This window comes from Microcebus murinus, chromosome 10, assembly GCF_040939455.1.
Source record: "Microcebus murinus isolate Inina chromosome 10, M.murinus_Inina_mat1.0, whole genome shotgun sequence".
Taxonomy (NCBI): domain Eukaryota; kingdom Metazoa; phylum Chordata; class Mammalia; order Primates; family Cheirogaleidae; genus Microcebus; species Microcebus murinus.
This window is the reverse complement of record NC_134113.1, coordinates 89,907,872-90,196,229: the sequence shown is the minus strand read 5'-3', so window position 1 is coordinate 90,196,229 and position 288,358 is coordinate 89,907,872. Positions and strand designations below refer to the sequence as shown.

Sequence of the window (288,358 nt, the reverse complement as noted above, 5' to 3'; positions counted from 1 at the left end):
AGTAACCAAAACAGCATGGTACTGCCATAAAAGTAGACACATAGGTCAATGGAACGGCATAGAAAACCCAGAAATAAAATCATATACCTACAACCAACTGATCTTTGACAAAGCAAACAAAAACATGCACTGGAGAAAGGACACATTATTCAATAAATGATGCTGGGCAAATTTGATAGAGACATGCAGAAGAATGAAACTGGATCCCTCTCTCTCACCATACATAAAAATTAACTCAAGATGGGTTCAAGAACTTAAATGTAAGACCTGAAACCATAAAAACCCTAGAAGAAAACCTAGGAAAAACTCTTTTGGACATTGGCCTAGGCAAAGAATTTATGACTAATGACCCCAAAAGCAAATGCAACAAAACCAAAAGTAGACAAATGGGACTTAAACTAAAAAGCTTCTGCACAGCAAAAGGAATAATCAAACAAATTAATAGACAACCTACAGAATGGGAGAAAATATTCACAAACTATGTGTCTGAGAAAGAACTAATATGCAGCATCTACAAAGAACTCAAACAACTCAGAAAGAAAAAAACAAACAACTCCATTAAAAAGTGGATGAGTGACACAAACAGGCATTTTTTGAAAGAAGATATACAAATGGTAACAAACATGAAAAAATGTTCAACATCACTAATCATCAGGGAAATGCAAATTAAAGCCACAGTGAGATATCATCTTACTCCAATTAGAATGGTCATTATTAAATGAAAAAACAATAGATGTTGGCACAGATGCAGTGAAAAGGGAACACTTATACACTGTTGGTGGGAATGTAAATTAGTGCAACTTCTATGGATATCATTATGGAATTTCTCAAAAAATAAAAGTAGATCTACCATTTGATCCAGCAATCCCTCTACTGGGTATCTACCCAGAGGAAAAGAAATCATTATATCAAAAAGATACTTGCACTCACATGTTTATCATAGCACAATTGACAATTGCAAGGATATGGAATCAACCTAAGTATGTATCAACTAATGAGTGGATAAAAAAAATGTGAGATATATACATACATATATATATATGACATACATATACATATATATATATATTTCATGGTGTACTACTCAGCAATAAGAAAGAATGAAATAATGTCTTTTGCAGCAACTTAGATGGAACTGGAGGCTGTTATCCTAAGCGAAGTAATCCAAGAACAGAAAACTAAATGCCTCATGTCTCACTTATAAGTGGAAGCTAAACTACAGAGTGGTATAATGGACACTGGAGACTCGGGGAGGGGGGAGGGAAGGAGGGAGGGATGAAAATGACCTATGGGGTACAATAGACCCTACTTGGGTGATGAGTACACCTGAAGCCCAGACTCCACCATTATACAATGTATATGTGTAACAGAATTAAACTTGTACTCCTTAAATCTACTAAAATTTTTACAAAAGTAGGTCATAGGATCTAAGTTTGGCATTTTTGCAGAATAACTTTTTGATATATTTGTGGAATAACAAGATGGCAGATAAAGCAGAAAAGAAGCCCAAAAGAGGCAAGAAGAGTAGATGGCCGAGGCACAGAGAGAAACATTGGAAGACAAATAATCAAAAGGAGGGGTAACAAGAGGAAGGGTATCGCCTACAAGTAATGCAGGGATGCCAAAAGCAGGAAAGAGGGTGGTGATCTTTGAAGTTGGCCTCAATAGTGGTCTTTGAAGTTGGTGCCAACAGATTGTGGAGAGTGGAGACACTATGTGGGTTAAGAAATGAGTGGGAATCTTTAGAGGAGGGAGGGGGCAAGTCCCTGGGGCAGGGATGACTTGGGGGTCTACAGGGAGTCTACAGGGACCTGAATTTGTCAACATTACATAAAGGATATTTTTAGTTGTCTGTGTCATTAAAGGACTTCTTATATGGGTGGATGGGGGTTGTAAGCTTTGACTTACAGGAATAAAATGGGGATTGGGTAATAGGTCACTGAAAATGGAAATCAGTCATTATTGTTTGTCTTTGAAATTCCATCAGTGTCTGAGCATGGTCTGGTTGGGGAAATGAGCATCTTGAGTGGGACGGATGCCCAGGGCATCTGATCAGATTAGCAAAGCTGCAGAGAAATGCAGTAAATGCCCTCATCGTTTCACTGAGGCACATGTCCCCCCATGATGCTCCAAGGAGGGCTGGGCCACCCCCAGGAGGCTTACATATGTTCTAGGGACCCTGAGCTGCTAGCAGAGGGCCCCCCAGCCCTAGCCAGCTTCTAGGACTCTGTGTGAGCAGCCATCAGGCAATCCTACCCATGCATGTGCCCAGAGAACCAGCATCACGCTCCACCCCATTGCCGGTGACAAAACCTGGACGTTACCCTTGACTTTTCTCCCACTTTATTCCCCATGTGTAATTGGTTCTATGTCCTAATATCTCCCAAATCCACCCACCTCTGGCTATCCCCATAACCACTACTATCGTTGAGGACACCATCACCAAAGCACGTTCTGATGTCCTGCCTACCTCTGTCTGGTTCCCTTCCTATTCTCACACTGCAAAACTAATCACAGTCCTTTCAGATTATACCTCTTCGTTAGTTCCCTTCCACCCCGGGGATAAGATCCAAAGTTCCTAATATTGCCTTCAAAGTCCTGCAGGAGCTGGGCGCTGGGCGCCTCTCCAGCTATGTCACTGGGCTTCACACACAACTTTCTCCAGCCATGCTGAACTCTCAGCCCCACGGGAATGCCTGGCACCCTTTCGCTCCTGGACTCAGACAATGCGTCTTGCTTTTCCTGGAAATCATCTTGACCTCACCCCTCATCCTTACCCTCAGCCCCATCAGGCCTGGTTCATTCCTGCTCTTGAAATCTCAGCTATGATGTTTCCTACTTCACAGAATCGCTCCAACTCTTTCTAGATTGGGTAAGTGGCCCTAACTCTGTGCTCCCATAGCGACTTGTGTTTGCCAAAATCAGAGGATATCATACTCTGTGTTGTAGTTTTTTGTTTTTTGGGTTTTTTTTCTTTATGGCAGATTCCTCAGATTGTTTTGTTGTTGTTGTTGTTGTTGTTTTTAATTTAGCTCCACCTAGGGCAATAGTTCTCTACTCTGACTGTACATTAGAGTCACCCAGGGAGCTTTAAAAAATGCTAACACCAACTAAACAAGAGTCTCCTAAGGTGGATCTGAGCATCAGTGTTTTATAAGTCCCCCTAAATAAGTCCAGTGTGCAGCCAGAGATGGGCTCCACTGAGCTAGATTGTAATTTCCTGAGCTCGGAGAACATGCCAGATTGTTCTTTGCTCCCCAGGGCACAGCAAACAACCTGAGCACCTGCTACACAAACACGTCTCCCACCACTCCCGGTCTGCAGGTAGAGCCTCCGCGGAGAGGGCATGGAGAAGAAATGGGTCTTGGGAAAGAACCCTTCGCCGGGGGAACCCACATCTCACCCCTGACGATACAGTTCCTTCTGGTATAAAATTCCAGAGCAGGGCTGTGTGTACAGACCTGGGGGTGCAACACACATGAGCAACTCTGTCCTGCTGGAAAGGCTTTGAAGTCAAACAGCCATCTACTCCTCTTCATGGAGGGCGCCGTCCATTTGGAAGGATCAATTTGCTTTTCAGAGCTCTTTAGATTTCATCACCTCCTCAGAGCAAGGTCATGGCTGTATAAACTGAGGCTCTGAGAGACTTATGAGTGTCCCTCACCTCAAATCTCCTGCAGAACAGGCAGAACAGAAAGCATCAGGCCCACAGGAGCACTCCTTCTGCTCGGGGCAGACGGAGCTTGCCATGCACGCCCCTGCCTCCTAGTGTTGAGGCAGGTGCACCTGCAGGGCCAGGACTCCATCTATGCGAGTGAAATGCAGAGAGCCGGCAGTGGAGGAGGACCAATTTTACACTTGAGTGACCCTTTTCATAAAAATGGGATCAGGTTATCTCACCCTGCGAGGAGGGGGAATTTTATCGGAGAATCTGGGGCCCTGATTAATATGAAAAGACAGAGGTTTTGCCAAACAATGCACTGAGGGAGGCTGCCCACCCCACCCCCCAGGACACCCAGGGCTAGAGCCTGCTCAGAAAAGGATGTGACAATGGATGGCCCCCAATGGATGTGACAAACTGGCCTAGGGTGCACTTGCTACCAGATGTCTGTAGGGCAGGATTGACTCTGGCAACAGCCGGATCCGGGTTCAAATCCTGGCCAGGTATAGCACTTACCAGTTCTAGACCTTGAGCAGGTAAAGATCATGAATCTCAACTACGGACCACTCAACAAATGTGAGTGCTTATTATGATCATTGCTGTTGTCATTGTTGGTACAAGGAATCCACTCAGGAGCTGCACTGAAAACCCAACAGGGCAACAAGAAATGGGGAAGGACCCAGCGACCAAGGGAAAGTGCAAGTGAAACACACTTGCCCTGCCAATTGTCCTGGGGAAGGTTCCCGAGGCCTCTGCTGACTGTCCTCTGCTTAGCCATGGACGGCGGGACTCTGTTCAAGTCCCATCCGAGTCAGGCGGCCCCCCAGGAGCCCCAAGCTGATGCTGTGGTTCAAAGTGCCTGGGACACAGCATTTGAACTAATTTCCTGCCTGCCTGTCCCCACTGGCAACGGCTCCTGAAAAAGGAGAACCAAGTGCTGTCCGTTTCACCCCTGTCGACAGCTGACAACGCTGGGGTTCCCGCTCTGAACAGCAGGGTCAGGGACATTCTCCCGACATGCCTGCCACGCTGTGGGCTATGGGCGCAGCCAGCAGGGGAGGGGAAGGGAGGCCTATCCGCCCAGCCATCGGGAAAGAGCCGGTGCGCCTTTAAGCTGAAGGTGGTGGGCAACCATCCATCTTCCCTAAACACAGCCTTGCCTTGTTCTTCCATTTCTGGCTGAGTGATAAAAACGTTAAATGTCATTTCCTGTATCAGTGGTTAACCACTAGATGCTGGATCAGAGATTTACCAGAAGTGCTGAAGTTAAGGGAAAAAAAAAGTAAAATAAACCTGCTGTTTTCAATAACCCTTTCTTGCACCCTGTGGGAACTGTTCAACCTCTGGGGAGGGGGTCGAGAGGGGCTTGCTGGATTTGGCCTGAGCAACACACTTAGGTCTGGATTTGCCAAAGGCTTTCTTACGCTTCCTATAGAAATGCAGGGAGACGTCATCTCACCACCCTATGCCCCTCCCCGAGTGGGCAAGAGGAAAGAGCTTCCATGTGCCTTCTTGCCCCGCCTCTCTCAGGACACCCCACGGTCATTTGGCTTTATTGACCCTGCGTTTCTATGGAGGACGGCAGGCAGCCGGGCGGTTTGATTTCCTCCGCTGCCTGGCAGTGAGTGGCCCCCAGCGGCAGGAAGGTGCACGAGGGAAGGGCGTGCTCCCAGGGGCTCTGCTGGGGGAAGCAGGGTCTGGGGGCGGAGAGCCCGGCTTGGTCTTTTGTCGTGTCTTCTCCATTCAATTGCTCCATTAATTAATGAAGTGCTCAGGAAAGTAAGGCGGAAAGTCCTGGCTGAGCCCCAAGGAGAGGTGGCAGGACCTACTGCAGCCCACCCACAGCTGTGCCTGTCTGCATGCACTTCCAACCTGAGGGGACTATTGCCGGGACAGAGATGCACACAAAGCTGCCCCCGGCTCCCCCCATACCTCCCAGGCCCCATGCACCTCTCTCAGCCTGGACACATTAGACTCCTGGGCTACAGTTTGTCCCAGCAGTGGTGCCCCCCGCCCAGTGCCGCTGGGGGTATTCTATGCACACCAGGTGCTCCCAGCACGGCACCTACCTCCAGGGTGACCCACAGTAGTCCTGGTTTGCCTGGGACTGACAGGATTCATAGGGGGCGGGGCGGGTGGGACTTTTGTTACTGAAACTGGGAAAGTCCCCGGCAAACCGAAATGAGTTGGTCACCCCACAACAGAGACGCTGGTTTGCATAGGCACATGCACGCTGGACACCAACACTGCGGCCACGTAGTGACAACAGACGCAGCCGGGGCAAGCTGCGGAGGGCACTGCAGGGGTACAAAAGTTCCTGGGGAACACAGACGGAGCTGTCACCACTCTCCCACTGCACCTGGCATGCACATGGAGGCCCTCCTCGCCCAATTTGGTAGTTCTTGTGGGAGATCGAAATCAAAGTCAGAATCAGAAGAGAAAAGAGCATGGGAAAAAATACATTCCACTAAATCCCTTGTAGGCCCCTGAAACTCCCTGTTTCGCCCCCTCTCTCCTGGGGACTGACGCCCTCAGCCCCGGTGCCCAAGACGGGAAGCTTCCAGTGCAGTAGCTCTTCGCCCACTCCCATTTTAGTAACAAGCCACCATCGCCTCCCAGAACCTCTCTCCCCACTCCCAGCCCTCAGCTGTCCCTGCTCTCAGGAACCTGCTTCCATCTTCGCCAACCTCAACCTCCTTCCCCCTGACGTGTCAGATGCTCTCCCCCTTTTTAAAATTAAATTCAAGAAACACTTATTGAATACCTAGATCAGAAGGGTGCCATAGAAGCCACACCTAGATTTCATGCGACGCTGGACAGCATGTCTCACAATGTCTTCTCAATTGAGAAAACCATCATGGTGCCCTCAGCACCTTGCTCTGACTGTGCGTTGTGTTTCTGCTGGCCCACCAGCTGGGAACCCTTGGTGTCTTATTTATCTTCTATCCACTGGGTCCATCCCAGACCTTGACAGAGGGTAGCCATCATATAAGGGTAGAAAATGAGATCGTATGGAGATTAAAAGGAAGAATATTGGCTGGATGCTATTATATTTCAATGGGTCTCTAGCTATGTGAACATAGAAAACTCAAAGGCCATTGATTATGGTTAAATCAACCTAGAGGCTAATCTCTGCTAGAGAACCAAAAATCTCTGCCCCGGGCCCTATCCTAAAGAAAGTTTTTATAAACACACTGGACGAAGATTTTTTTAAAAGGTACACAGAACAGATTTGCAGATGAACCAAAGCTGGAAATTATCACTAATAGGTAGAATGCCAGAATTCATATTTCAAAATTATCTCGGCTTCCTAGACTGATAGGCCAAAGTTAACAAGATAACAATTCACACTAATAAATGTAAATGCTACCCTAGCAGTAGCACTATGCAGTAGCATAATACAATGAGGAAGATCTGGTTTAGCGGCAGTTCATATGAAAACAATTCCAGCAATTCTCACAGTCTTTGAGCTAAAATAGAACTTAGAGAGTATGCAATATTGAAAATCTCAAGCTCTTTTTAAAAAGAAAAACATTTAAATCAATTAGATTTTCACACAGAAGCCCAGTAAGTAAAATAAATTTTTTGAAGGCTCTGCTCTGGCTAGGGTTTGGGGCACAGGGTCTAACAAGTCAGCCCCCCACAATTCGCCTCTCCCGCCCACACTTATGGAGACCCCCAAGGTGCCTTCCCAAACTCCTGGGGCTCTTCTGAGCACTGTTGGAAAACACACATCTGAATCAATCTCTTCGCTCTTCTAAGGCTACACGGCCAGTGAGTATCAGAGCTCCTGGAACTCTTCAACCCCCGAGCCAGCTTTACTTTTTGTTTTACTTTATTTTTATTTGTTTTTGGCCCTGCCTGGCATTGGTTTATGCATTGTACTATTTGTCCACTGCCTGACTCTCTCATAGTAGTGCTTTTCTCTTTCTCCCACTGGTGGGTCCCCAGGGCGTGGGGCACAGTGGGAGCTTGTAAGCATTTGCCGGGAAAATGAGTGAGTGACTCCCAGCCCATGTGCCCTCCCAGGAGTGTGACTGTCCCAAACCACCACCGCCTAAGCCAAGAGCACATCAGGCTGCATTAGGAGATCATTGTCCTCAATAAGGATGAAGTGGGCCCACAGTCCTCATCATTGTTCAAGCCTTATCTGGAATAGTGTGTTAGGTTCTAGAAATTACATTAAAGAAAACAGAAAGGGAAACAAACATAGTAGGAGTGGTATATACACACTATTTTGGAGGGATAACCCTATGCCAGACATATTGCACGTTTATCTCATCTGGTCATCACAATTATGCTATAAAGTTATTATTATACTCCTTTTACATCTGGGGAAACTAAGGCTCAGAGAGTTTAAGTAATTTTTCCAAAGTCACACAGCAAAAGGCCCAGGATTGAAACCCCTGTCTACTGCACCAAGGTGCCTTTTAGAGGGGCCCCAAAGAGGGCAAGCAGATTGTGGAAGGGCCTAGAAATCATGACATATGAGATGTCCCAACTGGAGACACCCAGGCACACATGCCAGGCTAGGTGAGGAGTGAGGGGACCACGATGGCTGTCATCAAAGAGAGAGGAGCCCTTTTTAAGGGGGGAAAGTGCTGAGGCTCGAGACCATTTTTCAGCTGAGGTGTGAGGAGATTCCCAGCAAAGCAGAAACGTGGTCCAGAGACTGCTCCTTTGGGGGTGGAGACAGTTCCCTGTGCCTATCACACACATGGGATGTGCCCATCCCTCTGTCACCACGTCTTACCTGCCCTAGGCTCTCAAGAGCCACCTACTGGTTTATTTTCCTTTGACAATAGGTGGCAGCAGCAGCGTCATAAGAGCTGCCCACACACTGTAGTTGGAATGGTTTTCAGACCTGCCTGTATCTATGGTTAAAGAAACAGCGCCGGGTGGCGCGTAGTAAGCAGGTACCAGCCACAGGACACGGTAAACGGGCACAGGCCTGTGGGAATGAAGGAGCAGGGCCCGGGTCCAAGTCAGAGCCTGGACACTCCAGGCAGGGGGCGCTGACCACAGGACCCCACGCCCTGCAGGGGCCGCGCTGAACACAAGGCTCTTCCCAGCCGGTGGGAGCAGCTGCCAGACCCCGTCTCCCGAGCTGGTCTAATGTTGCAGCAATGTGTACAGCTAGCGTTACAGCTCTTATTACCATTCTTATGCATTTGACCAGGGAAAGAACCAAGCGGCACACGGAGAGTCAGAGATCAGCCTTTACTCTTCTACAGCAGGCTCAGCACACCAAGCCTTACATCTCTCTTCTTTCAGCTGATCTTCTCACCCTTCTGCCCCTTCTGCCCCTGCTTTTATACCCTTGGTAGGGCTCAAAAAGCGTCCAATCAACATCAAGCTTTAACATCCAATCACCAACAAGCTTTAACATCCAATCAAAAACATTGGGATTCAAAAATTACCCAATCAGGATCACGCAAGCAACACACGGCGTCCCCAGCGGCACTCGGGGTCCCCTGCGGCTGTCTGCTCTGGGCCCCGGCCCCAGCAGCTTGCCCTCCAACTGGCCACGTACAGCGCTCGCCCCTGGCGATGTGGAGCGATGGGGAGGCGGCAAGTGGCTGCGTCCTGGCACCCGCCATTTTCCGCATCACTGATGCACAAAGGCAGATGGCAGAATGGGAAACTCTGGAAAAATGGGCCTTTTCCCTCCTAAAAGGCTGCTCTGATAAAGACCCTCCCCAGGGGTTGGTCCCTGCCTCCAGTCCACGAGAAAGTCTGCCGGAGTGTGAGCTTTCAGAGACACCCAGGCGACCATGGAGATATACTGGCTCAACTTTTCATGGATCAAAATATAATCACAACGACTAAGAAATGTTTTTCTGTTCCATGTCGGGTCACCTTCCTCCCACGGTTCCCTGTGCCCCTGCTGGGTGCCTTTTATCACAAGCCCAGGCGGTCAAGCCACCTCTTCCTCGGGGACCTGAGTGCCACCTGCCCTCAGCTGCCTGAGAAACAGACGGAGAATTCGCAAGGAGAGTCGAGGCTGGAGGGGCAGGTGGGAAGACCCCCACAGGTAACCGTACTGCCCCGTCTGGGGAGCGGCAAGGCCCTGGTGGAGCCATCGAGCCTGCTAGTAGACATATTCAACTTTGAGGGCCACAGGCAGCCCCTGTCACAACCACTCAACAAAAGCAGCATAGACAATATGTAATAGATTGGACATGGCTCTGTGCTAATAAAACGTGATTTATGGGTGCCAAAATTTGAATTTCATATAATTTTCGTGTCACAAAAATGTTATTTTTTTCCCAATAATTTTTGTAAAATGTAAAAGCTGTTCTTAGTTGGCTAGCCGTAGGCAGTGAAACAGGCAGAGAGCTGCATTTGGCCCTTGGGCCACCGTGCGACGGTTCCTGACCCAGCCCCAGCCCTTCCTGACACATGTGAGAAATCTGACTCCCAGGAAAGGCGGCGGCCGGTGGTTGAGCACAGGATTGGAATCCACACGCGGCGTTTGATTCTGGGGCCGTGCTCTTTCCCCTGCAAAGTGATGTTCCAGCTGCCCCCATTCCCTTGGGCATGGCGCGCCCCTGCTACGAGAGCAACAGCCGGCCCGAGCCCTGCCGACTGCGGCATCTGGTACAGAACTTTTGGACGTGACACTCCGACTGCGTCCCAGTCCTGCGCCATTCACCGGATGGCTTGGGCAGGCCAGTTGCCCCCGCTGGCTCCATCGGGAACTACGACCTGGGCACTAGACTGGGTCGCCTCTGAGAGTGTGTCCTCATTCCTTCCCTCCCCTCCCCATACTCCAGCTCCGCTCTGCCCTCCCTCTGCTGGGACATCTCGGTGGCGGCAGGCCCTGGCACCCCCACTCCCCCACTGGCACTGCCCACTGCCCTCGCCAGCCACCATGCCTTGGAGTAGCCAGTTCTGATGCCACCAAAGGATGATGACTCTGGGCAGGAAAACCAGAGCTGGAAGCAGATGAATTGTCTATTTTCATGCAGATGAAGTCGTGGGAGGGTACATGATTCATGTGTTGGGCGCTTTGTGAATAGCATGTTTCTATCATTTTCTGGAAGGCAGCAGGCTAGCTTCCCCCTGAGGTGGTGGGTGAGCATGTTGTTTGGGGTTTCCTCTCTTAGAGGGGAGTTTGATTTGGGTTTTGTTGTTGTTTTGTTGGCTTTTTAATTTTTGTTTTGTTCGGCTGTGATTTGTTTGGATGTGGAGTTGGAGATGGCAGATGGGGAAAGTTTTAGGAGGGGGGAAAAAGAAGCAGAGCCGGTGTACGGTGTCTGCAGGGTCTGATCTTACAAATGGAGGTCAAGGTGGTTCAAAGTCATCGGGTCGGATGTCTGAGGACCTGCCAAGCACCAGATGTCTTGGTTAGGATATTAGTGACAGTGTGACATCTGGGTCTTGTGTGATTGCCATCCCGAGATAAGGGAGGGATAGAGCCCTGGCACGAGTTGCAGGCAGGCTCAGAGCCCTGGGCCTGTCCCTGCCATCACACTCAAGAATGTGGCCGCTCTGCCCTGCAGCACTTCCGTCCTCGTGCCAGCGATGGTAGCCAGGAGCCTGGGGTACAGCAGCCTGGTCACTGTCCAGCCCAATGTGCTCAGTATTGACTCCCTGCACCCCAGGTTTCCAACACTCAAAGAGGGTGGATACCTTGAATTAGGGTATTAGGTCACTGGACCTTTTTGAGGATCTCCAGGGGCCTCTGGGAAATTGAATAGATGCCACTTCAAGGACCACTCTGAATCCTGCGTCCCCCTTAGCTAGCAGTGCCCTGGGAAAAGGCTAACGAGCAGGAACAGCTACCCAGGAAAAAAAGGCCCTGATTTGTAGCATTTGCTAACTCCCATGGTGTAAATATTCCCACCTGGGCCTATGTCAAGTTGCCAGTGTGATGGTAGTTGGCTCACAAAAAAATCCTGAAAATTGACATTCAGCTCTGCCCCACTGGAATCAGCAGGCTCTGACACACTGCAGCCCTGAGCCCTTTGGAAGCCGAGGAGAGAGCAGGAATCACAAGTCACTGGTGCCAGGCTGCCCGGGTACCAGGATGAACTGTGGGCCCCTGGTAAAGCCACAGGCTCTCCGGGCCGCAGCACATCATGGTTGGGGTACGCTGAAGTTGGGGAAGAGGCAGGAGCGGGGGTTGGCTAATGAGAGGCCCTAAAAGGCCCCTGAGGATGCAGGTAGGAAGGCGTAAGGGAACAGCGATAAATGCTAGAAGGTCTTGAATATTTCTAAATGCTAGAGGTATTTAACCACCCCCCTTTCCTGTTTCCTAAGAGGGTTCCCGTCTCAGTCCATCGTTTCCAGAGATAAGTTTTCCTAAAGGATGTTAGAGCAGCCGCTCTCCAGCCCTGAGCAGGGGCGCCCTGCTCTGCAACGTGCTAAAGGAGAGAGGGTCACTGGCATGGAGGACTCTATCCCCTCCCCCACACACATATGGCTGCTCTGTCCGCCTGACCAGGCCCAGGCGGCACCAAGATGGACTCCTGCTGCCCATCTCCCCCCACCAACGCTCCCTGCACCTCCCTGCCCGCCCCGCCTAACGCACTTCTGCTTGGCCAAAGGAGGACACCCTCGCCTCCCCCCACTCCTTCCATTCCCTGCGGTCCACACAAACTCACTTGCTCAAAGAGTATCTGAGGATTCCTGGATCAACCAAGGCCCCTTCCCTTGGGCAGTTTCGGCTAACAGGCATTCTGGGAAGACAGCCAAGCAGTAATTCGCTTATGAAACACTTCATTCTGTGTCTGCTGCCTTTGACCGGCAGCTGAGACACTCGGAGACCCCATCACCACCAGCGCAGTGGCCCTGGCTGTGCAGAACCTGCTCACCTGGCCTCCACCCTGCCCCGGGACTCAGCACCCCTGCAGTCCCTTCCTGCCTCTGCCACTAATTGTCTTCAACACTCACGTAACCTCTTTAAATTATGATTTCCTTTCTGGGACATAAAACATGGTTGGACTTTAAAATAGTAAAGTTCCATATAAATTTTATAGAAAAGTAAGATTTGTGTGGGACTTAAAAATGACCCGAAAAGCAGGTACTATACGTAGTAATATTAGATAATAATGAAGTTCAGAGAGGTTGGGAACTATATCCAAGGTAATATGGATAAGAGGTAACCCAGACAGCCTCCAACATCCCACATAGACTCCTGAGCAAGATGCTACAACCAGAATCCCACATCAGGGGCTGCGTGCAGTTGCTCACACCTGTAGTCCCAGCACTTTGGGATGTCAAGGTGGGAGGATCCTTTGAGGCCAGGAGTTCAGACCAACCTGGGCAACATAGCAAGACCCTGTTGCTAAAAAATAAATATTTTTTAATTAGCTGGGCATGGTGGTGTGCATCTGTAGTCCCAGCTACTCAAGAGGCTGAGGCAGGAGGATCACTTGAGCCCAGAAGTTCAAGGCTGCAGTGAGCTATGATATGCCACTGCACTCCAGGCTGGGTGACAGAGTGAGACCCTGTCTCTAAAAAAATAATAGTAGTAATAATAAAATTAAGAAAAATAGAATCACACATTAGCACCCCACGGGCTTTTCCTCTGAGTATGACACACTCCGCAGTTCACATCCTTGTCCCTTTGGCTCATCCAAAGTTTAACTCATCAAAGTCCATTCCAACTGTTTCCCATTCCCAGGCTGAGAGACTAATGTGAATATGCTCAACATCGGGAGAAAAGAAAGGTCTGTTCTAAGCAAAGTTGGGGAGTGGGTGCAGTTTACCTTCCATGAGCCCCCCACCTTCTGTCCATAATTCCATGTGCTACACTTTCGTAATCTAACACTCTTCCTTGTCTTAATACTGTCCTGGACCCTCCAAAACAAAACACGTCAATCAAAGAACCTTATAGAATATTTCCTCCCCACCTCCTGCAATACAACACCCACCCCTCACAAAAGGGGAAAGAGCTTCCCTCTCACCTGGTGCATGGATTTCTTTCCCCTCTTTACACAGTGCTCACTCTCTGTCCTATGCTGCCCTCTCTACCTTGGGGTGAAACTTTTGCACCTGCTCTGAGCACTTTGTTTCTATAATCATTCTTTCTCATTGTCTACTGTGTGTCCTGGATGCCAGCCATGCCCACACTCCCCACGACCACCCCCAAAACAAGGAGGTTAAAGCAAGAGGAAGAGAGAAAAAGAGGCACAAATTACTATTATCTACATAGCACTTTGTAATAATAATGCTCTTCCAAAGCCCTCACTGAGTAATGAAGACAATCTGATGAAGTAGGCATTATTTGTGCCCATTTTTACAGATGAGAACACCAAGGTTCAAAGACCTTATCGATCATTCAGGTAGTAATTAGAAGAGTGTGAATCCATGTTCATCTGACTCCAAAGGCAATGGTATGACCAGGGCCCTCCCCAAGGAATTATCTGATAAGAATCTTCAGGACCATTTACCTTTTAACAGCCGTGTCTTGAAGCCAGAATCTCACAAACCAGCCAAGAGTGCTCCAGGGGGCCGTAACCAACACTTGCTGATGTCATCCTACAAAGAAACCCAGTGGGTTTGAAATGTGGCAGTCACTTACTACACCACTTAGACACTCACCAGTTATGCTGGCAATAAAACCAACCATAAATGTAAACAAAGAATTCCCAATCCCATGGGTCTGGGAACTAAAAAAGATGAGGTCCTCAAACTTAGAGAAGCTCTGAGTCAGAACGTGCCAATGTTTTGGCTTTGCTCCAGATACTACAGGGAACTGTACACAGTAAGAGGTTCTGCAACTCTGCCCAGGCACTGGAAATACCGACCATGCAGTGCATTCTAAAGTCCCTGCGGTCTGAGACCCCCCAGTAGAGACTCTGGTTTTCAATTAATTATGAATGAACCCTAAGTACACAGTTGCAGACCCTCCTTGAGATGAGTAGTGAGTTCGCATCATCAGAGATACCAGATTTATTTCAGAGATTTTTTTTTTTTTTTTTTTTTTGAGACAGAGTCTCGCTTTGTTGCACAGGCTAGAGTGAGTGCCGTGGCGTCAGCCTAGCTCACAGCAACCTCAAACTCCTGGGCTCAAGCGATCCTGCTGCCTCAGCCTCCCGAGTAGCTGGGACTACAGGCATGCGCCACCACGCCCGGCTAATTATATATATATATATTAGTTGGCCAATTAATTTCTTTCTATTTATAGTAGAGACGGGGTCTTGCTCTTGCTCAGGCTGGTTTCGAACTCCTGACCTCGAGCAATCCGCCCGCCTCGGCCTCCCAGAGAGCTAGGATTACAGGCTTGAGCCACCACGCCCGGCCTATTTCAGAGATTTTTATCAGTCAAAGGGAGTCAGGACACTAGAGGAGCTTTTGGGGATTCTACTGGGCAGGTCAAATCATAAAGGTTTGTTCATAAAGACATTACAATTCAGTTAATGAGACTTGGTGAGGCATTAACCATCATGGTAGAGCCAATAATGGTCGACCATTATGGAGTTTAGACTGGAGAAATAGGAAATTAAACTGTGATCAGAAAAGTTTAAGATGCTTTTTGTATAGGATAAAGTCTCGCAAAAGATATGGAAACAACCTAAATGTCCATCAGCAGAGGAATGGATAAAGAAAATGTGATGTGCTTCCATACATACAATGGAATATCATTCAGGCTTAAAAAATAGGAAACCTCATCATCTGAGACAACAAGGATGAACCTGGAGAACGTTATGCTAAGTGAAACAAGCCACTCACAGAAAGACAAATACTGAAAAATCTCACCTAACATATGGAATCTCAAATGGTCAAACTCAAAGAAGCAGAGAGTACAGTGGCTGCCAGAAGCTAAGGGGAAGGGGAAATGGGGAAATGTGGATCAAAAGGTACAAAGCTTCATTTATGAAAGATGAGTAAGTTCTGGAGGTGAATTGTGCAGCTGGTCACTATAGTAAATGACACTGTATTGTATACTTGTAATTTGCTAAGAGGTTAGATCTCAAACATCCTCATCACAAAGAAAAGGATTACTCTGTGAGGTGGTGGATATGCTAACTAGCTTGACTGTGGTGATCATTTCATAATGTATACACATCAAAACATCAAGTGGTACACCTTAAATATATACTATTCCTATTTGTCAATTATACCCCAGTAAAGCTGGTAAAAGGAAAACAAAATGAGATTCCAGAAATCCTCCGAGTGTCCCAGGAAGTCAAACACTCAGGTGTTGAGAATAAAACCATAATGCCCTGGTGTGTGGCCTTAGCTGTAGGAAGACTCAGCAGAGCGCCCAAGGGCAGGCTGGGCGCCAGGGCTGGCTTCAAGGGTGCAGAATGAGAGGGGAAGTGACAAAGCCTGGGAACATCTGCTCCAATTAATTCAAGGAAGCCACCTGGGATGGGAGGGAGGGAAAAGGGGTTAGCAGAGCTTCAGGGAGAAATGGGGAAGGGTAAAGAAGATTAGTTTCAGCTGGTGGTTGGAAAAAAAAGGAAACAAGAAAAAAAGAAAGAGCCAGGTTGTGGTGGTCAGTGCTGGGGAACGTGTCTAGAAGATGCTTCTAATGAGGAAAAGGACCGGGCAAGCCTGGCTTTAGGGGGAGAGTTCTGTGAGGTCGGTGAGAGAGGAAACAGAGGAGGGACAGCTGTCGAAGGTGAGGCTGGCTCATAGGACATAGATGGACCCCGAGCCCTGAAGGAACAGGCAGGAAAAAGGAAGCAAAGGAAAAGAAATTTTGTCAAAAGCCATCGAAGACTAAATTAAATTCACATAAAAGGGATAAAGAGTCATTCCAGATAGAAATGTGAAATTACCACTAAAAAGAAGGCAAGAGGTACCACTTAAAGGACTGTAGGAAAAGAAAAATCGGGCATAAGTTTGTGCCAAAAGTCTAGACATTACCTGTTGGGAGCAGATTATTTACCGGGAACAAGGAGAGGAACCGGCTCTGTGGGTTTCCTTATGATTTTCAAAGAGTAAAATTTTTGTTGAAAGTTTATGATAGGAACTTTCCAAAGATCGTGGGGGTCTGTATTTGATGATATGCAATCATAATGGCTGTGAGTTGAAGAAGTAGAACGATCCGCTTCATGGACACACACGATCTCCAGCAGAGACGTGAGACAGAAAAGCCACATGTAAACATGTGACTCGCTTCCTAAACACCATGAGAGGCGGAAGGGTGGAGGGAGGAGAGGAAGATCTCCACGAATTCTCTAGGAGAAAAATGAAATGGCAGATCTAAGAAGAGTGCCCGGACAAATCAAATAACCCGGTTGTGAGAGCATAGGACTGAAAAGTGCTTAAACGCACATGCCGGCAGTTGGCCACGTGGTCATTGACACGGAGACCGAGTCAGGAGGGTGGACGTGATGTACGCACAAGAAAGAATAGGGTTCGCGACACGTAACGTAACATGAACGATGCTCCCATTTTTATTTTATGAAGGTAACAGCCAAAATTCACTTCTTGAAAACTAGAGGTCTGGCAGTGGTTTTAAAAAGGGAGTAAATTCCTGATGGAACAAGAAGAGATGAAAAACAAAGGAGCAGAGATCAAGGGGCGGCAGGCCTCTGATCTCAGCCTGGCAGGGGCGAACGCTGAGAAAATGCTGCGAGGAGGTGCCCGGGAAGGCAGCCCTGAAATCAAAGGTCTTAAAGAGAAAACCAGAGTCCCTTAAGTAGAAGCAATGAGCGGAGAGACCGGAATGAAAAAAACGGAATAGAAGTGATCAAATTTAACGTAACATAGAGAGGCTTCTTGAGGAGGCTGTACAGAAAAGGAAATGAGGAAAAGAGAAGGATACAGCAAAAATGAAGCCATTGCATACAGAATCCCAGAGTGTGCAGGAATAGTAGGGGGAAAGGAGGAAACGTAAAATTGAGAGAGAAGTGCATAGGTTTTAGTGGCATGATGGAAATGGATAATAAAGGGGCTCTTTATGAAATTGCTTCCAGAAGAAAACGGATAGAAAGAGAAGGAAATGCAGTGGGATAATTCCACTATGCCAAGAATAATAAAGAAATGCATGAATTGCCAGCCAACAGCCCTGTCGGGAGAGAAGCGTGCTCTACCGTGTGTGAAGAAGCATGCCACGCTCTGGGATCCCCCTGCTGATGCCTGCGGACTTTGGCTTCCTCACCTGGGCCTCACTGAGCTCTTGTTTTCAATGGCAGATGGGGGAAAGCATGAAAAAGGTGAATATAATGATAACTCATTTCTTCTTTGGTTCTATCAACAAGGTTTTAAAGAAATGTCTGGCTGGGCATGGTGGCTCAAATCTGTAATCCTAGCAATTTGGGAGGCCAAGGTGAGCAGATTGTTGAGGCTAGGAGTTCGAGACCAGCCTGGGCAACATAGCAAGACCCCCCATCTCTACAAAAAAATATTAATAGAAAAAATTAGCCAGGTGTGGTGGCACATGCCTGTAGTCCCAGTTACTGGGGAAGGCTGAGGCAGAAGGATCGCTTGAGCTCAGGAGTTTGAAGTTGCTGTGAGCTATGATGACACCACTGCACTCTAGACTGGGCTACAGAGTTTTAAAAAAATAAATAAATAAAAATATACATATATATATATATATATATATGTATATATATATATATAGAGAGAGAGAGAGAGAGAGACCAAGCACGGTGCTTGATACCGAGAAAACAGAAGGATAAATAAGGAACATGGCTGGTCTGACAAAAATAGAAGCAGAAAGAGGAGGGTGAATATTTAAAATGTAGAACTGTTGAGTCGCAGTCTGAAATGTCAGTTCTTGGCGCGCTTGCCCTAGGCCAAAGAATGACCAGACACAAAAAAGCAAGGTAAGCACGAAAATGAGGTTTAGTGAGAAGAGAAAGATAGGATTATAGAGCAAGAGTAAGACAGAGGTTTACAGAGTGAGAGCAAAATACATCTGCCACAGGCAATGAATGAACCCCTTGTCTCCACAAGAAGCCTTGGCTATGGTCCAGGTCTGGTTTTATGGTGTCTGGATTGGGACCTCCCATGGTTCAGATGTCACCATGGATCCACTGTGATGACCTGATCTTACTATGCATGTGAATCTCCCATGAGCCCCTCTGAAAGCCGGTTGTCCTAGGTCACTTTCCAGACTCTATTGTACCCATGCTGCTTGGCCCCTGGGCTAGAAAGTTCTCTGCATTCTCTTGCAGTTGGCACGCTAAGCTCTCATGGGCAGATTCATGGGGTGTTCCCTCCTCCCCGAGGTGTGACAGTCGCCCACCTTGTCCCCAGGAGAGGCCAAGGGTCCCTAGCTGTCTACCTGTCAGAACTTGCCAGAAAACAGGGAGCAAGGTTCAAAGCCATGAACATGAGAGTCAATGTGAAATATAATAGAATCAGAGATATGAAGGTCAACGCGATTACTATATGTTCTCTTTGAAAGGGAACAAGATAGAAAAGGAAACTGGGAAGCAGAAGGAGGAAGTAATGGCAACAGCCCTGCTCTGTAGCCACAGGGACGTGGGCTCTACTCTAAGCCCCAGCCCTTCCCTGGCTGGTTCTGATGTGATCTCGAACAAAGTGCTGGGGTGCTCTGAGCCTCTGTTGCTTCAACTATAAAATAGACTAATACTGTCTGTCTCAGTGCAGAGTAACTTCTGGCTGCCACCATGACAGAGTAAGGAATATCAGACTTGGTTATAGTCCAGGTCTGGTTTTATGGTGTCTGGATTGGGACCTCCCATGGTTCAGATGTCATCATGGATCCACTGTGATGACCCGAGTCTTACTACGCATGTGAATCTCCCATGAGCCCCTCTGAAAGCCGGTTGTTCTAGGTCACTTTCCAGACTCTATTGTACCTGTGCTGCTTGGCCCATAAACAATGATAAAACTGGGCCGAATACACGTAACAACTGTTTTCAGGTGCTGCACCAGAGATGGTGCAGGGATGTGACCCCCGAGGGAAGAAAAACAAAAGAAGTGAAATCCACATTTGCTCTGGCCTTCTGCCTGGGGGCTTTCCAGCCACGGCGCAGGAAGTGGAGCCCAAACCCAGGATGGAGGAAAGAGAGACCACATGTTAGCACTGCTGAAGGAGCTGAGTTTATGGGGCAGAGTACTGGGGAGGAAGGAGCAGCAGTGAGCAGGAATCCAGAAGTTTGCAAAGGGGACCACTCGAGTCTTTGGCTGAAAACAAAATGCACATATACAGGGTGTCGTTTCACAAGGCTGTGTAGAGAATAGATAGCAGGAGTTGCATACTGAGCACAGAATCCAGAGGCCACACACTGGGGGACAGACACTACCGTTTTCAGTGGCTCTCGTGGAAAGAACTGGATGAACACGCTGGGCATTCAACAGAGATCCAGGAAAGGGGACACCTTTGGAATTGGGCTGCCCTAATCCTAGGTAGGGGCTGCAGTGAACCTGCCAAAACAAAGCCAAAATCCAAGGATCAATGATATCAAGTTGATCCACCCACAAACTAACTGCCTGCCAGAACAAATGCAGTGCTCTTCAAATGAGGACAATAGAATCCATTGTGTTCGGCATTTAACGAAAAATTACCAGACACATAATAAGGAGGAAACAGAGCACTCAATAGAAAGAGCCCCAGAGGTGATACAGATGGAATTAGCAAACAAAAACTTTAAGTGCCTAAAATAAATATGTTCAAGAATTTGAAGGAGAAAAATGAACATAAGGAATGAATGTATGGATAATCTTATCAGAGAATAGAAACTATGAAAAAGAACCAAATGGAAATAATGGAGCTCCAAAATGCACAATGACTGAAGTCAATTGTGGGATGGGCTTAACAGGAGATTGGATACTGCAAAAGAAAAGGTCAGTAAACTTGAAGACAGAATAAGAGAAGTTATCCAAATTGCACATAGAGAAAAAAATTACTGAAAAAAAAAGAACAGAGCTTGAGTTATATGTGGGACAATATTAACCAGTCTAATATATACACACTTATTTATATCTCTGAAGTCTCAAAAGGAAAACAAAGAAGAACTGAGGCAAAAGAATTATTTAAAAAATAATGACTTCCTAATGGGATTAAAAATATCAGTCTAAAGATCCAAGAATCTCAATGTATCTTAAACAAGATAAACACAAAGAAAACCACATCTAAGTACATCATATTCACGTTGTTGAAAAACAAAGAAAAGAAAAGATCTTAAAAGAATCCAGGGGACAAAAAAAAATCCCACCTTACTACGGAGTACAAAAATGAGAATTAGCACTGACTTCTCATCAGAACCAGGATAATCCAAAAGATAAAGGAATGACACCTTTGAAGTTTTAAAAGAGAAAAAAACTGTTAACTTAGAATTCTGTATCCAGCAGAAATAATCTTTCAAAATTGAAAGCAAAATAAAGACAGTTCAAATAAGCAAAAGCTGAGCAAATTTATCACCAGCCAAGTTGCACAGTAAAAAATATTAAAGGAAGTTCATCAGGCCAAAGGGAAATGATACCGGAGAGATAGAAACATAGATCTACAAGACATAAAGAAGAGTGCCAGAAACGGTAAATATGTGAGGTAGACAGAAAATACTTTCTTATTTTTAAATTCCTTTAAAGTACATTGTCTGCTTAAAGCAAAAATAATTACAGTGTGTTTCAGGGTTTATAATATATGTAGAAGTAAAATGTGTGACAACATAGCACACAGAACAGAAGAGGGGTAAACGGAAGCATATTGTAAGTTCTTATATTTCACATGAAGTCTCCCTCATTCAGTTCAGACTGTGATAAGCTAAAAAGCCATATTTGCAGAAACCACTGGACTAAAATAAGGAGCTGTAGGGCAAAAGTCTATAGAGGCTTCAGAAATAGCCCGCATCTAAAAAAAATAAAATAAAAGTCAATAGAGGAGATAAAATGGAATATTCGGAAGTACTTCATACATCCAAAAAGAGACAGGAGGGTGGGGGAGGGAAGGAACAGAGAGTAGATGGGGAAAATCTAGAATAAATAGCAAGAAGATAGAATTAGACCCAGCCTAACTTACAGAGCTGTTATAAATAAGACACAAGCCCGGCAGGAGAGCGCTGTGATACAGCTGCCCTCGTGACAGACGTGAGGTCCTGCCCGTGGGTTTGTGCACGGAGGGGAGGAGGGTGACAACGAAGGCAGTTTCGAAAAGCAAACCTGGGAGACGTGGAAGTTCTAATAGAATAGTCCCAGGTGTTTGCACTGCTTCTCACACTGATTTCTTGGCGCACGCAGCCACGGGTTACTCTCACGGATGGGACACGCAGCCCGGCTGACGGGTACCACGCTCATGGCGTTATGAAGCAGCCACGTGAACCGGCTTGGGCATCTGCCCCACTGGAAGGGAAGCTGAGCTGGTCTGTGGGCTGTTCGAGATGTTAGGAAGGCAGCAGACACGCTTCCAAATCTATCTCATTGCGAACACCCAGCTGAAGAAGACGAAGGCTCTCTCCACTGAGGGCACAGTGTAAACAGGATGGGGGAAGAGAACAAAAACAGAGGATCCAGAGACGAAAACTGTAATCCAACCCTGACATGGGGAGGGTGACGAGAAAATTGGAATCTGATAAGGTTTTGCATAGGCAGTAAGTCAAAGATCAATGAAAACAGGGCTCTCATGCGTATGTGTGGGCAGGCTTGGTTATTTGACCCACGGAGGCTCAGGGGATGAAGACACAGTGACATCTGGTCTGAATGTGTCATCCCAAATAACATTTGTAGCTAAATGGCAGAGAGAAGTGGCCAAGAGTGATTCAGTTCAGTCCAACACCTGCTTACCGGGGACACGTGATGACAGGCTCTGCGTCAGGTGCTGGGGTATAAAAATTAGCAACACCAAGTCCACGCCTTTAAGAAATACCCAGTTCTACTGGGGGAAAGAGGCATAGATATAAGTCAGACAGTAGTGTGGCTTTGGTCCCTGTATCCATCTACCGCTTGCCAGCTGCGTGGCTTTGGGAAAATTGCCCTCAGTTTTGTCACCTGTAAAAGGAGGATAATATTTACCTAGCAAGGTTGTGGTGAGCATTACAGACATAGTTTTTAAAGTGCCTAGCCTACCACCTACCTGGCCTATAGTAATTCAACAACTCTCAGCTTGAGAACAAAACACACATTTGAATCTAGGTGCGAGAGGAGGAAGGTGTTTCTAGCTAGACCTTACCAACCTCCCACTCAGCAACTGATGCCCCTGGGAGAACCTACCTGCCTATTCTAAACCCATTCCCTGCACAAAGAATCACTGTGCGCGATGATGATGTCAAGTGCAGGAGCGTGTCTTGCGTGTGAATGGTACGCAGGTAGAATAAAGTTTGAGAATCATGCATAAATATTCATCTCAGCTCAACGCTTATAAAGCGCCTACTGTGTGCTGGACCAAACTCATAAAAACCTAGTTTGAGTGATTTCCATGTAGCAGTACGAAGAGAAGGCACTCAGCCTGGGGGTGCCAGGAAGGCCCCCCAGCCAAGGCTGTTAGCCAGCCAAGCAAGGGTGAGAAGGGCGTCTCGGGGGAACAGAAAGGTATGAACTGGCAATAGCACAGCGTGTGCAGGGAACTACACGCCAAGCATTCAGTCTGGTCGGGGAATTGCAGGTCTGGAGAGGTAGACAAGAGCAAGTGCATGAAAGACTTGCCACCTAATCCTGTGGGTGGGTGAGCGCCACAGAGGAACGTGATGAAAGGGAGACCCAGGTCCCCTCTATGCTCCGGGTCAGTCTCTCTGGAAGCAGTTCCCACGCTGGGTTTAATGAGAGCCTGGCTGGCCTCAGAGAGCCCCGCTTCAGGAGGGATCGTTCCAGGGCAGGGGCCACGGCTCACTCGGCTTTGCTTCTACAGCACCCACCAGCGTCCGACACACAGTAGGGACTCGGTTCCTTGTTCGGAATGGAAATTAATAAACTTCCTTATGCAGAACCTTGTGCATTTTTAACCTTATCTCCAACGATGGGATTCATTCAATCACAAAGATTTATCAACCCCCTGCAGGGTACACAATCAAGTAGAGAGGGAAGATACAAACACGAATACAGTCACGTGTTGCTTAACGACTGGTGTATGTTCTGAGAAATGTTTTGTTAGGCAATTTCATCGTTGTGCTAACATCAGAGAGTATATTAATACAACCTAGATGCTGCAGCCCACTACACACCTGGGCTACACGGACAGCCTACTGCTCCTAGGCTGCAAACCTGCACAGCATGGTACTGCACTGAATCCTGTAAGCAACTGGAACCCAATGGCAAGTATTTGTATATCTAAACATACCAAAAGATAAAAAGGTACAGCAAAAATATGGTATAAAAAATGGCACACCTGTACAGGGCACTTACCACAAATGGAGTTTACAGGACTAGAAGTTTCTCTGGGTGAGTCAGTGAGTGAGTGGTGAGCAAATGCGAAGGCCTAGGGCATTACTGTATAGTACTGTAGATTCCACAAAGACTGTACCCTTAGGCTGCACTAAGTTATTTTAAAAAATAAAGTACTTGGCCAGGCGTGGTGGCTCGCGCCTGTAATCCTAGCACTCTGGGAGGCCGGAGTGGGAGGATTACTCAAAGTCAGGAGTTCGAAACCAGCCTGAGCAAGAGCGAGACCCTGTCTCTACTAAAAATAGAAAGATATTAATTGGCCAACTAAAAATATATAGAAAAAATTAGCCAGGCATGGCACATGCCTGTAGTCCCAGCTACTCAGGGGGCTGGGGCAGGAGGATTGCTTGATCCCAGGAGTTCGAGGTTGCTGTGAGCTAGGCTGACACCATGGCACTCTAGCCCAGGCAACAGAGTGAGACTCTGTCTCAAAATAATAAAATAAAATAAAATAAAATAAAATACTTGTGCTACAACATTATGATGGCAATGTCACTAGGGCCATAGGAATTTTTTAGCCCCATAATAACCTTATAAGACCACTGTGGAATATGTGGTCCCTGGTGGACCACAACGTCCTTATGCAGAAAATGACTGTAATTACAATACAATGAAATACAGGTCATGACTCAAGTGCATCCAAAGTGCTTTAGGTGATAGAGAAAGAAGCAATTAACTGTCATAGGAAGTCAGAAAAGTCTCCACCATGAAAGAAATACTTGAACTGAGTCTTGAGGGATAAATAGGAGCTCAGTGTTCAGAGACAGATGCAAGAGTCTCCCAGGCGGAGGGTGGGCAGAGATGGGGAGGTATGAGAGACAGCCACAAGTGTTAGAGGATGGCTGATGAGGACTTTCGCTCACCGGGGATTTGATACAAGAATGAAATAAGATAGCCGGGTGCGGTGGCTCACACCTGTAATCCTAGCACTCTGGGAGGCCGAGGCGGGTGGATGGTTTGAGCTCAGGAGTTCCAGACCAGGCTGAGCAACAATGAGACCCGTCTCTACCAAAAATAGAAAGAAGTTAATTGGACAGCTAAAAATATATAGAAAAAAATAGCTGGGCATGGTGGTGCATGCCTGTATTCTCAGCTATGTGGGAGGCTGAGGCAGAAGGATCGCTTGAGCCCAGGAGTCTGAGGTTGCTGTGAGCTAGGCTGACGCCACGGCACTCTAGCCTGGGCAACAGAGTGAGACTCTGTCTCAAGAAAAGGGAAAGAATGCAATGAGAGGCGAGCCTAGAACTGTGACTTTTCAACCGGGACCGCACATCAGAAACACCTGGGGAGCTTTCAGTAGTGCCAATGCCCAAACCACATTCCGAACCAATTCAATCAGGATGTCTGGGGCTGGGAGCCAGTCATCAGTAATTTTTTGTTTTAAGCTCCCAGTGATTCCAACGTGCTGCCAAGTTTCAGAACCACCAGTCTAGAAAGGAGAGATAAGGATTTACACCATGCCCAGAGCACAGGCCCTCCTGGTGACCCTGCAAGGCTGGCTCACATGCTCCCCTGGGGAAAGGCCAGCCTAACTACAGCCGTGGGCTGATTCCTGCCGCTCCTTTCCCCCCACTCACATGCTGCTCTGCCGCAGTGGTTCTCTAAGTGTGGTCCCCAGAACAGTAGCCGTCAGCCTCAGGGGGAAATGGGGTTAGAAATGTAAATTTTCCAGCTGCACCTGGACCTACTAAACCAGAAACTCTGGCAGTGGAGCCCAGCAACTGAGACATGCTAAGGTTCGGGAACTCTGCAAGCATCTAGCTGCAGCTCTGGTGGTGCAGGAGTTCACTGGAACCTGCTGGAATCACTGCCTAGCCAGCAGAGATGCCAAGGGAGCTGGCCTGGGTGCCTTCACGCTGGCTGACACCACCGGGCAGTGGCCCTTGGCCTGGAATTGAAGGTGCCAGAGGGCTGATAGCTCGGTTGTTCTTTGTGGTACCAAGAAAAGGCTTTAGGGTTGAAGACATGGGGTTTTGTTTGTTTTTTTTTTTAAAAAAATCCCCTTTTCATACCAAGTGGCCCCTTAAAACAAATTTTCAATATATTTCAAATCAGAACTGTACGAAAAATCCAGGCTGTCAATGGGCATGGATATACCACGTGCATTTTTCCTTTGGAGGAGTGGGGTGGTTTAGGTGCTGGAGGGTGTTACCTGAGGGAGGAATGGGAAGGAAGAAAGGACACTGCTGGTTCCCTGCTCCATCCATCCTTCCTCCCAGGCCCTACCTGGTTGGGAATTCATGGATCCTGGGAGGAAAATAAAAAAAGGAAGCAACAAGGAAACAAGTTCCCCATATAGAAATGGAAATTGCCTTTCCCCTTAAGGGCAGACTGGTCAGAAGTGAAGGAGTAGTATGCCCCAGCGCCAACCACTGAGGAGTCCTAATCCTGGGCTTCTTTTGCTGTGTTGCTGCTGGAGCGACCACTTCCTGATTCCCCACTCAGTGGAGGAGTCAGCCAGCTCCACAGTTACTCAATGAGTCAGAAGAGCACTAAATGGATTCTCTGCTACACAACTAAAGAGGACAAGTTCTCTGGGGGTTTTACCACTTTTTCTCAGCGCTACTATTCTGGGCTTAAGTACTGAACCTGTATTTTCTTTTTTCCCCCTGCTTCAGTAAATCAGGAAAAATTCCCCGGGTCTGGAAAAACCTGTTGTTTGACAGCGTGTATGTAGCGCCACCTGGTGACCACAGCGTCTCAAAACAGTTTCCTCCCGGGTTCTGGTGGATCTCAGATGCACCAGCTGCCAGACAGGTACACGTTCGGTTCTCACGCTTTGCCTTGGCTGAAAATCTCCTGTCTTTTCACTGGCACAAAGCACAAATAGTACGAACAAGCAACAGAGTTTTCTCTTTCTCTTAAGTAGCCAAGCATTTAAAATCTTCTAAAGCACACATTTCTCTGATTGACAAAAAAGAAGCAAAAGAGAAATTTCTGGCTGAACCTGTAAATCATGACAAATGGTAGGAGATACCTTCTCCCTTACCAGGATTCCTGGGGTCCTGGTGTATAGGAGCCTTGCGGTGCCCTGGGCACTACAACATCCTGGCTGGCAAGTTCCTGATGTGATAGTTGATAGACGTGAAGGATCCGGGTGGGAGAGGAGGTGATCTGGAGAGAGCCGCCGCGGGTCGTGGAGCTCGCAGGTGAGCAGGCGTCAGGGCAAGTAAGTTCTGGCCCTGGCGCTGCTGCTCACCACTGTGCAACCTTGGGCAGGTTACTCAATTTTTGAGGATCTCAGTGCCCCAAACTTGTCACCTCCTTCACTATTTCCCCATAAATTCCATGCTTTGAAAAGATGTTGCCACCAAAGTGCATCTCTAAAAAGGTAACTACCATGTCTCCCCCAAAATAAGACAGGGTCTTATATTTATTTTTCCTCCAGAAGACACCCTAGGGCTTCTTTTCAGGGGATGTGTTTTTGTTTTTGTTTTGTTTTCTTAAGTATGGTACAACAATCTCCATTTATTCAAATATAGTTAAGTCGTCTTCTTCTGGAACATCATCACAACTCTCCAAACCCCGAATTCCATCCTGAATTTCTTGCGACTCTATTTCCTTTAGAACCATTGGCCCCAATCTCTCATGTCGAGCAATAGAGCTCTCGTGGGGCAGATGAGAAGGGCTGCTCGTCTTCTTTACCGCTCTGCGAGGAAATGCATGAGCTGTGCAGATGCGCTGCGTAGCCACACCCATCACTGGGTCTTATTTTCGGGGTAGGGCTTCTATTGCGCAAATGCTTAGAAATCCTGCTAGGGCTTATTTTATGGGTAAGGTCTTATTTTCGGGGAAACACGGTAATACGTTTCCCACCTTCAGGAATCAGATGTATAAATGTGCGGTCAGCATCAGACCGTCATGAGATAACCACAACCATCTACGTCACAGACAAAAGCAAAGACACGCCATCCCTTCTTACCCTGGTCCCAGCACAGGTGTGGTTTCTGTTAGGATTTTAGCATATTAAAACTAACCCAAAGACCCTAGTTACAGCTTTCTCAGGCCCTAAGGGCTGGGGAATCCTAGTTTGGGAATGAACAGACTAGAAAATTTTTTAGGGTAACTCAAACTCTAAACTGAAACAGAGGAAGGGTGGAAGGCTGTGGTATGTACATGCAGGTAGAATTTAAGAAACAGCATTACAAGGAATTAACACTTCAGAAATGCCAGCTCTGTGCCTGGAGTTTTTTCTTTCAATGCATATATTTCTTATGTACAACATGGTGTTCTGAAATGTGTATACATTGTGGAATGGTTACATCAAGCTAATCAACATATGCAATTAACCCACAAAGTTATCATTTGGGGGATGAGAACACTTAAAATCTACTCTCATTAATATAGTCACCATGTTGTACAATAAATCTCTTGAACTCATTCCTCCTGTCTCACTGAAATTTTATATTTCTTTTTTTCTTTTTTTTTTTTTTTTTTTTTTTTGAGACAGAGTCTCACTTTCTTGCCCAGGCTAGAGTGAGTGCCGTGGCGTCAGCCTGGCTCACAGCAACCTCAATCTCCTGGGCTCAGCGGTCCTACTGCCTCAGCCTCCCTAGTAGCTGGGACTACAGGCATGCGCCACCATGCCCGGCTAATTTTTTTTTTTGTATATATATTTTTAGTTGGTCAATTAATTTCTTTCTATATTTTGGTAGAGACGGGGTCTTGCTCAGGCTGGTTTTGAACTCCTGACCTCGAGCAATCCGCCCGCCTCGGCCTCCCAGAGTGCTAGGATTACAGGCGTGAGCCACCGCACCCGGCCGAAATTTTATATTTCTTAACCAACATCTCCTCAACTGCCCCCAGCCCCTGGCAACACTGTCTACTCCACTTCTATGAGTTCAACTGTTTCAGATTCCACGCATATGTGAGGTCATGCACTATGTGTCTTTCTGTGCTTGGCTTATTTCACTTAGCATAATGTCCTTCAGGTTCATCCATGTCACAAATGACAGGGTTTCTTCCTTGTTTAAGACTGAATTGTATTCCATTATGTATATGTGCCACACTTTCTTTATCCATTCATTTGTTGGTGGACACTTAGGTTGATTCCATATCTTTGCTAATAGTGCTGCAATGAACATGGGCATGCAGATATCATACTGATTTCATTTCCTTTGGATATATATCCAGTAGTGGAATTACTGGATCATGTGGTGGCTCTATTTTCTAATTTTTTCAGAAACCCCCATATCGTTTTCCATATGGCTGTACTAATTTATATTCCCACCAATAGCATGCAAGTGTTACCTTTCTCCACATCCTTGCTAGCACTTGTTACCTTTCGTCTTTTTGATAATAGCTTTCTAACAGGTGTGAGGTCATATCCCATTGTGGTTTTAATTTGTATTTCTCTAATGTTTAGTGCAAGAGCTTTAAATACAGAATCCAAGTTAGTCCTCACAATAACTTCTAAGTGAGCTATGCCGGATAAGGAATTAGGCACAGAGGATATTTTCAAAATTGCCTGCACCTTACAGCTGGAATTGGAACCAGGGCTATATAATTTCAGAGCATACAATCTTCCAAAATAACCAACTTTTTAACTAAATTATGGCAATTTTCAAGTATGAACCAATAGCATGAACTAGAACCAATTTGTTAAATGAATGTCCTGGTTACTACTATGTTTCTACAGGTTGCTATCTTCTTAAAATGTAGCCCCTTTTTTATGTAGTATTTATTGACAAACCTTTTGAATATCTATGTAATGTTAATTATTTTAATATATATTATTTTATTGTAATAAAGCCAATTTCCTGACTTCTGGCACATTTATCTGAAAGCAAACTGGGAGGTATTTCCATTCTACTTCCTGATGACTTTTAGTGGCTTGATGCTATGGTTTGAATGTATGTATCCTCCAAAATCCATTTGTTGGATTTTAAACCCCAAGGTGACGGTATTAGAAGGTGAGGCCTTTAGGAGATGATTAGGTCATGAGGACCCCACCCCCGTGAATGGGATTAGTGTCCTCATAAAAGGGCTGGAGGGAACTCACTGGGCCCTTTGCCATTCCATCTCTTCTGATAGGTGAGTACACAGTGTTAGTCCCCTTCTGCTCTTCCTTCTTTTCCACCACCTGAGAACACTGGAGGAAATGCCATCTGTAGGACAGGCCCTCACCAGACCTTGATCTGCTGACACAGAGATCTGAACTTCTCAGCCTCTGGAACTGTGAGTAAATAAATTTCAATTGTTCAAAAATTACCCAATCTGTGGTATTTTCTTATAGCAGCAGGAACAGACTAAGACACTTGAGGTAACATGTTGCTTTAAGATATGAAATCTTAATTCTGAGATATTTTCTTCTGTTATTTCTTTGATAATTTTCTTCCACCCATTATGTGTTTTCTCTTTCTGAAACTACTAACAGTTGAATATTGAACCACTCTAGTTTTGGTTTTTTTTTTTAACCTTTTTTGTCTATATTAGGGAATATGGTTCAGTTAGGAGTAAAAGAATATCTAATTAAACAGTAACTTAACCAAATTAAGGACTTTTTTTCCCTCATACAAGATTTCCAGAGGTAATTGGATTGATAGTATTTCAGAAGCTCAAGATTGTCAGGGCAAAGATCTTTGGAGTTCTCTTGACCTCTTATCTAAGGCCACAAAATGGCTGCTGCAGATCTATCCATCCCACCCACCCCTTATTCAAGACAGGAATAAGGAAGAAGGGGTATTGAAGCAGAAAATGTTGTATCTATATCAGAACAGTAAATGCTTTACAGAAATTTCCTGCATTCTTCAACTTATGACTCATTGACCAGAAAGGTATCAAAAGGAAAATATAATTACAGAAAAGGAAGTTTTAGTATTCCACCCCCAATAGTAAAGGAAGACAAGAGAAAGGGGGGCTATAAAGAAGTAATGAATCAACCCAGTGTCCTATTTTCAAATATTTGTTTTTTTGCTACTTTATGCAAGAATTCCTCAGTTTCATCTTCTAAACTTTCTGTTGAATTTTTTATTTCTGCTCTAATCATTTTAATTTCTGAGAGCTCTTTCTTTTTCTCTGATATTTCCTTTCGTTGTTGTTCTGTTTTAATAGCTTCCTTTCTTGTTCCATAGCTATAATATCTCTTCATCTCTCTAAAGATATTTATAATGTTTCTTTAAGTTGTTTGGTTTTTTTTTTTTTTTTTGCCTTGTCCTCACAATATTTTCTTTTTTTTCAAAATTGCTAGGTCTCCCCCACATACACATTTTGGTCTCTGTCTTTTATTTGGGTGGTGTCCCTCAAAAGTCTGATATTCTTCGCTGTTGATGTATACTTTAAAATGAGACACCAAGACGTTGCTTGAAAGAGCTGTGTGATTAGATCAGAATTGTCACCTGGTGGTCTGCAGAGAGATCAGGTGTTGAGCCAACTCTTTCACTGGGAGAACTCCCGCCACCCAGAATTGTCATTATGGGTGAGTCTTTTTCTCTGGGCCTATTGTGTTTTCCCCTGGACTTTCCACTCTTCTTCAAAATGATGCAGTTGTGGACCCAGGTCCAAGTAGTAAGCCCAGTGCCTTATGGGTGGATGGCGGGAATCCCCAGAGCTAGAAATTCTGGTCAGTTTCTCCAGAGAAGAAACTTCATGTTCTACAGGGACCAGGGAGAGGTTGTGCTCTAATGGTGTGGGTGACAAGTCTAATAGGTTCTTAGAGAAACTTTCAAACAACCTCTCTCTCTTCATGCCCATGAACCCCTCTTTACCCCTTCACTGTACTAGCACCTCCAATTCCATAAGGTTTCAGGGGTTCTATTGAACAAATCTCTTGTTTCTCATTAGTCTTCCCTTCCTCAGGCACTTGGATTTCCACCTCCTCTGCTCTGCTAAGTCAGTTATCATTTCTCAAACACTTTTCATCTCTGCTCTTGTCTCCCTCCTGTTCTCTTGGTCCTTATGGGGTTGTGCCTTTTTATTCCTTCATTGTAATTTTGGACAGGGAGAGGAGGGTAAGAATGAAGTTCAGAAATAGGTATGTATTTAACCTGCCATGCTAAATTGGAAGTCTACACATTTTTTTAAATTTCTCCAATTTCATAACACATTTCCCCCCAAAAAATCCAGACATTTTTACTATAAATATGTCACCTGTTTCCAGTCATAATATGTCTTAGCAAGTATTGCACACATACCAGACTGAAAGGTTTGACAAATATTATTCTGAGAAACCCACATTTGGTCAGTAATCCCTATGGATTCTCCAAAGTAAACAATTTATTAAAGAAGAAGATGAAACAAATCCAGATTGTGTTTGTGTTCTATAAGTCAAAAACAGAAGGGGTTTTGAAAAGTAAACTTAGGTAATCCAATATTACAATATCTGGAAGGTCAGGATAAAATGAATTAGGCTTGTACATTGAGGAGATAGCTGAACACCTATAAAAATGTGATATCCAGATGAAACCACTTGCAAAATTTTATAAATAGCTGTTAGGTAATTAAAAGAAAATGCATTTTTAAAAGGTAAAGGCTGCAGAGGAAAAAAGAGCAAGCCTAACTATGGAGAAAATTAATATAGTGGGTCTTATCTCCTAAGAATGACTTGTGAAACATACCTTTTGATCTAAGAAATCTAGTTCTAGGGACTTGTTCTACAGATACATTTGCCCACACATTCAATTATATACATTCAAGGAAGTTAATTTTAGAGCATTTGTAATAATTACACAAAATAGAAACATTCTATAGGTCCTTCAATAAGGCCCACCAGACCCAGATATCCAGTGGCCATGAGAATGATACCTGAGCCATGAGTGTAAACAAAAGGACTAAAAACATGGGCATCCAAGAAAGTGCCAGAGTTCAGCACCAGCAGAGTGTTTGGTATAGTGGTGAGCAATGACTCATTGGGTCATACAAGGCCATTTTCAACAGCTGTACTTCAGGGCTTCTGGTGCTCTCAGCTTCTCCAATTCTCTGCCTGGTGTTTAGAAACCAGACTGACCTCCATATATTGAATGAATCCCTGGTGCAAACCACATGAGGAGCCTGGACTTCCTCCTTCCCCAAACAGTAAAGAGGAGCCTTTCTCCTCTCCCCTCTGTTGGTGTCAAAGGAGGCCTAGTGGAGACTCAGGAGTTTCACCATCACCAAAGGCTACAAGGCCACCCCCACCACGACGTCAGTGGAGACACATGTGGAGACTTAAGGACCGATGGGACTATAACAAAAGATAAAACATTTATGTCATCAGTGTTGCAGAAGGTGAGAAGAAAAAGGCATAGCTTAAAAAGTATTCTCCCAGAAAAAAATGAAAATATTTTAAATATTTGAAAATATTTTAAATTTGCCAAGAGACATAAATCTGCAGTTTCAAGAATCTAAGCAAACCTCAAACACAATGAACTCAAAGAATTTTACACCAAGACACATCATAGTCAAATTTCTGAAAACTAGAGACAGAGAAAAAAATATTGAAATCAGTCAGAAAAAAACATGGAAGAAACCATTAGAATGACAATAGATTTCTCACCATAAATGATGTATGCCAAAAGGAAGTGGCAAAATATTTTTCAAGTGTTGAAAGAAAAAAACTGTCAACTTAGTCCTATACCCAGAAAAAAATATTCTTTCAGGATTAAGGAGAAATCATGATATTCTCAAAAGAAGAAAAACTAATAGAATTTATCACAAGTAGAACTATGACAAAAGGAAGTTCTTGAAATAGAAAGGAAAGGATAAAAGAAGCATGGAACATCATAAAGCAAGGAAGAGAGTACATGGTAAACAAAAATATGAGTAAATACAATATGCTTTTCTTCTCTTGGGTTTCGTAAATTGTGTTTGATTGTTGAAACAAAACTTATAACACTATTTTATGTGGTTCTCAATGTATGTACAGGAAATATTTAAGATAATTACACTATAAACATGGGAAGGTAAAGGATGTAATGGTAGGAAAGGTTTCTATACTTCACTCAAACTGGTAAAATAATGATACCAGTAGACTGCAATAGGTATATATAATGTAATAACTAGAACAACCACTAAAAAAGCTATACAAAGAGATACATTTGAAACACTATAGTTACAAAATGGAAAAATGTTCAATTACCCAAAAGAAAACAGAAAAAAGTAAACAGAGAAACAAACAAACAAAAAAAAACAGAGAACAAACAAAACAAAAATAAACTGGCAGGCTTAAGTTATAACATATCAATTAATGCAATAAATGCAAATGACCTAAATACATTAGTTAAAAGACAGAGATTGGCAGATCAGATTTAAAAATATGACCCAACTGCATATGTTGTTTATAACAGATTCACTTCAAATATAATACCGTGTTTCCCTGAAAATAAGACAGGGTCTTATATTTATTTTTCCTCAAGAAGACACCCTAGGGCTTATTTTCAGGGGATGTGTTTTTTTTAAGTATGGTACAACAATCTACATTTATTCAAACATAGTTAAGTCGTCTTCTTCTGGAACATCATCATAACTCTCCAAACTCTGAATTCCATCCTGAATTTCTTGCGATTCTATTTCCTTTAGAACCAGTGGCCCCAGTCTCTCATGTCGAGCAATAGAGCTCTCATTAAATGAGCAGGGCTCGCTTACTTATCAGAGATCCAGTGAGCACTGGGTCCAATCTGCACAGTGGAGCAGAAATGATCTCTCTGGGCTCAGTGGGAGACTGCTTGCTGAAGCTTTTCCCATATCCCCTGGTGTTTGTGGGGGGTGAGAGAGGCCCACAGTGCTGAGTAAAATGGCAGCCACAGCTTCCCTTCTTCCCTTGGGGGACACACATACCTAAAACGGAGTGTCCCGCTTCTCACCTCACTGAGGAGATTTTCCCCTCAAAGTCTCAGCTTGCAGCACGAACAGGATGGCCGGGACCTGACAGGGGGAGCCAGCCTTGTTGATGGGGCTGCCTGCACCTTTCCAGTCACCTCTGGGATAGTAGCTGTCACGATGGGGCAGATGAGAAGGGCTGCTCGCCTTCTTTACTGCTCCAGGATGAAATGCATGGGTTGTGCAGATACACTGCATGGCCACGCCCATCACTAGGTCTTATTTTCGGGGTAGGGCTTATATTGTGCAAATGCTTAAAAATCCTGCTAGGGCTTATTTTAGGGTTAGGTCTTACTTTGGGGGAAACACAGTAATATAGGCAGATTGAAGGTAAAATGATGGAAAAGATATATCATGCAAGCATAATAAAAGGAAAGTTGAAATGGTTATATTAATATGAGATAAAATTGACTTCAGAGCAAAGAAAATTACCACAGACAGAGAAGGACATTATGTAATGATTAAAGAAGTAATAGCAATACTAACTATGTATGTACCAAGCAACAGAGCTGCAAAATATGTGAATCAAAAACTGATAGAACTGATGGGATAAACAGACAAAACCACAATTATAGTTGAAGATTTTAACACCCCTCTCTAAACAATTAATAGAACAAGTAGACCAAAACTCAGCAAGGCTATAGAAAAACTCAATAACACCATCAACCAATAGGATCAAATTGGCATTTTTAGAACACTTGACACAGCAACAGCAGAATATACATTTTATAATAATATACATTCTTTTTAAGTGACCATTAAATATCTACCAAGATAGAATATATCTTGAGCCATAAAACAAACCTCAAGAAATTCAAAAGAATTTAAATAATACACAGTGTGTGTTCTGGCCACAATGAAATCAAACTAGAAATCAAAAACAGAAAGATAACAGGAAAATATCCAAACAACTTGGAAAGTAAATAACACATTTCTTTTTTTTTTTTTTTTTTTTTTTTTGAGACAGAGTCTCGCTCTGTTCCCTGGGCTAGAGTGCCATGGCGTCAGCCTAGCTCACCTCAAACTCCTAGGCTCAAGCGATCCTCCTGCCTCAGCCTCCTGAGTAGCTGGGACTGCAGGCATGCACCACCATGCCCGGCTAATATTTTTTCCTATTTTTAGTTGTTTGGTTAATTTCTTTCTATTTTTAATAGAGACAGGGTCTCACTCTTGCTCGGGCTGGTCTCAAACTCCTGACCTCAAGTGATCCTCCCGCCTCAGCCTCCCAGAGTGCTAGAATTACTGGTGTGAGCCACCACGCCCTGCCAATAACACATTTCTAAATGATTCATTGGTCAAAAAAGTCTTAGCTGAAATAAAAAATTACATTAAACTGAATGAAAATGAAAATGTAACATAAAAATTTGTGGGACATGGCTGAAGTAGTACTGAAAGGAAAACTTAGAGAACTAAATGTATACATTGAGAAAAAAAAATCTCAGATCAATAATTTAACTCCAACTTCAAGAACTTAGAGAAAGAAGAGTGAAATAAGCCCAAAGGAAATGATAAAGATAACAGCAGAAATCAATGAAATTGAAAACAAAAAAAAAAAAACAGTAGAGAAAATCAAAAGAGCTGGTTCTTTGAAAAGATTGATAAAATTGGCAAATTTCTAGCAAGACTAAAAAGAAATGGAAAGGCACAAATTACCAATGTCAGTAATGAAACAGAGGATATCACTGCAGATCCTGGAGACATCAAAAAGATAAGAGAATGCTACAAACAATTCTACACACATACATTTGACAACTTCAATAAAATGGACCTTTTCCTCAAAAAGAAAACAGACACTACCAAAACTCACCAATATGAAATAGGTAATTTAAATAGCCCTATAACTATTGAGAAAATGAATTAATAATTTTAAAACTCCCAAAAAAGAAATCTCTAGGTCTATATGGTTTAACTAGACAACTGGCCAAATGTTTAAAGACTTAACACCAACGTCCCACGATCTCTTCCAGAATATAGAAGAGGAGGTTAACTCTTCTGCCTTAGTCCATTTATACTCCCATAACAAAATACCAATAAAGTACCTGAGGCTGGGTAATTTAAAAACTCTATAAATTTATTTCTCACAGTTCTAGAAGCTGGGAAGTCCAAGATCAAAGCACCAGCAGGGTTGGTGTCTGATGAGGGCTGCTCTTCTGCTTCAAGATGGCACCTTGTCGCTGTGTCTTCCTGAGAAGATTAGCTGTGTCCTTACATGGTGGAAAGTTAGAAAGGCAAAAAGGGCTTACCTACTTTTCTCTAGCCCTTTTATAAGTCACTAATCGATTCATGAGGGCTCTCCCTCATGACTTAATAACTTCCCAAAAGGCCCAACCTCTTAATACCATCACAATGAGTATTAAGTTTCAACATGAATTTTAGTAAAAACACAAACATTTAAACCATAGTAGCTTCATAATTTGTTTTATATGTACTAAAACCAGACAAAGGCATAAAACTACAAAACACCAGGAAACTACAGATCAGCATCCTCTTGAATATATACACAGAATCCTGAATATTATCAAATAAAATTCAGCAATATGCAGAAAGAATTCTGTGTCATGACCAAGTGGGGTTTATTCTAACAATGCAAGGCTGGTCAATATTGGAAAAACAATCAATGTAATCAACCATATTAACAGGCTACAGAAGGAAAATCACATGATCATGTCAATTGATGTAGAAAAAGTATTTGACAAAATTAAACAATAAAAACTCTAAGAAAAAATATAAATAGAAGGGAAATTCCTCAACTTGATAAAAAGCATCTACAAAAAACCTACAGCAATATTATATTTAATGGTGAAAGACTGAATGTTTTCCCCCTAAGACTGGGAAAAAGGCAAGAATTTTCACCCTCACACTCTTATTCGACATTGTGCAGGAAGTTTTAGCCAGTACAAAAATGCACAGAAAAAAAAGAAAGAAAGAAAAAGAAAAAGGAAGATATGATTTTCTATACATAGAAAGTCCCAAGGAGTATATAAGAAAACAAACTCTTAATACTGAGTTCAGCAGAGTTACAGGATATAAGATAAACATACAAAACTCAATTGTATTTCTGTATTCTAGCAATGGACAAATGGACACCAAAATTAAAACATAATACCATTTGCAATCACTCATAACAGAATGGAATATTTAGGTGTAAATCTAACAAAACATGCCCAGGACTTTTATACTGAAAACTATGCAATACTGATGAAAGACTTTAAAAGAAATCTAAATAAAGGGAGATATATACTATATTCATGGACTAGCATATTCAACAAAATAAATGTGTCAGTCCTTTCCAAATTGATATATAGATTTAACATGATTGCTATCAAAATCCCAGCAAGTTTTTTTTATTTTAAAATTTAAATGAAAATGTAAAGGGACTAGAATTCAAAACATTTTTAAAATTTTTAATTTTTTACTGATACATAATATTTGCACATATTTATGGAGTATGTGTGATATTTTGATACATGCATAGAATGTGTAATGATCAAATTTGGATATTTAGAATATTCATCACCTCAAACATTTGTCATTTCTTTATATTGGGAAGATTTCACATCTTCTAACTATTTTGAAATATACAATATATTGTTAAAGTCACCTTACTGTGCTATCAAACACTAGAACTTAAACCTTCTATCTAACAGTGTGTATGACCCATTAACCAAACTCTCTTCAACCTGCCCCTCTCACATATACACAAAGAGCCTTCCCAGCCTCTCATAACTTCATTCTACTCTCTACTTCCATAAGATCAGCATTTTAGTTCCCACACATAAGTGAAAACATGTGACATTTGTCTTTCTGTGCCTGGCTTATTTCACTTAACATAATGACTTCCAGTTTCATTCATGTTGCTGCAAATGACAGGATTTTATTTTTTTATGTCTTAATAGTATTCTATTGTGTATATATACCACATTTTCTTTATTTATCCATTAATGGACACTTAGTTTGATTTTATATCTTAACTGTTGTGAATAGTACTGCAGTAAACATGGACATGCAAGTATCCCTATAATATGCTTATTTTCTTTCTTTTCGATAAATGCTCAATTGTGGAATTGCTGGATCATATGATCATATGGTAGTTCTATTTTTAGTGGGGTGTTTTTTCCTTTTTTTTTTTTTTTTTTTTTTAGACTGAGTCTCACTCTAGATTGCAGCAGCGCCATCATAGCTCACTGCAACCTCAAACTCTTGGGCACAAGCAATCTTGCTGCGTCAGCCTCCTGAGTAGCAGGGATTGCAGGCAAGCACCACCATGTCCAGATGATTTTTTTTCTATTTTTAGTAGAGACGGGGTCTTGCTCTTGCTCAGACTGGTCTCAAACTCCTGAACTCAAGTGATCCTCTCACCTCGGCCTCCCAGAGTGCTAGCATTACAGGTATGAACCACCAAGCCTGGCCTATTTTTACTTTTTAGAAAAACCTCCAAATTGTTTTCCATAATGGCTGTATTAATTTACATTTCTACCAACAGAGTTATCTTTTCCTGGCATCCTCACTGGCATTTGTTATTTTTTGTCTTTTTGATAATAGCCATTCTAACCAGGGTGAGATGATCTCTCATTGTGGTTTGGATTTGCATTTCCCTGATGATTAGTGAGATTAGTCGAGAATTTTTCATATACTTCTTGGTCATTTGTGTGTCTTCTTTTGCAAATGTCTATTCAGATCCTTTGCCCAATTTTAATGGGATAATTTGGGGAGTCTTGGCTATTGAGTTGTTTGAGTTCCTTGTATATTCTGGGTATTAATTCCTTGTTGGATGAATAGTTACAAATATTGTCTCCCACTCAAGAGGTTATCCCTTCACTCTGCTGATTGTTTTCTGTGCTGTGTAGAAGCTTTTTAGTTTAATGTAGTCCCACTTGTCTATTTTTGCTTTTGTCTCATGTGCTTTTAAGGTCTTAGCCTTAAAATCTTTGCCTAAATTCCCCCATTTTCTTCTTATAATTTTATACTTTTGAGCCTTACATTTAAGTCTTTAATCCATTTTGAATTGATTTTTGGCACCTTTCTTTAAAATCAATTGGCTGTGAACTTGTGGATTTATTTCTGGCTTCTCTTTTCTGTTCCACTGGTCTATGTTTCTGTTTATATACCAATACAATGCTGTTTTGGTTACTATAGCTTTATAGTGTATTTTGAAGTCAGGTAGTGTGATGCCTCCAGCTTTGTTCTTTTTGATCAGGATTGTTTTGGACATTCAAGCTTTTTTGTGTTTCCATACAAATTTTAGGATTGTTTTTCTATTTCTGTGAATAATGTTATTGGTATTTTGATAGGAATTGTATTGAATCTGTAGATTTCTTTGAGTAGTATGGTCACTTTAACAATATTAATTCTTCTGATCCATAAGCATGGCATGCTTTTCCATTTGTTTGTGTCCTCTTTAATTTCTTTATAATTTTCCTTGTAGAGGTCTTTCACCTCCTTAATTAAATATATTCCTAAGTTTTTTTCTTTTTACAGCTATTATAGATGGGATTGCCTTCTTGATTCCTTTTTCAGCTAGTTTGTTATTTCAGCAAATTCAAAACAATGTTGAAAAAGAAGAAAAAAGTAGGAGAAAATCATTCTACTTGATTTCAAAACTTATGATATATGTACCATAATCAAGATTATATTATATTAATAGAAAGATAGACATGTAGATCAATGGAACAGAATAGAGGACCCAGGAATAGATATACACAAATATGCTCGGCTAATTTTTGACAAGGTGCAGAAGCAATTCAACAAGCAAAGATATCCTTTTCAACATATAGCGCTGGAGTAATTGCATATTTGAGGCCAGAAAAATCAACCTCAACTTAAGGCTCATGCTTTATAAAAAAAAAAGAACCGAAAATGGGCCGGGCGCTGTGGCTCACGCCTGTAATCCTAGCTCTTGGGAGGCCGAGGCGGGTGGATTGCTCAAGGTCAGGAGTTCGAAACCAGCCTGAGCAAGAGCGAGACCCCGTCTCTACTATAAATAGAAAGAAATTAATTGGCCAACTGATATATATATAAAAAATTAGCCGGGCATGGTGGCACATGCCTGTAGTCCCAGCTACCCGGGAGGCTGAGGCAGAAGGATCGCTTGAGCCCAGGAGTCTGAGGTTGCTGTGAGCTAGGCTGACGCCACGGCACTCACACTAGCCTGGGCAACAAAGCGAGACTCTGTCTCAAAAAAAAAAAAAAAAAAGAACCGAAAATGGATTATGGACTTGAATGTAAACTGTAAAACCATAAAATACTTAGGAAAAACATAGGAGAAAATATTCAGGATCTAGGAAGAGGCAAAGAGTTCTTACACTTGACATCAAAAGCATAATGCATAAAAGGAAAAATATATAAACTGGACTTCATCAACACTAAAAACTTTTCCTCTGCAGAAGACCTGTTAAGAGGAAGAAAAGATAAGCTACAGAGTGGGATTAAAATATTTGTAAACCAGGCCAGGCGCGGTGGCTCACGCCTGTAATCCTAGCACTCTGGGAGGCCGAGGCGGGCGGATTGCTCGAAGTCAGGAGTTTGAGACCAGCCTGAGCAAGAGCGAGACCCGTCTCTACTATAAATAGAAAGAAATTAATTGGCCAACTAATATATATAGAAAAAACTAGCCGGGCATGGTGGCGCATGCCTGTAGTCCCAGCTACTTGGGAGGCTGAGGCAGGAGGATCCCTTGAGCCCAGGAGTTTGAGGTTGCTGTGAGCTAGGCTGACTCCATGGCACTCACTATAGCCTGGGCAACAAGCGAGACTCTGTCTCAAAAGAAAAAAAATTTGTAAACCATATGTCTGACAAAGAACTAGTATCGGGAATATATAAAGAATTCTCAAAACTCAACAATAAAAAAAATCCAATTAGAACATGGACAAAACACATAAAGAGACATTTCACCAAGGAAAATATACAGATGACAAATAAACACATGAAAAATGTCAAACAGCATTAGCCACTGGTGAAATGCAAATTAAAACCACTAGGAGATGTCACTACACATCTATCAGAAAGGCTAAGATAAACATAGTAACAACACCAAATTCTGGCAAGGATGCAGAGGAGCTGGATCACTCATATGTTGCTGGAAAGAATGTAAAATGGTAGAGTTTGGCAATTTCTTAGAAAACCAAACATGCAATTACCAAATGACCTGGCAGTTGAGCTCATTGGCATTTATTGCAGAGAAATAAAGACTTATCCTCACACACAAGTCTGTACACAAATGTTTATAGCAGCTTTAGTCATAATAGCCCCCAAACTGGAAACAGTCTAGATGTTCTTGAATAAGTACATGGTTAAACAAAATGTGGTATATCATACTATGTAAAATTATTTAATAATAAAAAGAAACAAACTATCCAAAACCACAACCTAGATGAATCTCCAGAGAACTGTGCAAAGTGGGAAAAAAGGGAATTTCAAAAGGTTGCATACTGTATAATTTCATTTATGTAACATTCTAAAAAGCACAAAATTATAGAAATGGAGGGTAGATTAGTGGTCATCAGGAGTTACGAGGTGAGTGGCAGCAGGAAAGAAAGGGTTGTGGCTATAAAATGGCAACATGAGGAAACCTTATGGTGATGAAAATGTTCCGTATCTTGACTGTATCAATGTCAATATCCTCACTGTGATATTGTGCTGTTATATGATGTTACCACTGGGGGGAAAAAAAGATAAAAGAATACATAGGATCTCTATTATTTCTTACAACTACATGTGAGTCTACAAGTATCTCGAACTAAGAAGCTTAATTTTTAAAAAATTCAGGGCATGCAGGAATAAATGTATTTTTCATGAGTTTGTAGGATTCAGCTGCTACAGACCAGGTGGCTATGCTGAACTTGGGTGCCCTCACTCATGTGTCTGGTGCTGATCTCGGCTGGGTTCCTCTAGGTCAACTGGAGAATTCGACTCTGCTCTGTGTCTCTCTCATCCCTGGCAGGCTGGCCGGGGCATGTGCTCATGGCTATGGCAAAGACATGCAGGAAAACGAGCTCTGTGGACAAACCTCTCTCCAGCCTGGGCTTGAATCATGGCTTTTATACCCTGATGGCCAAAGCAAGTCCCACGGCTGAGCCCAGAATCAAGGGGCAGGGCAGGTCATTCTAGCCAGGTGGGAGGACACAGCAAAGTTTAAATGCAACAGGCATGGATACAGGGAGGGGTGAAAAGCCGGGGGCTTTGAAGGACTCTAACATTATCCTTGACAAGCTCCAGGGCTAAGAACACCTACTGCCACTTTCTTTCTTTCTTACTGCAACAACTCATACCCATTCTCCCACTCTCCCTGCCTCATCCACGGGAGTGGGGAAATGAGAAGAGGGAGGAGGAGAAACAGAGTATTGAGTGTATTTGCGTGCGTGCGTGTGTGTGTGTGTGTGTGTCTATTTGTCTGTGTGTGTCTATTTGTCTGTGTGTGTCTATTTGTCTGTGTGTGTCTATGTGTCTATGTGCTGCAGGGCCTCCTTGGAAATCTCTTTGTAGGACCTGAACCCCCAAACAGTCAGGCAAATATTTTCCCTTCTCATGGACGATTTTCACTATTATCCATTGTTTCAAGGACTGTACAACAGGATCTGAGTGTCCCTTTGCCGAAGACAGGTCACAAGGGAAGAGAATATAGTTGACCCTTGAACAATGGGAGGTTAACAGTCCCCATCTCCCACATAGTTGAAAATCCACATATAAATTTTGACTCCACCAAAAATACTAATAGCCTAGAGTTGACTGGAAGCCCTGCTGATAACATGAGCAGTATATTAACATATTTTGTATATGTATGATGTACTGTATTCTTACAGTAAAGTGAACTAGGGAAAAGAAAGAGTTATAAAGAAAATGATAAGGAAGAGAAAATATATACACTACTTATTAAGTGGAAGTGGATCATCATAAAGGTGTTCATTCTCGTTGTCTTCATGCTGAGCAGGCTACAGAGGAGGAGGAAGAGGAGGTGTAGGGCTTGCTGCCTCAGGGGTGGCGGAGGTGGAGGAGGTGGAGCAGGAGGAAGGAAAGGCAGGAACATTCCATCTAACTTTTATTGAAAAGTATCTGCGTATGAGTGGACCCATGCAGTTCAAATCTGTATTAGAACTTCACACTGCCTGGCATGTGGTAATCCCTCAATAAATATAGGAGTTTCTTCTTTTAATATAGGGGTAGAGGGTATGCTCAGTCTTACTCTGACAGGTAAAAGAATCTCAGTATTCCAAGGTGGAACTTGGAAAATATTTTCCCATGGAAACGCTGTTGTACGCCCCGATCATGTTCTATACAACTATTATTACTCCTAGAGATTCTACGATTCCAGTGCTTCGGCTCAATCCTACAGGTTAAATGGGCTCTCCCGGACTGGTCTGGCAAAACTAACCACCATGAAGAACATTATTGAGAGGGGAAAATGTGAGTTCTAAATAAGTTCCTTACAAACGAGCTGTTGAAATAGAACCCATACTTGAGTTTGAGATTGCCTAGAATTTAATGTTGTAAGGGAAGATGCTTTGCAGACAATACGTTTATTGGGCTGATGGCTGGTAGATAGTCTACTGACCTCTCTAAGTGAGGACCGTAGGAATGAGGCCAGACGGTAGAAATGCTCAAGGCCAAAGGCAGGAAGCAAAACTATGTTGTAAAGAGAATTAGATGGACTCGAGGGGGTCCAACAGGAGGTCACGGTCAATATGCTGGCATGCAGAGGCTGGCGAGGACGCTTGCAAAGGAGCATCAAAAGCAGAGAAAACAGGATCCTAAGAGCAATGCCAAGGGGGTACCTACATGTTGGTGTGGAAGTTGTGAAAACAGAAAGGTTTTAACCGGAAGCTTATGGGAGTCTATCTGGAACCCAAATAGAAAAGGAGTAGCCAGGCCCATGATTTGAGAAGGAATTGGAATAGCCAGAAGAAATACACAAGCTATAGCTCCAAAGCTAAGAGCTTACAAGAGATGGATTTGGGGGCCTTTTTGTGGAAGTGCTAGATAAGGATTGAATAGCACTATACACTGAAGCTAAGCTGAGAAGTTTTAGGATCCACCTTGACACCCCCCAAAACTCAAGACTTGGACAAAACTCAAGACTTTCCACTGCAGTAAAGTTCAGCATCAGATTGACCTTCTAGGCACAGGGGACAGCAGTGAGCAGGGTGGGCGAGGGTGAGGGAGGGGTTATTGCAAGAAATAGAGGCTGTGGATACAGGAGTCAGCGCTCTCTGGAGCTCAGTCTCTTGCACACTGAACCTGAATGAGACCCGGGTCCACTCATCAGCACAGGCATCCCATGCATCTGCTGTGAGCCCTAAAATGTTAGCGGGATTATTAGTGCTGTTGAAACACTGCTAGTAACCAAGGACCCTTGGGGTGCATCCTGTATTCCTCTCGACCTCATCCCTGACGGTGGTCACCATGCCCTGTCGGAAACCCTTATTTTGCTTCTCACAAGGCCGCATCCTTCATTAATGGCTGTCACTGCAAAGAATTCCCTCCATTCAGCCAGAATGAATCTGTACCCCGCCCCCGCCCCCGGACTTCCAGCCCCTGTCCTCATCCTGGTCTCTGGCTCCAGGTAGCTGACTCTGATCTTTCCTCCCACGAGATTCAATTTCATTCCCCCTAAATCTTCTCTCTTGTGGGATACATAGTGCACAATACATAACCCTAACAATAGCCAATTCAATGAGCATTCACGGTGGCCTGATGGGTGCAGAGCACCACACACGTGGGAAGCGGGATCCTAGAGTGAACATTATCTCCTTGCTGTCCAGGCAGACAGGGTGAAGACAGAGGCACGGAGGATGGATTCTAACACAAAGAAGACTGATAAGTACTATAATAAATACACCCAACTTATGTGGGGCAGGTGTGGGGAAGGGGCAGACCCCTTCAATGGGGAGGACCTAGAAAGGCTTCGAAGGAGAGGAGGGATTTGAGCTGGAGGTGGAAAGACATCAACCACAGTCAGAGGTGGGAAGGAGACAGCTGGTGAGTGGTAGGAGCCCAGGACACAGCTTGAGGCCTTAGTTTCATTCTTTCTTTCTTTGAGATTTTTTCTTCGTTTTTGTGTTATTGTTGCTTTGATTTTACTTTTCACTGACAAATAGTGATTGCGTATATTTATGAGGTGCAATGTGATGTTTTGATGTTTACAATGTGGCATGATTAAGTCGGGATAATTAGCAAATCTATCACAGAACTGGAAGCCACAAGACAAATACCGCGTGTCCTTGCTTTTTAAATGGGAGCTAAGTGACGTGTCTGCAGGTCGCACAGAGTGGTGCAGCAGGCTGTGAAGACTCAGAAGGGGAGAGGGTGGGAGGGATAAAAAGTTACCTATTGGGCACAATGTACCCTGCTCGGGTGACAGGTACACTAAAGGCCCTGACTATACCACTACACAATTCATCCGTGTATCAAAAAACCACTTATACCCCCTAAATTTATTGAAATTAAAAAGAAAATAATTATCACCTCACATGCTTATCTCTTTTTTTGTGGTGAAAGCTTTTAAAATCTACTCTTTTCGCAATTTTGAAATATACTGTGTGTTATTATTTATTATAGTCACCATTCTGTGCAATAGATCACTAAAGCCTATTCCTCCTGTCTACCTGAGACTTTGCATCCTTTGGCCAATATCTTCCCTTTCCCCAACCACCCCCCAGCCTCTGGTAACCACCATTCTACCCTCTATTTCTATGAAATCAACTTTTTCAGATTCTGCTTGTAAATGAGATCACACACAGTGATTGTGTCTCTGGGCCTGGCTTATTTCACTCAGCATAATGTCCTCAAAGTTCATCCATGTCCTCACAAATGACAAGATTTCCCTCTTTTAGGCCTGTAATCCTAGCACTCTGGGAGGCCGAGGCGGGCGGATTGCTCGAGGTCAGGAATTCGAAACCAGCCTGAGCAAGAGCGAGACCCCGTCTCTACTATAAATAGAAAGAAATTAATTGGCCAACTAATATATAGAAAAAATTAGCCAGGCATGGTGGCACATGCCTGTAGTCCCAGCTACTCGGGAGGCTGAGGCAGGAGGATCGCTTGAGCCCAAGAGTTTGAGGTTGCTGTGAGCTAGGCTGACGCCACGGCACTCACTCTCGCCTGGGCAACAAAGCGAGACTCTGTCTCAAAAAAAAGAAAGAAAAAAAAAGACTTCCCTCTTTTTAAAGGCTGAATAGTATTTCATTGTGTATATTTTATGCCACATTCTCTTTATCCATCCACCTGCTGGTGGACACCTGGGTTGATCCCACATCCTGGCCGTTGTGAGCAATGCTGCAGTGAACAGATAGCTCCTCAACATACTGGTTTCGATTCCCCTAGACGTGTTCCCAGTAATGGCATTGCTGGGTCAGGGCCTTGGTTTCTTAACTTCCACGTGACCTTGCGCGTATCTAAAATGAGGGCCCTGAACTAGGCGATCTCTAAAGCCCAGTGCTAGAGACCAAACAGAGTACAAGTTTGAGTATCTCAACTTAGGCAAGAGCCCAAAAGTGTGAATCACATCCATATCAAGAGAGTGGGATGAGGCAAGGGCAGTGAAAACAGAAAGGGGGGTTGTTGATTCAATGTCCTGCCTGTCGCATTGATGCAGCATCCTTCGCCAATCTGATCACGACCCTCTAGGACACTGACAATGTCCTTCTGAGGATGGTGATGGTCACCAGCAGCAGCAGCAGCAGCAGCAGTTCTCTAGCGTGTCTGTGAACCAGACACCTTTGGAAGTACTTTACATATTTACGTTTACGTCCTATTGAATTCTCATATCAGCCCTAAGAGATAGGTACAATTTTTAATATTCTCATTTACCAATTAGAAAGTAGAGGCAGGCCAGGCACGGTGGCTCACACCTGCAATCCTAGCACTCTGGGAGGCCAAGGCAGGAGGATTGCTCAAGGTCAGGAGTTTGAAACCAGCCTGAGCAAGAGTGAGACCCCGTCTCTACTAAAAATAGACAGAAATTAATTGGCCAACTAAAAATACATAGCAAAAATTAGCCGGGCATGGTGGTGCATGCCTGTAGTCCCAGCTACTCAGGAGGCTGTGGCAGTAGTATTGCTTGAGCCCAGGAGTTTGAGGTTGCTGTGAGCTAGGCTGACGCCAAAGAACTCTAGCCTAGGCAGCAGAGTGAGACTCTGTCTCAAAAAAAAAAAAAAAGAAGGAAAGTAGAGCCATAGAGAATTTAAATAATTTGCCCCAGTTTATAGCACTAGTTTAATGGCAGAGCTGGGATTTGAATGCGGGGAGTCTGGCTTCCTACTTTACTGCTTCAATTCAAAAAAGCAAGGGCAGGCTGAACACAACTCTGCAGACACGCTCTGCCTCATCTGGACAAGGGCACAGGGGCGCTGTAACTTCCTTTGCATTCACATTACCTCTGCCTAAGACATCATTGGCTTTCTTGAAAGCCTCATCACACTGATGGTTCATATTGAACAATCACCTAAAAACCCGTAAAATGCTTTTGACATGAGCCCCTCACTCATAGGCCAGGTCTCTCCCATTCTGTTCATATGCAGTTGACTAGTGAATCCCAAATGTTGGGTTTTACATTGAACCCTACCTACCGAATTCTAGGTTTTAGCTTATGGTGTCACCCTACAATCATTTTGAAACATGATATGTTATCAATGTCACCTCCCCCAGCTTAGTAATAATATAACAATCACAGCTGACATGGTATCAGGGCACTGACTTTCTGCCGGGCACTTTGCTAAGTGTTTTTCATGTGGTCCCTTTATACTTGTTTAGTCTTTACACAAAGTCAAATATCATTATTATTCTCACTTAATAGGATCAGAAATCAAGGCTGGTGGAGGTAAGAAACTTGCTCAAGATCCAATTAGGAAGTGATGGACCCAAAGTTCATATCCAGGATTATCTGACCCCAGGGCTGGGACTGTTACCCATTTTCTCTGCCACCTCTTGGCATCATCTGTAACATGTCATCCAAGTCAATCACAAAAAATGTCAAATAGGATCAAGGGCAGAACTCAGAGGCAAATTACATCCCTCCAGGTGTACATGAGCCAATTACTCACATAGTCATAAACGGAGAGTGAGGCATTTTCCCAAAATATTGTGGGCCAGAGAAACTGAGCGATTTGCTCACACTCGCACATTTAGGAAAGAAAACAGTCAACAGAAAGGTCAAGTCCCTCATTCCATCAGCACACACTTCAAGCACGTATAAGCGGGAAATCATCCAGAAAGTTTTGCGATTACAGTATCGTCTAGCCAGCAGTTCTCCAACTTGTCCACGTGCATCTCGTGAGATCTTTGTCCAAACCTCGCTGGAGTGAACGTGCGTTTCATCAAAGACACCTCTGACCTGTGGGAGACGGGACTCGTCTGCGCTGACCGACTCTCTGGGAACACATGACGCTGTTCTAACAGTCCATCAGTCATCCGTTAGTAACTCAGGATAGGATTTTGCAGGGAATTAACATCAGTGTGGGGTTTTTGAGACCTGCCAATCCCCTGAAACTGTGTGAGCCACTCCCAGTCCTCAGGCGTCCCTCCGGTCACCCTGCGCCTCCCTGCACTGGGCTTGACAGTCACTTAAAGCTGCAAAAACACACCCATGCCATCTCCTCGGGCGCCAACAGCTTCAACTTCTCTCGGTCATTTCCAGTGGAGACTGTCCTCCTTGGTATAGAAAGTAAAAGCCAAATTGACTCAGAGCAGTTCTGCTTTCTCTCTGCCTTTGGTTGACAATAAACCTGAAAAATCCCTTCTTCTGTTATTAAATTTTCAAGAACCTTCTTTTGGTCTGATATTCTTATTCCAGGCCTATGCCACCCTTTTGTCTTTGTTTTTTGGTTTTTTTTCATAGCCACTGACAAAGACTGTCCCCTTGACCAAACTTTAGTCAGGCTCCTCTGAGGCCAACGAGGCCCTGCCCTTGGGCCTGTCCTCCACCCCACCCTCACTATCTGATCAAATTCCTCACACCTCATCATCACCTAGGTCATGAATGATCACCTGGCCTGTCTCCAGCAAAATTCCTGCTAGATCAGTTTAGCCAGAGTCCCCCTTACCTTGAAATTTGCTCTTGGTAATTTTCTATCCACTGACCACCCCCAACCCCCCTCCTTGGCTATAAATTCCCACTTGCCCATGCAGTTGGCAGAGGTGAGCCCAATCTCCCTCCCCTTCTGCAAAGCCCTATCGCGATAGTGCCTACACCTATCTCAATAGTCCTGAATAAAATCTGTCTTGCCATTTTAACAACTGTCATAACAATTTTTTCTTTAACATCTTCTCTGGGCACTTTTTGTATATGTATAAAGGGTCTTTAGAAAGTTCATGTAAAATGCATATTATGAGAAAACAATGCATAGATTTCAAAAACTTTTTGTACCAAAATGAACTCATACTAACTTGTTATAAGATGTCTGAACAGGATCTAGTTTAAGGCATTAAGAAGGATAAGACATTAGTCTGAAAAAAAGCCCCTATCAGAGCAACATGAATTCTACCAACATTAAAGCAAGAACAAACTGACATGAAGCTTGGATAGAATAATAGTGAAATCATTGATGCTTTTCAAAAATACAATGCTCCAAAGGAATCAGAAGTTTACAAATGGATAACTCATTTTAACAAGGGATGAGACGATATTGAAGATGAGGACTGCAGTGGCAGACCATGCACATCAATTTGCAGGGAAAAAATTAAACTTGTTCATGTCCTAGTTGCAGAAGACTGACAATTAACAGCAGAAACTATAGCCAACACCATAGATATCTCATCTGGTTCAGCTTACACAATTCTGACTGAAAAATTAAGCTTGAGCAAACTTCCCACTCAATGGGTGCCCAAACCAGATCAGCTGCAGACAAGAGCAGGACTTGCAATGAAAATTTTAAACAAGTCGGAGCAAGATCTTGAAGCATTTCTTCAAAGAATTATAACACAACGTGAAACATGCTTTCGCCAGTATGATCTTGAAGACAAAGCACAATCACAGCAATGGCTACCAAGAGGTGGGTGTGGTCCAGTCAAAGTGGACCAGCCAAGAGCAAAGGTCATGGCAACAATTTTTTGGATGCTCAAAGCATTTTGCTTGTTGACTTTCTAGAGGGCCAAAGAACAATAACATCTGCTCATTATGAGAATGTTTTGAGTAAGTTGGCCAAAGCTTTAGCAGAAAAATGCCTGGGAAAACTTCACCAGAGAGTCTTTCTCATCCCTCTTATCAAACAAGAGCAATTTTGTGAGGGTTTCAATTGGAAATATATAACATCCACCCTCTTGATTTAGCTCCTTCCAACTTCTTTTTGATTCCTAATCTTTTGTTGTTGTTGTTGTTGTTGTTGTTTTTGAGACAGAGTCTCACTCTGTTGCCGGGGCTACAGTGCCATGTAATCAGCCTAGCTCACAGCAACCTCAAACTCTTGGGCTCAAGCGATCCTTCTGCCTCAGCCTTCCGAGTCACTGGGACTACAGGCATGTGCCACCATGCCCGGCTAATTTTTTTTCTACATATATTTTTAGTTGGCCAATTAATTTGTTTTCTATTTTTAGTAGAGACGGGGTCTTGCTCTTGCTCAGGCTGGTTTTGAATTCCTGACCTCGAGCGATCCGCCTGCCTGGGCCTCCCAGAGTGCTGGGATTATAGGTGTGAGCGACCGCGCCTGGCCTTGTTTCTTAATCTTAAAAAAATCTATACAGGGCACCCATTTTTCTTTAGTTAGTTATGTAAGAAAGACTGCATTGACATGCTTAAATTCCCAGAAGCCTCAGCTCTTCGGGGATGAACTAAATGACTGGTATCATCGTTTACAAAAGTGTCTTGACCTTGATGGAGCTTATGCTGAGAAATAAAGTTATTTTTATTTTATCTTTTAATTCCATTTTTCTATGAGCTTTTTGAAGTCCTCTTGTATTTTTAAAGTGGGAGCTCATCTCTCATCCAAGAGCTTTCTTTTTAGCCTCAAAATCAAGTGTTTCCTTTTTGTTTCTTTCTCCAGATCACCCCCTCATACTCCTCATCTCAGTCAGGATTCTATTCCAAGACTGTTTGCTCGTGGAGCCTGAGTCCTAACTACTAAGCTCTATTAGACCTGTACCATCTGTAAATGTGTAAACAATTAAGCCCCTGATTAAAAACACAGTCAATAACAGAACCTTGAGGCTTCTACCCAAATGCATCTCAATCATTTAAGCACATGAACAAAGAAACCAGAGGAGCCCTGAGGTCCAGAGAATTGCAGTGATTTACCCCGCGTTGAAAGATAATCTTTAAAAGTAAAATCGACTCTCTCTGTGTTAAATCATGATATAAAAGAACATGTGCCAAATATGTTATTTAACTCATGCAACTGGTAGAGTGAATACAATATTACTGGTACAGCCAACACAATGTTACAACCAGTTCAGAGGAGAGCTCCAACTACCATACATTTATAGTCAGATAAGAAACACTGAAATAAACTTACTATACAAACAGGCAAAACTGGAACAACTGGTCAATACCTGCAGGTCAATAAACAATTGCATTCCATAGGAGACAATTTCCTGTTAAGATAAGGAATTATTTGCATTTCTGTCCGTTTTCTATAATTTAAGTTCTATCGCTTCCGAGTCGTAAAATAGCCTAATCAGAAGCCAGCAAAGGGGCATAACAACCCTATAAAATCAGATAATCCCCGAAGGCTACGACACCCCACAGAAAGAACATCCAGCAATCTCTTTTGCCCATTTCAAGTCTTCCAGTTTTTTCCTGCAGCAACGTCAAACAGCAGTATCAGCGAGTCCAGAAAAGAAAAAAAGAGCGTCAGCAAACAGGGTTGCACTTAAGGAGTGTGAGGAAGATGGCCACGTTTAGTGGTTTAGGGTCGTGGGCTCTAGAGACAGACACCTGCTCACCCTCAAGCCGCAGCTTTGCCACGCATGGTTGTGTCACCGTGGGCAATTTTACGTAAGCCTCTGTGCCTCCGTCTCCCCTTCTGTCAGATGGGCATCCCTGTAAGCGCCAAGTGCACGGCTGAGTTAGTAAATGGCAAGGATTCAGCAATCGGGGGTAGCTATTATGGCTATGCCTCTCTGGAGCGACGGCCACCAAAGCGTGCCTGTCTTTACAAGCTCGTGCCCGACTAGGCCCGGAATTCTCTCTTGACCATTGCAAATTCTACAATAAGATGAACATGAATTCTTTCTCCAAGGTTCCTATTGCCGCTGCGAGACTAACCAGGGCCTCTTTGTCAGTCGGGTGCAAGGGTACTACATTTGTCACAACAGCTTCCTTTGCCTTAAGAGACACTATTAGGATCAAGTAGGAGCTGCTCTTTGTTTCTATCAGGAGTCTTCAAGGGAAGTGGAGGAAGCTAAATCTCCTAGATTGCTGTGATCTCTGTGCCCAAAGCACTGACCGTCTTGCCTTTGGCTGGGCCAGTTACAGCAACGCCAACTGTCCCTTCAAGTCCTTCTGTTACTTTGTCTTCACCCAAACCACAAGTTAGAGGATTTCCTTACGGGTGTAGTTCCCTCTATTCTCGTATGTTCTCTGGCTGGGGCACAGCAAATTAAACTTATTAACAACAACAAACCCAAGGCCGGGGGCGGTGGCTCACACCTGTAATCCTAGCACTCTGGGAGGCCGAGGCGGGTGGATTGCTCAAGGTCAGGAGTTCCAAACCAGCCTGAGCAAGAGCGAGACCCCGTCTCTACTATAAATAGAAAGAAATTAATTGGCCAACTAATATATATAGGAAAAAAAAATTAGCCGGGCATGGTGGCACATGCCTGTAGTCCCAGCTACTCAGGAGGCTGAGGCAGAAGGATTGCTTGAACCCAGGAGATTGAGGTTGCTGTGAGCTAGGCTGACGCCACGGCACTCACTCTAGCCTGGGCAGCAAAGTGAGACTCTGTCTCAAAAAAAAAAAAAAAACACCCAGCAGTTTATTAATGTTATATTCGAGATTCACAAGGCCGCAGGACAAAGAGACAGAGTCACCGAGGCTGTAATTACCAAAAGGAGTTTTATTGTCTAGCTCGAGCTAGGGTCCAAGCCCCCAGAGTGCCAGCGCAGTGACCTCTTCTCCGGGCAAGGACCCTCCTTTGTGTGTTAGTCCCCTTTTATAACTTAGTTGTTTACACACTGGTCATGCATCCGCCCCCACAGTGATTTTTACTTCAGCCTGCCCCTGATAAGCCTAACCTGTTCCGGGTCCCAGCTGAGAGACTCAGGTTTCTGCTCTCTTTGTCTTTTTCCTCTGCATCCCATAATATACTCATAATGCCTTGCGGTTAGCAAACAAGCAGTAAACAGAAGCTGGAAGGTGTCTATTGTCCTTATAGCCCAGTATCTTACATTAACACACGCAGCTGTATTTAAACGGGAGAATGCAATGCTAGGTAACTCAAAGGGGTGATTAGAAGCTGGGCTTATGTAACTTTTTTTTTTTTTTTTTTGAGACAGGGCCTCATCCTATCGCTCTGGCTAGAGTGCAGTGGCGTCACCACAGCTCACTACAACCTCAAACTCATGGGTTCTGGCAATGCTCCTGCCTCAGCCTCCCAAGTACCTGGGACTACAGGCATGCACCATTACACCCAGCTAATTTTTCTGTTTTTTGTAGAGACGGGGGTCTCACTCTTGCTCAGGCTGGTCTTAACCTCTTGAGTTGGAACTATCCTCCCACCTTGGTCTCCCAAAGTGCTAGGATTACAGGCGTGACCCACTGCACCTGCCCCTTTTGTAGCATCTTAACAACAACAACAACAACAAAAACACATAAATTGGTACAGAAGTGGAACAAAGGAAAAGGGCTTTAGTCTTTGGGGGCCAGCAAATAATGGAAAGGCAAATCCATGGGGAGGGTGATGGGATAGGAGGGCTTTGTAGTGAGTTTGCTGTGTACATTCTCTCGTGCATTCTCCAGACTGGTGGAGTCTGCAGTTGCCCCTCGTAACCGAGAGTTGTTCTGTCCTCCCTGGTAGAGAGGGGGAGGGCAGAGAGCTTTCTCGAGGCTGCTGCTTCTGCACTGCCTTCAGCCCAAAATCATCCTTCTGTCAGAATGACACCCGTTGGGTGGCATCACCACCCCGTCACAGGTGTACCGTGCTTAATGGATGGCACCTCTTCTCTGCTCCTTTTTCCAAATGTCACGTTCTTCTGTTGCTTCATTCCATCTCTGATCCTGTTTCATTGAGTTTCATCATCAAGACTAAAATAAGGATGAGAGTCACGGCCTCAAAATAATCTGGTGTCCATTCTAAAATCTGCTCCTCTGTGCCATCCCATAGAAGGTGAGGGGGGAAGAAAATAAGTAACTAAAAACATAAATAAATAATTTTTTAAAAAAAAATCTCTTGTTCACCTGGACTTTCATGTCTTATTTGGTTATTTACTTACAACAACAGGCAAAAAAAACTCAAATTTTCCTAAGGATGAGCTTTCTATTTATATTATTCAAACTCTTAGGGACTTTTCTCTGAGACATATTGCCAGTGATGATTTAAATCTATTCCATAGTCATAGATAAAAGCAAACTGAAACACATATAACAATTTAAAAACTATTTATACCCAATAATTCCACTCCTGGAAATCATTCCTCGGGAAACAATGTAAAATATGAGCAAAGATGACAAAGCAACACTATTTGTGACAGTAAGCCCTAGAAGACAAACAAAACATTTAAAAATAGTTGCTTAGTTGCATAATTGTAATACTTCCATTCATTGCACTGATGCAACCATTAGAAAAATTCTATTTACAAAATAAGTTTATTGGCATGAAGGGACATTTACAGACATATGTTAAATGGAAAAAGCAACTCACAAAACTATAATATTTTAACTATGCAAAAATCACATGCATTGTTATTTGTTTAGGGATCCATGTGGTTGAAAGAAACACTGAGATCAGCTTAAGCAAAAAAAAAAAACAAACAAAAAACCAAGAGTATGGCCGGGCGCGGTGGCTCACGCCTGTAATCCTAGCTCTCTGGGAGGCCGAGGCGGGCGGATTGCTCAAGGTCAGGAGTTCAAAACCAGCCTGAGCAAGAGCGAGACCCCGTCTCTACCATAAATAGAAAGAAATTAATTGGCCAACTAATATATATAGAAAAAAAGTAGCCGGGCATGGTGGCACATGCCTGTAGTCCCAGCTACTTGGGAGGCTGAGACAGAAGGATCGCTTGAGCCCAGGAGATTGAGGTTGCTGTGAGCTAGGCTGACGCCACGGCACTCACTCTAGCCTGGGCAACAAAGCGAGACTCTGTCTCAAAAAAAAAAAAAAAAAAACCAAGAGTATGAGAGAGTCCCCCAGACCCAAGAGTGACAAGGGGAGAACTCTGAGGACCAAGGCAGCGTTCTCTCCCACTCCCTGGGACCCCATGTTCCAGTTCTCTCTTGGTCAGTTCCTTCATCACACTCCCCACCCACCAGCTTTTTCCCCCCTGCTGCGTGGGACCTAGTCATGACTCCCAGTTGAAATACTCAACAGGGACTGACTAGAATTTCTGTAACGTAATTCCAAATTTTTGGCATATAGGACTGAATTAGCCCAGCTTGGATAGACAGGTCCGTTTCTTGTCCCATTGGATGTGGCCAGAGGGTAAGGGTCATTTTGTCCACCCAGCTGCAGGGCAGCATTTCTGTACGTGCATTATTAGGAGTGGAGGGGAGGGAAAATTTCTTTTTTTCCTCTAACCTCCTGGGTTCCCTGCGTGGGCTCAAATTAAACTGACAAAAGGTTAACAAAAGAAAAACAAACAAGTTTATTAACACACGCGGCGTGCATATACACATGGGAGAATTCAATGATGAAGAACTCCAAGGGGTGGTTAAAACTTGGGGCTTAGAGCCAGGTGCATTGGCATGCCCCTGCACCTATTGCCCCAGATACTTGATGGCTTTAGCCCAGGAGTTCGAGGCCAGCCTAGGCCACCTAGTGAGACTATCTCAAAAAACAAAACAAACAAAAAAAAGTGAGACTTATATAGCACTATAACAAGAAAAACAAAAACAAAAACAAACCATAAATGTGTTTTTTAATATCGTCACGTTTTTAACAATAAAAGCATAAATTTGTAAAGAAGTGACAAAGGAAAAAGGATCCCAAGATCTGCAAACTGCAGGATGGTATATATATGTGGAACCAATAGGAGACAAGGGCTACTTTCAGTAAGGTTTTGTATATAGATTGCTCTGGTGCTGCCTCCAGGTTTATAAGAGTCTAGAGTTGTCTCTAGTGATTAAGAATCATCACTGTAGATGGGGGAGGACGAAAGGTTTGTCGTGTGTCTGCTTTTTCTCAATGTGCACATCCTTTTTCTCAAGGATATTTTGAGCCTCCAGCTCAAAATATCCTTAGGCCAGAGCGACATGTTTTGGGGGTGGCATATTCTGAAGTCCTTTGGGGGCAGCAGGAAGAGAAAGGGCAATGGGCCGGGCACACACCTGGAAGGTAGCTAGCTGTTAATGTCATACCAGGAAAAGGCTGGGTGTGGTGGCTCATGCCTGTAACCACAGCAGTTTGGGAGGCAGAGGCAAGAAGATTGCTTGAGGCCAGGAGTTCAAGACTGGCCTGGGCAACATAGTGGGACCTCTATATCTACAAAAAATTAAACAATTAGCTGGTGTGCTGGCACATGCCTTTAGTCCCAGCTACTTGAGAGGCTGAGGCAGGAGGATCCCTCGAGCCTAGGAGTTTGAGGCTGAAGCGAGCTATGTTGTGGCCTGGATGAGACCTTCTCCCTAAAAAAAATGTTTAAAAAGAAGGAAATACACCACATTTTTAACAATATTTACCAGTGAATGACTAGATTATGGTGATCCTTACTGTGGAAGCTTTTTTATGTTTTACAAGTTTTCTATAACAGTATGCATATGTTTAGAACCAGGAGAAAAGTGCGTTTGTTTTGGTTAAAATATCTAACATGTATTGAGTCCCATCCCTGCCATGTGCTGGCTTGTTGGGTGCAGGAGATACAAAGTGGCATGAGACAGGTGCAGTTCCTGTCCCCAGTGAGCTGGCTTCCTTGTGTTTGCAGTGGCCTAGCCAAGACCTTCCAGGATTCTAGTGGCTTCTCCAACCCGTGTCATTTAGTGATGGCACTTAGAACTCCAACAACAACTATAGTTCATACCGTGTGATTTTGTTATTGATTATATGCATTTGTTTATTCTTTAATTGTTTCAAATGAATATATCTAATCCCCCCCCCAAAAAAAAAGGATGGTAAGTTTTTTAAAAGAGAAAAATCATTCTGAATATTTCTTTAATACCCTAGAAATTGACCAGACTGGTGCATGTCATGTGCAATAAGTATTAATTTGCTGGTGAAAGTTCACTTTTTTGTTTTGTTTGTTTGTTTGTTTATTTTTACTGTCCACAGTACTTGTTAGTTGTTTATTTGCCAAGAGAAACTATTTTTTAGCCCACCTATTCATGGTTCACAGTTAGGACCCCAGGTCAGTGACAAACTTCTATGTACCGTGTTTCCTGGAAAATAAGACCTACCCATAAAATAAGCCCTAGCAGGATTTCTAAGCATTTGTGCAATATAAGCCCCACCCTGAAAATAAGACCTAGTGATGGGCGTGGCTATGCAGCGCATCTGCACAACCCATGCATTTCGTTGCAGAGTGGTAAAGAAAAAGAGCAGCCCTTCTCATCTGCCCCCTGAGAGCTCTACTGCTCAACATGAGACATTGGGGCCAATGGTTGTAAAGGAAATAGAGTCGCAAGAAATTCAGGATGGAATTTGGGGTTTGGAGAGTTATGATGATGTTCCAGAAGAAGACGACTTAACTATATTTGAATAAATGTAGATTGTTGTACCGTACTTTTAAAATATAACACATCCCCTGAAAATAAGCCCTAGGGTGTCTTCCTGAGGAAAAATAAATATAAGACATTGTCTTATTTTCCGGGAAACACAGTAATTCAACCCGAAGAAATTCTTTATATTCCAAAATCACTTTGTACTCTGAAAGATACCAGCCTTCCGCACCCCCTCCAAATCTTTCATGGAGTCATCATTTCCGTAGCATCTGTGCCGCCCTTCTTTCTCGGTTCAGCCACAGCAAACTTAACAGAGAGCTGCGACCCCCGGGGACACGCTGAACGCTCCAGCACTGTGAAACACCCTGGCCAGAGGGCCACGTATCCTAGGAGCCCGGAAGCCGTGGCACTTATTGTCCTTGATGGGGACATCAGCCTCAACACCAACGTCCTTCCTGGCTGATGGAGAAATGGACAGCCCAGAAAATTCCCCTTTGAATCGCCAAAGATCTAACTTTCCCATAACTACCACCTGTCTCTCGCGGATCTGTTTGCCCAATATTTAAACAGCCAGTTCTTTCCCCACTTGCAGGGAAATAGCCTTAATTCCCCTTCCACCATTCACACTTCCTTCATCTCCACACTTCGACCAGCCAGCGCGCAAGCTTTCATGATCACAGTACGGCCGTAAACATCTACTTCAGCTAAGACTCTCCATAAAGCATAAAATCATATTTACCTGTTGCTGATTTCACATAATAGGGAATTCTATCCCTAAAATTGTGGCATACGGTCTTTAAATGAATTTGTGTGGCTTTTACTATGGCTGGGGTTAGATTCATTTTTGTTAAAGCTTTTTGGGTGGTTCCATTTCAATACAATCTTTGACTCTCATAAGAAAGATTAACATAAAGATTATCATAAAATCAAAAATACTGGGATTTAGATCTCAGCTCAACTGATAGAGAACCCCTAGAGAGATACTTCACCTCTCTGAGCCTCAGTTTCCTTATCTGTACAATGGGAATCATAACTCCTTCCTCTCGGTGTTCTTCAGATTGAACATGTGCACAGGACCTGTAACATGTTAGGTGGTCGGCAAGACATTTGTTAAACTGATCGAATGGACAGAGAGCAAAGAAATATTAGGACAACACTCACCTAGCTGTCCCAAAGGGCAGGGAGAGTGTTTGGTAATGGACGCAGAACTCCTTTTAGAGTCGAATGACATGGTCAAAGGTCAGCCCCTCCTTCAGTTAAAAGCTGAGGGCAGGGCTTAATAAGGAAGTGGCTCTCCTTCCCTAAGTCTCTTCAGCCCTGGTCCTAACCTGAAGAGGCTGCAGCCTGCAGCTCTGAACACAGGAGCCTTTCTAAATGAGAAGCCAGGGAGGCCTGTTGAAAGTTTCCTCTTAAGTTTCGTGGAGAGAGACTCAGGTGTAGCAATATCCTGGCTGCCACCTGACCCGGAGCAGGAGAAACCACTGGCAGCTTCCAGACCAGGTAACGCCAGGAGGCAGCAGGCTCCCTTCCCCGCCTTCTCGGGAGGCTGGGAGGACACAGCCGTCTGTAGTCCTGCTCTGCCGAATGAGAAGATCTAACTCGGGGAGCTAGTTCACGGGTTTCTTAAACAGTTCTTATCATGTAAATCTCAGGATGCAAAATGTCATTGAGAATCTAGTCTACTGGGGTTTCAAGGAAGGAGAAAGGTTTCTCTTTCATTTCTCTGGTGTGGTGTGGATAGTTTAGTTAAGAATACATTGCTGGTGGAGTCATTTTTGACATTATGCAGTCCTCTCTCATTGTGTGTCTGGCAAGGTCCGTGGTGACATGTCAGCCCATCAGTGGCCAGGGGTGCCACCGCCCCAGCTGGAGACCTTGGGGCTGCTGCTCCCCCCGACCAGAGCAGTGACAGAATCCCTGGTTTGAGCCGGAGTAGGAGCAGGAGGGCTGGCCCCGAGAGACCTCCTTAACTACAAGGTGCAGGCAAATGGGACAGTCCCTCCTCCCCGCCCCCTCCAGAAAGCTCCCTCCTCCCTGGGTTCCCTCCCTGCCCCTTCCACAGTCAGAGCCTCCGTCCTTCTGTCTGATGAAGGTGACCCAAGGCTCTGTCTCTGAGTTTGGCTCCTACTGCGGGAAGTTAAGACAGTTTCCCCTCCGTCCTCATTTCACCCTTAGTATTAAAGAACATGCTGCATTTGGAGAGGACGGACAGGAATGAAGAAGAAATGAAGACCCTGAGAAGTCTGAGGGGAGGAGCGGGGGAAGGAGGCGGGTGCTGAAGGGGGGGCAGGACCGAGCCGAGGATGTGGTGTAGGACCCTCCCTCGGGCGAGAGTGTCGACAGCCCTAAGTCACACTCTGGCCTCAGCTGTTTGTGCAGAGCACGTGGAAGTCAGCTCTTTCGCTGGGACAGTCACCAAGGGACTGTCCATGCCCCTCTCCACCGGGACAGGCGGAGGCAAAGCCAACCCCGCGTCAGTTCTGACTCCAGCGTAACTCAGGCACCGGGTTGCCGTGGCCTCTGCGTGTGGAAACACCAAGCACTGGATGTCGTTTCCTCTGTGTGCTCATCCCTTGCCTGTGGCCTGGAGGGAAGTGAAATCTGACCTCAACAAAGCAATCCACAGAGCTAGAAAAGTCCTAGAACTGTGAGTGGCGGTGACTGGGGTTTAGGTGCTTCCTGCGGTTAGGCCTCCCCCCTGAGCACGCAGGACACGGGCCACGCAGCCTGTGCCCTCACGGGACACGCTGGGGCAGCCCACCCACAGTGGCGCCAACAGAAGCAGCCGTGTCACTTTGCCTTTGAGAGAGCGCAGGTTTGTTACTGATAAGGAGAAAATCTGTAAGTACAGGCTGGCAGTAGCAGCTGTGTCCTCCGAGCCCTTGAATTAGGATAAGCCACCCTGGTCTTCTCTGGCTCCAGACGAGGCGTAGAATTATTTTTTCTAGATCTGTAAAGAATGACGGTGGAATTTTGATAGGGACTGCGTTAATTCTGGAGATCACTTTAGATAGAATGGACATTTTAACAATATTGATTCTACCAATCCATGAGCATGGTAGGGTTTTCCAGCTATGCACATCGTCTACAATTTCTTTTCTCAGTGTTTCATAGTTCTCCCTATAAATACCTCTCACCGCCTTGGTTAAATATATTCCTAAATGTTTAATTTTCTTGGATGCTATTGTGAAAGGTGTTGTATCTTTGATTTGATTTTCGGCTTGACTGTTATTGGCGTATATGAATGCCACTGATTTGTGTGCAGTGATTTTGTATCCTGAGACTTGACTGAATTTGTTTATCTATTCTAGGAGTCTCTTGGTTGAATCCTTGGGATTTGCTAGATATAACAGCATATTTTCAGCAAAGAGTGAGAGCTGGACCTCTTCTGCCCCCATTTGGAAGCCCTTCATTCCCCTCTCTTGTCTGATTGCTCCGGCAAGGACTTCCAGCTCTATGTTGAATAGAAGTGGAGACAGTGGGCAACCTTAAAAAAAAAAAAAAAGAATTCGAATAAGCCTTGCAGGTGTCCTTCAGGAACTGAAATCTCCCCTCCGGGTTCTGAATGAGCACTCAGGGGCCCCACCCAAGGCTTCTATAAACATAAGCACAAAACTAACAGTTTGTGTTTCCATAAACCCAGACGTTGGGCTTCTTGGATAAAGTAAACTGTCGATCAGAATAGCTGAGAGCAGAAGGGATGTAACACGTGCCACTACTGCTATAAAGTAAGACTTAGCACAAACGTAACCTTAGCTCTCCCTTCATTTATCGGGAGGATTAGTAGGAAGGAAGACTCAGCACCTGGTAAACACATTTAAAGTGTCTCAGCCAAGACAGGTCGGTCCTGTGTGCTCTTGTTTGGGCTTTGCAGCCGCTGGCGACAACGGCTCCCTGCTCCCCGCTGTAGGGTGACCCTGTCGGGGCCATTGCCTGACGCTGCTGCTCTCTCTGCCTCTCTCTCATCCTTGGCTTTGCCTGTGGCTGGGGCAACGAGCAGCCTTTCTAGCCTGCAAGACAACAAAAAGCTCTTCTTTCACAAAACGGAAGGCCTGCGGGCTCCAACCTGACCTCGGTGGCCTGCGCCTTTCTGATGTTTCTCCCGAATGAGCAGTTAGCAAACTGGCTTCCGATGAAGCCCTCCCTCTCTCCAACAGCACGCCCGTACACGATGTTAAAGCCTTCACACCACGTGAAGACGGTTGTGTTTTGTTTTTCAGCTTACACAGAAGTTCCTCTTCGTGTCGTTTTTCTGGTGCCATGTATTTGCTGAAGACGTTGGCTCCTTAGTCTTGTCGTTTACCACGTACCGAATTTTGGTGGCTGCCTCCTTGTGGTCACTGGCTTATGCCTCTAGTCCCTGTATTTTCTGCAAACTGGTGGTTAGCTCCAGAGGCTTGATCAGATTCTGATCCAGCTTTTTTTTTTTTTTTAAATCAGGAGACACATGCTGGTTGTCCCACCTTGAGTGACGCTAAGATGGGTCACTGCGTCCCTCTGAACCAGCCCCAATGCGGAACATTGTGAGGAGAGGCTTTGGCAGCTGGGCGGGGCCTGGACTGGAAGAAGGGCAGGGGTGGCAGGAGGCCCACGTAGGAGATGACAGGTGCCTTGGAACAAGGAAGTGGGGTTGGGGCAGGTGGGGACCCCGATGTGTGTCAGAGGCAGCCTGGACAGGACCGTGCCGTGGGGAGGGCGGGATGGCCGTAGGTGGCACCTGGAGAGGCAGGAAGGAGCCTGTCCTTGGAGGAGACGTTGAAGTGACTCCTGACAGCAAACAGTCCCTATAATGTGAGCGTGAAATCGGGAGCAGTGGAGGGAAGAAAGACCGTCCAAGCACTAGAGGAGGACAGGACTGTGAAGAAGCAGCAAAGGAGGAAGGACAGTGACCAGGAGGCCACTTGGTGCCACAACTGCAAGCATTTGCTCACACTCCACTGTCTGAGGCCGGCTTGTGGGGCTTGGGGGCTGTGCAACATGTCTGTGTGTGTAGAGGTGTGTTGGGTTTTGCAATTCCGCCCTCTGCCACACCAGGAAATCCATCTCTGTCCCCTCCGCCTTCACCTGATGTTGTGGCACAGCCCCCTGCAGCCCTCCCGGGCTGGCTCCCTCCCACCAGGACTGCCCTGGCCGGGGCCACTGCTGTCGCAGGGCCTGCCTGGCCAAGGAGCAGTTCCTCGGGTGAATGGCGTCTCCATTGGCTCATGCAGCTTCTTCCAGAGAGGAGAGGAAACCATGACGGGAACAGGAAGCGTCCGGCAGGCCCGCAGGGGAGACATTTCAGCCCCCACCCCTCCTTCCAATCACAGAACCAGAGGGAAAAGTGAGAGAACAGTCTCAGTACAATAAAGTGGAAACTGAGGACCAAAACGCCGAGCCAACCCTAGCCATCCACCCCTCAGACGCCCAGTCCAATTTTCTCTACCACGCCACACACCCTCAAACCCTGCCTGCAGTTACTGTCCCGTTTCTTTCCACGTTGGTCCTTGTATGACAGGGTACAGGGGAAAGAAAAGGAGGGACATGCCAGTCAATGCCATTATCATCACTACGGCTTATTTATGATCACGCCAGTTTACACAGGCTTAAAGTAGGACCAGTAAGGGAAGGGAACCTGATTAAGGGCCACCTCAAGAACAGAGCCAGAGGGCCTGGGATGACAGTTGAACTAGGAAAACAAAAAATAGCTACCACTTTTGAGCCAGGTTCTGTGCCCGGACTTCTCATGCATAGCTATGCCCTCCTTACATCCCTGCAAGGTGACTATTGCAATTTAGTTTGCCCACAGGAAGCTCAGGTTCAGAGAGGCGGAGTAACCTCCTCAGGTCCCAACACTCGCCGTTGGCATGGCCATGACTTGATCCCAACACGGTTAGACTGGGAAGCCCAAGCTGACTGCCAGTACACCCACTGCCTGCGACATTTTAATCTGGTGAGAGGTGGCAGATCTGAGCTTTCTGACATCTGAGACTAAAAGGAAAATGTAGTCCTTAACATGCAGCAGAAGAAAGCAAAGTCGATTATTAACAAAAAGAGCTGCTTTCCTAGCAGGAAACCACAAAAGGAGTTATTTCCAGAAAGCCTAAGCAAAGGGAATTGGACAAATCAGTTCATTGTATCTATCCAGTTATTCGTGTGGAAACTGAGATGAAATGCTTCCGTCCTGTCATTCCAGTGTGTGCCCTGACCTTCCCATAACACACCTCATCATGCGTGTGACCTCATCACGCTCCTCTCAAAACTTGGAACAGCTCGCCATTGCCCCCCTCAGTGCATCTCAGATTTGTAAGAAAGTAAAAACAGGATGCCTTTTTCAGATGAAATCTTGCATGGAGTGCCAGATATGGCAAGCGATAGCAGCAGACCTGGACGAGCTAACGCAGAGGGTGGGGGGAGAAGGGAGAGAGGGAGGGAAGGGTCAGGCGCCAAGTCACTTCTCCCCTGAGTTGGCCTCTCCCTTTTTGCCACCTCCCCAGCAAGACCTTTAACCCCCTGCACAGTCTAGGGCTCCTTTGGAAATGTTCTGATCCACATGAGAAATGCAAAGCTCTCAGCCCGATGATCAAAGCCCTCCATGAAGCGGCCCCGACTGCTATTTCACTGATTTTCCCTCCATTGTTCCCAAGCCCTGGCCACCTGCCAGGCACAGGCCTAGGCTACCCTTCCTCTCTCAGCACTCTCCAAACACACCCTGGATTCGCCCATAGTCTCTCCTGTGCCCAACCTGTTCTTAGCCCCAGTGTCCACCCACCTGTCTGAACCCTTTCTAGCTCTCCAGAAGCCCTCATTGCCCGCTAGTGAAGCTGACCTACCCTCCCCGACTCTCCTCTTGCCTGGCCGTCTGCATCCCCCTGTGGCAGCTGGCTTAGCTCACTCTCGTGGTGTGGAGTTCCCAGGTCTGTCTTCTCGCCCCAGTAAAATGTGGCTTTCCCGTCGCTGGGTATGTACCTCCCAGCTGCCCAGCACAAGCAGAATAGCTGCTCCAGCAATGTTCACCGGGTGTCTGCCCCCGCCTCTCCCCACCTGCAAGGAAGGGATGGCCCCCAAGTGGAAGGGCATGACGTGCACTTTGTTGTTACAGGCCCAGCATGTGCAGCACCAGCGCCTGTGACCTGGAAGAAATCCCCCTGGACGACGATGACCCAAACAGCGTGGAATTCAGAATCCTGGCCTACTACGTCAGACACCACGTCTTCAAGAGCACCCCTGCTGTCTTCTCGCCAAAGCTGCCGAGAACAAGAAGTCTGTCCCAGAAGGGTCTGGGGAGCTGGTCAGCAAACGAGTCATGGACGCAGGTGTCATGGCCTTGCAGAAACTCCCGATCCAGTGAGAAACCCATAAACCTCGCCAAGAAGAAGTCTTCCTGGAAAGCGCTCTTGGGACTAGTGGAGAAGGAGGAAGAATCGCAGAGCTTGCCTGCAGGGATCCAGCGTCAGGGGCTCAGAACAGCGGAATTCCAGGGTGGCCGTCCCAGCCAGCAGTGGTCCAGGTCCCTTCCTAGCGTGGACCAGTGCTTAGATCGCGAAGGTAGGCGTCTGAGAATTCTTCCTCTCCCACACCCTAGTCTTTCTCTCCTTTGTGTGTGCACAGTGGTTCGTCTTTTCCTGCCTGGTAAGTGGCCTTAGGGCACCCGTTGTGCCTCAGTGTTCCAGTGTATTAGGAGTCAGTAATAACTGCCCTGCTTTTCTCTAGACTGAAAGGAAGACGACGGCAGGGCAGGGTGATAAGTCTGGTTTTCTGGCTCCACTGTCCCAGCTTGCTTGGTATAAGCTTGCTGCCTGAACTTCCAATTCTCTGTGCCGGAGACCAACTCAAAGGAAAGAGCCCTAGACAGGGGCTCAGGCTGCGCACTTCCTGCAGTAAGTCTCCAGGGCCTCTGCATTTCCATCCGCGCACTGGGGGTATCCCTCCCTCCCTACCTCTAGGGTTTGACGGGAAGATCAGAGAGCTATATATAAAAGTACTCTTCAAAGTATAAACCATTCCAAAAAACGAAACCCTCTGAGAAGCATTCTAACAAAATCTTCCCTCAGTGCGACAAAAGTAATTGCAATGAATGAAACATTTTGATGAAAAGCGTTGTCACAGACAGTTGCCCTGTGTCCACGCACCTTGGCCCTTGGCGCAAGCATCTTCTTCCCCTCCAACAAGGCCTGGATTTTCAAAGAAAGCTCCCCTCCTGCTGGGCTTGATTGGCCTGGTAACTTGTGAACAAGTAGTCAACAGGTGGCAGTAATGCCTTGATTTTAAAATGTGACTGTCCCAGCTGACTTGGAATGTCAGCCCCATTCATGGGCAGCTTTCGATCATTCACTACGGTCAAGGAACTTTCCGAGTCCCACTAGAGTTATAGACGTTTAGAACAGCAGGAGTTGGGGGCAGGGTTACCTGGGGGAAGCTCACGGCACAGATAAGACGAGGAAACGAGAGTCCCTCGGAAGGGGCTTGACGAAGGACATGCGGCGGGTGAGTAGCAGGGCCTGGATCAAACTGAAGTCATCATCTGGGGCTTCGACAACAGGCACCTGCTCTGGGCTCTGCCCGACTAAGCCTGGCAGTAGTGACTCTAGAGCAAAGGTGGGGGGCTTCCTGCTCCTTCCGGCAACCACTCCACCCCACCCTCGCCCAGCTCGGCTCCCTCTGGGGGAGGGGAAAGAGGGCCTTATCTGGCTCTGGAGCAAAGAACAGTTTGGAGGCGCCTAAATAAGCTCTTCTGCTTTGCCTGCACCATGGACTTTGCCCACAGTCAGAGAAAACTTTTACAGACTTTTCATTTTGGGGCTTTTCCTAAGATAAATGATATTCTGTATTTTGATATTTACTAAAGTGTCATTTGACTTTTTTTTTTATTTTCTAAAATTTTGAGAGAAGCTTTCTTCTTCTTTTTTCTTTCCCTCCCGCCCCCCCCCCCCCGGAAAGAAATATTTTATGCAAGATTTAGAATAAAAGATTAAATTTAAAAAACACATAGACAATGGGCTTACGTGCTAAATAGCTGAATAGTATCTGTGGCTGAAAATCGGCACATAACAAGATCCATATTCTTCCTAAAACAGTAGAAAGAACTACCCCTAAGGAGGCTTTGCTTTAAACACATGGTACAGCCCATCTTCCCTTCTCACCTTTCTCCTCGCTTTCCTGTTTAGTTAATTGTGTAGTTCTTAGGTTACTTGTATTGGCTTTCCGTTGGGCATGAACCAAGGGACCTCACATCCTATTTCTCTTCTGCCACATACAAATCAGAGCTGAGCAGTTGCCTTCTCTCCTGGGTTCTTTTAACCAAAGATCACAATTTAGCCTTGGGCTGCCACTTCCGGACCTCAGATACCAGGCTTACGTCGGAACTGGGAGGTCGTGTCCCAAGACCAAAGTGTATTAGGAAGAGGCCTTAGAATGCAGAAGAATGGACATTAGCACCCGTTTTAAAGACTACCAATCTGAACTGTTTCATTGTGAGTCTGTTTCTCCTCCATAGCTATGATTGCCTACAGCTGGAATGTTTGGTTTAGATTAGGTTCAGCGATATATAGAGGAAAACCCAAGTAGCTATGGCTTAAATAATAGGGAAGTTTACTTTCCTCTCCCTTAAAAGAAGACGAAAATTTGGCAGCTTGGGCCTCGTTTGTTTGGCCATTCCACGAGGTCAGTAGGGATTCCTGGGAGTCTTGCCATCCCTCAGCTCGTGGCTTCCAAACTCAAAGTCACCTTATATCCTAAGGTAGCTTCTGGGACTCCAGCCATCATGTCTCCAGCTATCAAGCCAGAAGAGAAAGGAAGCAAGGGCACCTTGCAAAGGCACCTTCTTTCTAGATAACTCAGCTACTTTCTAGAGAGCACTCTTGAAACCGCTCCCAACTTCCGATGTCTCATTGGCCACCCCATTCTGCAGGGGAGGCTGGGAAATGTAGTTGGTTCAGCCAGGTCCTTTGCTGCCACTCACCTTGTGTCTGTTACTAAGGAAGAAAAAGAAAATGGATAGAGTGGGAATAGTTCTCTCTACCACATGGAAGTCACTCCTAATCTCCCTGCCTCTTCTCTTTAAAACAAACGCCTCAGACCCCAGGCTGCCCGGCACCCTCCTGCCCTGCCCCTCTGCTGTCTCAGTGACCCCCAAACTAGACTCCAAAGAACAGGCCCTCCCCCACCCCATGCAATTTTCCCTTGCCTATCAGATGGGACCAAGTCTCACAAGAAGGGATTCTCTTCTTTTTTGAAATTAAGGCATTCAAGGTGGGAATCTTAACTAGAGCTAGTTCATCTGAGTCCAGATGTGTTTGTGTGTCATTTTCCCTGCATGTATTTCTTCTGCACCCCTCACCCCATGGCCACTGAGTCACAGAAGTCACTGCCCTGTGCACAGGTTAGCCAGAGTGGGCACTTCTGTGCCTGCGGGTGGCCCTGTGGTTGCCCTGCCATAGGGTGGGGGGAAGAGGAAATGGTAGGGGCCTTCATCAGCCTTCTTGGCATGCAAGATGGGCAGAGGGTAACTGCCAGAGGTAGAACTGTGCGCTGATCATGTGAGACAGGCTACCCAAGGTTGTAGAGGTAGCAGAGGTAGGCTTTCCTGTCCTGTCTCCTGTCTTCCCTTGGCCTTAAGAGCAAGACTCTTGCCCTTTCCTTGCCAGGGGCCGTGGGTGGCAGCATTCAGGAGGGGGCTGGTTGGGCTGCAATAAGGGGATTAGAAAGTAGGAAGTGTGTTCAGTTTGGTTATTAAAAACGAGAAGGCAAATCATTGATCCTCTTTTCCTTGACTTCTCTCTAACTCATTCTTTATTTTTAAACCCTATGAACTAAGCGTGAGAAAAATGGCTTTAGAAGCCAGATGTCCTCCTGAGGATGGCCCTATGGACAGAGCACCGAAGCTCTCATGCTATGGAGGAACCCAGGGAGAGAGGATATGATGTCACACCCCGTTTCTCATGGGACACCACCTCCCAGGACCCAGCCCTTGCCCCTCTTATCCGTCATGACTTACCAAGCCCAGGAGCTCCCCAGGAGTTTTGACACCCCAACCTTCTGGCCAAAACCCCACTCCATGACTTTCTTCAAGTCTCGTGAATTAGCTAGCGTTATTCTTCAAACGTTACATGGTACAACACAGCCACTCCATTCGGCATCAAAGATGGAGCTTGTGCAGCTCTTAAAAGTTGAGAATGTAATGACAAATCAACAATGAAAGTGTCCCTACCCAACAACTCAGCCATACCACCTACCCACCCCACCTCACCCTGTCCCCAACCTCCCAAACAATTGCCGAACTAGTGAATGTCCTGTGCACATAGGGGTCAGCTCTCCGAGGTGTAAGGCATGTCCAGAGAAAAAGAATAAAAATAAAAGCATAATGAGCATTCCCTCCAGGAAAGAACTGAGCACTCCCTTTTGTGTTTCTTCCCTTGCAAAGGGAAAGGGAGACCGTAATTTCGCAAGACTTCAAAAAGAGGGTGCAGAAGGGTAATTGTTTCAAGGTGACAATCACTCTTCGGTACTCCTCCCACATCCCAGCCTCTGCCAGGCAACTGCCAGTCCTTTCCCAAGAATGACCCTCCCCCCACACACTCCTGGGCAATTTCCTCTCATTCCAGACTGTTCTTTTCATCGCGGGCAACTGTGCATGCCAATGAGCCAGGCCAAGCTCTTCTGGGAAGGGCCTCTCAGCACTGTTTTGTCTTGTTTCAGCGGCGGACCCCAGAGTTGTTTCCATTGCCAACCGAGTTGCTGAAATTGTTTATTCCTGGCCACCACTAGACGCCCAGGGAGGTGGCGTCAAGTCCAGAGGGAATTTGGAATTCCAGGCTGTCTGCCTGGGGCGTGAAGGCCCCCAGCCTTTAGCTTCAAGTTCTAAGAAAGGTAAACTTCTTTGCGAGTGTTTGCGTTGGGTGGAGCGTTTGCCAGGGAGAGGTATAGGGGCGTTTCTGTATTTATTCAGGCCAAGGCTCTGCAATGACAGAGTCTCTGCTGACCGGACTGAGGGCATGACAGTCACATGCTGGGTCACTGAGCTCTAGCTGGAGACCCTGGCCCCAGGCAGGGGGACTGCACGGGCAGGTTGAACCAGCATGCCCAGCTCCCTAGGTCAAAAAAACAGTCTCCCATTAAGGGAGAGGAGGACACACAAAACCTGCCTTGAGCCCTGTGCACAGGGGGAAATGCAGCATTAGATTTGATCATGGCGCCAGTGACCCTGGACCGATTTGTGTTGGGTGTAGTTGGAGCGTCAAGCCAGGGGTTTATAATATTGCTCCGGGCTCCTGTGGAAAAGCAGGGGTCGTCAGACACCAGGGCTGGTGCAGAACAAGGAGCAGAACTGAGGAGGAGTGACCAGGCTGGGCTGGTTGTCACTCAAACCGGAGCAATAGCTGGGACTGCAGATCCCACCTGGCTGATGGAACTCTGGGCTCTGAGGGCAGACTGAAGGGGACCAGCACCAAGTGCCACTCGAGAGAAGCTTGGTCCCACCTTCCCTCACCACCGACAGGCCTCGCTCCCACTCCCTATCCCCAAACCCCAGTGGAGGACGACAGGCAGAGGTGGCTCCTGGGTTTGCAGCACCCTGAGGGACAAGGTGCGAGTTCTCCCTGCAAAGCTACCAGTGTCTCCTGACCTCTGAAGCAGAACGGTGTCCACACTCTGGGGGCCACAAACTGCCACCGAGGCTCCAAGGGAGGAGCTGGGGGGAGGAGGAGCCCTCCAAGTCTGCTGAAAAGAAAGCACTGACACCACACTGCTCTGCCAGGGCGTCAGGGAGGTGGAATTCGATCCCCTGAGCCAGGCGGAAGCTCAGGCCCTCAGCTTCTGTGCATGGGACAGACGCGGGCAGCTGGTCCGCAACCGCCCCAAGACAGGCAGCCGCAGACGACAACCCCACTCGGGCCATGCAGACACCTGTTTCTTCCTTCTCTCCAGCCACCTGAGTCTCCCACTCGCCCTTAGGCCTTCTCGGGACTTGCTTCATCCATGTCCTGTCTCTCTTCCCCCCTTATTGGGGACAAACAGGACTCCATGACCACAGGCTGTGCTGTTCTCTCAGTACCCGCCTTTTCTCTGTTTGGCTTCCGTCCTGCAGCAGTGGCCGTGCTCCTCGGGGTTAGTGGTCAGCAAGTGCTGGGACGAGAACTATCACCCTCCACCTCCCCATTCCCACATACACGCCACGCCCCAACTGCAGCCCTGGCCCCAGCCCCCCGCCATCTTAGCCTTGAGCGTGGGGACTTTATTAATTTTATTTGTTGACACCGCACCTTGCTGTGCAGAGACACAGCATGCAAAGGACACTTTTTAGTCAGATAAAATCAATCAAATGTGAAAGATAATGTGAAAGGAATACAGACGCTGGAAAATAAGATGGGTTTAGGAATAAGGTTAGTTCCCAAAATGTAGGCCAAGGAGATTATGCTCCCTTCCAGCTGTGGGCTGCAGATTTGGCTCTATACTTCCTTCCTAGCAGCCAACACAAAGGGGGAAAGATGACCGAGAATGGGATTTATGGTGTCCATAAGGACAAAGTGCCATTGCTGAGGAGAAGTCCCAAAGCCAAAGGGAAATTTCTCCTGAACGTCATCATAGACAGGGCCACGTGTCGTGGGACTGATGCCTTCAACGACATGCTCGTGGTAGACACGGTGATGAGTTTCACAGCGAGAACTGGAGGGCTGAGCAAAGGGAGAGGAGGGGAAAAAAGAAAGGAGGGGGGGACTGCAGGAGAAATGTCTGGAATGGTTTGTGTCTGGGAGCAGGAGAGGCGAGGAGAGATTTATTTGCTAAGAAGCAGACAGTGTGCTTCTTCTTCAGTCCCTTACCAAGCCACAAAGATTCACTGCCACTGGAAAAATTTAAGATTATGTTTTGCCTCTTTTAAAAGAAATAACTGGAATTTTCCCCTGACAGATGAAGAAGACCAAGTAATAGCCAAAATTGTTGAGCTGCTGAAATATTCAGGGGATCAGCTGGAAAGAGAGGTAGGAGGCTCCCTGAACTAATGTGATTTCGGTCTGTGCCTGTGCACTGGTACGCGAGAAGGGAATGGCACTCCAGGTCACAAACTTATTCCCTTTCCAAGTTCTGGTTTCTACACAGTCCTAAATTTTATTTCCCTTGGAGTCAAAATTCTTCATGCTGGCAGCATCTCAAAAATGAATCACTTTGGAAAACATAAGTAAACCTCCTGGAGCCTCCTTGGAATTTTTGGAAACTAAAAAAGGAACTTGTTATTGCAAGAAAAAACAGCAGTAAATTAACATTTGCTGGATGGAAATATTAACCTCGTTCCCCATGTAACGGGTCCTCAGTGAAGTTTAGACTCTGGTGTGTGCCCGGCAGCCCGGATGTCTGTGCCCCACGGTCTCTCCAAGGCTGGAGTCCTTTCTGAAATCCTGTCCCCTGATGGCTGCTGGGCTGCTGTCTGCTCAAGGTCCCCCTCAGCAATTGGGCAGGGAGGCAGGCAGGTTAGCGTTACTTGGAGAACTTGTGGTTTTCCTGCCATTTAGAAGTTAGTTGAGACCCGCCCTTCCAAGCAGAAGCATGCGAGAGTCGCTTTCAGGTAGAGAGCTGGCTAGCAACCCCCGAGGTAGTCAGACGGGCTTCTCGTCTGTGTCCAGAGACTACTGAGTAATCTCTCGGGTGTGTCAATCAGGGTCTGGCCTGTGGACCCACGTCTTGGTTTTGCCAGGACCCCTGGGGACAGAGTCAGGCCCTGGGGGGGCTTCTGCAGGAGGGGAAGACAGCCCTGACTGGCCTGCCACCCTACCCCCATCATAGCAAGCTCCCGGCCCGCTCCCAGTGGCTTTGTCAGAACGGTGCCCACAGGATGGTAACCAGGAGGGTGAAGGGCCTGGGACATGGTGCAGAACGAGAAACAGAGAGGAAACCAGGGACATTCGGCTGCAGAAAAGAGAAGGGGGTGTGAGAGCTCTGGGGCCACAGGTAAGGGTGGAGAGGGGGCAGAGGGGGCAGGAAACAGAACAGGATGCGTGATTTAAGGACAGCCCTACATTTCTCCAGAGCGAACATCATGGACATAGAAGCGATGGGGCAAATAGTTCCCCCTTATCGTAAAAGTGACGTTTCTGGCACTCAGGCTGCGCATCAGGATCAAGGGCTGCTTTGGGAAGGGACAGTCTTCCTGGCACTGGATGAACTGCGAGTAGGTGCCAATGACCAGTCAGCAGTGCAGTACCCAACTCCGAGGGGTCCTTCAGACGTCCTCGAGGGCACTCACGGCAGCCTCCTGCGCAGCTCCCCTAAGCACTGACTGCGCGGCCAGCTGGAGGCCAGGGAGGCAGGGGCTGGCAGGGTGTGGGCCCCCCTGGGCTTGCAGACAATGCTTTCCTTTTCACCCCACAAATTACGAATCCTCCAAATCCTCCGAATCCTCACCGAGCCTGATGCCCTCTCTTGCTGATTTCTGGAGATATTTTACACTGTTCACGTAGAGACCTTGGACGCCATTGCCTGGACACATCTCCCCAGCAGGGGACCCCGGGGGGACGTGGGACGCAGGTGTGCGCTGGCGCTGTGGTGGGGAGCTCCCAGCACAGAGAGGGACAGCCAGGCTGGGGCGAGGTAGGCCAGGGCCTCGGGGGTCTGCAGAGCCACCGGCCCCGGGACGCTAGTGCGGGCTCGGCCCTTGCCTCCCTGAGCGGCCAAGAGCCAGGTGCAACCGGGAGGGACAGGCGAGGGACGAGCTCTGGGGAAAGCCCGTCTTTCTGGAGTTTGATCCTCTTACTGTCCTGGCAGAGTCCAGAGGTGCCACTGAGGTCTGAGCCGCGCTCATGGGTGGGGTCACTGACGGGAAGGAGGCCGTTCTCGGTGTGGGGGAAGCTGGCCGCTCCCGCTGCGGATTTATAACCCGGCCGGGACCCGGAGTTGGAGGTGGGCTTGGTTCAGGGAAAGGACACCGCCCCACCAAAGTCTCGCACAGCGTCTGACTCACGCCCCAGACAGCCCTCTCAGAAACAGTAGTTGCTGAAAACCCGCCTAGCTTATCATTCCTCAGGGACAGAGCTAGAGGATTTTCAAATAAACATTCGTCCCTGCTCACTAAGAAATTTCCGTTTTCGCCTGACAGCCATCATATCAACAGGCATTTAAGGGTGGCTTTAAATGAGGATGATGCATGGGTTTTTTGGCATAAGCACCCCGATTTTTCAAAAGAAGCAGAGGAAGTATGGATTTAGAAAACAAAATATGGTCGTTCCAAGGAGGTAAAGCAGAGAGAGATCAGGTTCAAGGGAGGGAGGGAGGTACAATCAACTGGGTGGAGTAATGGGAAAGGAATCAATGGGATAGATTTTTTTCTTTAAAGCTAACATATGCACGTCAGGGAGTCCTCCCTAACCCCCACGCTCCCACAGTGTCCTGAGAAACCGAACATTTCCAGAGCGCCTCCCCCCGTCCGCGCCCTGCTAAGTGTTCGGTGACTCTATAGCACAGGCACTGTCGCCATCCGGGTTGAGAGATGACAAAACTGAGCCTGAGAGGCCAAGTCATTTCCCCAGGTTTGCAGCGCTGGCAGGAGGTGGAGCAGAGGTTTGAGCCACGGCAGTGATTTCCAGGCTTTGTCGCGTGATCTCCAGCAAAACGCGTGGCGCTGCCTCGCGGTGGCCACGGGACTGCGGGCCGGACTCTCGGCCGTCCCCAGCGCCTGCCCGCTGCAAGTGCTCAGGGAATAGGGGTTGAATGTTGCCTGCACGGGCTGTTCCATTGCACCCCAAATTTGTCCCCATGAAATGAATTCACAGACCAGCATGTTCCCGATCTGGTCCTTCAGGACGCTGTGGCTTGATGATGAGACCAGCACCCAGGGCTTGTCCACGGCCTGTTTCGGTGTCCCTCGTTTGCGCTAAAGCGGGGTCCCCGCCGGCCTCCCCGGGCCAGGCTGCTCTACTGAACGCTTCTCCTCTTCCGCAGCTGAAGAAAGACAAGGCTTTGATGAGCAGCTTCCCGGACGGGCTGCCCTACTCTGTTTTCAAGACCATCACAGACCAGTGCCTACGGGGTGTGGACACCCGGGGAGAATCCGAGGTCAAAGCTCAGGGCTTCAAGGCTGCCCTTGCGATAGACGTGATGGCCAAGCTCACAGCGGTCGACAACCACCCGATGAACAGGGTGCTGGGCTTTGGGGCCAAGTACCTGAGGGAGAACTTCTCGCCCTGGGTCCAGCAGCAGGGCGGATGGGTAAGTGCGTCCCATGTAAGCACAAATCTTCTCAGAACTCAGAAAAGATGGGACGGAAAGTTGGTGGGTTTTTTTGTTGTTTTTTTTTTAAGTGAAGGGAACATGTCTATGAGGCAGTTCTCATGGGTTTAGGACACTAAGTGGCAAAAGATGCATCCCATGGATGGGAACATATTTTTAGTGATTGTCCCCATTGTTGACAGATATTTACTGAGCTCTGCAAGGGTACGTGGGATGCATGTGTGCGAGGAGAGGGACTGGTCAGATGTCACAGGAAATGAGGAGATGCTGAGATATAAAATGTTTAGATGGATGTAATTTCCGTTTTCATGAATTTTGCCGGTGACAGAAGTCCGGCAGTGACAGGCGGGCGGGCAGGCAGTTCTCACGTGCACGGGGACCCACGGCGAGTTGGGGCTAATCCTTACGCAGAGATTCGGGGTCCATAACATTTTGTCACTGCTGCTTTGACACAGCCATTTTGACAGGGACATTTGGGTACAAACTAAAAAGCAAACAATTACGTTTTCATCTATTTTTAATTATCTGGTGTCAGTCAAAATGAACATCTTCCCCGGTGGCTCAGCCCCAACCCCTCCCCAACCCTTTGTCCCCATTCCTTGAGATCTAAAAGCTCCCAGGTTCACATGGCTGCACAAGGTCGCCCTTGACAAAATGCTCCACCCTAGAGATTTAAGTCTCAAGAGGTCCCAGGCATTCCGAGGATGACAGGCCTCAGCCCCACAGGGTCCTTAGCCCTCTTCCCATTAGAGTGGTCCAGGGGCTCTAGGCATGGCCAGAGTAACCCTGGGACCTCCAAGCAGGCACGGTCTCCTGGCTGCCAGAAGGAAAGTGCTGCCGATCTCGCCCAAGGGGCTGAAGTGCCCACCCCGTGCAGCAGAATGATATGCACATTTCAAGCATTCATTTTTAAATCACTATTGGTGCTGTTAATGTTTTTTCTAGGCGGAGTGGTAGGTAGCTCACACCTGTAATCCTAGCACTCTGGGAGGCCAAGGCTAGAGGATCACTTGAGATCAGGAGTTTGAGATCAGCCTGAGCAAGAGCAAGATCCTGTCTCTACTAAAAGTAGAAAAATTAGCAGGGTGTCATGGCATGTGCCTATAGTCCCAGCTACTAGGGAGGCTGAGGCAGGAGGATCACTGGAGCTCAGGAGTTTGAGGTTGCAGTGAACTATGATGATGCCACTGCACTCTAGCCTGAGCAACAGAGTGAGACTCTGTCTCAAAAAAATATATATATATACATATATATTTTTTTTTCCCCAGAGAAATTGTAAATATCAATTGGTTCACAAGCCAGCTCTCAAAAGTCCATTCAACCCAATAATGTAGCTGAAATACCACGAATATTCTATAAAAAATAGTGGTTCTAAACCAAAAGCCCAAGCAACAAAAGAAAGAATAGATAAATTAGACTTCATTTTGTGCTTCAAAGACCACCACCACCATCAAGAAAGGAAAAAAACAACCCACAGAATGGAGAGAAAAAATACTTGTAAATTATATATCCCATAAATGACATATCTAGAGTAAGTAATCAACTATTACAATTCAATAATAAAATGACAACCCAATTTTCAAAATGGGCAATGAATTTGAATAGAATTTCTCCAAATAAGATGTATCAATGGCCAATAAGCACATGAAAAGATACTTGTGTGATGTCTTCACTTCAACAGTAGGAACATACAAATCAAAACCACAATGAGCTCTACCCAGTAGGATGGCTAAAATAAAATAGGCAAGTGTTGGTGTTGGTGGGATGTAGAAATTGGAAGCTCATATATTGCTGGTTGAATTGTAAAATGTTACAGCCCCTTTGGAAAACAATTTGGCAGTCCTCAAAAATGTTAAATATAAAGTTACCAATTTCATTCCTGGATATATACCCAAGAAAATTGAAAATGTATTTTCAAACAAAAACTTGTACATGAATGTTCATAGCAACCTTCATTATTCATAATAGCCAAAAAGTGGAAGCAACCACATGTCCATCAACTGATGAATGGTTGTTCATCAAAATGTTCTATATCCACACAGTGGAATATTATTTGGCCATAAAAATAAATTAAGTATGGATACATGGATGAACTTTAAAAACATTATGCTAGCTGGGCTCGGTGATTCATGCTTGTAATCCTGGAACTTTGGGAGGCCAAGGTGGGAGGATCATTTGAGGTCATAAGTTCAAGACCAGCTTGAGCAACATGGCAAGATCCCATCTCCTCAAAAAATTGAAATATTTGCCAGGTGTTGTGGCATGTGCCTGTGTCGCAGCAACCTGGGAGGCTGAGGCAGGAGGACCTCTTGAGCTCAGGGGTTTGAGGTTGTAGTGAGCTATGATGACGCCACTGCACTCCAGCCCAGGCAACAGAACAAGACCCTGTCTCAAAAAAATAAGATAAAATAAATATGCTAAGTGAAAAAAGACAGACAAAAAGGCCATATACTGTATGATTCTATTAATATGAAATATCCAGAATAGGCAAATTCATAAATGCAGATTGGTGGTTTCCAGGGCCTGGGGGATGAGGGAATAGGGGTAACTGCTAATGGATATGAAGTCTCTTTTTGGAGTGATGGTAACATTCTAATATCAGAGGTGAGTCGCACAACTCCGTGAGTATACCCAAAACCACTGAATTATGCAGTTTAACAGGGTGAATTTATAGTATAATTATATTTCAATAAATCTATTATTAAAATAGTGGTTCTAATTCTAGTAATCAAATAAAAAGAGAAGAGAAAAATGAATGCATCCATTATTTTAATTTGGCTGCTGGTGCGAGAAAAACAGTTCTGTTAGAGAAAATGGATGAATTCTTTAGTAGAAATATTAAAGCAGACTTTCCACGTCTTCAGAAATAGATGCCTCTCCTTCTTTATCATCTGTAGTTTCAATTCAAAACCTATTACTTATCCAGGTTATCATAAACCTTAATCTTAACTCCTGGCCACAGTTAGTTTTAATTTAGAGCATGCAAGCAGAAATTGGGAGAAGAAAGAAAAAGAAGGCGGGAGGAAGCAATGATTTTTTTCTGAAGTGACAAGAAAAGTGTTGAAAAAAATAAAGGATGTTGATAAAAGAACATTGGTGAGCATATATGAGCTGATATGAGCTATGGCAGTGTGAAGGAGAGGTGGATTGGTGCCTGTGCTCAGAATCCCTGAACAGGAAAGGAAGAAGACATCGAGGGCTGAGCCTCCAGAAACTTCTACTGGCCATAAGTACTTTTGCGGCTCTCTGTGGTGTCCGAGCAGTGGTGTGGAAGGAGGGGGGAAACTATTCCCAGGCACACGCTTTTCAGAAGCTCAGGGTTCCTAACTATCTCATCATTCCATATTTCCTATGAGTGCATCCAGTCTTCCCAACTCAACTGCAAATCCGTGAGGGTAAGAGGCCGTATTTTATGCCCCTTTAATCTCCCAGGGCTCCCATTACTTTGCGTACATCATAGATGTTCAGCCAACACTTGTACAACAGTGAATGAATCAGTCAAACGAATGCATAGCAGCTCCACCCACAACACGTGCTCAACACCTCCTGCGAGGTTTTCATTGACTCCTGGGCTCTTTCTCCTCCCGGTGGGGCACTGTTCACATAGTTACCCGGCAGTCATGCAACCTTACCCATTCTGTAGCAAAAGGGGAAGTTTGCAACGTTTGTGGTCATCAACCTTTCAGTACCTGTTTTTTTGTGAGGTTTTTTTTTTTTTTTTTTTTTTTTGCATTTTAAATAGATACTCAATGCCTTGCCATTCTCAAGAAAAGGTCCAGCGTGTTAGCCCGGCGTGTGTAACGTAAGACCATGGCTGATGTTTTCCTTGCGGGCATACCAAGGATGCCAGCCACCTCTCCAAACCCTCCCTCAACCCAACACAGTCTCCGAGCCTCAGGTCATGCCTGGGATAAGAGCAGAGTTAACAGGCATATGTTTTCACTTCAACAGTGAATCAAACTTGGAATTTTAAGAATCTATTTCTTTTCTCCCCCCCCCCCCAGGAAAAAATACTTGGGCTATCACATGAAGAAATAGACTGAAATGTCGGCTTTGTCATCTGGAATACTCATTGTCCGACTGTGGCCCTGTGCACACTGCTCTCGGTAAGGACTACAGGAGAAAATTAAAACGTATAAGGCAGATGGAGCATTGAAGTTTTCAAAACCATCATTTCTGCAACCCAAGAGGCGTCAGGAGAGGCCCTGTTCGTGGAATGTGGCAGCGCGCTCCTTAACGTTGATGTGTCTCAGGTCTTCCATTGCGTGTATGAGGAAGGCTGTGAAAAGTGGCCATTTTCCTTTCAAATGTTCAGAGCAGAAACTGTCACCCTGCCTGTGTGAGCTACTTTAGGGAAAGTGTGTTACAGATGTCTGCTGACCTCATGAGGGTGAAATGTGCATGTGCTCACTCTTCGGTTTCTAGTACTATTTATTTTTAAACTACAACTTGGGACGGCCTAATCATGACACCGTTTCAAGCCTACCTTTAGGAAGATGTTGCTATTTGTGTCAGTAGGTACAGCTTAAAGAAACTCTTAAATTGACTGCTACATCCACTAGTTTGGGGAGGGAGGTGACTTTTTGACTCACTTCTCTTGGAAAAAGTCTTCATCAGTTTGAAAAACTTCCATGTGGTGCAAAACTATCATTCCAACCACCCTCACTCTCTTCTCAGTGGCCACACCTGTCCTTCCCAAGGTCTCTGGTACTTTCCCGATTATTCTTTGTGGTCATGTAATGATTGCTAGCTGGTAAAATAAATACATAGAAAGACTACTGACTTAAGCGCGTCTTCTGATTAAAATAAGTAATATGTACTAGTACTAGGGTGAAGATGACATGAGCTTTCTGTGAAGATGAAATGAGCTCATTTACATAAAGCACTCAGAACAGCTCTTGCTACCTAGTGGTAAGTATTCATTAATGTTCCTTAATACTTGTTGCCCTCAGCTAAGCTGAAAATTGCCTCTTCTCTCAAAGCGGTCCTTGATTGCTTTTCTGGAATTGAGGCTGTTCAGAATGAGATTTCTTTCAGTAAGTGAAATATGTTCAATAGTAAGTGTTTAAGATACAATTAAAATACGATCAAATTATAAGATCTTACAAATTTCTGGATCTCTAGCACCCAGCATACAGCCTCATGTAAAATAAGTGCTTACTGAGACTTTTAATGAACAAAGAAATGAATAAGTCAATCAGATATACTTTCAGGCTCACGGGAAAATTTGGTTTATCTATTAATATTATCAAGTGCTCCATTAGCCCACTCATCTCGATAAAATGAGTTATTCTCTTTTATTTTCTTCTCCCACATGAAAGTCATAAATGTTAGGGATAAAGGAGTCTCTTTTTATAGATGGAGACACTAGAGACCACCACTTACCCTGCTTTGATCCAACCATTCCAAACTACTTTCAGTTCCCCAAATGTATTATGCAACCTTGTACCTCTGAGCCCTTGTAACGATATTCTCTCTACCTGGAATGTTCTTCCTGTCAGCCTCCCTGTTGCCCTATTCCCACTAAAACAACTAACTCCAGACCATCTTTCCAGATTTACTCCATTTCCTCCAGGAATCATTTGCTAACCCTTCCGTGGCCATCATGGGGCTATATTTGGATGCCTTTCCTCATAAAGATTCTCCAAAACCCCCTCCACACAGACATTATACTTAATACACTGGACCGTAAGAACTGGTGTAGCCAGTCTGTCTTGGTGAATTGTAAAAACTTCTGTAGACAAGTGTTATGTCTAACTTAACTTTGTATATCGAATACTTGGCATATTTTTAGCATGCAATTGCAGAACCTTATCCTAGCCTCACCGCTATAGCTTATAAATCAGTATGACTGGAGTATGGTCCAAGATACGTGTCATTATAACAAGTTCACCAAGTGTTTCCAATATCATCTGCAGCTTCTGGTCAAGAATTAAGTAACAGTAACCAGATTTAATCTCCTGTTTGAACCAACTCAAAAAAACAGATAAAAGATGTGAAAACCACAATTTTCAGGGCATTGGATATCAGCTAATGGAGAACAGGTCCCCGAAGTGAGCCCTGTGATTGCCCCAGAGTACGGCATGTGAAGGTTGTCCCGGCCGTGCTGCAGAGAGGGGAATCCTCACAGAGCTCACCAGTCTCCCTGGTAAAGAAGATAGGGCTGGGACTCTGGGAGGGCCACAGAAGCTAGAGTTTGCAGGCAGATAAAGGAGAAGAGAGAGAGGCATGCAAAGCTCCAGAGACCCGCTGATAGTTTCCCTTAGGTCTTCCGATGAGTACTGATCAAATATGCATGTGAAGAAATTACCAATGGCTTGGGAAAGAACCACCTGAAAAATGTTAAAATGAACACTCTCCAAAGCTTACGAGAGGCCAGGGGTATTGCCTTTGTTTTGGCAAAAGGTAGAACACTCCAAAGAATTTTGTCTCAGAAATGGAAAAAAAATTATCCTTAGACTAAGCATTCTTCTGGTCTTGCCCCACAAAGGGTAAAAGAGAAAACTGAAAGGACCAAACTGTTATTAAGTAATTCAGCATCGTTCCAGAACAAACTCAAGAATCTTTAAAGGATTACCCAAATATCCAACGCCCAACAAAGTAATATTCACAATGTGACTATTGTGAATATTATGTGCATCTAATCAAAAATTATAAGGCATGTAAGGAAGCAGAAATATGTGACTTATAATGGGGAGAAAAATCAAGAAAACTAGAAATGATACAGCTGATAGAATTATTAGACAAGAGTATTAAAATCATTATAATGGTATTTCATATGTTCAAAAACAAGCCAGAAGAATGACTGAACATGTGAAGTATGTATACAAGTTATGTCTCAAACCAAACACCAAGACGAAATCTATAATATCTTAGATGGATTCAATGCTGGATTAGATTAACAGCAGATTAGACATCATGGAATAGTAAGTAAGAAGTAAAGAATACATAAACTTGAAGACATAGCAATAGATCCAAAATAAAACACAGAGAAAAATGATTGAGGGGAAAACACATGAACAACAATAGTGAATTGTGGGGTGACTTCTAATGACCTAATAGATGTGTAATTGCAGTGCAGATTTTCCAAATTTGATGAAAACTATAAACCCATAGAACCAAAAAAATTCAAGAAATGTCAAGCACCAAAAAACATGTAGAACACTAACCAAGGCACACCATAAATTGCTCAAAACTGGTAATAAAGAAAAAAATCTTCAGAGCAACCAGAGAAAAAGGCATATTACATACAGAAAAAAAATTTAAATGACAGCAAGCTTCTTAGGACATAATAGAAGACATAAAGAAAGTAGAGTAACCTCTCTAAAATATGAAAAGAAAAAACTATAAACACAGAATTCTATACCCAGCCAAATGATAATTTCAAAAATGAAGGAGAAATAAAGACTTTTTTGAAATGTATAAAATCTAAGAATTCCTTACTAACAGACCTGGACTACAATAAATATTAATGGAGGCTGGGCATGGTGGCTCACGCCTATAATCCTAGCACTCTGGGAGGCCAAGGGGGGAGGGTGGCTCAAGGTCAGGAGTTCGAAACCACCCTGAGCAAGAGCGAGACCTCGTCTCTACTAAAAATAGAAAGAAATTAATTGGCCAACTGTATAGAAAAAAAATTAGCCGGGCATGGTGGCACATGCCTGTAGTCCCAGCTACTCGGGAGGCTGAGGCAGGAGGATCGCTTGAGCCCAGGAGTTTGAGGTTGCTGTGAGCTAGGCTGACGCCACGGCACTCACTCTAGCCTGGGGAGAAAAGTGAGACTCTGTCTCAAAAAAAAAAAAAAAAAAAAAAAAAAAAATTAATGGAAGCCCTTTAGGCAGAAGCCAAATTATGCCAAATAGAAATTTGTTCTACAAAAAGAAAATAAAAAAAAAAAAAGGAAAAGATATCACTGGAAGTGATAAAATGTGAGCAAATATAAATGATTCTTTTCATTTAAAAGATAATGTACTGTTTAAAGGAAAAAGAATAATGTATTGTGGGGTTTGTAACATTTGTAGAACAAAACATATAACAGTATTAGTACAGAAGCTGGGAAGAGAGATGGAAGTATAATTGCACAATTCCATACCATATGTGAAGTATATAATTTCACTTGGAAGTAGACAATGATAAGTTAAAAATGTATACTATAAGCCCAAAAGCAACCACTAAAATACACACACATGCACACACACAAATTTATAGCTAATAAGTCAACAAGGGAGGTAAAATAAAATCATAAAAAAAATCTAAAGTATGGCAAAAAGGAGGAAAATGGGAACAAAGAAGGAATGAGACAAAAAGAAAACAAACAGCAAGGTGGTTTAGTAAACCCAATCTTATCGATAATCACAATATGTCAAAATGATAGAAACATGACAATTAAAAGGCATAGATTATCAAATTGGATTAAAAAATCAGACCCAATTTTATATGCATCCTACCAAAAAAACCCCACAAAACTTTAAATACAAAGACATGAACAGATTAAAAGTAAAAGGGTGGAAAAAGATGTACCATGATAACATTGATCAAAAGAAAGAGTGGCTATAGTAATATCATCAAAGTAGACTCAAAGTAAAGAATGTCATTTAATATAATAATAATAATAAAGGGGCCAGTTTATCAAGAGTACATACCAATCCTTATATTTATGCATCTATTACAATAACAGCCTCAAAATACACGAAGCAAAAATGGATAGGGTTGCCATAGACAGAAACCACAATTATAGTTAGAGATTTCCTCAATGATTGATAAAACCAGTAGACAGAAAATCAGTAAGGATACTATAGACTTGAACATTTGACCTAATTGAAATTATAGAGCATTGCAACCAACAACAGTAGAAAAAACATGCTTTTCAGGTGTACATGTGACATTTACAAAGTTAAACTATCTTTTGGGCCATAAAACAAATCTCAATAAATGTAAAAGAACTGAAGTCATACAAAGAATGGAATGTTTGCTGACCACAGTGGAATGAAACTAGAAATCAATAACAAAGATATCTAGAAAATCCCTCGAATGTTTGGAAACTAAATAACATATGTCTAAATCACCCATGGGTCAGAGAAGAAATCAAAAGGGAAATTAGAGGCCGGGCGCGGTGGCTCACGCCTGTAATCCTAGCACTCTGGGAGGCCGAGGCGGGCGGATTGCTCGAGGTTGGGAGTTCGAAACCATCCTGAGCGAGACCCCGTCTCTACTAAAAATAGAAAGAAATTAATTGACCAACTAAAAAATATATATATACAAAAAATTAGCCAGGCATGGTGGCGCATGCCTGTAATGCCAGCTACTTGGGAGGCTGAGGCAGGAGGATTGCTTGAGCCCAGGAGTTTGAGGTTGCTGTGAGCTAGGCTGACGCCACGGCACTCACTCTAGCCAGGGCAACAAAAGTGAGACTCTGTCTCAAAAAATAAATAAATAAATAAATAAAAAAAAGGGAAATTAGAAAATATTTTGAACTTAAAAACAAGCACAGCCTACTAGAATTTGAGAGAGGCACTAAAGCAATACTTTAGTACTTTAGTAGAAGGAAATTTATAGCACTAAACAGCTATATCAGAAAAAAAAAAATGGTCACTAATTCATGACTTCAGCTTGCACCTTAAACTAGAAAAGGTAAATCCAGAGTAGGTATGAGAAAAAAAATAATAAAGGGAATCAAAGAAAACAAAACCTCAAAATTGGTTTGTAACCTGACTAATCATATAAAAAGAGAAGACACAAGTTACTAGTATCTGGAATGAAAGTGGTGAGTGACATCAATCATAGGTTCTACAGATATTAAAACTATAGTAAGAGAACATTATACATACATGTATGCCAAAAAGACAACTTAAATGAAATGGACAAATTTCTTGTAAGACAGAAACTGCCAAAGCTCACTCAAGGAAAAGGGAATGAAAAATGTACAATTTTGGATTAAAAAAATTGGTAGTTTCATAAAAAAGTAAACATAACCATTTTATTGCTAGGAATTCTCTCAAAGGAAACAAATTGGTCCAAAATTTGTACCAAATTTAGTAGCTTTATTTATAAAAGTCCAAAATGAAAACAACCCAAATGTCCATTAAGATATAAATGGATAAACAAATTGTCATACATGCATATAAAATAGTATACTTATTCAATAATAAAAGTGAATGAACTATTGGTATATGCTGAACATGGACAAATCGCAAAATAATTACACTAAGTGAAAGAAACTAGGCTTAAAAAAGTATACACTTGTATATTTATACAAAATTCTAGAAAATCCAAATTAAGTGACAGAAAGCAGATTATTGGGTGCCTAGGGACAGGGAGGGATGGGAAGAAAGGATTTAAAAAGAGGCATGAGTGTTCTGGGATGACAGACTGTTCATTATCTTGATTGTTGTATTGTTTCATGGGTGTAGACATCACAGAACTCATCACTGTAGACTTTAAATACATGCAGCTTATTGTATGTCAATTATAGCTCAATAAAGCTGTTGAAGGTGAATAAAAACATTTTCAGATAATAAAAATAATTTGTTATGAGCATACCAACAGTAGAAGGTATATATACCAAAGGAAGTTTTCAGCCCGAAGGAAAATTATAGCAGATGGAAACTCAGATCTATACAAAGGAATAGGGAACACCAAAAAATACGATAAATATGTAAGTAAATAAAAATATTTTTCTCATCCTTGAATTTCTTTAAAAGATAACTGTTTAAAACAAAAACAGTGACAATGTAACCTGGCGCTTACAACCTGCGGAAGCAAAATATAGGACAGTAAAAACACAAAGGACAGGAGAGGATTCTAGGAACGTGGTGGAGTAGGAAGCACCAGGAATCTGTCTTCCACCCAGGCAAGAATAACACAGGCAGAATCTGTCTGATGTAACTCTGGAGTCTATTAAAGGCTTGTAATTTCTAGGCAGTCTTCAACAGATAAACGAACTGCAGTTAACTTCAGCGATTTCGGCTCTCAGCACGGTTGCAGCTACTCATCCCCCGCCTGCAGCCCCATGCAAGCAATGGTGTACCTGTTCCTGGAGCAGTCGGCACACGGCTTGCATGTAGGCAGGGTGAAGAAAAAGGATCCTGTCATCCAAATATCAGGGATCTGTGTTCTGACTGCTGACTACCGCTCTGATCAAAGAGGTCCGCAGCCATCATAGTTGCACCTCACCCCATGGTTGTAATCCCCTCCCACTCCAGCTGAAGTGACTTCCAGGAAATTTAAAGGGCCTGTGTCCTCCTTTTCTTCCTTTCATTGTTTTCCTTTTCCTCTTTGGGGAGCCAGACGATAAGACTAGGACATTCAAAAGCAACTGCATATTCAGGGAAAATACAAAAGTGACCTTGCATGTCCAAAGAGACACACAAACTCAGAAAAGACCCGAGAAGACCGTAAGTTTATACTTCAGGCTGATACTTGGCACAGAGACAGCCTACAACAATCAAACACACCACACACACACACGTAGCAAACCCTGGGAAAGGGGGGAGCACCTGATTTCCATTATTACATTCAAATGTCTAGTTTTCAACAAAAAAAAATCATAAGGCATACAAAGAAACAGAAAAATATGGCCCACTCAGAGGAAAAAAATAAATCAACAGAAACTGTCCCTGAAAAAGACTGATGGCAGATCTACTAGACAAAGACTTTCAAACAACTGTCTTAAAGATGCTCAAAGAATTAGAAGATATGGAAAAAGTCAGGAAAATGATGTATGAACAAAATAAAACTATCAACAAAGATTGATTTCAAACTTTTGAAAGACAGAACCTTGAAAGCAACATTAGAGAAGTCAGTCATCACATACAAGGGATCCTTGGTCAGATCATTAGATTTTTCATCAGAAACTTTAGAGGCCAGAAAGCAGTAGGCCAATATGTTCAAAGTGTTAAAAGGAAAAAAAAAAAACAACCCATCAACCAAGAATCCCATATTCAACAAAACTGTCTTTCAAAACTGAAGGGGAAGGCCGGGCGCTGTGGCTCACGCCTGTAATCCTAGCTCTCTGGGAGGCCGAGGCGGGCGGATTGCTCAAGGTCAGGAGTTCAAAACCAGCCTGAGCAAGAGCGAGACCCCGTCTCTACTATAAATAGAAAGAAATTAATTGGCCAACTGATATATATATAAAAAATTAGCCGGGCATGGTGGCGCATGCCTGTAGTCCCAGCTACTCGGGAGGCTGAGGCAGAAGGATCACTCGAGCCCAGGAGTTTGAGGTTGCTGTGAGCTAGGCTGACGCCACGGCACTCACTCTAGCCTGGACAACAAAGCGAGACTCTGTCTCAAAAAAAAACAAAAACAAAAAAAAAAAAAACTGAAGGGGAAACTAATTCCCAGATAAACAAAAGGTGAAGGAGTTTGTTACCACTAGATCTATTCTGCAAGAAATGCTAACAGGAATCCTTCAGGGTGAAATGACAAAACTCTAGACAGTAACTTAAAGCCATATGAAGAAATAAAGATCTTAATAAAGGTAAATACATGACAATTACAAAAGCTAGAGTTATTGTGACAATGGTTTGTAACTCTATTTTTTGTTTTCTACACGATCTAAGAGACTCATACACTTTTAAAAATTTAGTCTAAAAGCTAGTATTATTTTAACTTTGTTTTGTAACTCCATGGTTTGTTTTCTACACAATTTAAAAGACTAAGGCATTTAAAATAATTGTTTGTGTTACATTAATTGTTTGTGTTACAATAATTGTTTGTGTTATACATGGGCACACATGTATAATATAAAGATGTAACTTTGTGACAAACAACCAAATGGAGGGGAGATGCAGCTATAAAAATAAGCAGAGTTTCATATGTCACTGAAGTTAAACTGGTATACATTCAAATTAGAGTGTTATAATTTTATGCTATTAAATGTAGCCACAAAGAAAAATAGCTACAGAATATACACAAAAGAAAATGAGAAAGGAATTTAAATGATCCACTACAAAAAAAAAAAATCAACAAAACACAAAAGAAGATAGTAAGGCAGGAAAGGAAAAAGGCTACAATGCATATAGAAAACAAATAGCAAATGACAGAAGTAAATCCCTTATCAGTAATTACTTTAAATATAAATGAATTAAACTCTCCAATCAAAAGGCAGCAATCAGTACAATAGAGTAAAAAAACAAAACAACAACAACAAAAAAAACATGATCCAACTATATGCTGTCTACAAGAGACTCACTTTAGATCCAAAGACACAAATAGACTGAAAGTGAAAGGGTGGGAACATGTATTCGATGCAACTAGTAACCAAAAGAGCAGGGATGGCTATACTAATATCAAGCAAGAGACTTTAAATCAAAACAAGGTTACAAGAGACAAAAAAGGACATTATGGTCAGGCCTCTGTACTCATGGTTTCTGCACCCATAGATTCAACCAACCACAGATCAAATATATTCAGAAAAAAAAACTGTGTCAGACTTTTTTTCCTTGTCATTATTCCCCACACAATACAGCATAACAACTATTTACAAGCATTTACATTGTTTAGGTACTGTAAGTACCTAGAGATTATTTAAGTATGCAGGAGGATGTATACAGGGTATGTGCAAATACTACATCATTTTATATCAGTGACTTGCACATCTGTGGATTTGGGTATCTGAGGGAGTTCCCAGAACCAATCCCCCAAAGATACTAAGAAAGGACTGTATATGTTAATAAAAGGTTCAACACAGCAAGAAGACATAACAATTATAAACATTTATATACCTAAAAACATCAAAATATATGAAGCAAAAATTGACATAATTGACAGTTCTATGGAAACAGCTGAAGACTTCAATGCCCCACTCTCAATAATAGATGAAACAATCACACAGAAAATAAGGAAATAGAAGAGTTAAACAACACAATAAGCCAACTAGATCTAACATACACAGAACACTATCCAACAACAGACAGCTGCTGTGGAAAACAGTAAGGTGGTTCCTCAAAATATTAAAAATATGATTATCATATGATGCAGCAATTCCACTTCTGGGTATGTCCCCAAAAGAATTGAAAGTGGAGTCTCAAAGAGATATTTATTTGTATACCCATGCTAGCAGCAGCATTATCCACAATAGCCAAAATGTAGAAGCAACCCACATGTCCATCAATGGATAAATGGCTAAACAAAATGTGGTATTTACATACAGTGCAATATTATTTGACCTTAAAAAGGAAGGAAATTCTAACATGTGCTACAACATGGATGACCTCTGAGGATATTATGCTCAGTGCAATAAAAAGACAATCTATGATTCCACTTATATAAGGTGCTTAGAGTAGTCAAAATCATAGACTGAAAGTAGAATGGTAATTCCCAGGGGCTGAGGGAAGGGGGAAATGGTAAATTTTTGTTTAATTGGGTATAGAGGTTCAGTTTTACAAGATGAGAAGAATTATGGAGATGGACAGTGATGATGGTTGCACATTATGAATGTATTTAATACCACTAAACTGTACCCTTAAAAGCGTTAAGATGGTACATTTTATGCTGTATTTTACAATAATTTTTAAAAATAGAGATGAGAAGAACCCACAAAGAACAGGAGAGGGAAAGGAAAATATATAAGGTTTTCATATCATATGCAGAGAGGTGTAATTTATTTCAAGGTAGACTACAGCAAGTTAAAGATGCACACTGTAAATCACAGTGCAATGACTAAATAGGAGCATACCTAAAAGGCAAGAGTGAAAATAAATGGGAATACTAAAAGATATTCAATTCAAAAGAAAGCCAGAGAAAAGAAAAAATAAAAACAGTTGTGACAAAGAGAAAATAACAAAATAGTAGACAAACCCAATCATAACAATAATTGTACTGAATATAAATGGCCCGACATTCTAATTAAAAAGCAAAAATTGGATAAAAATAAAGACTCAACTATATGACTTATTTGTCTAAATACAAAATAGAAATAGCTTAAAACTGAAAGAATAGAAAAATATATGCAAGAGTAGTAAGAAAGCTGGAAAGGGTATATCATCAGTCAAAGCAGACTTCAGGTCAAGGAGTACAGAGACAAAGAGGAACATAATGATAAAAGTGTGATCATTAAGAAGCTATAAACAATCCTAAATTATGTACAGAGCTTAAAGCAAAAGCTGACAGAACGAAAAGGAGAAACAAATTCACAATTATAGTTGGGCGATTTCAATACTACTGTCTCAGTAATTAATAGTAGATAGAAAATCAGTCAAGATATAGAAGACTTGAACAACAATATAAACCAAACTGATCTAATTAATCTTTATAGAAAATTGTACCCAACAATGGCAGAATATTCTTTTCAAGTGCTCATAAAACCTTTACTGACATAACCACCATGTGACCCATAAGACAAGTCTCAATACCTTTAAAAGGATTCGGTATCTGACCATTATGGAATCAAATTTAAAAATACCAAAATGTTACCTGGAAAATGCCCAAATATTTAGAAATTAAGCACACTTTTATGTAATCCATGATTCAAAGGAAAAACCACAAGCAAAATTTTGGGGTAGTATGTTTTCATCCCCATCACAGAAGACACAAATTACCAATGTCAGAAATGAAAACAGACATTAAAAGGATAAGGGACATACGTTACGTCTAAATCAACAACTTAGACCAAATGGACCGATTCCTTGAAAGACACAAGTTACTAAAATGGACATAATAGAAAATATGAATAACCCTGGGCCTAAATCTATTAGAGAAGATGCATTATTAAAAATTTTCTGGTATATACACACACAGTTAAGAATCCTAGCACTGCATTCTTGAGGGCCCTAACCCTTTTCTTCCCATGGAATCCCCAAGAAAGAAAAACTCAAATTACTCTATCGGACAAAACAGAGTCTTCAAGGTTCTTCAGTTGAGTAATGGTAGTGGGAGAGCTTTTGATAGGATGATCAGAAGTCAAAAGATCTCAAGATAATCATTTCTGTATGCCACGCAGCTTGTAAGATGGGCATCAAGCTCTCTCCCTTTTGAGAGTTACCATTTCCTCTGGAAAGCGGAGCCAGGGCCTAGGGGAAAGGAGGCATTCAATGGGAATCTGTGCGGAATGGGATCACACAGGTGTCTGGGCTTCAGCAGACTGTACCCTGTAACACAATTCGTTGCCTCAAATGCATTATGTGTAAGTTCCTCTCTAGAACAGGTAGCAGCTGATTAAAAAGTCCAGGTTCAGAAAACTCTACATTAGAGACTAATACGAAGAAATAAATACTGAGAGAATCAAGGAGCCCAGACATGCCCTGACAATTAATTATGACAGAATATAGATTAGAATCTAAACCCCAATCCATGTCCCCTTTCCCCCGCCCACAGTCAACCTCTATTTGTAATCAAAATTTTGCACCTGAGCTTTTCATACTCAAATTGGGCATCTCTTGTCAAGCTTCGTCATTAATCAGTTTATTATTTTGAGGGGGAAAAAATGAGACGGCACAGTGCCTAGAATACAGCAGGTCAAATGTTGATAAAATTATTTGTTTTAGCCTTTTTATTGGGGAAGATTGGTTTTTAATGTTGATTTAATCTGCATTTGCAAGTGCAAATTCCAAGTAGAAAATTTTCTGGGGGTGGGGGTTAGGGAGGATTAATCTGAGCAAAGTAATTCATCATTTGAACTAAATTTATAGAAAAAGAACTATATATTGTATAAGGCAAATAACTGAAATGAAAGGACTGTATAAACTTAGCTGAAAACCTATCTGAGAAAAGGACTCAAAACAAATTGTAGTGCTTTCCCCATTCCTGAGACCACCTTTACGTTTGGCTTTATTATTTTAATTTTTTTAAGAGACAGGGTCTCACTCTATTGCCAAGGCTGGAATGCAGTGGCACGATCATAGCTCACTGCAGCCTTTAACACCTGGACTCAGGCAATCCTCCTACCTCAGCCTCCTGAGTAGCTGGGACTACAGGCATGCGCCACCAAGCTTGGCTAATTAAAAACAATTTTTTTTGTATGGATAGGAGTCTCACTATTCTGCCTAGGCTGGTCTTGAACTCATGGCCTCAAAGGATCCCCTGTCCTGCAGAGTGTTGGGATTACAGACAGGAGCCATAGCATCAGCCAGGATCACCTTTAAATCAGGCAAACCAACCATAGTTCTGCCTTTCCTTTCTTTGACTTGAAAGAAAACTTGTGTGATTATTGTTTTCACTCCAGGGGAAAGAATGGGAAGAGTCAGCAGAGACCAAGGTAAGCTTACTTATTTGAGAGCACCTACTAAGGAAAGGCATTATATTAATTTCCATTTAATTGATATTTGAGCCCAACTACTGCAAATTAAAAAGCAGCTTTCTTCCCTTCCTATCAAACTAGTAAACTCAGTATCCAGCAGGGACCTGGAATTTTTGAGCCCTCATTGGTTTTAACATGATCCACCACCCTCAAGAAAAAAGTATAACTACATCATATTGGTCTCCACACCAGGAAAAGAACATTCATTTTATAAGCTAATTTGGGGGAAGGAAGAAAGTGGGATGTTCAGAGTCCACACCAAGATTCCTTCTAGGAGTTTACTAGAAACAAGAGCAGTCCTGAAGCACAGACTATTCCTTATTCTCTGTTCCCAATCGCATGTGCTGTCAGCATTGAACCAAACAATAGCCCCTCTCAAACCTCTCTTCCAGAGCAGTATGTATGAAATATTTGAAATGCAAACAATAAAGCTGGGTTTTGTTGTGTCTGAAAGTCTTAATTACATCACAGCAAAGCACGAGCTACTGTTTTAATTTCTTGCTAAAAAGAAATGACACTTTTATTTTTCCACTGTTTTATTATAAAAATCAACATTTGTTACCATTCAGTTTATTGTAATAATCAAAAAGGGGATTTATACAAGGCATTTTTATACAGTTTATAATTAAAGCACTTATTTTACAAAAGGAGGGAAGTGAATAAGTGGACAAGGGCTGACCAAATGTTGGCCATTATAATATAAATACATCCTTGCAAAGCACCATCGTACCAAAGTCAATGAACAAGAAACACCAGTTGACTTTAAGACAATGACAAAGATTAAAGCTTAAGGAAAAAAAAAAAACATAAAGGATAAACAACTGAAAGCAGCACCAGATCCTTCACTTGCAAATAAGGCTAGTCCAGTTTAAGCTTCTTGGTATCCTCTTTACTCTTTTAAAATATTCCTCATTAACCCATTAACTTCATGTAATACTGGATTTAATCAGACTTTATTTTCCTTGTAATATCCATATTTTGGCATTGATATAGATACATAAACATATTTCTACCCCTATCCTGCTTATATTTGATTAAAAAATAAAACCAAAATGGACAATTAAGCAAAAGCATGTTGTGTGTGATTCTTTGGTGTTGGTTTTGCGCAAATCCTAAATGGTGGTGGGACATCTGACAGTTTTGTTAGGTCTATACTACACTTCTAAGTACAAGAAATCATTTAGTTTGTAATTCCATCTGAAAAGTGAAGATTTTTCCCAGCAATAAACTTAAGAATGATTTTAAAATGCTTCATGAAAAAGAAAAACAGTAAAGTTTACTTCAATCGAGGGGAGGGAAGGGTAGAGTCAGTAACTGATTAATGTAAGAACTGACCTCCCTGTCCACTCAGGTACAGGCTTAGTTTAATGAGATGTGGAATCAAGTGAAACAGACAAATTCTGAAGATATGGATTCACAATGCTATAATTTTAAGTTTTTTAAAATTATAAATGTATGCTTTTATGCTTACGGCCCAAAGTCCTCTACTCTAAAACTTTGAGAATTTCAAAAGGTAAATTTTGAGAATTATGAAATGATGCAATGCCAGAAGTCCAAAAATACTCATACATTATCAGTACTTTCTAAAATCATCTGTTACAAAAATTATATGTCTTGAATTTAGGAATTCTGCTAATGTTTTAAATAACATAAACTTTTTCAGGACTCAGTCCACACTTAGTGTGCAGTCTCATTTGTAGATGTCCCAAATATTTGTCAACCAACTGATATTGGTACACATACTCATAATCTACAATCCAGACTAAGTATGGATGCCACATATAGACGTAGGCCTCATACACTTATTAAAAGTATGACATATTTGGGGTCTGAAAAGCCCAAGATTTTTGTTTCTGAATCTTGTTGGATATGTAATAGTAACAAGTATGTAGCTCTAATGGCATGCAAATCAATGAGGTGGCAAGGTTTCCACTGTAAGAAATAAAACACTTCAAAAAACTACATTTCTAAGAATCTATTCTAGGCCCGGGACTAGACAATAAAACAGCAGCAGCCTATTTATTGCAGAGAAACTGGCTTGGTTAAGCCAAGCCTCTCTAGTCTCTATTATACTACTGGTATCAGGTCACATAAACACATTTTATTAACAGGCTAGGTAAGCCACAGCTACTAACTCAAAGTATTCTTCACCAACAGGCTTATTTTTTTTCAGCAAAACAAAAAGAGTTCCCCTCAAACTGACTGCTACCTATCTGGTGGCTATTTTTATATTTCAAATATTGAATGATTTGCCCTTATAAATTATTGACTTTAGGGTATTTTTAAATAAAGAAATACAACTCTTGAAATAATCATAAAATTGTACTGCTCAAAGCCCCTCCCTCCCTCCCAATTACTGATCTATATTAGATAAAAATTACTTTAATTAAAGTCTTCATTTCTAAATAACTATTGTCTCTGTAGAATAGTTGTTCTCAAACTTGTCAAAGGATAAGACATTTCTTGGTGGTACATCACAAAGTATTTTTATATTAAAATTAAAATTACTATATAATTTGATAAACAGACATCTGGTGATATGCTAGTATAGGAGAACTGGCATCAAGTGCCAACAGCATAATAAAATTTAATGGAAGAAAAATTAATACAAAGAAAATTCTATCCACTGACTTTGTTTTCCTCCTGTGAATATGTCATTACTGACTTAAGCAACAATATCTCATGGGTCACTGTTCAGAAGACTAGGGCTCTGTAGGAGCCAAGTCCAGAACCTTAACTACAAAAGACCACTTCAATGCAGAAAGCTTACTGTGGTATACAGAAAGTATGTCATGTTCAAGTTCATTTCTCAGATAATTTTAATCACATCAGTTAATGGGCATATGCTAGGATACATGTTCAAAATAAATGCTTTTTTTAAAGCAATCTAATGAAATTTTATTCATTCTTCCCCTGGATAATGATCTTAATAATAAGCCAAATTTAAAAATCCTTTTTCATTTTTCCCCAATTTGTGGTTTCATATTTATTTTTGCTCCTCAGTTATTCCAAATAAAGCTCTTGTGTTTAATAATCAAGACACAGTTTACTTAAGCTTAATTGTCCATGTAACCTTTAAATCTTTCCAGAATTTGACAATTCTCTAATTAAAAAGTACTCCCAGAAATATTAAGAATTCATCTCAAATACCCCAGAAAAAGAGGACACTGAGATTAAGCTGAACTGCCTTCAAATAATTTCAAACAAATTGGCACACAAATTAGTATTTTGCAAGAAGAGGCCATTGCCATCGCAGTACAAGCACTTGGACTGAGATACAACAAGGCAATATTCTTCTTAGTTTATTATAGTGCAAGTTTCCACATGGGAAGCCCACCAGGTAAAGATGCACATTAAAAAATGTAAACATACAGAATTCTCAAATTCTAATTGATACCCAGTTATTGCTAACCTTTCCATCTTTACTGAAGCATCGTGTGCTCCTGTCTGTCACAGAACGCAAGTTCCATGTCCATTTTGACTTTGACTGTGAGCACTTTCCAGCAACAGGAAGAGTTAATGCTTGTCTGATTGAAATGCAAGACACTGATGGTTTACCATTTTTCATATGCAAAATCAAGTGCACCTGATTCTTATAAACTGTCCCCAACAATCTGACCATTATTCTGAAACCACATTTCTTCTCTATAGAAAGTTGACTTAGGTGTTTTTCTAATTGCTTGAAAAGTTACTTCACCTCTGCCAAAATTCTGAATCCTTTCTTCTGTTGTTTTCTCTTGGGCCCTGAAACTTGGAGAGGCCTCAGCAAGACAGTTAAAAAAGAAAAAAAAATCATTCAATAACTAACTGACCAACACTTGTTAAGGTAAAAATACATTAGTTTAAAAACACATTCAATTTTAGCAGAGAAGTGCTAGACACATGTAAAAAGCAAGAAACTAACTTCTGGCAAGGTGGCAGAGCAGTGCTAGAATCATTCCGCAGGTCAGCCCTGATAGCTGAAGATGTAGCAGCCCCAGTACCGTATGAGACAGAAGGTCAGGCAAATTACAAAAGAGGTTTCCATTATTCCCCTCCACCCAAGTTCTGACAGCTGAGAAGTTAACAATTTGCCTTCTTATCTAATCCCCATTGTTAAATTTGTTAAATTATTAATCCATAATGGGATAAGAGAGAACACACATAAAAATATAAGAGTTGATTATAAGAATAATTTGTGAATAATTTGAAAATGTAACATTCACAGTGGGTAACAGAAAGATATTAAACTCATGTCACACATTAGAAGAGGTATGTATGTAGACATCATTCTGAGAAAAATTGGCCTAAAGAACATGAAAATGTCACAAACCATTAATACAGGGAAAACCTAATGATAACAAAAAATTTTCTTTTTAAATAGATTGTCTCTAACCAGAATATATTTAAATGTTTTACTCAGAAAAATATATATAAAAATGATTTCATATTGTGATATTATATGCTGAAAGTACTGCAAGGATATACGATTAATTTACAACGAAAACATAATGGTTAAATTTGTAATTCTTAAACATTGTCTATATGTGTTGTAAAAAGACATTTGAATGAGCAATACAACAATCTTGGAAGTAAAGAAGAGCAATAACATGTCTAACTTTTGATCATTATGCAAAAACAGCAAATTGAAGAGCTAAGCCTACCGGGGAATGGAGCTAGAGAAATATTAAAATCAAACTTTAATTTAGAAAATTCCATTTAATTAATTCCTCAGGTAAAAATCTTGAATAAATCATGGTATCCTGGCAAAGTGGCCTACAAGGTTGCTGGGGGAGGCAACAAAGTGAACGTACCTAGAGAAAAAAATAACTTTTAACAGAGGTGTGGGGCCTAAGGTAGGGACAGAAGACTTGCACGCACATCGCCTCCCGGCATCTTACCAGACAGCCGATCTCTCCTACGACAGCATCACTCAGGATAAATCTTTATAAGTATCTATTTTCCTCACTAGCATTGTTGGATTCATAGAGAAAAAGCCCTTTGTCCAAGGTTAGTATTAGTTCCTTTTTTTTCTTTCATGATTTCTTAACTTGTTGGCCCTCAAATGTTAATTAACATGAAGGCTATTTGGCTACTTCCAAGTATCTATGGTTTGCTGCTCCAAGATGGATTTAATTTTTTTTCTTCTTCTTCTCTTTTTTTTTTGGTATCAGTAAAGCCAAGACATTCCTGGTCAGTGATGCCTTTATTATTCCTGTTTCCATTGTACTCAGTCACTTCACTGGGTTTAAGGCATGCTTTGTGTATTTAGTTTGCAAAAATAAAACTTTTAGTACAAATTTATTTTTTATACAAACTTTTATGGCACAAGCAGCAAATCTGCTGTTTTAAGAAAATATATAAATATCCTTTTCTTCTGTACAAATATCTCCAGTATTCCCTACCCCATTTTATAATTTTAACTGTACATGGTCTGCCTCATCCTTCTCTAATAGTTCCCTCCCCCCCTCCAGATCTCAACCAAATTTGTATTTACATTTTCACGTTGGAGGCAGTCAGAGGAGGAGGGCCCCTCCTCAGGAGGAGTCTGTACAGGGAGAGGGTGGCGGCGGGTAGAGGTGATGAGAGTAGCTCCTCTCTGTGTATGGAGAAGGTGGGCAGCTCTCATAGTTCTCCTCTGCCGACAAGTATTGGCTTCGGGGCGTGGGAGGTGGGGGCACAGGTTCTGAATCATAGTTCAAGTCACTGGTATAGCCCTTGGCTGTTGCCACTGAGGTCATTCTCCGGCTAGGAGCATAGTCACTGTCACAAACATCTGTGCTGCAGGGTGTGGTGGGGGGTGCAAAGTGCCGGTAACTATATGGCCTGTAGCTGGTATGGGGAGAAAATAAAGAGAAAGAGAGTTAGTTTTACAAAAAACGGATTTTCCCTATCAGAATACATAAACATTAGATGTCAACTTCACTTTGAAAATAATAAGCTCTTACAATTTAAATTTGCACAGACCATGAGGCAATTTTCAATGGCAGATTGGCAGAGGAAGATAGCATATATTTTCTCATTTGCAAATAAAATGTAATTAGAGGCAAGCAAAAATGACTAGGATGAGAGTGCAGAGGTGAACTCAATCTTGCCTGGATGTGCCTTTTTATAGTCAGGTTAAACTGTATTACAATAAAAAAAGGACAATTCAAAGTTGTACTTAAAAGTCATCTTTGGAAAAATCTGTTATATACATTTTGCATGTAGTTCACAGAGCAGACCTCAGCCACTTCCGTAGTTTCATTACCTATGAGAAGACTGGGTCTTTACATAATTTATACTACTCAAGCATGCCAGGATTCCCTCAACATTCATTAACTGCTCCATAATTTACCTGATGAACAATTAATTTAATGATGTCTGAAGACTTCAGTTCTTTCTTTAAAACTCAAATATTGTATAAAACCCAGGCTGAACTTTGGTAGACAGTCTAAAAGGGATATCTATCCCATTACTGTTACTGTTAGTTAGGGGAAATTGTTGTGGTTTGGGGAAAATAGTTTTCGTTCTCCGTGTATAGAAAAGTATACTGTCATAAGAGCAACTTTAAACAACACAATGATAAATTTTAAATACTCAAGTAGGGCCAGTTAATTTTCTAATACTTATGTCAGAGGCCTAATTTATTTCTTATACTTGTTTATCTATCTTTTCAAGTAATCTATAGCTGTTAAGCATGTAGCATGGCTAAAGAAAAAGACATTGGAAAGAAAGCAACATACTAATGAAAATAAGAGCTGACCCAAAGTGCTGGATTTTCCATCATTCCTGCTTCTATTTGTAACTTCTTATACATTTTGATTCTAAATATGGTAAAGTTATCCTTATATTTATCCCAAACAAAGATTTATTCATAAGATTTCTCATCAAAGTGACTACTACAAGAGAAGGGATAAGAGCAAAGATAAAACTAACATAACATTTCAGGGCAAGGCATGGCGGCTCATGCCTGTAATCCCAGTACTTTGGGAGCCAAGGCAAGAGGATTGCTTGAGGCTAGAAGTTCAAGACCAGCCTGAATAAAATAGCCAGGCCTTGTCTCTACCAAAAAAAATTAGAAAAATTAGCCAGGTGTGGTAGCATGCACCTGTAATCCCAGCTACTCGGGAGGCTGAGGCAAGATCACTTGAGCCCAGGAGTTTAAGGTTGCAGTGAGCTATGATGAAACCACTGCACTCTTGCCTGGGCAACAAAGTAAGACCCTGGCTCAAAAAAACCCCAAAAAGCAAACAAAAAAAATCTGGCTATAACAATTCATAAAATACCTAGTGATATACAGAGCCATAAGATAATATCCCAGGACACAAACCATTTTATATCACTTGGGCTTGCCTCAAAAGAAACAGCTGCCAGAAGACCAAAAGTTACATGACCTGCTGAGCAGGTTCTCAAAGGCTGCTACTATCAACACGGACATGATGTCATGGTTTTGTTTTATTTTTGGTTTTGGTTATTTTACAGTCTATCTTTCTGTCCAGTTAGGTGTCAAGCTTTGGTAAAATTTCTTAGCTCAAACTTTAAAAGGCCAAATACCTCCATTTTTATGGAAAGAAAATACAAGAGAAGAGAAGAGAAAGAAATTGAACTAACAAACTTCTTGTATGTCCAGTTTAGATAAAAATCTCAACAAATGATAAACGGTTTGGCTCAGATGAAAAAGAAATTCAGCTTAATTTGAGACATGGAAAATAGTTAAACAAGAATTGTCTTTGATGTTATTATATTTATTTTGATCAGGGTTTTATTCAATTTGAATCTTAAAAATGAATTTTTAAAAATAAAATTTTAGGTCTTTTCTCTTGTTTTCCAATTTTCATGCTTCTGTTTTTCTATTTTGGCCTCTTAGAACAAACTTGTAGCAGGAAAAGCAACTTATAACAAATCAAAAAAACCATGTGTTCAAGGCCTGGCACAGTCTCTCATACCTGTAATTCTAGCACTTTGGGGGACCAAAGTGGGAGGATCACTTGAGGCCAGGAATTTGAGACCAACCTGGACAACAGTGAGACCCCATCTCTACAAAAAAATAGGAAAATTAGCCAAGCATGGTAGTTTGTGCCTGGACTTCCAGCTACTCAGGAGGCTGCAGCAGGATAATTACCTGAACCCAGAAGTTTGAGGTTGCAGTGAGCTATGATGATGCCACTGCACTCCAGCCTGGGAAACAGAGTGAGACTCTCTCAAAAAGCAAAAACAAAAACCAGTGCAGAGACAAGGCTATAATAAAACTGAAATGAGAATTCTGAATACTTTTAAGTGGTTTCCACTTTATTTCTATACATTTAAAAGGTTACAGCAGGACAATTTGATTGAAATGCCAGAAAATACTGTATCTAGAAGATAATAGGCACTTGGGGATGCTCATAAACACTGGGCACTCAAGTGTTTAGACAGAGAGTATCAAGCTGTTGATCTTTCAAAGAGGGAGGATGAGTAAACCTGACACAATAGTACTTGACCTGCTCAACGCTCTGTATAACAGACTCACAAATTAGCGCAAATGCATCATTTCTCCTTTTTTGGTTTACAAATACACTGCATTTACTTTGGTCAGTCTTGATCTATTCCATGCAACTACATGAAATATCTTTTACTCCAGATCATAATAACATATGTAAGCAAGGGCTGAACTTACACTTCTCTCAAATTCTGTGTTCTTAATATCTCTGCTGTTTTAAGCTCTCACAATTCTCTGAACCATGATCTTACCCCAATATTTCATTCTCAGAATATCAATTGAATTTAACCTGGGCAGTAACCTATTTTGAAATTGGTCACTTTGGTGGGTAACTTTTCCTGAGAATACTACCAAAGCCTGGGGCTTTATTATTCTAAAAGCCAACATTTGTGACTCTCTTTAAAAAAATGTGTAATACTTGAAAAGAAAGGATTTGTGGTTAGGGGCAATGTCAGCGTGGTTAGGGGCAATGTCAGCATACCAAGACAAGATGGCTATTCTCTTTCTCTAGTCACCATCATCTACTCATTTGGGGTTATCTCAAGTCCACAACTAGGGTACAACTTCCTTTAATAAATACTTCAACTTATATTAGAGAAGGATGTGTATTACCTGTATGACCTATGAGTGGAAGGACTGTTTGAAGAATACCCAAATTCCATAGTGTAATGTGATCGCTCTGTGGCTGGGGATGGTGGAGGATTCAAAATCTAAAAAAAAAAAATAATTAAAATAGTAAAATAAAAATAGTCTAACCTAGACAGAGACTCTCATCAGACTTTCTTTCAACTTTTCTTCCTTCATCTTTATTAGTACTCCTTTCCAATACACTATTAACATAATTCATGCTTTCCAAAGAACTGATCTCAAACAGTACTTTAGGATTGTGGCTCCTCATTCCCTAAGACAAAATGTGACTAAAACATGGCTAAAATGTGCAAAGGGATGAAGAAAAATCTGTAATCTATAAGTCATTGCTTCAAGGTCAGTGAAGCTAGGTTCTGGTCTTTTAAAATTATAAATATTTACAGAAAAATTAATGATTTAGGAGAAATTCCAATGTGCTTCCTAATTTGGGAGTCATAAAATGAAACCCCTCATCTCTCAATAGGTACCTATAATTCTACCTTTACTTGTAGTAATAGTAGTTCTACCTTTACTTGAAATATGAAATCAATGCCTAGTGCTTTCAAATATGCTGGTTGTTACACAGTAAATTTAAAAGAAAGATTTATAAGCACAGTGGTGGTGGTGGCAATCCTTCTTTGAGCCTTTTATGCCTAAATTCTATATTCAAAAACTATTTTTACATTACCATCACTGAATAGCCACAATGGAATGAATTCAAAACCTAAGATCCTATACATTTTTAGCATTCAAAGTAAAACAAAGGAAAACAGACTGCTTACTGCAGGGAAATAAGTGCCTTTGGTGCTTGAAGAACTACTTGATGATGCTCCTGTGACATGAGCTCGATCATAGGGGGGTCCACTACTTCCCCCCATGATACTGAGGGAGCTGATCACTGATTTACCCCGAGACATTCCTAAAATGAAAGGAGGATTAAAAACTGAAGATGAGTAAGATCTATAGAATGCACAAAATAATTTTATTCAACACCAGGATTACAAATACCAATAGTCACACAGTCTGATTTTAAAACAACTTATGCCCTCTTTTCCTATTAATAATTGAAAACATTTAATGGAGAAAGAAATGAACATTCTCTAGAAATGAATGCTTCCATTGACAGCTGGCCTATGACAAGGCCAAGAATAGCTCCCACCCCCTCCTCCCTCTCCTGGTGGAAGGAGAGGTCTTCAAAGTAAGAGGTTTTCAACCTCTTGGAGGATTTGAATGAGAAATGACCGTGAAGGGTGGAGGCTGTGAAACATGGTAGATTAAATGATAGATTATTCAAAAGGAAACAAAAACCAATTTTTAGGGCATAAACACAATATATGTAAGATATTTCTTCATCTACCAAATACAAATGTTGCTGGAATCAAAACTACCAATGCTAAAGAAGAAATTCTATTTTTTTCCTAAGTAGCTTCCAAAATTCTACTAACTGAAAATAGGTATGGCAACAAAGAAACATTACCATTAACAGCTTAAAAACCACGTCTGTTTACTTAAGAGTTACACCCAGAGCAAGTTCCCATTTTCATAGGGCTTTTGCCAGGCATACTTCCTTCTCCATATTCATTAAAAGGAAGGTTTCTTTTCACTAAGGGCACCAGAAAATATTGAAAAGAAAGCTATATTTACTTAGAGCAACATGACCTACTCAATTATAAAACTTCTGGCTACTTGGTGATACCTAAACTAGCCCCTAGTTTCACTGTCATCATGCAAAGTTAGGAGAAAATGCATAACAGTAAGTAATTCCTCCCTTTTATCACCCAGCTATTTACAGATCTTTGCTGGCTGAAGGAAATCTTATCTATATTTTGGCTTCCTTTTATTCCTGGGCTGAATAGTACTGGGGTGCACTGGTAGTGAACCTAAAGAACTTGTGGTTTATGACTCTTCACTAAATGATTCACCTTCCCTAAAGTACTCCAGAAGTACAATCAGAAGGGCTTGGAGCTTGTATATGTATCTGCTTTATGTCTTTTGGCAATTTCTACCAAACCATATCTAAGGCCTTTTGTGTAGGAGAAGATGCTAACAGCCAAAAAGAACATTTAGTCTTATAATTTTTGTTTGTTTTTTGAGACAAGGTCTTTCTTTGTCTCCTGGGCTAGCGTGCAGTGGCATCATCATAGCTCACTGCAACCTCAAATTCCTGGGCTCCAACAATCCTCCTGCCTCAGCCTCCCAGGCAGCTGGGACTACAGGCACACACCACCACATCCAGCTAATTTTTCTATTTTTTGTGGAGACGGGATCTCGCTCTTGCTCAGACAAGTCTCGAACTCCTGGCCTCAAGTGATCTTCTTGCCTTAGTTCCCTGAAAAGTGCTAGGATTACAGGCATGAGTATTCTCATAATTTTTTAAAACTAACATAATCTACTTTGAAATTGACTCTAGGCAGTACTCTGTTTCTATAATGGAACTTGGCAGTCTTGTCTAGACCCAAGACTTAACTCTCTATGGATCAGTCTTAACTCACCTGGAAGAGATCCTGACAAAGAACCTGGGTGTGGCACATAACCAAGGGGCACAGATGCTGGTCCATGAACCACATAGTCATTAGTCATGGTTTCCCCATCTCCCTTCATACGTGGACACAACATCCTCTGACAGAGAAAATATATGGTTCCAGACACAAAAATGGTGACAATTACTCCAATAACTGAGCCAACTGTATTGGTGGCCTGTGGTGCTGGTTCTTCAGTTGGATCTAAAATGAAGAATGCAGCACAGTTATCTTATGGAAAAACAACTGTATATTCAAAACAGTAATCAAAAGGAGGGCTTGCTAGTAGAACGTGAAGTTATAAGCCTAATGCAGGTAACTCATAAACATTTTTCTTTTTTATGAATACATACACACCATGCCCCATGGACATATGGATTAAACGTCATCATTAGGAGTCAAAATGAACTACCCTTAAGTAAAGGCAGAAATAAAACAATAAATTGGAAAGTATAATTGTAAATTGATAGAAACAAAGAAGTGAAGTATAGATTTAAACATCATTAAAAGCTTTAAATATAATACATGCATAGATAAAATCTATTCTACTTCATTCTGTACACCACAAAAATCAACAGGGTTATTTTGAAATTTCAGGGCCAGAAGGTATGAACTTAGGAGAGTCATCAAGTGTTTTTACCTGGAATGGTGAAGAAGCCAAGAGCAGTTCTGGACACGTGTTAGATTTTAGATTTGAATAGTGACAATTAAGCCAGGTGAAGGAAAATTAGGAACTAAAGATGAGCCTTAGCTCTCAGACCTAATATGCTGCTGCCTTCAGGCTGTCTGGCTGCCTGAGGGCAAGGAACTTAGATCTCCAATACTTGATTACTGGAGGACTCACAGAGAAAGGCCACAGTCCAAAAGGATCCCGCCCATGGTATCCACCTTCACTGGATCCCTGAGCTACCTGAGGCTTTAAGAGGCAGAGAGCATCAGTATGACAGATGGAAAGAGCAAATGGGCTTATCAAATTTAGAGCATTAATTTTCTATTCAGAAGGAAAATGCTTCCATTCTGAACAGTTAAATTATATCTCGCATTTGCAAGTCCTTTAAGAAACTTTTCTGCTTCATCTTATCTCAAAATCTCCCATCCACACAGCTAAATTCATCCTCTGACAGATTATATGAAAGAAATGACTGAACATGGCACCACTAAGTTACACAATATATAGGGACTATCACTTACAAATTTAGTCTGTGGCCAGAGGCACAGAATCTCCTTAATCCTTGTGAGCAACCATCTCATTGTTTTCATTCCTTTTTAAGGTCAAGTTTCAAGAAAGAATAGTTTACATTTACTACCCTCAATACCTAGTCATATCTTAACATCTTAACTCACTGAAATCAGGCCTCTACCCTCATGACTGCACTGGAGCTGCTCTGGTCAAGGTCAAAGTTCTCCTACTTGCCATATTCAATAAACTTCATCTCACTGATCTCTCTATACATTCAATGCTGGTTCCTGTTTGCTACTCAAAAATGCCTGATCAATATCCTTCCAAGACACCATTGTCTTCATTTTACCATTTCTGATTATTCTTTCTTTGCCACCTTTATTGGCATCATTCTCTTCTGCCTGCCTCTTAAGTACAGAGAGTTCTATCTACCATTTACTATTTTCTTCCTCTGCTTACTCTCCAGGGAGGTTTCATCCACTGCCATAGTTTTAATTATCATCAATAAACTAAAGAGCACCAAATTTGTCTCCTGAGCCACAGATCCATACAATCAACAACTTCCTGAACAGCTTCAATGGGGTATCCCATGGGTATCTTTAATGTAACATATTTCAAACTGAATTCATCTTTACTATCATCTGTCATTTCTTTTAGACTCAAGGGGTAAAGCAGATCATAAATGAATGAAGTAGTCTAGTATAAGACGATAAAGAGTGATGGGGCCTGTGGCAAACTGTAAGGTGCATGTCTGCCTAAAGGCATTTAAATTAAATTAAAAACAAAAACAAATTAACAAAAAACATTCCATCACCCAAATATTATACCTGCAGCCAGGATATGGTCTAGTACTTCAGTTTTCAGTCCCTGCTATATTTCCTAACTGATGATGCCAATGAGGCACCTGTGGGTCAAATGAAACTTATAAACTATATCTAAGTGGTTGCCAACTCCTCTGTATTCTATTTTTAAAATAACTCTGAAATCTATCCCTTCCTTTCCACTACTGCTGCTCTTCCTTTTAATTTGGATCTTCATCATCTTCTGCCTGAACTCCAAAAGCCTCCTTTATAAATTACAGGGTACAAGGCATTAGCAGAAAGAATGATCTAGTAGGTTGCAACCAGCATTTATAAAAATAAAAGAGAATTATCACAATGTATTCTATATAATATGAGCAAATACTGTTTTGTGACACTTTTGGTTTTTTATGCATGCACCTACATCTTTGATGTGATCAAAAGAAGTTTGAAACCAACCAATCTAATAAATCTCCCTGCCTATAATTTTATCACCTCCAACTCCTCTGCTTTTATAGCTTTTGTATTTGCTTGGTCATGCTAGTCTTATTCTTGAAATTTTCAATGACTCTCCACTGTTAATGGAATATTGCCTATGCTTTTTAGAAGAAGAGCAAAGTCCTCCATGATCTTACCTCTAACTACATTCTCTCTTGTTGAAACCCTTCAAGAGATAAGACAATATTTTGGTAGTCCCGTTTACATTCAGTTTTCAAAAAATGTGTTTCACTCCTTTCTGCTTTTAAACAGTATAGTCCCTCTGCCCGGAATGCAATTTCTTCTCTCATCTGCATAATGAACACTATTCACTGATCAACACCTGGTCTTAAATACCATTTTTCTAAGGAGCCTTCCTTGATCAGCTCCATCTTTGTTCCTAAAAAGTTCTCTCCTTTATACTATTATTTGTATAGATCTCTATTACAGCAATTTTTATATTACTTATCACAGTTTATCATCAATAGTACCTACTATGAGAGCCAGGCTATGTGTTTGTCAGGCTAAATGATATATACATTAAATCATTTAATTTTCTCGCAATCACCAGGCTAAGTATCATTATCTTTATTTTAAAGATGAGGAAACTAAGGTTTAATAAGAACAAATAATTTGTTGGTAAGGGAGAGGAGCTAGGATTCAAATTATTTTCTTACTGCTACCTCACCTATAGAGGACTCTGAAAAATTAGGTGCAGGTACCATGTATCCTCAGCATATAGCAGTGTCTAATGCTTTGTTGAATAAATGAATTTTATTTAAGTCTTAATTGAGTAATCCTATTTGAACTTTTTTTTTAATTTTTATTTTTTTGAGAAAGGGACTCATTCTGTTGCTAGAGTGCAGTGGTATGATCATAGCTCACTGTAACCTCAAACTCCTGGGTTCAAGCTATCCTCCTGCCTCAGCCTCCTGAGTAGCTGAGACAATAGGTGCATGCTAACCACACCCAGTCAATTTTTCTATTTTTTTGTAGAGATGGAGTATTACTATGTTTCTCAGGCTGGTCTTGAACTCCTGGCCTCAACTGATCCTCTCACCTTGGCTTCTCAAAGTGATATGATGACAGGTGTGAGCCATTGTACCCGGCCTCCACTTGAACTTAAAGTCATCATTACAGACAAAGGAGTTTTTAAATGAATCCTATCTGAATTCTATCAAATAAGCATTGACAGGGTAGGCCTGGCTTATGTTGAATTCTATTCAGAATTAAGCTTTCCCATTTGGGATACATTGTATGTTATGGCATTAGTCAACAGTTATGGATCTTGTAGAAACTGTAGGCTGTTCAGCCAAGGGGCCCAAAGTACCCTTAGGCTACATTTTAAGAAAGCTCTTAAAATTTTCTAGCCACTAAGAAACTGATAGAAACACTTCAAGAAAACAAAGGGAGACAATTAAAAGTGGACTAATGTTCAGAAAGTAAGTTTAGACCACCGATTAATTTCCATGTATCTAAATTATTTGAGAATTTTATAACTTTTGTGTGGCAAAACATTTATTCTTTTCCAGTGCTTTATGAAATATTTCTGTGAAGATTTCTGGGCATAAGAAAACTGTTGCGTTTGAGGAATTATTGAAAGCAAAGCATTAAAAAAAATCCCTGCCACAAATAATTAGCTTAATATTAATACTTGTTACTTAGTAAGGAAATCTTGATAAATAAACCTCACACGTAATGAAAAAAGTATTTTAAAAATTTTCCGAGTAATTTACAAGATCTTAGCACTACTTACAACAATCTAGTTCATCTGATTTGTCACTGCAATCCACGTTATGATCACACTTCTTGTGTTTTCCAATGCACTGACCATTGGCACAGCGGAACTGATCAATCAAACAAAGCACTAGAACAAAACGCAAATAGTTTTCATAAGAAAGTCAAACTCTTGCAGAAGTCAAAAGGTGCTTTCTGCATGTAAATGAAAAACAAATTAGATTTTTAGAAATAATGGAAACATTATTCTCTGGGGATTTCCACTGGTAGAGGGAAAAAGAAAAAGAGTGGACAAAGAAATCCAGTAGGAAATTTCCTATTTTATTCTTCACATTAAATTTCCTCTTTCACTAATAATTTCATTGGTTACCCTAAAGAAATCTAGAGAACTTTATGGTTTTTACTGTGTTAAAACTTAGTAAGGGAAAGAGAAGACTATGAAATATTTTATATTGTAATAAATAAATCCACTAATTCAGAGTTCACTGGATAAAGGGACCAGTATTTCCCACTGGATAGAGGGATCCAGTATTTCTACCTACTGACAGCCTCATCTCATATTTCTCAATTTTCAAAGCTTATTAATCTGTATAAATATTATACATGTGAAATGAATTAAAATAACTTGGACATGGTACTATATTTAGGCAGGACATGGTCATGGTATACTTGAAAACTCCCAATTTACCACTTAGCCAAAACAACACTCTGAATTTTAAACAACTTAATGAAAAAGGACTGTATGACCAGGCACTGAGGAATTCTGGATACCTTCACAGTTCTTCTCATCTGATTTATCCTGGCAGTTTGCATCTCCATTGCATCGGAGGGCACCATCAATACACTGCCCACTGGCACACTGGAACTGGGACTCTGAGCATACAGGACAATTCAGTTCATCACTGTGATCTTCACATTCAGTAAACCCATCACACCGCCAAGCCACAGGGATACAGTCAATTTCCCCCGTGAAACAAGTAAACTGCTGAGGAGAACATGTTGGGGGTTCTTCAAATGAGCGAGGGGAAGAAGAGTGACAAAAAATACAATAATGGTCACAGAAAGGTACAAACATAGCTGAGTGAAGCTCATTTAATAATTAACATATATAAATACTTTATAATAAATACAATTTGTAAACTATCTCATCTAATCAGAGAAGAAATAAAGTTTTTAAACTACTTCATTTAGATTCACTAACCTATAAAACTGTAAGACAGAAGTTTTCTCATACACTGTAATTCTCATACACTGTAAGGAGGATTATAATATTTGCAATCCATTACAATCTCACACATAACCTAGGGTTAATTACTATAATCACAAACTTTCAAATACTTTAAAGCAGGGGTCCTCAAACTTTTTAAACAAGGGACCAGTTCATTGTCCCTCAGACCATTGGAGGGCTGTTGGAGAGTGCAGCACACATTCCACACATGCTCACTGTGAGCCCAGGATGAGTCGGCTGCTAAGCAGGACAGGCAGCAGCAGCAAAAAACACTCGGCAGGCTGGATAAACGTCCTTGGCTGGCCGCATGTGGCCCGCAGGCTGTAGTTTGAGGACACCTGCTTTAAAGTTACTGTAGAACTCACAAGTTTTCTAGCTCCAAGGTTCCAAAAGATGGTTTACAAACCCCTGCGGTTCTCTGAGACCTCTTTCAGGGAACCCATTAGGTCAAAACTATTTTTATAATAACACTAAGATGTCATTTGTTTTTTTGCACTATATTCGCATTGATGCTACAGAAGAAATCCTGGGTAAAACTGCTGGCACCTTCGAAGGTGCTAAAGCAAGTACTAGTAGTCACTGTACTCTATGCAGTCACACACTCAGTTTAAACGTACACACAAAAAAAGCCAATTTCACTTAAGAATGTTCTTGATGAATCAACAAAAAAATTAATTATATTAAAATCAATCCTTGAGTACATGCCTCTTCAATACTCCATTTGATAAAATGGGAAATATGCATAAAGCTCACGTTGAAAATCTAAGCGTGATGTTTCTAATGGGAAAGCATTTGTGTGTAAACTCAATTCAAAATGGAACACCATTTATACCTGAAAGAATGACTGACAGGTAAACTATACAGTAGTTACTTACACTTAGGTATTTGGCAGGACGTTTTTTTCTAAAATGAACCAAGTGAGTCAAGGAAAACAATAGCATTTGTGGCAAAATGTAAAACTAGAGCTTTCAATCAGAAATTAGAATTTTGGAAAACTTATATCCAACACTCTAAACAAATTCCCCATACTTAAAAGGTATTTCTGATGACACTGATGGTGATATTAACAAATGTGATTTTTTTGATATTGCATAATGAAATGGGTTGAAATCTGAAGATCCAGATTTTCTGAATGGAATCCCAATATTTCCAAATGACCAAGGTGTGAGTTTACAAAATCATGCCTGAGTAAAAGATCTATTCAGAGCACAAAATAGATCAGTACATTTTTAATGTGAGAGACTATGAAAAGTGAACTGATATGGTCTCAAATTCCACACTGCAACTAAACCTACAGGAAACTATCACTTGTCAAGATGTGATATAGAATCCAAGATGAATATGCAAGATTATTTGAAAAGGCTATCACAGTCCTCCATTTTCTAACTATATATCTATGTGAGGCCTAATTATCATTTCAACCAAAACTATACATTACAACAGATTGAGTATAGTAATAGAAATGAGAATTCAGTCCAATATTAAGAATATTCACAGAAATCTTCAAACAATGCCACTCTTCTCACTAAAATTCATTAGCTTTAGAAAACATAATTTTCTTAACATATTCCATTTATGAAAGCAAGTAAGGGTTTATTATTATTTTTAATAAATACTTTTAAAAGTTATTGGTTTTTAATTCTATTAATAGTATATAAACATAACCTATCCAAACAAAAGCTCTTTGGGGTCCTGAATAATTTTTTTAAATGTAAAAATAGAGACCAAATCATTTGAATACTGCCATTGTTTGTTTTATAAATGGGGAAACTGAGGCTCAGAGAGCCAAGTGCCCAAGGTCACAGAGCTTCCTATAAGGGATGATTTAAAAAAAATTAAAAAGATAGTACTAGAAGGGAGTCCTTACTAATAGCCCATTGCCTTTATTACTGTATCACAGGCTGACTTCTTTAAAAACTTATCTGTTAGTAAATTGTCTAGAAAGCACAATGTTATTATAAGACCAGGGATCAGAATACCTTTTATCTTTAAAAGAGAGAATATTGCAGATTACAGGTGAACATTTTACATGGGGAATTTGAGGGATTTATTTTCCAAGAGCCTATTATGTATTCAGCACTGTATCATGTGGAGAATTAAAATAGATGAAATATGAGCTATGTCCTTGAAAGGCTTTGAATTTGGTTGGGGATAGAAAGTAACTAATGAGCATAAAACAAATGACATTACTTTGAACTGTATGTCATGCAACTGCGGTAACAAGTGCTACAATTCAGAGATGGGAGAACAGTACCAGCTACGGTTTCAAACATTATGAGGAGATGAGCTACACCTTGGAGTAATATTTAGGATGGGTGTGCAAGAAGAAAAATATGTACAAGTAAAGCCACAGAAGCAAAGCAAAACAAAGCAGAACATGCCATAGTGATCCTCAAACTCTAAACAGACAAAAATAAAGTGAGCAAGTTGGAAAGAAAGATACAACTCAAATGAGATCATATTTTGAGGGTCTGGCAGAGAAATTGAGATTCTGTATTTATCGCCACTATAAAATCTTATTAAATCACAAAGAGGCATGGACACAAATATTTATTGCAGTTTTATTCCTTTTTTTTTTTTTTTTTTAAGATGGGCGTCTCACTATGTTGCCCAGGCTGGCCTAGCACTCATGGGCTCAAGTGATCCTTCCGCCTCAGCCTCCCAAGTAGCTTGGACTATAGGTATGTACCACACACCTGGTTTTGGTTTTACTTATATTTATTTATTTTTTTGAGACAGGGTCTCGCTCTGTTGCCCAGACAAGAGTGTAGTGGTGTCATCATAACTCACTGCAACCTCAAACTCCTGGCCTCAAGCAATCCTCCCCCCTCAGACTCCAAAGTGCTGGCATTCAGGTGTGAGCCCCCACACACTGTTGGTTTTATTCTTAATAACAAAAAATTGAAAACAATTAGAATGTTCCTCACAGGAGAGTGATAAATTGTAGTATTGTAGTATTAGATAATAAAGTGCTACTCAGCTATAAAAAGGAAAATCTACTGATATACTCAACTGTATAAATGAATCTCAAAAATGTGGCCGGGCGCTGTGGCTCACGCCTGTAATCCTAGCTCTTGGGAGGCCGAGGCGGGCGGATTGCTCAAGGTCAGGAGTTCAAAACCAGCCTGAGCAAGAGTGAGACCCCGTCTCTACTATAAATAGAAAGAAATTAATTGGCCAACTGATATATATATAAAAAATTAGCCGGGCATGGTGGCGCATGCCTGTAGTCCCAGCTACTCGGGAGGCTGAGGCAGAAGGATCACTCGAGCCCAGGAGTTTGAGGTTGCTGTGAGCTAGGCTGACACCACGGCACTCATTCTAGCCTGGACAACAAAGCGAGACTCTGTCTCAAAAAAAAAAAAAAAAAAAAAATGTATTAAGCAAGAGAATCCAGACGCAATAGCGTACATACATTATGATTTCATTTATATAAAGTTAAAGAACAGGCAAAACTAATGCATGGAAATAAGAATCAGAACAGTAGTTACTTCTGGAATGGAACTGACCGGTAAGGGATATGAGGGTACTTTTCTTAATTGAAATGTTCTGTTATCTCAATTTGGGTGATGTGGCTATTGCTAACACAGTTGTATACGTCCGTCAAAGCTCATTAACTACCCATTTATACATATACTAAAAAAATAAACAAAACATACATGAAATAAATAATAATCACTAAATGTGCAAGAAAAAATAATCAAAGGCCCTTTAAAAGGCATTTTCTAACTAGAAGATTCTCAGTTTTATCTATGTTATCATTACCATAAAGGGGTTATTTTTCTAAAGTAACAGTCTAGCAACCTGATTTGGAAACATGTGCTATTTTGGTGTATGTGGTAAAATATACATAACTTAAAACTTACCAATTTAGCAATTTTAAAGGGTTTAGCTCAATGGCATTAAGTACATTCACATTATTGTGCAATTCTTGCTTATTTTTTAAATTCAAGTATCACAGCTTAACTTCTATTGTGCTCATATCTGATCTGCCTAACTAGATTGTAAGCTCCATCTCAAGGATTTTCAAATCCCCTGTCATCTAAGCAGAGTGTCCATAGTGGCTACTCAATACATACACTACTTATTTTTTTTAAAACTTAAAGTTATAAGAATAAAATTTACTTGTGATCCTACCCACCTAATCAACAATTTTTATATTTTGAGAACATATTCTCTTTCAATCTTTCTTTACAGAAATATATATTTTATGTACTTGTCACGACAGTAGAAAATGCCATTTTAATAACTTTTTGCCCCAATTTGAGCCAGCATTATGGCAACATTTTTACATCAACTTCATGATCATAACATTTAATAGCTGTATAAATGCAATTATTTTACTTGATAATTTTCCTACCATTAGAAATTAGCTTTTAATTTTTTTGCCACTGCAGATAACAGCATGATGTGGTCTTTTTCCTTCAGTTGAATTAACTTAGAATTATCCCCAAGAGGAGGATTTATGAATTAAGGGTATGAATACTATTACAACATTTGATACTGCCACACTATGATTTAACAAAGGAATGTATCAACCTGTTATGCTCCATGAGTGATCAAACCAATTTTAGTACAACATTATCACTACACTCAGTGATATCTTTTTAAAAATCTTTTTTTGCTACATAAATAAGAAAAACAATGGGAAACTGTTGGAGGATTTGAACCAAAAAATATTCTTTTCACTGGACATACTCCTGACAATGATACATAAATTGAGAGAATCTAGAATTCAGTGGATGAAGATTATACGAGGTAGAATTAATTGATTTTGTTATGTCCTCAGGGGGTAAGGAAGCTATGTTATTATTAGGAAATACACTTATTCACAGGCAGAAATTCACAGGCTGAAAAATGTAGTAATATACAATACATACAAGGGAATACTATTCAGCCTTCAAAAAGGAAGAAAATCTTGTCATTTATAATACAGATGAACCTGAGGGCATAATGTTAAGTGAGATAAGCAAAGCACAGAGAGACAAATACTGCATGATTTTACTTACATGTAGAGTGTATATAACTCAAACTCATTGAAACAGAGTAAAATGCTGGTTACCACAGGCTGGGAGATGAAGGGACTGGGTAAAAAAGGGAAGAAAAAAAAAGAATAACCCGAAAGACTAGTGTAGTATAGATACATGGAATAAAAGTAACCAATTAAGTTAGGAGACAGAGCAACTTCAGTGCCTAATTATAGAAGACTAATGTTGGCATCTAGGCTTGCACAAGAAAATTACAACATATTTACCTCCACATGATAGTTCATCTTGAAGCAGAACCAGGTGCATGGGGCAAGAACACCTTGTAGTACCATCTCCCTTTACAAGACAAATATGTGAACAGCCACCATTATCCTGAGCACAAGGGTGCTGTCCTGCACAAAAAAGAAAAAAAGAAAAAAGGACAATCCTGTCAAAATCAATCATTTATAAATTATATCATTTATAAATTCAAATCATTTATAAATTGTTTGGTTTTATACCAAACAAAAGAAAATCAAACATAAAATCAACTTGGACTTTATTTCTACACAATGATTTCTCACTCTATCTTCACACAACCTACAGGACAATATTTCTATCTAACCACTGTCTTTATTTTTCATTTTTGTAGAGATAGTATCTATATTGCCCAGGCTGTAGCCTCAAACTCCTGGCCCCAAGCAATACTCCCAACTTTGGTCTCTTGCCTCCCTAAGTGCTGGGATTACAAGCGTGAGCCACTGTAACCAGCTGGCCATTGTCTTTATACACAAAATACTTTAAGCAACATAATGGCACAATTGTTGTTAATTTCTGTGAAGACAAAAAGTTGATGATTGAAACTACAAAACTACTAGGGAGAATGCTGAGACATGGATATCATTCTATTCGAGACATAAGAATTCTCCTACCTATATTAAAGATTTTAACTCAAATTCTATATTTATAAAAGATGCTTTCACTCAAAAATTGTATTTTAATGAGGAATCCATTGAAAATTAAAGACTTATTAGAAGAAAAACCTTGGAGACATATGGAACTTAACCATTCAGAGACAGACAAAATTATTTGCTTGGTCAATTATAAAAGATAACTTGCAATGTTAAAAATGTCTAATTTCTTCATATTTGGGCTAAGTTAAATAAACAAACCATTAGGCAACTTTTCAAAGTCTGTTTCACAAGTTGTGTTTAAAGAAACCATTGCTTTGAATTTCCTATCTAACTTGTGTTAAAAGCAACTTGACATGTGTCATCACAAAATATCAACATCTAATGTAGCCACCATTTAAAATCTGACACTTCTAAAATAACACTGGCCTTGATTCAGTTTATGTTGATAAGATTGGGGGATTCATCTATCTACAAATAGGTATATTGTCTGTGTAAAACAGACATCGTAAGCTTTGCACAGTGGCAGTATTGTAGCCAATAAAGTTTATTCAAAGCGCCATTATTGCTAATTGAAAAAATAAAACAGACATCCTAAATTATATTAAATGTACAACCTTTATAGCAGTGTTTCTTAACTTTTTAATTCCAAGACGCTTTTGATGAAATCTCATCCCATCAAAAATTTCATTCTCTTTAATGTAATTAGAAATTTAAAATAATGTTTTTCTAAATATAAAGCCGTATTTAAATGTTGAGTTCCATAAAGAAGATACTCCCTCCTGAAATTCTGAAAACCTCTATTGAGACTTTCTGTAGTAAAATATTCATATGTCAACTGAATAAATAACTTAGGTATTATGTCATTATTACCTCATTTCTATTAAACGTTCAGCATGCATTATATGTCATAACATAAAATGACAACAATTCAAATTTTCTAATTCTCAAATATCTCTAACTTTACTTCTAAGTTCATGAATGGTAGCAACATAATGAACACAGGATCCGAACAAGGAATGATATTGTCATTCCTTTATTCTCCTTTCATGCTTCAATTAGATTTGAAAGCACTGTGCTGAGAAGTTAATGAGTTTCAACAGTTCTCTCTCCAGTAGAATTCCTGGTACCATCATGTAAGACCTATAATAGTGATTGCTATGAGGGTACTTTGATAATAGACATGTATTAACAAGAAACGAGAACAAAATGATTAGCTATTTTCAAAATTTTTCAATAAAATTAAAAAAAAATTATGACTACTTTTCTGAGCTAGCCAGAATTAAAAAATTTATCCAAGAGGAGGAAAAAACAAGAACTTACTGATTAACCACAGTCTTCTCCATGTTTACACACAAATGTTTAGTTTGTTTTTCTTAAGAATAATAAGGTTAATTCATATAACTATATTCCTCATTATATAAGATAAAATTTTTAATTTTGTTCAAACTATGGGATATAGAGGGAAGAAAAGAAATAGATGCTTTATACTACCACGGTATTCTCAAAGGAACTAAAAGAAATAAAGAGATGACATGACAGGCATAGTCATTGTTGTAACCTGGAGAAATTATTTTAAATGAGCAAGACCATGCCCTTCCTCCATTTCTGGTTTATGAGGAGAATATGTTTAATTTGAAAAAGCTCCCAGGTGAGCTTGATATAAGGCTTTAAAAGCATGAAGAGTTAAAAAAAAATGGCAAAACTAAAAGTAAATGAAAATCTTGATGATAAAAGAGGTCAAAAAGACAGAAAAGGACATATTAAATTCTTAAAACAAACATAAGTCCTCCCAATTAGCATTACCCCATCAGCACTTACTATATTCCTGCAGGTTCAGCTCCTTCACTGCATGAATGTCACTAAGCTGGGCAATTCGAGCCTGGACTTTGGTTCTACCCTCTTGACCTGTCATATCAATTTTTTCAATCATTTGCTGCTGTTTATCAATCCAATAGAGCCAGTTTTCAAACACAGTCAGTCCCACAGGCTGCAAGATATTGGAGTCTTCTAATACTATCCGGTTGGCACCTTGAAAAAGGAGAAAATTCAACAGAAATGATTCCTGTGGGTCATATCATACTTTCAACTTTCAACTACTTCATGACTACCAATAAGATTCTAAGAGTATGGAAAAGGAAAATACGTTAAGCTCTACCATGAAACTTGAAAGCCATGCTGATATATGGACACCAGAAAATAGATAATAAACAGACATTCATGTGCAATCAAGAGCAAATAAAGGCCCAATACACAGTAAATACTCTCTAGTCCATAGAAATGCAGAAAAGAACTTACAGCAATAGTTAAAATTTTTAATTATCAGAGTCCATTTTTCAAATGAAATTTTATGAAAAATCCTAACTTATAACACATGAAAATGGCACTTCTCTGAAGGAAGCAGTGGTGGTGAACCCAGAGCTTTGTAGTCTTGGTATCTCCCACTTGTGATGTATACCTGAGGCATCCATGAAGAACTCCACCCTCACTCCACCTGGCTTCTCAGAATACAGTTTGAAAAAAATGACTGAGAATTTACCTGGTGCAAACCTCACATCAATGTAAGAATTATTTTCACATCACAGAGCCAGCCATACTCTGAAGAAAGAACTTGTTCTACTGTTAGACAGTGAGAAAGTTCTTCCATACAGTGGGCTGAAATCTGTGTCCATGCACCTCTCCTGTTCATGGTTCTCTCTCACTCAAAAAGAAAAAATATAACCATTCCTTCCCTCTTCTCCATAAAAGTCCTTCAAGTATTTATAGAAAGTTTTCATGGTTCCTAAGTCCTGAGTTCAATCAAAGAAAGACATTAGCTAATAAATTGGAAATACCAAGGAAATCTAGGAAAGAGGCAAGCATAATGCAAAGTTGTAATATTAATAAATGAAGAAAAGTGGGGAGACATTCCAGATAGGAAGGCATTGCCTAAGTCAACATTCAGATCCATGGTAGTTTAAGCACAAGTTTACTCCAAAACTTGTGCTCCACTAGTTTAAGCACAAGTTCCCTCCAAAAAGTCTACTAAAATGGTGGTTAAAAAAAAAAAAGACATAAACCCACAAGGACAAAGAAGGACAAAGAGTAGACAAGAATAGAAAAGTGATATGAAATTTGGAAGATGGAGAACAGAAAGATGAGGGATAATAACATAGCAACCCAGAGCAGCTGGGTTGAAACCAGTTGAAACCAGTTAGCTCAGAAATTGGAAGCACCAGGTTAGGGCTGAAAAAAAGAGTATTAATTAAAAATATGTGTAAGAAGTTAATGCAGCTCCTAGATCTCCTCTCTTACTCTGGCAGAAGATATGCTTTCTAAAGAGGGTGAACCAAACTTTAATACACCAGGCAAAACCAAAGTGTGCCATAAATGGGTCACAGGGGAATTATTTAGAAGTCTACTTTGTAATTGGTCAGACCCTCCCCAACATCCTTCAAGAACACCAGGTAGCCCACTTTTATCCTCATGCAGGAGACTAAAAGATTTCTCTATAGGAAAAACAAAAACAAAACAACAAACAAAAACAATTAAAAAAAAAATCTGAAGGGCTGGGTGAGGTAGCTCACACATATAATTCTAGCACTTTGGGAAGCCCAACACAGGAGGATCACCTGAGGTCAGGAGTTCAAGACCAGCCTGAGCAACACAGCAAGACCCCTACAAAAAATAGAAAAATCAGCTGGCTGTGGTGGCACACACCCGTAGTCTCAGCTGCTCAGGAGGCAGAGGCAGGGGTATTACTTGAGCCCAGGAGTTTGAGGTTGCAGTGAGCTATGATAACACCACTGTATACTCGCTTAGGTAACAGAAGGAGATCCTATCTCCAAAAAAAACAAAAATTAATAAAAGTTCAAGTGAGATTTCTCAGTAAGACTTAATATCCAAGAGTAAAGAATTCCAGATGTCACCTGGGAGCCCCATTAGAAAATAGTCAGATATCTATAAGAAATTTACTGAGTCACAAGCAGCAGCACAAGGCAGCGTTTTCACTGCTTCATACTAAATATAAACAGACAACTGAGGATCACCAATTTTTTTTAACATTTACCTTTAAATTTTGAAGCCTAAGACAAATAGAACAAAGCAACTTAGAAAAAAAGACACAATTAAAAACAGAAGAAAATAAGCTGATAACAATTTTTAAAAACTAAAGAAAAGGACAAAACATTTCTTTTTATGAGGCGAATGTAACCTTGATGGCAAAACCCCAACAAATATTGTAACAAAGGAAAATCATAGAGTAGTTCTCTCTCATGAGATAGATACAAAAATCTTAAAATAAAAAATAAAAAAGATGCATTCAGTGAACAAAAAAGAATCCTTGGAAACTAAAAGCATTATACCTAGAAATTAAAAAAAATTTGCCAAAGGGTTGGAAGATAAATTTAAGAAGCACTCCTAGAAGTAGAACCAAAAGACAAAGAGATGGATAATAGGCAAGAAAAATACAGTTACAGCCAAGAATGTCAAGCATCAAAATGAAAGTTCCAGAATGAGAAAATGGAAAACACATTATGAAATAATAAATTATGAAAAAAATAATAAGAAAACGTTCTAGAACTCAAGCTATAAGTTTCCAGATAGATAGGACTCACCTAATTAGTAACCAGTGGAAAAAAGAGGGAAGAAGAGGAAAGGGAAGGAGAAAGGAGAGAAAAGGAGAAAGGAAAAGGAAGAAAAAAGAAAGAGAGTAAGAAGAGAGGGAAGGGGGAGGGGGGAGGAAAAAGGGAAGGAAGGCAGGTAGGCAAGCAGGCACAAAGGCACATTATCAAATTTGACGATGTTGGAGAAAAAGAGAAGATATTAAATGCTTCTGGAGGGAAAAATAAAGAATCACATCACATATAAAGAGTCAGGAATTACAATTACATCATACTTCCTAATGATACAAGATGTTCAAAGACAATGGGGTTCTATCTCCAAAATTCTGAGAGAAAATAGCTATAAAACATGAAAATAAATTATCAACCAAGTGTGAGGAGGAAAAAAAGTTTCAAACAAGATCAAGAACTTTAACCTCCTATGAGCCCCTTTTCAAGAAGGTACTAGAAGATGGTCTGTATTAAGAAAAGGAATTAACCAAAAGAAACAGAGTCTAGGAAACTGCAGGTTCAGCACCAAGGAAACTGGTAAGTGTAATCCCAAGATAATGAAGAAAGGAAGTTGGCCTAGGAAGCAAGCAGTGAGAAGGAAGTGTCAGTAAAACACTGGAACCAATAAGGAAAAGATGCCTGTTTGTTAAACACACTAAGCATTCACTAAGTGTAATCTACTAACTAGGCTCTGTGGTGACTAAAAATATGAAATAGAAAAAGATGCCATGATAAAAGTTTATGATTATCTGTGCATATATAAAGAAGAAAAAAAAAGCAAATTGACAGTAAGCTTTTTCAGAGAACAGAAAAGGACGAAACATTTCTTTTTATGAGGCTGATATAACCTTGATGGCAAAACCCCAACAAATATTATAACAAAGGAAAACTACAGAGGAGTTCTTTCTCATGAGATAGATACAAAAATCTTAAAAAACAACATCAGCAAATCAAATCCAGCAATATATAAAAAGAATAATGTATCATGCTAAATTTTATTTATTTCTTAATTTGAAAAAGAAATTTTTATCTACAGAAAAACCTTAGCAAACATAATATTTAATCATGAAGTACTGAATGCTTCCCCCAAGATCAAGAAAAACCAAGGATTCTATCATCATTCTATTCAACAATGTATTGCAGGACTCAGCCAATGTAATAAGGCAAAAAGGAAAAAAAGGACTAGAAAGGAAAACATAAAACTTTCATTATTTGTAGAAACATGATTCTGTTATATAAAAAATCCTAAAGATAAATGTATTTAGAAAGATTCCTCAGTACAGGCTCAATATACCAGAGGGAGGGAAAAATTAATTTTATTTCTATATTCCAGTTATAACCAGAAAATTAAATATTATGAATTTAGAATACTCTTTACCATCAGCATTCAAAAGCACCAAATATTAAGGAATAATAACTCCAATGAAAGATAGGCAAGGCCTGAACATAACTATAAATTATAAAAACTATAAAACATTGAGAGAAATTAAAGATCTAAATAGAGAGCTATGCCATGTTCATGGCTTAGAAGGCTAATATTATCAAGATAATAATTCTTTCTAAACTGATTTATCAATTTAATGCAAGCCCAATCACCCTCTTAGCTGGCTTTTTTGAGGGAGGGGGAAGCAGAAACTCACAAGCTGATTCTATAATACAATGTATATAGAAATTGCAAAGAGTCAATCTTAAAGGTAATCTTAAAGAAATATTAAAGATACAGATAAATCTATTGCAAAGAAATAGATAATAATTAAGACAGTATAAGTAATGACAAAGTAACCAAGGAAACATCAGAGTCTAGAAACAAATATCTTTGTGACTTTGCAGCAGATGAAGATTTCTTAACATAAAAGGTGCTAATCATAAAAGGAAAAATAATAAATCATGCTACATTAAAATTAAGAGCTTCCTTTTCATTTAAAAATACTACTGGAAGAGTAAAAAAGATAAACCACAAACTAGGAAAGGATTTATGCAAGACATACCTTTGGCCAAGGATTCATATCCAGAATGTACAAAGAACCCTATACATCAACGGACTTTCAAGTTACCAGCACACTTTAATCTTACACAAAACTGTTCTGGAAATTAGAAAATTAGGGACTATTCCCAATATATTTTAAGAAGCAAATATAACTTCAATATCAAAACCAAAGATAGTTTAAGAATGCTAAGTCAGGCCGGGAGCAGTGGCTCATGCCTGTAATCCTAGCACTCTGGGAGGCCGAGGCGGGCGGATCGCTCGAGGTCAGGAGTTCGAAAGCAGCCTGAGCAAGAGCGAGACCCCGTCTCTACTATAAATAGAAAGAAATTAATTGGCCAACTAATATACATAGAAAAAATTAGCTGGGCATGGTGGCACATGCCTGTAGTCCCAGCTACTCGGGAGGCTGAGGCAGAAGGATTGCTTGAGCCCAGGAGTCTGAGGTTGCTGTGAGCTAGGCTGATGCCATGGCACTCACTCTAGCAAGACTCTGTCTCAAAAAAAAAAAAAAAAAAAAAAAAAAAAAAGAATGCTAAATCATAAGCTAATCTGTCCAGTAAGCTAATTTCAGCAACGCATTTCAAAATGCATCATAAACAAGTTGAATTAACTCATGAAAAAGGCATGATAATGGCACAGGTTAATAATCCATGTGACAGAATAGATTCATACAATAGAATGCAAAAACTGACTCATGGCTAGTTGAGGTGGCTCATGCCTATAACCCTAGGGAGGCTGAGGCGGGAGGATTGCTTGAGCTCAGGAGTTCAAAACCAGCCAGAGCAAGAGCGAGACCCCGTCTTTACTAAAAATAGAAAAAATTAGCTGGGCATGGTGACACCTGACTATAGTCCCAGCTACGAAAGAGACTGAGGCAAGAGTATCACTTGAGCCTGGAAGTTTGAGGTTTCAGAAAGCTACAATATCGATGCTGTACTCTAGCCTAGGCAAGAGAGACTGCCTCAAAAGAAAAAAAAAAATCACCATAGAAAAAACTATACAGATATACTAAAATTGTTAAACAAGACCAAAGTATAAAAAGGAAAAAAAAAAAAAGGATACTCACATTTACTTCAGCAGCATATACTTAAAAAAAAGGAATACTCCATAGTCATGGATAAAAAGAATGAATTTCCTAAACATGCCAATTCTCCTCAATTTCCACTTGAGGGGTATTTATTACCTTGCTATGGTACACTAACTGAAGCTACCTCTATGACTAAAGGACATAAAATGATCCTGAAACCTAAAATACCTATGCTGTCTTGCGTGATGTCAGACAAACACTTGAATGGGGACGGCAGTGCCCATAGAGTACACGATAAAATGAAAATGGATCATGCTACCTGGGGAAGGTAAGTGGGAAATACAGGCAAGAAGCTTTTTCTTCCCCTAGGACTGATCTAGAACTGTGTGAGGAGTTGCTGGATTCTATCATCACTTGGACAGAACCTTATAAACAGCTCTCAACTGACTGACAAAGAGCTGCTTGGTTTGTGGATGAGTTTCAAGATGAATGGACAATGCCCTATTTAGAAGGACACCACTCTAATCGAAGAAGGCAAAAACAAATCAGTTCAGTGGGCTGACTGCATACTGAAGAACTGAGCAGTGGTAAAAGCCCCTCTTGTGTTTGGGATTTCACTGACTCACGGTCAGGGATAATGGCAATGGAAGCCTGCCCTATTAAAGGTATGACCACATGGGGCTCAAATTTCTAACCCTATAAAAATCTGAGGGGTAGATTAAAGGAGGACATGTCATCGTCTATCAGAAGACAGTGCAGAGATGGGCTGAATCTAGACATGTTTCTTTCTTCGACAGGGTCTTGCTCTGTCGTCCAGGCTAGAGTGCAGTGGTGTCACCACAGCTCACTGCAACCTCCAACTCCTGGGCTCAAGTGATCCTCCTGCCTCAGCCTCCTGAGCAGCTGGGACTACAAGCATGTGCCACTACACCTGGCTAATTTTTCTATTTTTTTGTGTGTGTAGAGTTGGGGGGTCTCACTATGTTGCTCAGGCTGGTCTTGAACTCCTGGCCTCAAGTGATCCTCCCACCTTGGCCTCCCAAAGTGCTAGAATTACAGGTGTGAGCCACCACATCCATCCTAGACATGTTCCTTTTGGACACACTTAGGCACACAATTCCAATAAGAAATGTTCTGTCTCATGATTAGAACCAGAGGTCACTATGTTAAGAGAAATAAGTAGGCACAGAAAGACAAATACAGCATGTTCTCACTCTTATGTTGGCGCTAAAAGAGTTGTAAGAGCATAATGATAGATACCGGAGGCAGGGAAGGGGGTGTGAGTGGGGGTTGGGAGGATGAAGAGAGGTTGGCTAATGTGTATAAACATACAGTTAGGTAGAAGGAACAAGTTCTAGTATTTTATAGCAGAGTTGGGTAACTACAGTAAACAACAATTTATATTTCAAAATATACTGAATATTTTATAATAGCTAGAAGAGAGGACCAGAAATGCTCCCACTACACGGAAATGATAAATACTCGAGGTGAAGAATACTCTAAATACCCTGACATGATCATTATATAGTCTATGCATATAACAAAATATCACATATACCCCATAATCATATACAAATATTATGTATCAATAAATTCTTTTAATTAAAAAAAAGAATTGTTCTATCTGTCAACAAAAGAGACAGAGACTGCCAATGGCTCTAGGGCAGATTCCCTGGTGGGAAGGCCCAGAACACAGCTGGCAAGTGAGACTGATGCTGGTAGCCCTAGGGAACTACAAATGGGTCCTGACAGGAACAGACACTCATTCTGGATTAAGCTTGGCTTAACTACTAGAAGATGCAAATGCTTAGAGTACTATTAAAATACCAGAACAGGCCGGGCATGGTGGCTCACACCTGTAATTCTAGCACTCTGGGAGGCCGAAACAGGAGGATTACTTGAGATCAGGAGCTCAAGACCAGCCTGTGCAAAAGCGAGACCCCATCTCTACTAAAAATAGAAAAATTAGCCAGGTGTCATGGTGCACGCCTACAGTCCCAGCTACTCGGGAAGCTGAGGCAGGAGAATCACTGGAGTCCAGGAGTTTGAGGTTACAGTGAGCTATGATGACACCACTACACTTTACCCAGGCGACAGAGCAAGACTCTGTCTCAGAAAAAAAACACAACAAAACAGAAATAGTACATGGATTTGGCCAATCATTTCTTAAGACCAAGGAACACACTGTACAGCCCATAATAGCCAACGATGGGCAAAGAAATATCCTCCGAAGAGTGACGGTTTGACACAGAAGTGGAATAAGCAATCAAAACACTAGTTATCTAAAACAGAAAGCGATAAAATTCTAAAGGGCTGGTTTACATACCTTCACACATTTGTGCTCACACTCAACACGAGTGGGACTAAAGGAGTATCCCACTAGCTGTTTTTCCAGTTGGTTTGGGGAACAAGGCATGGGGAAGAATGTTGGTGTAACTGTGCAATTCTTGCTAAGGGAAGAGTACACTGCTGTAATGATTGTATTCTTTTTTCTTTCTTCCCCACACCACATCAATTTCCCCCTCCTACCTGATGCAGTAGTGGTCCTAGGAACAAGGTTGCAACTATAAGTGCTGGAAGCAGGGATGATTTCTAAGCAAAGCAACTGCAAGTATGTTTATAAACCTTATGTCACAAATCCTAAGGGCCTGATGGAGGTGGGTTGTGCCTTCACTTCATCTAGTTAAATTGGGGCTAAGAGTGAATGCAGCTATATTGCCAGGTGGTAAAGATGGCTCACTAATTTTACATATAGGTAAACTTACCCTATGTAAATGAGAGTGGACAGGGCTGGGGGGCACTTGCTAGACTTGTACTGCTGCCTACAATCTAGACCAGCACAGTGGCCAATTCTAACATCTCTTCCAAAAGTGAAAACGTTTGAGTATTAATGGAGAGAAGGAAGCTGACGGCAAAAGAATAATAAATGGGTTATAAATTGAGGGAAATCTAATATATAACCTCCGGGGAGGGGGAAGGCTAAAGGTTAAGTTGAACACCAATGGCCAATGGTTTAATCCATCATGCCCAGGTAATAAGACCTCCCTAAAAACCCAAAGGACAGAATCTGGAAAGCTAAACACCTGAGGTTCCTGAGAGTGGCATGCCCAGAGAGGGCATGGAAGCTCTGGATACCTTGCCGTGTATCTCTTCATCTGTATCCTTTGTAATATCCTTTATAATAAACCAGTAATTGTAAAAACAAAACACTACTGTATTGGTAAAAATCTAGAAGTCTGGCAATTCCAAGTGCTGGAGTGGCAACTCTCCTATGTCACCAGTGGAAACTTCAAATTGATACAATTGCTTCACCACCTGGAAATATCTAGTCAAGTTAAATATATACATACCATACTACATAGCAACTCCACTACTACTTTTAGGCCATAGAGAAATGTTCAAACAAGAACATTCACTGCAGCACTGTTTTTAATGGCAAAAAATTGGAAATAGCATTTTAGATAGACAGTAGAAGAGAGGAAATATAGAATAGTCATGCAATGAAATATTATTTAGCATTGAAAATAAGTGACAAAGTTGGTGGATCAACATGAATCATCTCAAACCATGACATTTCTAAAAAAGAAAGCTACAAAAGAATACATATGAGACTATTTACATTAGGTTTAAAAAGTGAAAAAATTTTGAGGCAGAGAGAAAGACTGTGTGTGTGTGTGATAAAATAAACACACACACATTTCAAACATGCATTGCAAAACAAAACAAAATATCAAAAGTTACCTCTGGAAAAAAGAAGAGAAAAGAATTAGGGAAGGGTACACAAGGGCTTCAAGATCCCAATGTTTTATTTCAAGGGAGGGAAGAAGAAAGGATGAACCAAAAGAAAATATACATCTAAACACTAAAATTTGACAAAGTTGGATGGTGGATACTCTCTACTTTCTGTATGTTTGTTGGAACCATTTCATAATTAAGGGTGAAAAAAACCCATGCATAGAAAAAAATGGAAGTTAATTCATGAAGTGTTAACAATGATAATGTTTTAAAGAATGTTTTCTTCTTTTATTTTCTAAGATTTCTTTAATGAACATGTGTTATTTTTATAACTAAAAACAAGCATCATAAATGAAGAGACAGAGAGGGAGAGAAAAGGAAAGAGGGGGCAAAGCCATTTCCAACACTAAAGTTTAAACACTGACATAAATACAAATTAGAGTGATAGAAGAGATGCAGATGATCAGATGAGGGAAAGAAAAAGGCATGTAAATACACATGCATGACCATTTACATGACTGACTAGAATCAGAGAAAGCATAATGGAAAGGAAGCATTTGAACCTAAAGAGATTTTTTTTTTTTTAGTTTTTTAAAAAATTGCAAAGGTATTCAAACATGTAAAAATTCAAATGATACACAAGTAGTTGTAATATTTTAGTATGCTAATGTTCTAGACTTTTCTCAAGATTGTTTGCTTATTTCTTGAGGAAAATGCTGACATATATGCTCATGTTCCCTAACAGGATGTATACATTTAGTATGTATGTGTGTATAGTATGCATGTAATACTAGTTTTATATTTTAAACAAAACTTAGATCTTAATAACCATTTTCATGCAATTTAATTTTTAAAAATCATCTATGTCAATTCACACAGGTCTACCTTATTCTTAAGAATGACTAATATTCCATACAGTGATACACTAGAATGTATTTCTCCATGAAAGACTATCATGAATACTGCTCAGTGAATACCCTTGTACATTTGGGTCAGTATTTCTGTAAGAAATCTAAAAGGAAAACTGCCACATCAAAGGGAATGCATAAATTTTGATAATTACTGCAAATTGCCCTCCATAAAGGTTCTGCCCATTTCTACTTCCACCAATGCAGATAAGAGCATGCTGGCCAATATACTCTGGTCAATGCTAAGTATAACCAACTTGAACATATTTTTGCTACTCTGATAGACACAAACAGTGTAATATTTAATTTTATTTCCCTGATCACTAATGAGGCCATACAGAGCATCTGGATATCAGAAGTTGGGAGCAGGGGAGGTAACTATGATTATAGACAGAGAACTGCAGAGAAATGAGAAAGTAGAAGTCTAGCTTAAGACCAACAAATGATTTAATTTCGTTAAAATACCAGGAATATAAAGGCCATGATAAGCTTGTAAAGGGTGAATACCAACTTATGTGTACAACTAGACTTTTTTTCCATAGGTTATGAGACTACCCTGAAGATTTTTCAAATAAAGTAGTGACATTAAAACCATGCTTCAGAAAATTTAGGAGCTGTGTGTAAACATTCATGGGAAAAAAAAACAACAAAGGAGATCAATCATAGGCTAAAATTCAGACCAGAGATGATAAGAACATAATCTAGAACAGAAGAATTAGGAAAGGAGATGAAATATATTAGACATATATTATTTACATGGCGAAGATCAAGAAAACTGGCACGTAATTAGATAACGGGAAGTAATTACATTGATGGTTGAAGAAAAAGCTCTTCACCAACAAACTTGAAGCCGACTACATTTAGTAAGTAAAACTGTCTAGAAATGTGTATAAAAATCATACCATTCAGAAAAAATACAAATGCTATTAACCACTTCGGTATGGCGCTCACCGGCCACGAAACCTTGCCCACAGCTGGCACTCATAGTCCACACGATGGTTTGTGCTGTGCATTGATGACGAATCCCTTTTGCTCTTGTGTGATGAGGAAAGCTTTAAAGCACTGAAAGCTTGTTTTACTTTACAGGTAGCTTTACTTGTAATGTAAATCAGAATAGGTAACATATACATATATGTTTTCATTACATTATTTTTAAATGTTCACAATTTTATTTTGATAAATGAAAAATTAGAAAAGTCATAACACAGCTGTCAGCTAAAGTCACTGTGTGTGTTCATCTGTGGCTATTAACTATAGTCGATGCTCAGCTGTGCATATTCATCAGTGGCTATAGATTACAGTCGACGCTCTTACCGAAGTGGTTAAAGAATGACTTTAAAAACTCAAATCAAAATTAAGAAACACATTTCTTGGGTACCTGAGAGATCACTGCTTTCAATTCGCCGAAGATCTGAATCAGCCCAAAAGAGCTTGCCCAACCTGCTATCAAGGGCTAAAGCAATTGGTTTACTCAAGCCACTGAAAAAGAGGACCTCCCGTTCTGTTCCATCCAAAGCAGCCCGTTCGATTTTGGGAGACCTTTCCTGCAGATTGGTAAAATACATATATCTAAAGAGAGGGGAAGAAAAAGGTAAGTTACTAAAATAAGAAACCATATAAAATGAGAATATTCTTATTGATTAAGACAAATGGAGGTAAAATGATATTTTTAAAACTCTTTTTTAAATGATCTAAAATAGATTTTTGAGAAAGGTTATGGGATACTTTTACTACTTTCAATAATAACAACAAAGGTATACAGATAGAAGTTCTTTGGCAGCTAACTTTTATAGGTTAATAGAACACTGTTAGACACAGGCATAGCTATACTTCTAGAATAACACAATAAATTAAAGGTCAGTGACCAGAGAGTCCTAGACACAAAAGTTTTAATCCTTTTCTAATTAACCTATTTAATAACTAAAAATAAGTCATACATGATTCATTTCTTATATTTAACTTGTAGATTTCATCCCTTTCCTATAATTCTTTTGATGTAAGCTATTCATTCAGATATAATTGAGTACTGAATATTTGTTAAGTGCAAAGCTCTGTATTAAATGAAAAAACAAACAAACAAAACATTAGTTCTTATCATAAAGGAGCCTAAAGTCTAGTAGGAAATATAAGACTCAAAAACTCTTAAGTATAAGGTAAATTGGAAAGGACTAAGTGTAACTATTAATAGAAAGGCACAGAAACAGAGTGCTGAGTTTTCAGAAGAGGGGAAAAGTTACATCTGGCTGGGGGTGGGGTAGATTAAGAAAAACTTCATGTAGGATATGGCAGTTGAAATGGTCCTGGAGGTATGGGTAGGATTTAGAACTAAAGCAATAGTGACCAAGGAAAGAAATTCTAACCAATGAAATCAGAAAAGTAAAAGAAAGCTGCAACAAAATATAGGAGCAAACGGATGGAGAGAATACTGAAGCACAGGACACTTAAAGGTAGATGAATAACGGGCTGAAAAAGAAGATTGTGGAAGTCTCAGATGCCATGCTATCTGAATGCAACTTTGGTAACATACCCTTTCTCTGGGTTTACCACAATGGCTCGAGGTCTGTCTTGTTCGCCTTTTAGCACCACTCCAATTGATCTCCCATCTAATCTTGTCACATTAATGACATTGGTAGCCTCACAAGTCCAGTAGATGTAGCGGCTATAAATATCAATGCTGAGGTCATAGGGTTGTATTTCTAGGTTCTGATTTGGAACCGAGCTCACAACCACAGTAAAGCCCTAGGGAAAAGACACACACGAAAAATTAGACTCCGGGGCAGACAGCCCCAAGGCAATCATTCACAGTGCTTACACCTATGTGGTCACACACCTGAGAAGGATCTCTCATGTCTTAAGGAGCATTTCTTACTGATAAAATTTTTTATAGGTAATGTGCTTCTTTCTTAACATATGTCTCAAATGTTCCTTGGGTTATTATAACCTGGGACAGAAGAGAGCGGTGAGGCCAGACTAGCTGCTCCAAGAAGTTGATAATGCCTTGAGATTCAGAGATAGAAGTGAGAAGGTGGCAACTGCCTCCTGTAACCTAGAGATAACTGTGGATAGACCCACACTCTGGAAATCCCTCTAGAGCAATGGTTCTCAGGTAGAGGCCTCCATGGGCATTTGGTCATGTTGGAGACATTTCTGATTGTCACAACTATGGAGTGTAACTGGCAACTAGTGGGTACACTTGATCTCAGCCAAAAGGCCAAGAAACTATTCTAGTGAGTAGAGGCCAGGGACGCTGCTAAACATTATACAATGTACAGGGCAGCCCCCCACAACAAACAATTATCCAGCCCCAAAATGTCAAGGGTGTCAAATTGAAAAACCCTGTTGCAGAGACAATACCAACTATTCAGGGTTACAAATCAAATCTATCAATCATCCCTTTCTCTGATCCTAAAATCCATACATACCACAAACTTTTTTTAATAAAGTGAAACAAAACAAGAAGAGAGATTTTATCCATTTGTTCCATCTGAGTAAGTTACATTTTATTTACTCGGTATCTCTGAAGTAAAGAATACCTTAATGAAGTTACCTAATATATCTGCCATGTCCTTGGCCGTATAGTAACTAAAATTTCTACCTACTAGTTATCAGCCCCATTAGTCCTGGCCTATATAGTGCATCTGAACTATGTATCTATGACTATACCCCCAAATGATCACTCAGCAGCCCTAAATATATTACCTCCTTACTCTTCATTATGAGATAAGACATAGTGAAAAACAGTAATCGAATTTCCCTAAATTTTAATACATTCAAAATATATCTTAGTATCACTGCTATAAGGAAGACAACAGATAATTATTTATAGTAATCCCAGTCTAACAAGTGATTGGGCACAGAAAGAAAGAAGTATGGATAGTGGTATGTGAATCCATGACTGGTACGTTAACACAGGTAAGGGTTATTGATAATATCCTTATTCCCATCCCACAGTCACCAAATAATATTTACTAGATTAATGACAACACATTCTCAATGTCTTAAATTTTACTGAGATTGGGTTATACGCTTCCTATCCTCTGAATCTTATAAGTAATAGTTTATTAGTAATGTAAATATTATTTATTGAGTCCCTGCTATGTAACAGGTAAGGACTATATGCTTTGCATTCCTTTTAGCTTAAAAAAGTTCATAAGGATCCCAGTGAGTGATAGAGCTGGGATCAAACCAAGGCCTATTTCTTTATGTTTTGTATGCTTTTTTTTTTTTTTTTTTTTTTGAGACAGAGTCTCGCTTTGTTGCCCAGGCTAGAGTGAGTGCCGTGGCGTCCTAGCTCACAGCAACCTCAAACTCCTGGGCTCGAGTGATCCTTCTGCCTCAGCCTCCCGGGCAGCTGGGACTACAGGCATGCGCCACCATGCCCGGCTAATTTTTTATATATATATATCAGTTGGCCAATTAATTTCTTTCTATTTATAGTAGAGATGGGGTCTCGCTCTTGCTCAGGCTGGTTTTGAACTCCTGACCTTGAGCAATCCGCCCGCCTCGGCCTCCCAAGAGCTAGGATTACAGGCGTGAGCCACAGCGCCCGGCCAACCAAGGCCTATTTCAAAGCTTCTAATATCCCCTACAAATGAAATCATAAGGAAAGATTACATAAATGAATGTGGGTGGCAGTGACAAAGCCATCACCAATATAAGAGCTTAAGTTATCCTAATACAATTTTCATCATCAAACAACTGTTTACTCAAAGATCACCAGAAGGAAAAAAAGCTATGTAGGTACAGAATTTAGTTTAATACAGACAAACACACAAACACACATCTCTCTCTCTCTCTCTTAAGCAGAGTCAAGACTTAAGTGAACAGAATGGCTGGTTAGTCTAGTCACTAGTCAGAAGAAATGGATTTTAAACTGAGCCCTGAATTACCTGACTGCCATCCTCTTGTGCCTTTCGGATCACGTTTTGTCTTGAGTCAATCCAATAGAGTTGCTTGTCCAGTGGGTCATAGTCAATGGCCCGGACATTCCGAAGGCTATGGATAGGAAGGATGATGTCAGGGCTCTGTTGTTCATCAATCACCATGCGGTTGATGGCACTCTTTTGACTGAAGAGCAGGAAGGTGGTAGGAGCTTAAAGAAAGAAAAGAGCAAATCTGAAATACAATTACTCTAAGTCCTGTATCATTATCCAACGATTTGGATATCTGTTGTATGTATCTCATATAAAACAGACATAAGATGTTGAAGAAGTAAGGCTATGGAGAGAATTCTTTGGCATGCCCTCAACAACTCTCTTCAGAGTAACACTAATCAGCACTCTGATTACCAAACCAGTTATGATCTTACCCATTGGCATAACCTCTTAGCCTAGTTTTCTACATATTGTCCACAGAGATACCACAGGAGACTTCATTTCAATTAGGCATTTGATAAAGATTTACAAAATTCTCCTTGTCATGTGAATTAATCCCACTTCATGAAATGGGAAAATGCAACAGAGACCTTTCCCTTTCCTTGGGACTAGGCATCTGATTACTATGTAGTCATCTTTAATACAGGACAACATCTAGAAAAGAATGGCATTTGAGAGTGCTACCAACAAATTCAGAGTCTAATAACATTTTTAAAACCCTCATTAAAAATACATATACATTCTATAATTATATTCTATTTTCTTGGTGCTCTATTTTCTTCATCACCTAAATCCAGTTAAACTTTGTCCTTGTCAGGAATATAAAACATAAATAGACAAGCCAGGACTCCTTGCTTTATTTCTTCCTATGTCCCATTCTTCACAGCTCCATTATTTATGGTCCCTCAGAGTACTTTACATTTACACTCAAATGCATACTGGCTTAAATCCCAAAGGAACCTATTGGTACTCACAAAGAAACCTGGTATTCACAACACTGCAATTCTGCTTCATTTAAGTTCTTCATTAGTCAAAAGCCCACACTCAGGCTTGGAAGATTTAGAAAGCATCCTAATTATCTCACAGGACATCTCTATTATCTGGAGTCTATCACACATTGATTTAACAACTTTAGCAATTTTAGTAGAGCCTATGCCTTAAGTAGTAAAAACACATTTCACACAGAACAGCTAAAAAGTCTCCTACCATCTTTTTTTTGGAAAGAATTTTTGGCAGTACTACTTTCTTAGTGAAGCAAGAGAAAAGGGCTCCAAATTTAAGTTTCCACCAAAATAAGCACCACTTGTACTAAGACACACAATGAGACTTAGAAAAAAGACCCCTCCCCCCAGAGATCTAGTTCCCAAATTCTACTGCCTAGGAAGCAATTGAACAAATATATATATTTGGCTCCCAGTCTATTTTGCTGGGTACTCTTTTTTTCCAAGTCAAGTTTTAATCTTCAATAAGATTTCACAATTAGGTGTGGACTTTGTTGTTCTATTAAATAGAAATGTGGATTAACATAAAGCCAAATGTGGCTCCAAATAAATGTTGGTTCCAAAGAGTCTACTCAAAGACATTAAAAATTATGATTAATTGGCTCAATATTTCTAAAAGGAAGCTGATGTTTTGACTTAGTTATAAGTCCATCAGTGCTTAAAGTGACACAGAATATGCCATTTTAAAAGCCCAAATCAATCCTATCCAACTTATGTAAACTCTAACCACCATGCCCACATGTTTTATAGAATGGTGCTTTAAAAACTGTCCCATCTGGTTGTATGAGTCTTGCAGTCCCACAATGAAGGCAGCAACATGAAGAAGTTGGAGCATGAGGTATAAGTAAAAGGGAGTTTTTCAGCTGTCTTTTGAAAGGCACAAGTGTTCACGGGTAGCTTAAAGGAAGGCACTGCTCTTGCGTAAGAACAGAATAAATTATAAGGTCAAGCCCATCATGTATGACTATGCCATTTGTGTACTGTGCCAAGGGTATTGAGTAGGAACTGAAATCCAGGCCACACTACATTAGCTATGCCATGCACCTGTGAGGCTAAATCTGCCCAGAGGGAATGTCTTTCCCAATTCACACAAAGGTGCCATACAGGCCACTTCAGTACCAAACAAAAGATTACACAATTTGGCTTCCCGTTTCCTCTCTTTATTTACTCTGGTCCAGCAACACCAGCCTCCTAGGTGTTCCTCTAACATATCAGACATGTTCCCCTCAAGGCCTCTTCATTTACAGCCCCCTTTTGCTTGACAGGTCTTCCCCCAGATATCCACATAGCTCATTTCCTTGCCTCTTTCAGTTCTTTTTTTTTTTTTTTTTTTTTGAGACAGAGTCTCGCTTTCTTGCCTAGGCTAGAGTGAGTGCCATGGCGTCAGCCTAGCTCACAGCAACCTCAAACTCCTGGGCTCAAGTGATCCTCCTGCCTCAGCCTCCCGAGTAGCTGGGACTACAGGCACAAGCCACCATGCCCGGCTGATCTTTTTATATATATATATATTAGTTGGCCAATTAATTTCTTTCTATTTTTTATGGTAGAGACGGGGTCTCGCTCAGGCTGGTTTTGAACTCCTGACCTTGAGCAATCCGCCCGCCTCGGCCTCCCAGAGTGCTAGGATTACAGGCGTGAGCCACCGCGCCCGGCCTAAGTTCTTGACATAAATGTCACTTTTTCAGTAAAAAATTCCTTGATCACCCTATTTAACTCTGTGATCCCTGCTACCATCACTCTTTCTTACTCTTAATATTTCTCCACAATACTTATCACCATCTAACTCCTGATAGTTTATTTAGTCCATTACCTTTCCTACTGGAGTATAAGCCTTATGAAGGCAAGGATTTATGTCTATTTCATTCATTGCTATATTTTCCACTGGCTGAAATAATTCCCAGTATGTAGCAGATGTTCAGTAAATAGTGAGAGCATAAATGAAGAAACAAATAAAGAAATAAGCATTAGAGCCAGGCACAGTGGTACGTGTCTGTAGTCCCAGCTATTCAGGAAGCTGAGGTAGGAGGATTGATTGAGCCCAGGAGTTTGAGTCCAGCCTGGGAAACACAGCTAGTGAGACTCCATCTCTTTAAAAAATAAAATAAAATTTAAAAATCAAGTATACAAGCATTGGATGACAAGGAGAGCCCTGTAACCATGACTTTGAAAGTAAGAAAATAAAATTATTTGAGAGAGAGAAAAAAATGAACATTTATTGAGGACCTCCAACATGTTACATATCATACTAGATGGTATTTTCCCCCTGAATTATCTCCATTTCATAGAGGAGGAAACTGAGGCTCAGAAAAGTTAAGCAGTTTTTCCAAGGTCACAAATATTGAATGGAAGAGCACATATCTTTTTCCAGATTCTGTCCTGCTTCTTTATTCATTTAACAACAGTTTCTTGAGTGTATACCATATACCAAGCACTATTTAAGGCACCTAAGATGCATCAGTGAAGAAAACAGAAAAATTGCTGCTTCGTGATGTGTATATTCTAGTAAACAGTAAGCAATAAATATCATAAAGAAGAAAGTTATAGAATATATACAGTAGAGTATACAAATTATATACTATATAAAAGGTTGATAAGTGCTAGCGGAAAAAGAAAAAGTATCAGTAAGGGGCAGTGGCAATGACAAGACAGGTGGAAGGACAACTTGCAATTTTAGTGTAGACCAGGTCTCACTGTGAAGATCACAAATAAGCAAAGACTTAGAAGCGAAAGATATCCAGGCAAATATGTGCAGGAAGAACATTCCTGGAGAGGAAATAAGTGGTATGATAGTCCTGAGATGGAGTAACCGGCATATTTGAAACTAGCAATGAGTCCAGTGTGACTGTCGTGGAGAAAGCAAGGGAGAAAATAGTATAAGATGAGGGTAGAGAAGGAAATCGGGGGATGGGATGGAGAAGGGTTTACCAAATGTGGGGTAGAGACTATGTAGAACCAGGCAGGCCGCTGTAAGAACCAGGTTTTACTCTGTGTGAAAAGAGAAGTCATTTTAAGGTTTTGAGCACAGAAATAACATGACCTGATTTAGCTTTTACAACAGGTCAAGGAGCAAATTATACAATGTTAGAAAACTTTTGAGGGTAAGTACTTTGTGTTAAACTCTTGTAATATGCCTTGGAACCAAAAAAATCTCTACAGAAATATTAAATAGTACCCCATTATTTACAAAAAGCATGCAAGAAGCCTACTGAAGCGCTGCTGATCTACCTCAGAAAGGCAGCCAACAGAGATGCTAGGAACACTCAATAGTAATTTCTCATCACCTTCAAAACACAAACAAGCATGAGTATAAGCAGCTAAAACAGTAATGATCCCCCAAAAGTCTTTAAATATTTGTTTTGTCTCCATCCTACATCAGTTATTATCCCATTTTCTCCTTCCATTCAAAGCCAAACTTCTTGAAAGAGATGTCTATATATGCTACTGTCTCTTCCTTTTTTTCCACTCACTTTTTAATCCACTCCAATCTGCCTTTCACCATTATTTCCCTGAAATCACTTTCTTTAGGGTTACCAATAACCACCCTTACCCAAAATCCAATGACTCCTATTTTAGACCTCACCTTACTTAACTTCACAGCAGCATTCAACACAGTTCACTTCTGGAACACCCTTATCTCTCTCTTCTGTGGCTCTGTTCTCCCTGCTTGTCCTCTTACCTCGCTGGCTGCCACTTCTCAATGTCCTTAGTGAACTTTCCGTCCTCAACTAGAGTTCCTTAGGTCCCTTGTTGTCTCTCCACCAGAAGTTAGCAAACTATGGCCCACAAGTCAAATCTGGCCTACTGCTTGTGTTTGTAATAAAATGTTATTAGAATTCAGGATGCCCATTTAAAAAATATATCGTCTATGGCTGCTTTCATGTTACAGTGGACAGAGCTATGAAGAGCTGAGAAGGTGTAACAGAGCCTGTACACTCAACAAGGCCTAGCCCCTTACAGAAAAAGTTTCCTGGCTCCTATATTGTATCTTCTCCCTGGGTAATCTTACTCACTTTAAATACATCATGGCTATACCAAAATTTATATCTCTAACTCATCTCTCTCCTCTGTAGTCCATCTACTATGACACCTAATCGAGAAGTTATCCTTGCTTTCTGTATTTCTTCCTTACATATAACCCATTAATAAGTTTTGTTCTTTCTAGCCTCAAAATATACCTTGAACTTCTCAGCATCTCTCCATTGCCACACACACCACTGCCACTGCAGCCCGGGCCTACCTGCATCACCATATTGTCTAACTGACCTCCTTGCTGCTGCTCCTTCTCCCCAGATATCAGGTCATGTATCTTATTTAATCTTCAAAACAACACCATAAGGTGGTTACTGTGACTATTCTCATTTGACAAAGGAGATAAACTAAGCCTTAAAAAAATTTATTTTGCTTGCATAAAGCAAAAAGCTAATATATTCCAAAGTACAACCACTTAATCATTAAAGTATATGCTTATATTCTTTTTATTTCACAATTGAAGCCTGTGTCAGAAGAGACTAAATCCTTTCCTATGTGATTTCTAATATGTTCTCTCAGGTGCAGAATACAGCAATTTTTCTTCCTAGACAGTATCTCTCACTGTCACCCAGGCTGAAGTCCAGTGGCCTCATCATAGCTCACAGCAACCTCAAACTCCTGGGCTCAAGTGATCCTCCCACCTCAGCTTCCTGAGAACCTGGGACTATAGATGCGTGCCACCATGCCCAGCTAATTTTTTTTTAATGTTTTTGTAGAGATGGAATCTCTCTATGTTGCTAGTCTCAACTCCTGGCCTCAAGCGATCCTCTCATCTTGGTCTTCCAAAATGCTGGGATTACAAGTGTCAGCCACAGCTGGCTTTTTTTTTTTTTTTTTTTTTTTGGAGACAGAGTCTCACTTTGTTGCCCAGGCTACAGTGAGTGCTGTGGCATCAGCCTAGCTCACAGCAACCTCAAACTCTGGGCTCAAGCGATCCTGCTGCCTCAGCCTCCCAAGTAGCTGGGACTACAGGCATGCGTCACCGTGCCCGGCTAATTTTTTCTATATATATTAGTTGGCCAATAAATTTCTTTCTATTTATAGTAGAGACAGGGTCTCACTCTTGCTCAGGCTGGTTTTGAACTCCTGACCTCGAGCAATCCACCCGCCTTGGCCTCCCAGAGTACTAGGATTACAGGCATGAGCCACCGCGCCTGGCTTTTTTTTTTTAAGAGAGAGAGTCTCACTCTGTCACCCAGGCTGGAGTGCAGTGGCAAGATCATAATTCACTGTGACCTTGAACTCCAAGGTTCAAGTGATCAGAGAATCACTTCTAGCCAACAATGTTTTGTTATACATTTTGTTAGCACTGGGTGTGTATGTGTTTGTGAATTAATGTGAATTACTTGCCAAGCTTTAAAAATCAGGAGATACTGTAGTACTCTCCACCCAAAAAAAGAATCTAGATTCATTACTGGAGAAATCGGGTAACCTCAGCTATAGTTAAGTAGCAACTGCCCACTATGTTCCCAGCATGTGCTTTCCAGCTCCCTATCTATCAACTGTTATTTTATATTGAGTTAAATTTTCTCATATACATTTTCAGTGTGGTCTCTTACACATTTAAATATTTTATGTTTGTTATCAAAATCTGTGGGATACAGCAAAAGCATTCCTGAGAGGAAAACTAATAGCATTAAATGCTCACATCTAAAAGACAAAAGGTTCACAAATTAACAAACTAATAAACAGTCTCAAGGGACTGGAAAAGGAAGAGCAAATCAATCCTAAACCTAGCAGAAGAAAAGAAATAACTAAGATCACAGCAAAACTAAATCAAATTGAAAACAAAAGAAATATACAGAAGATTAATAAAACCAAAAGTTAGTTTTTTGAAAACATAAACAAAAATGACAGGCCTCTAGCTATACTGACAAGAACTAGAAAGGAAAGGACCCTAATAAACTCAATTAGAAATGAAAGAGGAGAGGTCACTATAGACATCAACAGAAATATAAAACATTATCTTTTAATACTATAAAAATCTATATACCCCAAAACTACAAAACATGGAAGAAATGAACAATTCTTAGAAACACACAACCTCCCTAGGCTCAATCAGGAAAAAATAGAATTCCTGAATAGACCAATATAAAGCACAGAAATTGAAGCAGCAGTTAAAAGTCTTCCAATAAAAAAGCTCTGGACCAGATGGGTTCACACCTGAATTTTACCAAACTTACAAAAAAGAACTCATACCTACCCTGAAGAAATTATTCCACAATGTTGAGAAGGATGGTATCCTTCCCAACTCATTCTACGAAGCTAATATCACCTTGATACCAAAGCCAGGAAAGGTCACAACAAAAAAAGAAAACTACAGACCAATATCCCTCATGAATATAGATGCAAAAATCCTCAACAAAATCTTAGCAACCCAAATCCAATGGCACATCAAAAAAACAATTCATCATGACCAATTGGGCTTTATTCCAGCAATGCAAGGATGGTTCAACATAGGCAAGTCTATAAATGTAATTCACTACATAAATAAAACAACAAAGACCATATGATTCTCTCAATAGATGCAGAAAAAGCATAACAAAATCCAGCACACTTTTATGATACAAACTCTTAACAAAATAGGCATAGATGGGACATACCTTAAAATTATTAAAGCCACATGATAAATTCACAGCCAATATCATTGAAAGCATTCCCGCTCAGAACTGACACCAGACAAGGCTGACCACTATTTCCACTTCTTTTCAACATAATCCTGGAAATCCTTGCCAGAGCAATCAGACAAGAGAGGGGAATGAAGGGTATCCGAATGGGGGCAGAAGAAGTCAAACTCTCACTCTTTGCTGAAAGTGTGATATTATATCTAGAAAATCCCCAGGATTGAACCAAGAGACTCCTGAAATTGATAAATGAATTCAGTAAAGTCACAGGATACAAAATCAATGCTCACAAATCAGTGACATTCATACACACCAGTAACAGTCAAGCTGAAAATCAAATCAAAGATGTAATACCTTTCATAATAGCATCAAGGAAAATTAAATATTCAGGAATATATGTAACAAAGAAGGTGAGAGACCTATATAGGGAGAACTACAAAACACTGAGAAAAGAAATTGTAGAAGATGTAAACAGATGGAAAATTCTACCATGCTAATAGATTAGCAGAATCAATATTGTTAAAACATATACACTACCTAAAGTGATCTCCAGAATTAATGCAATCCCTATCAAAATACCATCATCATTCTTTACAGATCTAGAAAAAATAACTCTATGCTTTGTATGTAAGCAGAGAAGACATTGTACAGCCAAAGCAATCTAAAGCGAAAAGAACAAATTGGGAGGCATCAGTCTACCAGACTTCAAGCTTTACTACAAAGCTAACGTAATCAAAACAGCATGATACTAGCACAAGAACAGAGATACAGACCTTTGGAATGGGTCTTAGAGCCCAGATATAAAACCATCCTCATAATGTCATCTTATATTTGACAAAGGAGACAAAAATACACATTGGAAAAAGAATCTCTATTCAATAAATGGTGCTGGGAAAACTGGATAACTACATGCAGAAGACTGAAACTGGATCCCTACCTCTCACCTTTCACAAAAATCAACTCAAAATAGACAACAGACTTAAACCTAAGGTGTGAAACCTTAAGAATTGTACAAGAAAATGTTGGGAAAATTACACACATCGGCCTAGGCAAAGAATTTATGAAGAAGACCCCCAAAGCAATCACAGCAACAACAAAAATAAATAAATGGGACCTGATCGATTAAAAAGCTTCTGCATAGTCAAGGAAACTATCATTAGAGCGAATAGACAACCTACAGAATGGGAGAAAATATTTGCATGCTACACATCTGATAAAGGGCTAATAATAAGAATCTATACAGAACTTAAGAAAATTAACAAGAAAAAAATCAAACAACCCCATCAAAAAATAGGCAAAGAACATGAACAGAAACTTTTCAAAAGAAGACAGAATAATGGCCAGCAAACATATAAAATAGTGCTCAACATCTCTCTAATCATTAGAGAAATGCAAATCAAAACCACAATGAGAAATCATCTAACTCCAGTGAGAATGGTCTTTATCAGAAAGTCCCAAAACAATAAATGTTGGTGTGGATGTGGAGAGATAGAAACATTCTCACACTGCTGGTGGGACTGCAAATTAGTACAACACCTGTGGAAGGTAATTTGGAGATATCACAAAGAGCTAAAATAGAAATACCATTTGATCCAGCAATCCCATTACTAGGCATCTACCCAAAAGAAAAAAAGACATTCTATAAAAAAACACATCTGTACTCGAATGTCTATGGTAGCACAATCCACAACTGCAAAATATGGAAACAACCCAAGTGCCCATCAATTCATGAGTGGATTAATAAAATGTGGTATATGTATACCATGGAATACTACTCAACTACAAAAACCAATGGTGAACTAGCGCCTCTTATATTATCCTGGATAGAATTTCAGCCCATCTTTTGAAGTGAGGTTTCATAAGAATGGAAAAACAAGCACCAGCTGTACTCACCATCAAATTGGTACTAACTGATCAATGCTAAGGTGCTCCCATGGTAGCAATATTTCACTGGGTGCCAGTCAGCTGGGAGGGGGGTGGTGGGGCTGGGTAAACTCACAACTAATGGATGCAAAGCATACTGTATGGGGGAAGGACACACTTGTAACCCTGGCTTGGACAAGGCAAAGGCATTATATGTAATCAAAATATTTGTACCCCCATAATATTCTGAAATAAAATAAATAAATACATGAATGAATGAATTTTTTATGTTTGTGCTATTATATGTACTTCAAAGGACAGGAGGTTATGTTTTCGGGTTCTCCTTGTTTTACTGCTTACACTGCTCTCTCCTTCTCTTTATAATGAATAAATGAGTTATGCATACCACACATGCGTGACTCTGCCTTTCCTGCTCCTTCTCTGATGCTACGCAAAGTTTGCACTAAATAATTAATGTCCAAGGATAAAAGATTTAATTTTTCTATAACATCTATCTAGTTGCTATCATCAAACAATAAGTGACAAAAACTTTAATTTCTCCTTAACACTCCCCTTTCAATTAAACAAATGGTCCACTCTTAACTTCTACAATGTTTTACTTTAGAAAGAACATAAACTAAAGCACTTCCAAACTACTGCTTTTCCTCCTAATTCTAGCTTGCTTTGGGGGAAATGCAGCTTACCGCTACAAGTCCTGTTGTCAGCATTAAGAGAGTAGTGGGCAGGGCATCCACAAACAAAGCCTCCAACTGGCACAGCCAAGCAGAGGTGGGAGCAATGCCCATTGCTGGAAGCACACTCATTCCACCCTGCCTGCCGAGAAGAGTGAAAGACAAGGATGTCCATCACATAATCCAAATGGCCCTGAATGATGGTGCGGTTTTGGCCACTGGTTTTGTTGGCACGCTCAATGCTGCGTCGGCTCCAGTCCGTCCAGTAGATGTAATCTTGGTACTGAGTTAAGCCAAAAGGATGAGGCAAGTCATCTGCTATAACTTCACGGTTGAGTCCTATTTTCGGAAAGGCAACAGACAGGGAGAAGCAGAAGGATGAAATATGTAAGAATATAATTGTCTTGCCAGCTAAAAGAAAAAAAAAAAACCTAACATATAAAACGTTACATTTGTAAGCAATTTAAAATAGAACAATTCATTTAAAAGCAATTCTAAAACCAGACCAGTCCTCTGAAATCAATACATCTGCAGTCTGACCCCATGCCACAAACTTATATTCCTGCTATAAATCATTGAGTCAGTTTAAACTCCTGCAAATGGTCTATTTTGATTGTGATTTTATTTTCTCTACATAAGGGTATACAGCTCAATTTTTCTTCTTCCGTCCATAAAAAGATAGAAATATGTCACATGAGGAATATCTAGGGAGCTATAAATTTCATTACAAGTCCAACAATAATGAAATTTTCACATAATTAAGAAATATGAATCTTGAGTAACTGGACCATATTAATAATAATAAATAGGATATAATTCCACAAAAGGGGAAGAATCTAGACATTCATATGAAGTTGTATATGATACAATGATAAATAGCAGGCATGATTTTTCCATAGAAAGAATATACTATCTGTCTGAATAAATAGTAGTAAGGCTTACCAAGCATATTTGAAGATTCTATTAAGTTGGTGTCCAGGTCTGTCCAATAAAGCCTCCTTTTAGCATAATCAATAGTCAGGCCGTTTGCCCGCCCCACATTTGGAACTAATGTAGTACGTTCACTTCCATCCATAGCAGCTCTGTCTATCTTAGGTTTTCCACCCCATTCAGTCCAATACATAAATCTAAATTCAAAACAAAAGATATTTAACATTTCACTTTTGACTAGCTGGGAGAAAGGGTAATATTCATGCATCATAACCAAATAAATTTAAAGAAACTATATGGCAAATCAAGGAAATGGATAAAACAAAATCATGGCTATAATTCTTTCAATTATTTTGGCACCCTCACAACTAAATATTTTTTCTCATATCCCAAAAAGGAAGTGAGTCAGCTTTCCTTAGTCTTTCCAATAAATTTGTTCCATCCAAACCTAGAAAATGGAAACAAACCAATGGTTTCTTTATTCCAGCACTGGCATTTACAAAATTAATATTCAAGAAAACAGCAAAGGATTAAAGCTCTGTTCTCAAAATCTGGTTCACTTCTGAATCAAACATCTTTATGTATTTCTGAATACAAGTAATTTGAGTTTTTAAAATGTTGAACTTACTTTTCAACTTGTATCACCAACTCACCTCTAAAACAAGTTGGATGAGTACATCAAAGGTAAAAATACATAATGAGCCTTTAACTGAAGTCAAAAGCAAAGCCTGAAGATATATTTGGTCATATGGTCCAAGAGAGCACACTATATGAGTAAGAACGATGGATCGCCACTTGATATGTCAAACTAGGCAATGAACACTAACCTCTACATTATCTCTGAAATTTTATGATAATTATTTTGCTTTCATTTTTACTTTTCTGAGTTTTTCACTTCAATCTTAGAGCAACCCTAGAGCAGAGGCTTTTTATAGATGAGGAGGCCAAAACACTAAAAGATATATTTGTCTGATGTCTTCTAACCAGTTACATAGCAAAGCTAGAACTAGAACCTAATCCTTAGCCAAATGCCCTTCAACTAAACTAAGGTGCTAGTTTTGGAGACACTCTGAATATTGGCACTAGCAAAGCACTCCACATGCCAGCTCTCATGAAATACCTCAGGACAGATATTCACTCATCAGCCTGTCAGCTGATGGCTGACTTGGTAGCAATGTATGAACATGCTTTTCTCAAAACTAAAGTTGTCCAGGCTTTGTTTGCATTTGCACTTGTCAGTTGACAGGCATGTGTGCACTATAAGAGCCAAAGAGAAACAACTGTGAGAGAAATTTCACACTTCTGCAGCAACCTATACCAGAGCCCTTAGTCTCAACTACTAAATTTATCTAACAACTAACACTTAGAGCAAAGATCACCATAATCTCACCACAGTATGTCAGTACAGAGAAGTTGTTTTTGATATGGCCTTCTAACTACATGGATAACTAGCTAACCATGGTATTAATGTGATTTCAGGGAAACTATTTAAAATTATAGATATAGGGCGACTTCCGGGGCCCCCGCTCTTGGGGCCCCAGAACCTCGTCCACGAGTGTATAATAAAGCCACGTGGTTTGGCCCCCCTACTCTTTCTCTTTCTGTTTCTCTTTTCTTTTCGCCACCACCGAAAAACCTTACATTCATCTGAATGCTCATAGCTAATAAAAGAAAAAAAAGGAAGGGAAGGACATTTTTATATAAAACCATCTTTGTAAAATTTCCAATTCATGGCTATTCAGCCATGTAATAGTAGGCTAAACAAAACAGGCCTCCTGTTATATTCTGCATTAAAAGTTTTTATGAGGCCGGGCGTGGTGGCTCACATCTGTAATCCTAGCACTCTGGGAGGCCGAGGCGGGCGGATTGCTCGAGGTCAGGAGTTCGAAAGCAGCCTGAGCAAGAGTGAGACCCCGTCTCTACTATAAATAGAAAGAAATTAATTGGCCAACTAATATATATAGAAAAAACTAGCCGGGCATGGTGGCTCATGCCTGTAGTCCCAGCTACTCGGGAGGCTGAGGCAGAAGGATTGCTTGAGCCCAGGAGTTTGAGGTTGCTGTGAGCTAGGCTGACGCCATGGCACTCACTCTAGCCTGGGCAACAAAGCGAGACTCTGTCTCAAAAACATAAAATAAAATAACTTTTGTTTCTAAATGTTCCCAACACTCAAATGAGACTCAATATACTACCCCAAACTGAATACTTAAGAACTTCCCTTTAGCCTACGGATAGAAAGAAAAAACAAAAACAAAAAAATCCTTCTATAAGCAAATGGCTTAATTTCTCATCTTTCATTTCATCCCTCTTCAATATACTAAATAACCTATCTTGTAACCTTAGCTGTAGGGCGAGAGAATTAAATAGATGAAGCAAAAATCATACTTATAAGCACCTGGAGATTTGGACCTACTGTGTATAAAGCACCATCCTTAGTAATGAAAGATACTGAGAATATAATCTATATGAACATTTTTATCTGAAAAATCGAACAATTATTAAAAATGGGAAAAAAAATAAAATTATAGATATGATAAATATGTCCATATGTTCACACAGTTGACTTCTTTTAAAAGTGGAAGTTTTTTTCAAATTTCAGATTTCTTAGCTGCTGGCTTTTAAAAATTTGCTGACTCTTATTAGAGGGATCACCTAACCCTTGAAAAATATGTCATGTTTTAACTAAACAGTTTAGTCTATACCAAAGTTACTCCACATTTATAATAATGATCAAACTAATTGTCTACTTTGAATTAATAAATATCTCAAACTTTTCACATGTACACAACATTGTTTCAGTGGGTTAACTATAACATGTTCGGAATCTAGTATAACTGGGAAGGAGTGCAAGCAAACATAGATTGATGATATCTATAAAAAAAGGCTGTTCACATCTATATAATGCTTATTAGCATATAAATACTGATCAGTAACATTTGATTATTAATTCATTTCACTCTTTCTTCACCCAATGCCAATAATGACAAAAGTAAAATCAACTAATCATTATTCATTCTAAATCAGTGAAATCTCAATTAATGGTTTTAAAATAAAGCCTATCTATTGTTTAGTTGCCAGATTCCTAATAAGCATTATTTAATCATACATGAAGAATATACTCTGTAACTAGGCCATGTTCCTCGAAATGTGCAATATAGTTGCAAGGAATGCAGATATAAAGCTGTTTACCCTTCAGCAGGGTCCAACGCTAGAGCCCTGGGGCTATCTAGGTCTTTCCACACCAAAACTTGTCGGTGCTGCCCATCCAACTTTGACACCTCAATTCGATTCGTTCCAGTGTCTGCCCAGTACAAGTTCTTCCCAAGCCAGTCTACTGCCATGCCTTCTGGATAATCTAAGCCGAATTCTACCACATGTTCCAGTGCACTGCCATTCATGAAGGCTCTGCTGATGGTCTGCAAAAATAAAATCAACAACTAAGTCACATCCAGAAAAAACGTTTGGTCTGGTTTTTGTTGGGCATGGGAGGATCTAGAAGTGCCAAGAGGTATACCATTTCCTAATAAAATTCACATAATTTACAAGTACAGAAAATTTTGATGTCAATCTCTAATAAATGCAACTGCAACCTCAAGTCTTATTGCCAATTCAGGGGAAAATTTTTGAAACTCTTAAGAACCAAAAATGTATTCTACTACATAAGACAGTGTAATGATTTTTCTTTTAAAAGTTATTAGCAATCAAGTGAAAAAGATGTGACCAGAATCTACAGACTTAACTGGTAGTCAACTTTCTGAAGGTGCTTGAGAATATGCCAAGTCACTGTGTCAATTTGAGAAAATTTCAACAACCATATACCTTATAAAATGAATATAACTCTTATCACATTATTATCACTACAGCTTTGAATTCCATAAAATTTAAAGCAATCATAATTCAAACTAATAATAATATATGATATTTCTTGTCAAGTACTGTCCTAAATACTTTATGTTCATAGATTTTTCTCATTTAATACTCACAACTGCTCGGAAAGATAGGCATCATCTTTATTTTCAAAATGAGTAAACTTATAAGGTCACCCAATATAAGCCAAGATTTACATATTTATTTCATTTATTCACTTAACAGATTTTATAGAACACCATTAGAATTCAACTCTGTCCAGCTCCAACATTCCATGTTTTTTACATATTACACAAAGTTTACACAAGGTATCTGAAACAAGCCCAAAACATTCCTTCTTCCAGATTTCTGGTCAGGAGCTTCCTCTCTCTATCCTTTTCAATATTTATTCTATGAAAAAGAAAATAAACATATGCTATAACTCATAATTGGCATTTTCTACCTCAGTCACTATCCAAAATTTTATTTAAAATAAATCAAGGCTCAATAAGCCATTTTATGTGAAATATACAATTGTTTACTCAGCTAATTGCAGAAAATGCCATTCACCATTTTCAAATGGAAAAAGGTAGAGAAAGATCATGTCTTCCAGATTTAGAACACTCTAGGCAAAGTATCTTGTATCATATGGCACCTAACAAAATACTGAATGGGCCTTTCTCTGCATTTCCTTTAAAAAGTTAAAGGTTTTTGTTGAACTGTGCCTATCAAGCAACCAGGGAGCTCTGTCATAGAAGATTCAGAAATTCTAGTTCTCCCTTTTAGTCCTCAGCTTTAATACTCTAATTCTTTCGCTAACCTTGAGTGATATGTCGGTCCAGTAAATTCGGTTGTCTGTTACATCAAAATCCAAAGCAGAAGCTTCTTTGACACCCGTGAGCGGAATTGCCACATTATTATTGTTTGTTTCCAAAGAAATTCGTCTGATATCTGCTCTCCGTGAAAACAAAAGGAAAGCCTCTGGAACAATGCAGGTCTTCATGTCACTGATGAGTTCAAAGCCAATGGGGCAGGCACACCGAAGGCCCTGAGGTCTATAGAGGCAAAGATGGCTACAGCCCCCATTTTCCTCAGCACAGGGGTTGGAACCTAAAAGATAAACTCATGATAAAAGGGCACAGAAGGACAAACACATTGACACAATCAACACATTTTCACTTTTAAATTACTAAGCATTTGGTTCACAAAGACCTGATGATTATTTCTGCTTCCAATCTAGAGTCTTAATTTTAATTTCACAAACAAGCAATGCATGGACTAATAGGGATTAAAAGCATGGCAAAATATTTTCCTTTTATACCCATTGTAAACTAACTATCTATCTATCTATCTATCTATCTATCTATCTATCTATCTATCTATCTATCTATCTATCTATCTATCTGAGACAGAGTCTCACTCTGTCATCCCGGCTATCTATCTATCTATCTATCTATCTATCTATCTATCTATCTATCTATCTATCTATCTGAGACAGAGTCTCACTCTGTCATCCCAGCTAGCTAGCTAGCTAGCTAGCTAGCTAGCTAGCTAGCTAGCTATCTATCTATCTATCTATCTATCTATCTATCTATCTATCTATCTATCTATGACAGAGTCTCACTCTGTCATCCCAGCTAGAGAGCAGTGATGTCATCATAGCTCACAGCAACCTCAAACTCTTGGGCTCACACAATTCTCCTTGTCTCAGCTTCCGGAGTAGCTGGAACTACAGATACATGCCACCATGCCTGGATAATTTTTTCTGTATTTTAGTATAGACAGGGTCTCCCTCTTGCTCAGGCTGATCTCAAACTCCTGACCTCAAGTGATCCTCCTGCCTCGGTCTCCCAGAGTGCTAGGATTACAAGGCATGAGCCACTGTGCCCAGCCCCATAAACTTTAAAATAAGGCACATTGTTCATACAATAGGATTGAATTATTTTGATGAAGGTGTGCTTGTGCCTGTGTATTTAGCCCTTCTATTCAAACTGTGTAGCAAGAGTACTAAACCAATATTTTAAAGGTCCATTCTCATTAAAAGGGGTTAAAGATGATTTCTATATTGCCTTAAAACATCAACAATTTACACTGCTGCTTTACAAGCTGCTGACTATCTCTATCTTTTCCCATTCCTCGTTTCCATTTCTAAGAGAATGTTGGCATTACTTACCAATGATTCTATGAACATTTGTGGCCTTTAGGCCCATAAGATCAGGCAGCTGATCTATGATGATTTCCCTCTCTGCACTTCGTTTGTGAACTCTTTCAATGCTGCGCCTCTGCCAGTCAGTCCAGTAAACATAGTCACCCAACAAAGTAAACCCAAATATGTGAGGAATTTTATCTTCCACTAGTACTCGTCTTCCAGTACCATCGGTATTCATAACCTTCAAGTTTAAATTCAAAGAGAAGGAAGACGATAATTATTTATCCTGCAAATGTATGTAAAAATGACAAATCCAACTGCCTGCTGAATCAAAACCCAAGAGTCATCTTAGTTATTCCTGTTACAATGCTTTCACAAAATTACAACATGATGATTAATGAGTATGATTTGAAATATTCAATGTAAGCTCATATTTAACCTTTCTCTTCAATCTCTTATTACTCTTCCTTCTAAAAACTCTGGCAACTTTATATTTAGTATGCAACTCTTCTATTAAATGACTGTGTCAAAATAAAAAGGCATTACCCTCACCTTAAGTTTGTTTGTACATTTGTTTTCAAATTATTATATACTTCATATACATCATTTTATCACGTATTTTGTTTTATGATATATTTTATTTTATACCCAATGAATGATAAAGCTTATATTTGAAATCCAAATCTATTTCTGCCATATTATTTGTTGATCATGAGAGAGTTTTAGAGAGCAGAAGAATAAAGGGTAACTACTAAATAGAAGATGCAGCACAGTTTGCCTATAAAAACTGAAATTCATGTTAAGGTCACACGGCTTGTAAACAGATGTCTTTTTTAGGACTCTTTTCACTTATCGTTCTCTTTATTTTGATGTTATTTACAACAACAACAACAAAAAAACAGATAAAAGGGCTCTCAATAAATCTTATTCCTCTGAGGTTACAATCACAAAAGTATTTGGTGCTTATGACACCTTCTCTGCATCTAAGTTTCAAGTAACTAGGATATACCTACTCCCTCCAACTACTCAATAGCAACATTATTAAATTCATTCTGACATTTACATTGCAGCAACATGTGCACTAATCAGTGTTGACTTATTTGGAGTATCTCTTACTGATTTTATGGATAAAAATTATTATTTGTATATAAGATTACATCTGATATCCTTTATTGGTGGGTAGGGGGTAGATACTGTTCACATGTACATGTTTATAGTACCACGATAACATTTCTGAAGGCAAATTTGCCTAGAACACGGGCTTCTTTAAATGGTCTCAGTTGGGGACTGGAAGGCTTGCTCCATTTTTCAGAACAGAAGATGGTCTTATGAGTTTCTACTATAGTATTTCCAAATCTATCTCCAGGAAAATGTACTGCTATATCATCCAAAATGTCATAATAATTAACAATGAACCTATCTATGTTCTCCATTTTAGGGGGAGTTCAATCATCCTATCAGGGAGCACTGAACATAGAGTGCTAAATATTCTGTACTATAAAACTCTAAAATATTACTTTCTTATAAGACTATGTTATGTTAAAACATGCCTGATTTGATTTTATTCCTAGTTTTAGTTCTATCTTAAATCACCTTTCTTGCATTATCTTACATTTAACAAATTACACTAATTTTGCTGATCACTAGATTTAAATGTTGGCTTTCCCATTAAAATTTATTTTTTGACCTAAAGTACAAACTGGATGACTAATGTTAAACTTCTTTTTAAAAATAGTATTTATATTTCTGCTTCAAAAACATTACAGGATTGGCAAACTTTTCTCTTTCAGCTATATCACCCTGCAACATTTTTGTTTGTTCATTTTGATAAACAAGCAGCTTAGACAGAAGATGGATGATTAAAGTGTAAATTAGGAAAATGTGTTACAATTAAAATTGAAAATCTCAGTGAGAAAAATAGCAAAAGCCAAATACCAAGACTTTTTTAGTTCATACAATGCTGCATCTTCTATTTAGTAGTTACCCTTTATTCTCCTGCTCTCTAAAACTCTCTCATGATCAACAAATAATATGGCAGAAATAGATTTGGATTTCAAGTATAAGCTTTATCATTCATTGGGTATCCTTAAGCAATTTCTCACACATAAAATAGGGAGAGAATCACTACCATCACTGAATTATTTAAGGATCAAATAAAACAATGCTAACTATGTATATAGCACAGTATTCGATGTATAGTAGGTGCTTGGTATACACTGGTTCCTGCCCTTTAAAATCATTTTATTAAAATGCTTTCACCCCTAAATGTAAATAGCTAACTGGCATTTAAATAATTTATTTAAAAGTAGTACCTCAAAATAAAAATACATAAATATAAAAGATTACGTGGAAATAAAAGAGCGAAACAACCATACACTGTTATACTGAAGAATAAAACCAATACAGACCTTTCTATGTTCTGGCAACTAGTGGAAAACTACAGGGCTGCAGCCTTATTCCCACTTCCTACCTCCATTTTTATCATTTGCTTTTTGCTACTGAGATATAAAGTAACTCAAATAGTAAACCAAAAATTTGATTGGAATATACTTCTACTGTTCTACCAAACCACCACCCTACTCCCCCTCTAAATCAAACAACATTAATAAAGATACCTAATGAATGCAAATCACCATGAAAAACATGATGACTGCTGAAAGGTTTAGGACAGAGTTTCGGGTCAGGTTTAACACCAATTGAAATAACAAAAGCAACATTTGGTTTTCAGAGCTTTTCGGATTTCAGACATGCAGATCAAGGATTATAGATCAGAAGTACTTTGCTCATCTTTCCTCCAGCCCCTTAACAAAACTGGGGTTTGCATCAATGTTAATGTTGCTTAAAGTACAAGCAACGGTCTTAGAAGAAGACAGCAAAGAACATAATATTATACAAGGAAAACTATAAAACAGTGATGAAAGAAATTATAAATGACACAAACAAATGGAAAAACATCTCACACTCATTGATTGGAAGATTCAATACTAAAATGACCATACTGCCCAAAGGAATCTAAAGATTCAGCACAATTCCTACCAAAATACCAATGTCATTTTTCATAGAATTAGAAAAAAAAAATCCTAAAAGTCATATGGAACCAAAAAGTGCCCAAATAGCCAAAGCAATCCTAAGCAAAGAGAACAAAGTTGGAGGCATCACATTGCCTGACTTCAAATTATAATACAAGCCTAGGCCTTGTGTGGTGGCTCACGCCTATTATCCTAGCACTCTAGCACTCTGGGAGGCCGAGGAGGGCGGATTGCTCGAGGTCAGGAGTTCGAAACCAGCCTCAGCGAGACCTCGTCTCCAATAAAAAAATCGAAAGAAACTAATTGACCAACTAAAAATATATGTACAAAAAACTTAGCTGGGCACAGTGGTGCATGCCTGTAGTCCCAGATACTCGGGAAGCTGAGGCAGGAGGATCGCTTAAGCCTAGGAGATTGAGGTTGCTGTGTGCTAGCCTGATGCCACGGCACTCACCCTAGCCTGGGCAACAAAGTGAGACTCTGTCTCAAAAAAAAGAAAAAAATACAAGCCTATACTAACCCAAACAGCATGGTATTGGTAATAAAAACAGAAACGTACATCAATAAAACAGAACAGAGACCCCAGAAATAAAGTCACATACCTTCAACCAAATGGTCTTTGACAAAGTAGGCAAAAACATACACTGGGTAAAGGATATCCTAAAGTACATAAATAATACTGAGGCCAGGCATGGTAATCACACCTGTAATCTCAGAACTTTGGGGAGGCTAAGGCAGGAGGATTGCTTGAGGCCAGGAATTCAAGACCAACCTGGGCAACATAGCAAGACCTCATCTCTATAAAAACAGCCAGGAATAGTGGTATACACCTGTAGTCCCAGCTACCTGGGAGGATGAAGCAAGAGGATTGCTTGAGCCCAGTACCTCAAGGCTGCTGATGGCACTGCACTCCAGCCTGGGAAACAGAGCAAGGCTTTGTCTCTATTTAAAAAAATAATAATAATAATAAGATGTTGCATAGCCACATACAGAAGACTCAAACTAGACCCATATCTTTCATTGACTCAAAATGGACTAAAGACTTAAATGAAAGATGTAAAACTATAAAAATTCTAGAAGAAACCCTAAAAAAAAAACCTCTTCTGGACATTATCCTAGGCAAAGAATTTATGACTAAGACCTCAAAAGCAAATGTAACAAAAACAAAAATAGACAAATGTGACTTAATTAAACTACAAAGCACAGCAAGAGAAATAATCAAAAGAGTAAATAGATAACCTATAGAATGTGAGAAAATATTCACAAACTATGCATCCAACAAAGGACTAACATCCAGAATCTACAAGGAACTCAACTCACCAAGGAAAAAAGAAATAACCCCATTTAAAAGTTGACAAAGGACATGAACAGATATTTTTCAAAAGAAGACATACAAATGACCAATAAACATATGAAAAAATGTTCATCATTAATTCTCAGAGAAATGCAAATTAAAACCACAATGAGATACCATCTTATACCTTGAGAATGGCAATTAATAAAAAGTCAATAAATAGCTATTGACAAAGATGTGGAAAAAAGGGATTGCTTATACACTGTTGGTAGGAATGTAAATTAGTACAACCTCTATGGAAAACAATATGGAGATTTCTCCCAAGAACTAAAAATTAAATTACTATCAGATCCAGCAACCTGACTACTAGGTATCTACCTAAAGGAAAAGAAACCATTATACCAAAAAGATATCTGCATTCGTGTTTATTATAGCACTATATTCAAAGTAACAAAGATAAGGAATCAACCTAAGGTGTCCATCAATGGATGACTATGAAGAAAATATGGTATGTATGCACCATGAAATACTACTCAGCCATTAAAAAAAGTGAAATCACATGTTTCGCAGCAACATGGATGGAACTAGAAGCCATTATCTTAAGCAACATAACTCAGAAACAGGAAGTCAAATACGGCATATTCCCATTTATTAGGGGGAGCTGAATAATGTGTATGCATGCACATAAAGAGCGTAATAACAGACATTGGAGGCTTGGAAAGCTGGGAGAAGGTGGATGAAAGACGAAAAATTACCTCATGGGTACAATGTGCACAATTTGGATGAGGTTACACAAAAAGCCCGGACTTTATCATTACACAATATATTCATGTAACAAAACTCCACTGTACCCTCTAAATCAGGGGTCCTCAAAATATGGCCCGCGGGCCACGTGCAGTCCGCCGAGGACATTTATCCTGCCCACCCGGCGTTTTTGCCACTGCTGTCTGTCCTGCTTAGCAGCCGACTCGTCCTGGGCCCACCGTGCGTATGTGTGGAATGTGCGCTGCACTCCCTAACAGCCCTCCAACGGTCTGAGGGACAGTGAAAAGTTGAAAAAGTTTGAGGACCCCTGCTCTAAATCTATAAAAATAAAAATGAATAAATAAAAAACATCTTTAGCAACATCTGGTGAAACAACAACAAACGGTAATAAAGGTCTTACAGAAGTCTTCAGAATGGCACAGTGGCCAGGAACTCGAATACAGTTCCTGAAAAGCAGCAACTGAAGACTGGGTTGCTTTACCCACTACAGCACTAGTCCCTTCTAGCTATTCCTTGTTGTCTCACTTTAGAAGCAAAAACTAAAAGGTAATTAAGATGTGATGAAGATTTTTTAAATGTAATTTTTTAAGCACACTGTTTCCTTCAATTTCCTATCTCTTTGTTTTCATCTATTGTAGTTTTTACAACAGGTTTGAGTCTAAACAGGTTTGAGAAATATAATACAAGCCACAAATGTAAGCCAAATATGTCAATTTTAAATTTTCTAGTAGCCATATTTTAAAAATTAAAAGAGGAGGTAAAATTAATTTCAATATTTTATTTAATACAATACATACAAAATATTTTAATTTCAACATACACTCTTATGTAATACATAATGACATCTTATGGGGTTTTTTCATACTAGGTCTTCTTAGCATGTATTTTACGCTGAAAGCCCATCTCAATTTAGACTAGCCACATTTTAGGTGCTCTACGGCCACGGTGGCTAGTGGCTACATAATATACTGTGCTGTAGTGTTGACTGTACAGCCTATAAGAAACTGATCTGCTTCTTTTTTAGTTGAGATCACTATCTTCTCCCACACCTGTCACCTTCAGGCTTACCCTAGACCCATCAGGCTCAGTAAAGCCACAAAAAACAATTAAATGCCTTCTATTTCGTCTTTCTTTTCTCCCAGCTATATAATATTTAACTCTATAATAATATGGGTTAAAATTGTTTCACAAAAATGGTCTCTGATGAAAAATACTTCTTTTTTCTCCTTATACCACATTTGCAATTTTATATTTCAAAACACTAACGGAGATCTATAACAGTAAGGACAAAGACCTGATTCTTATTAAGACCATAGTTATATTAATCAGATAATCCGCCTCTACTGTCTCCTTGGCTCTCCCCTTAAGACATACTGCATCAGTCATGTACTAATAATGGTTGAAAGTAGGTGGTTCATGATAATCTTTACTTTTTATATGTCTGAAATTTTCCATAATTAAAGAAATGAAGGGAGAAAAGATAAGAAGCAAGTCTAAGAACACGTAAATAATAATAATGATGATAATTGCTGTCATTAATAAATGCTGTTATTTTTGTTGTTACGACGATATAGAAAGCAATTATAAGGATTCTCTGAAGAGATTAAGGGATCAACAGCTTAGACAAAATCTGATTGTGAGACTTTGTATCTAAAGAAACAGATACATATTTTCTTTGCAGGAAGTCCAATGATTACTTTCTGAAATCTGTTTCCTTCAATTACTTTCGCAGAGCTGACAGTGCTATTAGAAAACTGGCTTCTCCACTAAATATTGTTCTTGTACCAGCCATACAATCTCCTTCTACTGGGTAGGAGCAACATAAAGAAACATGAACATGCTGCTTTGTCTCAAAGAAAATCACTATTACATTTCTCATATCCAACAAGTAAAAGTTTTGGACAGGGTACTAGGGTACTAGGTCTATAAATACGGGTTTAACTCCCTTATGTTTAAAATAACACAAATTCTGGTAAAAGTGTATTGTACATTCTGAACCCAGAACAAATGAACCATTTTAGGCGATTCCAAAGATTACCCTTATGCTTTAAAAGCTGAGCCAATGTTAATTAAATCTGGCAACTCTTGAGGGTGTGCTTTTACTTCATTACCTCAGAGTGGTTTAATTAGTTAAACTGAAATTAGGCTTCTGTCACTTCTAAAATCTAACTCCAAATCTGAACCAGAGTCTCCAGTGGTTTTGGCTGCTTCAACTACATTGTGGTGTGGGTTTAACATTCTGAGGCATTCTGAAATATTCTAGGAATACAGGCTACAACAGGAAATAGATACTGGTTAACCATAATGTTATCTGCACAAAGAAGAGGCAATGGCAAACCTTCTATAGATAACACATCTAGTTGTTGAGCAGTTTCACCAGCTCATTAAATGTCAAGACAGGATTACTCATGAAATCTTGGAATGCAGCCAGTCTACTACCAAAATTGCTGCTATGCAACTTCACTTGACTAGACACGTTCAAGGAATAGATGACAGGAGGACAACCAAGAGCCTATCATAAAATGAGCTAGAGTGGGAATGCTATAAAGTTCTAGAAGAGAAACTCAAATTATACCCAAAATGAACCACTCCTCTTCTAATGTTTCAGCTAATATCCAAAACAAGTAGTTAATTAAAAGTTTATGAACAAGAGAGACAAATAGATGTGACTGCGGGGTTGGGGAGTGTTACCTTTTTTTTTTACCAACTTCATAGGCCACAAAATATAATTTCACATAAAAGGCATGTTGAAAGAATATATATCTGTGGAAATAATATTTCAATCACGCCGAATCTCACTGAAGTGACAAGAGAAACACTTTAGACCCAATAGGAGAAGAAAAGGGATATCATACACCTGTTTAAGACAGCAGTAAGGGCAGTTACAGTGCTATATTTGAAGCCTTTTAGCCTAGTTCAAAACACATTATATCTAAGGACATATAAGTGATTTTTAATATAAAAAGAGAATTAAGCAAATTATTTACTCTAGGTAGTTTTATAATATTTTTGCAGGAGTCATGCTTAGAATATTAAACATTTGCAATGACTACACTCTTTTTCAGATAAATAGAGTAGGTAGTACTACTAAGACCAAAGGTTTCTAAAACATGAATTACTCAGGGAAACTAATGGATTTCCAGATGAAGGCATCATTATGATGAACACCAACACCACTTTGGTCAATTATACTCAGTTGCTTCATAAGACATTTCTGAGAGGCCTTGTGTCTTGAAGCCCCAAAACACTAATGGGAAAACCATTAACATGTTAACAAGGGAAAACTCCCCCTTTGCTCTCATTCTTTTTGAGTATAGCTAAAATAAATCCTATCTGGAATTTGAGTAAAAAAAAAACCTATGCCCACATACTGGATTTTATATATGTACTACTCATCATTAAAAAGAACCAGGGCTTCATGGAAAAATAGCTGATTCCAGGGCTGAGGCAAGGGAAATAAGAGGCTGGAACATATTGTTGTTCCACAAAGTGCTTAAAAAATGATGGGAGCTCCTCAAATAATTAAAAATTATAACATGATCCAGCAATTCCACTTCTGAGTATATAACCAAAATAATTGAAAATAGGATCTCAAAGAGATGTTTGTATACCTATGTTCATTGTAGCGCTCTTTACAACTTCCAAGAGCCAGAAGCAACCTTATGTACATAGATGAATGAATGAATTTTTTAAAAGAAATGTGTGTATACATACAATAGGATATGATTTAGCCTTTAAAAAGTAGGAAATCTTGTCATATGCTACAACACGGGTGAACCTTGAGGACATTGTGCTAAGTGAAATAAGCCAGTCACAAAAAGATAAATACTGCATGATTCCACTTATATGAGGTATCTAAAGTACTTAAACTCTTAGAAACAAAAAGCAGAATGGTGGTTGCCAAAGACTGAGGGGAGGGAGAAAAGGGAAGCTGTTGTTGAATGGCTATAGTTTCAGTTTTGCAAGATGAAAAAATTCTAGGAATATGTTGTACAACAATGCACATATGGTTAACACTACGGGTACACTGTACTGTACACTTGAAAATGGTTAAGATAATAAAGTTTACGTCTTTTTTACCACAATTTTTTAAAAAAAGATAGGACATATGATAAGGACACAGGAGTCAACCTGAAGGTGTCCCAATGCCAAATCTGGGACAATTTGTGCAACAGTAAACAAGCATATATCATTTTACAGTGCTTCACTTTATTGCACTTCACATATACTGATTATTTTTATATCTGTTACGGTGATCTTTGATATTACTATTGTAATTGTTTTGGGACACCACAAACCAGGCCCACAGAATATGGAGTACTTAATAAATGCTATATGCTCTGACTGCTCCAAGACTGGCTGTTCCCCCATCTCTCTCCCTCTTCATGTGCCTCCCTATTCCCTAAGACACAACAATATTGATATTAGGTCAATTAATAACCTTTCAATGGCTTCTTAAGTGAAAGGAAGAGTGGCATATCTCTCACTTTAAATCAAAAGCTAGAAATGATTAAGCTTAATGAGGAAGGCATGTTAAAGTCCAAGATAGGCCAAAAGCTAGGCTTCTTGTGCCAAACAGCTAGCCAACTTGTGAATGCAAAGGAAAAATTCTCAAAGGAAATTGAAAGTGCTACTCCAGTGAATACAACAAATGAGAAAGTGAAACAGCCTTCTTGCTGATATGGAGAAAGTTTTAGTGGTCTAGATAGAAGATCAAATCAGCCACATATCCTTAAGTCAAAGCCTAATCCAGAGAAAAGCCCTAACTCTTCAATTCTGTAAAGACTGAGAGGTGAGGTAGCTGCAGAAAGAAAAGTTTGAAGCGAACAGACTGATTCATGAGATTTAAGGAAAGAAATCAGCTCCATAACATAAAAGTACAGGGTGAAACAACAAGTGCTGATGTAGAAGCTACAGCAAGTTCTCCAGAAAATCTAGCTAATAAATGAAAGTGGCTACACCAAACAACAGATTTCAATATAGATAAAACAGCCTTCTATTGAAAGAAGATGCCATTTAGGACTTTCATAGCTGGAGAGGAAAAGTCAACGCTTGGCTTCAAAGCTTCAAAGCACAGGCTAACTCTCTTCTTAGGAGCTACTGCTGCTGGTGACTTTAAGTGAAGTCAATGCTCCTTGACCATTCCAAATATCCTAGGGCCCTAAGAATTGTGCTACATCTACTCTGCCTGTGCTCTGTAAATGGAACAACAAAGCTTGGATGACAACACATCTATTTACAGCACGATTTACTGCATATTTTAAGCCCACTCCTGAGATCTACTACTCAGAAAAAAGATTACGTCCAAAATATTATTGCTCATTGACAATGCACTTGGTCACCTCAGAACTCTGATAGAGGTGTACAGGAGAGATTAATGTTGCTTTCATGACTGCTAACACAACATCCATTCTGCAGACCATAGACTAAGGAGTAACTTCAACTTTCAAGATTAACATTTAAGGAATACATTTTGTAAGGCTATAAATCTGTCATAAATAATGATTTCTCTCATGAATCTGGGCAAAGTCAATGGATAATCTTTCAGAATAGATTCACCATTCTAGATGCCATTAAGAACATTCATGATTCATGTAGTGTTCAAAATAGCAACATTAACAGAAGTCTGGAAGAAGCTGATTCTAACCCTCAAAGATGACTTTGAGGAACACAAGACTTCATGGAGGAAGTAACTGCAGCTGTGGGAGAGATAGCAAGAGAACCAGAATTAGAAGTAGAGTGTGAAGATGTGATAGAATTCCTGTAATCTCAGGATAAAACCTGAGCAGATGAGGAGCTGCTTCTTATGGATGAGCAAAGAAAGTAGCTCACCGTGATGGACTCTACTCCTGGTGAAGATGCTACGAGCATTGCTGGAATGATAACAAAGGATTTAGAATATTACATGAACTTGGTTGATAAAGCAGTGGCAGGGTTCAAAAGCATTGACTCCAATGAAAAGTTCTTCTATGGGTAAAATGCTATCGAAGAGCATCACGTGCTACAGAGATTTCTTTCATGAGAGGAAGAGTCAATTGATGTGGCAAACTTCATTGTTGTCTTATTTTAAGAAATTTCCACAGCCACCACAATCTTCAGCAATCACCATCTTGATCAGTCAGCAGCCATTAACAAGCCAAGATCCTCCACCAGAAAAAGACTAGAACTTGCTGAAGGCTCAGATGATCACTAGCATTTTTTTAGCAATAAAGTGTTTTTTAATTAAGGTATGTACATTGTTTTCTTAAACATAATGCTACTGCACAATTAAAAGACTACAGTAAGTGTAAATGTAATTTTTATATGCACTAGGAAACCTAAAAAATTTGTGTGACTTGCTTTATTGTGATATTTACTTTGTTGCAATAGTCTAGAACTAAAGCCACAGTATCTCTGAAGTATGCCTGTAATGAAAATGATGGAATATAACCTATAGAATAAAATAAGCATCCATGAATAAATACCAATATCAATGAATAACTGACTCAATAAATAAGGGAGAGGCGACAGCTCTTTTTTTACAAGAAAATTCCAATGAATAAATATAGAAGGAATGATAGAAATGGTATCAGTGTTAATTTCCTGGTGTTGATACTACTACTCTGATTATATAAAATGAAGTTAGGTAAAAGATAGAGATATCTTTTAAGTTTGAAATCATTTCAAAATCAATGGTCTAAAAAAGAGGCAGCAGAGAACAACACAAAAAAATAATGTATTAGCAATTAGGAAACTTGAATTCCATTCTTTTCTTTCCAAATAGAAAGCTATACGACCCTGGGCAAAAAAAAAAAAAAAAAAAAGAAAAGAAAAAGCTAACTAAGCAAAAAGCACCAAGCATTGTTGAATTTTTATTAATAGAAATAAGAGCCTAGGATGGAAAGAACAATTGTTTTTGTGCCTACATAGTACTATCTATAAACAAATAATGGCTAATTTTATGAGTTCTGAAAATAGCTTTCTTTTATTCAAAGACAATAACATTTTGAAAACCCATGAAACATGTTTACTTACTATCTGAATAATGAAATTTATTGTGGCACAGAAGGATTTTTTTCATATTCTAAGAACAATACAGTAACTAAAACACAAAAGCAAATTTATAAATCTCCACCAAGTTCAAAAGCCAAATCATTAGTCAATCCAAAAACAAAAATAAATGAATAAAAACAAACAAAAAAATGTGAACAGAGGCTACATCAATTGCATAAAGCTATAATAACTTCATCCCTACTTACAAACTCAAAGTCTGGCTGATTTCTGAAGCTCAAAACTATAAATGAAATATTAAAACAATACCATTCTATTAAAAATCTCAGTAGAATAAAAGGAATTCTAATCCTTCTCCAAGATTTAGCTATTTCAGATTAAATCTAACAACAAAAAATTATACTGCACTGAATGAAGAAGTTTAGAGTTCTTTAGAATTCTCTAATAGAACTCTATTAGAGTTCAAAAATATATATATACTGGTCTGCTTTATTACATTCTTAGCAGGTCTAAATTTTTAAATTGCAGACCACACTTAAAGTGGAAAAAACTGAAGGAGAATCCTTTGTTCATTGTGGATAACTATAGGAATGACTATTATGCAGAATCTTTACATAGCTGGTGAGGATATTAAACTAAAACAAGAAGTTAAAATACCTATCACTGTTAATTGCTTCATGATTTGCAAGCTTTCTTCCAAGAAGTCCCAAAACTGTGGCCCTTGCCATTAACTGTGGAACCTACCCTTTCTAACCTTTCTTTAAAAAATCTCCATGATCCATTTAAAACTATAGTAGTTTCCCACCTCTACAGAAATAATTTCCAGTATGAAAAAAAATCAATATTTTACATGGACACCATTAGTTTAAAAAAATAATCATTTATATGTTTGGCAAGCTTCGAACATTTATTTAAACCTACAAAGCACGTTAGTAATGGTGTGGTTTATATAAAGGTCAGTACAAAATCTGAATAGCTTACCAAGGGAGATTGTTTCAGTAAAACTGAGTTACTAAAGACTTTGGCAACAAGTAAGTTTTTTTCAGGTAATAGGGTTAACTGCACAGCAAATAAGGAAAAGTAAAAGAAAAAAAGAAAATATTCATGTCATATACAATATAAATTTCCTTGTAACAATTTTCCCAAGGCAAAATGTATTATTCATTCTGGTTTTTTTTTTTGAGACACAGTCTCACTTTGTTGCCTAGGCTAGAGTGAGTGCCATGGCGTCAGCCTAGCTCACAGCAACCTCAAACTCCTGGGCTCGAGCAATCCTCCTGCCTCAGCCTCCCGAGTAGCTGGGACTACAGGAATGTGCCACCATGCCCGGCTAATTTTTTTTCTATATATATATTAGTTGGCCTATTAATTTCTTTCTATTTATAGTAGAGATGGGGTCTCGCACTTGCTCAGGCTGGTTTCAAACTCCTGACCTCGAGCAATCCGCCCGCCAAGGCCTCCCAGAGTGCGTATTATTCATTCTTAACCTATTTGTGCAGTTAATACAATACATATCAGAAAATGGTGTAACTGAAAGGAACCTTAAAGGTCATCTGTTTCAAATGGTTTACTGGCCAGAGATTATGTGATTTATATAACATCTCTCAGTAAAATGGCAAAATCAAACAAGAGTTAAGGTCAGGGTCCACCATCATAAAATATTTCAATAAAGATCTGGAGATCACACTTTTTATCAACTAAACACTGTCATAAATTAAGAGGTTGACCCCCTTCTGAAAAAAGCAGGACATTAAAATCAACACATTATTACTTCCTGAGTACAAAACCCAAAGGAATAATGTACTTTTCAAGTAATCAGACCAAAACTAAAAATATTTCCACACATAAAGTTTTACACTAAAACATGAGATAAAAAGTATGACAGAACATTTTTAAAAATGGTTCAAGAACAAGTTCAAACTTGGTCACTAAAATACTTTCTAAGTACCAATATGTATCAGATTGTCTTAATTTATATATATCCAAACTCCTAATTGAGTCAAAGGACCTTGTTTAGTGAGGCTGTGGGGTTTGTTGTTGCAGTTCAGTATGGCACGATTACACATACCATCAAAAAAGTCTCTCTCATTATATACTTGAAATAATGTTTTTAGAACAGACAAAGCAGAATAGATAATGAGACAACACAGCATATAAATGGAAGATGTACTACTTTGGCTGTTACAGATTATAACAATAAATAATATTTCTATGATTGTCTATCAACTGGCTACCTTCAAACAGCAGTTCACAAATTTATTGTCAAAAGATATGCCAAACAGATGCAAGAGGGCAGAACAGTCCCATGTTTACTACTAATGAATATATAAGCCCTAAAGTCAGGTGCTCTGCTGAGATGAGGAACCTAATGATGGAGTTTATCAATATCATTCTTCTGTAATCGTAAGTCATGATGATTTGGGGAGAAACATACATACAGTACATATAGTTAGGTAAAGCAGGAAATGAGCAAAGATTCAGGTATTTAAATTCATTGTCTTGATTATTTCTCAGATGTAAAGGAAAATCAATTTTAAGGAATACTGAATGTTACAAACCAGTAAAGATTCAAAAGCAAGTACTTGTTGATACTTGTCATACTATCAGAAGAGAATATCTCAATAGATAATTATATCATAATTTCTTAAGAAGAATTAATCTTAGAAACTAACAGTAAGAACTATTATTATTATCCTTGTGTGTTCTTAAAAGACTCTCACAATACACAGGCTAAAAATGCCAAAGAAATTCCTTTAAAAAGAAAGCTGGATACTTAGGAAACAAATTTCCTTATTAGGGTATTGATAAAATAGAGAAAGTTATCAGAGGAAAATATAGCCCTGCAATTTCTAGCTTAGAACATGAAATAGAACATTCACTAAATGCCAAGTTTTCAGCATGCATTATACATGATAATACCCTCTTTATTCAAAATTTCCTGGTACAAAATTTTGCTTGTACCAAGGATCTCCATTTCCATATCCTAACAAAATTGTGCTGGATCTAATTAGATTTGGACAAAATTATCTATGGACACTATATCCTCTTAAGTAGAGAAGCTTACACTAAGAGAGACTTAAATACGTATGTCCTTAACAAAGACGAGAAAAATCTCTCTCTTTACCTGCAACTATCAAGTGTTGCCGCACTGCCAGCAGATGCTTAGAAATGAAGGGAGATGGACTGAAATAAACAGTATATAATGATAGAATAAGCTTTGAGGAAAATTAACTATGATGGTATTATTATTTTCAATAAAACCAGTGATTCAAAACATACTGTTAATCAGTTAAATTGGTATATAATGAGAAAAACATCCTCAAGAAAATACAAGCTAATAATACATTCTTAATTTTATCTCATGGCAAGAAATGCTTTAACCTTATAATTTACCAATATGTCTTTGCTATTATTAAGTAGTACTAACAGCAAAGGCCCTCAGTACAACAGATGCTTTTGGTAGTGAAATGTGACCAAGAAAAATGATAATGTTAAGACACAATATCATGAAGACACAATGCTATTCTTCCTACTGCAGGGTCATATAAAATAGAAATAAAGGCTTTTCTTGCTGCTTCTACTGGAAAAATGGAAATTATTCTTTCTGCTAATGCTTTCTTATTTATTATTGAGAGGCACCAGAACACTAGAGTAAAAACAGGGGGAGAGGGGGTGGAAGCACAATGCAAACAAGTAAACTAGAAAGTTTGTTGGTAAAAGGCCATGAAGTCATTTCGGCATAATGAAGAGGAGAAATAAACAAGTCCCAGCAAGTACCTTGAAATAACACCTAAAAATAAGTGGCCACTATCAACTGACAAGTAGGGAAAGCAGACATATCCTCATATACACATTATTATATTAAAGCTGCAGCCAATGCCACAACTGCCTTTTTTTTTTTATGTGACATCATTAGCAATGCCCTATATTCAATCTCTCTTTTTGGAAGTTTACTATAAACCCTAGGTAAACCTATTCACTGTTTCTATAACTCTGTACAATTAAGAAATCAAGTTAAAAAACCTTCAGTTCCCCCATTCTTTCTTCCTAGTCTTTAGACCCAATTCCCTAATGTAGCCAGCATCTTGTCACATCACCGTTTACAAGAGGAAATGAGAAGCTGATCTAAGGACTCAATTAAGGGAGCAGATACAATGGATGAATGACCATTATGAACTTCTTCCCATGTGATCTACTCAAAACACAAGGGCTTACTATGTTTTACACTGCTACATATTAACTTACCAAATAACTATCTTTTCCTCTCAAATTAGGTTATTAAGTATGAAATGTACGATTTCACTAAGTGCTAAGTTTGACAGCAGATATCTCTAACATTTCCCTTTTACCCTTTTAGTTTTATTTTTATTGTGAAGGTACATCTTCAGTCTTTCAAAGGCATGTTTTGGCTTCTGATTATGTTTCAAAATTTTTTTAAGAGCAATTTTGTGAAACCATAGATAAGTCAAAAATTAGTGTTATTTTCGAATATGAGTTGTGGAACCAATGCGCAGACAGCTAGAATATCAGCGAAGTGTTTGGGAAGGATGTGGCTAATGAACACACAGTACATCAATGGCTTGAGAGGTTCCATTCTGGTGATTTTAATCTTGAAAATGAGCCACAAGGGCAACCTGAGACCAAGGTGGATAATGATGAGCTGAAAGCTGTACTGGAAGCGAATCCATCTCAACCTAGGTGTGAATTAGCAGCAAGGTTTAATGTTAACTAATCCAATAATATTGGACAATTTGAAACAAATCAGAAAGTTAAAGAAGCTGGATAGATGGGTTCTGCATAAATTAAATGAGAATCAGAAGAGAAATTGTCTTAAAGCTTCATTTCTTTGCTGTCATGACATAAAGATGAACCATTTCTACAACGTACTGTTACATGTGATGAAAAATGGATCTTTCTGATACTCTCAAGCATTCGGCACAATGGTTGGATAAAGATGAAATGCTGAAATAGTCCAAAACTGAATAATTATTTTAAAAAGCTAGTGGTGCCTATTTGGTGGTCCAGCGCTGATATTATCCACTAGAGTTTCATGAAACCTGGTCAATCTATTACAGCAGATGTCTAATACGACCAATTTGATGAAATGGTATGGATGCTTGTAATTAAAGGCCAAGATTGGTCAATAGGCTGATCCTCTTGTAAGACAACACTCAACCACCAGCTTTTCATCTCCCTTTACTTGATAGTAGGTGGATAATACTTAACTTGAAAACTTAGAAAGATATGTAATTTTTAAAATGTTTCTTTTTCCAAAAAAGCGTATGTGCTAGCCTCTTGTTATGTAGTAGTTGATTGCAGATACTGATCTGTTCCTAGTCTGGGTGACATGCTTCCTTCTGTCCCATCCACTTAAGAAGGCTTCCCAGCTTTTGTCATGCCCAGAAATGAAAGCTGATTTTCCCTAGAACTGTAAGAGAATATCGCATTGTGGTTATGATAGCCCTATTCCCTCTGGAAGACTTAGAGTCTGTTTGGGATTAAACTGCCCTATATGTGTTTGTATCAGTCCATTAAATATGAAATGTCTGATTTCAAATCAAAAGTGTAGTTTATTATATCGCAAACAAGAAGCATTACAATTAATAAAGTGTGCACCCAAACTATTGACACAGTTCTGCCATCTTAATGGTAGCTTGTTTATGCCAGCAGAGAAGCCTAGAAAAGGAGTAGCAATGAAATCACCAAAGGCATTTTTCACAGTTTGTTGAGAATTAAATATTTTCCCTTGCAAAAAGTGGTCCAAAGCCTGGAAGAAGTGGTAGTCAGTTGGTGCAAGGTCTGCTGAATAAGGTGGATGGCACACAGTTTCCAAGTCCAGCTTCTGTAGTTTGAGCAGCATTGTTTATAGGACATGTGGTTGAGTGCTATCTTGCAAGTAACAGTCCTGTTAGGATGGGAAACTAACAGGTTTTCTCCTCCAGTTACACAAGATTACTTTAGATGAAGAGCTGTGCTCTTTTCTTTAGTTGCCATGTACAAGCAATTTTATATCATCATAAAAAGAGAATAAATAACAATACCTCTGGCTCTGCTTATTTCCCAGATGTATCTATATGAAGAAAATGACAAAAGCACTGACACTAGTGACATTTCATCAGAATCTCCAGGGGAAAGAATAAGGAGAGGTCTTCATGTACATAATTTGATGGAAGTAAATTTAACACTAACACCAAACAATCTGTCAAAAAGAGGACAAAGAACAAACAGTAGCTATGTTCCAGCAAACCTGGAAAGAGAAAGATGGATCTAAAAAACAAGTTTAAGGGTGCTGATACCACTCAAGGAAGAAGGAAATATGGGGTGAGGCAACAAATGACACCACCTCATACACATGCGTAGCTCAAGATGTAACGATGTGGCCAGAAGGAATACTAATTTTAAGATCTACTCTACTCACTGCAAACCAAGAAAATAAATCCTGTTTAATCAACATTACGTATGGTTATATAATATATAATCATTTTTATTTTTAAACACTGTCACTTAGGATGTCCATAAATTCTAATTTATCTGAATCCCTCCTAAACTATCTGTGATTCTGAATAAATTTTGATATTTAAAGTATTAAATATACTTGAAGTGTGCAAAAAATAAGACTTAAAAATTTCCCAGTAAGAAACAAACGATTTTATTTTCAAGCTAATCAATCAGTCATAGTAGGCTAAGAAAAACAAGACCAAATATATAATTTTTTAAATCCCTACACAATAATATATCAAGTGTTCTTTCCTTATGTAAGTTTTATTGCTACAGACATTCTTCTGGGACACATGAGCTTTAAACTGTTTTCCTGAGAGTATTAATACCTATATACTCATGTATGGTCCATAGCTGGTCAACAATACACAAAGGTGAACTGGTTGGGATTAGGTAGGCAATCTAAATTAAGCAGATCCAAATGAAGGTAAAAGCCCATCTAAAAAGTGAACTCATAACCTTTGTCTCATTAGCAATGCACTCCAGCTGTTAAAAGAGTCAAACACTAACTTGGACTTTAAGGAGGGGGTGGAGGCAGTGAAACACTAACAACAGGGAGAAAATTTATATAGTTAATCTGTGCAAAATTTTCTACTAATGGAAACCAGCTGCAAGAGCAAGCGATGCCGTTCTCAGTATTTGAGCCTCGTAGAATACTAATGGGGGATTTCTCCTATTCCAAGTTTTCATTTTTGGAAGGAAGGCCCTTTAAGTCATTATTCCCTCACAGCCCTAGCACTCCTCAGAATTATCTTTCTAAAATAACTGCTCTAGAGTCCAAATTTTCTATTCATTAGATGTATGCAGTGGCTCTCTGAAGAGCCATTCAAAGCCATTCCTTATATGAGAAGTTGTGTATTCCCCAAAGAAAAACTGAGATCCTGTTTTAAGCATGTGATCCATAAGACTTCTAACATAGTCTCATTTAAAGTTGCAAATTTTAGATTTAACACTCACTATCAGGGATACATGCCATTTACAAAATTTTTGATAAAATATTCACTACTTATTGTTTTCACCATAATTCTATGTGATTGCCACAAACCTAATTCTACCACTTGGTAAATATTTTTTCCCAGAGTTTGGTAAAGTAACCTTTCTTCCATGTAGCTGATTTAAAAATTCTGTGTATGTAGTCATCTAAATACTTAATATATTCCTCCACCTACCCCAACACCAATAACAACAATGGAAGTTATATACACATATTGGCTTTGTTTCCCTAACTTATTAGGATGGCCAGCTCTTCCAGTATAGATCTTAACATAATTTTGGATTTAAAGAAACTGTCCCTAAGAAATTCACGCAGTGGCTTTACCCAAAATGAAGAAAATCATTTATGTAAGCTTTTAAGACTAGAAATAGATGAACATCCATTTCCCATACCAATACATGTCAGAAATCCTCGGATTACATGGAAGAAAATACATTATTACCTAGAACAGTAAAGATTGAGTGAAATTTCTATAAAAGATACTTCTGGCACCTAAGAGAACTGTTAAGAGACAAGAATATATATCTGTTACCAAATTACTATCAACTCAAATCATTATAAAACTAGTTATAAAATGAAAAACAAACCTCAATTTTGTCTGTTTTGGCATCTCCCCAGTATATTTTGCCTTCATCATAATCCAAGGCTAAACCATTTGGCCAACCAAGAGAAGTATTAACCAATACAACACGGTCAGAACCATCCAGAGCTGCTCGCTCAATTTTTGGGATTTCTCCCCAGTCAGTCCAATACATGTACCTATAGAAGTATAGAGAAAATGAGCTAAAAATATATAACAAAATGTAACTTCCAGATATATAAACATAAATGGTATGTTTAAGACATTTATAATTAGCAGTGTATAAGCTTGTAAGAAATTTTCAAATCAGTATTTTCTAAAACTGATCCTGAAAATGCCTCTCAATAACAAGACTCCATTTTTACTTACATTTTTTTCAAAATATTTTGTGCTCCTTTCCATGAACCTCCTCTCTTTTTCTTGGCTTGTCATCCATGACACAAAAAGTTTGTCACAGTAGTAAGTAACATTTAGGTGACAAACTGAATTCCCCCAAAAATTCTTCTGCACTGCTAAGTGATTCTTACAGCTCCTAGATGTCTAAGTGGCTCTAAAGCATTGGTACACACTGAAGTGTAATAATTTGCCACTATGTTCATCCTCAGAATAAATCTCTAGTAATAATAACACTGGTGACTATGTAAAACATTCTGCTTTCCTGGACTATGGCCATGGTGGCACAGCAAAAAAAAAAAAAAAAAAAAATACTCGGAGTAAAACTGCATGGCCTGACAGTTTTATAAAAATTCATGTACTTGGGAAATATAAAGTAAGATATATTCTTATTATAAAAACTGGAAATTGGGATGAAATGAAATCTTCTAGGGGAAGAGAAAGTTCTGAAAACAATTTATTTCCACATTTTTCATGGTCATGATGCAATCTGAGCAAAATCTGCAGACAACACCCAAAGTCAGTAAATACGGAATTAATTAGAAAGAAAAAATATTCAAAACATTCAAGGCAAAAAATTAGCATTTCTTTAACTTGAGATTTTATTCCAATCACTATATTCTAAAAATGGACAGCCATTAAAGAGCTGTTTAATGGAAAACAACATATACTTCATGTTGTCTTAGTCAATGTTTTTCGAGACCCATGAAAATCCAAAACACCAGATAGAATTTACTATCAACAGAGTTTCTTACCCAACCATTGGATCTAACACAATAGCCCGGGGTTCCTCTAAGTCCTCTGAAATCAAAATCTTCCTCATGGTCCCATTGAGCCTTGTCACTTCTATCCGATCAGTGCCAGTGTCTGTCCAGTAAAGATTTCGTGCAACCCAGTCAACAGCAATACCATCAGGATGAGCAATTTGAGCAGTGACCACAAACTGACTGCCAGATCCATCTATGAATGAACGGCGTATGGCCCTCACTTCATCATCAGTCCAGTAGACATAGCCTTCCACAGGATCGTAATCTATGGCAATGGCATGGCGAATATCTTCTAACTGCAGAACAATGTCTGTAAAATCTGGCGTATCCAAAGAAATGCGTCTCAAATCTGTCCTTCTGGCTAAAAGCAGTAATTGAGTGGCACCTAGAACAACAAAGTGAAATGAAGAAGAAACAATTTGAAATCCACAGGCAAAATTTAGCCACTCTAAATAAAGAATGCAGAACTTCTTCAGGAATTGAAAAATAAATGGGTATAAAAGGACACTGCCTCTCTTTAGAGTAAAAATAGAAAATAATAGAATGAAATAGGAAGAGTCTGCTCTGAGGTCAAGTTCTACAATGGCTAGCCTTTCCAAATCAAGTTTTGATCCACATTCCCTAGTTTCATTCATTATATAGCTTCTGGAATTAATACAGCTATCTAAAGTATAATGAATAATCACTAAGCAGTTAAGTAGCTGAGTACTACAGAAGGAAGGAAATGTAGGATATAAAGCCTTTGTTCAAGAAGTATTTTTTAAAAGGTAAAGAAATCTAGGATAAGAATTTCTGTGGCCGATGGGAATGCTCTAAAAATTTACTAAAAATCACTGAATTGTATACGTGAAATGGATGTATTTTATATGGAATGTAAATTACATTTCAGTGAAACTGTCTTAACAAAGAAATACAAAGAAATTTCTTCTTAACAAAGAAATTCAGCCACTGTCTGAATAACAACTCTCAACTTCAGCTTTTTCACTCTAGGGCTAATCATAAATGAACTCTAACTTGGAGAAAATATAGCCCCAAATGCCATAGCAGGCACCAAGTAAGAATAATAGCACAATTCACTGGCCCTGCTAACCACCAAGAGAAGCCAGCCCAAAATTTTGCAAACAAAGAGCTGTTAATTTGAGAAAGGTGATCAAAACAGAATAGTTAACTTAAGGCTACTAGATGCCAAACGTGGAGCTAAAATTCAAAACTGGTTTAACATGTACATTTGCATTGCAAGGGAGTAGACAGACCACTATTGCTAAAATAAATTCTCTGTTTTAAAGTCTCAGAGTACATTTTTAAACAAAAAAGCAATGTTACAAAAAGCTTTTGTTTTAAATTGAAACCAAATTATTGTTTGCCATAGAAACCATTTGACAAGAGTCAGCCAGCTTCACCTTTGACTACGAGGATAATTTATCAATGCCAAGTCATAACAAACATCCTGTACACGGACTCAATTCCATCTCTCTGACTCCCTGACCTCTTTTGCCAGGAACTCTCTAACACACTCCAAAGTATAGGCTTCTGCTTTTCAGATTTAGATAAAGAAGCCAGTGCTAAATATAACAATTTTCTTACCAGGTCTTGCTGGTTGCTAGAGAACCAGCTGGTGATCCATAGGGGTAAGAATGAAGAATAACATTCTCATTAAGAAGAAAAAGAGAAGAACTGGTGTTCTTCCAAACCAGAAGTCCCTTGAAATGTTCTAAATTAGTCTACTTCAACATGCCCTCTCTATAAGGAATTAAGAGTAAGGAGAAGAGGCAAAGTGTGGTTGTTAAGTATAAAAAGTTGTTTTAAACAGTACAATATGGAATTTTTTTCTTCTTCTGAAAGCACTTCTCTGTCATTAAAAAGCAATTAAAAATATCCTTCAATCATTTGTTAGAAAATATATCTATCTCATGATATTCCTTACAGATAAAAGTTTAATAGTTTAATAAACATTTTTCCCTCTAGAGGTTATTTACACATGCTGCCTACTATTAAAAATGCATTCTTTATGAGAAGTTATACTCCTTACCACAGGAATCAACTGTGATATCAATGACTATAAGATTTAATCGTGAAAAGACATTACCTTTTTTATTTTCAAAAATATGTTACTTAAAACATTAAAATAATTTCTAAAATAGCATTCAAGATATGCCATAAAACACAAAGGACTTGTGTTATATAACCATTTGGGAAGGTTGTAAGATTATACCTGGTCTCCCAAAGCACTGTAACCTATAGAGCTAATTATACAGAAGCAAAATAAATCATAAAGAATCTCAATTATTATCATAAAATTCTTCCTTCTTAGATAACATTTTCTTACCATCTTTGCAGGTTTTTCCATTCTCCAGGAGTTTGACCCCAGTTGGGCAAGCACACTGATAAAAAGGTTTGACTGGAGACATCAAACACAAATGGGAACAACCACCATTATCAATTCCACATGGATTTGTAGCTGTCAAATATAAATCACAGTGATTAATACCAATGATTACTAGGTACACAAAGGTTAACAACCATAACATGAGCAACAGTGATAAACTAAAATTATTACCAAATGTCATCCAGGTGTTTGACTACCACACCCTGTGCACAGAAGGGAATTAATCAGTAAGAATTTACTTAGCATTTTTTATCCAAAGAGGATTAGACAAGAAGTAAAATAAGAGATCCCTGCCCTAAAAGAGCTTACAATCTTGTCAGTAAGCCAAAATTAATAAATAATAAAACCAGAAAAGAATACAAAACAATGAAACTAAATGCTATTTTACACATTATGGACTATAAGTAAGTACAGAGTCAAATGAGAAATAAATCACTGGGGTTTAAAGACCTGGAGAAAGGTTTCATGGAGGATATAGGACACAGCGGGAGCCTTGAGGGATAGAAAGGATAGATAGTAGGACATTTCAAGTGTGATAAAGCCACATGAATAAAAAGTTTAGGGGCTGTACATTGGGTGAGATAATAAGATGAACAGCATAACTGGAGGGTGACATTTCTGGTGACTAACAGGAACTAAAGTGGAATGAGGACAAAGAACGGGAACAGATTGGGGGGGGCACTAAAAGCCAAGTAACATAACTAGAATGTAGAAAAGTCATGTTTTGGAAAAGTTAACATAAAAAAAATGAGCAGAATGAATTAAAAGAAGGGAAACTGAAAAGCAGAAGAAAATAATTAGCAAATTTTAGAAACTATGGAAAGAGATGTATTCAAACAATATTCATACCCAAAAAATCAACATGAGATAGCGACCAATGTAAGATAGAGAAACTTGAAAGCTAAAAGAGAACAGTATCAAAGATAATTACAAATTGTCAAACTAGTAAAACATAAAGGATCAACGGTGCCATTTAAAAAGAAAAAACAAAATTTTTCCTGAGGGGTAAGAATGAGAATAAAAAATTCATGAGTGACTAAACATTTTCTTTTTTACAAAAGAGTAACACATACATTTAAAACCATTTTTAAGGGCTCACAATCATCAGATTCCAGCATAACACATTCAATATTTTATTATCTCCTCCTAAATGGAAAGAGCTAATAAATATAAAGCAATGGATGATCCAAAAACTCTTCATTTTTGGCTATGGAACACAATCTGAAATACACTCAGACACATGCCAGACATTTATTTACACACAAGTGCCAAACACTTAACATTCTCATATTCCTTTTAAACCTAATTCTAGTCCTCTATTACAAGAAGTTGTTGTCAGCAGTTACAGCCTAAGTCATTGTAAAGGTTGACCAAAAAAGGAAACAAAACTAAGGGAAAAGGGTTGGAGGTGTTGCATAGAAAAGTTTAAGCAGGTATTTTTTTCAATAAGATGAGGTACTTAAATTCACCAGCTAGATTAACAGAGGTTTCCATTTGAAAAAAAAAGTATTTGTTTTTTAAATACACTCACATGAACACAAACACATATGGAAAGAAAATGAACAAGAAATACCTTTATGTATAAGCTTAGCATATGAGCCATCTCAATTTTTTATTTATTTCTCTCTTCTGTGACTCTATAACCCCTGCCCCATACAAAGAGTTGAGGCGGTCTGTAATGACAGATAGGCTACAAAATGGTTTAGGCTACTGTTTAACCTGAACTACATTTTGATGCTTTCTTTGTTTTTTATTCCTCCCAACTACCTTTGGGTTCTCCCTTCTCCTAACCCTCACTAAAGCCAGACATTAGAGTGCTAGAAAGCTATTCCAACTTGCAATTTAAAAATCAAGATCACTTACCATTTGGCTGCCTCTGTTGGCTGAAGGCATGGATATCCATGGGAGAGAAGATGTTAGAATGGATTTCACGCAGACCCTCGCCAGTATACTTGTTGCAAGCCAAAATGGAGTGTGTATTCCAGTCAGTCCAGTACAAAGTGTCCTCAAATAACGTCAAGGCAAAAGGATGTGGAAGGGAACCTTTAACCACTGCCTGCCTATTAACACAAAGAGAAAAACTCAAACTTAGTTCTCTATTTTCTTCTTCTATCATAACTTCATCTTCCCCATTAAAATAATTTTAGTCCACATTAACATGTATAAATAAATCCTGAGTGACACATACCTTTAGGTCAAATATACCTATGAAAAGTAATTCACATGATGAACCCAAATACATTTTTAAGATGTTCAAAATCCCCAACCAAGCACTTCAGAATGGTCCCTAACTTGGCAGCAGGCCCCAAGTTCCCTACAAGCTGTCAGACAGAAAGAAAGCACTGCTTTCTCATTGTTAGCACTGCTGTCATTCCCACTCCTCAACTACCATCTCTGGACTCACAGCTTCCATCCTTTCACATAATTCAGGTCATCAGAAGGAGAAAGGTAAGCAGTAAGAAAAATCTCAGGCGTTACAGTTTGCACTAGGAAGATTTATTTCAGGAATAGGTTTTTTCCTTCTTGATGTGGAAGAACAAAGACCTGAGCCTGTTTCTTCCATACCTTCTTATGGTTTTGATAACTGAGAATGAAAACATACACATGAGGCTAAAAGGCATTCAGGCAGAGCTCTCCCTGCAAACTCCAGTCTAGCTCCTGCAAATGATCATCTAAGCTGGCTTTTTGCTGTATTATCATTTAAACTTTCCCAATTCATGTTCCAAGAGGAACACCACTGGCAGAAGGTGTTCATGAGACAAAGGAGACCCAAAATGTTCACAAGCAATAGATACCATTTAAAAGGAAAAGCAAAGAGCTTGATTAGTACTCAAGGCACAGAACTTTGCAGAGTGTCATAGATAGTTACTCAACAAGTAAATGCTCTAGAATAAGTGAACAAATCATGTTTTGAGTCAAAATAATATTCCGGAAAATAAATGCTTTGATATTTTTATAAATCCAAGTTTCCCAATAGTCCATCCAGGAGGGAGGGAGGATAAAGGAGAAAAGAAAGGTTAAAAAAAAAAATAAAGCTATTGAAAAGAAATAAAAAGCATCATATATCTTAAGAAAGATGATTCAATTTTTAGGTTTTTGAGGTTACTTGATCTCTGGTATCTAACATTACCAGTACATTAAATTAAATTCAAGAGCAGCCGAGGCCGGCGGATTGCTCAAGGTCAGGAGTTCAAAACCAGCTTGAGCGAGACCCTGTCTCTACTATAAAAATAGAAAGAAATTAATTGGCCAACTAATATATATATATATAAAATTAGCCGGGCATGGTGGCGCGTGCCTGTAGTCCCAGCTACTCGGGAGGCTGAGGCAGGAGGATTGCCTGAGCCCAGGAGTTTGAGGTTGCTGTGAGCTAGGCTGACGCCACGGCACTCACTCTAGCCTGGGCAACAAAGCGAGACTCTGTCTCAAAAAAAAAAAAAAAAAAAAAAAGAAAATTCAAGAGCAATATTATCATTTTTATCTAAGCAGAATTATAATCTGTGATTTCACATGGAATGGTCCTAGCCTAAAGTCTTATAAATTCAGGCAAAATTTTCTAAAAATCAAAAAAAGATTAGCATGACTGGTTTGCCAAACTTTATATTTTGTAACTTCATACCTACTCTGCCAGTTTATATCATCACAGTTTTCTCTTCTCATTTTCCTTAATTTCCCTACCAGATTACTTTTCCTTCTCATTTCTCAAATAGAATTCCCACAATGCTTACTCTTGAAGCACTGTCTTCCATTTTTCAAATGGATGGTTTTTTTAAAGTTTACTAAAAGGACTGTATTATTTATAGAAATGATATCATAGTTTAAGTTCAATTTTTTAAAAGCCTGTATATTTCACACTAAAATCTTCCAAAATTCATTATGGTAAGACACAAAGAGTACTGAGAGGCTGCCAAGACAGATGAGAAACACAAGAAGAAAATAAAGAATAGTAAAAACTAAGTTACTTGACACTTCATCAACCATCTTAAAGAACTTCAAATTATATAACCAGGTCTTTGAAAAACTTTGGAGGAAAAAATAGCCTTTTAAGTCCTTTGTATATCATTAAATGTTAAAATCCACTCTAATGAAGTAGACTTAGGAAAATAAACAAATGGAAAAAGCAAAAGCCCTCCCTAAAAGCTATACTCATTTTGTATTGTAATTGAATGCATAAGAACAGAAATCGGACAGAGTTGAATTTAAACCTCCACACACATTTACTACTTACATCATATCTGCAAGCTTTGTTTTCCTCATCTGCAAATGTGAGAGAATAACCTATCCTCACTGAGTTACTGTGAAGATTGAGTGATAATGTGTGCAAAGCTATTCAGCACTATGCTTGGTACTTAATTACACTTCAAAAATGATTCCTCAATTTTAGGGCATACATTTTCAATATTTTAAGATTTCTGATATAAGCATAACATTTTATTATGTGAACACCTCATGCTGTTGTTTTTAAATCAATAAGTGCTTTATACTGGCAGCTTATGAGAATCAGCAAATACTAAACTAATACTAAATTTTAATGTTACTTCCTTTTCATAACCTTCCTTAATCTCCTCCACCTACAAGCCAAGTTATCATTCTTCCTCTGTGCTCTCATAACATAAAACAGGAAACTTGTTTTATAACTCTTTACCTATCCAACAACTCTATAACTGATAACCTTTATGTTTTGATTTAGCACTAGCAATCTATGAGTATCATTTCCTGCTTGTGTCTGTCACTTTCTGCAGCTTAGTGATAAAGCTAACTCCAACCAATACCCCAAATACATGAACCCTCTTGCCATCTCTTTCAGATTCCATGAACCTTGCAGGTGCTTCTTTTGAATTCTGAACCAACTGGACTTATCCTTTATAAAATACCTATGTACTCTCATTCACTTATTGTTTCTGGACTCCCTCCCAGACAGTTGTCCTCTGCCCCTGTCCCAGAACTGCCCAACTGTACAGGTAATAAATCTTTCTTTGATCATACCTCAGGAGAACTGTCGTGAATTTTGCCATCTGAACCTAACCCTGGAAGGGAGTTTCTCTCCATCAGTGAGGCTGTTATAATACCTAAGAAGATAACATCAGTGGTGGTGACACAGTTTTTGAAAAATCTTCACAAATCCTCCACATGAAAACAGAGAGAACAAGTAGGTAACAAAACCAAAAACCCGGGAACAACATTCACAAGAAAGCTAAGTGAAGAAATACAAACCCAGGACACAAAAAGCTGCAGAAAACTACCAATAGCCATTAAGACCCATTTGGTATCAGCACCTCTGCAGGAGAAATCAGAAATAAACAACAGGGCATCTGTCAACTGTAAGGATAGGAGAACACACAAAATAAACAACAATGGAAAGCATGGCAAACCAGTCTGAGCACAGCAACTGACTAGGAGAGATTCTGGCCACACCAAGAGTGAGTGAATACAATGACTCTAAGGTTAGCCCTGAAAAGGCTAGCATACTTTAGCCTACTACTCTCAAAACTGAGCTTCCAAGGCTTCCTTCCAGATAAAGCCTGATAGCGAGAAATCACTGGGAGTGGAATGAAAAGTATGTATGATTGGTACAAGAGAAACAATAGAAAAATAAGGTACAGAAAAAAGTGGGATAAGGAAACAAAGCCAGGAAATCCTAGAAAGCAAGCTGTCAATTTTTTTAAACACACACAAAGACATGAGACACATGTGAAGTTGGAAAAGTTATGATGAACCTGTGAACTAAAATAAAATTTTAAGGCTCATCCCCCACCCCCAACTAGCTGACTGAATGGGCCCCCTTGTGGCCAAAGCAATATCCTAAAACTAAATTGTCTGCCAGGAGGAGGGAGATCAGACAGGCCTCAACATGCCCTCCTCCCTTCTTGGAGACATCCCTTGTAACCCATTAGCAGGCCTAAGGGTATGCAAGACAATCCTGCAGGTCCTCAATTTACACAACAAATCTATGTCCTGTGGCTCATCTCTGATAACAGCTCCTTATGTTAAAACTTCCTAAGCCTTTAGACAAAGCTTCATGTCTTTAACTAATTAGAATCCAAAGAATCTTTAAACCCACCTATAACCTGTAAGGCCCCCCATTTCTCCCCCTCTTCGAGATGTCCCACCTTTTGGGCCAAACCAATGTATACCTCCCACATACTGATTTATGACTTTACCTGTAACCCCTGTCTCCCTGAAATGTATAAAAACCAAACTGTAACCCAGTCACATGGAGTCCACTAGCTCAAGGCCTATTGGCAGTGGCTCCAGGTCATGGTCCTCAAATTTGGCTCAGAATAAATCTCTTTAAAATAATTTTACAGAGTTTGGCTTTTTTCCGTTGACAAACCCTGACACCTTCTACCCATTCAAGAAAAGAAATTTCACATGAAAATAAGAAAACAAGTATTACAGTCAAATCTCATTAAGAAGTTAATATTAGAAACAAGGTAGGGATAAAGTAAATAATATTCCTATAGATAATAAAACTATGTCAGAAGGAGATGGAAATATAACAAATTTAATTGATAACCTATTTTAAAACAATCTAAGACTTTAAAATGGCTGGGGATGGTGGCACATGCATGTAATTCTAGTGCTTTTGGAGACTAAGGCAGAAGGATCACCTAAGCCTAGGAATTGGAGACCAGCCTGGTCAACATAGCAAGATCCTCCTGTCCCTACAAAAAAATTAAAAAATTAGCCAGATGTGGTGGTGTGGGCCTGTAGTGCAAGCTACTGGGAGACTGAGATGGGAAGATTGCTTGAGCCCAGGAGCTTAAGGCAATAGTGAGCTATGATCACACCACTGTATCCAGCCTGGAAGACAGAGCAAGACCATTTATTAAAAAACAAACAAACAAACAAAAAAACTAATTACAAACCAAGAAAGAACAATGCAAACCAGAATCAGAATATTCAGAATTGAGGTCACAGAACTAATCAAAGAATTAGAGATATAAGAATTTATCAGAAATAAAGTTGAAGAAATCACACAAGACTGGATAAACAACAGATAAGGAAACAGAAGGTGAAAAGAAAGAAATTTTTAAAATAGAAAATAGAAAAAAATTATCTTAAATAAAATATTTGACAAAGGACTGAGAATACAATGGAGCTATATTGAAGCAAGAAAATGACTGCAAATAGTAACTCAAACCCTCAGGAAGAAATAAATAATACCAGAAGTATATATTTAGGTTAATACAAAAAACTATATAGAGGGGGAGGATCAAGATGGTGGACGAGAAACACCGCCAGACAGAGTGTCTCTGCAGAAAAGACAGATTCTAGCAGAAATTAGAAAAAAGAAGCAAGAAGACAAGTATACAGCGGACGAGGGCCGGAAGGAGGGGTACCTGAGACCACGGGGAGACTCCACGGGAGGAGGTCGCGGAGGAGAACTGGAAGCTGAGACCGCCGGAGCAGCTCGGAGACCAGCGGGAAGGGTAGGTGGATGTGCCGTTTCCCTTCCCCTGCATCTGGGACTGCTGGTGGGCTCCCCAGCAGGTGGAGAGACCTACGGACACCAGCCCAGAGACGGCGGCTGCCAGCTAGCGGTGAGACTATAGCGGACGTGGCACCAGGCTCCCAAATCACTCGGGGCACCTCCGTGTGCACAGACCCGAGCCTCGTGGCAGGTGCCATATTGCCTCCTTCTCCTCTCCCCCGACCCTACCCATGGCTGCCCAAAGAGACAATATAACCACCAGCCAGAGGCATCTCCAGGGAACCGGACCTTCCCTTTTGGGACCCTACAGCTGACTAAGGGGAACTCAGACTGTGAGCTCCCTACCCACCAGCACTCCCAGGTGCTGCTGGGACGGTGATCCCAGGAGAACGGGGCAGACCCTGAGGCTGAGAGACATAGACCCAGTTTGGGCTCCCTGTGGGTAAATTGGGACCTGCACTCCTCTCCCTGGTGAGGATACAGTTTGAACGCTGGGACCCAGAGGTCAGACCTGCAGACCAGATCCCATGCACTGGGGTCTCGCATTGCCCTGGGCACAGAAGGGATATACCTGAAGAGCCTACTGAAGTGTGTGTGCCTTCAGAGGCAGATCAGCGTCCTAGAGGGCAACCCTCCTCCCAAAAGGAGGCCATACACCCAGACCAGGTGGCATTCCTGCGCAGGGAAGCTAACCGCCGGCATCACAGTCCGGGAAGGGCTGGTGGCATATGGTCTGGCCTGCTGACAGAGGCCCAGGAATAGCTGCGGAGTTGGGGAGGGTGGAAAGAAGCGAGGACCGCTCCAGACTGCGGGTTTCAGACAGCCCCACCCCTGCACGAAGACTTTCTAGCTGAGCAGGGCCATTCCAGCCCCTCCCTGACAGCTTTTCCTGGAAGCAGAGAGGAGAATTTTGACCCCTGCTAACGGCATTGGTGGTGCCTGAGGGCAGGCTTACCCAACCCAGCTCCACCCAGACTCTCTCCTAGACCAGTCCTCACTGAGGGAGAGAAAAGGACACACCTGAAAGTCCCAGGGCCCTACGGACCACCTGAGGCACTAGAGTGCCTCTCTACAGGAACAAGAGCTGATAACAGGACAGAAAAACAGCAGCCTAGCCTGTTCCTCCAAGCAAGCACCACCTACTGACAGGGAGGGCATCTTGCACAGCCTTTCCACGGCACCCACTGACTCATTATACAGGGAGTGGTCGAATCTCACCCACAGACACCACCTAATGGCTCAAAAACTAAACGAGGTGTGTGAATACCCAAACAAAAACCAAAAGGAAAGAAACAACAACTGATCGACATGGGAAGAAATCAACGAAGAAACTCAGGAAATATGAAGAACCAAACGGAAAACACACCCCCAAAGAGGAGCACCAGCCCCCTAGAAACGGACACCAACCAAAATCAGGCAACCAAAAGGACAGAAGAGGAATTTCGTATGTGGATCATAAGAACACTCACCAAGCTGCAACAACAACTCAATAACCAACACAAAAAAACCACAAAAAGCCTCCAGGACCTAGAACAAAAGTTCACTAAAGAAATAGACACAATGAAGAAAAGTTTAACCGAACTCCTGGAAATGAGGAATCACTTCACGGAACTACAAAATACAGTGGAAAGTCTCAAGAACAGGGTAGATCAATCAGAAGAAAGACTCTCAGAGATTGAAGATAACACCCTCCAACTAAATAAAACCATCACAGAGATAGAGCAGAGAAACAAGAGAAAAGAGCAAAGCCTACAAGAGATGTGGGATTATGTGAAGAAACCTAATGTGAGGGTCATAGGGTTACCAGAAGGGGAAGAAGACAACACTGAAGGGTTGGACAAGCTATTTGAAGATATAATAGAGGAAAATTTCCCAGGCCTTGCTCAAAATCTTGATATACAAGTTCAAGAATCTCAGAGGACCCCAGGGAGATTCAATGCAAACAGGAAGACATCACGACATGAAGTTATCAGACTGACCAAAATATCAACTAAAGAGGCCCTTCTAAGAGCTGTAAGATGAAAGCAGCAAGTGACATACAAGGGAAAGCCAATTCGAATAACATCAGACTTCTCTAATGAGACTTCACAAGCAAGGAGAGACTGAGGCCCCATTCTCACTCTTCTGAAACAAAACAATGCCCAGTCTAGAATCTTATTCCCTGCAAAACTAAGCTTCCTATATGAAGGAGAAATAAAGACATTCTCGGACAAGCAAAGTCTCAGAGAATTCACCAAAACAAGACCAGCCCTACAAGAAGTACTCAAAACAGTGTTACGCACGGAACACCATTATAAAAACTCACGAATATAAAAACAAACAAAACCCAAAGACTAAAGGCCAGATAATACAATGGCTCAAGAGAGAAATCAAAGCAACAACATCCAACCCAACAGAATGAACAATAACCTACCTTACCTATCAGTTCTCTCAATAAATGTGAATGGCTTAAACTCTCCACTCAAGAGACATACGCTGGCTGAATGGATAAGAAAATACAGACCAACTATATGCTGTCTTCAGGAAACACATCTAACAAGGATGCATATAGACTAAAAGTAAAAGGGTGGAGATCAGTATTCCAAGCAAGTGGAAGCCAAAAGAAGGCTGGCGTGGCAGTTCTAATTTCAGACAATTTAGTTTTTAAACCAACAAAAGTAGTGAAAGACAAAGAGGGTCATTATATAATGGTGAAGGGCACACTTCAACAAGAAGAGATAACAATTTTAAATATATATGTACCCAACTTAGGTGCACCCATATTCATAAAGCAAACCTTATTGGATCTAAGCAAATGGACTAATAGCAACTCCATAATCACTGGAGATTTCAACACCCCACTGACGGCACCAGACAGATCCTCCAAACAGAAAATTAATAAAGAAATAATGGACTTAAACAAAACTCTGGAACAACTGGGTCTGACTGACATTTACAGGACATTCTACCCAAAATCCACTAAATATACGTTCTTCTCATCAGCTCACGGGACATTCTCTAAAATTGACCATATCCTAGGAAACAAAGTAAATCTTAAGAAATTTAAAAAAATAGAAATCATACCATGTACCTTCTCGAATCACAGTGCAATAAAAGTAGAAATCAACCCTAACAGAAACTCACATTTCTACACAAAAACGTGGAAATTAAACAACCACTTACTAAATGATTACTTCATAAATGAAGAAATCAAGATGAAAATAAAAAAATTATATGAAGAAAATGACAATGGAGAGAAGTTATCACATCCTCTGGGACACAGCTAAAGCAGTTCTGAGAGGAAAGTTTATCTCCATAAATGCCTATAACCAAAAGAAAAAAAGATCACAAATAAACAATCTAACAAAACAACTAAAACAGCTGGATAAAGGAGAACAGACCAACCTCAAACCCAGCAGAAGAAGTGAAATCAACAAGATCAAGGCCGGGCACGGTGGCTCACGCCTGTAATCCTAGCACTCTGGGAGGCAGAGGCGAGCTCGAGGTCAGGAGTTCAAAACCAGCCTGAGCAACAGCAAGACCCCATCTCTACTATAAAATAGAAAGAAATTAATTGGCCAAATGATATATATAGAAAAAATTAGCCAGGCATGGTGGCGCATGCCTGTAGTCCCAGCTACTCAGGAGGCTGAGGCAGAAGGATCACTAGAGCCCAGGAGTTTGAGGTTGCTGTGAGCTAGGCTCACGCCATGGCACTCACTCTACCCTGGGAAACAAAGCGAGACTCTGTCTAAAAAAAAAAAAAAAAAAACAAGATCAAATCAGAACTAAACAAAATTGAAAACAGGGAAGCTATTCAGGAGATTAATAAAACAAAAAGTTGGTTCTTTGAAAAAATAAACAAAATTGACACGCCATTGGCTAAGCTAACGAAAAGCAGAAAAATCTCTAATAAGCTCCATCAGGAACAAAAAAGGAGATATCACAACTGATCCCAAAGAGATACAAGACACAATTTATGAATACTACAAAAATCTTTATGCACACAAACTGGAAAATGTGGAGGAAATGGACAAATTTCTAGAAACACACAGCCTCCCTAGGCTCAACCAGGAAGAAATAGATTCCCTGAACAGACCAATCTCAACAGCTGAAATAGAAACAGCAATTAAAAATCTCCCTAAAAAGAAAAGTCCTGGTGCAGATGTTTCACACCCGAATGTTACCACACTTACAAAGAAGAACTAGTACCTATCTTGCAGAAACTATCCCACAACATCGAGAAGAACGGAAACCTCCCCGACACCTTTTAAGAAGCGAATATTACTCTGATACCAAAACCAGGAAAGGATGCAACACAACAACAAAAAAACTACAGACCAATATCCCTAATGAATATAGATGCAAAAATTTGCAACAAAATCTTAGCTAACCGAATCCAGACGCTTATCCAAACAATAATCCATCAGACCAAGTGGGCTTCATCCCAGGGATGCAGGGATGGTTCAACATACGTAAATCTATAAATGCAATTCACCACATAAACAGAAGCAAAAACAAAGACCACATGATTCTTTCAATAGATGCAGAAAAAGCTTTTGACAAAATTCAACACCCTTTCATGATACAAACACTTAAGAAAATAGGCATAGAAGAGACATACCTAAAAATGATACAAGCCATATATGACAGACCCATAGCCAACATCATACTGAATGGGGAAAAATTGAAAGCATTCCCACGTAGAACTGGAACCAGACAAGGCTGCCCACTATCTCCACTTCTGTTCAACATAGTGCTGGAAGTCCTGGCTACAGCAATCAGACAGGAAAATGGAATCAAAGGTATCCAAATAGGGGCAGAAGACATCAAACTTTCACTGTTTGCTGATGATATGATATTGTATCTAGAAAACCCCAAAGATTCAACCAAGAAACTCCTGGAACTGATCAATGAATTTAGTAAAGTCTCAGGATACAAAATCAATACACAGAAATCAGAGGCATTCATATACGCCAACAACAATCTAATTGAGAACCAAATCAAAGACTCAATTCCCTTCACAATAGCAACAAAGAAATTAAAGTACCTAGGAATATACTTAACCAAGGACGTAAAAGACCTCTACAGGGAGAACTATGAAACACTGAGGAAGGAAATAGCAGAGGATGTAAACAGATGGAAATCCATACCATGCTCGTGGATCGGCAGACTCAATATCATTAAAATGTCTATACTACCCAAACTGATCTACAGATTCAATGCAATACCTATTAAAATCTCATCAGTATTCTTCACAGATATAGAAAAAAATAATTTTACGCTTCGTATGGAACCAAAGAAGACCCTGAATATCAAGAGCAATTCTAGGCAACAAAAACAAAATGGGAGGCATTAATATGCCAGATATCAAACTATACTACAAAGCTGTAGTAATTAAATCAATATGGTATTGGCACAAAAATAGGAATATTGACCAGTGGAACAGATGTGAGAATCCTGATATAAAACCATCCTCATATAGCCATCTAATCTTTGACAAAGCAGACAAAAACATACGCTGGGGAAAAGAATCCCTTTTTAATAAATGGTGCTGGGAAAACTGGATAGCCACCTGTAGAAGGCTAAAACAGGACCCACACCTTTCACCTCTCACAAAAACCAACTTACGCTGGATAACAGACTTAAACCTAAGGTATGAAACTATTAGAATTCTAGAGGAAAAAGTTGGAAACACTCTCCTAGACATCGGCCTGGGCAAAGAGTTTATGAAGAAGTCCCCAAAGGCAATCACAGCAGCAACAAAAATAAGTAAATGGGACATGATCAAACTACAAAGCTTCTGCACAGCCAAAGAAATAGTCATGAAAGTAAACAGACAACCTACAGAATGGGAGAAAATTTTTGCATCCTATGCATCCGATAAGGGACTAATAACTAGAATATACTTAGAACTCACGAAAATCAGCAAGGAACAATCAAATAACCCTATTAAAAAGTGGGCAAAGGACTTGAACAGAAATTTTTCTAAAGAAGACAGAAGAATGGCCAACAAACATATGAAAAAAATGCTCAACATCTCTAATCAGCAGGGAAATGCGAATCAAAACCTCAGTGAGATATCCCTTTAACTCCAGTGAGAATGGCCTTTATCAAAAAGTCTCCAAACAATAAATGCTGGCGTGGATGCGGAGAGAGAGGAACACTCCTACACTGCTGGTGGGACTGCAAACTAGTTCAACCTCTGTGGAAAGCAATATGGAGATACCTTAAAGCGATACAAGTGAATCTACCATTTGATCCAGCAATCCCATTGCTGGGCATCTACCCAAAAGATCCAATGACACTCTACAAAAAAGACACCTGCACTCGAATGTTTATAGCAGCACAATTCATAATTGCAAGGCTGTGGAAACAGCCGAAGTGCCCATCAATCCAAGAATGGATTAATAAAATGTAGTATATGTATACCATGGAGTACTATTCAGCTCTAAGAAACAACGGTGATATAGCACATCTTATATTTTCCTGGTTAGAGCTGGAACCCATACTATTAAGTGAAGTTTCCCAAGAATGGAAAAACAAGCACCACATATACTCACCAGCAAATTGGTATTGACTGAGCAGCACCTAAGTGGACACATAGGTACTACAGTAATAGGGTATTGGGCAGGAGGGAGGGGTCGTGTATATACATATATAATGAATGAGATGTGCACCATCTGGGGGATGGTCATGCTGGAGACTCAGACTTGTGGGGGGAGGGGGGAAATGGGCATTTATTGAAACCTTAAAATCTGTACTCCCATAATATGCCGAAATTAAAAAAAAAAACACTATATAAATAATGTTTTTCCTTTTTATTCTTTTAACCTTTTGATAACACAGAACATTGTACAAAGAAATAATTATAACATTGTATTAGTTATAACAGAAATGTAATATAAATGACAATAATATTTCAAAGGATGGGAGAGGGAATGGAGCTATACTAGAATAAAATTTCTGTACTGGACAAGAATTAAGAATTTACTATTATCTTGAAGTAGATTTTAACAAAACATATGTTGCAATTCCTAAAATAATCATTTTTTTAAAATCTCAAAAATATACTAATAGTTTAAAAATATCCAGAAAGGAATTAAAATGATACACTAGAAAATATCTACTTAATACAAAAGAAGGACAAAGGAACAAAAATGACATAAGATATAAAAAGAAAAAAACACCAAAATGTCAGATGTAAGCCCAACCATATCATTAATGACATTAAATGTAAATAAACACTCTAAGCAAAAGGCAAAGGTTGTTAAATGGAATAAACAAAATCCAACCATTAATATATGCTGTGTGCAAAAGATACATTTTATAATACAGTAGATTTAAAGATACAAATAGGTTGAAAATAAAAGTTTATAGGAAATAGTAAACGTAAGAGAGCTGGAACAGCTCTATCAGACAAAATAGATTTTAAATCAAAAAACATTACTAGAGATATAGAAGCACATTTTATGAGAAAGAGTAATAGCATCAGGAAGATATGATAATTAAGAAACATACAGGCAAATAAAAAGATAGCCTCTAAACAAACGAAGCAAAACCTGACAGAACTGAAGGAAAAATAGTTCAAAATAACACTTGGAGAACTCAACATCTTATCATCATAAAGAAAATCACCAACCATGTAGAAAATTTGAACATTATCAACCAACTTAACCTAGAATCTATTGAACACCCCCCCCACACACACACAAGAGAATACTTGAGAATACTTCTCAAGTATGAGTAGAACTTTCTCCAGGATAGACCACATGCTAAGTGACAATTTTTTTTTTTTTTTTTTTTGGAGACAGAGTCTCACTTTGTTGCCCAGGCTAGAGTGAGTGCCATGGCATCAGCCTGGCTCACAGCAACCTCAAACTCCTGGACCCAAGCAATCCTGCTGCCTCAGCCTCCCAAGTAGCTGGGACTACAGGCATGTGCCACCATGCCGGGCTAATTTTTCCTATATATATTAGTTGGCCAATTAATTTCTTTCTATTTATAGGAGAGACAGGGTCTCGCTATTGCTCAGGCTGGTTTCTAACTCCTGACCTTGAGCAATTTGCCCGCCTCTGCCTCCCAGAGTGCTAGGATTACAGGCTTGAGCCACCGCGCCTGGCCAGACAATTAATTTTAAAAGGCTGAAATCATACAAAGTATACTCTTTGACCACAATGGAATTCACTAAGAAATCAACATCAGAAAAAAATCAGGAAATCAAATTCTTTTCTAAATTCTGATTTTTCAAATTCTTCCTCAATATCTTCTAAATAAACAATGGTTCAAAGAAGAAATCACAAGACAATTTTTAAGACATTTTGAGCTAAAAAAAAAATGAAGATACAAAATATAAAAATGTATGGGATGCTGCCAAAGCAGCAATCAGGAGGAAATTTATAGAATACAAATTCCCAGGTTAGAAAGATAGACTTCAGTCACAGCACCATCAAAAATGATAAAATAAGGCCGGGCGCTGTGGCTCACGCCTGTAATCCTAGCTCTTGGGAGGCCGAGGCGGGCGGCTTGCTCAAGGTCAGGAGTTCAAAACCAGCCTGAGCAAGAGCGAGACCCCGTCTCTACTATAAATAGAAAGAAATTAATTGGCCAACTGATATATATATAAAAAAAATTAGCCGGGCATGGTGGCGCATGCCTGTAATCCCAGCTACTCGGGAGGCTGAGGCAGAAGGATCACTCGAGCCCAGGAGTTTGAGGTTGCTGTGAGCTAGGCTGACGCCACGGCACTCACTCTAGCCTGGACAACAAAGCGAGACTCTGTCTCAAAAAAAAAAAAAAAAAAAAAAAGATAAAATATTTAGGGATAAATTTAACAACAGAGTGTAAGAATCATTACACATAAAAATTAAATCAAAATGGATCATAAATCTAAATTTAAGTGTTAAAATAATAAAACTCTTAGAAGAAAACAGAGGAGCAAATGTTTATCACTTTGGTTTAGGCAAAAATTTCTGAGGACACCAAAAGCACTTTTAACAAAAGAAAAAATTGATAAACTGAATTTAATCAAAATAAAAAACTTTTGTGTTTCAAAAGACACCATCAAGAAAATGAAAACACAAGCAACAAACTGACCAAAATATTCCTAAATCATATATCCAGTGAAGAATTTGTATCTAGAATACATAGAAAACTCTTATTTACAATTCAATAAGACAAATATATATATATATACAAAGGGACAAAAGACTTGAATAGTGCCTTAAACATGTAACTGAGCCTCAAGTGAGGGAAGGCTGAGCTACACTATGTTCAGAAAGACTACAGGCAGGACAGACACAAGTTAGTAAGGATCTGCAATAGAAGCAAGAATAAAGCATAAATGGACTTAAACCATTTCAGCAAAATCTAGTATTTAGAGATTTTTCCCAAAGTAATTCTTTTTCTCCTGATTACAAAATGAATACATATATGTTCGATGTAAAAATCAGGAACCAAAATTATACCTGTATACATTATATACATGTGTACATATATACAAATACAAGCACTTCTCAATTATCAAAGAATGGAAAAAAATGGGTTTCTGTTTTTTGAATAGTTAAGGCATAAGAGGAAACACACTAAACTGTAAGACTTAGAATAAATAATTTAGTAAAATTGATTTGTACTAAATCAGAGCTCTTATCAGGACAGAAAGAAAAGAGTTGAGTCAGAACAAAAAATGATAAAGAGGGCTGTGCTAAAGCAAGAATAAAGAACATTTACTAATTACTGAGTTTCTTCAATGAGAGTACACACAGCAGGGCCTTGTTGCACCTTAACAATGGTTCATTTGCCCACAGAAAAATGATTAATTTGTTTCAAAAGACTCCTCAACTTTTGTTTATCTGGGAATGTCTTGATTTCTCCTTCACTTTTAGCACTTTGATTTTATCAGCCCATCATGGCCTTCTGGCCTCCAAAGTTTCTGATGATAAATAATCAAAACATAATTCGGGCTGGGCGCAGTGGCTCACGCCTGTAATCCTAGCACTCTGGGAGGCCGAGGCGGGCAGATTGCTCAAGGTCAGGAGTTAGAAACCAGCCTGAGCAAGAGCGAGACCCCATCTCTCCTATAAATAGAAAGAAATTAATTGGCCAACTAATATATATAGGAAAAATTAGCCCGGCATGGTGGCACATGCCTGTAGTCCCAGCTACTCGGGAGGCTGAGGCAGCAGGATTGCTTGGGTCCAGGAGTTTGAGGTTGCTGTGAGCTAGGCTGATGCCATGGCACTCACTCTAGCCTGGGCAACAAAGTGAGACTCTGTCTCAAAATTAAAAAAAAACATAATTGAGGCTCCCTTGCTTGGATGTAATGAGTCCACTTCTCTCTTTGCTGCTTTTAAGATTTTCTGTCTTTTTTCTGTCTACTTTGTCTTGGTGTGGGTCTCTCTCAGTTCCTCTTAACTTGAAGTTGAGTGAGGTTCTTGGATCTTTGTATTCATGTCTTTCACCACATCTGAAAAGTTTTCAGTCATTACTTCTTCAAATAATCTCTCTGCCCCTTTCTTTCTCTTTTCTCCTTCTGATACTCTCACAATGTGTATACAGGTCACCTGATGATGTCACACAGGTCCACTAGGCTGTGTTCACTTTTCTTCAGTCTTTTTTCTTTCTGTTCTTGAGATACTTCCCATTGTCCTATCCTGAAGTTTGATGATTCTCTTTCTTCTGCCTGGTCATATCTACCCTTAAATATATCTAGTGAATTTTTCATTTTAGTTACTGTACTGTTCAGCTCCAAAATTTCTTTTTGGTTAGGTTGTCTATCTCTTTGTTGATATTTTCATTTTGTTCATATATCATTTTCTGAACTTTCTCCACATGTTCCCACAGTTTTTAGAGCATCTTTCTGACACTGTTTGAAAGTCTCTGTCTGATAGGTCTGTTACCAGGTCTTTTTCAGGGACAGTTTCTGTTGATTTTCTCTGTTGAATGGACCAAATTTCCCTGCTTCTCTGTATACCTTGTGAATTTTTTGTTGAAACCCATACGTTTGAATCAAATAATGTGATAATTCTTAAAATCAGATCATCTCTCTTCCTCGGGTTTTGCTATTTTTGTTTTCTTTGTGTTCCTGTTTTTTGGCTTTTTTTATTATTATTATTGTTGTAGGCTGTCTCTGTGCCAAGGATCAGAACTAAAGTATAAATTTAAGGTCTTCTCAGGTCATTTCTGAATCTGTGCCTCTCCCTGGGCATGTAAGGTCACTTTCTTATTTTCCCCATATGTATAGTTGTTTTTGAATGCTCCAGTCTTTAGTATCTGGCTTCCTAAAGGGTAAAAAGAGAAAAGTGAAGGGAAAAATCTCCTAAAAGTTACTTCAGCAGGAGGAGGGGCTTTACAGCACAGATCCTTGACATTTGGAGAACATAGTCCTCTTTGGCCCACCCTGGGTACCTCAAGTTGTATGTGAAATACTCCATGTGCACAGAGCTGCCTGCCACAGGGCTGGAGTGTTGATGAGTAGCTGCTACCATGCTAAGAGGTGACACTGACTGAAATGCATTGCAATTTATAGTCTAAACCTTTCACTGGAATTTGCAAGCCTTCAGTAGACTCCAGAGCTCCAAAATAGTTACATTGGAATTTTTCAAGTAACTTTTTTTATGAAGAGCAAAGTAAATGGTATATTTTGACTCCTTCCATATCTAGTAATAATTTCTTACTATTGCTGTAACACATCAGCAACTCTTTGGATCTAACTTCATGTCTCAAATCTTTTCTTTCACTGGCTTCATCCCTGCTTCTCCAAGCTGTTTTAGAATTTCTCAAGTTTATTTTCCATTTCACTGATTTGATTTTTCCAGTAGCAGTCAATCTGGTCATTACTGCTTAAACTATGTTTTAAATTAAACATACATGGTCTTTATTATCATTGTGTTTATGGATCTTAAATGTGTTCTTTTATCATACTACCTGCTCTGTTTTCATCGTCTTACCCTCTTGAGTTTTGAAAAAAAATTTTTTTCTCCTACACCTTGCAGGAATTATAGGACATCTGCTCTGTTTCCCCAATGTGCATAATTCATTTGAACTGTAGTATCTTCTCACATGCCCTGTTATTTAGTTTTCTATCTGCGTATGTTCCAGAGGGCAGTCTGCATTTTTTGGAAGTTCAGATCAATTCAGTCACAGCCTACAAACTCCTGGTTCAAGTTTTCAGCTTCAGATGAAGGAAGAAGGGGAATAAATTTTCAATTTATTACACCCTCACTTTAAATTGGAAGTGAAGCCACACTAGGCAGTAAAAGTGGGATCAGAAGCTAGTGATAGTAGCAGCATATTCCTGAGTTTCTTATACATACTTATGGGATCACTAAGAAGTCTGCTGATAGAGTAACTCTGCTTATTCTCAGGTACTACTGTATTCCTCAAAGCCTACCATACGTAACCATGGCAGGTACAGTTGCCATGATGTGTGTTTACTTCAATGCCAGAGATGCTAACAAAATCCACATGATGAGACCCACTTTTCACCCTAATTCACCTCCTCCTTGTCACTATCACTTTCAGTCATCATCCCTAAATTTTGGTTGACATTGCTCATTTGGAGAAATCTCTTCAACTTGCTTCTTTTGAAAGCAGATTCTTCACAAATTCAATGACTGACCAACTATCCCAGGTTTTCCTGGAATTTGGGACTTTCAGTTTTAAAACAGGGGAGTTTTAGGCAAACAAGAATGGGCTGTTCATGCTATAGTTCAGTCAAATTGGGACATCCTTCAATCTAGAACCACGCAGAAGTTCTTCAAGGTTTCTGGTATGGTTATCTTTCCCTAAGTCTCTAGTGGTGTAAAATTTCTCCTTAGTGTCTGCTATGAGTGGTTGTTTATATGGAAGTGCCATGTACTGAGATAAGAAATTCAGGAAAGGAGGACAGAATATTTTTCCTCTCTCATTTTTTTGTTTTCTTCTTTTTTTAATGTAGGAAGAGAATGAGGTTGAGTTCACCTTTGGACATGTGTATGAGTTGGACATGTGTATGAGTTGGACATGTATATGAGTTGGACATGTATATGAGTTGCTAACAGAAAATTCTGGTGATCAAGTCTGGAGAGCTTTTGATATATAAGCCTGCTGCTCAGCAGAGCACTCTCAGTTGGAGATGGAGATTTATTGAGTTATCAGGAGGCTAGTGGTTATTAAAGCTGTGGGCTATATACAGAGAGATTCGTTTCATAGAGCCACAGTGGTTTATTAGGATTGGGGCATAGTATAAAAGGCCAGAAGCAGGGAGAACATTTGTCTACAGTGAAGCAAAGGAATTAGATAATTTAAGTCACAATGAAGAGTTTATTGTTTAAGAGGACAATGATGACTCACTAGAAGACTGACAGAAGTGAAACAGTTAGTATGAACTCTCTCCAAAGCACCTTCTACACAACTACCAAAATGCTATTTCTAAAAGACAAATCCAGCCATGTCAATTTGCTTCTTCAAAACCTCCAATAACTCCTAATATCTTTCAGGAGAAAATTCAAATGCCTTATTTTAGAAGACTAGGCCCTGCATGATCTAGGCTCCTGCCTATCTCTCCAGACTTGCCTCCCACAATTCCCTCACATTTTCTTCTGTTGCTGAACTACACTGACAAAGTGGTCTTTAATAACTGTAAAACCTGACTCTAGTAATTAGGAATTAAAATTTTCCATAGAGGGCCTTTTTTACCCCATTTTTGAAGTTTATTTTTCTTCAGTGTTTGTTAAACCAGGTTAAAAACGCACATTCACACCCTTGACACCTTATTAAAGTCAACTGTATGTACATACACACATTCCTGAATTCTCTTCTGTGCCACTGATCTCTAGCTATCTTTAGACTCAGTACCTCATTGTTTTGATTACTGTAGCTTCAAAGTAAGTCTTGAAGTCAGATAAAGTCCTCATACATTTAAAAAAATTTTTTTTAAATCAATTTGAGTTATTCTAGTAAGTCCTTGGCATTCCCATATAAATTTTAGATTAAATCTGCCATTTTCTTAAAAAAAAAAAAACAAGTAAAAGCTTTTGGGATTTTCATTAAGACTATGTTGACTCTATAGACTGGTTTCAGGAGAACTGCCATCTTAAAAACATATTGATAATTTTTAAAAATAAATATTGCAGTCTTCCCCCATTTGCAACCAGAGAGGAAGGAACTCTACCTTTTATCACAGCACATAAGAGCCTTAAAAGTAACGTACTTTCTGCAGGGATCATGTTCGGGAGGTATTATTAATTCATGTTATGAAATGTAAATGAGAACCTTGAGTTACCTCTGTCCAAAACAAACTATTGATATCCTTGAACTATTTTCCATAGCCTGTATACAAAGTGTTTAAAATGAAATATACAGATATAGAATCATTAAGTACACACTATAAATTTTCCCCAAATGGCTATGACCTGTCATTTCTTTTGTTAAGGAAATCAGGCAGCAATGAATCTCTGAGGTTCACTGTAGAAATTACAGAGCTGTTTTGAGTTTTTCAGACAAGAAAAAAAGACTTGGAACCAGCTATTATATAACTTCCCCCAGAACTGAACGGTAATACTCTTTTTCACTTTCCTGTTAGATTTCTCTGGAATACACAATAGGTCTGAGGTTATGGATATTGCTTCCAAAGGTCAACTAGTGCTCAATTAGCTTACCTCTTCCAAGACTAGACTGCATCCTTAAACTGTGTGGGTTTTGGCAAATTCACTGGTGTTGATCTCAAAGGGAATTCAAAGTGTAAAAGTTTAAACACAGATCCACTATCACTGGAAGATCTAGCACACAATTATTATTCTATAATAAATAATACTCTCCAAAACACATTTACTGAATACCTGATAAGTACTAGGTCTGTGCTCTGCTACTTGCTGTTACCAAAAGCAAAAATTGGAAAAGTAATGTTTAAAAGAAGACAACTTAAGAGATATATAGCTTTTCCTTCCCTGCATTCCCTTATTTTAAGTTCCAGAAGATTACTATCTTGAATAACATTAGCTTAGTCACTTATGCTCCTAATTTTAAATAAAGACCACCATGGGAAAGTCATGTGAAATTCACACACACACACAAAAAGCTGACAACGATCATTACATTCCCTTACTAACTCAATGTGAAAATTTTCTTCTCTAATTTAATATGATGAATCTTTGAGGTTCATTGTGGAAATTACAGAGCTTAATTAAAGAACTCAGGGTTTCAACCTTTCCAATAATGTATGCCACTAACTCATTTTACCCTAGCTGCTGAGAAGTGTAAAGACTATTTTTAATTTGTTTATAATAAAATAAAGCAGATAGAGAGAAAAGTACAAGAAAAAAAAGTACAGTTTAATTAGTTACTATAAAGGAAACACTACTGTAATCGTGAATTTACCCAGATCAAGAAAGAAAACTTGCCAATCACCTCAGAAGGCTCTTCATGAACCCTGTCCCAATCCCTCTCTCTCCACAAAAGTAACAATTATTTCGACTTTGTAGTAGTTACTTCCTTGCCTTTCTTTATATAGTTGTATTGATTTGTTGTAAGTGTATATCCATAGAAAAACACTTCAGTCTTAACCACTCATTTATTTTCATTTGCTATGTCTTTTAAATCTCAATCTAGATGTTCCCTCTTCATGTCTCTCTTTTCCTTATAGTCTATCTGTTGAAGGGTTTGGGATATTCACATATATGTCCAGATTTGCTGATGCATATGTGTATGCATATTGCAGTTCAATGTATTTCTCAGTTCTCTGTATTTCCTACAAATGGCCAGCTGATACAGAGTCTCAATCAGACCCATGGTGAATTGATCCCTTGAGCAAGATGATAAGTGATGATGTGTTCTTCCATTAGAAAATGAATAATGTCTCTTCTTTTTCTTCTTGTGATGTTAGCAGCCATTGATGCTCACACCCTAGATCCATTACTTCATTGGAAGTTATAAAATGGTGATACTCTAATTCTATTATTCCTTTTTCATTTATTAGTTGAAACAGCTCTTCCATATGTACTATTTTGTTAGCCAGCGGTATATTCATATAGGAAATGTATGATAAATTGCTTGATTCTTTCTTTTATTTACCAATGTTAAAGGTAATGAATTGTTTCCTATCATTCTCTAAAAATAAACAATTCTTTAAAGAAAAAACAATCATGAACTCAAGGATTTAAATATACTTAATAGGTTTCTTTTAATCCTTGGCCAGTGAGAGTTCTCAAGTTATCTCTCCAGTCTTTCTGAATTCACTCTAAGTAATCTTTAATAGCTTCCTTGCTATCTGGTATGACATAATGTACATTTCCTGCTCAATACCTTGAATAAGCCATTTCACTAGAAAAGTTTCGTTTCTTTTAAGGTGGGATGGTTTTCCCAAGACCACAATCTGGTTGCTACAGAAGTTCATTGCACACAGCACTGTAAAAGTTCAACTGACACTCAACTGGTCATTTTTTCCCAATTCTCTTTGGTGATTGTATTTTTAAAAAGTATTTGTGTATATATATTTTTGTAAGATGAAATTCTTGATAAGCATATACTATTACTTTCAATTAAAACTTAGAATTATCACAGTTTCTTTCACTTGACCTCCACAGTACTGCATCTGTATTTCCTTTCTTCCACATTAAGAATCTAGCATATATAGGGACAACAGAATTAATATTTAATATATCCCATTATTATTCACTTAATTGATGCAATAATATAAACAGTCTTAGGATAACAATATTAACACCATTATCCCAATGTAGTTACTATGAAGAATTTGACAAAATTTCTGTATATTCCCACTATTCTCACTCCTGCCTTTTATAGTTGTACATTATCTAAACATATAGCCATTACATATTATACTCTTCCCAATTTTAATCCTCTTTTATCTTCATATATGTTTAATGCTCATCACCATGACTTATTTTAATGGCTTACTCATCATTTTAATTGTCTAAAGCTCAGTCACTAAAGTACCTTTTTAGGAAGGACTCAGGGGAAAAAATAATCTGTGATTTCTAGAATGTTGATAATAGTTTGTCCATGGCTTTATATGAGAAAGTCAGTTTTGCTGGATACAAAATGCTTGCATCATGTCTTATTCCTTTGAATATCTTAAAAATATTTCTCTCTTTTTTTCTGACAAAGTGTTGCTGTTAGAAAGTTTGGGTGCTAATCCAATTTTTTTTCCTTTTTAAGTCATTTATTCTTTCTTCTTAGAAGCCCAGGGAATTTTTCTTTCTTTAACACACTATAATTTTATTAGAATATGTCTTGTGTTGTTTGCTCTGGGTTATAATCTCAGGTACACAGTATTTTCTTTCAGTATATAGTTTCAAGTCTTCTTGTAAGAAACTTCTCCTAAATTATAGTTTTTCATATTTGTTCTATTCCCTTGCTTTTTCTTCCTAAGAGTCTTATTATCTGTATATTGTTTCTTCTTTGCCTATCTTCCAACACATCACTTTCTCTCAAATCCTTTTCTTTCTGAATTTCTTTTTGGTCTTTAAATTTTTCCTCCCTTTCAACCTCTATTTAAAGGCAATTTTGGTTTATTTGCTCTTGTATTCCTATCATTCCTTTTCTGAATTTTTCTATCTCATTTTATACTGCTCTTTTATAGTTGATATTGGTTTCTAAATGACTTGGCTCATTTTAAAATACAGGATTGGTCTGTTCTATGGTCATGTTTTTCTGGGGTGCTTTGTATATAAAGACATTATCTTTTCCTCATTCCTTTTTCCTTTATAATAACCCTAACTGGGATTTTACCATGATACTTTTCTGTTTCTGATGTCTATATAAATTAGTGTTCCTGAACTTTTAAAAGAAAGTGGTGATCAAGGTAGTTTTTCTAACATCATAGAATTCCTCTCTGTTGCTTTCATATAATGTTGAAAGATACGGCAGAACTAGCTGAGATCTCCTAGCTATTCTCCTTTCCATCATTATCTGAAGCTTCTCTTTCCTTCCCCTCTTGTTCCTCTCAATTCTATTGTCCTATACAGCTCAATTTTGATTCTATCATCCTATTCAATTTTGTTTAACTCAGTGTGGCGCCTTGTCCTAGATTAAGAACTCTGGCAGGTCCACTTCAAGAGTTCCATTTTGAGAGGTCATTGAGGGTAGACAGTTCTAGCTCCTTCTGTCTTTACCATGGACATATTGCACTGGCTTAATATCGGAGTGAGCAACCTCTCACCCTCCTATTTCAGCTGCTGCTCTTAAAATAGCTCACCACATTGTCCAGCAAATAGTTGAGGCTATTTTGGCATTCCCTTGCTTTCAAGTCCTATGAGTCCTGTTAACTCTCTCTGCTTACTCCTGCATAAGCAGGGATACGATGGAAGTCTTGTTGCTGTTGGTTGTTTGCCCTTATCTGCTTGTATTTTCAAATGCCTGAGGTTAGTTTTAATGTTAATTTTATCCATATGTTTTTGTATTTGGTACTAGTTTCTGTTAGTTTTACTCAAAAAACTATGGCATGCCCACATCCACCTTCCTAGAAGCCCTCTCAAAGTGAGATTTGAAATTCAAACTCAGCAATTATATGTTATATTCTTCATATGCTTTCTTTTTTTTTGCCAGCTCTAGAGTTTTTTTACTTTTCCCATATACTTACTTTTTGACATTTATTTTTTAACTATTTTTAAACCATCTTATAAGTCATTTCACTTTTTTAAAACAAGGCAAAAAATACTCGAACTCCCTGATTACAAAATGTTTATTTTAATTAAATTCTTCAAACTTCTCCTGGCTTTCAATACCTCTAAGTGCTCCTTATTCATAGTTCAGAGAATTTACAAATATGTATACTTTGAAAAATCCTTCAACTACCTAACACTTTCATCTGTGAGGTCTTAGATTAAGACTACCAAAAACCCAAATCATTATTCAAACACAAGAATGCAAATACAAAGTGTCTTTAAAACTCTTAACATAATTTGAGAAGAAATTCCATGTTTATGTATTACAGACTTTGTCTTCCTTGAATATTGGGATGTATGGCACATGCAGTAGGTTTTCTCCTAATCCAGGAGTGAACAAACCACTCTTTGGCTCACTATTTGTTTTATAAATAAAGGTTTAATGTAGCACAGCCATGCCCATTCCCTTATGTATTATTAATAGCTATATCTGCTTTCAAACTACTATAGCAGAGGTGAATAGCTGAATCAGAGATCATATGGCCCAAAAAGCTGAGAATATTTCCTATCTGGGCCTTTATAGAAAAAGCTGGACAAACCCTTTCCTAGTCTAGAGATTTATCAAACAAGGTACATGAGCAGTACTTACGGGATTTACTTGTAACTTTGAATGGAAGAGCTTTTTGTTGTATTGGATGTCCAGCATATTGCAGGATGTTTGGCAGGAACTAAAATGCTAGTAGCACTCTGTCTTTGGGTCAACCAAAATTCCCCACTCATTTCTAAATACTCTGGGAGGGAATAAAGGCACTATCGCTGGTTGAGAACCACGGAAAAACTAAGTTAGCTGAGAGTAAGGAAAAGGAAAATACAGTCCATAAATGCTAACTGCTGCCAAGATGGATGAGAAGTAAAATTACTCCTTTAAAGAGCAAACTAAAACTATTCTCCTTCCCCTTTGACAGACACTAAACCAAAAATACACTAATTTCTTAATAAAACTAGGCTTTATACTGTAATACATCACACCATTATAGAGTTTTCTTAAAGTTTAAAAATAAAGCTTTTTAAAGCGATCTTACCGATTTGTTCCATCCAGATTTGATTTGTGGATGAAATTAAGTTTTGCATCTGCCCAATAAAGCTTCCGTTCCTCATAATCCAAAGTTAGTCCATTTGGCCAGTAAATTTCAGTGTTTATTATAATGAAGCGACTTGAACCATCCATTCCAGCACGTTCTATCTTTGGCACTTCTCCCCAGTCTGTCCAGTACATGAACCTAAAAAGGATTAAAACAATTAAAGCCATGATATAAGCAGAAAACCACAAAATATTCTGTAATTATCACTATTAGATAAAGAAAGCTCTCTTAGGAACACTAAAACTGAAACCTTTAGGAGTTATTTTTAAAACATTAATAAGCTACCATTTGCTACTATCATAGTAATATCTGACTCAACAACCATCATAAAGGATGCAAAAACCACTGGATCAAAATTTATTGGAAAAAAGGATATTTACATCATCTCAATGTATCGCCCCACAGATTATTATTAACAACAAAGAGGAAAATGATAACCTTAGAGGAAATAAACCTGGAAGACACCACCATTAGGAAGTGTCTAAGTTAACACCACTAATAAAGGAATAAACTGGCATCAGATACCTCTTAATTAATGCAATGAAAAGGACATACCATCTTTTAAAGAGTACCTCTTACATAGTATTCCTGCCAAAAAAATGAATAATCTAAATAAAATGAGGAAACAGACTCAAGTTGAGGGACAGTCTACAAAACAATTGGCTTCAAAAAATATCAATGTCATGAAGCTAAAAAAAATTTTGAAGAACAATCTAGATCGGAGAACTGATATGATAAGGAAAAAATGCTAGAAAGACATTATTGCGGGAAAGGCAAAATTGAGTGTCAAATTATATACTAGTATGTACTAATGTTAAATTTCCTAAATATGCTAATTGTACTGTAGTCATGATATATTGGAGTTCAATATACTGTTTTTGCTTCTATTCTAAAGATTGAAAATTTTTCAAAATAAAAAATGAAAAGTCTAATAATCTTATTACAGCAAAATTTTTCCTTCATGTAAAAGAAAAACTCTTAATGTATCATACTTCAATTAAAAGCATATTTTAAAAAGTTGATGAGGGTGCCAGAACTAGATATGAGGCACTCAATAAATGTGTTGAAACAAATTCAGGTATAACTTTTACATAAATAGTTGGTGGAATGGTAATACTAGAATGATGCCATTTTATGTACACTGATAGCTCCACTATTTCATATGAACTGCTTACTCAAAGAGATGATGGGAGGAGAACATTGTATGGGAGAATAAATATACTTTCTAACTACAAGGCACTGTGCTATTGGCTTCTATCTCACTTAAGCCTTACAGAAACCTTATGAAATATTATTTGTTCATTGCTGTAATTCACATGAGGAAACTGAGAAAAAAGTAAGCACATCACTCAAAGTCATACAGCTAACAAACGGAGAACAGAAATTCAAATCTACATCCCTTAGATTCTAAAGTCAATCCTTATGCCATAGGTCAAAGCAAAGTGCTTAGTTTTTATTCCTTGGTTTTTAAGGAATAGAGAGCAAAGTGCTCCCTAGATTGAAAAAAATGATTAGATTTTATTCAGAATGAGGGGTAACGGAATGATTAGACTCATAAGATAAAATCACAGTCACACTTTACATAACAATGTTTGTGGGACATGACAGTGGTCCCACAAAATTATAATACTGTATATTTACTGTGCCTTTTCTATGTTTAGGTACACAAATACCATTTTGTTACAAATGTTTACAGTATTCAGTTCCTTAACATGCTTCAGGTTTGTAGCCTAGGAGCAACAGATTATACCATATAGCCTTGGTGGGTACTAGGCTGTATCATCTAGATTTGATGAAATTGCCTAATGACACATATCTCAGAGCATGTCACCAGCGTTAAGTGACACAAGAGACTGTATATAGGAAAGCAGGCTATACCATGTTAGCATTTTGGGTTTTTATTCTGACAGCAACATTAAGGCATTTGAGGACTTTTGAAACTTGAGGTGAAATGATTGGCTTTGTATTTTAGGAGGTGGAAAAACTAGCTGCAGAGTGGAGAAAGTCTGGAGGAGGGCTAAAAAGAATACAGAATAGGGCAAGTATTCCAAAGTGGCTCTGTGAGTTGTTCAGCAAATCCTTTTCCCTAAAAACAAAGAAAAAACAGGAAAAGATTGTGAAAACTAACTAAAGTCCCTGAAAAGTGATCAAAGGACATACAATGAAATAAGAAGCATTTATTAAAAAACAAATCTACTGAATCTCACCAAAAACTGGTATTTTAGCTAGGAGCTACTCCCATTCCCACTCATACTGCCAGGTTTGTGGCACGTAAGTTCTACCCTGCACAGATATGGCAGACCATAAGGACTAGCAGCTACCTTGCCCTTTAAGAGAGGGGGACTGTGTTTATTTGGAACAAGGCATGGAAAAATCTATACCCAGGAATCTTGTCCAAAACAAGAGTGCTTTCAGTGGCAGACAATCAATAAGGGCTATTATCCAAGTGATATTGGTTGGTGCAAGCAACACAGTGACAGACTAGCCAGAAATTTAACAGAAAGATCCTAGGAAAGAGACAGCCAATGAGAGAGCCTTGTTAAATGGATATTCATTCCTGGTGGTCAGGAAGACTATGTGCAAGAAACAGGCTGCTCCTCCTCAAGAGACACCAGAGAGAACACCTAAAGCTAATCTCTAGCTGAATGTGAGACAAATTTGAAACTGCCTAAGACGATAAGACATTCCCTAAACCACAAAAAGATCCAAGGGAAAATGGTGGAACACTTACTTGCTGGTGTTTAAAAACAACCTCTAATCAATCATTTGCTGACCACTAAGATATAGAGACACAGCAGCAATCCCTAGAAAGCCAGGCATAAAAACATTTTAAAAGGGAAACAGACAACTGAATTAATCCAGGAAAGTCAATAAACAAACAAACAATAGCAACAAGCCCAGAATATATATCCATTTTATTATCTAAAATTTCCAGTTTTTGCAGGGTGCAGTGGCTCATGCCTGTAATCCTAGCACTCTGGGAGGCCGAGGCAGGCGGATTGCTGGAGGTCAGGAGTTCGAAACCAGCCTGAGCAAGAGCGAGACCCTGTCTCTACTAAAAACAGAAAGAAATTAATTGACCAACTAAAAAATATATATAGAAAAAAATAGCTGGGCATGGTGGCACATGTCTGTAGGCCCAGCTACTCAGGAGCCTGAGACAATAGGATCACTTGAGCTCAGGAGTTTGAGGTTGCTGTGAGCTAGGCTGATGCCACAGCACTCACTCTAGCCTGGGCAACAAGTGAGATTCTGTCTCAAAAAAAAAAAAAAAAAAATTAGCTGGGCATGGTAGTATGCCACCTGTAGTCTCAGGAGGCTGAGGCAAGAGGATCACTTAAGCCTAAGAGTTTGAGGTTGCAGTGAGCTATGATGAGGTCCCTATACCCTAGCCTGGGCACAACAGTAAGATCCTGTCTCAAGCACACACAATGTTACTAGAGACAAAGAGGGACATTTTACATTGATTTTAAAAAGTCAAATTATCAGAAACAATTATAAACATGCATGCACCTAATAAGATCTAAAATAAATGAAGCAAAAAATTATAAAATCAAAGAGAAAAATAGGCCATTCAATAATTTAGAAACTTATAATAACTTATAATAACTTTCAAATTTTACTATAAAGCTAGAATAATCAAGGCAATGTAGTTTTTTTTTTTTTTTTTTTTTTTTTTTTTTGAGACAGAGTCTCGCTTTCTTGCCTAGGCTAGAGTGAGTGCCGTGGCATCAGCCTAGCTCACAGCAACCTCAAACTCCTGGGCTCAAGCGATCCTCCTGCCTCAGCCTCCCGAGTAGCTGGGACTACAGGCACAAGCCACCATGCCCGGCTGATTTTTATATTATATATATTAGTTGGCCAATTAATTTCTTTCTATTTTTATGGTAGAGACGGGGTCTCGCTCAGGCTGGTTTTGAACTCCTGACCTTGAGCAATCCGCCCGCCTCGGCCTCCCAGAGTGCTAGGATTACAGGCGTGAGCCACCGCGCCCGGCCGGCAATGTAGTTTTAAAGTGTATATTGAAGTACAGACCAATAGAACAAATAGAAACTCCAGAAATACATTTACCATCAACTGATTTTTGACAAAGGTGCAAAGGCAATTAAATGGAAAAGGATAATCTTTTCAACTGGCTATTCATATCCCCCCACAAAAAGAACTTCCATCCATACTATTAACAAGCTATACACACAAAAATTAATCCAAAATGGATCACAGATCTAAATGTAAAACCTGAAACTTCTGGAAGAAAATCTTTGTGATCCTGGATTAAATAAAGAATTTCTTAGATATGACACCAAAAACACAACCATAGAAGAAAAAACTAACAACTTGGACTTCATCAAAATTAAAAACTTCTGCACTTCAGAAGACATCATTAAGAAAGTAAAAACACATAACAGATTGGATGAATATTTGAAATCATATACATAATAAAAGATTTTATCTAGAATACATAATAAATTCTACAAATCAAATAGAATACAAACCAAATAAAGTATTTTTAGAAGATAAATAATACTTTTTAAATGGGCAAAAGATCTGAATAGACATTTTACCAGACATACAGATGGCCAATTAGCACCTGAAAAGATGCTCAACACCGTTAGTTTATTAGACAAATACAATTTAAAACTATAATAAAATACTACTTCACATCAATAAATATGACTATAACAATTTTTTAAAATAGACAATTATAGTGTAAGGATGTGGAGAAGCAGGAATGTAAACTAGCAAGGCCACTCTGAAACAAACAGCTCCATTTTTCCTTAAAATGTTAAACATAAATGTATGGGATAACCCAGCAATTCCACCCTACTCAAAAGACATGAAGCATAAGTTCATACTAAGACTTGTGTGTAAAAGTTCATATCAGCATTACTCATAATAACCAAAAAGTTGAAACAACTCAAATGCTCATTAACTGATAAATGGATAAAACAAAATTTAGTATATTTACACAACAGAATACCGTTCAGCAATGAAAAGGAACAACGTACTAACACACATTAAAGTAAGAATAAACCTCAAAAGCAACATGCTAAAGTGAAAGAAACCAGGCACAATATCACACACTATATGATTCTACTTATATTCTCTTGTTCCAGTGAGAGCAAATATATAAAGATCCAAAGTAAATTAGTGGTTGCCTGGGATGAGGGATGGAAATCGGCATTAGGATTCTCTTTAGGGTGATGGAAATGACTGTGGTGACAGGTGTACAACACCATAAATTTAATTTAAATGATTAAATTATAAAAACAAGGTGGGTGAGGGGCATTATAGGACTTTTTCTCTTATCGATCCAACCATGCCACATAGAGGGGATAATGCAATCATCCCACACAAGAGTAACAGTCCCATTCCTGTAAAGTCAGGGACAGATTAGGCTTTATGGATTGAATTCCATGCATGAATACCACTCAATATTTGATATTACCTTACCAAATCCTCTGAAAATTCTAACTCTCCTTTTATCTGCAAATAAACATGGTTATCAAAAATACGTTGCAATGATGGGGACAACAGAGGAGACCAGTTATGATGTATCTCAGTTATCCCAGCAACAAATTATGATAGATAGAATCAGTATATACTGATATACTGGTATATAGATATACCAGAATCTGTCTGGTAACTGACAGAAGAGGACAGAATCAACAGATATTTGAGAAGGAAAAATTGACAGGACTTGGCAATGAGAGGTGAGGAAAAAGGAGGCACTGAGGATAATTTTAGGTCTTCAGACAGAAAAAATGCCTTAAAAGAAGGTAGACATCAATATATATATCAAAATAAATACACAGGATTTTTTTTAGGTATTTACCCATATACCACCTAGTGGTATAGACATCATATTTAGGGAAAGCACATAAAAGAACTATACTTTGTTTTAACTGTTCAGTTACAAATTATATAATTTACAGTTACAAATCCCTTAAGTGTGAGACTAATTGTGCAATGAAACATAGTGTAAGCACAGTGATTTGTAGCACAGACTCTGTCTAGAGCTGAGCTGCTCAATTCTAATACCTCCTAGACAGGTAAGCTCAAGCAAGTTACTTAACCTCTCTCTCCCTCCATCCCTCATGTTCTTCATCTACAACATGAGGATTAAAAATAGACCTACCTTACGGGTTGTTGTGAAAATTAAGTAGGTTAATATATGTAAAGCACTTAGAATCCCATACATTTCTTTAGCTACTGTGGCTGTTGTTTATGTCATAAATTCGTCTATAGCTTTTAGCTTCTAGAATACAGAGCAAAATTAACATAATCTTTAACTCTGTACTATCTGGCTCCTACCCACCTCTTCGGCTTCCATTTAAGCCATTCTTCACCTTATTAATAATATGCCACTCCCTTATACTGCCTGCTACCACAAGGCTCTACATATTACCTTCCTCTACATATTACCTCTTTCAGTACTTCCTTAAATAAATGTTCCCATAAATCCCAAATTAGGTTACATGCTCCTTATAAACTTTCAGAGTACTTTATATTCATAGAATTTATAACTATAATCATTTACTTAATGTTTACCATTTAGTACTTCTAATGTACACATTTATGTTTTACACATTTTTCTAAACTAAAAAAGGGCCCCCCCCCCATGAGTCCTTGACCAAGAATGGGACTCTGATTGCATGGGGTGAGGTTGCTCAGATCAGAGTACAACTGCTATCAGGTTCAGAACAGAACAGAAATAACAGAGGTCAAGCAGTGTGCACAATCTGGAACATTCTGCTCAGTCAGAGTAAAGAGCCTCAACAACACTCTGGCCCCTCAGCTGAGACACCACAGAAGACTAACAATCTAGGCCCTAGAACAGTGGTTTCTCAAATTGTAGTCCTAGGACCTCTGGACATCCCAGGGATCCTTTCTGGGCATCCACAAGGTCAAAACTAGTTTCACAGTATTAATAAAGTCAGCCTTTTCCACTTTCATTCTGGTATTTTCGAAAGCTATATGAGGTATAATGATGACTTCTCCCCAGTAGCTCATGGAATATCTGTTTGTGTGCTCTCACATTTTCTATAATTTTCTAAGGTAGTAGCTTTTGGGTTATAAATATATACATGTTCAGAGATCCATTAAGTTTGTTCTCAGCACTTCTGTGCTCTCACTAGCTATCTTTGATTATCCATGCCATAATCTCTATACCTCGTTATAATCTAAAAAATTGTTATTTTTGAAGTCCTGAAATTTTCCCTGTGCCTAGGCAGAAACACTCCAAGAGGTAAATACAAATTTGTCTGCTATATTTCCAAAATTTTTAATTTTATCTTAAACTATTTTATTTTGGAATTTGTTAGTATTCTATACTAAAATAACAGAAAATTTACTTTTATTTGTCTTGTATTTAAGGATGGATCCTTGGCTTCAAAAAGAGAGATCAGAAGACTCACTTTCTCAACTCATAGCTGTACTGCCCACATTTAAAGATGCTGGGGGAAAAAACAAAACTGACCTATCAGGGAGTTGTCTGACTCATGGAAGGGAGGAATCTTACTCCAAAGACCCTGAGTAAAATTGTAAATAATAAACAAAAATATTATTAATACAAAAGCAATCTCTCCACAAGCTTTTATATGCTATCTTATTGTGTTGTTTTGTGAATAGTGTTATGGTTCTAGTTAAGTTGACGCATTATTTTGAGACCAACCATTAAGAATTTAAAGAAAAGGAACTGCATAGTTTAAATGTAAATATGACCCTGCTGAAAGCCAAAATAATGTTTATTAAAGCTTTCCAGCTGGAGGAGCACAGAGAGACTAATAAAACACTTCTACACTTAACATTGCTAAATTCCTCCAAGATGAAAAGTCAGTAAAAAAAAGTAAAGCACTGCCAATTTCCAACAATACAGTCACACATCAAATTAAAAATTCAGCTGTGAGATGTGAAGGAGTTAATATATCACCTGAGAAATTGTACTTTTTGCCTTATATATGAATCAATTTAAATACACAGCTAGATTATTTTGCTTGTTATCAAGTGTCATTGCCAACTAGTCATCAAAAAAGATCTTTTAGCCAGGCGCGGTGGCTCACGCCTGTAATCCTAGCACTCTGGGAGGCTGAGGCGGGCGGATTGCTCGAGGTCAGGAGTTCGAAACTAGCCTGAGCAAGAGCAAGACCCCGTCTCTACTATAAATAGAAATAAATTAATTGGCCAACTAATATGTATATATATAATTAGCCGGGCATGGTGGCGCATGCCTGTAGTCCCAGCTACTTGGGAGGCTGAGGCAGGAGGATTGCTTGAGCCCAGGAGTTTGAGGTTGCTGTGAGCTAGGCTGATGCCATGGCACTCACTCTAGCCTGGGCAACAAGCGAGACTCTGTCTCAAAAAAAAAAAAAAAAAAAAAAGATCTTTTATGTAAATTCATAGAATAAGCGTAAGCATACTAAAATATTCAATGTTAGATAACTTTTTTTGAATTATACAGATTACTCTGAATAAGTGTGTTGATATTTGCCCTGGTGGTTCAAAAACAATGATAGGTAAAAACGCTAGCACCTTAATACAAGTCAAAGCACTGGCACCCAGTTGTACCAGTATTACTCTAAAACTACTGTCTCTAACCCCCAGAGCCACTAGGAACGAGAACTCTACTGTAAACTGCATGTGCCACAAGGGATCTAGTTCATGCACTCCTTACGAGAATCTAATGCCTGCTGATCTGAGGTGGAGTTGATGCAGTGATACGAGTGCTGGGGAGCAGCTGCAAATACAGATTACCATTAAGAGAGAGGTTTGACTGCACAATAAATGTAATGTGCTTGAATCATCCCGAAACCATCCCCTAATCCACAGTCCATGGAAAAATTGTCTTCCATTAAAATGGTACCTGGTGGCAAAAACCTGGGGGACTGCTGCTCTAAAAAACTGATAATAGCCAATGCTAGCAACAATACAGAGTGACTGGTACCCTGCTTGTATTGATGCAAAATGGCACATCTGCTTTGGAAAATAATTAGGCAGTTTCTTAATGTAAACAAACAATTCCATAAGATCTAGTAACTCCCTTTCTAGGTATTTACTCAAGAGAACTTAAGTATATATTCACACGAAAACCTGTATGCAAATGTTTATTGCAGATTTACTCATAATCACCAAAACCCAGCAAAAACTGGTTATAAACTGTGGTACATTGTTATAATGGAATACTATCAGCAATAAAAAGAACTGATACACACATTAAGTATAAATTTCAAATGCATTATGATAAAAATAAGAAGCTAGATTCAAACTACTTGCCATATGATGCCATTTATATGACATTCTGGAAAAGACAAAATTATGAGCCAAAGAACAGATATTCCACATGACTCTGTGTTAAAAAAGAAAAAAATAAAATAAAATAAAATAAAATAAAACAGATAGATTAGTGGATGCCTTGGGCTGCAGGTAGGGGGAAGGGCGGATGACAAAGGAATTTTGAGGGGTGATGGAAGTATTCAGTAGTATAATTGTGATACTAATTACCCAAATGTATGCATTTGTCAAAATTCAGAACTGCCCACCAAAAAAGTATAAATTTAATGTATGTAAATTATACTTTAACATCTAAAAAGTTTACAAATTTTTAAATTTTAAAAATGGGTAAAAGACTTGAATAGATACTTCAAAAAAGAAGGTACATGAATGGATAATTAGTACATAAAAAGATGCTCAATTTCCTTAATCAACAGGGGAATGCAAATTAAAACCACAGTAAGATAGCACTTCATACCCACTAGAATGGCTAACATTAAAAAGACTAACAATACTAGTGTTGGTAAGGATGGAGCCACCGGAATTCTCATACGCTACTAGTTTAATCACTTTGGAAAACAGTCTAACAGATTCTTTTTTTTTTTTTTTTGAGACAGAGTCTCACTTTGTTACCCAGGCTAGAGTGAGTGCCATGGCGTCAGCCTAGCTCACAGCAACCTCAAACTCCTGGGCTCAAGCAATTCTGCTGCCTCAGCCTCCCAAGTAGCTGGGACTACAGGCATGCACCACCATGCCCGGCTAATTTTTTCTATATATATTAGTTGGCCAATTAATTTCTTTCTGTTTATAGTAGAGATGGGGTCTCGCTCTTGCTCAGGCTGGTTTCAAACTCCTGACCTTGAGCAATCCGCCCGCCTCGGCCTCCCAGAGAGCTAGGATTACAGGTGTGAGCCACCGCGCCCAGCAGATTCTTATAAAGTTAAACACACACTTACCCTGTGAATTCGCAATTCCATTCTTAGGTATTTACCCAAAAGAAATAAAAACATATGTCCACACAACAATTTGTACATTCAAGTTCACAGAAACTTTATTCATAATAGCCCAAAACTGGCAACAATACAAATGTCTATCAATAGGTATATAGATAAACAATGTCTGGTATACTCACACACTGGAATACTACTTCGGCAATATAAAAGAACTACTTACACATGCAACAAGGATACATTTCTAAAATCGTGTTGGACAAAAGAAACCAGACACAAGAGAATATCTACTATATGATCCCATCATATGATGTTAAAGAATCAGCAAAGCTAATCTACAGTGATAGAAATCAGATCAGTGGTAACTGGTGTCAGAGTAGGGACTAACTTTAAATAGAGGGGGTAAGGCAACTTTTTGGAATGAGGTGATAAAAGTTTTCTTAGGTAATGGTTACATAGATATATATAATTATCAAAACTCATTAAACTAAACATAAAATCCATGAATATTTTTACATGTAAATTATATCTTAATAATGTTGCTTAAAACATGAATAAGAAACAGAGACTATTTTTAAAAGTTAATTCAAAGGTAACTTTTCTGTAGAAGCCTTTTCCAGCTTGCTCAGTAAAAATGAGTTACTCCTTCCTATGTGCTCTTGCTTGGCATACTTTGCTATACTACAGTATAAACCATAAAGAACTTAAAGCTTAAAAACCAGGTCTTACTACCAAATCACAATGATTGGTACAGAGCACACATTTTTTAAAAAATAAAGATGAACCCAGATCTTTTACTTCCCCCCATATCCAATTTCCCCTAATTCTCACCTCATCTCAATGCACACTGAAACGGGTAAAGGGAGACATAAGAGGTATCCCATGAGAAGAGATAGGAATTATATAAGGTTAAAAAGCTAAGCATAGGGGAAGCCAGAAACAGTAAAATACTTTTGTGTGCAGATGTGTATTCCAATATAATGAACTAGATTTTTCTTTATGACATCTTTAATACAAATCTTCTCAAATCAAATAAGGTTTCCGTCACAGTAAAAGTCCACATCATAATTCATTAACCACCAATTCTCTTCTCTCTATTCACACATAAAATGAAAACTACCAGTATCTTCAAGCAAACAAGCATAAGAGAAAAAAAGTAAGGAGTTAGTTCACTGCAATATCTACTAACTTATACTTGGCATTCTGTATGCAAACAGCATAAACTAGAGATTACAAAATACAAAGTTTGAAAGGTGGCCATCACAGGCTGGGCTGACCATAAGCAATTTGCACACATCAAGATGCAAAATGCAGTAAGAGCTCTTGTCTTCTTTGTACAATATAGTTTAGGTAGGGTTTACATAATTGTCACTAGTCTTTTCTAAGTAAGCATCTAACTTCTAGAACTCAAATGTCTAGCTTATGGTGAAATAAAATGTTGTTACAAATGAATTAGCCTAATAAGAGTTTTGGTAATGAGTAAAATTATTTGCATGTTACTGTCCATCAAAGCTAATAAAGAATACCTTCAATACTCAACTGTAAAAAATAAATTAAGTCGGCCGGGCGCTGTGGCTCACGCCTGTAATCCTAGCTCCTGGGAGGCCGAGGCGGGCGGATTGCTCAAGGTCAAGAGTTCAAAACCAGCCTGAGCAAGAGCGAGACCCCGTCTCTACTATAAACAGAAAGAAATTAATTGGCCAACTGATATATATATAAAAAAAATTAGCCGGGCATAGTGGCGCATGCCTGTAGTCCCAGCTACTCGGGAGGCTGAGGCAGAAGGATCACTCGAGCCCAGGAGTTTGAGGTTGCTGTGAGCTAGGCTGACGCCATGGCACTCACTCTAGCCTGGACAACAAAGTGAGACTCTGTCTCAAAAAAAAAAAAAAAAAAAAAAAAAAAAAAAAAAATAAATTAAGTCATGTTACTTAAAGGATGACACTCAGATAAAGGCTCCAACTACAGTAAATGAAACTGAGATATTTGTCAGATGAAAACTTATAAAATAAAGCTTGTTGATGTGTTTTGATTTGTGCAAATATTTGAAATTTAAATAAACTTCATCTGTAAATACTAAACATTTCCATTATATTACATGATTAATTACTTTTAAGTTAAGAAGTTCATTACAAGTTTAATATAGAAAAGGATTAAGGCACAGGAAATAGAAGTATTTTATAAATTATCAAGATAGTATTCCATTTTTAAGAAACTTTTGAGCACCTATTAGGAGCTAAGCACTATGCTTGATACAGGGAATATGAAAATAAGCAAGGCAAAACTGTTGCCCTTATGAAATCTGTCATCTAGACAAGGAATGGTAAGTATATCAAGAGGTATAAACTGAACGCTATGAGATATAAAGAAGTGACACACAATCAAGCCAGTGAATGGAAGAGTTGTCACTGAAAACTTACCAGAAAAAGTAAAGCTTTTATTTAGGCAGTTGCCAAAATGGGAAACAGTGTTACAAGAGGATATAGCACATGCAAAGGACACTAGAAGTAATGATATATTCAAGAAACAGCAAGACAAGTAGAACTGCAGTATATTGTGAGATACACTGACATCAATAGAAATTTCACTTTTTTTTTTATTATTTTGCTATGCTAAGAAGTTTGAACTGCATATCCTATAGGTGATGAAGATTATAAGCAAAAAAGTCAAGTTATCATCAGGGGTGATAACAATGAGGGACCAGCTGGGGCGGGAAGAAACTAGACAAATAAAAGGCAGGCAGAAAACTTCTGAAATATTCCAAATAAGAACTAATGAAGATGACAAAAGCTGAGGGACGATCAACATGAAAGAAGAAAGATAAAAGACAGCCTAGGATGGCTCCCAAGACTTAGCAAATATGAATTGGTATGTCATTCAACAAAATATGGAATGTAAATACAGTTTTAGGTCATCAAGGTGATGAGTTCAAATGTGATGAATTGAGCATCCTCACTTCATTGTTTTTCCTTCTATATCCAGAGCACCAGACAAATTAACAAAAAATCAGTGTAAAAATAAAGGAGAGCTGCATAGAAGAGGGAAATAAAATAAAAAAGATGTTAACAGTCAAAGAAGTTGGACTAGAATAACAGGGCAAAAGAAACTACAATTAGGAGTTCCAAATAAAACCAAGCCAGCCCCAAAGTGTCAGAGCCATGCTTATTCTAAGAACATTAATGTGACAGACATAAGGTAAACTCTTACTATAAAAAGCCACAGGTCTTCAAAAACATTCTGTTGCCATGAAATTTATTCTGGGAAAACTTCTAAAATCACAACCATCATTAATCAAATCGGAAGTGGAGCCAGTGAAAATAGTTCTGATTTTTATGACAATAAGGGAAATGTCATGCAAAATGCACACCCTTAATGCACATCCTTTTTGTTCTTGACCCCAAACCAGTTCCTATCCTACTCTGGTTATATTAGGCTTTAAATGAAGAGGATGTTAGAAAATTCATGGATATCTACTCTCCCTGAATAGAACTAATAAGAAAAAAAGAACTGTGAAGAGGCTGGGCGCGGTGGCTCACGCCTGTAATCCTAGCACTCTGGGTGGATTGCTCAAGGTCAGGAGTTCGAAACCAGCCTGAGCAAGAGCAAGACCCTGTCTCTACTATAAATGGAAAGAAATTAATTAGACAACTAATATATGTAGAAAAAATTAGCCGGGCATAGTGGCACATGCCTGTAGTCCCAGCTACTCGGGAGGCTGAGGCAGAAGGATTGCTTGAGCCCAGGAGTTTGAGGTTGCTGTGAGCTAGGCTGCCGCCATGGCACTCACTCTAGCCTGGGCAACAAAGCAATACTCTAGCTCAAAAAAAAAAAAAAACCTGTGAAGAAATTTGCTATACTTCTGTGTTCCTCCCTCTACCGATACTTGATTATCCACATTGGTAGCATATTATAATAATAAGTGATTAATGGAAGAGGATAGTGAAAGCATTCCTTTTGGTGGATTTTTTTTTAACAGAGAATGTACAGTAACCAGATAAAAAAGAGTCTACTATTGAGGGACAAAAACATGAGATGCCTATGTTAAATAGAATCCTTGGCTTGTGACAACATTCACCATAATAAAATTCTCCATATATAAACTAGTTACCCTGGAGAAAATTACATCCCTAAGAACAATCCTTAAGCACCCAGTCTACCCAACTAATTCAAAAGACTTAGTGGACATAATGCAAGGAACATATATATATTTTATTTATTTATTTTTTATTTCAGCATATTATGGGGGTACAAATGTTAAGGTTACATATATTACCCATGCCTCCCCTCCCACCTCGAGTCAGAGCTTCAAGCATGACCATCCCCCAAACGTTGCACATCTCACTCATTTTGTTTGTATATACCCATCCCCTCCTCCTCCCTCCCACCTGCCCGACACCTGATAAATGTTATTCCTATATGTCCACACTTAGGTGTTGATCCATTAATACCAATTTGCTGGTGAGTACATGTGGTGCTTGTTTTTCCATTCTTGAGATACTTCACTTAGTAGAATGGGTTCCAGCTCAATCCAGGAAAATACAAGAGGTGCTATATCACCATTTTTATTTAACCACTTCGGTAAGGCGCTCACTGGCCACGAAACCTTGCCCACAGCCAGCACTCATAGTCCGCACAAGAGTTTGTGCTGTGCATTGAGGATGAATCCGTTTTGCTCTTGTGTGATGAGGAAAGCTTTAAAGCACTGAAAGCTTGTTTTATTTTACAGGCAGCTTTACTTGTCATGTAAATCAGAATAGGTAACATATACTTATTTTCATTACGTTATTTTTAAATGTTCACAATTTTATTTTGATAAATGAAAAACTAGAAAAGTCATATCACGGCTGTCGGCTAAAAGAGACACTCGCCTGTGCACCTTCAATGCACCTTCATATCATGGCTGTTGACTAAAGTCGCTGTGAACATTCATCTATGGCTGTCGACTACAGTCGATGCTTGTACCAAAGTGGTTAAAGCTGAATAACACTCCACGTTATACATATACCACATTTTATTAATCCACTCATGAATTGATGGGAACTTGAGTTGTTTCCACAACTTTGCAATTGTGAATTGTGCTGCTATAAACATTCAAGTGCAGGGGTCTTTTTCATAAAGCGACTTTTGATCTTTTGGGTAGATGCCCAGTAATGGGATTGCTGGATCAAATGGTAGATCTACTTGTATCACTTTAAGGTATCTCCATATTGCTTTCCACAGAGGTTGAACTAGTTTGCAGTCCCACCAGCAGTGTAGGAATGTTCCTATCTCTCTGCATCCACGCCAACATTTATTGTTTGGGGACTTTTTGATAAAGGCCATTCTCACTGGAGATAAGTGATATCTCATTGCAGTTTTGATTTGCATTTCCCTGATGATTAGAGATGTTGAGCATTTTTTCATATGTTTGTTGGCCATTCTTCTGTTTTCTTTTGAAAAATTTCTGTTCATGTCCTTTGCCCACTTTTTGATAAGGTTGTTTGATTTTTCCTTGCTGTTTTTCCTGAGTTCTAAATAAATTCTAGTTATCAGCCCTTTATTGGATGTGTAGCTTGTGAAAATTTTCTCTCACAAAGAATATATTTAATTCAGAAATAACAGTGGTATACTACTACTAGAAGATAAAGCTTATAACCTGAAAGTGAATATAGACTGAATCAATTTAGTTCTCCACTATCATGAATATACTGTATATTTCTGTGCATTTTAAACAGATAAAATATTAAGACTATTTACCCATGTTTCCCACCACTCTAAGATTCCAGGTCCTTGAGAAAAGGGGCTTGTTTTCTGCATTGTTATATCCCCTATCCTAAAACAATCCAGCATAATGGCAAGTGCACAGTCAGCATTCAAATATTAAGTAATGGTTTGCTCTTGTGGGCTCCATCGTGTATCTGTATCTTATTACCAAAGCCACATCCTTGAAAAATACAGGTAGAATTTCATTTTAATGAATACCTTTACTATCCTATTACGCTCCAGTTACAAGCCGCTTGCCATTCCTTGAGCGTGCAAAGGCATGAAGACAGTCTGGCACATAGTGTTCCTACTAACTAAAAATTATTTCCCACTTCCATATCTAGTCTCTCTAAGCCAGGGGTGGGAACCTACAGCCTTAAGGCCACATGTGGTCTTCTAAATTCTTAAGTATGGCCTTTTTACTGAATCCAAATTTTATAGAATAAATCCTTTTATTTTTATTAATACATTTTTGTTCATCTTTTATATTTTCATTTTATTTTTAAAATGAATGTATTCAAAATACCAGAGAATAAAATAAGTTTCAATAAAATAATCCTCCCAAATTGACTGGCACAATTAGAACATTAGTAAGCCACAAGGGCTAAACTGACAACTGCTACACTCGTGATTTAGTTCAACTTCCCCCGCCTGACTGGCGCCACTACTGCATGAGGCTGGCTGGCAAGAGTTTATGGGAGTTGAGTACACCAGTCTGTTATCAACTTTTGACAATGGTGCACTATGTTTCTGTTTGAAGTGGAATTTGTGATTAGTGGCACAACTTAGCCATATTTTTTAATTCTGTCTGCTTAACAGCCCATCATGTCAAAGAAGACCAAGAAAATGCTGAAGAAAACAGATTTTTTAATGAAGATAGGGAATTGAAATATTACCTTGTTTCTGCTAAAGATATTTGCTTGCTTTGTGATACTGAAATATCAACATTAAAGAAGTTCAATGTTCATCAGCATTATAACACTCATAGGAACCACAAATATTTTAATTAGAGAAAGAGGTATGACAGGTTGTATTGCAGAAATTAAGAGATGAAAAGCAAAAGCAAAGACGATTCTTTCAAGCATCAATAAGACCTGGAAATAACACCACTGAAGCAACTTAGAACATAGCTTGACTCGGGCAAAACAGGAAGCCAGTCAGTGATATAGAAATTGTGAAAGAATGTATTGTCGAAGTTCTAGGATGCTTAATCCCCGATAACCTTTCAAAGTACAAACAACTGCCTCTATCAAGGAGAACCATAACTGATCGGCAGCATTAATTAGCCTTCAACTTAACAGAACATCATGCAACACTTCAAAAGGGAAATATATATATTATTCCATCGCTTTGGATGAATCAACTGATACTACTGACTCGGTGCAGGTTTTATACTTCATTCGGGTCATAACAGATTTTCTTTGCTGCAAAGAGTTACTCGCTTTGGCCAAACTGGGCACTCTGGCGAACAGAACACAGAGAACAGAGATCTTCAAAAACTTCCAAGATAAATGTCATCAAGTTGGACTGAATTTGGTAAATTCATTGAGTGTAAGTAAAGACAGTGCACCTTCCATAACAGGAAAACATGAACCGTTTACTGCAGATAAAAAAGGTAATAACAGATTCAGATCTCTCATTTCTTTTCACTGTTATCTTACATCAGCAAAATCTCTGTGCTGAAGCTACCATTTTAAGTGACACTTTGCAACAAGTTATAAGTATTGTTAACTATATTCCTGCAAATGAAACACCATATCCATGCTGCTAAAGGTGAATGATGAGGTATTCGGTGTCAATTTGCTGTATCATTCTAAAGTGCAGTGGGCTATGACAGAGACAGGTGTTAGCCAGAATTTTATCTCTGCAAAAGTTACATTTTATAAAGAACAGAATCAGCAATAAAAGACAATTTCTATAGGAATGCAGCATTTCTGTGTGATATGTCAAATATGTATATGTTACTGCAAGGTAAAACTAAGTCTATATATGATATGTGTCAAAAAAATTCCAAGCATTTCAAAAACAGCTATCTTTTTTCAAAACACTTCTTCAAAAGGAAATTTCAGATGAACATTTTCTCCAGTTAGTAAAGGTCGCTAATGAGCAGGATGATATATGTGAATTATTTAAAGAATACACAGCTGTTACAGACTTATTAATTGGAGAATGCAATGAAAGGTTCACAGGCTTCGGGAATCATGACATCACACTCAAATTAGCATAGCCTCACCTAGCTGATATCACCAGGCACCTAAAGAACTACAGATGGAATTGATTGAGCTCTCAGTAGATGACAATTTAAAGTCACTGTCTGATGTTAAGAAAGATCCAATTGAAATACGGAAAAATGAAGGATACCCACACCGTCAGCAACATGCCTGAAAAATGCCTTCTTGTTTTTCAACCTCTACATTCTCCTACCCAACAGAAATCAAGACGCCCTTAAAGTCACAAATGACTGATACCCATCTAGAGCAGCGGTCCCCAACCTTTTTGGCACCAGGGACCAGTTCACAATTTTTCCATTGGGGGAGGGGTGGAGATCTAACAGGCCACAGATCAACTGCAGACCTCCGTGTTGCAACCAAATATTCAAATGTTTTCCAACAAAAAGTAGATACAACAAAGTCATTAAAAGGTTAGTTACCTTTAAAATTAACAAATAGCTTTTGTTTTCTGAAAGTGCTAAGTATACAGTAGTTAGATTCTTACAAAATAATGTATATTTTTAAGTATATCTAATTGAAGTTTCTTGAATGTGGCCTTATTTGACAACTGCTCATCCACCAAACACCAACCTAAAATAGCCCCCTCAAGTAAAACTGAATACTCTCTTTGTGCCCCATTGTATAAATTTCCATAGCAACCTATAAAGCTTTACTGGTTTAAACATAATAAATCTATATAATTAGCCTCTTTATACATTTTGCAACTATTTTACCTAACAAAGTATACTAGAATATCCTATCACTCAAACTTAGAAAGTACATATGCTTCACTAACTTTTTTATTAAATGGCCTGGTGGAGAGAATTTATTTTTTCAAGGTAATATTATTTCAGTCATGCTTTATGAGAATTTCAATTATCTAACAAATATATCAAAGTTAGTTTCTGAAGAGAAACTTGTCCTTGCCCTTGAGTATTCTCTGAACCCAGTTCTCCAGCTCACCTCACCTGCTTTAATTGACCTGCATTTTGCCCCAGTGCTGCAGGGACAAATGCCAAAGAAATCTGTCACTATGGATGTTACAAAGATGTTGTTGAACATATTTTCCATTACACTACATAGCAGCTTCTTTAGAGGACTAATGGGTAAAAAACTGGTTTCATCATCAAGAGTAAAGATGATTTTTTAGTGAATGGCTTTTACCTAAAGGACATTAACTCTTATAATTGGTATTTTTTTATCTAAAGAATTTGGCTTAAAATCACAGGTACACGGAAGCATATAAGAATTCATGATATATGTTTTGGTACATTAAATGTTCACTCCTGGTCTCGTCTTACATTTTTACCCTGATTTTCATATTTCATTTTTCTTTTATTTTATAAAATTAATTAATATATTTATTTATTTTGCATCACTGTTATTTGTATCCTCATGAAATATCTTAAATCCTTTTAGGGATACAGCTGGAAAAATATTTACCTTTTTTCCAGTTTCTCTATTGGGGATTAAGCATACTTCTTACTAATTTGTATGTACTTTTTATATAATAAGGTTGTAAACTCTATGCCTATTATATTAATTTCAAATATTTTTCTACTCCATCTTTTTATATATTTTGACATTTTATGTAATTGAATCAACATATTTCTTTGTGATTTCTTTCATGGCTTTAAAAGCCCTTCTCTCTTCTAAGATTAAATAGTCACCTACATTTTCCTTTGATTTAAAAGTTTCCATTTAAAATTTATCCATCTAAAATTTATCTGAAATATTATATGACATACTAATATAAACTGATTTTTTTCTTTCCTAACAACAAATTTTTCTAATACTGTTTATTAAATAATAAACCCCTTCCATCTGGATTGGTAACCACTCCTTTTATCATAGAATAAACTGTAACATACAGTAGATTATTTTCCTAGACTGTTCTCTATTGCATTAATATCAATTTTATATCAGTAATGTCTTATAGATTCAATATTGGCTCTATTAACACAAACCTTGGACAATCATGTGGCCTGAGTTTTAATTTTCATTTGCAAAACAAATAATACCCTCACTAGTTGATGTTAGGATTAAAATAAAATAATTTATATAAAATAGAAGGTATATTCTCTACTGGCTGTAACTCTTCTGCTCTGTTTGCAGGACAGTTCTCACATTTATCATCTCTTCCTAGACTTTTACAATCATCTACCTCTATGGGGTCTGTATTCCTCCAAACTCCCTGATAATACCTATCTCATAATAGTAACCAGTTTGATGACAAACCAAGGAGCTGAGTAGCACCCCATTCTCGAAATATATTTTTTAAGATGCCACAAGAGAACATTTATTAAAACCAGATATATTACAAAATAAAACTTAGAACAAACTAGCATTTACTCAACAAGAAAAGCAAAATTTCTTATTTTTTTCAAGAAACCATCTCATTTAGTATTTGTGGGCACTGGGTACAAGTACTTCCTTTATATAAGACCTAGCACTCCCTTACACTATAAAAAATAAGCTTCATGTTAATAGCAGATGAATACAATGTACCATTCTAAGATCGCTGTTGGCTTACTATTAATCAAAACCCATTCTCCAGATATCTCATAAGTTAACTGTATTATATAGTAAGAACCTTGATGTCTTTAATCATAATAAACACATTCATGCAAAATGTAGAAGCTTAATTATTAAAAGAAAAAGCTTAAAATTCATGATCTATTTTATAAAATATGCTAAGACTAATCTTTTGAATGAATTTATTTGAAATTTCTAACTCATGTGAAAACTTTTTTTCCTTGAACTATCAGTGCCTATTTCTGTAGGTAAGCATAGAAAACATGGTCTTCCTGGTTGGTGGGAATATGGAAATGAGTTTCCTCCATTTTCATTTGCAGTTTCTAACATGTTTACAAACATAAAGTTAACATTTTTATAAACACTTCCTAATAAAGAAAAGCATAAAAGGGGGTGGAGACATCACAAAGAAATAAATATCATGGGTTTCCCCAGTGATCCTTGACATTTGAAGGGACAACAAAACTATATAGAAAGAAAGAACAAATCTAATAAAAAATGATCTGATAAAAACAGTACTGTTGTTTGCTGCTACTAATGCCCTCAATCAGTTCAGGACTAAGATTTCAGTACATGGCTTTTTCAGACACTAAAGATCAGAGGTTTCTTTTAAGAAACTTTTTGTGTGATAGACTAACATATTTGCCTAATTGCTTCATCTTGAGCAGTTAGTCTTCTACAGTTCTCTGAGCCTATTCGCAGAGACAGACTCCTACCTCACTTTCTTTCATCTTTCTTCTCTTAATTACACCTCTCCCCTCTCCCACAACCCACACACAAAGGAAGAGGGAAGGATTTGGGGTCCCCTCCATCTCTCATAAGCCAAAATCTGATCAAGTTCTGGATGCCTTGGAGCTTCTTACACAATTTAAAGTAACCCTGTTACCCATAAGGCACATAGTGCAACATTGCTTTATAATGATTTAAATTTAAAGTCAAGTTTTTAAAAATGGTAATAACAGCTGTCTATAATTTTTATTCAGATGAAAAATATGGGAGCCTTAAAACAGTGCAAATGGTATTTGAGGAAAAAAAGAAAAATCCATGAGCTATTTAGAACACAGCATCCAGAAGAATTGGTAAGTGACTGAAAGTGAGAAGTGAGGAAGAGGGGAGCTAAAATTACTCTTGGGATTTTTAGTTTCTGCAATAAAGTTAAGCAGAATAACAGTTCAATTGTTCAAAAATCCTGATAATACTTTGTTACTAGGTTTTCGTGGTTGTGATCTCCCCTACATACGTTAAAAAAAAAAAAAAAATTAGCCTAGCTTAAGATCACTTCCTCAAGCCCCAATAAAACCAATGGATAATCTCAACAACTTCTTGCATCTGAACTTCCCATCCCTTGGTTCCACATACCCAAATCTATAAATGTAATTCACCATATAAACAGAAGCAAAAACAAAGACCATATGATCCTCTCAATAGATGCAGAAAAAGCATTTGACAAAATTCAACACCCTTTTATGATAAGAACACTCAACAAAATAGGCATAGACAGGGCTTACCTAAAAATGATACAAGCCATATATGACAAACCCACAGTCAATATCATACTGAATGAGGAAAAACTGAAAGCATTCCCACTTAGAATTGGAACAAGACAAGGTTGCCCACTATCTCCACTTCTATTCAACATAGTGCTGGAAGTCCTTGCTACAGCAATCAGACAAGAGAGCGGAATAAAGGGCGTCCAAATGGGAGCAGAAGAGATCAAACCCTCACTCTTTGCTGATGACATGATATTATACCTAGAAAACCCCAAGGATTCAACCAAGACACTCCTTGAACTGATAAATGAATTTGGTAAAGTCTCAGGATACAAAATCAACACACAGAAATCAGAGGTATTCATATACGCCAACAACAGTACAAGTGAGAACAAAATCAAAGACTCAATTCCCTTCAAAATAGCAACAAAGAAAATAAAGTACCTAGGAATACATTTAACTAAGGAGGTAAAAGACCTCTACAGGGAGAACTATGAAACACTGAAGAAAGAAATAGCAGAGGATGTAAACAAGTGGAAGAATATACAATGCTAATGGGTAGGCAGAATCAACATTGTTAAAATGTCTATACTACCCAAAGTGACCAATAGAGTCAATGCAACCCTATTAAAATACCATCACCATTTTTCATAGATATAGAAAAAATAGTTTTACGCTTTTGTATGGAACCAGAGAAGACTTCATATAGCAAAAGCAATCCTAGTCAATAAAAACAAAATGGTAAGTATCAATTTACCAGATTTCAAACTATATTACAAGGCTATAGTAATTACAACAGCTTTTTACTGGCACAAGAACAGGGACATTGACCAGTGGAACAGAACAGAGAACCCAGATATAAAACCATCCTCATATAACCAACTAATCTTCGACAAAGCAGACAAAAACATACACTGGGGAAAAGAATCCTTATTCAATAAATGGTGCTGGGAAAACCAGATAGCCACATGTAGAAGACTGAAACAGGACCCACACCTTTCACTTCTCACAAAAATCAACTCACACTGGGTAACAGACTTGAACCTTAGGTGTGAAACTATTAGAATTCTAGAGGAAAATGTTGGAAATACTCTTCTAGACATTGGCCTAGGCAAAGAATTTATGAAGAAGACCCCAAAGGCAATCACAGCAGCAACAAAGATAAATAAATGGGACCTGATCATATTTAAAAGCTTCTGCACAGATACTCTCAAAAGAAAAATAAAAAAAAAAAATAAATAAAATAAAAGCTTCTGCACAGCCAAAGAAACTGTCAAGAGAACAAACAGACAACCCACAGAATGGGAGAAAATTTTTGCAAGCTACACATCTGATAAAGGGCTGATAACTAGAATCTATTTAGAACTCAGGAAAAACAGCAAGGAAAAATCAAACAACCCTATGAAAAAATGGGCAAAGGACATGAACAGAAACTTCTCAAAAGAAAACAGAAGAATGGCCAACAAACATATGAAAAAATGCTCAACATCTCTAATCATCAGGGAAATGCAAATCAAAACCACAATGAGATATCACTTAACTCCAGTGAGAATGGCCTTTATCAAAAAGTCCCCAAACAATAAATGCTGGCGTGGATGCAGAGAGATAGGAACACTCCTACACTGCTGGTGGGACTGCAAACTAGTTCAACCTCTGTGGAAAGCAATATGGAGATACCTTAAAGTGATACAAGTAGATCTACCATTTGATCCAGCAATTCCACTACTGGGCTTCTACCCAAAAGATCAAAAGTCATTTTATGAAAAAGACCCTGCACTTGAATGTTTATAGCTGCACAATTCACAATTGCAAAGCTGTGGAAACAACCCAAGTTCCCATCAATTCATGAGTGGATTAATAAAATGTGGTATTAATAAAAGTGGATTAATAAAATGTGTACAGTGGTACAAAGCCACTGTAATCAAGACAATACGATGCTAGTATAAGGATAGGCATACAGATCAATGAAAAAGTGACAGTCCAGAAATAAACCCTTGTATTTATGGTCAGTTGACTTTCCATGAGGGTGTGAAGATAGTTCAGTGGGGAAAAATAGTTTGTTCAACAAATGTACACCATGGAGTACTATTCAGCTTTAAGAAACAATAGTGACATAGCACCTCTTGTATTTTCCTGGACAGAGCTGGAACCCATTCTACTAAGTGAAGTATCTCAAGAATGGAAAAACAAGCACCACATGTACTCACTAGCAAACTGGTATTAACGCATCAACACCTAAGTGGATATATAGGAAAAACATCTATTGGGTGTTGGGCGGGTGGGAGGGGGGAGGAGGGGATGGGTATATACAAACACAATGAGTGGCATGTGCAATGCTTGGGGGATGATCACGCTTGAAGCTCTGACTTGAGGGGGGTGGGGGGATGGGCAACATATGTAACCTTAACATTTGTACCCTCATAATATGCTGGGAAAAAAATTCCCATCCCTCCCCTTCAGTCCATTTTCCTCAGTGCTCTGAAATTAATCATTCTATCACCAGTATATATCCCACCTCCCCATCTGATTAAGTAATTTCCTTGCTTTTCAGCATGAATCCCAAACTTCTTAGCATGAGATTATTTGTTTCCCAGCTTCTGCTTTCTGGTCTCTCATTTTTCACTTTCCCACTGACTGCTGCCAGAATGCTTTCCTAAAACATAATATCCTTTAGGACAGAGGTCCCCAACCTTTTGGCACCAATGACTGGTTTCATGGAAGACAATTTTTCCATGGACCAGCGCAGGGCAGGGCAGGGCAGGGGTAGGGTGCTGGGGAGGGTGAGGTTTACAGAGCTCAGGGAGTGATGAGCTGCCTGTTTCCTAACAGGTCATGGACCCGTACAGGGGTTGAGGACTACAGATTTAGGAGACACTCAGCTTAAAAAGCTATAGGGACTCTAACTTCCTCATTGCTAAATTTATTACAAAGCCACTGTAATCAAGACAATACGATGCTAGTATAAGGATAGGCATACAGATCAATGAAAAAGTGACAGTCCAGAAATAAACCCTTGTATTTATGGTCAGTTGACTTTTCATGAGGGTGTGAAGATAGTTCAGTGGGGAAAAATAGTTTGTTCAACAAATGGCACTAACACAACTGGTTATCCACATGCAAAGGAATGGAGTTGGATTTCTACCTCACACCATATACAAAAAAATAACTCAAAAGGGATGAAGACGTAACTGTAAAAGCTAATACCATAGAACTCTTAGAAGAAAATATAAGACTAAATCTTCATGGCCTGGAATTAGAGAATGATTTCATAGATATGACACCAAAACTACAAACAACAAAAGAAAAAATAAATCAAACTTCATACAAAGACTCCATCATAAATTTTTGTGCTTCAAATGACACCATCAAAAAATTGAAAAGACAACCCACAGGATGGAAGCCAATGTTTGCAAGTAATATATTTGACAAGGGTCTAGTATCAAGAATATATAAAGAATTCTTACAACTCAATAGTTAAAAGACAACCCAAATTTAAAATGGGAAAGGATCGGTATTTTCCAAAAGAAGATTTACAAATGGTCAAACACCACAAACAAGTTCAACATTAATCATCAGGGAAATCTAAACTGAAACCATAATAAGATACCACTACCATCCCCACTAGGATGGTTATTAATTTTTTTTAAAGAGAGAGAGAATAACAAGTGTTGCAGGAAACAGAGAACGTGGAACCCTCATACACTGCTGGTGGAAATATAAAATTGGTACAGCAATTTTAGAAAACAATTTGGTAGTTTCTAAAAAAAAAAAAAAAGTTAAACAAAGATTTACCATATGACCCAGCAATTCCACTCCTGGGTAGTATATACCTATGAAAATTGAAAATATATGTCCACACAAAAATCTGTATATAAATGCTTACAGTAAAATCATTCATAGTAGCCAAAATGTGTAAACAAAGTGCCCATCAACTGATGGACAAACAAAATGTGGTATTTCTACACAACAGAATATTATTCAGCCATCAAAAGGAATGAAGTACTGACACATACTACAACATGAACGAACACTGAAAACATGCTAACACGGCCGGGCGCGGTGGCTCACGCCTGTAATCCTAGCTCTTGGGAGGCCGAGGCGGGCGGATTGCTCAAGGTCAGGAGTTCAAAACCAGCCTGAGCAAGAGCGAGACCCCGTCTCTACTATAAATAGAAAGAAATTAATTGGCCAACTGATATATATATAAAAAATTAGCCGGGCATGGTGGCGCATGCCTGTAGTCCCAGCTACTCGGGAGGCTGAGGCAGAAGGATCGCTCGAGCCCAGGAGTTTGAGGTTGCTGTGAGCTAGGCTGACGCCACGGCACTCACTCTAGCCTGGACAACAAACCGAGACTCTGTCTCAAAAAAAAAAACAACAAAAAAAAAAACATGCTAACAGAAAGCAGGCACAAAAGGCTGCATATTATATGACTCCATTTAAATGAAATGCCCAGAATAGGCAAATGCATGACAAAAGGTAGATTAGTGGCTGCCAGGAGCTGGGAGGAGGAGACAATAGGAAAATGCTGGTAATGGGTACAGAGCTTCTTTTGGGGTGATAAAAATATTCTGATACTAGACAGTGGTGAGAGTTATACTAAAAAGTCACTGAATTGTATATGTTAAAAAAATGAATTTTGTGGTACATGAACTATATCTAAATCTTTTTAAAGCTATAGGAATTCCCTCTCGCCTATTCAGAGGAGACAAATTCAAACTATAAAACCAACATACTTAAGGACCACTATCAAATTGTGAACCCCAAATCCATACAACCACAAAATACGAGTCCTATTCTCTAATCACTAGCTTCCACATATAACTTCTTTATTACCTCAATATACTTTTTTCTTCCTTTGAAATGCCTTTCCCTTTTCTCATTCCAAAACCTGTAGGTCTGCTCAAATGAAAGTTTCCCTGACCAATTCGCCTCTAATTCTTTTTTAATTCATTCAGCAACTGGATCTCATCACTCTAATCCTTTTGCTTATACACTTCTTTAGGGGTGTCTTGTGATTGTTTCATTCTCAACTAAGTAAAAGCCTAAGTGAATGAAGACAGTAAAATAATTAAAGGAAATACCTGATTTATTGCAGATATGCTATTTTCTAATTTTGGACAAGTCGCTTAAAATATATTGGCTTTGATTCTGTAATCTGCAAATGTAGGAGCCAGGTACTGATATAGTTGAAGTATTTCCTTTATTTTTTAATAAAATGAACAACAGATTATTTCTAGGACCCATTTCAGTTACAAATTTTACACTCTACAACTGTCTACTCCTTTTATATCAACCATCACACACGCACACTCTTCATGCATTCTTTCAACATTAGAAAGGAAAAAAAATACAAATGATTCAAATCATAGTAAAGATATCCACAAATCCTATGACCATTAACTTTCACTCACAAAATGTTCTGTGAAGAATGCTTGGTATTTTGGTACCCAGCTTTATCTAAACTACTTTCCTGTGTCTGGAGAATCCTTCACTTTATGAGGCAGAGCCACTTTCTAAAACTAAAGGGGTTTTTTTGGTAAGTTTTAAATAAATTTCTGTTCTGTTCTGGGTTTGTTTTTTTTTGTTTGTTTTGTTTTTTTTTTTCCTGTAGTTACTTTGAACTTTATTATTCTTTTGACCTATTTAACCCCAAGGTGAAATTGGAGGTAACTCATTCTTGCCTCTGGTCCTAGATAGCATCCAAGTAGCTCTAAAATTATTACCATTATCAGGCTACTGGGGCTCTTTTTTATGCTTTTGCATTTTGATCCGTGGGATCTCAGGCAGAAATTGAGGTCCTAAATTTTGTCAAGTAATCTTAATGTCTCCTCTTATCCTCTCCAGCAAAAAAGGATGGTGTGGCTTTCGGATGTGTTAGTCTATTGTGAATGTCTGAGTAAGACTGCATGCAGATTTTTTTTGCTAGTTTATGTGGGTTTGAAAAAGAGGGTAATAAGTTATGCCCTTTATTTTCAGCCATCTTTAAAAACTTAGGAGCACTTAGAAGTACACTACAGTAGTGTACCTTATTTGTGGTTTCACTTTCCATAGTTTCAGTTCCATTGGTCATCTGCAATGTGAAAATATTAAATGGAAAAATTCCAGAAATAAACAATTCTTAAGTTTAAATTGCACATTGTTCTGGGTAGTATGATGAAATCTTGTTCTGTCCTGCCTGTCCTGCCTGTCTCTTTGTCCAGTGTATCCACGTTGTATACTACCCACCTGTTAGTCATTTACTGGTGACATCTAACCATTGACGACATCATGGCTTAATGATCCAGGATCATGTGAAGCAGATGATCCTACCTCTGACATATTGTGAGGTCAGTACTAGCCTAATGTTATGTCACAGTGCCTACGTCATTAACCTCACTTCATCTCATCATGGAGGCATTTTATCATCTTGCATCATCACAACAAGGGTGAGTACAGTACAATAAGATATTTTGAGAGCGAGAGTGAGCGAGCCCATTCACTTAACTTTTATTACAATTGATATAATTGTTCTACTTTATTGTAATTAATGTCTTACTGTGCCTAATTTGTAAAATAAAGTTTATATGCAAAAACATAGTACATATAGGGTTTGGTACTAGCTGTGGTTTCAGGCATCTGCTAGGGGGAGGGGGTCTTATACCCCTCGATGATAAGGGGGAATGACCATACTTCTCTCTGGTGAAAACTCAGAGTTATCAATTGCTTTTTTAATTAATTTTTTTCTTTTTAGAGACAGAGTTGTACTCTGTCACCGAGGCTGGCCTCATACTCCTTGCCTCAAGCCATCCTCTTGCCTGGGCCTCCCAAAGTGTTGGGATTATAGTTGTGAGCCACCGTGCCTGGCCTCAATTGCTTTTGAGTAGTGCAGTTTTGTTTAAGGCATGGCAGCTTTTAAAGTATCCATCTCTTAAGTTGACTGGATCTCCTTTAAGGAAAAAATAAAAATTTCATAATTATTTTTTTAAAAACATTAGTTTTATTATCTTTTTCACACTTTAGTATAGCCAAGGGTATTTAAGTCAACCAGTGTCAAAATGATTATACTAAATTGTACATATTTGGATGAAAATTCCTGGGTAACATTACCATTTGGCAACATCTTCTGAGCTGAAGACAAAAACTTTATAAACATATTTAATATAACTACTCTATTTGTTCATAATCTTGTAAGTAAAATGAGGCTCTGTGTGTTTGTAATATATTGAACTAGCAAATTACAACCTCTGACTGTTATCACTATATATGTAAAGAATTGGGTACCAAAAGCATTAAAGTTTATAAAAATTTGAAAATCTATTTTTATTCTCAGAGATCTGTATATTTTTGCATAGTAAAATTTAATTGTACACTATACAAAAAATAATGAACAAGAACAAAATGAAGATATTTTCAGGCAAAGCCAGAGACAGTCTAATATCAATAGGACTTCACTAAAGGAAATTCTGAAGATTCAGGAAAATGATCTCAAATAAAAGGTCTCATATGCAAGATGGATTGATAAATCTAAATTTTTAAAAATAATGTCTAGTGAGTTAGAAAGTAGAACTTGACTCATGCTACTGATAATATATAAGCCAGGAAGATAATAAATAGAAATAAAGTATACTAAGACTTTCATAACTATGCATTTTAAAAATTCCTAGGGTACCTCATATAGAATGCATATAATTTTCAAACTAGTAGACAAAAAAACAGAATGACAAAATATAACTGATATGAAAGAAGCCAAGAAAAAGGAGAAAAAGAAACAGAAATGGGAAGGACGAACAGAAAACACAAAATAAGATGCTGGAATTTAATCCAAATATATTAGGATAACAATGTAAAGCACAAATGGTCTAAAAGCATCTGTAAAAAACAAATTGTAGGCCAGGTGTCATGGCTCATGCCTATAATCCTAGCACTTCTGGAGACTGAGGCAGGAGGATCACTTGAGACCAGGAGTTCGAGACCAGTCTTAACAAGAACGAGACCCCAGCTCTACAAAAAAATGGAAAAATTAGCCAGGCATAGTGAGGTGCACCTATAGTCCCAGCTACTTTGGAGGATGAGGCAGGAGGATCACTTGGGCCCAAGAGCTTGAGTTGCAGTGAGCTATGATGACTGGACTCTAGCCCAAGCAACAAAGTGAGACCCTGTCTCAAAAAGAAAGGAAAAAAAAAAAACAAAAACATGATTATGATTTACAATCCTAACCAAAATTCCAGCAGAATTTGACTTAGAAATCGACAAGCTAATCCTGCTCACTTGGAATATCAAAGAGACCAGAGTTGCCAAAACAATTCTGAAAATGAAAAACAAACTTGGAAAACTAATACCACCTAATTTCAGGACTTATACTGTCTCTACTACAGTAATCAAAACAGTGTTACTTACAGAAGGACAGACATAAAGATCAAATAGACCATAAAGTCCATAAATAGACCCATGTTTATAAAAGCAATTGATCTTCAACAAAGATGCAGAAAATAATTCAATTGAAGACAATCTTTTCAATAAATGGTGCTAAAACTGGACATCCATGTGCCAAAAACTGAACTTTAATCATACCTCAGACATATAAAAATTATTAACTAAAAATGGACAACAGAACTAAATGTACTAAGAAAGTTTTAGTTTACTTCTAAACTAAAAGAAAGTATAGGAGAAAATCTTTGTGACTTTAAGTTAGATTTGATCTAACAATATCTTAGATTTGACACTGAAAACCAAAAGTATCATCCCTAAGAGAAAGGAACAATTGATAATTAAAATGTAAAATGTCTATTCCTTCAAAAACATTGAGAGTGAAAACATAAGTCACAGACTAGGAGAAAAGATTTATAAAATGCAAATCTAACAAAGGACTTGTATCCAGACCCGGGGTCCTCAAACTTTTTAAACAGGGGGCCAGTTCACTGTTCCTCAGATCGCTGGAGGGCTGGACTATAGTTTAAAAAAAACTATGAACAAATTCCTATGCACACTGCACATATCTTATTTTGAAGTAAAAAAACAAACAGGCAAAAACACCCACATGTGGCCCTCAGGCCGCAGTTTGAGGACGCCTGATCTAGACTATATAAACACTCAAAACTCAGTTAAATTAAAATATATATATATAAACTATCAAAAGAATTGACAGATATTTCACCAAAAAAGATATATTAATGGCATTAAACAAATATAAAGATGCTTAACATCATTAACCACTGGAAATATAAAGATGCTTAACATCATTAACCACTGGAAAAATACAAATTAAAGCCACTAAGCTATCACCATATACATGTAAGAATTGCTAAAAAAAAAAAAAAAAAAAGTGACAGTAACAAACACTGGTAAGCAAAGCAATTAGAACGCTCATACATTGTTAGTGAGAATGAAAAATGGTACAGCCACTTTGGAAAAATTTCACAGTTTCTTATAAAGTTAAATATAGCTACCACAGAACTGAGTGATCTCATTAATGGGTATTTTACCCAAAAGAAATGAAACTTGTGTCAACTTATGTCACAAAAAAACCTGTATACAAATATTTACAGTAGCTCTGTAACCACCAGAAACTAAAAACAACTCAAATGCCCTTGAACTGATGGATAAACAAACTGTCACACATCCACACAACAAATGTTGTAATCCACTCAATGTTGTAATCAACTCAGTAATCCACTTAACAGCAACAAAAAAAAAATTACTGATACATACAACAACATGCATGAATCTCAAATGCATTATGCTGAGTCAAAGAAGCCAGTCTCAAAAGACTACTTACTTACTCAAAAGACTACATACTTACTGTATGATTCCATTTATCTGACATTCAAGAAAAGGCAAAACTACAGGAACAGAAAACAAATCATAATTGCCAAGGGTTGGAGGTAGAGCAAAAAAGTAAATACAAAGGAGCATAAGGAAATCTTGGGGACTGATGAAACAGTTCCATATTGGTGGCAATGACAAAACTCTCTCCTTGACCAAACTCTAACCAGGTTTCCTGAGCCCTTTCTCAACTATGTCTCGAGTTGGGCCTACCAAGTCTTGAATAAACACTAACCTTGAGGTGTTGACTTTCTAACACCTCAAGGCCACATCCCTAAGCTGACCCTAACCCTCATTTAAAGTCCTTCCCAAGAAAATCCAAGGCTGCCAAAAGAATTTACTGCTTGTTCTGGCCAACACATTAAGATCAGGCTCCAGGCTCTGGGGGAGGGTAGAAGGCTAACTTTGACAAGCGCCAGTTAACAAACCCAGATGGGTTTCACCTGGACCAAACCCCTTCCAGCTTTTCATAATTCTTCACGTCCCTGACTCTACTAAGTCGCTGCTCACCCTCCTCCCCAACCTCTAATTCTCTCTGTAAAACACTAGTAATCGCTGTACAAATCAAAGTTCAGTTCAGACTGAACTTTTTTCCCTATAGCAACAGTATATCACTGATTTTAAATCTGTTCTTGCCAGGTGCAGTGGCTCATGCCTGTACTTCTAACACACTTCGGAGGATGAAGTAGGAGGATCACTTGAGGCCAGAAGTTCAAGACCAGCCTGGGCAAAATAGCAAACCTCAGTCTCTACAAAAAAAAATAAAAAATGTTTATAATTAGCCAGGCATGGTGGCAGCTGCCTGTAGTCCTCCTACTGAGGCAGAAGGATCCCTGGAGCTTAGAAGTTTGAGGCTACAAACAGAGCAAGAGTGTGTGTGTGTGTGTGTGTGTGTGTGTGTGTGTGTGTGTGTGTGTGTGTGTGTGTGTGTGTGTGATCTGTTCTTACTACTTTAATGTCTGGCTTTATCTGTGACAGTACACAACTGTATGCATTTGTCAAAATTCATACTATCATACGCCAAAAAGGTACAAACAGAGCAAGATTTTGTGTGTGTGTGTGTGTGTGTGTGTGTGATCTGTTCTTACTACTTTAATGTCTGGCTTTGTTTATCTGTGACAGTACACAACTGTATGCATTTGTCAAAATTCATACTATCATACACCAAAAAGGTAAATTTTACTATATGTAAATTATACCCCAGTTAAAATAAGAAAAAAAAAAAAACTTTTGTAAGCAACAGAAAGCTTACAAACCATCAGCAATAATTTGTCTCATCAATAAATAGGTCAAAGAAAAATCCTATGATCATTTGAAATGCTGGAAAGACACGACAAACACCAATTCTAGAATTTTTGTTTTTAATCAACTGAAAGGATACACCATTTCTCTGAACCAGAAGTAGGCAAACAATGGCCAGTGGGTCCAATCTGACCCATGCTCTGTTTTCGTATGGCCCCATGAGCTGAGAAAGGTTTTTTACATTTTTAAAGGGTTATAAAAAAAGAAAAAAGAAGAACATGCAACAGAGACGGTATGTGGCCTGCCAAGACTAAAATACAGTAACCCACTCCCCCCCCATAACCACAGTCTCCCTTTCTGTGGTTTCAGTTACCCAAGGTCAACCACAGTCCAAAAATAGGTGAGTGGAGTACTGTAAGATATTTTGAGAGAGAGCGAGTGCAAGAAAGTGAGACAGACCACATTCATGTATTTTATTACAGTACATTGTTATAATTATTCTATTATTATTAATCACATACTAATCCTAATTCATAAATTAAACTTTGTCATAGGTATATATGTATACGAAAAAAACATAGTATATACAGGGTTCAGTACTATCTGTGGTTTCAGGCACCCCACTGGGGGTCTTAGAACATTTCCTCCAAGGATAAGGGGGACTACTGTATTTACTACCTGGGCATTTGTGGAAAACATTTGCCCACCCCTACTCTAAAGCCTTGCTATTCAAAGTGTGGTCCATAAACCAATCAAGCTCCATCTTAGAACTACTGCATCAGAATCTGCATTGTAACAAAAAAATAAAACCAAAGTATTATCTTTCCTTATAGATGTGTCTTTGTAAAATCAGAAAATACATAGTTAATATATAATAATAAAAGTTGTATATACAACTCAAAAAACACTAAGGAATATTTCTAGAATAAGTCTATAAAGTATTTGGCAAATTTCTCCTGGATCAATTCAGAAAAACCACCAATTAAATCTAAATCATACTTGACTCTATTTTCTGAACCCAAAATTATAGATGATATAGTCCAACACCAAAATAAAATATTTTAACTCATTCTCCCAAACAATTTGGTAACCACACATGCCATTATCTAAGAATAATATGTTATAAAGATGCTCCCAGGTTTTCAAGATTTATTTCCCTAATTATTTCATTCAAACTCTTTATTTCCATCAAGCAGCGGGAAAGAGGACCTGAGTCCCTGAATTTTCTCAAACTTTTAGATGCATGTGACATCTCTAAGCTTTCCAGAATGACTGGGAAATGAACAGCCTACACGTCTTAACACAAACCAAATGTTTAACTGAAATTAGGTACAAGTATTAGCTACACTGAAACTCTGTTGCTATGTTTCCCCTTGGGAATGATGGAGCAAGGTAAGATCATACCCCATATATTTAAACAATAATTTAAATAAAATTAAAATACGGCAAAATACAATCACTATTTTATGATCAAGAAATTTACAATTGTTTGTATCCATACAAGTCTTTTATATCGGAGGTCATTCACAATATGACTGGTAATACATAGGTTTGAACCTAGGACCCTCTCCCAATCTGTGAGATGTGACAAATGCCACAATATTTTTTACATCAAATGCTGAAAATATTAACTATAATATACTTTGCTACTACTCCTATCTTAATTTTTTAAATGTGTATTAATTCCAGGGCTAAGACTTTTATTTTTAATTACTTTAAGGTTAATGAACTAACCTCATTTAAAAGGTATACTGTATCTATATTAAGCTACATATGAGATGATACTGATGCCTTCAATTCTAATCCGTTAACACATGTATCATTCTACAATAGCTCCTTTCCTTGCGTGTCTGTTACTTTCCACGCCAACAGTAAGAAACCTGACTCCTACCATCCACCATACTTAATTGTTTAATTCTGGCATACATTACTAGGGATATCAGAACTGCAATATCAGAATTAGCTGTACCTCTATGGGAAGCCATGTTATCAACTAAAGTACACTGCAACTAGAGAATATACGCAGTTTTTGCCTGTAGTCTTCTTACAAGCTGTATGCATTTCTGAAGTTACTTAGGTCAATACCTTTCTACCACCACCACCCTTCAATGAGGTTGTTTTATATATTTCTAATACAATAAGATTCTTCTGTCTCAGTCTGCATTTCATCCTGGAATTCCCCAACCTCTTAATGGATGTTTTTTTAAAATTTACACTCATTAAGGTTCACTCTTGCTGGTGTAAAATTCTATGGGTTTTGACAACTGTGCATTTTTATGATGCTTCTTGTCCTCTACATATATAACATCTTACAAACAATTTTATCACTCATTCTTCAGGCAAACATACATATTTCCAAAGTCTTCTTCAATTCTACTAAACAGAATGCAGAGTCTACATGCTTGCAAGCTTATCTACAAGAACGTACCACTTTTTTTACAATCTCTAGGAGACTCATTTCAGAAAACTTCACTTTCAGATTATTAACAGTTGTCTGCCCATGATTAGGCTTCAAAAGAAAAATCTTATGGAGTTATATAAGAAACAGATTTCATATCCTTATTTTACAACCAAGTTCTGAGGGTGTCACTTATGTGTTTATAATAAACAAATGAAATCTTAAAAAACAGTTATGAATTCATTATACTGCACTTCGATCTTCCTATACATAAGTTGGGATGATATGGATTCACTTACTCAGCTCAGTCTCACTATAAGGATTTTTAAACAATGTCATTCTAGTCCACTGAACAGTATAAAGTTTACTTTGGGTAAATAGTTTGCCATAAATAACAGTATCAGTAGGTCCAACATCAATATGCAGTGAACTAGACTAAGAACAAGGATATAAATGAGCAATGTATAAAGCATACAAGCTTTATTCCCTGGATGCCTGCCCTAATCCAAATTAAAGCCTCTGAATATGCCTGGAATTCATATATTACAATTAAGATTCCAGACTATACTATGTAAGATCCTTCTAGTTCCTAAATATTGTATTATTTTTCACCCGTGCTTCGTGTATTCAGATTTTTAATGCAAAAAACAAAGCCCTGACATCCAGTTTCTGGCCCAGCATGCAAGGAGTTTGGTAGCTGTCACTCCATCCTAACAGCAGATAAAAAGCTGAACAAATTGAAAAATCAACAACTCTTCTTAGACCCATCAGAGAAGTTAAAGTAACAGGGCAAACCACTGCCCCCAAAATCGGAAAGACAGGTGAATACAGAGACAAATTTAGCAGAGCAGAAACCCATGGACAGAAACCTCCATAGGAACCAGTGTATGGGAAGGAAAACCTAAACTATAACTGATGATTACTATGGATAAATATGAAAGTTTACAACTCTAGGGAGACCCAGTCATGGGGGGCACTCACACTTTTTTGAGTTTCTACGAGGTCCTCATAGTAAAGATCCAAGAAAAATTCCCAGGGCTTCCAGCAGGAGGAGAGGCAAAGTAAATAATTTTAAATATGCCAGAGCCTTCTGTCCTTCTAAACAAGGTCTGTCCTCAAAATAATCCATCATACCAGAGCCTAACCAACCTGGCGGAAGGGAAATATCCAACTCCAGCTCCCTCTAGCCTTCCACAGAGAAGAGAAATTACTTAACTTCAGCCTCCTCTAACCATCCTGTTCCACCTACCAGGGTGAAAAGAACCAAGAGGCACTTGAGAAGCTCACAACCCAGAGCAAAGGCTCACTAAAAGACTAAGACATAATCATAGGACTACAGAATGCCTCCTCTCTTCACCCACCCCCTGCTGTCCACACCTTACTAAAGGCCTATATACCAAGGTTCTGTTTACCTGATATATCCACCTTTCGAAAAAAAATTACAAGGTACACTAAAAGGCAAAAAATAGAGTTTAAAGAGACAGAGCAAGCATCAGAATCAGACTCAGATATAGCAGGGATGTTGCAATAAGCAGACCAGGAATTTAAAACAACTATGATTAATATGCTAAAGACTCTAAGGGAGAGGAAAAAGTAAAAAAGACGACATGCAAGAACAGATGGATAGTGTAAGCAAGAGAGGCAGAAATTCTAAAAGAATCAAAGAGAAATGCAGATCAAAAACACTGTAACAGAAATGAGGAATGCCTTTGGGGTTCATTAGTAAACTGGACATGGATGGCTGAAGAAAGAATCTATGAGCTTAAGGATAAGTCAACAGAAACTTCCAAAACTGAAAAGCAAATAGAAAGCAAGCCTGGAAAAAAGGAAACGGAGTATGTAAGATCTATGGGACAACTATAAAAGGCGTAACATACATGTAATGAGAATACAGAATGAGGAGAAAAGGAGAAAGGAATATTTAAAGCAATAATGACAGAATTCCCCCAAAATTAATGTCGGGTACCAAACCACAGATCCAGGAAGCTCAGAAAACACCAAGCAGGTTAAAGGCCAAAAAAAAAAAAAAAAAAAAAAATGAGAATAAAGAAAAAAATCTTAGAGAAGCCAGAAGACAAAACACTTCACATACAAAGGAGCAAGAAATTACATCAGACTTCTACTCAGAAACCACCACATGCAAAAAAAACAAGCAGAGCGAAATATTTTAACAGTCAAGACGGAAAAAAAAACTACCAATGCAGAATTCTGTACCCTGCAAAATTATCCTTCAAAAGTGAAGGAGAAATAAAGACTGTCTCTAAGACAAACAAAAATTGAAAGCATTTGTTGCCAGTAAAACTGCCTTACAAGAAAAGTTAAAAGTAGCTCTTCAGAAAGATGGAAAAATGATATCAGTTAGAAAAAGATCTACAGCGTGCTCCAGTGGCACAGTTAGCACACGGTATTTATATGGCAGAAATAGATCTACAAAAAGAAAGGAAGAGGTATTAAAAGAGGAAGAATAAGTGAAGGTAAAATAAAAAAGTTTAACTTTCTTATTCTTAATTGAGCTAATAGTCTGTTCATAATAACAACAACAACAATGTATTTGATGATTATAGCTTATGTGCAAGTAAAATGAGTGGCAGCCATGGGATAGGGATGCAAGGGAGAAATTAGGAATATTTTATTCCATTCAATTTTGCTGTGAACCTAACTGTTCTAAAAAATAGACTTTTATTTTTTTTAAAAAAAAGGTGGGGAAGCACTTTTGCATCAGTTTCCTGTTCTATAAAGCTTGGCACCCATTTTTAGTGGTCAGTAGGACTGGTACCAAGTCCATAGCACATTCCCCGAAGGACAGCTAAATTATGTATCCAAGGGAAGGAATAAGAAACAGACTCTGACAGGGAGAGATAGATGTATTAAGCCTAAAATGTAACGAGTGTCTTCAGTTTATGCAATGACCTGGCAGCAGAAAGGGGCTCTTTGCTTGGGACTTCTCCACAGCAATCACACTTTATTTCCCTACAGTCTTCAGTCTCAAGATCTGCTTTATGAGACTTTGCCTTTGCCCTTCTATAAGGAAAGCAGAAAAAGCGTAACAGGCCCAGTAGAAAGGCATTCATGGCATTCAAGCATGCATCACTAAAGCTGACCCAAGAAGCGTGGCAGTTATTGAGCCCTGCTCAGAGACACAGTACAGGGATGTGATATTGGAAAACTATATCAAATTATCTCACTGGGAATTCCATTTTGCAAACCCAAACTCATTATTCATCATGGAGCAAGGGGAGAGAGGACTCCAGAAAACATCCTCTGAGTACCTATGGATTAAAATCAATTTGTCCTCCAGAAGGAGGATCTACTCTGTAGCTTGAGTTATGATTATCTGAGGACTTTATTTGGGCCAAGTAAGAAGACAAAGTAGAATTACAATATTTTAACACTGTCAAGTGAAAATTTCTAACCCTTGGTGCAAGTGCAGTGCAAGACAAAATTATCATGCTCTGACCTCAAATACTTGTAATCTAGACATGAGAAACAAATACACAATACCTCTATAAATGCAATAGACACTACCACTCTAGATACTGAAAGATTAAACGTTTACTCTATGTACCACAAAGAGATTATGTGACCTATAAAAAATCCAAGTACAGTTTACAAAAGAGCTTTAAAATTTCCAGTAAACTCTTCTAAAATTTTATTTCAGCATATTATGGGGGTACAAATGTTTAGGTGACATATATTGCCTTTGCCCCACCCAAGTCAGAGCTTCAAGCGTGTCCATCCCCCAGATGGTGGGTACCATACCCATTAAGTGTGCATGTACCCATCCCTTCCTCCCCTCCCATCTGCCTGACACCCAATGAATTTTACTACTATATGTGCACTTAAGTGTTGATCAGTTAATACCAATTTGAGGGTGAGTACATGTGGTGCTTGTTTTTCCAATCTTGGGATACTTCGCTTAGTAGAATGGGCTCCAGCTCTATCAAGGATAATACAAGACGTGCTATATCACCATTGTCTTTGTGGCTGGGTAGAACTCCATTGTACACATATACCACATTTTATTAATCCACTCATGCACTGAGAGGCACTTGGGTTGTTTCCACATCTTTGCAATTGAGATTGTGCTGCTATAAACATTCTAGTGCATATGTCTTCTTTATAGAATATCTTTTGTTCCTTTGGGTAGATGCCCAGTAATGGGATTGGTGGATCAAATGGTAGTTCTACTTGTAGTTCTTTCCAATAAACTTTTTTAACCCTCCGATTTTTCACATTAGTATGTCATATAGGTAATTTTAAAAACAAAATTGGAGGTGGAGCAAGATGGTGGACGAATAACACCGCCAGACAGAGTGTCTCTGCAGAAAAGACAGATTCTAGCAGAAATTAGAGGAAAGAAGCAAGAAGACGAGCATACAGCAGACAAGGGGCGGAAGGAGGGGTACCTGAGACCCCGGGAGACTCCACGGGAGGAGACTGCGGAGGAGAACTGGAGGCTGAGACCACCGGAGCAGCCCGGAGACCAGCGGCAAGGGTAGGTGGATTTGCTGTTTCCCCTCCCCTGCATTTGGGACTGCTGGTGGGCTCCCCAGCGGGTGGAGAGACCTGCGGACACCAGCCCAGAGACCGCCGCCGCCAGCCAGCGGTGAGCCTATAGCAGACGTGGCACCAGGTTCCCAACTTCCTCTGGGCACCTCCGTGTGCACAGACCCGAGCCGCGCGGCAGGCGCCATACTGCCTCCTCCTCCCCTCCACCAACCCTACCCACCGTTGCCCAGAGAGACATTACAGCCACCAGCCGGAGGCACCTCCAGGGAACGGGACCTTCCCGTTTGGGACCCTACAGCTGACTCAGGGGAACTCAGACTGTGAGCTCCCTACCCGCCCGCCCTCCCAGGTGCTGCTGGCACGGTGTTCCCAGGAGAATGGTGCCGACTCAGAGGCTGAGAGACATAGACCCAGCTTGGGCTCCCTGTGGGTGAATTGGGACCGGAAATCCTCTCCCTGGTGGGGATACAGTTTGAACTCTGGGACCCAGAGGTCGGACCTGCAGACCAGATCCCCTGCACCGAGGGCTAGCATTGCCCGGGGCACAGAAGGGTTATACGTGAACAGCCTACTGAGGTGTGTGTGCCTCCAGGGGTGCATCAGTGTCCTAGAGGGCAACCCTCCTCCCAGGAGGAGGCCGTGTGCCCAACCCAGGTGGCGTTCCTGTGCAGGGAACCTCCCCGCCGACATCACAGTCCCGGGAGGCCTGGTGGCTTGTGGTCTGGCCTGCTGGCAGAGGCCCAGGAGTAGCTGCGGACTTGGGGAGGGTGGAAAGAAGCGAGGCCCGCTCCAGATTGCAGGTCTCAGACAGCCCCACCCCCACACCCAGACTTTCTGGCTGAGCGAGACCATTCCAGCACCGCCCTGACAGCTTTCCCTGGAAGCAGAGAACAGAACTTTGACCCCTGCTAACGGACTGAGTGCAGGCTTACCCAACCCAGCTCCGCCCAGAACAAGAGCTGATAACATGACACAAAATCAACAGCATAGCCTGTTCCTCCAAGCAAGTGCCACCTACTGACAGGGATGCCATCTTGCACAGCCTTTCCATGGCACCCACTGACTCAATATACAGGGAGTGGTCCAATTTCACCCACAGACACCACCTAACGCCTCAGAAACTAAGCAAGGTGTGCGAATACCCAAACAATAACTTAAGGAAAGAAACAACAACTGATTGACATGGGAAGAAATCAGCTAAAGAACTCAGGAAATATGAAGAACCAAACGGAAAACACACCCCCAAAAAGGAGCACCAGCCCCCTAGAAACGGACACCAACCAAAACCAGGCAACCAATATGACAGAAGAGGAATTTTGTATGTGGATCATAAGAACACTCACCGAGCTGAAACAACAACTCAATAACCAACATAAAGAAACCACAAAAAGCCTCCAGGATATGGAAAAAGAAATAGACACAATGAAGAAAAGTGTAACCGAACTCCTGGAAATGAAGAATCAATTCAAGGAACTACAAAATACAATGGAAAGTCTCAAGAACAGGGTAGATCAAACAGAAGAAACAATCTCAGAGCTTGAAGATAACACCCTCCAATTAAATAAATCAGTCACAGAAATAGAGCAGAGAAACAAGAGAAAAGAGCAAAGCCTACAAGAGCTGTGGGATTATGTGAAGAAACCTAACGTGAGGGTCATAGGGTTACCAGAAGAGGAAGAAAACAACACTCAAGGGTTGGACAAGCTATTTGAAGATATAATAGAGGAAAATTTCCCAGGCCTTGCTCAAAATCTTGATATACAAGTTCAAGAATCTCAGAGGACCCCTGGGAGATTCAATGCAAACAGGGAGACATCACCACATGCAGTCATCAGACTGACCAAAGTATCAACTACAGAGGCCCTTCTAAGAGCTGTAAGACAAAAGAAGCAAGTAACATGCAAGGGAAAGCCAATTCGAATAACATCAGACTTCTCTAATGAGACTTTACAAGCAAGGAGAGACTGGGGCCCCATTCTCACTCTTTTGAAACAAAACAATGCCCAGCCTAGAATATTATTCCCTGCAAAACTAAGCTTCGTATATGAAGGAGAAATAAAAACATTCTCAGATAAGCAAAGGCTCAGAGAATTCACCAAGACAAGACCAGCCCTACAAGAAGTACTTAAAACAGCGTTACGCACGGAACATCATAATAATAACCCACGAATATAAAAACAACCAAAACCCAAAGATATTAAAGGCCAGATATTACAATGGCTCAAGACAGAAATCATAGCAACAACATCCAACCCCACAGAATGATCAGTAATCTACCTTACCTATCAGTTCTCTCAATAAATGTGAATGGCTTAAACTCTCCACTCAAGAGACATAGGCTGGCTGAATGGATAAGAAAATACAGGCCAAGTATATGCTGTCTTCAGGAAACACATCTAACCTGCAAGGATGCATATAGACTAAAAATAAAAGGGTGGAGATCAATATTCCAAGCAAATAGAAGCCAAAAGAAGGCTGGCGTGGCAGTTCTAATTTCAGACAATTTAGTTTTTAAACCAACAAAAGTAGTGAAAGACAAAGAGGGTCATTATATAATGGTGAAGGGCACACTTCAACAAGAAGAGATAACAATTTTAAATATATATGCACCCAACTTAGGTGCACCCAGATTCATAAAGCAAACCTTACTGGAGCTAAGCAAATGGATTAATAGCAACTCCATAATCGCCGGAGATTTCAACACCCCACTGACGGCACAAGACAGATCCTCCAAACAGAAAATTAATAAAGAAATAATGGACTTAAACAAAACTCTAGAACAATTGGGTCTGACTGACATTTACAGAACATTCTACCCAAAATCCACTGAATATACGTTCTTCTCATCAGCTCACGGGACATTCTCCAAGATTGACCATATCCTAGGACACAAAGTAAATCTCAAGAAATTTAAAAAATAGAAATCATACCATGTACCTTCTCAGATCACAGTGGAATAAAAGTAGAAATCAACCCTAACAGAAACTCACATTTCTACACAAAAACATAGAAATTAAACAACCTCCTACTAAATGATTACTTCATAAATGAAGAAATCAAGACGGAAATAAAAAAATTCTATGAAGAAAACGACAATGGAGAGACAAGTTATCAACTCCTCTGGGACACAGCTAAAGCAGTTCTGAGAGGAAAGTTTATCTCCATAAATGCCTATACCAAAGACAAGAAGATCACAAATAGACAATCTAATGAAACGACTCAAAGAGCTAGAAAAAGAAGAACAGACCAACCTCAAACCCAGCAGAAGAAGTGAAATCAACAAGATCAAATCAGAACTAAACGAAATTGAAAACAGGGAAGCTATTCAGGAGATTAATAAAACAAAAAGTTGGTTCTTTGAAAAAATAAACAAAATTGACAAACCATTGGCTAAGCTAACGAAAAGCAGAAAAGAGAAATCTCTAATAAGCTCCATCAGGAATAAAAAAGGAGATATCACAACTGATCCCAAAGAGATACAAGATACAATTTATGAATACTACAAAAATCTTTATGCACACAAACTAGAAAATGTGGAGGAAATGGACAAATTTCTAGAAACACACAGCCTCCCTAGGCTCAACCAGGAAGAAATAGATTCCCTGAACAGACCAATCTCAACAGCTGAAATAGAAACAGCAATTAAAAATCTCCCTAAAAAGAAAAGTCCCGGTCCAGATGGCTTCACATCTGAATTTTACCATAGTTACAAAGAAGAACTAGTACCTATCTTGCAGAAACTATTCCACAACATCGAGAAGAACGGAAACCTCCCCAACACCTTTTATGAAGTGAATATTACCTCTGATACCAAAACCAGGAAAGGATGCAACAAAAAAAGAAAACTGCAGACCAATATTCCTAATGAATATAGATGCAAAAATTTTCAACAAAATCTTAGCTAACTGAATCCAGACACTTATCAAAAACATAATCCACCACGACCAAGTGGGCTTCATCCCAGGGATGCGGGGATGGTTCAACATACATAAATCTATAAATGCAATTCACCACATAAACAGAAGCAAAAACAAAGACCACATGATTCTTTCAATAGATGCAGAAAAAGCTTTTGACAATATTCAACACCCTTTCATGATATGAACACTTAAGAAAACAGGCATAGAAGGGACATACCTAAAAATGATACAAGCCGTATATAACAGACCCATAGCCAACATCATACTGAATGGGGAAAAATTGAAAGCATTCCCACTTAGAACTGGAACCAGACAAGGCTGCCCACTATCTCCACTTCTGTTCAACATAGTGCTGGAAGTCCTGGCTACAGCAATCAGACAGGAAAATGGAATCAAAGGTATCCAAATAGGGGCAGAAGACATCAAACTTTCACTGTTTGCTGATGATATGATATTGTATCTAGAAAACCCCAAAGATTCAACCAAGAAACTCCTGGAACTGATCAATGAATTTAGTAAAGTCTCAGGATACAAAATCAATACACAGAAATCAGAGGCATTCATATACGCCAACAACAATCTAATTGAGAACCAAATCAAAGACTCAATTCCCTTCACAATAGCAACAAAGAAATTAAAGTACCTAGGAATATACTTAACCAAGGAGGTAAAAGACCTCTACAGGGAGAACTATGAAACACTGAGGAAGGAAATAGCAGAGGATGTAAACAGATGGAAATCCATACCATGCTCGTGGATCGGCAGACTCAATATCATTAAAATGTCTATACTACCCAAACTGATCTACAGATTCAATGCAATACCTATTAAAATCCCATCAGCATTCTTCACAGATATAGAAAAAAATAATTTTACGCTTCATATGGAACCAAAGAAGACCCTGAATATCAAGAGCAATTCTAGGCAACAAAAACAAAATGGGAGGCATTAATATGCCAGATATCAAACTATACTACAAAGCTGTAGTAATTAAATCAATATGGTATTGGCACAAAAATAGGAATATTGACCAGTGGAACAGATGTGAGAATCCTGATATAAAACCATCTTCATATAGCCATCTAATCTTTGACAAAGCAGACAAAAACATACGCTGGGGGAAAGAATCCCTTTTCAATAAATGGTGCTGGGAAAACTGGATAGCCACCTGTAGAAGGCTAAAACAGGACCCACACCTTTCACCTCTCACAAAAACCAACTCACGCTAGATAACAGACTTAAACCTAAGGTATGAAACTATTAGAACTCTAGAGGAAAATGTTGGAAACACTCTCCTAGACATTGGCCTGGGCAAAGAGTTTTTGAAGAACTCCTGAAAGGCAATCACAGCAGCAACAAAAATAAGTAAATGGGACATGATCAAACTACAAAGCTTCTGCACAGCCAAAGAAATAGTCATGAAAGTAAACAGACAACCTACAGAATGGGAGAAAATTTTTGCATCCTATGCATCCGATAAGGGACTGATAACTAGAATATACTTAGAACTCACAAAAATCAGGAAGAAAAAATCAAATAACCCCATTAAAAAGTGGGCAAAGGACTTGAACAGAAATTTTTTCTAAAGAAGACAGAAGAATGGCTAACAAACATATGGAAAAATGCTCTACATCTCTAATCATCAGGGAAATGCAAATCAAAACCACAATGAGATATCACTTAACCCCAGTGAGAATGGCCTTTATCAAAAAATCTCCAAACAATAAATGCTGGCGTGGTTGCGGAGAGAGAGGAACACTCCTACACTGCTGGTGGGACTGCAAACTAGTTCAACCTCTGTGGAAAGCAATATGGAGATACCTTAAAGCGATACAAGTGAATCTACCATTTGATCCAGCAATCCCATTGCTGGGCATCTACCCAAATGATCCAATGACACTCTACAAAAGACACCTGCACTCGAATGTTTATAGCAGCACAATTCATAATTGCAAGGCTGTGGAAACAGCCCAAGTGCCCATCAATCCAAGAATGGATTAATAAAATGTGGTATATGTATACCATGGAGTACTATTCAGCTCTAAGAAACAATGGTGATATAGCACATCTTATATTTTCCTGGTTAGAGCTGGAACCCATACTACTAAGTGAAGTATCCCAAGAATGGAAAAACAAGCACCAGATATATTCTCCAGCAAACTGGTATTAACTGAGTAGCACCTAAGTGGACACATAGGTACTACAGTAATAGGGTATTGGGCAGGGGGGAGGGGGGAGGGGGGCGGGTATATACATACATAATGAGTGAGATGTGCACCATCTGGGGGATGGTCATGATGGAGACTCAGACTTTTAGGGGGAAGGGGGAAATGGGCATTTATTGAAACCTTAAAATCTGTACCCCCATAATATGCCGAAATAAAAAAAAAAATTGGATTCTTTAAGGTTTTTGACACTTTTCAAAATAATTCTACAGCTTCAAAATTTCCAGAAACATTACATAGCTAGAGTAGATTGGAAAGCATCATGGGGACAATGAATGTCAAATAAGCCCTCAAGAGTTATATCTCAAATAGAGAGGTGAGAAAAGGCCATCTGCAGCACTGAAAATGGTAACAGACGTACAAGTCTGGCTGTAAATGTTAAGCTGTATAAGAGAATTTGAAGAAATCAGGTTGATATGGTAAAAGGCAACTCCTAAAAGCCTGAATGACATAGTAGGGTGTTAGAGTCAATAAGAAGTAATATTTAAGGGCTGCTACTTTTAAGACAGAGTTAACCTTAAGAAAAAGAAAGGTACCAGCTAATAAGTACTCTTCTTGACTAAAGATCAACTACTAGGATGGAAAACATCAAATGGCTAGCAGAATAGAGACTTCAGGATGCAGGGAAAAAAGAAAACTCCTGAGAAAAAAACATTCTCAAGATTCTCTGTTAGAATATGACATAAACATTTTCTATTATTAAAATGAAGTATATTTGACACTGAGACTTGAAATCTACCCCCCAACTCAGATATTTAAAACTCTGACTGTGAGGTAAGCTTCTTGACTACTTCATCATTTTATTTTGGACTCTTTCCAAAAATAAATGATTGGTATGAACATACTTAGGAGTAGGTTTGGTTGTTTTGTTTTTGCAGAAACCTATGGATACCTAAAAGTATTTAACAATAAAGCTGCTAAATTCAGCTAGCTGTATAATATATTCTGCAAAGGCTTTCATCAGCAACATATTTATAAGTCAATTTTAGTATGCTTTACGAAGCACACAGCAATGATAAATATCTCCCTTGGCTTCTCAAAAGCTAGGCTATAGGCTTATATAAGAGAACTCTCTCTTCAGCAACAATTATTACTAACTCTCCAATTATGTAGTCTATTTGGACCCTAATTTATTTGGCCTCAATGGGTTCTATTTTGGCTTGAATTGAGAGGATAAACATATTTACTTGATGCTGAATAATTAAATATATGTGGTTATAGCTCCATTTTGCAATAGTATGCACATCTGCCATCCATCAAAAATCATGAAAACCAGTACCAGACTGTTATATGCTGTTCACTAGTGTTCATATGAGTGAAATTTTATTGCTGCATCTGGTCTGATATTCATTTGTAATGCTTTCTGGAAAATAATTTTTAAATGGAGCAAGGGGTAGAAGACAGGCTTAATTTTAACTGGGAGGGAATTTAAAGCAAGTAAACATATAGTAAGTTTTCAAGATGTAAAAATTTCTTATGCCAGGAAAGTAAAAATATCTCAAACTGACAATCGGACTAGACACCAGCCATCTTATACAAATTAATTTTATAAAAATTTATTACAGTCCAAAGCATGTAATTTCTATGATTAGGTAAGGATAAAATAATAAATTTTCCAAGATATTCACAACCCCTAATTTGGTATGTATGCTCAAACTGAATCCAGTTTCCCGTGATGAAAATATTCAGAAATGTTCAGTTTCAATAAATCTAGACTGAAGGGATAAATTTTCACCCTTTACAAGATGTAATTATACACAAAGGTGACTAATTAAGACAATATTTGAAATTGAGCCACAAAAACTAAGTGAACCAGATCTATACTAGATCATAAATCACTTCATGATCCTTGAAGTTGCTTACATAATCCTACCAATAATTAAAAGAAGTCATTAATATACATATTAGTATGAACAAATCATGTACATGTACAAGTAAGAACAGGCAATATTTAAAAACATAAATGTTAGAATTTCTATTCCTGGTAATTTGCTAACAAGATAACCAGAAAACCCTCCTTTTACAAAACACCTAGAACTACTGGTTAATCTTTTTATTTGATTTGTACATATACACAAAATAAAATTTATAAACATTCCTTTAAACGTAGAGCTGAGGTATCAATAAAGTAGCAGAAATCTCCAGAGACCAAAATTGAACAGCAAAGCAAAAGCAGTACATATTTGATGTGATGCCACAACACCCCTGTAATATTTTCTGATCTCAGAAACTGAAGGACTTCTGTTCCAACGGCAAAACAGGAAAGAAGATAAAGACCTTGGCACACAAGAACCACTGTTAGAAGTAAGATTCCTGCGCAAAACACAAACTCTCACAGAACAATGGAGTAGAAAAATTTGGCCACTGGCAGAGGAAGGCAAGAAAACTTTTTTGTCTTGGCCTAGGCTCTGAAAAGGTGGGAAAAATCACCAAAAGTTTCATAACAAAAGATTGCCCTCACATAGGTTTACAGCTTGAATTTATTCTATCTACATAGTACTTCAAACTCCAAAAATTAAATATAAAAAGTGATCTCTGCTTGAACAGGGTAATGGTAACATGTATATACTTACTTGTCAAAACTCAAACTAAGCCAGGATCATACCTATGGTCCCAGCTACTCAGGAAGCTAAGGCAGCAGGATTATGTGAGCCCAGGAACTCAATTCCAACCCAGGAAACAGTGAGAATCTGTCTCTCAAGGAAAAAAAAAACCTCAAACTACACACTTAAGATCTGTGCATTTTACTGTACATAGATTATATTATACTTCAATTTAAGATAATTTATAAAATAAAGTGGTCATTGGAAACACCTCTAGGATGCTTGGCAAAAGCAAACCAAAACCTCCCTGAAGGGATATGCTCCAAGGAAGACCCTTAGAATTCTCATAGTCAACCCCTCTGAAGATCAGTTCACAATCTAAAACTATAAAATACTCAGAGTCATTTCATCATGAGCAAGAATGAGCAGAACAACAAAAAAACTGGACTTCTAAGAACCTCAGTCAACTGAACAATCTGATAGAAATCATAAATTTTAAAATGATTAAAACACAAAAAGGTAGAATAAAATAAATGAGATAAGAACATGACATCATTAACTAATAACAGACATCCCTAATAAGATAACACAAGAAACAATCCTCAGCACATGCTAAGATAATCAATAGATAAATGGTTAATGAGGAACTAGATATTGGCAAAGTATAATATGAAAGGATCTCCCACAAATAACTTAAAAAATATTAACAGGAAAAAAAAATATTAAGAGGAAAAAGCTCAACTTTATAAAGATATTAACTTTCACCATCTGAACCTACTGAATAAACCTCAGCATTACTACAAATAGGACAAAATACAGACTTTCTGATGGGATGAATACAAAGTACTCACTACTATCTATGAAGCATTTATGCCAAAATGTTAAATCTATCTCTAATTAAGTCTTTTTTTTTTTTTTTTTTTTTTTTTTTTTTTTTTGAGACAGAGTCTCGCTTTGTTGTCCAGGCTAGCGTGAGTGCCGTGGCGTCAGCCTAGCTCACAGCAACCTCAAACTCCTGGGCTCGAGTGATCCTACTGCCTCAGCCTCCCAGGTAGCTGGGACTACAGGCATGCGCCACCATGCCCGGCTAATTTTTTATATATATATCAGTTGGCCAATTAATTTATTTCTATTTTATAGTAGAGACGGGGTCTCACTCTTGCTCAGGCTGGTTTTGAACTCCTGATCTTGAGCAATCCGCCCGCCTCGGCCTCCCAAGAGCTAGGATTACAGGCGTGAGCCACAGCGCCCGGCCTCTAATTAAGTCTTTAAATCTAAATTTCACTTTCCAAGAAACACCATAAGAATTTGTTAGAAAATAAATCTGCGACATTCTATAGGATAACTGACCTAATCTTTTCAGTAAGTCAACAGGGTGAGAGAAAAAAAGGTACAGGAGGAAGACTAACTGTTCCAGAGAAACATAAGAGACAAATAAATGCAACTTGTGAACCTTGTTCTGGATCCTGATTCAAACAAACCAACTACAGAGTGACATTTTAGAGACTATTGTAAATATCTGAATATGGAAAGAGTAATTTTTAATTGTTCACTTTGGGGTTTGTGAAGACAATGGTACTATGATTAAGTATTTTTTATAGATGCCAAATGAAGTATTATATTTACCAATGAGATGCCAACATGTGGATGTGCTTTAAAATACCACAGCTAACAAAAACAGCCTAAATGCCTATATCTAGGAGAGTGGTTGAATAAACTATGGTACACTCACACAATGGAATACTATGCAGTGGCAAAAAAGAATGAGGAACATCTCTATGGAATGATATCTGAAACATCATTCTTAAGTGAAAAAAGAAAGTGCAAAAAAGCATCTATAGTATATTATTCTTTCACATACGAAAGAAGAGAATATAAGAATATATACATGGATCAACTCATATGTAAAAAAAGGAATTCACAAAACAAAACCTACCAAGAATGAGTGGGAACAGGCTACGAAAAAAAGGAGAAATAGGACCAGGGTAGAACAAGTGGGGAGAAAGAACACTTTTCTGAGTATAAATTTTTGGGTTATTTCCAATTCTTAGGAACATGTCAGCTGTTTCATATAACACCAAAGGGGCAGTACTCAAAATTGAATACAAACAGTAATAAATGTATTACAAATGAACAACGTAACCACACTGCAAGGGGTACCAAAAAATTATGTAAATTTAGAAGACAGTATTTTGATTCTAGTCACAGTATTTTCATAGTATTGTAAACAATAATTTGTTTCTCACAATGGTATCCAGGTTAGCAGTTTCAAAATTCCCATATGTGTATACTAGGAGAGCAAATAAGAAAATATATTGTGAATAATGAGAGCCAGGTTTCTCACTGTCATAGAATAGAATAACAAATAAGGAAAGGGAGAACTCTATAATGTAATTTTGTGGTGGTAGATTGGAATAGAAGATAACATGAATTCATGTTTTTAATATAGATACACATAGAAAAAACAAAGACTAGGTATGTGCTTTATACATACATGTATTTCCTAACTCTGCCGACTGAGAGGTCCCAAAAACAGTGAAAGAAAATCCAGTAGCAATGAACACACCTAACTCGAGATGTTGGTTTCTAAACACCATTCTCTAATAAAAGAAGCCAGTGCTCCTTGGAGAAATGGTTGATTCTAGGGGTAGGGCAAAGGACAAAATGAGTATGGAACATTTTGTGCTGCCAGAAAGTGACAAAAAATGATAAGGGCATGCAAATCTGGGATAATCTGAGCAAGAAAATAATGACAGTAACAGATCATAACCTACAGAATGAAATAAATGCCAATGAGTCCATATTAATTGTATCAGAAAAACAAACACTTTTCTTTCTCCCACAGAGTCAACATAACACAGAACACTTCTAACACCAGATGTGTGGGGGTTTCCCCACCCCAAGCAATTCTGAAACACCACCTGGGTATCCTATAATTCAATTTGATTCTAACACTACCTACCTAGGGATGGAGTCAGGTAAGGGCTCAGTCCCACAAGAATGTCCCCCACTTCAGGCACCAATCACAAGCTGCAGGCTGTCACCTGTGCTTCTGACTGGCCAGCTATAAACTGAAGGTTCCCACAACCCCCTCCTCAAATTCAACCGTTTGTTAGGTTGGCTCACAGAACTCAGGGACACACTTTACTTACATTTATGAGATTATTATAAATGATTACAAAGGATACAGATGAATAGCCAAATGGAAAAAATATACAGGGTGGGGTCTAGAAGGGGTCAAAGAACAGGAGCTTCTGTCCTAGAAGAGTTGGTGTCCGTGGTGTTCGCCAACCCAAAAGGTCTCTGGACCACCGTAGCTCAGGGATTTTTATAGAAGCTTCATCATATACACATGATTGACAACTAACTCAATTTCCAGCCCCTCTCCCCTTCCCAGAGGATATGGGACAAAGCTCAAAGTTCCAAGCTTCTAATCATGACTTGGTCTTTCTGGTGACCAGCCCCCATGCAGGAACCTAACAAGAGTTGCCTCATTAGAACAAAAGATGCTCCTATCACCCAGGAAATTCCAAGTGATCAGGAACTCCATGTCAGACATTAGAGTAAAAGACCAAATATTAGAACAAAAGATGCACCTACCATCCCTACTGCCCAGGAAACAACAAGGGTTTTAGGAGCTCTGTGCCAAGAACCAGGGGACAGAAACCAAATATATTTGTATAATATCACACTAATATAAATAATTGAATAAATAAGTGGGAGAGACAGGACAATTTTTAAGGTAGAATTCTAACTAATAATGCACATAGAAGTAACAACAGAACTAGAAAAATCACCATTTGGCCGGGCATGGTGGCTCACGCCTGTAATCCTAGCACTCTGAGAGGCCGAGGCAGGCGGATTGCTCAAGGTCAGGAGTTCAAAACCAGCCTGGGCAAGAGCGAGACACCGTCTCTACTATAAATAGAAAGAAATTAATTGGCCAACTAATATATATAGAAAAAATCAGCCGGGCATGGTGGTGCATGCCTGTAGTCCCAGCTACTCGGGAGGCTGAGGCAGGAGAATTCCTTGAGCCCAGGAGTTTGAGGTTGCTGTGAGCTAGGCTGACGCCGTGGCACTCACCCTAGCCTGGGCGACAAAGCAAGACTCTGTCTCAAAAAAAGAAAAAAAAGAAAAAATCACCATTTGGCAAACACCACAGTAATAATTATTACAGGCAAAAGCTATCAAGGAATGCTAAAATTAGAGGATGAAAGTATGATGAGAAACAGTATAACTGCCCAGCCTCAAATATTTATTGCAAGTCAAAAAAATAGTAACCACAGAGAAAAAACGTGGCAGACGACATTATAATCAAGTGATCAAATGTAACCACCAGTATCCATATCATGTACCTGCTGATATGATGCCTTGAGAAGGGCACAACATCACTTCTGTGGTATTCTTGCCAAAAATGTATAACCTAATTTAATCAGGAGAAATGTCAGCTAAACCCAAATTAAGGAGCATTCTACAAATGACTGGCCGGTAATCTTCAAAAATGTCCAAGTTAGGAACAAGAAAGACAGACTACTGAAATGTCTCAGATTAGAAAAGATTAAGGAGGTAACAACTAAATGCAATATGGGATCCTGGACCAGAAAAAAGACTAATGGGGGAAATGGAGAATATGGTCTCAAATATGGTCTACAGATTAGTTAATAGTATTCTACCAACATTAATTTATTGGTTAGATAACTATTAATAGTCTGTGGTTATATAAAGTGTCAATATTAGGGGAACTGGATGAAGGTTATACGAGAACTGTGTACAATTTTTGGAACTTTTTTGTAAGTCTAAAATTACTTATACAGTATTTTCTCTATTTTTTTGTAGTTGAAACTTATTTCATAAGTTTTTTCAAATGAGGGGTGCAAAAAACTTCCAGAAATGCAAAATATCATCACTGATATTAAATAATTAATACATTAAACTTCAAAATTAGGCATAGCTGAAGAAAGAATTGTTATCTAGAAAGCAAGTATTAACCAGAAAGTAGCTCAGAGAAATAATAAGACATTACATATGAGAGCAAAATTAAGAGGAAAGGAGCAGGGAATTAGGTCCATCATACATCAAACAGGACTTGCAAAGGAGACTACAAAGAACAAAGGAAAATTAAGGGGGGAAAAAAGGATTTTAATTTTCTAGAATTAACAAACCAAAATGCTTAGATTCTAGAATTAAGAGTTTCAGGCAGAATGTTATTATAATAAATGAAAATATATCCACATCTAGACACAGGGTAGGCAAAGTTGAAAAATAACAAAAATCAAGAGAAGCTCTTAAAAGCAAGGTGAGGAAAAAAAGATAAATTACTTACAAAGCACCAATAACTAGAAAATAGCCTTCTCGTAGCAACAACTAAAGTCATAAATCCCCAAAGGATTGAGTAAAAATAACTACTACCTAGAATTCTACTCAACTAATTATCATTTCAAGAATGAGGGCAAAATAAGTACATTTTCAGATAAGTACCAAGAATTTACCATTAATATACCCCGCTGAAAGATGTATTAAAGGACATACTTCAAGCAGAAGGAAGCTAAACCCAAATGAATTAAGTAAGATGCAAAAAGCAATGGCAGGCCATGAGCCGTGGCTCACACCTGTAATCTTAGCACTCTGGGAGGCAAAGGTGAGAGGATCACTTGAGGCCACAAGTTAAAGACTAGCCTGATCAAGAGCAAGACTCCCATCCCTAAAAAAATTTTAAATTTTAGCCAAGTGTGGTGGCACAAGCCTGTGGTCCCAACTACTCAGGAGACTGAGGCAGATGGATCACTTGAGCCCAGGAGTTTGATGTTACAGTGAGCTATGATGATGCTACTCTAGCCAGGGCAACAAAGCAAGACCTAGTCTCAAAACAAAACAAAACAAAATACCAGAGTTTATAAAATGCTCCTTTAAAACAAAACTACTATATTGCAGTTTTAAAGTTATTCAATTTGCAAAAAAACAAAAATTAAAAGATGGCTTCAGCAAGATACTTTTTGCAAAGAAAAAGCACCAAGCATGGGATCTGTAAATCTCTACTAAAAATCTGGCTTCTTCTCATTTTATCTTGATCAAAGGCTTTGGTTTCTTCACCCAAAAAGTGAAGGTATTTAGGTAGAAGATCCTTAAGATTCCCTTCCACTTCTAGATGCAACAGGTAGAAAACAGACCTTTCCAATTTAACAGAACATCTTTCAAAAATACAAGTTGTAAGTTCACAGCAAGATCCTTCAGACACAGAACCAGTGGTTTAAAGCAAAGTCCAGTCCAAAACTTTATCTATCCAAAAGCAATTGGAAATGGATATGATCTCAGAGAAAGAATAAAGAAAATGATGTACTTTTAAACTGTTCCATACTTCAAGAGCTAATAGAGGAAGGAAAGGGGTGATCCAAGTGGCAGGACAACCAAGATAGTATAAGAATCAGTAAATCCAGTGAAAATTTGTGCAAGGAATGTGTATAAGTATCAAATGCTGCAAAAAGAATATAGACAATCATGTTTTATTCCTAGTTCACAAAATAGCTATCTGACAAACCCTTTCTTCCAAAATCTTGAACATTCAATGACATAAATACTGGGCAACATCAAAACTAATTCACTGTAATTTCTGAAGATCCAACTACACTAGGACACATCAAAGGTAGACGAAATGCCCAAAACGTAAACAGTCAGTACTCATAAAGGTATTCTATTCTTTACCACTCCAGTTTCATTTTCATTCTGCTAAGGATAAATTAAAAGGTCAATGATATAAGCAAAGAGAGCTTTCATTATAAAAAAAGAAAAGAAAAGCTATTAAAACACTAGGCTATATAGTCATTTAGTTGTACTGCAAATATTCCCTTACAATATTCCTTTAACAAAAGTGGGCTTGGAGATATGGGGCATTAAAAAGCACACAACATAATTAAAACTCATTAATTATTTAATTAACTAATTAAGACAAAGTGACTGATTCTTGATATAAAGCATTAAAACTTGGATATGGGTTAAGATATTTTTAAGAAAAGAGAACAGGACATTGGTACTTTGAGACAAGAGTCTGCCAACCAGGTCCTCATTTGCCAGCAAATTAGTAAACTCCTCTTTCCTTCTCCTCAAACCACTTGTCCTTGGTCTTCTGATGCAGCCTTGGGAACAAGTGCCAAACTTTAGTAACAGAATCTGGCATCCCTGGGTAGGCCCTCAGCACCCCAGTGGAATGGCACTCTGCGACTGCTGAAGGAATCAGGGAGCAGCCCAGGGACAAGCTGTGGGTCTTCACTGGAAGCAGCAGCTTCTCTTTGAGGTGACAGAATATAGGACAGTCCCAGCAGCTGCCAGAGCATGTTATACCTCTGGTTAACTCCCATCCTCTTTCTCTCTGAATTGGACCAGCTCCCCACAACCTGAACTGAGTTGAGGGGAAGGAAACAGATTTGGGGAAGCATCATGACACAGCCACAGCCATTTGTAAGCAAAGATCCCTAGGACACCAAGACCCTGTTTCCACCCATATCTGGGTGGGGAAGGGAGGGTTCAGATCTCCCTATTGGATTCGTTTTGAGGCCCTGATTTGGGGTTGGAAGTCAAGAGATTGAGTGGAACTAGGGAACCTGGTTTGGGCGGAGTTCATTTGAAGTGGTGGTTGCTACCCCTTGTATAGAATGTGAGGAAAAGTGGTGGTTAAAGGTCCGTGGTTTATTCTGAGCTGTTAGTTCTTATAAAATTCAGAGCTCGGCCGGGCGCGGTGGCTCACGCCTGTAATCCTAGCTCTTGGGAGGCCGAGGCGGGCGGATTGCTCAAGGTCAGGAGTTCGAAACCAGCCTGAGCAAGAGCGAGACCCCGTCTCTAAAAAAAAAAAAAAAAATTCAGAGCTCAAATGGTCAACCTGCCACTACAAAGTTAAAATGTGGAGTTTCAAGCTATCTGCTTGAGATAAACTCATTGTTTATGGTATACAAAATGAACCGTGTTTGTATGATTTTTCATAAATGAGGTCCTCCTGCCCCCTCCCAGAACTCCTGCAGCCAACCAGGGTGAGGCACTGGGCGCGGCCACAGCACCAGGGCAGATGTGGCAGGAAGGAGGACCTAACGAGGGGAAAGGAACATCTGCCGCTGCTGCTATCTTGGCACCATGGGGGTGGGGGGGGGCAGGGAGGATGCTTCCCGAACTAACTCCTCAATCTCACACCCAGTAAATTATGACTTGGGGTTTGGAATGGTCTCTCCCACAGAAAACTCAATTTGAGCCACAGGGAACCCATAGCTGGGGCAGGCAATTTGCAGCAATATCAGATAGGGGTGTGAATGTGTAAGAATGACCAGCAGGATCCTTGGAGACCCTGGAATGGGCAGAAAAATCCACCCTAGGCTGAGTTTTTATAAAGACGACAGACCTTGAAAGGAACATGACCCAAAAGTTGCAAAAGCCTACAGGTAGCAAGAATCCCCCAGGAGGGAAAGTGGGTTTTTTTTAAGTCCAGGACTCAGACTGTGAAGGAGGGGGCTAGAGCCCCCGCCTACAAATATCCCCACAGAAGCCCTGAGAAAGAGTGACAGTGGGGATTTGATTCAACTGGTGCCAACCAGTGTGGATGAAGCAGTCTGATGGGGACCCCCTTCCCCCAGCCGCAGCCCAGACCCTGGCACCAGCTGCACACAGCCAGACAGGGAGCCAGACAGGGAGGGTGGGAGAGGGCCCAGCAGCAGTGAGACAGCGTAGGCAAAAGGCTGAGGAACTTGAATGGTACTCAAATACATTTAAATGGCAGGATCCTGGGTCTGTGTTGCCTCATGAGTTTAAAAAGGCTCTCCTGCTCTGTTTGATGGAAGCTTAGCAGGGGACTTGCAGAACCTGCAACCGGACAAGATTTGTAAACTTGTATTAGCTTATCTGGGGTTCCTAGGAATGGCATCTGGATCCCAGATGTCAGGCTGATGATAAAGCCCTTGTACAGAGAAAAACAAGGAATGAGTCTTAGTAGAGATGCTGAGAGGCATCTCATACAAGTGGCAGGTCAAATCCAATGAACAATATTGTGAAAGGATGGCCTCTTTGCCTCTGAGCAGTAAGGGCTACTAGTGAGTTGTGTCTTCTCAATTCTGCCAGCCAAAGAGAATGAGCCTTTACAACATGACTGTTTGGAAGTTCTGGAGGCTATATGTTCTAGCAGGAGGGATCTGTCAGATCAGCCAATGCCAGAGCAAGATTAGGATCTTTTTCATTGATGGGAGCAGCTTTATGGATGACAAGAGGCTGGATGTGCAGTGATCACAGCAGTGGCACTACCACCTGGGACTTCAGCCCAGCAAACTAAGCTGCAGTTATCAAGAGGAAAAATGTAAACATTTATACAGACTCTAAATATGCTTTTATGATTGTGCATGTTCATAGTGCCATTTGAAAGAAAAGGGGTCGCCTGATGGCAGGAAATAAGAATATTAAGTATGCTACTGAAATAATACCTTTGATACTGGCCGTGGCTGAGCCCAAAGCAGTGGCCAGCATGGCAAAAAGTCATCAGGCCATTGGCAGAGCTGCTAAGAAGGCTGGAGGAGGTGATTTGTTCCTCAGGGCCTTGACATCCCAGCTAGATTTACACCCCCTTAAAACTAAAGACTGGGGCTCTGACGTTTGGGATGGCACAGCTAAAGAAGACAAAATCCTCATAGACTCACCTCCTACCCAAAGCTTTGGGTCAGCCTCTTATGAGGCACCTACATTAATACACACATTGGGAATGTAATGCCTTGATGGATTTACTGTGATGCCTCCATGGATTTGGTGGGATCTCATTTGAGAGGACCCTGTTCATAACTAACTGTTTATGTGCTTGGGGTGGCCCAAAGACAAAAAGGCAACTCGCTACACAGGGAGCTCAACATGTGGGGGTCTACCCTTTCGATGATGGGTAGTTTCACTCAGATGCCTAGGTTTGTATTAGTAGATACCTTTTAAGGCTGGCTTGTCCTACCCGGAGGAAAGAAAGGAGCATCTAAGGTTACTGGAATCCTTCTGGACAAACTCACTCTGAGATGGGCACCTACTAGGAGCTGAGAGGGCCTTTGCCAAGTTCCTGCACATGTACAGGAACAGGCCCTGGAAGACGACGGATGACAAGCATCAACACTCCAGGAAAACAGCAAATGGACAATAACATGCTGGTGATGGAGGCCATGAACAGACAGCTACAGAGATAGCTCAGCAGCTCCTCCTCCTACAATGAGGACGTCAACAGACACCCCAATGCCAACAGGACCCAGGAGCATACTCCACAGAGCCCTGGACATTTTGCGAGCATGATAACAGACCCTCCTTTGTAGCAGAGGTTAACCCAGCAAGTAAACAAAGCCTTACACCTAGAATAGAAATTGCATGCATCTGGAATTGATATAGGAAACCCATCTAAAGTGAGATAAGATATTGCTATTACCCTACTCTGGATAAAAATAGCTCTTTAGAAGCAAGCTTAAGTTAAGCCCCTAAGAAAGTTTATGAGAGACCCTTCCTAGCACCCCGGGGTATGGTAATATAACCATGAGTAAAAGAAAATAGAGTAAAACAATGTGTCAAATGAGTGGGTCAGGTGCTAACCACTATACATGACTTTGTCTCTTTCAGGTCCCTCCCTAGCTGGCAGCAGAGAAGTGGAAGGGACACTATGAAGTGCCTCTAACAACTCACACCTCATTAATATTGTCAGAAGTGCAACCTTGGGTCCATCATACTAAAGTAAAGAGGTGTAGCCCATTGCGGAGGAGCCAGCCTTTCGGCAATCTAAAGTATCTGTTTGAGAAAAATAAAAAATGTGAAAATGTTTATATTTTCACTAATCTTTCTTTGGTGATTTGTTCTAGCTATAAGATAGAGGGACAACTCCTTAGTGAAGATTTCCCCAGGCTAGCGCCTCATCTGTTAATCTGTCTTACTGCTGGGTGTGTTATCCTAAACCTTGTTTGGTACAATTATTTCTGTACACGATTTCTGAATTTGCTGAAAGCTGCTTTTTTGGATCTCCTACAGCTACAACTAACAGCTCTGCACTCAGGGGTCCCATGTTTCTTTTCTAACCCAGCCCTGTACTGGACATAGAGTGCAAGGCAACAGTCCATTTCACCTTGTCAATCCTCATGGGTATAGTTATTGCTTATGCCCTTTTTCACCTGATAATCTGTACCTTTCATCTAAAACATCGCTCCAATTCAGCAAGAAGTAGCTTGATAACTATGTCTCCCCTCCTCCCATAGGTATGATAGGGTAAAATTGACACTGGGGAATATGTAACAGAGAAAATGGCCTGAAAAAGAGTAAAAATGATTTCTGTCGCTTCAAAACCCCCTTACCCTTTTTGAAAACTAAAACCTATATCCCTGCCTCAGGCCAGTGGCCAGGAGGGGCAGGGGAATGTCCTTTGTTCTTAGTGCCACAGGAGATGGCTCAAGGGAACTGTCTGGGTGGAGGTCACCGGATTGTCTTAGTTGAAGATGGGATCAATCAAGGAGGGAGATCTTGAGATTGTTTTAGCCAAAAGTGGAATAAATCAGAACCTTTAAAAGCTCTGCACTTCTACTCAGAAACAGGACCTTGCTAGTTTGAGATAGGAATCTGCCAACCTCCTCATTTGCCAGCAAATTAGTAAACTTCTCTTTCCTTTCCTCAAAAAAAAAAAAAAAAAAAAAAGGAAAGAAGGAAGAAGAAGGAGGAGGAGGAGGAAGAAGAGAAAAGAGAAAAGCTCTCTATAAAAAAAAAATTTTTTTAAGAGAAACTCTATACTGACATTTGGGAACACATATTATATACATGTACACTTATTTATTCTTAATTTTCTTTTAATTTCCCAGGGCCTTGATTCATATCCCAGAGGCTGGTCAAGGTAAACCTATAATCCAGATTTCCTGACCAGATTAATGGTTTTCCTAACACACCACTCTTAATTTGTATTAATAAATAATAATCTCAAAACACCCCACCTCCAAACATGTATGAATCTATATAATCTGCCTAAAAGTAACTGGCTACATTTTTCCATTCTTCATACAAAATGAATCCTTTTATAACTCAAAGTTATTTTTCAGTTTACATCAAGTAGAATTGGAAAAAGGCTTTAAACTAGTTTTAGGGGTGGACTGGCTCTAAAAAAGGAATGTGAAGATATATGTAATAAGAGCAGTAAAGACAAAATTTTAAGAATCTGCTCTGCAAAAACACAATTCTGAGAGTAACATTTACCTAATTACTGACTTAAACATGTAACTGTAAAACAAAATTTTTTAAACAGATATTTAGAATACTTTCTTTAAATGTCTCACTTTTTAAACTTAAGGTCAAAATTGAAAGAGATCATTTTAGAAATGAGGAAATTGAAACCCAAGAAAATGAAGTAACTTGCTGGTAAAGAACAGAGCTAATTATGACATAAAACAAGCTCCAAGAATTATATATTCTTATATATTCTTGGAGAATATAAGAATATAACAAGAATTATATATTCTTATATAATATGATCTTAATAACTTTTGTTGAAAAAAATTAAAGGCTAAAAATCTCAATTATATTTTAAATAAACATTTGTAATCATGCCATAGTTATTTGGAATTCACAAAAGACCATGCTAAAATTTACATTTGTTTAGAAAATACTTTCTCCCCTAGAAAACTAATAAGATTATAAGAAAAAAATATTATAAAGTACAGTCAAAAATATTTATTGATTACCTATTATGTGAGAGGAACTATTTTAGTCATTTGGGATATTATAAGTATAGAAAATACTTTTAAACATGTTTAAAATATGATAATTGTGTGTATATAATTAAATAGGTAATTATAAACCATTTTTTTTCTACTGAGGTAAATCTACAAGTATTTTTAAAGCAGAACTTTTGGTACTGTTAATACTATACTTAACAACAATAAAAATGTATTTTTAAAATATGTATCATTCAGACTAGGCAGGGTGGCTCACACCAGTAATCCTAGCACTTTGGGAGTTCAAGGCAGGAGGACTGCTTGCAGCCAGGAGGTAGAGACCAGCCCAAGCAAGAAAAGACACTATCTCTATAAAAAAAAAGAAAAATTAGCCAGGTGTGGTGGTATGAGCCTGTAGGCCCCGCTTCTCAGGAGGCTGAGGAAGAAGGATCACTTAAGACCAAAAGTTTGAGGTTGCACTGAGCTCTCATAACACCACTGCACTCTAGCCAGGGCAACAGAGCAAGACCCTGTCTCAAAAAAAAATATATATATATATGTGTGTGTGTGTGTGTGTGTGTGTGTGTGTGTGTGTGTGTGTCAATCATTTAAAGCTGTTCAGTGTGAATCCACTTCAAACTGAATCACTAAGGTGATTTGGAATATGAAAGGATCATAAACAAACCCTTAGAACTACTTACTGATTTGTACCTGAAACAGGTCCTCAACATCACTATAGTTAATTAGTATAGTAATTGTGGATTCAGACTGAGGAACTCCAGCATTAGGAGTGGCCACATAGTCATAAATTATTTCTATTCACTATAACATAAGAATACTGCTTTCTGTAACTATGACTGTGCATTTCTGGAACAATTTCATACATATATTTTCCTGTTTCTTAATCTGAATTGTACACCGGCAGTCACTATTAAAAAAAAGAATCCCAGACTAACAGAGGCCAAATTTAGAGAGGGAAATAAAAATCTTCCTTCAGTGTAGGCTAAATGGACTGATTACACAAAGAACTCCATACATCCGAAAGCACACAGATGTCTGCACTAGTTCCCAGGACTCAAACAATACCAGTCATTCAACAGCTTTCCTTTTACATAAGTTGATGTGAGAGCTCAGTCAGCTCTTCTGAACCTCATAAACGCAGCATACTGAAACTCTGATAAAGTCTACATTTTTCCTCAGCACTATTTTCATGTACTTTGTCTGGAAAGCAAACTTTATATTTCTTCCAAAAAAATAAATCTGGAAGTCATCTCTTCTGTTTGACAAGTGATATACTCTACCTATAATTACTTTTCCACTGAAACCACAATCCATGACACAAATAAATCTAAGATCATTAACACTGAAAGACTGTTTGACAGAATATATTTTTCAATGCATGAGTTTAAAATATAATTTTAAATACACTCTATCACGCTAATTATCAATTGCATATATACACTATTTTGCTGGATTCTATGTCTCCAGTTGTGTAATTGTTTTATATAGCCATAACACAAAATAACTTCTCAAAACTTAAATTTTCAGAAAACTGTTAAAAGAGGGGAAAAGGTGACTTTTCCCTCTTTCTCCCTTCCCTATAATAACCACAGACATCAAAAATAATAAAAGATATTTCACTGTTTGATCAAACCTTTAGGCCTTAGGAAAAAGATAGTTATTCTTCACTACACCACCTTCAGAAGCTAAATAACACTACCTTCTACCTTCACTATTTTTTTTTTTTTTTTTTGAGACAGAGTCTCACTCGTGCTGTGGCATCAGCCTAGCCCACAGCAACCTCAAACTCCTGGGCTCAAGCAATCATTCTGCCTCAGCCTCCCGAGTAGCTGGGACTACAGGAATGTGCCACCATGGCCGGCTAATTTTTTCTATATATTTTTAGTTGGCCAATTAATTTCTTTCTATTTCTAGTAGAGAAGGGGTCTCACTCTTGCTCAGGTTGGTCTCAAACTCCTGAGCTCAAACAATCCACCTGCCTAGGCCTCCCAGAGTGCTAGGATTACAGGCAGGAGCCACCATGCCCGGCCCCTACCTTCTACCTTAAAAGCACATTGTTATTGATTCTTCAATAATAACTTCATCAGCTGAATCTTTGGTGAATTCTCACATAAATTAAAGCCACAGAAACTCAAATTACATTTTAGGCATATAGTAAACTTACTTCCTAAGACATTCATCAGACCTGCTACCCAGAAGCAAAACTCATTAGATTTAGGAGACAAACTGAGAATGATTAATTTACTCACTAAATATTAGATCCTAAATAGTCAAGAGTCGACTACATATTCAGCTGTCTTTAATATGTACTATCATATAGCCATAATCCCTTATAGAAATGATCAAGATGATGCTCCAGAATTTGATAATCAAGTTATTTATGTCCCATCCTCCCTAAGAGCTCTGTGGTCCTTCCAATTCCTTTAACACCCTTCTCCTCTCCAAATATATACTACATGATGCAAATAAACATGCTTTGAAAAAGAAAAAGTTGTTTTTCCCAAGTTGTCCATCCTTAAATAGATAGTAAATCCTTAAGGTAGACTCCTCTCCCCAATCAGCGTACAAAATGTAGAGCTAGAACATACTAACCATTTAATAGATATCTGGTTGGATTTCATCATCACCCTTACAGTGATAAAATTGAACTTGTCAGGAAGAAAAAGGGGGGGAGGGGGAAAGAACTTTATCTTTTCACCAAAGTATTCTTCCCTAATGACCACTGAAAGCACGAAATCCTATGTGTTCTATGAAGCAATAACCTCAGAAACATTCCAACACCTCAACACTTACAAACCATTAACAAAACACAAACACCATTTCTCAGAAATATTCTTAAAAGTTCTCAACAACCAAATTCTTTGATCAGTACAGTTTACGGCGCATACACATCATTAGGATCATGTTTAGATAGTTATCTATACTTAGCCATGACAAACTCTCTAGCATGACAATTTATTCAATAATGAAATATCAAGGAAGGATATACGGTAGGATTGAGGCACAGTAACAGAGAAGCAATGTGGAGACATAGTTCTGATTTTCTAATGGGATTCACCCAGAGCTTTAAGTTTCCCTGCTGATTAGAAAATAAACCTTTACTCCAATACATGTTAAGCTAACATATATAACCAGAATGAGTTATTTAACAACTTCACTTTTATTTTTCATTCAATACTGATATATTAAATAACACTTCAGAGTTTAATATAAAAAATACTAGTATCACAAAATTATTGTGTATATAATAAAAGTTGTAAGATCTCGAAGTCTTTTGTAATCTCATCTTGAACTATCAAATACTACTGCTGTTAGGTCTTCATTCCTTCTCTCCCCTCTAATTATCCTCTGATAATTATGAAAAATAAATGCAGAAGAAAAATCAAGAACTATAAACATGACTATACTCCATAAATGCTATTAGAAACACAAAACTATTTACTGAAACACTTTAAGACCACAGCATAATTTTCCACATTAAAGTCTACTTGACAAAGAAGTCCAACAAGTCTAAAACTCCTATTTTTGATCTTTCTTTTCTCTTGGCATGAGGAGGGTATATGCCAGTGAAGAGAAGCCCAGAAGAGATGCAATGACCTTTGTACATTACACAAAAACTTACCCACTTGAAGGATCTAAGGCAATAGCTCTGGGTTGATCCAACTCTTGCCAAAATAAAACTTTTCGTAAAGATCCATCTAAATTAGAAACTTCAATCCGATTAGTTTCAGAATCTGTCCAGTACAATTTTTCTCCAAGCCAATCACATGCCAGCCCATCAGGAGACAATAATCCAGAAACAACAACATTCTGTACACTCTCAGTTTTGTTAAATTCTGTTCGTTTAATGGCTTCTTCACTGACGTCACTCCAGTATATCAAGCCATGACCAAACACAAAGTCCACCGCAGCTGCATCCTCCAAGCCTCCAACTACAATCGTAGCATTCTCTTTGCCATTTGTAGCATCAACCAATCGCAAGTCCCGTCTGTTAGCATAAAGCAACAAAGGGGCCGCTGAAACAAAAAAAGAAAAATATGTAAGTAAAAAGGAAGAAAATGTATTGATTCTTACAAATTGGGTTTCAAATTGGCATTAGTGAGCAAATATATCAAAAGAAAGAAAAGAGTAAATAAACCAGGAGGAGACGATCTAAAATTTTTTCACACACAAAATATTTTTACAGCATTTTAAAAACAAAAGATAGTGAGAGGAGGAATTAATTCCACTAGGACAGTCTTTTCTTGTTAAAACAGTCTATCAGACAAAAATTAAAAAGCTTGGCTATCCCAAGAATTGGCAACAATGCGGAGCTATTGGATACTCATACTCTACTGATATGAATGTAAAATGGCGCAGCAACTTTGGAAAACAGTTTGGCAGTTTTGTAAAAGCTTAAACAACCAACCTACCATATAATCCAGCCATTCCACACCTAGGTATTTACTCAAGAAAAATAAAAAAATATGTCAATACAAAGAAAAGACTTGTACATAAATTTTAATAGCAATTTATCTGTAATAAGCCAAACTGGGATCAACTCACATAACATCAACAGACTAATGGATAAATTGTGATACAGCTATATAATAGAAAGTAATGAACTATTTGTACATGAGAAATGGGTGAATCTCAAAATAATGCAGAGTGAAAGAAGCCAGATCAAAAAATGAGTATATATTGCACGACTCTCATCTCTATAAAATGTTAGAAAAAGGCAAACTAATCTACTACGACAGAAAGCAGATCAATCATTGTTCTGAGGTAGGGATAGAGGTGGAAAACAATGACAGGGAAGGATTATAAAGAAGCATAAGGAAACTTTTGTGGGTGACAGGCTACGTTGTCTTGATTATGATAATGGTTCCAGAGGTGAATATATGTCAGAACTTAAATTTTACACTTGACATAAGTACAATCTATTGTATATCAATTACACCTTAATAAAACTGTTAAACAGTCTGGCAGAGATAGTTCTTAATAAAACTATTTTATTCTGTTCTATATTATTAATATTAGAATGACCTTTGAATAAATCTAATACCAAAACTAAATATAAAGGCTATCTTAAAGAAATAACATTTAACTTTGAGAAAGTTGAAGCTATTAGAACTGTAGTAGTATAAATTCCACATTTTGGGTTTTTTTTAAAAATATCTATTTTAGGTTTCTGACATTTACTTTCCTAGTATCAAAAGTAGTAATTAAAAATGTAGAGCACTGTTATTATACAGAACTTTCTATGGTGACGGAAATGTCCTCTCCACTGCACAACACAGTAATTACCAGTCACATGTGGCTATGAAGCACTTAAAAATGTAGCTTATATAACTAAAGAATTAAACTTTTAATTTTATATAATCTTAATTCTCTTAAATTGAAATAGACAAATGTGGCCAGTAGTAGTATTAGCGCAGATCTAGAGGCTAGAAGAACACAAATGAGGTAGCAAAACTAAGCCCACAGTTATGAGGCAATAACCTACACTATCTTCTTTCATAACCACTTACTAAAGGTCTAAAATTCTTTCATCCAACACCAAGCCCAAGTATCATTTAAAAGTAACCATTACCAGCCCGAGCAACATAATCAAGACCTCATCTCTACAAAATATCTAAAAATTTTTAAAAATTAGCCAGGCAGATGGCATGCACCTGTAGTCCCAGCTACTTGGGAGGCTGAGGCAGGAGAATTGCTTGAGCCCAGGAGTTCGAGGCTACAGTGAGCTATTATCACACCACTGCACTATAGCCTGGACAACAGAGCTCTTACTCTTGATCAGGCTGGTCTCAAACTCCTAATCTCAAGCCACTGCGCCCAGCCTCAGACTCACTTTTCACTCATTTCAGGCCTTCACACAACACACTGATTTATTAGTCCCCACAGAGTTCACTGCATTAACTTATAATGAGACTCTCATGTTATAAGCCAAATATAAATATCAGATAAAAGGTCCCTACTAATAAAAGATACAATGCTAAGTTCTGCATAGGGCTAAGAAATAGCCCCAAAGCACTTAAAATTTTCAAGTCCAAGAGTGTTAATAATCTAATATTTATTGGGTACCTTCTTTATAGCACTCTCCTTGGAAAATTGTTTGTATACCAAATTTGTGTAAGACATGAGATGGCAGCCAAATGTCTTTCATGACTTTCAAGTCAAATATTAACCTTTCTACATGTACTGGACATTTTTGGTCTACAAAATCCAATGAACCTTTCTGGTCATCTAAGGCCTCACGAGCCTTCTGAGTCCAAAAAAAGAGTGAAAGGGGCAATTTCATCTTTTTGAAGTTAGCAGTACTGATTATAATTGAGGATTTCTAAAGGACTGTACATAAACCACACTATTAAAAGGAAATCCCAGAGTTCATCCTGTCCAAGCATCCTTCTGATGCTTGAATACTTTCTACTATATTGTCACCAATATCTGTTCAGTAATATATTAATTAGGATATGTGATAGTTATAATGTGATCTATAACATTGTTTTTACCTACCAAAGACATAACACTGGATCCACACACTTGCCCTTCAGTATCTTTCATTCTAGAGAGCTTATGTTCCAACTTCCTATACGCAGACAACCCAAATAATCACCATCACATCTCTTTAGTAGAACACTCACGGGGCTCAAGAATCCTTGTGTTCCATTATTAAATTCCTAGCAAATTTCTCCAGCAGCCTTTAAACTTTTTCTGTTTTCCTGAAGACAAATTCCATGCCCTAAATCCTTCATTCTGGTATCAAATTATATTAATAAAATAATCTTGGTGAAGCAGGAAGCAAGATAAATGTCATACAACCCCAACATCTTAATTTATACCTCTCAAAAATTTCTCTGCATCTCCACCTAACCTTCCTTACCTTGTCCTCAATCTCAAAAATGACAAATTGCGTTTCTTTCTTTCTAAGGCTCAAGGAACACTTTTGGTTTAGTCTTCCTACCTCCTTTCTACAGCTTTGCTCTATCAATTGTTCTGTATTTCTTGTATCTTCAGTGGCTTATGCCAGGTTCCTACTACCAAAAACTCAGTTTTAATAACCCTAACCTTGCTACCACCAGGAGAATAATTATATACCTGCTAACCGCAAAATCTTTTAACACTGGTGTACACATCATACCACCATTCATTAGCTATTAACTCCTTTCGTCTAACTTCCTACCCAATGCTCAACTAAAAATGCTTTCTCCAAGTCTTTATAACCAAATCCAACAGGCTTTTCTCAGTCCTTGTTCTTGAACTCTCTGCAGCATTCAATGTTGTTGACTATATCCCTACCTATGTAGAATGTCCTCCTCACAGTGTACTACCTATTATTCCTATGTGTCTGCCTTTTGGTTTCAAACCTTCCACTCCCTATATGTAGGTATCCCAAGACTGTTGTTCCCCAAGTAAGAGCACATAGAAAATTATCCAAGTTCACCTGGTCAATATGCAACTCTATGCAGTTAATTTCCAAAACATCTTTTCCAGTTCTGCCCCTCTCACTTCTTGTTGGCTATCTCTACCGACCACTAAATTAAATTCATCACCTTCCCCCCTACAAAACAATTCCTCATCAGTGATACCACAATTCTAATCTTACCGGCATGCCTTGGAGCCATTTTTGACTCTGCCCTTTTCCCCAATATGCCAATTACTGTCTTGCTGACTCTTCTTTAGCATGTCTTTAAACCTTCCTCCTCATCTCCATTTTTACAACCACTATTCTACTCCAGACCTTCAAGATCTTAGACCTAAACAATCCTAACAGTAAGTGATCTCAAAACTTCCCCTTTCCTTTTCTACTTCTAATACTTTATCTGACTGAAAAAGCTTTCTGACTCCCCTGGCCTAAACCATAAATCTTCAATACCTCAGCCCTCTACATGACTTCTACCAAGGACTCTCAATTTATCTTTTATAGTCTCTGCATCATACAAGCAGCTTTTTAGCATGTAAACTGAGAGTATATCATGCTGCATTACCACCATGTATTCATTTTCCTGCCCACTCCAAACTTCTATCCCTTCCTCCCAACAAGCAAATCTAAGTCCTTCAAGGCCAGATTCAAATCTTATCTACTCTGTGAATCTTTCTAATTGCCTCAACTTTCCTTCTTTGGGCCCTTACAGTCTTTACTACTTATTTATTAGCATTTCTTAAAGCATACTTCCTACCTCAACTAGGATCTCAGCCCTTTGGGAACAGCAACCACATCTGATAACTAATTTTATCATAAATACCTAGTACTATTCGTGGAACACAGTAATATAGTACACATATTTACTGATATTTAAAAGCAATCTTCTAGAACCTGACCTAAAAATATATTTTCCATAAACCCAAAAGGATTTTACAGTATTTGAAGTCCTGACCAAGAGCTCACAAATGCCTATTACTTACCCATTGACATGGCTCGATCAAAGTTTTATCAAGCTTCTCTATTCCCCACAAACCTGTAGAACTTAAGCTAGCCCTAAGCTTAAGCAAGCAGATGCAGAGCATCCTCTCTTAACAACTCATTCAGAGATCCGCTGACAGCAGAAAAAAACATCCGTTAAAGCACCCTGGTCGTGTCATCTGCTAACCCCCACCCACTTGCCCACTCTTCCACAAAGATCCTGCTGGCACTGCTCACCCCTACCTAGAAAAGCCTTTTTGTGTTTGATTTTGGAACACCTGCAGATCTTGTGGGCAGAGCATTCTCTCTATTGCAACAGTCTTTTCAAATGAAGTCTCTTCCTACATAAACCCAGCTTTATTTTTATTTGACATGTGTATGGTGACATGATTTGGATGGGGACTAGATTTCAGCTATGAACAGGTGCCATCTTCACCTTGATAATAGCACTTTTGTGCGTCACTCAAATGCCCCTCCTGTTCAGAGATTTAGGGATCTTTCCTTGAGAACTCTTTTTTTTTTTTTTTTTTGAGACAGAGTCTCACTCTGTTGCCCAGGCTAGAGTGAGTGCTGTGGCATCAGCCTAGCTCACAGCAACCTCAAACTCCTGGGCTCAAGCAATCCTCCTGCCTCAGCCTCCCAAGTAGCTGGGACTACAGGCATGTGCCACCATGCCCGGCTAATTTTTTCTATATATGTATTAGTTGGCCAATTAATTTCTTTCTATTTATAGTAGAGATGGGGTCTCGCTCTTGCTCAGGCTGGTTTCGAACTCCTGACCTCAAGCAATCCGCTCGCCTCGGCCTCCCAGAGAGCTAGGATTATGTGACCACCGCGTCCGGCCCCTTGAGAACTCTTGAACCAATGGTCCAGACATCTTGTCTGTTGCAACACAGTAAGGGGTTACTTTGACTGTTTCAAGCAAAGAAATTGTTTCTGTGGGTCTCCCTGACCCTTGAGCAGGAATATACCTTGCTCTTCTGTGACACTTTTGTTTTCCCTCGACTCCTCTAGGGGAGATTACAAAAGGGAATTTCCTTGGCTCCTCACAAAGGAGTACTCTTTCCTAGTTCCTTTTAATTCTTGTATATGATTTAATTATCTAATCCCATAGGAAGTTTTCACTACATCAGATGCCCTCCCTTTTCTTCTCCCACTGACTACATGCTTTGCCATTACAGCACTTATTTAGTTCAGTATCTTCAAAAACAGCAAAATTTTACTAAAGAAAATTTAGAACCTCAATATTCTCCTTGAGAAACTTAAGCTGGCTCACCTGAGGCCTCTCTCTTTTTTCTCATCATTCCCCATTCTTCCTTCCTCCTTCAACCTTCCCTTCAGCTCCCTTGAATCCTTTGACCTAGCCCCTTCAACGCCATCTACACCTCCTCAATCCCCCCTAGCCATCCCTATTACACCTTTCCCTTCCCACTCCAACCCCTCAACTCCCCACAGTCAATTGACCTTCAGGCTCCCTATTTCCTACAGTGGATTCATAAGGGACTCAGGGACTGGGTGCTGCTGGAAAGGGGCTGGATCTTTTACCCACTCAGATGAGCTTTGGAGACACCCAGTAAGCCAGCGGTCCCCCACCTTTCTGGCACCAGGACTGTTTCATGAAAGACAACTTTTCCATGGACGGGGAAAGATGTGGGGGGGGGAGGGGCCACAGGTGTTGGGTTCAGGATGATTCAAGCACATTACATTTACTTGTAGTCAAACCTCTCTGCTAATGATAACCTGTATTTGCAGCCACTCCCCGAGTACTAGCATCACCACCTTAACTCCAACTCAGATCAGGCATTAGAGTCTCATAAGAAGCACAAAACCTAAATCCCTCGCATGCAGTTTACAGTAGGGTTCACATTCCTATAAGAATCTAATGCCACTGCTGATCTGACAGGAGGTGGAGATGTGCCCTGATGCAAGTGATGGGGAGTGGCTGTAAATACAGATGAAGCTTCACTTGCTTGCCACTCACCTCCTGCTGCACAGCCTGCTTCCTAACAGACCACAGACTGGTACCAGTCAGTGGCCTAGGGATCAAAGCAGTAAGCCACTTGGTCTCTCTTCAGTCCCTCATGCAAAATTCAGTCCACAGTCTCCATATGATTACACACTGGGGCAAAACAAATCTTAAAGGTTTCTTCCACAAATATTGGTGGGAACACTTCAGACTACAAATTGAGCAGATAACCTCAACTTACCCCATTCGCACAGAACACAATCTAATAAAAATGTAAAGGATGGGAAGTACAAGAGCCAGTTCTTTTATATAAACTACCAGTGAAGTCAAACTTTTAAAGTGAAGTATAAGCTCTCTATTTGTGTATGTCTGTATATGTATAATACACATTATACATGTATGTATAGCGTCCTACCTCCAGGTGTTCCTAATCAGATTATAAAATACCTTTCAAAGAGCTCTATTCTGATTGGCTTGAAGACACATAAATTAAATATTCCTAAGATTTCCAGAAATTAAGGAAATTAAGCTTCTTATACTTTCAAAAGTGTCTTTATAGAAACTTACCCAAGTTTTAAGAATCCAAGTTAACATGAATTTAGGTAAATCTCCAGCAAATGTGACTAGTTTAATAAAAACAGCTATGTCTTTTCAGTTATTGGCATTAAGTATAACACAAACATAGATTTTTACTCTTGGATTATATTCTTTCTAAACTTGTACAGGTTTATTGATCAAATAAACTAGCATTACACCTGCATTTATATTTGACTGAATTGAATCATTAATCTGACAAACTTTATTTCAACAGAAATTATGTTTTGTAATAAGCCAACTTAAAGATACTTTCCAAAATCTTTGGTAACTTAAATCTTAGACTTACATTAAATTAATTCATGGATATTCATTAAAAACCTGTATCATTTCTAAGTAAAACAGAACACTGAAGCATAATTTCAAGTTTACATAGTTTTTTACCTCTTATTTTTACAGTACTGAGAAGCTACATACATTTGAGTCTATTATTGAACATACTCATTTTTACCTCATTGAGAAGTTGTACCATCAGGAAGTATAAGGCTATAAAAAGTTGAAAGATGTATAATAAAAGCTCTGCTAGTTCACTATAAAATGCTGGTCTACGACAGTTTCACAATTATCCATCTCATAGTTTTCCCTGTAAAACAGCAGTTACTATAATTGTAAGAAGTTATTATCTTACATGTAAACAATACTAAGAGAAATTGTGACAGAAAGGAACAACTTTGTATGGAAGATATGCAAGTGTGTTTTTGATACGAAAAAAGAAAACAATTTTGTCCTAAAGTAAAATGACTAATTGTTCCAAAATGAGAAAGAGGAAAAGATAGGACAAAACCCAAATGGATATAGAAAGTTATAAAAGCTCATGAAAAAGGAATTTTATGTGCCATGGTCAAAGCTGGCTAAGATCTGATGGGTTTATTTGTAAGATTATTAAAAGTGCTTTAGTATCAAATATTATACTCATGCCAAACTAGATTTTGGTTTTCTCTGTTAAAATTACCAATTTTCTTAGGTTATTAGTCTACTCTTAATAAAGAGGTTATAAAATATTTTTCTTTGCCTTCTGAATAATCTCTCTAGAAAGCAAAGACTCTGTATCTTACCAAAATTCCCTAGCTTGTTGCTGACTGTATTGTGTCCTTCATTATTTAAGAAAGTATTCTCACTTTTGAAAGAGTTAAGATTCCTCACCACCACGTTACATCCTATATTTAATTTTTTAAATGTTTTTTTTCTCCTTTTGTCACTTTGGTTAAATATGTAGTCAAGTACTTTTTTTCTCACTGACCCATGATACTATTTCATCAAGTGTTCAAACCTCCTGATGACTTTTGACATACATACTGCCTTTTCAAAATTAAATCCTAAATAATGCTTCTTGCACCAACAACTTCTTTGAAATTTCCCAGGTGACCCTCAGAAAATCACAAAGAATTTATTCTTTCACCTAGTAAAACAGAGATGTTAAAACTAATTGCTTATTTGGCCAAATGTTATGATTTATACGGGAAGCATTGTCAAATCAAAAGAGATGCCTACCCTCCCTGAGTTAAGCTTGTATGGATAAAATGCTATCAATATGAATATTTCAGAAGTTCTAGGAAGGTAAGAAGTTCCTAGAAATTCATCAATGCCCCCTCATTGTTCATGTCTATTGATCAGAGTCTTGCCACTATGCCTAACATTAGACAACAGTATTAGTGTCGTTAGTCATAATTTCAGGGGTTTTTTTCTTAATGTTAACTTGGTCACAATTTGACCTCTTTAATTTGAATACAGTATTTTCTAGGTAGGCCAGTGGTTCTCAATTGAGAATTCACATCACTTACTCAGAATTCTATTGCTCAGATGTTAAGAACCTACTCCAGACTAACTAAATCTTTTTTTTCTTTTCTTTTTGAGACAGAGTCTCACTCTGTTGCCCAGGCTAGAGTGCCATGGTGTCAGCCTAGCTCACAGCAACCTCAAACTCCTGGGCTCAAGCAATCCTTCTGCCTCAGCCTCCCGAATAGCTGGGACTACAGGCATGCGCCACCATGCCCAGCTAAATTTTTCTAAATCATTTAGTTGGCCAATTAATTTCTTTCTATTTTTAGTAGAGACAGGGTCTTGCTCTTGTTCAGGCTGGTTTGGAAGTCCTGACCTTGAGCAATCCTCCTGTCTCAGCCTCCCAGAGTGCTAGGATTTCAGGTGTGAACCACCGCGCCCAGCCTCTGACTAAATCTTTTTGCTTGATAATCTTGATATACTCTATATATGCTTGAGATACTCATGTTACATTATGTCTCAGGATTATTATATATCTTAAGTCTTTTTCTCTTCTAAGACTATGTTCATCTATATTCATAAATAAAATATTCTATCCACTGGTTTTTAAAATAAGGTTAATCATTATGCGTTTAAGATATTCTAACACTTTTTTGGATTTACTTGACTTTGGTTTACATGCTACAAAAAACTACCTGACTCCCTTTGTCAACTACATTATTTTCTGTAACAAATTCTCATGAGATATTTCACTTTTAAGATTATCAGTAATAGTTTAATCACCACCATTTTAAGTCTTTTGATATTCATAGATAGTTTCTTGTTTTACTCTGATGCCTCCCTGAAAGCACCTGCAAATCAGCTACAGACCAGAGTACTTCTCTTCAATGAAAAGGGCTATGCCAGGCACAAGCTACTGATGGCATCACTTAAATAACTTTGAGACCTCACTAGTGGACTGAGTCAGGATTTCCAGATAGCTAGCAGAGGAACAGATGGGTTCATTAGACTGCTAATACAGATCCAGAAGAACAAGAATTAATTACACAGGACTGAATAAACTGATGAAGGATGATTATGGGTTTTGTTTAAAATATTGCTGATGCTTTAGTGTCCTATTTTCTGGATATAAGGAACCCTTCTCTTTTCTCTTAAGCTGTCTATAAGTCACAACAATTTAAGCAGACCATATTTCTGTAAACCAAAATAAAACATTTATGCTTTTCTCCAAATTACTGAGTATTCTTATTTTCATGGCAATATAGCTACTTGCATAGACACCATGAGTCTGCATTCTAGTTGGAAATATTAGTTATGCAAACAAGGCTTTGACTGGAATGCTGTATTTAAAAATGATACTCATTTAACATATTGACTGCCATACTAGAAAAAAAAAATGTTTTCCCTGGGGCCACAGTGGTTTATTAAAACAAAATGATCCTTTCGAATTTGTTATTTTTTTATTGTTTTCTATGTGAGTTATATGCATTGCAATCCACATTTTTAGGTTCTAAACTAGCCTAAGTTAAATACAACTCACATGGCAGTCACTGTGTTAATCAAATATGACCAGGCACTTTTAAGAAGCTACAGCTGACTTTATGAGCCATTGCTTATAGTCCTCTTAGGAAAACTGGCCTGGTATCTACCCAGCTTACCCAGTTCCCAACTTATAGGCAAATTAAGATCACTTCCTGACAGGTCCAGACACCCTAGAATATTTTAAGAACCTCAAGAAAACAGGAATTCACCCAAATCTATTGATAACTGCAGGTGAAACCTCACAAGTCAAGTGAGTTCTTGACTTACTTCCCTAGCCTCAAAAGGCTTTTTAAAGTCCAATCTGAGATTCCTTAAAAAACTTCAAGCAAACTTAAAGACCTATATGGTAAATTACTATTCTTGCAACACCTACGTACATAATCAGGCCAAATCCAAGTCCACAAAGACTCTTATTCTACCCCTAATAGTCATAGATTTTGTTTTAAACAAAAAGGAGACTAACAAGTGCTCATCACAATTGCCTATTTCTTACCCACTGACTTGGCTTGAACACATTTTAGTCAGGCTTCTCTCCTCCCACAAGCCCAGAAACCTTGGCTAGCCCTAAGCTTAAGCAAGTAGATGAACAACTTCCTCCCTCATTCTGACCATTGGCTGACTGCAGAAAAAATTTTTTTCCAATTAAACCATCCTGATCATGCAATCTGCTCACCCTTACCCACTTGGCCCATAGTCCCACAAAGTTCCTGCTAGCCTTGCTTACCCTTCCCTATAAAAGAAAAGCCATTTTCTGTTTTATTTTGAGATGCTTACAGATCCTGTAGTAAGCATGTTCTCCTATTCAAATAAACTCTCCTTACCTAAGTCTGGATTTGTTTTCATTCACAGTATAGTACTATACAAACCACCTACTTGCAAACTCCTAAATTACATTAGCATTTTTGCCCTATATCAAAACTGATTAGTATCATTTTCAAAATCATACGGTCTAGGTAAAATTAAGTACATACATACAGTACTACATACAAAATTACTGTGAGTACCAGCAATCTAGCCTTAGTCATTCATCTTTCTGATTTCTAAAATAAAAAGTTGTACCAAGTCATTTCTAATATCCCTCCATCCTATTACTCTAGATATAAATTTGGTAAAAGGTTACAGGGATATTCATAACAGGGCTATTAAGAAACATGCTGGTGAACTACTGAGTGCTTCTACAGCAGAAAAACAGGAACTTAAGATTTTTAATGTCTATTTCAGTAACTTCAAAAGCTGAGATTTCAGAAATGATTTCTCAAGGTAAAGACTCCAATAATCAAATCCACACTCATTCAAAAGTACTTCATATATTCTGCAATACAATTCACCCTTAAAAAAGAATGGAATATTGATACATGCCACAACATGGATGAACTGTGAAAACATTATACTAAGTGAAAGAAGCTAGACACAAAAGTCCACATACTATATTCCCTTTTTTTTTTTTTCTTTGAGACAGGTCACACTCTGTTGCCTGGGCTAGAGTGCAGTGGTGTCATCTAGCTCTCTGCACCTCCAACATCTAGGCTCAAGCAATTCTCCTGCCTCAGCCTTCCAAGTTGCTGGGACTACTGGCATGTGCCACCAAGTCCCATTAATTTTTTTTATTTTTTGTAGAGACAGGGTCTCACTATGTTGCCCAGGATGGTCTCAAACTCCTGGCCTCAAGCACTCCTTCAGCCTTGGCTTCCCAAAGTGTAAGGATTACAGACATGAGTCACTCACTGCGCCTGGCCTATATTCCACTCATATGAAATATTCAGAATAGGTACATCCATAGAGGCAGAAAGTAGAATCATGGTTACCAGAGGCTGGGAGAAAGGGGAATTGCGAAGTGACTGCTAAGATATACAGGGGTTTTTTGCAGGGTGATGAAAATGTTCTGGAATTAGATAGTGGTGATGGTTATCTTGCGAGTAATACTAAAAACTGGAATTTAGACTCTTTAAAATGGAGATTTTTGTGGTATGTGAATTATATCTCCACAAAACTGGATCAAAAAATTACTTGAGAACATGAATTACATTATTAATGCAATAGTTATATTCTGAAACCAGAAAACAAATATATAATCTACACTTCAAATTCAACCTTAGACATAAACATGCTGATTTTTTCTGAGTAATCTATTTAACATATCTAATCTGTGCTAAGAAATCTTTATAATAGTTAAAATTTATAACTTAAGTATGTCTAATAAACAATTTGAGACAAAACACAAAATGAAGATCCAAATGAGACTATATAAATGTCATGAAACCTCACATCTTTTTATATTGCTTTAAATGTAAAATTAACAATATCTAATATGTGCAAAGCTCTGGCACACAGTGGTATATAAAGGGGAAAAAATCTATACTCGAGAAACCTTTCAGCAAAGGGCTATTTCTTCATTAGCATAAATCAAGAACATTACAAATAAAGACCATACAACGTGTAGCTAAGAGTTCATGCTAATGAAGTTCAGCTGTCAGCTTTCTCAGATTTGCAAAATATGGTATCTTTAAACTGGATATATGAATACAGAGTACTTAAATTACACCTACCAATAAAGCAAGCCAATAATGAGGAAGACTTCTATTCCTATAATCCATTACTTCTTGCAGTTTAGGTCTAGTGTGATAAAACAATGACTAAGGCCATAGCCTCCTGTTCAAACATACATAATGTGATACAGGTACAGTTTTACAATGTTTGGGTAACTATTTTTCCTGAAAAAAAATGACGACTGCTGACCATATTAACCTCTGCCTTTTTACTTTTATTAAGAACCTCATCAATAACTCTAGGCCGGTGGTCAATTACAACTTACATAACTAAATGCAGTTTTTTGCCTAACAATATTTCATTCCACATCCCCAATATCCTCCTGAAATTACTTCCAAAATATCTAAGTATTTACACATGGTCCTTCTGAAAAAGGTATCGCAGAAACTAAAACTAACAAGTTATATTACAGCTAACAGGATCACAGCATCAAAGTATCAATAATTTTCACCAAACAGAGCCCAAGCACATTTTAATATTTTCTAGATATTTCTTTAATATTGCCTGAACAGCTTGACCCTTTGACAAGAATAATTACTGCTACAAATAATACAAACAACTGGAAAAATAAAAGCATATGCTACTACTATCTAATAACAGTGTTTTCCTTGTATGGTCAATTTCTTACACAATACATGAGAATTTGTATTCTAAGAAATAATTTTAAGAGCAAATAGCTTGTATCTTAGGCTGCCTATTCCATGTATTTGACTAAATTTCAAATTTATTCACAATAAACCTGATGCAGTGGCTCACGCCTGTAATCCAAGGCTTTGGGAAGCCAAGGCCAGAGGATCACTTGAGGCTAGCAGTTTGAGACCAGCCTGGGCAACATAGTGAGACCCCCATCTCCATAAAAAATTTAAAAATTATCTGGGCATAGTGTTGCACACCTGTAATCTTAGCTACTCAGGATGCTGAGGCAGGAGTGTCACTTAAGCCCAGGCCGGAGTCTGAGGTTGCAGTGAGCTGAAACAACAAAGTTATTCACATGAAGTAATGTTTTATTCATTAAGACGAGGCTTATGGCCAGGCGCAGCAACTCACGCCTGTAATCCTAGCATTCTGGGAGGCCGAGGAAGGCAGATTGCTCAAGGTCAGGAGTTTGAAATCAGCCTGAGCAAGAGCGAGACCCCATCTTTACTATAAATAGAAAGAAATTAATTGGCCAACTAATATATATAGAAAAAATTAGCCGGGCATGGTGGTACATGCCTGTAGTCCCAGCTACTCAGGAGGTTGAGGCAGCAGGATTGCTTAAGCCCAGGAGTTTGAGGTTGCTGTGAGCTAGGCTGACGCCACGGCACTCACTCTAGCCTGGGCAACAAAGCAAGACTCTGTCTCAAAAAAAAAAAAAAAAGATGAGGCTTATTTTACAGAAGAAAAACATGCATACAAAAAGTGAAACATGCAATGTGGGAACTCAGTATAGCATCTATCGATTCTGCTTGGAGAAGTCTGTCAATTCAATAATTTTAATTACTGTAAATAAATAATTTCTCAATTAGAGAATGTTTTGATAAAATTATTTTGCCCATCCTTAGCTGTTTAATAAGTAAATAAGTATCACAATGAACTGATCTATTCTCTAGCTTATTTAATAATAATCATCACCTAAAAAGTGTTATGGTTGCAACCCTTTAGAAGGTAAAATAAATTTAGTAGTTGCCATTCTATTTTACATGAAACAAAATAGAAAATGTCAAAAGTAAAAGTATTTCATGGAGCTTTTATTTCAGTCACAGAAGAGTCAAAAAAAGTTCAAAGCCCACTGGCCTAAAACTGTCAACTGCCAAAAACAGTACCTAAAACATAGTAGACACAATGTTCTACCAGTCTTTCCCAAGCATTGACGTTTCTTTTAATCTGGCCATCTTAATAATGGCAACCATTTATTCAATGTCTACTATTAATTGTGCACTGTATTACCCCTTCATATCTTACCACTTCTCAGAAAAATCTTGTAAGTTACTATCCCCATCTAACTGGAGAGGAAATTAAGGCTAAGTAACTTGTCCAAAGCTACATAAAGTGGCAGAAAATTCGAACCTTGCCTGTTTGACAATAAAACCCATACCTTTCTGCTATAGCACCCTCTTTTATGATCTTTTCCAAATACAAACTTTAGATAAAATTTCCATGATGAGAATGGATTTTTCTCAGAGTACTTACCCATGGCCTAAATAGCACTACAACCTGTCTTGTTTTTCCAATATGTTCAAAATAGTCAAACAAAAATACAAGTTCTTGTAAAATACTTTCCAGTTATGTATCCCTTCATAGAATCTCCCCCAATATTCAAAAAAGTACTTTCTGATAGCCAAAGGATATAAAGACACAGTAGTTCCATTCAACACATTGAAAAGCCTCCAATTAAACCAAAGAAAAATATTCTCTGAAAAACTGAACCCTGGGAAATCAGTTAGCCCTTCTGATAACAATGAACTAAAACCTTAAAGTTTCATAACCAAATTATTCTCTAGCCATATGAGCAAACCTAAGGCCAAGTAAGTAAGAGGGATAAAAATACAAGATTGAACTATATGAAATATTGATATAGTATATATCAATCTAATACTTAAATGATTACCTAGTCCAAGTTCTCTCCAAGTGTGGTTCTTTGAACAAAGGTTCAACAGAATGTTAAAAGGATTTATGAAAAAATTGTCAAGTCTGGGAAATATTGGGTTAAACAAAGTTAAAACTGGTCCTTTACCTCAAGACTTCTCAGGGCCCTTAACATGTTAACATGAATTATGAATTTCCAAATAAAGTGTACAGAGATTAAGTGACTTGCCCAAGGTCACGCAGTTAGCTAATGGCAAATTTAGAGCCATAACTTAATTCTGATTCCCATTCCAAAATTCATTCTACCTCCCCAAGACCTTATAACACATCATTTTAAAGTAAAAAGCTTTACTTTAAGATGGGAAACATTAGTGTTTGTTCTGACAGTATTTACCACCACCCCATCAAAGCAAAACAAAAAAGTAGCAAAGAATTTTTATGTAACAAAAGCCTTCTCAAAAAAAAGCTAAGGTGTGGTATTTACACAGACTATACATACTCATGATATTCCAATTTATATTCTTATCAAAAATATTTTCTCTAGAAAATCAAATATTATTTTTTCTCATCAGTGCCTGAATGGAACTTATGAGAGTGGTGAGAATGGCATCCTAAATTGTGAGGTCCTTTAGAGCTGAGACCATGTCTGTTCTGCTCTCCACTGTACCAGAGGCTGATATATAGTAGGTATTCCATACATATTTACTAAAAAATGAATAATAAATCTCTGTTCTACAATTCGCTGTAGAATCTTGATCAAATTATAATAGCTCTGAATCTGAGTTTCCCCACTTACAAATAAAGTGGTTAAACTCGAATGGTCAAGATACCTTTCACCTTTAAGAATTCATGGCTCTTACAAACTAAATCTCAAATCCCCAGCATTTGAGGATATGTTCATAAACAATCAAAAATTGTAACATTCTATAACTTGTTTGACTTAATTAAAAAAAAAAAAAATTGTAACAAAAAATAATATCTGCAAAGCATTTTCATTACTTCATTCAATACACCGAATAACTCTGCAAATTAGAGTTATCATTACCCACGTTTCACAGGTAAAGAAACTGAGATCCAGGCCAGGTGCATGGCTCACGTCTGCAATCCTAACACTCTAGGAGGCCGAGGCAGGAGGATCACCTGAGCTCAGGAGTTCGAGACCAGCCTGAGCAAGAGTGAAACCCTGTTTCTACAAAAAATAGAAAAATTAACTGGGCTTGGTGGCATGTGCCTGTAGTTCCAGCAACGCAGGAGGCAGGAGGATCATTTGAACCCAGTAGTTGGAGGTTGCAGTCAGCTATGATGACACCACTGTACTCCACCCAGGGCAAAAGAGCAAGACTGTCTCAAAAAAAAAAAAAAAAAAAAACCCTGAGATCCACAGAAGTTGACCAGAGCAGAACCATAGTTACAATACAGTGAAGCCTGGGCTTTAAACCCAACATTTTGATGTTGAAACTCCCAAATCTTTCCATTACACCCTGTCACCTGAAGACAGAGATAGGGAAGCAGCACTAATGATAACAGCATTCTCTGGCTTTCAGCTATTGATTAAACAGAGCTACCAGACAAATGTTCTCCCAAACTCTTACATAACCAAACATGCAATGTTAAAGCTCCAACTCTTCTGTGAAGAAAAATTATCTAAAAGCAACAAATCAATCACATTTTTTTCCTTGGAGTCCAAGGTTAAGTATCATTAGTATAACAGGATGACAATATCCAGAAGTGAAGAAAATCTAAATTATAAACAAAAAAAGAGACTGTTAGTACAAATAATATGTACTCACTGTTAAGCACAGTACTGTTAAATACAAAGACCACCTTATACCATTATTTTGCTACAATTAAAAAGAGTTCCACTTTTGGAAAACTTTGCTTGTGGAAATGACACAATTTAAACTATTACCTCTTCTAGCTCTTGTTACATAATATCATACCTCCAAACAGTACTGCAAGTGCAACTTCTCTAAACTCCAGTAATGAACAAACCCAACTCTGGAATCAATCCCAGTGTTAAAATAAACAAACAGTATTTGCATCACACCCTTCCCCTACAAGAAATACAACTGGGCAACCAGAAGCATCCCAAATTATAGATTTAGATTTCCCCAAGACTCTAACCAATCAGGTGGTTCTCCTATTTGTTAGCTCCGTTAATCTTCTGTCTTGAAATAGATACATAATTCTTATGTCGACTATAATTGTTTCTCACAGGTATGGCAAAACCCTTTCCAATAGTGTATACTATAAAATAAACAGATATTAAACCTCACAAGTACATAATACTGCATTAAATTCTCTGTCATGAAAATCAAATGAGCACTATCTGTCTAGGTTTTACATGTGGCCATAGTTTGGAACATGCTCACAGTAAGTAGTAATTATTAAGTATAAATCATATATCATGGAAACATCATGATGGTGATTATAGAGTAACTAAAACAAAAAATTCCTCCTCCTCAAAAAAAAGTCACTCTCCTCCAAAAATATATATACACCGTACACACAGAAATGACACACCTGTCATAAGATCATTAGTTACTAATCGTGTTCTGTAAACTTCGCAAATTTGAGCAGACTTAACAAAAGTTTAGTTTGTTAAATACCTAAAAATCTGCAGAGACTCCGGTGGTCCCACAACTGAAAAGAACTGACCATGAAAACCAGTGAGAATTTCAACAAAACCAAAACTACAAGCTGCTGCATCAAGCAATGCTTTTAAATTCCTCTACTGGTAAATGTTCAATAGCATCAGACTCAACTTCAACACTAACAAGTTTAAGAGGAGCTATCAAAAATCATGTGGGCCAGTCAAAAAACCTTGTGAACTGTCACAAAATAAAAGTCACAGCGTACGTGTCAGTTCTGCAGTCCAATTCGGAACATCACAGGACCACCGAATTTAAACGATTCCCAGAGCAAATTACCCAGAACAGTCTATGTTATTTACCAAAGTGCCAAGCAGCCCCATGGGGTGCACGGCAAATGGTAATTTAGGTCCCCGGACCGGCTACCCTTCACGCAAGGATGACTTTCCCACTTGGTGCCAACTGTACACTTGCATACTCCGAAAATAGGGGCAAGCCCTGAATACCAGAGGTTACAAGGGCAACGTGTCTGTTTTAGTATGGGCTGAAGCCCAGAAGATTCCCAAAGCTGAACGGCTCGACCTATAACCCCAGAACCACTTTCCAACTGCGCTCTCACCCAGGACCATTACATCCCAAACGGAAGCCAATTATCAGCTGTAACAAAGCCTGGAAAAATTGGGAGAGGGCTTTAAAAGTTCACCTAAGAGACCCAGAGAAGGGGGGCTTCGAGGGAGAAGCCCAATGTGAAAGCATCTTGGGGCTCCAACATTTTAAAAAGCCACAATCCGTACAAAGACCCTTTTTCCTGATGACTCCAGGCAGAAAGAGGCACACGGACACTCAGTCATTCCGAAAGAGTGGGGTGCCGGGGGTTCGCAAGGGCCAGCAGCCGGGACTGCGGCTCCGATCTGCCCAGATGAGGTCTGGAAAGCCAGGCAAGGGTCCGCATTGTGGCCGGGCGGTGCGCGCAGCCCGCTCCCGGGCCCCTTTCTCCCTCTCTCCTCCACGACCAGGCCTCTCCTCGCTTCTCTCCCCCTATCCCTCCCCCGTCCCTCCCCTCCCCCAGACACACAAAACAAGGCCACCTCCCCCCAAACCCCACCAACTTTCCCGTGCCCCCTCCACACACACACGCACACTTCCCACCTCTCAGGAGCACACAGAAACTGCAGGCCAGGAGGCTCCTCAGGACGGCCCCCATCTTCCCTCTCGCGTTCTCTCCTCTCACCGGCGAGGGGCGGCCAGAAGAGGGGGAGGCGAGGAGCCGGGGCGGCCGCCGCAGCGGCAGGTCTGCACGCTCATGCTTCCCAGCCTCCCAGACAGAGAAGAAAGAAAGGCGCACGTCAAGGCTCCGCGCGCGCCGCCGCCGCCCTCCCTAGCGCGCCGCTCTGCCCCGGGCTCGCGCGACGCCAGCGTCTGCTCCCATCCCGCCGCCGCCTCCTCCCCCGGCGCCCCGCTTCCCCCGCGCGGCTCCTCATTCAGCCGCTTCCTCTCGCGCAGCGGCGCAGGGACGCGGCGCAGGGATACGGCCGCCGCCGCCGCCGCCGCCGTGTCCCTGCGCGCGGGCGCGCCCCCTCCTCGGCGCTGCCGCCCGTGCAGCCAGGAGGAGAAGTCGGGGGCCGCGCGCACGGCCCCTGCGTGGAGACCCCGGGAGATGGGCCGGACCGGTAGAGGCGAGCTGGAGGAAAACGGCCTCCCGGGCGGCGCATTCCAATGGGATTCTTTCCCGGGCCGGCCGCTGCGGCCCTCCCCGCGGAGGACGTGAGGCGACGTCGAACAACATTGGAGCCGGCGTGGTCGGGACTACTTTCTGCGGCTCGGCCGGGCCGCCGCCTGCCTGGCTCTTTGTGCGGCCGCCGCCGGTCGGGCCGGCCGGGCTCGTCGCTGCCGCTGTGGCGGGGTCGGGGGCGGCGGGCCGGGAGCCGCCGAGCCGCAGCCTCGCGTCGAGGCGGTGATGAGCTCGGTCTTCGGGAAATTGTCTACGCATCTTTTTTCTTTCTTTATTTAGGAAAATAAAAACTAACGCGGCGACGCTGCCTTTAAGCGTGCGTCTGGTGAAGGATGTTCAAACGCCTGTTCAAAACAGATTTTCATTTTCTCTTGGCTTCCCAGAAGAACAGATTGCCCCCAGAATTAACCCCGACGAGAACTAAAGATTTCTAAACTGGCAGATAAAATTCCAAGGTAAATGCGTCGGCACCTAAGACAGAGCAAAGGGACAGTTGGACAAAACTGTAGTTGGGATTTTACAAATTGCATGGAATAATGAACATTTGGCACGCTTGGGAAGGAAAGGATTCCCCAGAATTTGACTGTGCACAGCCTCTGCGGCTCCCGGTGCACTGGGCATTCAGGAGTAATGGCCCAGACGCCTCCTGAAATCACCTGGCAGGCTTCAGTCTAGGTAGAGACACTCCAAGAATTAACCCTGATGGGGCCATCGGGTGCATTCTGCCCAGCTGTCACAAGCCCTTACCTGGAGGCTGATGGACAAGAAAGTGGAGCTGCTACCACAGTATTACAAACATCTCGGTGACATTGGCTTTTACTAGCGCTTACACACATTATCAGATTTGACAGTCAAAAGTGCCTGAGGTGAGGCAGGTTTATTACTTACTATCTTCATTGCACAGAGGAGGAAAATGAGCATGTTAGAGGTTCGATGACTTACCCAAGGCCACGCAAGTAGGAAATAGCAAGACCTGACCCCAGCCTAGGTCTGCGACTTCAGACACTGCTCCCTCCAAGAAATGCACGCTGAACCAAAGGCAGTGTGGGTCTGTAAGCACTATACAAGCAGGAACAGCCAAGTCGCTTTCTCCTAAATTCTCCTGAGAAAGTCTAGCCACTCTTAATTTAAATGACCTTCTTCCAAGAAACAGGTCAGGACTCTGCAAGTTTTGTATTCTGACTTCCTCAAAACAGAAAACAGACTAGATTTTTCAGCAATAGCCTCAAGAGTGTATTGCTGTGAAGCTGATGAGGCTATGGAGACACCATGAAGTAATGCAGAAAGCATGAGATTTGGAATAAAATGTGGGTTAGCATCCAAACCATACAAGTTATTAGATGTGTGACCAACCTTGGGCAAGATATTTCAATGCACTGCACCTCAGTTTTCCTGATTGTAAAATAGGGGCTAATACCTCCTTCAGGCTGGTAGTATGGATTAAATTAAATAATACATAAACTGCTTGATATTATAGGTGCTTACAAATGACCATTTCCTTTCTTTCTCACCTCTTTCAAGGTGAAGGGTGTCACAGTAACTGAGAATCCTTGAGAAATAATGGAATAGAGAAAAAAAATACATGCCCAAATGTTTATTATCGTAAGATGATTTGTAGCTACAGGTAGTCGTGAAGCTAAAGAAAAATAACTTTCAAGACCCCTCACTTTCACAGGCCCTTCCAAAGATAGGGGAGGAGCCCTAACAATGTGTTCCCATGACTCTATTTGCAAAATAAAGATAATTTTGTCCTTTTTCTGTATAATTGTATTATACAAGCTTGTATAAGATTCAAGTCCCACAAAACCCACATCTGTCCTTATTTATCATAGAAAACTGGGTAAAACCTAAGTCTCCTTAAGCTAATAACCTAAGTAGGGGATGGAGATATTATACACAGCTGAAAAATGATACTTTGGAGGTGAAGAATTTTTTAAGCCATGCTAAGAAGTTTAGATTTTAGTCTGTTGACAATGTGGACATTGAGGAATTTGGCACATGATAGAGAAGTCTATGAAAGGAATGATCAGGACAGCAGCACTCAGGATTGAAATGAGATAAAAAATAAATTGGAGGAAGATGAGATCAAAGCAATAGGGCTTGGTAACATATCAGATGAGAATTGAGAGAGAGATGGATTTCCAGGTTTCTAAGTTATTCAGCTGAGTATAATGGGAGTCTCATTTACTCAGAAAATAAGTGGGCAATAAGTTAAACAATGGCTTTTTTATATTGAAGGTGTCTGTAAAACATTCACATGGAAATATCTAGTAGACAATTTTGATATAGAAGTTAGGACTCAGGAGAAGAATGGAAA

At 39.2% G+C, this 288,358-nt stretch overlaps 2 protein-coding genes and 1 pseudogene across 4 annotated transcripts; 2 read left to right on the top strand and 1 right to left on the bottom strand.

The window, feature by feature from the left end:
* Window positions 1–45,468: 45,468 nt before the first annotated feature.
* On the top strand, window positions 45,469–80,412 carry BCL2L14 (BCL2 like 14). 3 transcript variants are annotated; one of them, XM_012753701.3, is made up of 6 exons: window positions 45,469–45,521; window positions 65,519–65,964; window positions 70,114–70,284; window positions 72,322–72,392; window positions 75,343–75,609; window positions 79,635–80,412. In XM_012753701.3, the coding sequence occupies exons 1-6, from the start codon at window positions 45,493–45,495 to the stop codon at window positions 79,671–79,673; spliced, it is 1,023 nt and encodes a 340-aa protein (XP_012609155.1). In that variant the 5' UTR covers window positions 45,469–45,492; the 3' UTR covers window positions 79,674–80,412. The 3 variants fall into 3 exon arrangements, with proteins under 3 accessions (XP_012609155.1, XP_075863770.1, XP_012609157.1); XM_012753703.3 differs by lacking the exon at window positions 45,469–45,521 and adding an exon at window positions 59,735–59,937; XM_076007655.1 differs by lacking the exon at window positions 72,322–72,392.
* A 16,846-nt stretch (window positions 80,413–97,258) lies between these two features.
* On the bottom strand, window positions 97,259–285,824 carry LRP6 (LDL receptor related protein 6). The gene is made up of 23 exons (XM_020287629.2): window positions 285,459–285,824; window positions 266,019–266,412; window positions 200,807–201,004; window positions 175,569–175,765; window positions 173,646–173,777; window positions 171,308–171,704; window positions 170,167–170,338; window positions 150,034–150,250; window positions 148,681–148,970; window positions 147,204–147,430; window positions 144,027–144,211; window positions 143,097–143,423; window positions 132,891–133,093; window positions 130,529–130,740; window positions 129,380–129,570; window positions 117,574–117,783; window positions 115,129–115,254; window positions 109,418–109,654; window positions 108,666–108,776; window positions 104,426–104,656; window positions 102,716–102,852; window positions 101,919–102,016; window positions 97,259–98,677 (listed from the first exon to the last, which is right to left on the bottom strand). The coding sequence occupies exons 1-23, from the start codon at window positions 285,511–285,513 to the stop codon at window positions 98,383–98,385; spliced, it is 4,842 nt and encodes a 1,613-aa protein (XP_020143218.1). The 5' UTR covers window positions 285,514–285,824; the 3' UTR covers window positions 97,259–98,382.
* LOC142873494 (uncharacterized) lies at window positions 116,264–116,392 on the top strand (annotated as a pseudogene).
* Window positions 285,825–288,358: the final 2,534 nt, after the last annotated feature.

Bases quoted from the DNA above. Each gene is read 5' to 3' on its own strand.
- BCL2L14 (XM_012753701.3), top strand. From the start codon at position 45,493: ATGGATTCTAACACAAAGAAGACTGATAA. The intron at 45,522-65,518 runs GTACTATAATAA...TTGTTGTTACAG, and splicing joins AACACAAAGAAGACTGATAA to GCCCAGCATGTGCAGCACCA. The intron at 72,393-75,342 runs GTAGGAGGCTCC...CCTCTTCCGCAG, and splicing joins GGGATCAGCTGGAAAGAGAG to CTGAAGAAAGACAAGGCTTT.
- LRP6 (XM_020287629.2), bottom strand. From the start codon at position 285,513: ATGGGGGCCGTCCTGAGGAGCCTCCTGGCCTGCAGTTTCTGTGTGCTC. The intron at 170,339-171,307 runs GTAAGAAACTCT...ATACTTCTATAG, and splicing joins GTGTTAGATCCAATGGTTGG to GTACATGTATTGGACTGACT. The intron at 147,431-148,680 runs GTTAGCGAAAGA...TTATTTTTGCAG, and splicing joins GGACCGACATATCACTCAAG to ACCATCAGCAGAGCCTTCAT.